Here is a 225365-nt window from a genome sequence, read left to right on the forward strand (position 1 = left end):
CACACCATTTTTTGGATGATCGGGATTCCAACGTCAAAAATGCCAAATTTGTTCGTGGACGTCCGTCAAGACGTTGTCTATGCATACGGTTGGCCATCACGGGTTTTCTGGGCCATTTGGAAGGTCAAACGAGCCCCGGAGCGAGCATACGCCTCATTTTGACGATTTTCGTGTGCTTTTGCACACCATTTTTTGGGTGATCGGGATTCCAACGTCAAAAATGCCAAATTTGTTCGTGGACGTCCGTCAAGACATTGTCTATGCATACGGTTGGCCATCACGGGTTTTCTGGGCCATTTGGAAGGTCAAAAGAGCCCCGGAGCGAGCATACGCCTCATATTGACGATTTTCGTGTGCTATTGCACACCATTTTTTGGGTGATCGGGATTCTGACGTCAAAAATGCCAAATTTGTTCGTGAACATCCGTCAAGACGTTGTCTATGCATACGGTTGGCCATCACGGGTTTTCTGGGCCATTTGGAAGGTCAAATGAGCCCCGGAGCGAGCATACGCCTCATTTTGACGATTTTCGTGTGCTATTGCACACCATTTTTTGGGTGATCGGGATTCCGATGTCAAAAATGGAAAATTTGTTCGTGGACGTCTGTCAAGACGTTGTCTATGCATACGGTTAGCCATCACGGGTTTTCTGGGCCATTTGGAAGGTCAAACGAGCCCCGGAGCGAGCATACGCCTCATTTTGACGATTTTCGTATGCTATTGCACACCATTTTTTGGGTGATCGGGATTCCGACGTCAAAAATGCCAAATTTGTTCGTGGACGTCCGTCAAGACGTTGTCTATGCATACGGTTGGCCATCACGGGTTTTCTGGGCCATTAGGAAGGTCAAACGAGCCCCGGAGCGAGCATACGCCTTATTTTGACGATTTTCGTGTGCTATTGCACACCATTTTTTGGCTGATCGGGATTCCGACGTCAAAAATGCCAAATTTGTTCGTGGACGTCCGTCAAGACGTTGTCTATGCATACAGTTGGCCATCACGGGTTTTCTGGGCCATTTGGAAGGTCAAACGAGCCCCGGAGCGAGCATACGCCTCATTTTGACGATTTTCGTGTGCTATTGCACATCATTTTTTGGGTGATCGGGATTCCGACGTCAAAAATGCCAAATTTGTTCGTGGACGTCCGTCAAGACATTGTCTATGCATACGGTTGGCCATCACGGGTTTTCTGGATCATCTGGAAGGTCAAACGAGCCCCGGAGCGAGCATACGCCTCATTTTGACGATTTTCGTGTGCTATTGCACACCATTTTTTGGGTGATCGGGATTCTGACGTCAAAAATGCCAAATTTGTTCGTGGACGTCTGTCAAGACGTTGTCTATGCATACGGTTGGCCATCACGGGTTTTCTGGGCCATTAGGAAGGTCAAACGAGCCCCGGAGCGAGCATACGCCTTATTTTGACGATTTTCGTGTGCTATTGCACACCATTTTTTGGCTGATCGGGATTCCGATGTCAAAATTGCCAAATTTGTTCGTGGACATCCGTCAAGACGTTGTCTATGCATACGGTTGGCCATCACGGGTTTTCTGGGCCATTTGGAAGGTCAAACGAGCCCCGGAGCGAGCATACGCCTCATTTTGACGATTTTCGTGTGCTATTGCACATCATTTTTTGGGTGATCGGGATTCCGACGTCAAAAATGCCAAATTTGTTCGTGGACGTCCGTCAAGACATTGTCTATGCATACGGTTGGCCATCACGGGTTTTCTTGGCCATTTGGAAGGTCAAACGAGCCCCAGAGCGAGCATACGCCTCATTTTGACGATTTTCGTGTGCTATTGCACACCATTTTTTGGGTGATCGGATTCCGACGTCAAAAATGCCAAATTTGTTTGTGGACGTCCGTCAAGACGTTGTCTATGCATACGGTTGGCCATCACGGGTTTTCTGGGCCATTTGGAAGGTCAAACGAGCCCCGGAGCGAGCATACGCCTCATTTTGACGATTTTCGTGTGCTATTGCACACCATTTTTTGGGTGATCAGGATTCCGACGTCAAAAATGCCAAATTTGTTCGTAGACGTCCGTCAAGACGTTGTCTATGCATACGGTTGGCCATCACGGGTTTTCTGGGCCATTTGGAAGGTCAAACGAGCCCCGGAGCGAGCATACGCCTCATTTTGACGATTTTCGTGTGCTATTGCACACCATTTTTTGGGTGATCGGGATTCCGACGTCAAAAATGCCAAATTTGTTCGTGGACGTCCGTCAAGACGTTGTCTATGCATACGGTTGGCCATCACGGGTTTTCTGGGCCATTTGGAAGGTCAAACGAGCCCCGGAGCGAGCATACGCCTCATTTTGACGATTTTCGTGTGCTATTGCACACCATTTTTTGGGTGATCGGGATTCCGACGTCAAAAATGCCAAATTTGTTCGTGGACGTCCGTCAAGACATTGTCTATGCATACGGTTGTCCATCACGGGTTTTCTGGGCCATTTGGAAGGTCAAACGAGCCCCGGAGCGAGCATACGCCTCATTTTGACGATTTTCGTTTGCTATTGCACACCATTTTTTGGGTGATCGGGATTCCGACGTCAAAAATGCCAAATTTGGTCGTGGACGTCCGTCAAGACGTTGTCTATGCATACCGTTGGCCATCACGGGTTTTGTGGGCCATTTGGAAGGTCAAACGAGCCCCGGAGCGAGCATACGCCTCATTTTGACGAATTTCGTGTGCTATTGCACACCATTTTTTGGGTGATCGAGATTCCGACGTCAAAAATCTCAAATTTGTTCGTGAACGTCCGTCAAGACGTTGTCTATGCATACGGTTGGCCATCACGGGTTTTCTGGGCCATTTGGAAGGTCAAACGAGCCCCGGAGCGAGCATACACCTCATTTTGACGATTTTCGTGTGCTATTGCACACCATTTTTTGGGTGATCGGGATTCCGACGTCAAAAATGCCAAATTTGTTCGTGGACGTCCGTCAAGACGTTGTCTATGCATACGGTTGTCCATCACGGGTTTTCTGGGCCATTTGGAAGGTCAAACGAGCCCCGGAGCGAGCATTCGCCTCATTTTGACGATTTTCGTGTGCTATTGCACACCATTTTTTGGGTGATCGGGATTCCGACGTCAAAAATGCAAAATTTGTTCATGGACGTCCGTCAAGACGTTGTCTATGCATACGGTTGGCCATCACGGGTTTTCTGGATCATCTGGAAGGTCAAACGAGCCCCGGAGCGAGCATACGCCTCATTTTGACGATTTTCGTGTGCTATTGCACACCATTTTTTGGGTGATCGAGATTCCGACGTCAAAAATCTCAAATTTGTTCGTGGACGTCCATCAAGACGTTGTCTATGCATACGGTTGGCCATCACGGGTTTTCTGGGCCATTTGGAAGGTCAAACGAGCCCCGGAGCGAGCATACGCCTCATTTTGACGATTTTCGTGTGCTATTGCACACCATTTTTTGGGTGATCGGGATTTCGATGTTAAAAATGTCAAATTTGTTCGTGGACGTCCGTCAAGACGTTGTCTATGCATACGTTTGGCCATCACGGGTTTTCTGGGCCATTTGGAAGGTCAAACGAGCCCCGGAGCGAGCATACGCCTCATTTTGACGATTTTCGTGTGCTATTGCACACCATTTTTTGGGTGATCGGGATTCCGACGTCAAAAATGCCAAATTTGTTCGTGGACGTCCGTCAAGACGTTGTCTATGCATACGGTTGGCCATCACGGGTTTTCTGGGCCATTTGGAAGGTCAAACGAGCCCCGGAGCGAGCATACGCCTCATTTTGACGATTTTCGTGTGCTATTGCACACCATTTTTTGGGTGATCGGGATTCCAACGTCAAAAATGCCAAATTTGTTCGTGGACAACCGTCAAGACGTTTTCTATGCATACGGTTGGCCATCACGGGTTTTCTGGGCCATTTGGAAGGTCAAACGAGCCCCGGAGCGAGCATACACCTCATTTTGACGATTTTCGTGTGCTATTGCACACCATTTTTTGGGTGATCGGGATTCCAACGTCAAAAATGCCAAATTTGTTCGTGGACGTCCGTCAAGTCGTTGTCTATGCATACGGTTGGCCATCACGGGTTTTCTGGGCCATTTGGAAGGTCAAACGAGCCCCGGAGCGAGCATACGCCTCATTTTGACGATTTTCGTGTGCTATTGCACACCATTTTTTGGGTGATCGATTCCGACGTCAAAAATGCCAAATTTGTTCGTGGACGTCCGTCAAGACGTTGTCTATGCATACGGTTGGCCATCACGGGTTTCTGGGCCATTTGGAAGGTCAAACGAGCCCCGGAGCGAGCATACGCCTCATTTTGACGATTTTCGTGTGCTATTGCACACCATTTTTTGGGTGATCGTGATTCCGACGTCAAAAATGCCAAATTTATTCGTGGACGTCCGTCAAGACGTTGTCTATGCATACGGTTGGCCATCACGGGTTTTCTGGGCGATTTGGAAGGTCAAACGAGCCCCGGAGAGAGCATATGCCTCATTTTGACGATTTTCGTGTGCTATTCCACACCATTTTTTGGGTGATCGGATTTCCGACATCAAAAATGCCAAATTTGTTCGTGGACGTCCGTCAAGACGTTGTCTATGCAAACGGTTGGCCATCACGGGTTTTCTGGGCCATTTGGAAGGTCAAACGAGCCCCGAAGCGAGCATACGCCTCATTTTGACGATTTTCGTGTGCTATTGCACACCATTTTTTGGGTGATTGGGATTCCAACGTCAAAAATGCCAAATTTGTTTGTGGACGTCTCTCAAGACGTTGTCCATGCATACGGTTGGCCATCACGGGTTTTCTGGGCCATTTGGAAGGTCAAACGAGCCCCGGAGCGAGCATACGCCTCATTTTGACGATTTTCGTGTGCTATTGCACACCATTTTTTGGGTGATTGGGATTCCGACGTCAAAAATGCCAAATTTGTTCGTGGACGTCCGTCAAGACGTTGTCTATGCATACGGTTGGCCATCACGGGTTTTCTGGGCCATTTGGAAGGTCAAACGAGCCCCGGAGCGAGCATACGCCTCATTTTGACGATTTTCGTGTGCTATTACACACCATTTTTTGGGTGATCGGGATTCCAATGTCAAAAATGCCAAATTTGTTCGTGGACGTCTGTCAAGACGTTGTCCATGCATACGGTTGGCCATCACGGGTTTTCTGGGCCATTTGGAAGGTCAAACGAGCCCCGGAGCGAGCATGCGCCTCATTTTGACGATTTTCGTGTGCTATTGCACACCATTTTTTGGGTGATCGGGATTCCGATGTCAAAAATGCAAAATTTGTTCATGGACGTCCGTCAAGACGTTGTCTATGCATACGGTTGGCCATCACGGGTTTTCTGGATCATCTGGAAGGTCAAACGAGCCCCGGAGCGAGCATACGCCTCATTTTGACGATTTTCGTGTGCTATTGCACACCATTTTTTGGGTGATCGAGATTCCGACGTCAAAAATCTCAAATTTGTTCGTGGACGTCCGTCAAGACGTTGTCTATGCATACGGTTGGCCATCACGGGTTTTCTGGGCCATTTGGAAGGTCAAACGAGCCCCGGAGCGAGCATACGCCTCATTTTGACGATTTTCGTGTGCTATTGCACACCATTTTTTGGGTGATCGGGATTTCGATGTTAAAAATGTCAAATTTGTTCGTGGACGTCCGTCAAGACGTTGTCTATGCATACGTTTGGCCATCACGGGTTTTCTGGGCCATTTGGAAGGTCAAACGAGCCCCGGAGCGAGCATACGCCTCATTTTGACGATTTTCGTGTGCTATTGCACACCATTTTTTGGGTGATCAGGATTCCGACGTCAAAAATGCCAAATTTGTTCGTAGACGTCCGTCAAGACGTTGTCTATGCCTACGGTTGGCCATCACGGGTTTTCTGGGCCATTTGGAAGGTCAAACGAGCCCCGGAGCGAGCATACGCCTCATTTTGACGATTTTCGTGTGCTATTGCACACCATTTTTTGGGTGATCGGGATTCCGACGTCAAAAATGCCAAATTTGTTCGTGGACGTCCGTCAAGACGTTGTCTATGCATACGGTTGGCCATCACGGGTTTTCTGGGCCATTTGGAAGGTCAAACGAGCCCCGGAGCGAGCATACGCCTCATTTTGACGATTTTCGTGTGCTATTGCACACCATTTTTTGGGTGATCGGGATTCCGACATCAAAAATGCCAAATTTGTTCGTGGACGTCCGTCAAGACGTTGTCTATGCATACGGTTGGCCATCACGGGTTTTCTGGGCCATTTGGAAGGTCAAACGAGCCCCGGAGCGAGCATACGCCTCATTTTGACGGTTTTCGTGTGCTATTGCACACCATTTTTTGGGTGATTGAGATTCCGACGTCAAAAATGCCAAATTTGTTCGTGGACGTCCGTCAAGTCGTTGTCTATGCATACGGTTGGCCATCACGGGTTTTCTGGGCCATTTGGAAGGTCAAACGAGCCCCGGAGCGAGCATACGCCTCATTTTGACGATTTTCGTGTGCTATTGCACACCATTTTTTGGGTGATCGATTCCGACGTCAAAAATGCCAAATTTGTTCGTGGACGTCCGTCAAGACGTTGTCTATGCATACGGTTGGCCATCACGGGTTTCTGGGCCATTTGGAAGGTCAAACGAGCCCCGGAGCGAGCATACGCCTCATTTTGACGATTTTCGTGTGCTATTGCACACCATTTTTTGGGTGATCGGGATTCCGACGTCAAAAATGCCAAATTTATTCGTGGACGTCCGTCAAGACGTTGTCTATGCATACGGTTGGCCATCACGGGTTTTCTGGGCCATTTGGAAGGTCAAACGAGCCCCGGAGAGAGCATATGCCTCATTTTGACGATTTTCGTGTGCTATTCCACACCATTTTTTGGGTGATCGGATTTCCGACATCAAAAATGCCAAATTTGTTCATGGACGTCCGTCAAGACGTTGTCTATGCAAACGGTTGGCCATCACGGGTTTTCTGGGCCATTTGGAAGGTCAAACGAGCCCCGGAGCGAGCATACGCCTCATTTTGACGATTTTCGTGTGTTATTGCACACCATTTTTTGGGTGATCGGGATTCCGACGTCAAAAATGCCAAATTTGTTCGTGGACGTCCGTCAAGACGTTGTCTATGCATACGGTTGGCCATCACGGGTTTTCAGGGCCATTAGGAAGGTCAAACGAGCCCCGGAGCGAGCATACGCCTTATTTTGACGATTTTCGTGTGCTATTGCACACCATTTTTTGGGTGATCGGGATTCTGACGTCAAAAATGCCAAATTTGTTCGTGGACGTCCGTCAAGACGTTGTCTATGCATACGGTTGGCCATCACGGGTTTTCTGGGCCATTTGGAAGGTCAAACGAGCCCCGGAGCGAGCATACGCCTCATTTTGACGATTTTCGTGTGCTATTGCACACCATTTTTTGGGTGATCGGGATTCCAACGTCAAAAATGCCAAATTTGTTCGTGGACGTCTGTCAAGACGTTGTCTATGGTTACGGTTGGCCATCACGGGTTTTCTGGGCCATTTGGAAGGTCAAACGAGCCCCGGAGCGAGCATACGCCTCATTTTGACGATTTTCGTGTGCTTTTGCACACCATTTTTTGGGTGATCGGGATTCCAACGTCAAAAATGCCAAATTTGTTCGTGGACGTCCGTCAAGACATTGTCTATGCATACGGTTGGCCATCACGGGTTTTCTGGGCCATTTGGAAGGTCAAACGAGCCCCGGAGCGAGCATACGCCTCATTTTGACGATTTTCGTGTGCTATTGCACACCATTTTTTGGGTGATCGGGATTCTGACATCAAAAATGCCAAATTTGTTCGTGGACGTCCGTCAAGACGTTGTCTATGCATACGGTTGGCCATCACGGGTTTTCTGGGCCATTTGGAAGGTCAAATGAGCCCCGGAGCGAGCATACGCCTCATTTTGACGATTTTCGTGTGCTATTGCACACCATTTTTTGGGTGATCGGGATTCCGATGTCAAAAATGCCAAATTTGTTCGTGGACGTCTTTCAAGACGTTGTCTATGCATACGGTTAGCCATCACGGGTTTTCTGGGCCATTTGGAAGGTCAAACGAGCCCCGGAGCGAGCATACGCCTCATTTTGACGATTTTCGTGTGCTATTGCACACCATTTTTTGGGTGATCGGGATTCCGACGTCAAAAATGCCAAATTTGTTCGTGGACGTCCGTCAAGACGTTGTCTATGCATACGGTTGGCCATCACGGGTTTTCAGGGCCATTAGGAAGGTCAAACGAGCCCCGGAGCGAGCATACGCCTTATTTTGACGATTTTCGTGTGCTATTGCACACCATTTTTTGGCTGATCGGGATTCCGACGTCAAAAATGCCAAATTTGTTCGTGGACGTCTGTCAAGACGTTGTCTATGCATACAGTTGGCCATCACGGGTTTTCTGGGCCATTTGGAAGGTCAAACGAGCACCAGAGCGAGCATACGCCTCATTTTGACGATTTTCGTGTGCTATTGCACACCATTTTTTGGGTGATCGGGATTCCGACGTCAAAAATGCCAAATTTGTTCGTGGACATCCATCAAGACGTTGTCTATGCATACGGTTTGCCATCACGGGTTTTCTGGGCCATTTGGAAGGTAAAACGAGTCCCGGAGCGAGCATACGCCTTATTTTGACGATTTTCGTGTGCTATTGCACACCATTTTTTGGGTGATCGGGATTCCGATGTCAAAATTGCCAAATTTGTTCGTGGACATCCGTCAAGACGTTGTCTATGCATACGGTTGGCCATCACGGGTTTTCTGGGCCATTTGGAAGGTCAAACGAGCCCCGGAGCGAGCATACGCCTCATTTTGGCGATTTTCGTGTGCTATTGCACACCATTTTTTGGGTGATTGGGATTCCGACGTCAAAAATGGTAAATTTGTTCGTGGACGTCTGTCAAGACGTTGTCTATGCATACGGTTGGCCATCACGGGTTTTCTGGGCCATTTGGAAGGTCAAACGAGCCCCGGAGCGAGCATACGCCTCATTTTGACGATTTTCGTGTGCTATTGCACACCATTTTTTAGGTGATCGGGATTCCGACGTAAAAAATGCCAAATTTGTTTGTGGACGTCCGTCAAGACGTTGTCCATGCATACGGTTGGCCATCACGGGTTTTCTGGATCATCTGGAAGGTCAAACGAGCCCCGGAGCGAGCATACGCCTCATTTTGACGATTTTCGTGTGCTATTGCACACCATTTTTTGGGTGATCGAGATTCCGACGTCAAAAATCTCAAATTTGTTCGTGGACGTCCGTCAAGACGTTGTCTATGCATACGGTTGGCCATCACGGGTTTTCTGGGCCATTTGGAAGGTCAAACGAGCCCCGGAGCGAGCATACGCCTCATTTTGACGATTTTCGTGTGCTATTGCACACCATTTTTTGGGTGATCGGGATTTCGATGTTAAAAATGTCAAATTTGTTCGTGGACGTCCGTCAAGACGTTGTCTATGCATACGTTTGGCCATCACGGGTTTTCTGGGCCATTTGGAAGGTCAAACGAGCCCCGGAGCGAGCATACGCCTCATTTTGACGATTTTCGTGTGCTATTGCACACCATTTTTTGGGTGATCAGGATTCCGACGTCAAAAATGCCAAATTTGTTCGTAGACGTCCGTCAAGACGTTGTCTATGCCTACGGTTGGCCATCACGGGTTTTCTGGGCCATTTGGAAGGTCAAACGAGCCCCGGAGCGAGCATACGCCTCATTTTGACGATTTTCGTGTGCTATTGCACACCATTTTTTGGGTGATCGGGATTCCGACGTCAAAAATGCCAAATTTGTTCGTGGACGTCCGTCAAGACGTTGTCTATGCATACGATTGGCCATCACGGGTTTTCTGGGCCATTTGGAAGGTCAAACGAGCCCCGGAGCGAGCATACGCCTCATTTTGACGATTTTCGTGTGCTATTGCACACCATTTTTTGGGTGATCAGGATTCCGACGTCAAAAATGCCAAATTTGTTCGCGGACGTCCGTCAAGACGTTGTCTATGCATACGGTTGGCCATCACGGGTTTTCTGGGCCATTTGGAAGGTCAAACGAGCCCCGGAGCGAGCATACACCTCATTTTGACGATTTTCGTGTGCTATTGCACACCATTTTTTGGGTGATCGGGATTCCGACGTCAAAAATGCCAAATTTTTCGTGGACGTCCGTCAAGATGTTGTCTATGCATACGGTTGGCCATCACGGGTTTTCTGGGCCATTTGGAAGGTCTAACGAGCCCCGGAGCGAGCATACGCCTCATTTTGGCGATTTTCGTGTGCTATTGCACACCATTTTTTGGGTGATCGGGATTCCGACGTCAAAAATGCCAAATTTGTTCGTGGACGTCCGTCAAGACGTTGTCTATGCATACGGTTGGCCATCACGGGTTTTCTGGGCCATTTGGAAGGTCAAACGAGCCCCGGAGCGAGCATACGCCTCATTTTGACGATTTTCGTGTGCTATTGCACACCATTTTTTGGGTGATCGGGATTCCAACGTCAAAAATGCCAAATTTGTTCGTGGACGTCTCTCAAGACGTTGTCCATGCATACGGTTGGCCATCACGGGTTTTCTGGGCCATTTGGAAGGTCAAACGAGCCCCGGAGCGAGCATACGCCTCATTTTGACGATTTTCGTGTGCTATTGCACACCATTTTTTGGGTGATTGGGATTCCGACGTCAAAAATGCCAAATTTGTTCGTGGACGTCCGTCAAGACATTGTCTATGCATACGGTTGGCCATCACGGGTTTTCTGGGCCATTTGGAAGGTCAAACGAGCCCCGGAGCGAGCATACGCCTCATTTTGACGATTTTCGTGTGCTATTACACACCATTTTTTGGGTGATCGGGATTCCAATGTCAAAAATGCAAAATTTGTTCGTGGACGTCTGTCAAGACGTTGTCCATGCATACGGTTGGCCATCACGGGTTTTCTGGGCCATTTGGAAGGTCAAACGAGCCCCGGAGCGAGCATACGCCTCATTTTGACGATTTTCGTGTGCTATTGAACACCATTTTTTGGGTGATCGGGATTCCGACATCAAAAATGCCAAATTTGTTCGTGGACGTCCGTCAAGACGTTGTCTATGCATACGGTTGGCCATCACGGGTTTTCTGGGCCATTTGGAAGGTCAAACGAGCCCCGGAGCGAGCATACGCCTCATTTTGACGATTTTCGTGTGCTATTGCACACCATTTTTTGGGTGATCGGGATTCCAACGTCAAAAATGCCAAATTTGTTCGTGGACGTCTCTCAAGACGTTGTCCATGCATACGGTTGGCCATCACGGGTTTTCTGGGCCATTTGGAAGGTCAAACGAGCCCCGGAGCGAGCATACGCCTCATTTTGACGATTTTCGTGTGCTATTGCACACCATTTTTTGGGTGATTGGGATTCCGACGTCAAAAATGCCAAATTTGTTCGTGGACGTCCGTCAAGACGTTGTCTATGCATACGGTTGGCCATCACGGGTTTTCTGGGCCATTTGGAAGGTCAAACGAGCCCCGGAGCGAGCATACGCCTCATTTTGACGATTTTCGTGTGCTATTACACACCATTTTTTGGGTGATCGGGATTCCAATGTCAAAAATGCCAAATTTGTTCGTGGACGTCTGTCAAGACGTTGTCCATGCATACGGTTGGCCATCACGGGTTTTCTGGGCCATTTGGAAGGTCAAACGAGCCCCGGAGCGAGCATACGCCTCATTTTGACGATTTTCGTGTGCTATTGAACACCATTTTTTGGGTGATCGGGATTCCGACGTCAAAAATGCCAAATTTGTTCGTGGACATCCATCAAGACGTTGTCTATGCATACGGTTTGCCATCACGGGTTTTCTGGGCCATTTGGAAGGTAAAACGAGTCCCGGAGCGAGCATACGCCTTATTTTGACGATTTTCGTGTGCTATTGCACACCATTTTTTGGGTGATCGGGATTCCGATGTCAAAATTGCCAAATTTGTTCGTGGACATCCGTCAAGACGTTGTCTATGCATACGGTTGGCCATCACGGGTTTTCTGGGCCATTTGGAAGGTCAAACGAGCCCCGGAGCGAGCATACGCCTCATTTTGGCGATTTTCGTGTGCTATTGCACACCATTTTTTGGGTGATTGGGATTCCGACGTCAAAAATGCTAAATTTGTTCGTGGACGTCTGTCAAGACGTTGTCTATGCATACGGTTGGCCATCACGGGTTTTCTGGGCCATTTGGAAGGTCAAACGAGCCCCGGAGCGAGCATACGCCTCATTTTGACGATTTTCGTGTGCTATTGCACACCATTTTTTAGGTGATCGGGATTCCGACATAAAAAATGCCAAATTTGTTTGTGGACGTCCGTCAAGACGTTGTCCATGCATACGGTTGGCCATCACGGGTTTTCTGGGCCATTTGGAAGGTCAAACGAGCCCCGGAGCGAGCAAACGTCATTTTTTGCGATTTTCGTGTGCTATTGCACACCATTTTTTGGGTGATCGGGATTCCGACGTCAAAAATGCCAAATTTGTTCGTGGACGTCCGTCAAGACGTTGTCTATGCATACGGTTGGCCATCACGGGTTTTCTGGGCCATTTGGAAGGTCAAACGGGCCCCGGAGCGAGCATACGCCTCATTTTGACGATTTTCGTGTGCTATTGCACACCATTTTTTGGATGATCGGGATTCCGACGTCAAAAATGCCAAATTTGTTCGTGGACGTCCGTCAAGACGTTGTCTATGCATACGGTTGGCCATCACGGGTTTTCTGGGCCATTTGGAAGGTCCCCGGAGCGAGCATACGCCTCATTTTGACGATTTTCGTGTGCTATTGCACACCATTTTTTGGGTGATCGGGATTCCGACGTCAAAAATGCAAAATTTATTCGTGGACGTTTGTCAAGATGTTGTCTATGCATACAGTTGGCCATCACGGGTTTTCTGGGCCATTAGGAAGGTCAAACGAGCCCCAGAGCGAGCATACGCTTCATTTTGACGATTTTCGTGTGCTATTGCACACCATTTTTTGGGTGATCGGGATTCCGATTAGAAATGCTAAATTTGTTCGTGGACGTCCGTCAAGACGTTGTCTATGCATACGGTTGGCCATCACGGGTTTTCTGGGCCATTTGGAAGGTCAAACGAGCCCCGGAGCGAGCATACGCCTCATTATGACGATTTTCGTGTGCTATTGCACACCATTTTTTGGGTGATCGGGATTCCGTCGTCAAAAATGCCAAATTTGTTCGTGGACGTCCGTCAAGACGTTTTCTATGCATACAGTTGGCCATCACGGGTTTTCTGGGCCATTTGGAAGGTCAAACGAGCCCCGGAGCGAGCATACGCCTCATTTTGACGATTTTCGTGTGCTATTGCACACCATTTTTTGGGTGATCGGGATTCTGACGTCAAAAATGCCAAATTTGTTCGTGGACGTCCGTCAAGACGTTGTCTATGCATACGGTTGGCCATCACGGGTTTTCTGGGCCATTTGGAAGGTCAAACGAGCCCCGGAGCTAGCATACGCCTCATTTTGACGATTTTTGTGTGCTATTGCACACCATTTTTTGGGTGATCGGTATTCCGACGTCAAAAATGCCAAATTTTTTTGTGGACGTCCGTCAAGACGTTGTCTATGCATACGGTTGGCCATCACGGGTTTCTGGGCCATTTGGAAGGTCAAACGAGCCCCGGAGCGAGCATACGCCTCATTTTGACGATTTTCGTGTGCTATTGCACACCATTTTTTGGGTGATCGGGATTCCGACGTCAAAAATGCCAAATTTGTTCGTGGACGTCCGTCAAGACGTTGTCTATGCATACGGTTGGCCATCACGGGTTTTCTGGGCCATTTGGAAGGTCAAACGAGCCCCGGAGCGAGCATACGCCTCATTTTGACGATTTTTGTGTGCTATTGCACACCATTTTTTGGGTGATCGGTATTCCGACGTCAAAAATGCCAAATTTTTTCGTGGACGTCTGTCAAGACGTTGTCTATGCATACGGTTGTCCATCACGGGTTTTCTGGGCCATTTGGAAGGTCAAACGAGCCCCGGAGCGAGCATACGCCTCATTTTGACGATTTTCGTGTGCTATTGCACACCATTTTTTGGGTGATCGGGATTCCGACGTCAGAAATGTCAAATTTGTTCGTGGACATCTGTCAAGACGTTGTCTATGCATACGGTTGGCCATCACGGGTTTTCTGGGCCATTTGGAAGGTCAAACGAGCCCCGGAGCGAGCATACGCCTCATTTTGACGATTTTCGTGTGCTATTGCACATCATTTTTTGGGTGATCGGGATTCCAACGTCAAAAATGCCAAATTTGTTCGTGGACGTCCGTCAAGACATTGTCTATGCATACGGTTGGCCATCACGGGTTTTTTGGCCATTTGGAAGGTCAAACGAGCCCCGGAGCGAGCATACGCCTCATTTTGACGATTTTCGTGTGCTATTGCACACCATTTTTTGGGTGATCGGATTCCGACGTCAAAAATGCCAAATTTGTTTGTGGACGTCCGTCAAGACGTTGTCTATGCATACGGTTGGCCATCATGGGTTTTCTGGGCCATTTGGAAGGTCAAACGAGCCCCGGAGCGAGCATACGCCTCATTTTGACGATTTTCGTGTGCTATTGCACACCATTTTTTGGGTGATCGGGATTCCGACGTCAAAAATGCCAAATTTGTTCGTGGACATCCATCAAGACGTTGTCTATGCATACGGTTTGCCATCACGGGTTTTCTGGGCCATTTGGAAGGTAAAACGAGTCCCGGAGCGAGCATACGCCTTATTTTGACGATTTTCGTGTGCTATTGCACACAATTTTTTGGGTGATCGGGATTCCGATGTCAAAATTGCCAAATTTGTTCGTGGACATCCGTCAAGACGTTGTCTATGCATACGGTTGGCCATCACGGGTTTTCTGGGCCATTTGGAAGGTCAAACGAGCCCCGGAGCGAGCATACGCCTCATTTTGGCGATTTTCGTGTGCTATTGCACACCATTTTTTGGGTGATCGGGATTCCGACGTCAAAAATGCCAAATTTGTTCGTGGACGTCCGTCAAGACGTTGTCTATGCATACGGTTGGCCATCACGGGTTTTCTGGGCCATTTGGAAGGTCAAACGAGCCCCGGAGCGAGCATACGCCTCATTTTGACGATTTTCGTGTGCTATTGCACACCATTTTTTGGGTGATCGGGATTCCAACGTCAAAAATGCCAAATTTGTTCGTGGACGTCTTTCAAGACGTTGTCCATGCATACGGTTGGCCATCACGGGTTTTCTGGGCCATTTGGAAGGTCAAACGAGCCCCGGAGCGAGCATACGCCTCATTTTGACGATTTTCGTGTGCTATTGCACACCATTTTTTGGGTGATTGGGATTCCGACGTCAAAAATGCCAAATTTGTTCGTGGACGTCCGTCAAGACGTTGTCTATGCATACGGTTGGCCATCACGGGTTTTCTGGGCCATTTGGAAGGTCAAACGAGCCCCGGAGCGAGCATACGCCTCATTTTGACGATTTTCGTGTGCTATTACACACCATTTTTTGGGTGATCGGGATTCCAATGTCAAAAATGCCAAATTTGTTCGTGGACGTCTGTCAAGACGTTGTCCATGCATACGGTTGGCCATCACGGGTTTTCTGGGCCATTTGGAAGGTCAAACGAGCCCCGGAGCGAGCATACGCCTCATTTTGACGATTTTCGTGTGCTATTTAACACCATTTTTTGGGTGATCGGGATTCCGACATCAAAAATGCCAAATTTGTTCGTGGACGTCCGTCAAGACGTTGTCTATGCATACGGTTGGCCATCACGGGTTTTCTGGGCCATTTGGAAGGTCAAACGAGCCCCGGAGCGAGCATACGCCTCATTTTGACGGTTTTCGTGTGCTATTGCACACCATTTTTTGGGTGAATTAGATTCCGACGTCAAAAATGCCAAATTTGTTCGTGGACGTCCGTCAAGTCGTTGTCTATGCATACGGTTGGCCATCACGGGTTTTCTGGGCAATTTGGAAGGTCAAACGAGCCACAGAGCGAGCATACGCCTCATTTTGACGATTTTCGTGTGCTATTGCACACCATTTTTTGGGTGATCGATTCCGACGTCAAAAATGCCAAATTTGTTCGTGGACGTCCGTCAAGACGTTGTCTATGCATACGGTTGGCCATCACGGGTTTCTGGGCCATTTGGAAGGTCAAACGAGCCCCGGAGCGAGCATACGCCTCATTTTGACGATTTTCGTGTGCTATTGCACACCATTTTTTGGGTGATCGGGATTCCGACGTCAAAAATGCCAAATTTATTCGTGGACGTCCGTCAAGACGTTGTCTATGCATACGGTTGGCCATCACGGGTTTTCTGGGCCATTTGGAAGGTCAAACGAGCCCCGGAGCGAGCATACGCCTCATTTTGACGATTTTCGTGTGCTATTGCACACCATTTTTTGGGTGATCGATTCCGACGTCAAAAATGCCAAATTTGTTCGTGGACGTCCGTCAAGACGTTGTCTATGCATACGGTTGGCCATCACGGGTTTCTGGGCCATTTGGAAGGTCAAACGAGCCCCGGAGCGAGCATACGCCTCATTTTAACGATTTTCGTGTGCTATTGCACACCATTTTTTGGGTGATCGGGATTCCGACGTCAAAAATGCCAAATTTATTCGTGGACGTCCGTCAAGACGTTGTCTATGCATACGGTTGGCCATCACGGGTTTTCTGGGCCATTTGGAAGGTCAAACGAGCCCCGGAGAGAGCATATGCCTCATTTTGACGATTTTCGTGTGCTATTCCACACCATTTTATGGGTGATCGGATTTCCGACATCAAAAATGCCAAATTTGTTCGTGGACGTCCGTCAAGACGTTGTCTATGCAAACGGTTGGCCATCACGGGTTTTCTGGGCCATTTGGAAGGTCAAACGAGCCCCGGAGCGAGCATACGCCTCATTTTGACGATTTTCGTGTGCTATTGCACACCATTTTTTGGGTGATCGGGATTCCAACGTCAAAAATGCCAAATTTGTTTGTGGACGTCTCTAAAGACGTTGTCCATGCATACGGTTGGCCATCACGGGTTTTCTGGGCCATTTGGAAGGTCAAACGAGCCCCGGAGCGAGCATACGCCTTATTTTGACGATTTTCGTGTGCTATTGCACACCATTTTTTGGGTGATTGGGATTCCGACGTCAAAAATGCCAAATTTGTTCGTGGACGTCCGTCAAGACGTTGTCTATGCATACGGTTGGCCATCACGGGTTTTCTGGGCCATTTGGAAGGTCAAACGAGCCCCGGAGCGAGCATACGCCTCATTTTGACGATTTTCGTGTGCTATTACACACCATTTTTTGGGTGATCGGGATTCCAATGTCAAAAATGCCAAATTTGTTCGTGGACGTCTGTCAAGACGTTGTCCATGCATACGGTTGGCCATCACGGGTTTTCTGGGCCATTTGGAAGGTCAAACGAGCCCCGGAGCGAGCATACGCCTCATTTTGACGATTTTCGTGTGCTATTGAACACCATTTTTTGGGTGATCGGGATTCCGACATCAAAAATGCCAAATTTGTTCGTGGACGTCCGTCAAGACGTTGTCTATGCATACGGTTGGCCATCACGGGTTTTCTGGGCCATTTGGAAGGTCAAACGAGCCCCGGAGCGAGCATACGCCTCATTTTGACGGTTTTCGTGTGCTATTGCACACCATTTTTTGGGTGATCAGGATTCCGACGTCAAAAATGCCAAATTTGTTCGTGGACGTCCGTCAAGACGTTGTCTATGCATACAGATGGCCATCACGGCTTTTCCGATCCATTTGGAAGGTCAAACGAGCCCCGAAGCGAGCACAAGCCTCATTTAAACAATTTTCGTGTGCTATTACACACCATTTTTTGGGTGATCGGGATTCCGACGTCAAAAATGCCAAATTTGTTCTTGGACGTCCGTCAAGACGTTGTCTATGCATACGGTTGGCCATCACGGCTTTTCCGACCCATTTGGAAGGTCAAACGAGCCCCGGAGCGAGCATACGCCTCATTTTGACGATTTTCGTGTGCTATTACACACCATTTTTTGGGTGATCGGGATTCCGACGTCAAAAATGCCAAATTTATTCGTGGACGTCCGTCAAGATGTTGTCTATGCATACGGTTGGCCATCACGGGTTTTCTGGGCCATTTGGAAGGTCAAACGAGCCCCGGAGAGAGCATATGCCTCATTTTGACGATTTTCGTGTGCTATTCCACACCGTTTTTTGGGTGATCGGATTTCCGACATCAAAAATGCCAAATTTGTTCGTGGACGTCCGTCAAGACGTTGTCTATGCAAACGGTTGGCCATCACGGGTTTTCTGGGCCATTTGGAAGGTCAAACGAGCCCCGGAGCGAGCATACGCCTCATTTTGACGATTTTCGTGTGCTATTGCACACCATTTTTTGGGTGATCGGGATTCCGACGTCAAAAATGCCAAATTTGTTCGTGGACGTCCGTCAAGACGTTGTCTATGCAAACGGTTGGCCATCACGGGTTTTCTGGGCCATTTGGAAGGTCAAACAAGCCCCGGAGCAAGCATACGCCTCATTTTGACGATTTTCGTATGCTATTGCACACCATTTTTTGGGTGATCGGGATTCCGACGTCAAAAATGCCAAATTTGTTCATGGACGTCCGTCAAGACGTTGTCTATGCATACGGTTGGCCATCACGGGTTTTCTGGGCCATTTGGAAGGTCAAACGAGCCCCGGAGCGAGCATACGCCTCATTTTGACGATTTTCGTGTGCTATTGCACACCATTTTTTGGGTGATCGGGATTCTGACGTCAAAAATGCCAAATTTGTTCGTGGACGTCTGTCAAGACGTTGTCTATGCATACGGTTGGCCATCACGGGTTTTCTGGGCCATTTGGAAGGTCAAACGAGCCCCGGAGCGAGCATACGCCTCATTTTGACGATTTTCGTGTGCTATTGCACACCATTTTTTGGGTGATCGGGATTCCAACGTCAAAAATGCCAAATTTGTTCGTGGACGTCCGTCAAGACGTTGTCTATGCATACGGTTGGCCATCACGGGTTTTCTGGGCCATTTGGAAGGTCAAACGAGCCCCGGAGCGAGCATACGCCTCATTTTGACGATTTTCGTGTGCTTTTGCACACCATTTTTTGGGTGATCGGGATTCCAACGTCAAAAATGCCAAATTTGTTCGTGGACGTCCGTCAAGACATTGTCTATGCATACGGTTGGCCATCACGGGTTTTCTGGGCCATTTGGAAGGTCAAACGAGCCCCGGAGCGAGCATACGCCTCATTTTGACGATTTTCGTTTGCTATTGCACACCATTTTTTGGGTGATCGGGATTCTGACGTCAAAAATGCCAAATTTGTTCGTGGACGTCCGTCAAGACATTGTCTATGCATACGGTTGGCCATCACGGGTTTTCTGGGCCATTTGGAAGGTCAAACGAGCCCCGGAGCGAGCATACGCCTCATTTTGACGATTTTCGTTTGCTATTGCACACCATTTTTTGGGTGATCGGGATTCTGACGTCAAAAATGCCAAATTTGTTCGTGGACGTCCGTCAAGACGTTGTCTATGCATACGGTTGGCCATCATGGGTTTTCTGGGCCATTTGGAAGGTCAAATGAGCCCCGGAGCGAGCATACGCCTCATTTTGACGATTTTCGTGTGCTATTGCACACCATTTTTTGGGTGATCGGGATTCCGATGTCAAAAATGCCAAATTTGTTCGTGGACGTCTGTCAAGACGTTGTCTATGCATACGGTTAGCCATCACGGGTTTTCTGGGCCATTTGGAAGGTCAAACGAGCCCCGGAGCGAGCATACGCCTCATTTTGACGATTTTCGTATGCTATTGCACACCATTTTTTGGGTGATCGGGATTCCGACGTCAAAAATGCCAAATTTGTTCGTGGACGTCCGTCAAGACATTGTCTATGCATACGGTTGGCCATCACGGGTTTTCTGGGCCATTAGGAAGGTCAAACGAGCCCCGGAGCGAGCATACGCCTTATTTTGACAATTTTCGTGTGCTATTGCACACCATTTTTTGGCTGATCGGGATTCCGACGTCAAAAATGCCAAATTTGTTCGTGGACGTCCGTCAAGACGTTGTCTATGCATACAGTTGGCCATCACGGGTTTTCTGGGCCATTTGGAAGGTCAAACGAGCCCCGGAGCGAGCATACGCCTCATTTTGACGATTTTCGTGTGCTATTGCACACCATTTTTTGGGTGATCGGGATTCCGACGTCAAAAATGCCAAATTTGTTCGTGGACATCCATCAAGACGTTGTCTATGCATACGGTTGGCCATCACGGGTTTTCTTGGCCATTTGGAAGGTAAAACGAGTCCCGGAGCGAGCATACGCCTTATTTTGACGATTTTCGTGTGCTATTGCACACCATTTTTTGGGTGATCGGGATTCCGATGTCAAAATTGCCAAATTTGTTCGTGGACATCCGTCAAGACGGTTTCTATGCATACGGTTGGCCATCACGGGTTTTCTGGGCCATTTGGAAGGTCAAACGAGCCCCGGAGCGAGCATACACCTCATTTTGACGATTTTCGTGTGCTATTGCACATCATTTTTTGGGTGATCGGGATTCCGACGTCAAAAATGCCAAATTTGTTCGTGGACGTCCGTCAAGACATTGTCTATGCATACGGTTGGCCATCACGGGTTTTCTTGGCCATTTGGAAGGTCAAACGAGCCCCGGAGCGAGCATACGCCTCATTTTGACGATTTTCGTGTGCTATTGCACACCATTTTTTGGGTGATCAGGATTCCGACGTCAAAAATGCCAAATTTGTTCGTGGACGTCCGTCAAGACGTTGTCTATGCATACGGTTGGCCATCACGGGTTTTCTGGGCCATTTGGAAGGTCAAACGAGCCCCGAAGCGAGCATACGCCTCATTTTGACGATTTTCGTGTGCTATTGCACACCATTTTTTGGGTGATCAGGATTCCAACGTCAAAAATGCCAAATTTGTTCGTGGACGTCCGTCAAGACGTTGTCTATGCATACGGTTGGCCATCACGGGTTTTCTGGGCCATTTGGAAGGTCAAACGAGCCCCGGAGCGAGCATACGCCTCATTTTGACGATTTTCGTGTGCTATTACACACCATTTTTTGGGTGATCGGGATTCCGACGTCAAAAATGCCAAATTTGGTCGTGGACGTCCGTCAAGACGTTGTCTATGCATACGGTTGGCCATCACGGATTTTCTGACCCATTTGGAAGGTCAAACGAGCCCCGAAGCGAGCATACGCCTCATTTTGATGATTTTTGTGTGCTTTGCACACCATTTTTTGGGTGATCGGGATTCCGACGTCAAAAATGCCAAATTTTTTCGTGGACGTCTGTCAAGACGTTGTCTATGCATACGGTTGGCCATCACGGCTTTTCCTACCCATTTGGAAGGTCAAACGAGCCCCGAAGCGAGCATACGCCTCATTTTGACGATTTTTGTGTGCTATTGCACACCATATTTTGGGTGATCGGGATTCCGATGTCAAAAATGCCAAATTTATTCGCGGACGTCCATCAAGACGCTGTCTATGCATACGGTTGGCAATCACGGCTTTTCCGACCCATTTGGAAGGTCAAACGAGCCCCGAAGCGAGCATACACCTCATTTTGATGATTTTCGTGTGCTTTGCACACCATTTTTTGGGTGATCGGGATTCCGACGTCAAAAATGCCAAATTTGTTGGTGGACGTCCGTCAACACGTTTTCTATGCATACGGTTGGCCATCACGGCTTTTCCGACCCATTTGGAAGGTCAAACGAGCCCCGAAGCGAGCATACGCCTCATTTAAACGATTTTCGTGTGCTATGACACACAATTTTTTGGGTGATCGGGATTCCGACGTCAAAAATGCCAAATTTGTTCGTGGACGTCTGTCAAGGCGTTGTCCATGCATACGGTTTGCCATCACGGCTTTTCCGACCCATTTGGAAGGTAAAACAAGCCCCGAAGCGAGCATACGCCTCATTTAAACAATTTTCGTGTGCTATTACACACCATTTTTTGGGTGATCGGGATTCCGACGTCAAAAATGCCAAATTTGTTCGTGGACGTCCGTCAAGACGTTGTCTATGCATACGGTTGGCCATCACGGCTTTTACGACCCATTTGGAAGGTCAAAAGAGCCCCTAAGCGAGCATACGCCTCATTTAAACGATTTTTATGTGCTATTACACACCATTTTTTAGGTGATCGGGATTCCGACGTCAAAAATGCCAAATTTGTTCGTGGACATCCGTCAAGACGTTGTCTATGCATACGGTTGGCCATCACGGATTTTCTGACCCATTTGGAAGGTCAAACGAGCCCCGAAGCGAGCATACGCCTCATTTTGATGATTTTTGTGTGCTTTGCACACCATTTTTTGGGTGATCGGGATTCCGACGTCAAAAATGCCAAATTTGTTCGTGGACGTCTGTCAAGACGTTGTCTATGCATACGGTTGGCCATCACGGCTTTTCCTACCCATTTGGAAGGTCAAACGAGCCCCGAAGCGAGCATACGCCTCATTTTGACGATTTTCGTGTGCTATTGCACACCATTTTTTGGGTGATCGGGATTCCGATGTCAAAAATGCCAAATTTATTCATGGACGTCCATCAAGACGCTGTCTATGCATACGGTTGGCCATCACGGCTTTTCCGACCCATTTGGAAGGTCAAACGAGCCCCGAAGCGAGCATACACCTCATTTAAACAATTTTCGTGTGCTTTGCACACCATTTTTTGGGTGATCGGGATTCCGACGTCAAAAATGCCAAATTTGTTCGTGGACGTCCGTCAACACGTTTTCTATGCATACGGTTGGCCATCACGGCTTTTCCGACCCAATTGGAAGGTCAAACGAGCCCCGAAGCGAGCATACGCCTCATTTAAACGATTTTCGTGTGCTATTACACACAATTTTTTGGGTGATCGGGATTCCGACGTCAAAAATGCCAAATTTGTTCGTGGACGTCTGTCAAGGCGTTGTCCATGCATACAGTTGGCCATCACGGCTTTTCCGACCCATTTGGAAGGTAAAACAAGCCCCGAAGCGAGCATACGCCTCATTTAAACAATTTTCGTGTGCTATTACACACCATTTTTTGGGTGATCGGGATTCCGACGTCAAAAATGCCAAATTTGTTCGTGGACGTCCGTCAAGACGTTGTCTATGCATACGGTTGGCCATCACGGCTTTTCCGACCCATTTGGAAGGTCAAAAGAGCCCCTAAGCGAGCATACGCCTCATTTAAACGATTTTTATGTGCTATTACACACCATTTTTTGGGTGATCGGGATTCCGACGTCAAAAATGCTAAATTTGTTCGTGGACATCCGTCAAGACGTTGTCTATGCATACGGTTGGCCATCACGGATTTTCTGACCCATTTGGAAGGTCAAACGAGCCCCGAAGCGAGCATACGCCTCATTTTGATGATTTTCGTGTGCTATTACACACAATTTTTTGGGTGATCGGGATTCCGACGTCAAAAATGCCAAATTTGTTCGTGGACGTCTGTCAAGGCGTTGTCCATGCATACGGTTGGCCATCACGGCTTTTCGACCCATTTGGAAGGTCAAACGAGCCCCGAAGCGAGCATACGCCTCCTTTTGATGATTTTCGTGTGCTATTGCCCACCATTTTTTGGGTGATCGGGATTCCGACGTCAAAAATGCCAAATTTGTTTGTGGACGTCCGTCAAGACGTTGTCTATGCATACGGTTGGCCATCACGGCTTTTCCGACCCATTTGGAAGGTCAAACGAGCCCTGAAGCGAGCATACGCCTCATTTTGACGATTTTCATGTGCTATTTCACACCATTTTTTTGGTGATCGGGATTCCGACGTCAAAAATGCCAAATTTGTTCGTGGACGTCCGTCAAGACGTTGTCTATGCATACGATTGGCCATCATGGGTTTTCCGACCCATTTGGAAGGTCAAACGAGCTCCGAAGCGAGCATACGCCTTATTTTGACGATTTTCGTGTGGTAATACACACTATTTTTAGGGTGATCGGGATTCCGATGTCAAAAATGCCAAATTTGTTTGGGGACGTCCGTCAAGACGTTGTCTATGCACACGATTGTCCATCACGGCTTTTCTGACCCATTTGGAAGGTCAAACGAGCCGCGAAGCGAGCATACGCCTCATTTAAACGATTTTGGTGTGCTATTACACCATTTTTTGAATGATCGGGATTCCGACGTCAAAAATGCCAAATTTGTTCGTGGACGTCCGTCAAGATGTTGTCTATGCATACGGTTGGCCATCACGGCTTTTCCGACCCATTTGGAAGGTCAAACGAGCCGCGAAGCGAGCATACGCCTCATTTACACGATTTTCGTGTACTATTACACACAATTTTTTTGGTGATCGGGATTCCGATGTCAAACATGCCAAATTTTTTCCTGGATGTCCGTCAAGACGTTGTCTATGCATACGGTTGGCCATCACGGCTTTTCTAACTTATTTGTAATGTCAAACGAGCTCCGAAGCGAGCATACGCCTCATTTTGACGATTTTCATGTGGTAATACACACTATTTTTAGGGTGATCGGGATTATGATGTCAAAAATGCCAAATTTGTTCGTGGACGTCCGTCAAGACGTTGTCTATGCATACGGTTGGCCATCACGGCTTTTCTGACCCATTTGGAAGGTCAAAAGAGCCCCTAAGCGAGCATACGCCTCATTTAAACGATTTTCATGTGCTATTACACACCATTTTTTGGGTGATCGGGATTCCGACGTTAAAAATGCCAAATTGTTCGTGGACATCCGTCAAGACGTTGTCTATGCATACGGTTGGCCATCACGGCTTTTCCGACCCATTTGGAAGGTCAAACGAGCCCTGAAGCGAGCAAACGCCTCATTTTGACGATTTTCGTGTGCTATTTCACACCATTTTTTGGGTGATCGGGATTCCGACGTTAAAAATTCCAAATTTGTTCATGGACGTCCGTCAAGACGTTGTCTATGCATACGGTTGGCCATCACAGCTTTTTCTATCAATTTAGAAGGTCAAACGAGCCCCGAAGCGAGCATAAGCCTCATTTTGACAATTTTCGTGTGCTATTGCACACCATTTTTTGGGTGATCGGGATTCCGACGTCAGAAATGCCAAATTTGTTTGTGGACGTCCGTCAAGACGTTGTCTATGCATACGGTTGGCTATCACGGGTTTTCTGGGCCATTTGGAAGGTCAAACGAGCCCCGAAGCGAGCATACGCCTCATTTAAACGATTTTCGTGTGCTATTATCCACCATTTTTTGGGTGATCGGGATTCCGACGTCAAAAATGCCAAATTTGTTCGTGGACGTCCGTCAAGACGTTTTCTATGCATACGGTTGGCCATCACGGCTTTTCCGACCTATTTGGAAGGTCAAACGAGCCCCGAAGCGAGCATACGCCTAATTTAAACAATTTTCGTTTGCTATTACACACCATTTTTTGGGTGATCGGGATTCTGACGTCAAAAATGCCAAATTTGTTCATGGACGTCCGTCAAGACATTGTCTATGCATACGGTTGGCTATCACGGCTTTTTCGACCCATTTGGAAGGTCAAACGAGCCCCGAAGCGAGCATACGCCTCATTTACACGATTTTCGTGTGCTATTACACACCATTTTTTGGGTGATCAGGATTCCGACGTCAAAAATGCCAAATTTGTTCGTGGACGTCCGTCAAGACGTTGTCTATGCATACAGATGGCCATCACGGCTTTTCCGATCCATTTGGAAGGTCAAACGAGCCCCGAAGCGAGCACAAGCCTCATTTAAACAATTTTCGTGTGCTATTACACACCATTTTTTGGGTGATCGGGATTCCGACGTCAAAAATGCCAAATTTGTTCTTGGACGTCCGTCAAGACGTTGTCTATGCATACGGTTGGCCATCACGGCTTTTCCGACCCATTTGGAAGGTCAAACGAGCCCCGAAGCGAGCATACGCCTCATTTACACGATTTTCGTGTGCTATTACACACCATTTTTTGGGTGATCGGGATTCCGACGTCAAAAATGCCAAATTTGTTCGTGGACGTCCGTCAAGACGTTGTCTATGCATACGGTTGGCCATCACGGCTTTTCCGATCCATTTGGAAGGTCAAACGAGCCCCGAAGCGAGCACAGGCCTCATTTAAACAATTTTCGTGTGCTATTACACACCATTTTTTGGGTGATTGGGATTCTGACGTCAAAAATGCCAAATTTGTTCGTAGACGTCCGTCAAGACGTTGTCTATGCATACGGTTGGCCATCACGGCTTTTCGACCCATTTGGAAGGTCAAACGAGCCCCGAAGCGAGCATACGCCTCCTTTTGATGATTTTCGTGTGCTATTGCCCACCATTTTTTGGGTGATCGGGATTCCGACGTCAAAAATGCCAAATTTGTTTGTGGACGTCCGTCAAGACGTTGTCTATGCATACGGTTGGCCATCACGGCTTCTCTGACCCATTTGGAAGGTCAAACGAGCCCCGAAGCGAGCATATGCCTCATTTTGACAATTTTCGTGTGCTATTGCGCACTATTTTTTGGGTGATCGGGATTCCGACGTCAAAAATGCCAAATTTGTTCGTGGACATCCGTCAAGACATTGTCTATGCATACGGTTGGCCATCACGGCTTTTCCGACCCATTTGAAAGGTCAAACGAGCTCCGAAGCGAGCATACACTTCATTTAAACAATTTTCGTGTGCTATTACACACCATTTTTTGGGTGATCGGGATTCCAACGTCAAAAATGCCAAATTTGTTCGTGGACGCCCGTCAAGACATTGTCTATGCATACGGTTGGCCATCACGGCTTCTCTGACCCATTTGGAAGGTCAAACGAGCCCCGAAGCGAGTATATGCCTCATTTTGACAATTTTCGTGTGCTATTACACACCATTTTTTGGGTGATCGGGATTCCGACGTCAAAAATGCCAAATTTGTTCGTGGACGTCCGTCAAGACGTTGTCTATGCATACGGTTGGCCATCACGGATTTTCCGATCCATTTGGAAGGTCAAACGAGCCCCGAAGCGAGCACAGGCCTCATTTAAACAATTTTCGTGTGCTATTACACACCATTTTTGGGATGATTGGGATTCTGACGTCAAAAATGCCAAATTTGTTCGTGGACGTCCGTCAAGACGTATTCTATGCATACGGTTGGCCATCACGGCTTTTCGACCCATTTGGAAGGTCAAACGAGCCCCGAAGCGAGCATACGCCTCCTTTTGATGATTTTCGTGTGCTATTGCCCACCATTTTTTGGGTGATCGGGATTCCGACGTCAAAAATGCCAAATTTGTTCGTGGACGTCCGTCAAGACGTTGTCTATGCATACGGTTGGCCATCACGGCTTCTCTGACCCATTTGGAAGGTCAAACGAGCCCCGAAGCGAGCATATGCCTCATTTTGACAATTTTCGTGTGCTATTGCGCACTATTTTTTGGGTGATCGGGATTCCGACGTCAAAAATGCCAAATTTGTTCGTGGACATCCGTCAAGACATTGTCTATGCATACGGTTGGCCATCACGGCTTTTCCGACCCATTTGAAAGGTCAAACGAGCTCCGAAGCGAGCATACACTTCATTTAAACAATTTTCGTGTGCTATTACACACCATTTTTTGGGTGATCGGGATTCCAACGTCAAAAATGCCAAATTTGTTCGTGGACGCCCGTCAAGACATTGTCTATGCATACGGTTGGCCATCACGGCTTTTCTGACCCATTTGGAAGGTCAAACGATCCCCGAAGCGAGCATATGCCTCATTTTGACGATTTTCGTGTGCTATTGCACACCATTTTTTGGGTGATCGGGATTCCGACGTCAAAAAAGCCAAATTTGTTTGTGGACGTCCGTCAACACATTGTCTATTCATACGGTTGGCCATCACGGCTTTTCCGACCCATTTGGAAGGTCAAACGAGCCCCGAAGCGAGCATACGCCTCATTTTGACGATTTTCGTGTGCTATGGCACACCTTTTTTTGGGTGATCGGGATTCCGACGTCAAAAATGCCAAATTTGTTCGTGGACATCCGTCAAGACGTTGTATATGCATACAGTTGGCCATCACGGCTTTTCCGACCCATTTGGAAGGTCAAACGAGCCCCGAAGCGAGCATACGCCTCATTTAAACGATTTTCGTGTGCTATTACACACCATTTTTTGAATGATCGGGATTCCGACGTCAAAAATGCCAAATTTGTTCGTGGACATCCGTCAAGACGTTGTCTATGCATACGGTTGGCCATCACAGCTTTTCCGACCCATTTGGAAGGTCAAAAGAGCCCCTAAGCGAGCATACACCTCATTTAAACGATTTTTATGTGCTATTACACACCATTTTTTGGGTGATCGGGATTCCGACGTCAAAAATGCCAAATTTGTTCGTGGACATCCGTCAAGACGTTGTCTATGCATACGGTTGGCCATCACGGATTTTCTGACCCATTTGGAAGGTCCAACGAGCCCCGAAGCGAGCATACGCCTCATTTTGATGACTTTTGTGTGCTTTGCACACCATTTTTTGGGTGATCGGGATTCCGACGTCAAAAATGCCAAATTTGTTCGTGGACGTCTGTCAAGACGTTGTCTATGCATACGGTTGGCCATCACGGCTTTTCCTACCCATTTGGAAGGTCAAACGAGCCACGAAGCGAGCATACACCTTATTTTGACGATTTTCGTGTGCTATTGCACACCAGTTTTTGGGTGATCGGTATTCCGACGTAAAAAATGCCAAATTTGTTCGTGGACGTCCGTCAAGACATTGTCTATGCATACGGTTGGACATCACGGCTTTTCCGACCCATTTGGAAGGTCAAACGAGCCCCGAAGCGACCATACGCCTCATTTAAACAATTTTCGTGTGCTATTACACACCATTTTTTGGGTAATCGGGATTCCGACGTCAAAAATGCCAAATTTGTATGTGGACGTCCGTCAAAACGTTTTCTATGCATACGGTTGGCCATCACGGCTTTTACGACCCATCTGGAAGGTCAAACGAGCCCCGAAGCGAGCATATGCCTCATTTTGACGATTTTCGTGTGCTATTGCACACCATTTTTTTGGGTGATCGGGATTCCAACGTCAAAAATGCCAAATTTGTTTGTGGACGTCCGTCAAGACGTTGTCTATGCATACGGTTGGCCATCACGGCTTTTCCGACCCATTTGGAAGGTCAAACAAGCTCCGAAGCGAGCATACGCCTCATTTTGACGATTTTCGTGTGCTATTGCACACCATTTTTTGGGTGATCGGGATTCCGACGTCAAAAATGCCAAATTTGTTCGTGGACGTCTGTCAATACGTTGTCTATGCATACGGTTGGCCATCACGGCTTTTCAGACCCATTTGGAAGGTCAAACGAGCCCCGAAGCGAGCATACGCCTCATTTAAACAATTTTTGTGTGCTATTACACACCATTTTTTGGGTGATAAGGATTCCGACGTCAAAAATGCCAAATTTGTTCGTGGACGTCCGTCAAGACGTTGTCTATGCATACAGTTGGCCATCACGGCTTTTCCGACCCATTTGGAAGGTCAAACGAGCCCCGAAGCGAGCATACGCCTCATTTTGACGATTTTCGTGTGCTATTGCACATCATTTTTTGGGTGATCGGGTTTCCGACGTCAAAAATGCCAAATTTGTTCGTGGACGTCCGTCAAGATGTTGTCTATGCATACGGTTGGCCATCACGGCTTTTCCGACCCATTTGGAAGGTCAAACGAGCCCCAATGTGAGCATACGCCTCATTTTGACGATTTTCGTGTGCTATTACACACCATTTTTTGGGTGATCGGGATTGCGACGTCAAAAATTCCAAATTTGTTCGTGGACGTCTGTCAAGACGTTGTCTATTCATACAGTTGGCCATCACGGCTTTTCCGACCCATTTGGAAGGTCAAACGAGCCCCGAAGCGAGCATACGCCTCATTTTGACGATTTTCGTGTGCTATTGCACATCATTTTTTGGGTGATCGGGATTCCGACGTCAAAAATGCCAAATTTGTTCGTGGACGTTCGTCAAGACGTTGTCTAGCATACGGTTGGCTATCACGGCTTTTCCGACCCATTTGGAAGGTCAAACGAGCCCCGAAGCGAGCATACGCATCATTTTGCCAATTTTCGTGTGCTATTGCACACCATTTTTTGGGTGATCGGGATTTCGACATCAAAAATGCCAAATTTGTTCGTGGACGTCCGTCAAGACGGATTCTATGCATACGGTTGGCCATAACGGCTTTTCCGACCCATTAGGAAAGTCAAACGAGCCCCGAAGCGAGCATACGCCTCATTTTGACGATTTTTGTGTGCTATTGCACACCATTTTTTGGGTGATCGGGATTCCGACGTCAAAAATGCCAAATTTGTTCGTGGACGTCCGTCAAGACGTTGTCTATGCATACGGTTGGCCATCACGGCTTTTCCGACCCATTTGGAAGGTCAAACGAGCCCCGAAGCGAGCATACGCCTCATTTAAACGATTTTCGTGTGCTATTGCACACCATTTTTTGGGTGATCGGGATTCCGACGTCAAAAATGCCAAATTTGTTCGTGGACGTTTGTCAAGACGTTGTCTATGTATACGGTTGGACATCACGGCTTTTCCGACCCATTTGGAAGGTCAAACGAGCCCCGAAGCGAGCATACGCCTCCTTTTGACGATTTTCGTGTGCTATTATACACCATTTTTTGGGTGATCGGGATTCCGACGTCAAAAATGTCAAATTTGTTTGTGGACATCTGTCAAGACGTTGTCTATGCATACGGTTGGCCATCACGGCTTTTCCGACCCATTTGGAAGGTAAAACGAGCCCAGAAGCGAGCATACGCCTCATTTTGATGATTTTTGGTGCTTTAAACACCATTTTTTGGGTGATCGGGATTCCGACGTCAAAAATGCCAAATTTTTTCGTGGACGTCTGTCAAGACGTTGTCTATGCATACGGTTGGCCATCACGGCTTTTCCGACCCATTTGGAAGGTCAAACGAGCCCCGAAGCGAGCATACGCCTCATTTTGACGATTTTCGTGTGCTATTGCACACCATTTTTTGGTTGAACGGGATTCCGACGTCAAAAATGCCAAATTTGTTCGTGGTCGTCCTTCAAGACGTTGCCTATGCATACGGTTGGCCATCAAAGCTTTTCCGACCCATTTGGAAGGTCAAACGAGCCCCGAAGCGAGCATACGCATCACTTAAACAATTTTCGTGTGCTATTACACACTATTTTTTGGGTGATCGAGATTCCGATGTCAAAAATGCCAAATTTGTTCGTGGACGTCCGTCAAGACGTTGTCTATGCATACGGTTGGCCATCACAGCTTTTCTGACCCATTTAGAAGGTCAAACGAGCCCCGAAGCGAGCATACGCCTCATTTTGACGATTTTCGTGTGCTATTGCACACCATTTTTTGGGTGATCGGGATTCCGACGTCAAAAATGCCAAATTTGCTCGTGGACGTCCGTCAAGACGTTGTCTGTGCATACGGTTGGCCATCACGGCTTTTCCGACCCATTTGGAAGGTCAAACGAGCCCCAATGTGAGCATACGCCTCATTTTGACGATTTTCGTGTGCTATTGCACACCATTTTTTGAGTGATCGGGATTCCGATGTCAAAAATGCCAAATTTGTTTGTGGACGTCCGTCAAGACGTTGTCTATGCATACGGTTGGCCATCACGGCTTTTCCGACCCATTTAGAAGGTCAAACGAGCCCCGAAGCGAGCATACGCCTCATTTAAAAAATTTTCGTGTGCTATTACACCCCATTTTTTGGGTGATCGGGATTCCGATGTCAAAAATGCCAAATTTGTCCGTGGACGTCCGTCAAGACGTTGTCTATGCATACGATTGGCCATCACGGCTTTTCCGACCCATTTGGAAGGTCAAACGAGCCCCGAAGTGAGCATACGCCTCATTTTGATGATTTTCGTGTGCTATTGCACACCATTTTTTGGGGATTGGGATTCCAACGTCAAAAATGCCAAAGTTTTTCGTGGACGTCCGTCAAGATGTTGTCTATGCATACGGTTGGCCATCACGGCTTTTCGGACCCATTTGGAAGGTCAAACGAGCCCCGAAGCGAGCATACGCCTCATTTTGACGATTTTCGTGTGCTATTGCACACCATTTTTTGGGTGATCGGGATTTCGACGTCAAAAATGCCAAAGTTTTTCGTGGACGTCCGTCAAGACGTTGTCTATGCATACGGTTGGCTATCACGGCTTTTCTGACCCATTTGGAAGGTCAAACGAGCCCCGAAACGAGCATACGCCTCATTTTGATGATTTTCGTGTGCTATTGCACACCATTTTTTGGGTGATCGGGATTTCGACATCAAAAATGCCAAATTTGTTCGTGGACGTCCAACAAGACGGATTCTATGCATACGGTTGGCCATAATGGCTTTTCCGACCCATTTGGAAAGTCAAACGAGCCCCGAAGCGAGCATACGCCTCATTTTGACGATTTTTGTGTGCTATTGCACACCATTTTTTGGGTGATCGGGATTCCGACGTCAAAAATGCCAAATTTGTTCGTGGACGTCCGTCAAGACGTTGTCTATGCATACGGTTGGCCATCACGGCTTTTCCGACCCATTTGGAAGGTCAAACGAGCCCCGAAGCGAGCATACACCTCATTTAAACGATTTTCGTGTGCTATTATCCACCATTTTTTGGGTGATCGGGATTCCGACGTCAAAAATGCCAAATTTGTTCGTGGACGTCCGTCAAGACGTTGTCTATGCATACGGTTGGCCATCACGGATTTTCCGACCTATTTGGAAGGTCAAACGAGCCCCGAAGCGAGCATACGCCTCATTTAAACGATTTTCGTGTGCTATTGCACACCATTTTTTGGGTGATCGGGATTTCGACGTCAAAAATGCCAAATTTGTTCGTGGACGTTCGTCAAGACGTTGTCTATGTATACGGTTGGACATCACGGCTTTTCCGACCCATTTGGAAGGTCAAACGAGCCCCGAAGCGAGCATACGCCTCCTTTTGACGATTTTCGTGTGCTATTATACACCATTTTTTGGGTGATCGGGATTCCGACGTCAAAAATGTCAAATTTGTTCGTGGACGTCCGTCAAGACGTTGTCTATGCATACGATTGGCCATCACGGATTTTCCGACCCATTTGGAAGGTCAAACGAGCCCCGAAGCGAGCATACGCCTCAATTTTGACGATTTTCGTGTGCTACTGCACACCATTTTTTGGGTGATCGGGATTCCGACGTCAAAAATGCAAAATTTGTTCGTGGACGTCCGTCAAGACGTTGTCTATCAATACGGTTGGCCATCACGTCTTTTCCGACTCATTTGGAAGGTCAAACGAGCCGCAAAGCGAGCATACGCCTCATTTTGACGATTTTCGTGTGCTATTGCACACCATTTTTTGAATGATCGGGATTCCGACGTCAAAAATGCCAAATTTGTTCGTGGACGTCCGTCAAGACGTTGTCTATGCATACGGTTGGCCATCACGGCTTTTCCGACCCATTTGGAAGGTCAAACGAGCCCCGAAGCGAGCATACACCTCATTTTGATGATTTTCGTGTGCTATTACCCACCATTTTTTTGGTGATCGGGATTCCGACGTCAAAAATGCCAAATTTGTTCGTGGACGTCCGTCAAGACGTTGTCTATGCATAAGGTTGGCCATCACGGCTTTTCGACCCATTTGGAAGGTCAAACGAGCCCCGAAGCGAGCATACGCCTCCTTTTGATGATTTTCGTGTGCTATTGCCCACCATTTTTTGGGTGATCGGGATTCCGACGTCAAAAATGCCAAATTTGTTCGTGGACGTCCGTCAAGACGTTGTCTATGCATACGGTTGGCCATCACGGCTTCTCTGACCCATTTGGAAGGTCAAACGAGCCCCGAAGCGAGCATATGCCTCATTTTGACGATTTTCGTGTGCTATTGCGCACTATTTTTTGGGTGATCGGGATTCCGACGTCAAAAATGCAAAATTTGTTCGTGGACATCCGTCAAGACATTGTCTATGCATACGGTTGGCCATCACGGCTTTTCCGACCCATTTGGAAGGTCAAACGAGCCCCGAAGCGAGCATACGCCTCATTTAAACGATTTTCGTGTGCTATTACACACCATTTTTTGAATGATCTGGATTCCGACTTCAAAAATGCCGAATTTATTCGTGGACGTCCGTCAAGATGTTGTCTATGCATACGGTTGGCCATCACGGCTTTTCCGACCCATTTGGAAGGTCAAACGAGCCCCGAAGCGAGCATACGCCTCATTTAAACAATTTTCGTGTGCTATTACACACCATTTTTTGGGTGATCGGGATTCCGACGTCAAAAATGCCAAATTTGTTCGTGGACGTCCGTAAAGACGTTGTCTATGCATACGGTTGCCATCACGACTTTTCCAACCCATTTGAAAGGTCAAACGAGCCCCGAAGCGAGCATAAGCCTCATTTTGACGATTTTCGTGTGCTATTGCACACCATTTTTTGGGTGATCGGGATTTCGACGTAAAAAATGCCAAATTTGTTCGTGGACATCCGTCAAGACGGTTTCTATGCATACGGTTTGCCATCACGGATTTTCCAACCCATTTGGAAGGTCAAACGAGCCCCGAAGCGAGCATAGGCCTCATTTTGACGATTTTCGTGTGCTATTGCACACCATTTTTTGGGTGATCGGGATTCCGACGTCAAAAATGCCAAATTTGTTCGTGGACATCCATCAAGACAGTGTCTATGCATACGGTTGGCCATCACGGCTTTTCGGACCCATTTGGAAGGTCAAACGAGCCCCGAAGCGAGCATACGCCTCATTTACACGATTTTCATGTGCTATTACCCACCATTTTTTGGGTGATCGGGATTCCGACGTCAAAAATGCCAAATTTGTTCGTGGACGTCCGTCAAGACGTTGTATATGCATACGGTTGGCCATCACAGATTTTCCGACCCATTTGGAAGGTCAAACGAGCCCCGAAGCGATCATACGCCTCATTTTAATGATTTTCGTGTGCTATTGAACACCATTTTTTGGGTGATCGGGATTCCGACGTCAAAAATACCAAATTTGTTCGTGGACGTCCGTCAAGACGTTGTCTATGCATACGGTTAGCCATCACGGCTTTTCCGACCCATTTTGAAGGTCAAACGAGCCCCGAAGCGATCATACGCCTCATTTTGACAATTTTCGTGTGCTATTGCACACCATTTTTTGGGTGATCGGGATTCCGACGTCAAAATGCCAAATTTTTTCGTGGACGTCTGTCAAGACGTTGTCTATGCATACGGTTGGCCATCACGGCTTTTCCGACCCATTTGGAAGGTCAAACGAGCCCCGAAGCGAGCATACGCCTCATTTTGACGATTTTCGTGTGCTATTGCACACCATTTTTTGGGTGATCGGGATTCCAACGTCAAAAATACCAAATTTGTTCGTGGACGTCCGTCAAGACGTTGTCTATACATACGGTTCGCCATCACCGCTTTTCCGACCCATTTGGAAGGTCAAACGAGCTCTGAAGCGAGTATACGCCTCATTTTGACGATTTTCGTGTGCTATTGCACACCATTTTTTTAATTGATCGGGATTCCGACGTCAAAAATGCAAAATTTGTTCGTGGACGTCCTTCAAGACGTTGTCTATGCATACGATTGTCCATCACGGCTTTTCCGACCCATTTGGAAGGTCAAACGAGCTCCGAAGCGAGTATACGCCTCATTTTGACGATTTTCGTGTGCTATTGCACACCATTTTTTTAATTGATCGGGATTCCGACGTCAAAAATGCCAAATTTGTTCGTGGACGTCCGTCAAGACGTTGTCTATGCATACGGTTGGCCATCACGGCTTTTCCGACCCATTTGGAAGGTCAAACGAGCCCCAAAGCGAGCATACGCCTCATTTAAACAATTTTCGTGTGCTATTACACACCATTTTTTGGGTGATCGGGATTCCGACGTCAAAAATGCCAAATTTGTTCGTGGACATCCGTCAAGACGTTGTCTATGCATACGGTTGGCCATCACGGCTTTTCCGACCCATTTGGAAGGTAAAACGAGCCCCGAAGCGAGCATACGCCTCATTTTGATGATTTTTGGTGCTTTAAACACCATTTTTTGGGTGATCGGGATTCCGACGTCAAAAATGCCAAATTTTTTCGTGGACGTCTGTCAAGACGTTGTCTATGCATACGGTTGGCCATCACGGCTTTTCCGACCCATTTGGAAGGTCAAACGAGCCCCGAAGCGAGCATACGCCTCGTTTTGACGATTTTCGTGTGCTATTGCACACCATTTTTTGGTTGAACGGGATTCCGACGTCAAAAATGCCAAATTTGTTCGTGGTCGTCCTTCAAGACGTTGCCTATGCATATGGTTGGCCATCAAAGCTTTTCCGACCCATTTGGAAGGTCAAACAAGCCCCGAAGCGAGCATACGCATCACTTAAACAATTTTCGTGTGCTATTACACACTATTTTTTGGGTGATCGAGATTCCGACGTCAAAAATTCCAAATTTGTTCGTGGACGTCCGTCAAGACGTTGTCTATGCATACGGTTGGCCATCACAGCTTTTCCGACCCATTTAGAAGGTCAAACGAGCCCCGAAGCGAGCATACGCCTCATTTTGACGATTTTCGTGTGCTATTGCACACCATTTTTTGGGTGATCGGGATTCCGACGTCAAAAATGCCAAATTTGCTCGTGGACGTCCGTCAAGACGTTGTTTGTGCATACGGTTGGCCATCACGGCTTTTCCGACCCATTTGGAAGGTCAAACGAGCCCCAATGTGAGCATACGCCTCATTTTGACGATTTTCGTGTGCTATTGCACACCATTTTTTGAGTGATCGGGATTCCGATGTCAAAAATGCCAAATTTGTTTGTGGACGTCCGTCAAGACGTTGTCTATGCATACGGTTGGCCATCACGGCTTTTCTGACCCATTTAGAAGGTCAAACGAGCCCCGAAGCGAGCATACGCCTCATTTAAAAAAATTTCGTGTGCTATTACACCCCATTTTTTGGGTGATCGGGATTCCGATGTCAAAAATGCCAAATTTGTCCGTGGACGTCCGTCAAGACGTTGTCTATGCATACGATTGGCCATCACGGCTTTTCCGACCCATTTGGAAGGTCAAACGAGCCCCGAAGTGAGCATACGCCTCATTTTGATGATTTTCGTGTGCTATTGCACACCATTTTTTGGGGATTGGGATTCCAACGTCAAAAATGCCAAAGTTTTTCGTGGACGTCCGTCAAGACGTTGTCTATGCATACGGTTGGCCATCACGGCTTTTCGGACCCATTTGGAAGGTCAAACGAGCCCCGAAGCGAGCATACGCCTCATTTTGACGATTTTCGTGTGCTATTGCACACCATTTTTTGGGTGATCGGGATTTCGACGTCAAAAATGTCAAAGTTTTTCGTGGACGTCCGTCAAGACGTTGTCTATGCATACGGTTGGCTATCACGGCTTTTCTGACCCATTTGGAAGGTCAAACGAGCCCCGAAGCGAGCATACGCCTCATTTTGATGATTTTCGTGTGCTATTGCACACCATTTTTTGGGTGATCGGGATTTCGACATCAAAAATGCCAAATTTGTTCGTGGACGTCCGTCAAGACGGATTCTATGCATACGGTTGGCCATAACGGCTTTTCCGACCCATTTGGAAAGTCAAACGAGCCCCGAAGCGAGCATACGCCTCATTTTGACGATTTTTGTGTGCTATTGCACACCATTTTTTGGGTGATCGGGATTCCGACGTCAAAAATGCCAAATTTGTTCGTGGACGTCCGTCAAGACGTTGTCTATGCATACGGTTGGCCATCACGGCTTTTCCGACCCATTTGGAAGGTCAAACGAGCCCCGAAGCGAGCATACGCCTCATTTAAACGATTTTCGTGTGCTATTATCCACCATTTTTTGGGTGATCGGGATTCCGACGTCAAAAATGCCAAATTTGTTCGTGGACGTCCGTCAAGACGTTGTCTATGCATACGGTTGGCCATCACGGCTTTTCCGACCCATTTGGAAGGTCAAAAGAGCCCCGAAGCGAGCATACGCCTCATTTAAACAATTTTCGTGTGCTATTACACACCATTTTTTGGGTGATCGGGATTCCGACGTCAAAAATGCCAAATTTGTTCGTGGACGTCCGTAAAGACGTTGTCTATGCATACGGTTGCCATCACGACTTTTCCAACCCATTTGAAAGGTCAAACGAGCCCCGAAGCGAGCATGAGCCTCATTTTGACGATTTTCATGTGCTATTGCACACCATTTTTTGGGTGATCGGGATTCCAACGTCAAAAATGCAAAATTTGTTCGTGGACGTCCGTCAAGACGTTGTCTATCAATACGGTTGGCCATCACGTCTTTTCCGACTCATTTGGAAGGTCAAACGAGCCCCAAAGCGAGCATACGCCTCATTTTGACGATTTTCGTGTGCTATTGCACACCATTTTTTGAATGATCGGGATTCCGACGTCAAAAATGCCAAATTTGTTCGTGGACGTCCGTCAAGACGTTGTCTATGCATACGGTTGGCCATCACGGCTTTTCCGACCCATTTGGAAGGTCAAACGAGCCCCGAAGCGAGCATACACCTCATTTTGATGATTTTCGTGTGCTATTACCCACCATTTTTTTGGTGATCGGGATTCCGACGTCAAAAATGCCAAATTTGTTCATGGACGTCCGTCAAGACGTTGTCTATGCATACGGTTGGCCATCACGGCTTTTCGACCCATTTGGAAGGTCAAACGAGCCCCGAAGCGAGCATACGCCTCCTTTTGATGATTTTCGTGTGCTATTGCCCACCATTTTTTGGGTGATCGGGATTCCGACGTCAAAAATGCCAAATTTGTTCGTGGACGTCCGTCAAGACGTTGTCTATGCATACGGTTGGCCATCACGGCTTCTCTGACCCATTTGGAAGGTCAAACGAGCCCCGAAGCGAGCATATGCCTCATTTTGACGATTTTCGTATGCTATTGCGCACTATTTTTTGGGTGATCGGGATTCCGACGTCAAAAATGCCAAATTTGTTCGTGGACATCCGTCAAGACATTGTCTATGCATACGGTTGGCCATCACGGCTTTTCCGACCCATTTGGAAGGTCAAACGAGCCCCGAAGCGAGCATACGCCTCATTTAAACGATTTTCGTGTGCTATTACACACCATTTTTTGAATGATCTGGATTCCGACGTCAAAAATGCCGAATTTATTCGTGGACGTCCGTCAAGATGTTGTCTATGCATACGGTTGGCCATCACGGCTTTTACGACCCATTTGGAAGGTCAAACGAGCCCCGAAGCGAGCATACGCCTCATTTTGACGATTTTCGTGTGCTATTGCACACCATTTTTTGAATGATCGGGATTCCGACGTCAAAAATGCCAAATTTGTTCATGGACGTCCGTCAAGACGTTGTCTATGCATACGGTTGGCCATCACGGCTTCTCTGACCCATTTGGAAGGTCAAACGAGCCCCGAAGCGAGCATATGCCTCATTTTGACGATTTTCGTGTGCTATTGCGCACTATTTTTTGGGTGATCGGGATTCCGACGTCAAAAATGCCAAATTTATTCGTGGACATCCGTCAAGACATTGTCTATGCATACGGTTGGCCATCACGGCTTTTCCGACCCATTTGGAAGGTCAAACGAGCCCCGAAGCGAGCATACGCCTCATTTAAACGATTTTCGTGTGCTATTACACACCATTTTTTGAATGATCTGGATTCCGACGTCAAAAATGCCGAATTTATTCGTGGACGTCCGTCAAGATGTTGTCTATGCATACGGTTGGCCATCACGGCTTTTCCGACCCATTTGGAAGGTCAAACGAGCCCCGAAGCGAGCATACGCCTCATTTTGACGATTTTCGTGTGCTATTGCACACCATTTTTTGAATGATCGGGATTCCGACGTCAAAAATGCTAAATTTGTTCGTGGACGTCCGTCAAGACATTGTCTATGCATACGGTTGGCAATCACTACTTTTCCGATCCATTTGGAAGGTCAAACGAGCCCCGAAGCGAGCATACGCCTCATTTTGACGATTTTCGTGTGCTATTGCACACCATTTTTTGGGTGATCGGGATTCCGACGTCAAAAATGCCAAATTTGTTCGTGGACGTCCGTCAAGACGTTGTCTATGCATACGATTGTCCATCACGGCTTTTCCGACCCATTTGAAAGGTCAAACGAGCCACGAAGCGAGCATACGCCTCATTTAAACAATTTTTGTGTGCTATTACACACCATTTTTTGGGTGATCGGGATTCCGACGTCAAAAATGCCAAATTTGTTCGTGGACGTCCGTCAAGACGTTGTCTATGCATACGGTTGTCCATCATGGCTTTTTCGACCCATTGGAAGGTCAAACGAGCCAAGAAGCGAGCATACACCTCATTTTGACGATTTTCGTGTGCTATTGCACACCATTTTTTGGGTGATCGGGATTCCGACGTCAAAAATGCAAAATTTGTTCGTGGACGTCCGTCAAGATGTTGTCTATGCTTACGGTTGGCCATCACGGCTTTTCCGACCCATTTGGAAGGTCAAACGAGCCCCGAAGCGAGCATACGCCTCATTTTAACGATTTTCATGTGCTATTACACACCATTTTTTTGGGTGATCGCGATTCCGACGTCAAAAATGCCATATTTGTTTGCGGATGTCCGTCAAGACGTTGTCTATGCATACGGTTTGCAATCACGGCTTTTCCGACCCATTTGGAAGGTCAAACGAGCCCCGAAGCGAGCATACGCCTCATTTTGACGATTTTCGTGTGCTATTGCACACCCTTTTTTGGGTGATCGGGATTCCGACGTAAAAAATGCCAAATTTGTTCGTGGACGTCCGTCAAGACGTTGTCTATGCATACGGTTGGCCATCACGGCTTTTCCGACCCATTTGGAAGGTCAAACGAGCCCCGAAGCGAGCATACACCTCATTTTTACGATTTTCGTGTGCTATTGCACACCATTTTTTGGGTGATCGGGATTCCGATGTAAAAAATGCTAAATTTGTTCGTGGACGTCTGTCAAGACCTTTTCTATGCATACGGTTGGCCATCACGGCTTGTCCGGCCCATTTGGAGGGTCAAACAAGCCCCGAAGCGAGCATACGCCTCATTTTGACGATTTTCATGTGCTATAGCACACCATTTTTGGGTGATCAAGATTTGGACGTCAAAAATGCCAAATTTGTTCGTGGACATCCGTCAAGACCTTGTATATGTATACGGTTGGCCATCACGGCTTGTCCGGCCCATTTGGAAGGTCAAACGAGCCCGAAAGCGAGCATACGCCTCATTTCGACGATTTTCGTGTGCTATAGCACACCATTTTTTGGGTGATCCAGATTCCAACGTCAAAAAATGCCAAATTTATTCGTGGACGTCCGTCAAGACCTTGTATATGCATACGGTTTTCCATCACGGCTTGTCCAGCCCATTTGGAGGGTCAAACGAGCCCCGAAGCGAGCATACGCCTCATTTCGACGATTTTCTCGTGCTATAGCACACCATTTTTTGGGTGATCCGGATTCCGACGTCAAAATTAGCAAATTTGTTAGTGGATGTCCGTCAAGACCTTGTCTATGCATACGGTTTTCCATCACGGCTTGTCCGGCCCATTTGGAGGGTCAAACGAGCCCCGAAGCGAGCATACGCCTCATTTCACCGATTTTTGTGTGCTATAGCACACCATTTTTTGGGTGATCCGGATTCCGACGTCAAAAATGCCAAATTTGTTCGTGGACGTCCGTCAAGACATTGTCTATGCATACGGTTTTCCATCAAGGCTTGTCCAGCCCATTTGGAGGGTCAAACGAGCCCCGAAGCGAGCATACGCCTCATTTCGACGATTTTCGTGTGCTATAGCACACCATTTTTTGGGTGATCCAGATTCCGACGTCAAAAATGCCAAATTTTTTTATGGACGTCCGTCAAGACCTTGTCTATGTATACGGATGGCCATCACGGCTTGTCCGGCCCATTTGGAGGGTCAAACGAGCCCCGAAGTGAGCATACGCCTCATTTCGTGTGCTATAGCACACCAATTTTTGGGTGATCCGGATTCCGACGTCAAAAATGCCAAATTTTTTCGTAGACATCCGTGAAGACCTTTTCTATGCATACAGTTTGCCATCACGGCTTGTCCGGCCCATTTGGAGGGTCAAACAAGCCCCGAAGCGAGCATACGCCTCATTTCGACGATTTTCGTGTGCTATAGCACACCAATTTTTGGGTGATCCGGATTCGGACGTCAAAAATGCCAAATTTGTTCGTGGACATCCGTCAAGACCTTGTCTATGCATACGGTTGGCCATCACGGCTTGTCCGGCCCATTTGGAGGGTCAAACGAGCCCCGAAGCGAGCATACGCCTCATTTCGACGATTTTCGTGTGCTATAGCACACTAATTTTTGGGTGATCCGAATTCGGACGTCAAAAATGCCAAATTTGTTCGTGGACATCCGTCAAGACCTTTTCTATGCATACGGTTGGCCATCACGGCTTGTCCAGCCCACTTGGAGGGTCAAACGAGCCCCGAAGCGAGCATACGCCTCATTTCGACAATTTTTGTGTGCTATAGCACACCATTTTTTGGGTGATCCGGATTCCAACGTCAAAAATGCCAAATTTGTTCGTGGACGTCCGTCAAGACCTTGTCTATGCATACGGTGTGCCATCACGGCTTGTCCGTCTCATTTGGAGGGTCAAACGAGCCCCGAAGCGAGCATACGCCTCATTTCGACGATTTTCGTGTGCTATAGCACACCATTTTTTGGGTGATCCAGATTCCGATATCAAAAATGCCAAATGTTTTCATGGACGTCCGTGAAGACCTTGTCTATGCATACGGTTGGCCATCACGGCTTGTCCGGCCCATTTGTAGGGTCAAACGAGCACCGAAGTGAGCATATGCATCATTTCGATGATTTTCGTGTGCTATAGAACACCATTTTATGGGTGATCCGGATTCCAACGTCAAAAATGCCAAATTAGTTCGTGGACGTCCGTCAAGACCTTGTCTATGCATACGGTTGGCCATCACGGCTTGTACGGCCCATTCGGAGGGTCAAATGAGCCCCGAAGCAAGCCTACGCCTCATTTCGATGATTTCGTGTGCTATAGCACACCATTTTTTGGCTGATCCAGATTCCGACGTCAAAAATGCCAAATTTTTCTGTGGACGTCTTTCAAGTCCTTGTCTATGCATACGGTTGGCCATCACGTCTTGTCCGGCCATTTGGAGGGTCAAACGAGCCCCGAAGCGAGCCTACGCCTCATTTCAACGATTTTCGTGTGCTATAGCACACCATTTTTTGGGTGATCCGAATTCCGACGTCAAAAATGCCAAATTTTTTCATGGACATCCGTCAAGACCTTGTCTATGCATATGGTTGGCCATCACGGCTTGTTTGTCCTATTTGGATGGTCAAATGAGCCCCGAAGCGAGAATACGCCTCATTTCGATGATTTTTGGTGCTATAGCACACCATTTTTTGGGTGATCCGGATTTCGACGTCAAAAATGCCAAATTTTTTCATAGACGTCCGTCAAGACCTTGTCTATGCATATGGTTTTCCATCACAGCTTGTCCGGCCCATTTGGAGGGTCAAACGAGCCGCTAAGTGAGCATACGACTCTTTTCGACGATTTTCGTGTGCTATACCACACCATTATTTGGGTGATCCGGATTTCGACGTCAAAAATGCCAAATTTGTTCGTGGACGCCCGCCAAGACCTTCTCTATGCATACGGTTGGCCATCACGGCCCTTTCATCCCATTTGGAGGGTCAAACGAGCCCCGAAGCAAGCATACGCCTCATTTCGACGATTTCGTGTGCTATAGCACACCATTTTTTGGCTGATCCGGATTCCGATGTCAAAAATGCCAAATTTTTTCGTGGACGTCCGTCAAGACCTTGTCTATGCATACGGTTGGCTATCACGGCTTGTTCGGCCCATTTGGAGGGTCAAACGAGCCCCGAAGCGAGCAAACGCCTCATTTCGACGATTTTCGTGTGCTATAGCACACCATTTTTTGGGTGATCCGGATTTCAACGTCAAAAATGTCAAATTTGTTTGTGGACGTCCATCAAGGCCTTGTCTATGCATGCGGTTTGCCATCACTACTTGTTCGGCCCATTTGGAGGGTCAAACGAGCCCCGAAGCGAGCATACGCCTCATTTCGATGATTTTTGGTGCTAAAGCACACCATTTTTTGGGTGATCCAGATTCCGATGTCAAAAATGCCAAATGTTTTCATGGACGTCCGTCAAGACCTTGCTTATGCATACGGTTGGCCATCACGGCTTGTCTGGCCCATTTGGAGGGTCAAACGAGCCCCGAAGCAAGCATACGCCTCATTTCGATGATTTCGTGTGCTATAGCACACCATTTTTTGGCTGATCCGGATTCCAATGTCAAAAATGCCAAATTTTTTCATGGACGTCCGTCAAGACCTTGTCTATGCATACGGTTGGCCATCACGGCTTGTCCGGCCCATTTGGAGGATCAAACGATCCCCGAAGCGAGCATACGCTTCATTTCGACGATTTTCGTGTGCTATAGCACACCATTTTTTGGGTGATCCAGATTCCGACGTCAAAAATGCCAAATTTGATCGTGGACGTCTGTCAAGACCTTGTCTATGCATACGGTTGGCCATCACGGCTTGTCAGGACCATTTGGAGGGTCAAACGATCCCCGAAGCGAGCGTACGCCTCATTTTAACGATTTTCGTGTGCTATAGCACACCATTTTTTGGGTGATCCGGATTCCGACGTCAAAAAATGCCAAATTTGTTCGTAGACGTCCGTCAAGACCTTGTCTATGCATACGGTTGTCCATCACGGCTTGTCCGGCCCATTTGGAGGGTCAAACGAGCCCCGAAGCGAGCATACGCCTCATTTCGACGATTTTCGTGTGCTATAGCACACCATTTTTTGGGTGATCTGGATTCCGACGTCAAAAATGCCAAATTTGTTCGTGGACGTCTGTCAAGACCTTGTCTATGCATACGGTTGGCCATCACGGCTTTTCCGGCCCATTTGGAGGATCAAACGAGCCCCGAAGCGAGCATACGCCTCATTTCAACGATTTTCATGTGCTATAGCACACCATTTTTTGGGTGATCCGGATTCCGACGTCAAAAATGCCAAATTTTTTCGTGGACGTCCGTCAAGACCTTGACTATGCATAGAGTTGGCCATCACGGCTTGTCCGGCCCATTTGGAGGTTCAAACGAGCCCCGAAGCGAGCTTACGCCTCATTTCGACGGTTTTCGTGTGCTATAGCACACCATTTTTTGGGTGATCCGGATTCCGACGTCAAAAATGCCAAATGTTTTCATTGACGTCCGTCAAGACCTTGTCTATGCATACGGTTGACAATAACGGGTTGTCCGACCCATTTGGAGGGTCAAACGAGCCCCGAAGCAAGCATACGCCTCATTTCGACGATTTCGTGTGCTATAGCACACCATTTTTTTGCTGATGCAGATTCCGACGTCAAAAATGCCAAATTTTTTTGTGGACGTCCGTCAAGACCTTTTCTATGCATACGATTGTCCATCACGGCTTGTCTGGCCCATTTGGAGGGTCAAACGAGCCCCGAACCGAGCATACGCCTCATTTCGACGATTTTCGTGTGCTATAGCACACCATTTTTTGGGTGATCCGGATTCCGACGTCAAAAATTCCAAATTTGTTCGTGGACGTCCGTCAAGACCTTTTCAATGCATACGGTTGGCTATCACTGCTTGTCAGGCCCATTTGGAGGGTCAAATGAGCCTCGAAGCGAGCATACGCCTCATTTCGACGATTTTCGTGTGCTATAGCACACCATTTTTTGGGTGATCCGGATTCCGACGTCAAAAATGCCAAATTTTTTCGTGGACGTCCGTCAAGACCTTGACTATGCATAGAGTTGGCCATCACGGCTTGTCCGGCCCATTTGGAGGTTCAAACGAGCCCCGAAGCGAGCTTACGCCTCATTTCGACGGTTTTCGTGTGCTATAGCACACCATTTTTTGGGTGATCCGGATTCCGACGTCAAAAATGCCAAATGTTTTCATTGACGTCCGTCAAGACCTTGTCTATGCATACGGTTGACAATAACGGGTTGTCCGACCCATTTGGAGGGTCAAACGAGCCCCGAAGCAAGCATACGCCTCATTTCGACGATTTCGTGTGCTATAGCACACCATTTTTTTGCTGATCCAGATTCCGACGTCAAAAATGCCAAATTTTTTTGTGGACGTCCGTCAAGACCTTTTCTATGCATACGGTTGTCCATCACGGCTTGTCCGGCCCATTTGGAGGGTCAAACGAGCCCCGAAGCGAGCATACGCCTCATTTCGACGATTTTCGTGTGCTATAGCACACCATTTTTTGGGTGATCCGGATTCCGACGTCAAAAATTCCAAATTTGTTCGTGGACGTCCGTCAAGACCTTTTCAATGCATACGGTTGGCTATCACTGCTTGTCAGGCCCATTTGGAGGGTCAAATGAGCCTCGAAGCGAGCATACGCCTCATTTCGACGATTTTCGTGTGCTATAGCACACCATTTTTTGGGTGATCCGGATTCCGACGTCAAAAATGCCAAATTTTTTCGTAGACGTCCGTCAAGACCTTGTCTATGCATACGGTTTTCCATCACAGCTTGTCCGGCCCATTTGGAGGGTTAAACGAGCCCCGAAGCGAGCATACGCCTCATTTCGATGATTTTCGTGTGCTATAGCACACCATTTTTTGGGTGATCCAGATTCCGACGTCAAAAATGCCAAATTTGATCGTGGACGTCTGTCAAGACCTTGTCTATGCATACGGTTGGCCATCACGGCTTGTCAGGACCATTTGGAGGGTCAAACGATCCCCGAAGCGAGCGTACGCCTCATTTTAACGATTTTCGTGTGCTATAGCACACCATTTTTTGGGTGATCCGGTTTCCGACGTCAAAAAATGCCAAATTTGTTCGTAGACGTCCGTCAAGACCTTGTCTATGGATACGGTTGTCCATCACGGCTTGTCCGGCCCATTTGGAGGGTCAAACGAGCCCCGAAGCGAGCATACGCCTCATTTCGACGATTTTCGTGTGCTATAGCACACCATTTTTTGGGTGATCTGGATTCCGACGTCAAAAATGCCAAATTTGTTCGTGGACGTCTGTCAAGACCTTGTCTATGCATACGGTTGGCCATCACGGCTTTTCCGGCCCATTTGGAGGATCAAACGAGCCCCGAAGCGAGCATACGCCTCATTTCAACGATTTTCATGTGCTATAGCACACCATTTTTTGGGTGATCCGGATTCCGACGTCAAAAATGCCAAATTTTTTCGTGGACGTCCGTCAAGACCTTGACTATGCATAGAGTTGGCCATCACGGCTTGTCCGGCCCATTTGGAGGTTCAAACGAGCCCCGAAGCGAGCTTACGCCTCATTTCGACGGTTTTCGTGTGCTATAGCACACCATTTTTTGGGTGATCCGGATTCCGACGTCAAAAATGCCAAATGTTTTCATTGACGTCCGTCAAGACCTTGTCTATGCATACGGTTGACAATAACGGGTTGTCCGACCCATTTGGAGAGTCAAACGAGCCCCGAAGCAAGCATACGCCTCATTTCGACGATTTCGTGTGCTATAGCACACCATTTTTTTGCTGATCCAGATTCCGACGTCAAAAATGCCAAATTTTTTTGTGGACGTCCGTCAAGACCTTTTCTATGCATACGGTTGTCCATCACGGCTTGTCCGGCCCATTTGGAGGGTCAAACGAGCCCCGAAGCGAGCATACGCCTCATTTCGACGATTTTCGTGTGCTATAGCACACCATTTTTTGGGTGATCCGGATTCCGACGTCAAAAATTCCAAATTTGTTCGTGGACGTCCGTCAAGACCTTTTCAATGCATACGGTTGGCTATCACTGCTTGTCAGGCCCATTTGGAGGGTCAAATGAGCCTCGAAGCGAGCATACGCCTCATTTCGACGATTTTCGTGTGCTATAGCACACCATTTTTTGGGTGATCCGGATTCCGACGTCAAAAATGCCAAATTTTTTCGTAGACGTCCGTCAATACCTTGTCTATGCATACGGTTTTCCATCACAGCTTGTCCGGCCCATTTGGAGGGTTAAACGAGCCCCGAAGCGAGCATACGCCTAATTTCGATGATTTTTGTGTGCTATAGCACACCATTTTTTGGGTGATCTGGATTCCGACGTCAAAAATGCCAAATTTGTTCGTAGACGTCTGTCAAGACCTCATCTATGCATACGGTTGGCCATCACGGCTTGTCCGGCCCATTTGGAGGATCAAACGAGCCCCGAAGCAAGCATACGCCTCATTTCAACGATTTTCATGTGCTATAGCACACCATTTTTTGGGTGATCCGATTTCCGACGTCAAAAATGCCAAATTTTTTTGTGGACGTCCGTCCAAAACTTGTCTATGCATACGGTTGGCCATCACGGCTTTTCCGGCCCATTTGGAAGGTCAAACAAGCCCCGAATCGAGCATACGCCTCCTTTCAACGATTTTCGTTTGCTATAGCACACCATTTTTTGGGTGATCCGGATTCCGACGTCAAAAATGCTAAATTTGTTCGTGGACGTCCGTCAAGACCTTTTCTATGCATACGGTTGGCCATCACGGCTTTTCCGGCCCATTTGGAGGGTCAAACGAGCCCCAAAGCGAGCATACGCCTCATTTCGACGATTTTCGTGTGCTATAGCACACCATTTTTTGGGTGATCTGGATTCCGACGTCAAAAATGCCAAATTTGTTCGTGGACGTCCGTCAAGACCTTGTCTATGCATACGGTTGGCCATCATGGCTTGTCCGGCCCATTTGGAGGGTCAAACGAGCCCCGAAGCGAGCATACGCCTCATTTCGACGATTTTCGTGTGCTATAGCACACCATTTTTTGGGTGATCCAGATTCCGACATCAAAAATGCCAAATTTGTTCGTGGACGTCTGTCAAGACTTTTTCTATGCATACGGTTGGCGATCACGGCTTGTCCGGCCAATTTGGAGGGTCAAACGAGCCCCGAAGCGAGCATACGCCTCATTTCGATGATTTTCGTGTGCCATAGCACACCATTTTTTGGGTGACCCAGATTCCGACGTCAAAAATGCCAAATTTATTCGTGAACGTCCGTCAAGACCTTGTCTATGAATACGGTTGGCCATCACAGCTTGTCCGGCCCATTTGGAGGGTCAAACGAGCTGCTAAGCGAGCATACGACTCTTTTCGACGATTTTCGTGTGCTATAGCACACCATTATTTGGGTGATCCGGATTTCGACGTCAAAAATGCCAAATTTGTTCGTGGACGCCCGCCAAGACCTTGTCTATGCATATGGTTGGCCATCACGGCTTGTTCGGCCCATTTGGAGGGTCAAATGAGCCCCGAAGCGAGCAAACGCCTCATTTCGACGATTTTCGTGTGCTATAGCACACCATTTTTTGGGTGATCCGGATTCCGACGTCAAAAATGCAAAATTTTTTCGTGGACGTCCGACAATACCTTGTCTATGCATACGGTTGGCCATCACGGCTTGGCCGACCCATTTGAAGGGTCAAACGAGCCCCTAAGCGAGCATACGCCTCATTTCGACGATTTTCGTGTTGTATAGCACACCATTTTTCGGGTGATCCGGATTCCGACGGCAAAAATGCAAAATTTATTCGTGGACGTCCGTCAAGACCTTGTCTATGCATACGGTTGGCCATCATGGCTTTTCCGGCCCAATTGGAGGGTTAAACGAGCCCCGAAGCGAGCAAACGCCTCATTTCGACGATTTTCGTGTGCTATAGCACACCATTTTTTGGATGATCCGGATTCTGACGTCAAAAATGCCAAATGTTTTCGTGGACGTCCGTCAAGACCTTATCTATGCATAAGGTTGGCCATCACGGCTTGTCCGGTCCATTTGGAGGGTCAAACGAGCCCCGAAGCGAGCATACGCCTCATTTCGACAATTTTTGTGTGCTATAGCACATCATTTTTTGGCTGATCCAGATTCCAACTTCAAAAATGCCAAATTTTTTTGTGGACGTCCGTCAAGACCTTGTATATGCATACGGTTGGCAATCACGGCTTGTCCGGCCCATTTGGAGGGTAAAACGAGCCCCGAAGCGAGCATAGGCCTCATTTCGACGATTTTCGTGTGCTATAGCACGCCATTTTTTGGATGATCCGGATTCCGACGTCAAAAATGCCAAATTTGTTCGTGGACGTACGTCAGACCTTGACAATGCATACGGTTGGCTATCACTGCTTGTCAAGCCCATTTGGAGGGTCAAATGAGCCTCGAAGCGAGCATACGCCTCATTTCGACGATTTTCGTGTGCTATAGCACACCATTTTTTGGGTGATCCGGATTCCAACGTCAAAAATGCCAAATTTTTTCGTAAACGTCCGTCAAGACCTTGTCTATGCATACGGTTGGCCATCACGGCTTGTCCGGCCCATTTGGAGGGTCAAACGAGCCCCGAAGCGAGCATACGCCTCATTTCGACGATTTTCGTGTTCTATAGCACACCATTTTTTGGGTGATCCGGAATCCGACGTCAAAAATGCCAAATGTTTTGGTGGACGTCCGTCAAGACCTTGTCTATGCATACAGTTGGCCATCACGGCTTTTCCGGCCCATTTGGAGGGTCAAATTAGCCCCGAAGCGAGCATACGCCTCATTTCGACGATTTTCGTGTGCTATAGCACACCATTTTTTGGGTGATCCGGATTCCAACGTCAAAAATTCCAAATTTTTTCGTGGACGTCCGTCAAGACGTTGTCTATGCATACGGGGTGCCATCACGGCTTGTCCGACCCATTTGGAGGGTCAAACGAGCCCCGAAGTGAGCATACGCCTCAATTTGACGATTTTCGTGTGCTATAGCACACCATTTTTTGGGTGATCTGGATTCCGACGTCAAAAATGCCAAATTTTCTCATGGACGTCCGTCAAGACCTTGTCTATGCATACGGTTGGCCATCACGGCTTGTCCAACCCATTTGGAGGGTCAAACGAGCCCCGAAGCGAGCATACACCTCATTTCGATAATTTTCGTGTGCTATAGCACACCATTTTTTGGGTGATCCGGATTCCGACGTCAAAAATGCCAAATGTTTTCGTGGACGTCAATCAAGACCTTGTCTATGCATAAGGTTGGCCATCATGGCTTGTCTGGCCCATTTGGAGGGTCAAACGAGCCCCGAAGCGATCATACGCCTCATTTCGACGATTATCGTGTGCTATAGCACACCATTTTTTGGGTGATCCGGACTTCGACGTCAAAAATGCCAAATTTGTTCGTGGACGTCCATCAAGACCTTTTCTATGCATACGGTTGGCCATCACGGCTTGTCCGGCCCATTTGGAGGGTCAAACGAGCCCCGAAGCGAGCATACGCCTCATTTCGACGATTTTCGTGTGCTATAGCACACCATTTTTTGGGTGATCCGGATTCCGATGTCAAAAATGCCAAATTTGTTCATGGACGTTCGTCAAGACCATGTCTATGCATACGGTTGGCCATCACGGATTGTCCGGCCCATTTGGAGGGTCAAACGAGCCTCAAAATGACCATACGCCTCATTTCGACGATTTTCGTGTGCTATAGCACACCATTTTTTGGGTGATCCGGATTCCGACGTCAAAAATGCCAAAGTTTTTCGTAAACGTCCGTCAAGACCTTGTCTATGCATACGCTTGGCCATCACGGCTTGTCCAGCCCATTTGGAGGGTCAAATGAGCCCCGAAGCGAGCATACGCCTCATTTCGACAATTTTCGTGTTCTATAGCACACCATTTTTTGGGTGATCCGGATTCCAACGTCAAAAATGCCAAATGTTTTCGTGGACGTCCGTCAAGACCTTGTCTATGCATACGGTTGGCCATCACAGCTTTTCCGGCCTATTTGGAGGGTCAAATGAGCCCCGAAGCGAGCATACGCCTCATTTCGACGATTTTCGTGTGCTATAGCACACCATTTTTTGGGTGATCCGGATTCCGACGTCAAAAATGCCAAATTTTTTCGTGGACGTCCGTCAAGACCTTGTCTATGCATACGGTTGTCCATCACGGCTTGTCCAACCCATTTGGAGGGTCAAACGAGCCCCGAAGCGAGCATACGCCTCATTTCAATGATTTTCGTGTGCTATAGCACACCATTTTTTGGGTGATCCAGATTCCGACGTCAAAAATGCCAAATTTTTTCGTGGACGTCAATCAAGACCTTTTCTATGCATAAGGTTGGCCATCACGGCTTTTCCGGCCCATTTGGAGGGTCAAACGAGCCCCGAAGCGATCATACGCCTCATTTCGATGATTTTTGTGTGCTATAGCACACCATTTTTTGGGTGATCCGGATTCCGACGTCAAAAATGCCAAATTTGTTCCTGGACGTCCGTCAAGACCATTTCTATGCATACGGTCGGCCATCACGGCTTGTCCAGCTTATTTAGAGGGTCAAACGAGCCCCGAAGCGAGCATACGCCTCATTTCGATGATTTTCGTGTTCTATAGAACACCATTTTTTGGGTGATCCGAATTCCGACATTAAAAATGCCAAATTTGTTCGTGGACGTCCGTCAAGACCTTGTCTATGCATACGGTTGGCCATCACGGCTTGTCCGGCCCATTTGGAGGGTCAAACAAGCCCCGAAGCAAGCATACGCCTAATTTCGACAATTTTCGTGTGCTATAGCACACCATTTTTTGGGTGATCCGGATTCCGACGTCAAAAATGCCAAATTTTTTCGTAGACGTCCGTCAAGACCTTGTATATGCATACGGTTGGCCATCACGGCTTTTCCGGCCCACTTGGAGGGTCAAACGAGCCTCAAAGCGAGCATACGCCTCATTTCGACGATTTTCGTGTTCTATAGCACACCATTTTTTGGGTGATCCGAATTCTTACGTCAAAAATTCCAAATTTGTTCGTGAACGTTCGTCAAGACCTTGTCTATGCATACGGTTGACCGTCACGGCTTGTCCGGCCCATTTGGAGGGTCAAACAAGCCCCGAAGCAAGCATACGCCTCATTTCGACGATTTCGTGTGCTATAGCACACCATTTTTTGGGTGATCCGGATTCCGACGTCAAAAATTCCAAATTTTTTCGTAATCGTCCGTCAAGACCTTGTCTATGCATACGGTTGGCCATCACGGCTTGTCCGGCCCATTTGGAGGGTCAAACGAGCCCCAAAGCGAGCATACGCCTCATTTCGACGATTTTCGTGTTCTATAGCACACCATTTTTTGGGTGATCCGAATTCCGACGTCAAAAATTCCAAATTTGTTCGTGGATGTCCGTCAAGACCTTGTCTATGCATACGGTTGGCCATCACGGCATGTCCGGCCCATTTGGAGGGTCAAACGAGCCCCGAAGCGAGCATACGCCTCATTTCGACGATTTTCGTGTGCTATAGCATCAAAAAGGCCAAATTTTTTAGTGGACGTCCGTAAAGACCTTGTCTATGCATACGGTTGGCCATCACGGCTTGTCCGTCCCATTTGGAGGGTCAAACGATCCCCGAAGCGAGCATACGCCTCATTTCGACGATTTTCGTGTGCTATAGCACACCATTTTTTGGGTGATCCGGATTCCGACGTCAAAAATGCCAAATTTTTTAGTGAACGTCCGTCAAGACCTTGTCTATGCATACGGTTGGCCATCACGGCTTGTCCGGCCCATTTGGAGGGTCAAACGAGCCCCGAAGCGAGCATACGCCCCATTTCGACGATTTTCGTGTGCTATAGCACACCATTTTTTGGGTGATCCGGATTCCGACGTCAAAAATGCCAAATTTTTTCGTGGACGTCCGTCAAGACCCTGTCTATGCATACGGTTTGCTATCACGGCTTGTTCGGCCCATTTGGAGGGTCAAACGAGCCCCGAAGCGAGCATACGCCTCATTTCGACGATTTTCGTGTGCTATAGCACACCATTTTTTGGGTGATCCGGATTCCGACGTCTAAAATGCCAAATTTTTTCGTGGACGTCCGTCAAGACCTTGTATATGCATACTGTTGGCCATCACGGCTTGTCCGGCCCATTTAGAGGGTCAAATGAGCCCCGAAGCGAGCATACGCCTCATTTCGACGATTTTCGTGTGCTATAGCACACCATTTTTTGCGTGATCCGAATTCCGACATCAAAAATGCCAAATTTGTTCGTGGACGTCCGTCAAGACCTTGTCTATGCATACGGTTGGCCATCACAGCTCGTCCGGCCCATTTGGAGGGTCAAACGAGCCCCGAAGCGAGCATACGCCTCATTTCGACGATTTTCGTGTGCTATAGCACACCATTTTTTGGGTGATCCGGATTCCGACGTCAGAAATTCCAAATTTGTTCCTGGACGTCCGTCAAGACCATTTCTATGCATACGGTCGGTCATCACGGCTTGTCCGGCCCATTTGGAGGGTCAAACGAGCCCCGAAGCGAGCATACGCCTCATTTCGACGAATTTCGTGTGCTATAGCACACCATTTTTTGGGTGATCCGGATTCTGACGTCAAAAATACTAAATTTTTTCGTGGACGTCCGTCAAGACCTTGTCTATGCATACGCTTGTCTATTCATATGGTTGGACCTCACGGCCCATCCGACCCGTTTTGAAGGTTAAACGAGCCTCGAAGCGAGCATACCCCTCATTTCAATGATTTTCGTGTGCTATTGCAAACCATTTTTTGGGTGATCCAGATTCTGACGTCAAAAATGCCAAATTTTTTTGTGGACGTTCGTCAAGACCTTGTCTATGCATCCGGTTGTCCCTCAAGGCCCGTCCGACCCATTTTGAAGGTCAAACGAGCCCTGAAGCGAGCATATCCCTCATTTCGATGATTTTCGTGCGCTATAGCAAATCATTTTTGTGTGATCCAGATTTCGACGTCAAAAATGCCAAATTTTTTTGTGAATGTCCGTCAAGACCTTATCTATGCATCCGGTTGGCCCTTACGGCCCGTCTGACCCATTTTGAAGGTCAAACGAGCCCCTAAGTGCGCATACCCTTCATTTCAAAAAATTTCGTGTGCAATGGCAAACCATTTTTTGGGTGATCCGGATTCCGACGTCAAAAATGCCAAATTTTTTTTAGGACGTCCGTCAAGACCTTATCTATGCATTCGGTTGGCCCTCACGGCCCGTCCGACGCATTTTGAAGGACAAAGGAGCCCCGAAGCGAGCATACCTCTCATTTCAACGATTTTCGTGTGCCATATCAAACCATTTTTTGGGTTATCCGGATTAAGACGTCCAAAATTCCAAAAATTTTTGTGGACGTCCGTCAATACCTTGGCTATGCATACACTGGGTCATCATGGCCAATCCAACTCATTTTGAAGGTCAAACGAGCCCCGAAGCGAGCATACCCCTCATTTCAACGATTTTTGTGTGCTATAGCAAACCATTTTTTGGGTTATCCGGATTAAGACGTCGGAAATTCCAAAAAAAATTGTAGACGTCCGTCAAGACCTTGGCTATGCAGACAGTTGGTCATCACGGACAATCCAACTCATTTTCAAGCTCAAACAAGCCCCGAAGCGCGCATACCCCCCATTTCGATGATTTTCGTGTGCTATAGCAAACCATCTTTTGAGTTATCCGGATTCCGACGTCAAAAATGCCAAAATTTTTTGTGGAAGTCCTTCAAGACCTTTTCTATGCAGCTGGTTGGCCCTCATTCCAGTCCGACCCATTTTGAAGGTCAAACGAGCCCCGAAGCGAGCATACCCCTCATTTCGATGATTTTCGTGTGCTATAGCAAACCATTTTTTGGGTGATCCAGATTAAGACGTCCAAAATTCACAAAATTACTGTGGATGTCCGTCAACACCTTGTCTATGCATCTGGTTAGCCCTCACGACCAGTCCGACCCATTTTGAAGGTCAAACGAGCCCCAAAGCGAGCATACCCCTCATTTCGACGATTTTCGTGTGCTATAGCAAACCATTTTTTGGGTGATCCGAATTAAGACTTCAAAAATTCCAAAAAATTTTGTGGACGTCCGTCAATACCTTGGATATGCATCTAGTTGGACATCACGGCAAATCCAACTCATTTTCAAGGTCAAACGAGCCCCGAAGCGCGCATACCCCCTATTTAGACGATTTTCATGTGCTATATCAAACCATTTTTAGGGTGATCCGGATTTCGACGTCAAAAATGCAAAAAAATTTTGTGGACATGCGTCAAGACCTTGGCTATGCATCCAGTTGGACCTCACGGCCAGTCCGACCAATTTTCAAGGTCAAACGAGCCTCGAAGCGTGCATACCCCCCATTTCGATGATTTTCGTGTGCTATAGCAAACCATTTTTTGGATGATCCGAATTAAGACGTCAAAAATTCCAAAAAATTTTATTGACGTCCGTCAATACCTTGGCTATGCATACAGTGTGCCATCACAGCCAATCCAACTCATTTTCAAGGTCAAACGAGCCTCGAAGCGCGCATACCCCCCCCCCCATTTCGACGATTTTCATGTGCTATAGCAAACAATTTTTTGGGTTATCCGGATTCCGACGTCAAAAATGCCAAATTTTTTGTGGACGTCTGTCAAGACCTTGTCTATGCAGCCGGTTGGCCCTCACGGTCATTTCGACCAATTTTTAAAGTCAAACGAGCTTTGAAGCGAGCATACCCCTCATTTCGACGATTTTCGTCTAACTATAGCAAACTATTTTTTGGGTGATCCGAATTAAGACGTCAAAAATTCCAAAAAATTTTGTGGACGTCCATCAATACCTTGGCTATGCAGCCAGTTGGCCATCACGGCCAATCCAACTCATTTTGAAGGTCAAACGAGCCCCGAAGCGAGCATACCCCTCTTTTCGACGATTTTCGTGTGCAATAGCAAATCATTTTTTGGGTGATTCGGATTAAGACGTCAAAAATTCCAAAATTTTTTGTGGACGTCCGTCAATACCTTTTTTATGCAGCCAGTTGTCCATCACGGCCAATCCAACTCATTTTCAAGGTCAAACGAGCCTCGAAGCGCGCATACCCCCCATTTCGACGATTTTTGTGTGCTATACCAAACCATTTTTTGGGTTATCCGGATTCCAACGTCAAAAATGCCAAATTTTTTTGTGGACGTCCGTCAGGACCTTGGCTATGCAGCCGGTCTGACCTCATGGACATTCCGACCCATTTTGAAGGTCAAACGAGCCCCGAAGCGAGCATACACCTAAGTTCAACGATTTTCGTGTGCTATAGCAAACCATTTTTTGGGTTATCCGGATTAAGACGTCAAAAGTTCCAAATTTTTTGTGGACGTCCGTCAATACCTTGGCTATGCATCCAGGTTGCCATCACGGCCAATCCAACTCATTTTCAAGGTCAAACGAGCCCTGAAGCGCGCATACCCCTCCCCCCTATTTCGACGATTTTCGTAAGCAATAGCATACCATTTTTTAGATGATTCGGATTTCGACGTCAAAAATGCCAAAAAAAATTTGTGGACGTCCCTTAAGACCTTGTCTATGCATCTGGTTGTCCCTCATGGCCAGTCCAACCCATTTTGAAGGTCAAATGAGCCCCGAAGCGCATACCCTCCATTTCAACGATTTTCTTGTGCTATAGCAAACCATTTTTTGGGTGATCCGGATTCCGACGTTAAAAATGCCATATTTTTTTGTGGACGTCTGTCAAGACCTTGGCTATGCATCCGATTTTCCTTCATGGACATTCCAACCCATTTTCAAGGTCAAACGAGCCCCGAAGTGCGCATCCCCCCCCCCCCATTTCGATGATTTTTGTGTGCTATAGCAAAATCATTTTCTGGGTGATCCGGATTCCGACATCAAAAATGCCAAAATATTTTGTGGACGTCCTTCAATACCTTGGCTATGCATCCGGTTGGCCCTCACGGCAATTCCGACCTATTTTCAAGTTCAAACGAGCCCCGGAACGCACATTCACATTTCGTCGATTTTCGTGTGCTATAGCAAACTATTATTTGGGTGATCCGGATTCTGACTTTACAAGGGCAAATTATTGATCATAATCTAAGAGTCCACACATTTTTTATATTATTATGCTATATTTTTAAATTGAATGATTGACATATTATTACATGTATAATTATTTACTATTTTACAAAAATATGTGTGAATACATGGTTCGAGCTAAGGTCAAATAAGGCATTGAAGAAACGAAAAATATATTAAAGAGACATAATGTTTAACATCGTTTAGACAATTGACATATATATGACAAAACTAATATAACATATAACATAAAAGTTATTGACATAATATTTTTTTTCTCTCAAACTAAAACTCTTTAGTGATTATGTTATTAATGTTTTTGGGTCTAAAAGAAAAATCTTTACTTTATAAAAGTCAAAAAAAAAAACTCCAAGAAATTGGTTACCCAAATATAAAAGATTTATATCTTTCTTTTGTGGAAAGAGTAAAAAAATAATTACGATAAGTTCTCCGTCAATTGAAATAAGATAAGAAAATCAAAACAAATTAAAATCAAACAAACATAATAGAGAATTAGAGATAATCTCAACAAGTTAGAAGGAAATTCTAATTTTATTAGTATAGTTAATTAGTTTGAAGTCGTGGCACATATTATATATAGCTAAATATATTATCTAGGGAAAAAAGAATTTAGTGAGCTGCATGGATTGGGAAAAGTCCAAGTAAAGCTTAGAACAGTTATTATTGTATGATTAGATGATATCGACTGGTTTTAAAATATTTGATATTAAGTTGAGACTTGAAAATAAATATATATTATTAGGAATAGAAAAAAGATTTGTTTCAAATTGAGCTGATTTCCTTAATTCATTCTACTGGCACATGTATTAAATAAAATATCCGTTTATGTATTTTCGAACTATCGAATGAAAATTTTTTTGTTAATACTTTCTCTATTTTAAATATTTGATATTAAATTGAGACTTGAAAATAAATATGTATTATTGGAATAGGAAAAAGATTTGTTTCAAATTGAGCTGATTTCCTTATCCCATTCTACTGGCACATGTATTAAATAAAATATTCGTACTCCGTTTACGTATTTTCGAACTATCTAATGAAAATATTTTTTGTTAATATTTTCTCTATTTCAAAATAAGTGAATTGTTAAGTATTTCAAAATAAGTAAATTGTTACGACATTTTTATAGTTCAAATTAGTTGAATTGTTCAATCTTCAAGAATAATTTTAGAGAACTCTGCATCTTTTACCCTTCATTTGAATTTGCAATATGGTGAGTTCAAAAAGGCTTTAATTGCTTGGTTAGTCATTGTAAGGAATAATTTGACAACAATTGAAAAGAGTAAAAATGGAAAGTAATGTCTTAAATATTGTTTTTTAAAAGGTCTATACTGTTCTCAACAATTCACTTATTTTGAAATGGAAAGTAATAATTTAAAATTTGATCAGAATCGTTACGCTAAAAGTTAAAAAATTGTCCCTAAAGTCTTTTTGCAAATTTTTGATTATACAAGCAAGAGTTATTCACCAACAACTATTTTATTTGATCAAAGGTAGATGACTCTTGCAATTTTACAATGACACAACACACCTCCTATGTCATAACACAGAAAAAGAAAAACAGTAAACAGGGCAATCTCAAGTTAATGAAAAACTGGCTTAAACCTTGTCGACGAAAAAGAAGAAAAAAAGGAAAGGAAGGATGGTAATGAGTGCCAATGGAGAAGAGTTAACATAAGCCAAATTAGTAGATGGTGAAGGGCCACCAGCCATGCCAGGCATATACGGCATGTCAGTAGTGCTGCCGGGATCATCACCATATTGGGCTACCACAACAACAATTAAAATTCCCAAACAGCCAACAAACATAGCAGTTAGAACCATTGTATATAATCAAACCTGTAAATTTCTTGCTTTTGCTTGAACATTATGACATCTTAGCTATGTGTATTTATATTGTATGGAGAACCTAGACGATGTTTTCTTGTCGATGTATGTTAAAAAAATTTAACTTGTGTGTTGTATACAGCTAGCTAGGAAGAAGATTAAACGGGGAATCCAATGTGAAATGTGAAAAAGAACCCTCTCATCACTAAGATTTCAAAGCCAACGATTAATCCCACCCCTAATTAAATTTTTAAAAGTTGTCAATTCCAATAACATTAATCCATTAAACAATATTAGTATAATACGCGCAATGCACCGTCTTCATAGGCATAATCCTTTAAGGTTGTTGGCATTGGCAAAAAATAGAAAAACTTCACCCTGAGAAAATACCAATCTTAGAGGCTGGCACGTTCGTCTGTACCATTGCAACATTTTTCAGCCATGGAGTCGTTTTCAAGTGCCCTTTTGTCATTTCTCTATCTCCTCCTGGATTTGACCATCTGCATTAACACATGAAGTTAGATAAAACATTGATGATGACACGAAATGAGTCTAGCCCTTCAACAAAGTTTTAAACCTCACCAGCAAGTTCAACAGCAATGTTCGCCTGAGCATCTGCATCAGAGTTTGACTCCTGCGAAAAGAGAGTTTGCAATGGGTTAAAACCTCAAAACCAGCAAAGGTAATTCCAAAAGAATAATGAGGCAGGTTTTATGTTGTTTGGGGTTTTTATTTGGCATAATACATATATTGAATCCTAAACTTAGCTTCAAATTTTAACTTTGACCTCCAACTTTCATAATGCACAAACAAGCACTTTAACTATCCAACTTTTAAATAAATAAACACATGAGTCCTACATGGTACAATACACGTAGGACAAAAAATGACATGTAGGACATGTGTGTCTATTTGTTCAACTTTATACAAGTTTAAGCGTCTACTTGTGCACACCCAAAGTTGAAGAGCATAAATGTGATTCGAAGCCAAGTTAAAGGGCATATTTATGTATTATGCCTTTTTATTTATATAGAAAGCATGTCATGTACAGATGGACAAGAATGTAAAATGAAAATTATGCATACCAAGACCAAATAATAGAGATGATTTACAGAATTACCCGAAGGACATGAATGATTCGGAAAGAAAGAAATCTGTCTTTCAGTTGTTTTGCCTGCTCATACAATGAGGAGATGTTTTGATTTTTAACCTTCCATAGGCCCTGGATCTATTTGACAAACAACACTTAACAAATTCAAATATCAAAGGGATTAATAAAAGAGAGAATGAGACTAAGAAATCATACTGCTTAGTATAAACAAGTAATTAGGACAACTAATTTGTAAAGTAATAATCATAACTGCTTTGAAGTAACTAACCATGCAAAAACAATATAGCATCAGATCAACTTTATGATGTGCAGTATGGCATATCAAGGGAAAGATGACAAGCTCATCCAACATTTCACAGGGACCATACAAAGATGAATCATGAATACATGCTCATTTATTCCCTAGCAAGAGAATTCTTCGTTATGTAAGAAACCTTTTGGCCAACTTCATCCCTATTTGCCTTCTATTTATCTTTTACCAGTCATGAGAATTTTTCCTATATGTAAGAGAACATATCGTCCACTTCTTCTGCCTTCTCTTTACCATTTTTTGTAGCAGGAGTCTCTCTCTTCTAGGTTTCTCCGACTTTTCCATGTACATCATTCTTCGATTGGCTTTGTCACTAAAAGGATGCAGTAATTAACTAAAAAATACTAGTTAAGATTTCCTCATTGCTTCAAAATGCTCTGAACAGGATTGTCCACAACTAGTTAACACACCTTTCATTAAATAGGGGGACCTGATTATCATCAATTAAGAGACTCCATCGTTTCTTTCTCCTACACTGTTATTTGTTTGATTGTAAGGTTCTAGTATTACTTATGCCAGAGGTGAGAAGTGCTCTTTCGTAGAACAAAGCGATTAAGCAGAAATGATCAGAAGGGCATAATATGTGACTACCTCAACGAGTAATGAACAAGCGATTAAGAAAATGTCAAGAGCGGCCTGTAGAAATGCTACCTGCTAGACCTTTATAATGCAACAGGGGTTCCATGCATGCTTATGAGCCCCTTCCCCCAAAAAAGGTGAATTCTATTGATTCTATTATACGATGAAAAGAGTAACTTAGCTTAAGCATAATATCATGTTAAGAGACGGAAATTTGAGGAGTTTCATAGTATGTCAAAGGACAAGACCCCGCTCAAGCACACAGAAGAAGAGATAAGACTCCAAATACATAGATCTGAAAAACTAACCTGCATACAAACAAGTTTGGAGTCCCCCTGAACCCGAATACTTGTAAACCCTTTGCTAAGTGCATAGTTCAACCCCAAAATAATGGCTCGATATTCTGCAGCATTATTTGTTGCAACTCCTAAACCTTCACGTAGCCTACAGATCTTTTATTTGGAAGGCTATAAATTATAAGTTTGATGAACAAGGGAAAAAAACAAAACAAATCTGAAAGTTCATGACTATTACAAAACTGCCATCGTCAGCCCGCAGGATAGCTCCTGCACCAGCTAGTCCAGGATTTCCTTTTGAAGCACCATCAAATTCAAGAGTACAAGACTGCTGCTGACAATAACAATGATAAGGTTCTTCGCACACGATACCATAAACCATCTAATATTTCATAAAAGCTCAGATTTCACTTTTCACAACTAATTTTGTAAATTGAGATTTTTGTATTTGTTAGCCCATCAAGTATAAATGACATCCTCCCTTGCTACTTTTTTAAAAAAATTAAGCAGTTTGCTTTTTTTAAATATTTACAAAAATGCATTTATGTTTTAGAATTATCCATCATTTAACACTCACACCAGATAGCGGAGCTTGGACACCCTTATGATCATCTAACTTGACATGCTTTGTTAGGGAATCATCATTTGAAATAACAGCTACATCCTGCAAAAGAAAGATGGCCAAAAAGAAAAAGTTTCCAGAACAATGTCAAGCCAAACACATTATGCAGGGAAGAGAATACAATGAATCATTACTGTACTACTTAAAGACAAACAAATACATGAACCACCTTTCGACAACGTGGATAGAAGTACACAGTTCACTTCGACAGGAGTTTGCAAATAAACATCAATTAACAATTGCAACTCTATGTGCTTCATATACAAAAAGATACTGCAATTCATCGGATTAAAATCCAACCAACCCCAAAATGTTTGCTTTTAACCGATGGGTGGCTTAGTTCTTGTTCAAACTTCGATGCTTAATGCAGAATTTGCAAAATACTAAGCGTTCCTTTTGATGGATGGAAAGTACATATAAATATTTTAGCTAAATCCCTGATCCTCAAATCTTTTGGCCTTTTTGTTAGTTTTGTTCGGTGCTGTATCTGTAGACTGTAGATATGACATACCATGCCTTATTTAGGGTGCTGACGAATGTAACATGTTACCGATTTCAAAAATAAAAAAAAGGCAGGGCTATTTATGAGAAAAAAAATGTCTTTTAGAATTAGTGAATATTCTTCCGTACTTCTAAACCATTACTTATGGCATCTTAAAGAGCATTTGCAAGGAAACTCCTAACATTAAGAGCATGCTTCAGTTGCATACACAATGTGTACACCGATTTTTTTAGGAGCCAAACAACTTTAGGAAAATAAAGTAATTAAACTCTAAGTGTAGAGTAAGAAGTGAAGAAATCACAGATGCAACTGCTACAAACCCGAATACATCTTACACAAATTAACCTAATATGGCCCACCATACCGCATATTCTGACCACATTACATCCTGTGACCTCTTCTTTGTCATATGTTCAGGCATTCCACCTTTTGAAGAAGAAGGTTGCTGCAAGAAATGAAATTCTAATGAATTGGTATGACCAATCAAAAAAAAAAAAAAGAGGAAAATGTGTCAATTTCTGGCAATTGCACCCTTTACGATCACAAGCAGTTTACCTGACTGACCAGCATGTGCTTATTATTCCCAAAGAGTGACAAGAGAAAAGTATACATAGAAAGAAAATAAGAGAATATTAAATAAAGGATTGGAGAAAGTTAAGGATCTTTGCTGCCAATGTTCATTGAATTACCACATGAAACAGGAATGTCACATCATACAGGAAATTAACCTGGAGAGAGTAACCTACAATTCATGCATCAAGTGCATGCAATGATGATCTCTTCATGTTGATTATATTAACATAGAAGAAAAAGAAAATAAATCTGTACACCAAACATAATGTAATGCAATGAAACTCTAAGCTTTTTTTTTCCTTTTTGGGAGTAATATTTGTTGATAAAGTGAGGTTGCTGTATAAAATTTGGAAATTTTCAGTTTAATTTGGGGATGCAGTGCTGTAATTCATCCCTGCTATAGCATATAAAGGCAAAAGTAGAGTGTTTTAGATAGCAGTATATAATCTGGAATCTATCACTTTAGTTTGAGATGTTGTCCTAGGTCATCCTTTCTATACCTTACAGGCAAATGTAGTTTCCAGTAGCTCTTCACTATTCTTATTCCTAACTCTTTGGACACAAGATACAAAATCCGCTACTCGTGTCAAGGTCCTTTTTCCAGATCTCAATTTCAATAAATACACAAGAGTTCCGAGGTTTCTTCAGCTAACTGTTTTTTCCTTTATTTGAAGTTCCAGCAGCAAAAATAGGTGAATTCCAGCATTCATTTAGGATTGTATGGGATGATCTGAATGATCAAGTGGAAAGGGAATTTCCTAGAATCAAGTAGCTCTGTCAAAGAAACTTGCAGATTAAGATCTGTTTCACATCAACCTCACAACAGAATTCATTAGTCCAAATTTAGATCAGATTGGCATTATCCCCCACCTAGGTGGAAACCTCATAAAACGAATACTTAAATCACTAAAAATAAGTAGTAGATCTCAGGAATTACACATATTGGCTTACCTGAAAAGGGCATGGTACTAGGGTCCCAAAGAGATCTTCAGTAAGATCAGCAGCCCTGATAGAGTAAAGAGCATTTTTAAGCCCACAAGAGAGAAGGTAGTCCTCTGTGTCCTTAGGCATAGCATAGCCTTTATACACACTTACAGGGGGGTCACATATCTGTCAGGAAAAGGAAGCAGCAGAAAACAACTGATTAGCTCATTGCAAGTGAACATCTTCACCGGGAGAAAAATCACACAAGCATCATGTATAGGCTGTAAAGTTCAATCAATCCATACAAAATGATCTCAAAGACGCCAGTTGACAATTATTCAGGAGAAAAATGGATGACATCTGATAACAGGCAGATCAGTATGGAAAAAAAAGCATATGTACAGAATGTGAAAAAAAAAATTGTGAACTATCCCGATGATGCAGAGAGGAAGTGAGAGACAAAGAGAAACAAAGATAGAGAGAAGGGGTTGTAGAAGTAAAAGGAGAAAGAATAACCAATAGAAGGATAAACACTCAACTCACTTAAACTATCTTTTTGTGATTCCTTTCATACTTGAAAGACATTGGTTAACAACAGTAATTGGACCAAAGAAATACGTCCTGGAGACATCTGATTAATTGACATACACTCACGATCGATTTCCTAGACTGTTATTGAAGAAGTCCAAACACACCTGGCTAAAAGTTTAGGTAAACAATATAGATTAATCATTGATAAACTAGGTTCTAACACAGAAAGAAAGAACCAGTAGCTTTACTATAGCAGTGTATTTATATGTATACTCTGCAAATTAACAATCCTCCAAGAACAATAGAAACATTCAATAAGATCAATAAATGAGAGAGATAATAGTGGTTACAGAGGATCCGACTTGAGTTTGACAATCACTCAAGTTTTTGTAGACTCCAACCAGATTTCCTTTCCTAACAACAAAGAAACCATCTCTATCTTCCTTCATTTGTGGAGTAAGATCAGACTTCTGTGAGCTAGAACTCTCCCCTCTAGACTTTTTGGATGAATAGCAGCGAACGCAAATTTGCTTAAAGAATAAGTCAGAATCAACTTTTGCGGTTGCAGTAAATCCAACACATGTCCTCCATGAAAGAGCTGAAAATACACCAATGGAACTCTTCGCAGCACGTCTGCTAGTCCTTGTAAAAGTTGCCGCAGAACATGCATTAAACAAGATGTTCATTACACAGGGAATCTCTCAGACACTACCAGTTTCTGAAAAAATAGAAAAACACAAGGAAAAAAAAAGAAAACAAAATCATTTCTGTTCATTCACCTGATACAATATGTATGCATTTAACTTCCCTAAAACTTTCATTTTCCGAGTAGAAGAATAGAGATGCATCTAACTTCCCTAGATCTTTCCTTTTCCGAGCAGAAAATAGAGGAAAGATAACATTTGATTATTCAGCCAGTTTCTTCTGTGTTCCACTTCTATAAACATGTTGCCAAGTGAGAATTCTAGTACACAGCTCACCAAGTTCAAGAATTAGGAAAATATTTACCGGCACCTGGTGTTTTACACAAAATTAGACAATTAAACTAAAAAATGTTATTCACAAATTAAGGTGAGTTAGTTTATTCATTAATTTTCTTTCTGAGGTGATGAACCATTGCTATGGTTTTTAAAGCGTTTTTTCTAATATCTTAAATTATCGTTTAGCATATTTTATGACGGATATGTAATACTACTATAGTTACATGGGTCATGGGTATAAAGTAAGTGGATATTACTCCCTACATTCCCTTACTTGTCCAGAATATTAAAACAAGATTTTACCTTTACATGTAGAAAATCGAGAGAGAATTAATTATTTTATCCAATTTTACCCCAATCACTAAGTGATTAAATCCAAAACTAATTGAAGTACAGGCAGTCAAATTTTAGATTTCTAAAGTACTATTTAAGTGGATAATTTAGTAAAACAAACACTTGATTAACTTTTTTTAAATGAAGTGCAAAATGCAAATTGGATAAGTACACGATAACGGAGGGATTAAGAAAAAATAGTTATGTCATGTGCAAAACACATTTTGTTTAACCATTATTAGATTAAAAGTTCAAGCTTAGAAATAACGAAAAAAATCCAAATATGTCATCAATGTATTCGAAATTAAGCAAATATGCCCAAATACATGCTCTTACCATTCAATATTTGGTTCAAGTATGCCTTCAATCTAACTGGAACCTCAACTAACCTAATCAGTTGATCAATAAGCAAAAAGGAGCCAAATATGTCCTTAAAGTAATGAAACTGAACAAATATGTCCTTCGTTAATAAAACACATGAAAGATGCTCTTAACACAAGCTCCACTACTTTTTGTTTTTCTCATTACATGATAGAAATTATTTTGTTCTCAATTTAGGACACAAGTGTAGTGTGGTGTAGTGTAGAGAATTCGTGAATCGACAGTAAAAAACTCATAAAATTGACGAACAAAATTATTTATAAATTACAATTTTTTATCACCGAAGATATGAACTTCCTTACATCAATACATTGTTTATATCGTCAGTAGTCAGTACGTTGAAAAAAATATTAACTTAGACATTGGTGCTTGGTTTTGGTTGTTACATAAACACTAATAGAAAAGAAATATTAAACTTGTACATATTAAAGAAATATTTAACTTGTTAACAAAGGATACATCTGCTTTTGTATATGTAAGAGCATATTTGGCCCTTTTCAGAAGAACTTTCTTTTCATTCTGCTTATATACTAATCCAGTTCTAAAGAAGTTTCTTTTTCGTTTACATAGCAGTAGCACAAGATAACTTAATGGTTTTTTAAGGAAGTGTATTAGGGCACAAAATCCAAACTTTGGGTCATTCCATCACCTAAAAGCCATTATTTATCACAATCTAATCCTCAAAACACATAGAAAAGTTCCAAAATCTCTAAATGGGTTTACTTACATTGCGAAGTGGAAAATGACAAACGAAATTAGAACCCTAATTTTTGGGGAAAATTCAAAAATCAATGAATTAAGCTAACAAATACAATCATACCGTGAATTGCAGAATGAAACTGCAGCAATCTTACGTAGCCCTTCGGGTATGAAGAAGACCCTCTTAGGGAGCTTGGAGCTTGGGGTTGGTGGTGGGGGTGGGGTGAGAGTGGGGGTGGGGTGGGGTGGGTTATGGGGTGGGTGGTACTGGGTAGTCTTTTACTTTTCAACAGTGGTTACTGCTGTTGGCGGTAACCCGGTATTGGCTCCGGTCCGGTTCAAGTTCTGTCTTTTATCTTTGTTTTTTTAAAAAAAAAAAAAGGTAACAATTATCTTTGTTTCTTTTTCTTTATAAAAATAGTTCAAAAATATACTATTCTTTTGTTCGTTATAATATCGTCTATCAAAATATATTTTGGTTATACTTTTGGTTCAAATACACTTTTTCCCATCATACTTTAGCACAAATTATTCTTAATTTGAGTTTCAAATTAAAATTAAATGACTCATTTTAATTCTAAATACTCAATTTTTTGACACCCACTTATTTAACTCGATGCATACCATCATATTTTAGCACAAATTATTCTTAATTTGAGTTTCAAATTAAAATTAAATAACTCATTTCAATTTTAAATACTCAATTTTTTTAGACACTCACTTATTTAACTCGATGCATACCTAGGGATTTCATGATGTATTAAAAGTATGACTTGCAATAAGGATTGAAGAGGTTTAGTTAATTAAATGGTTCTTGAGACAAGTAAGGATGTAGTTAACTATTAAGTAAAATATTGAGCGAGCAAGTAATTTTTTGAATGAGCTTCTATAAGTTTGTGTTCAGTTTACTTAGAATTGAAATTTACCTAGTTTATAACATGAAATATAAGTTATGATGTGGATTGATCTTTCGATATAATTGGTGTTTGCTTGTGATTGAATTGATACTGAAGATGTTTAGTTAATTAACTAATCCTTGAGACAAGTAAGGAAGTAGTTAACTTTTAAGTAAAATATTGAGTAGGTAATTTTTTGAATGAGCTTCTATGAATTTGTGTTCAGTTTATTTGAAGTTGGAATTTACCTAGTTTATAACATGGAATATAAGTTTTCATGTGGATTGGTCTTTCGATATAATTGGTGTTTGCTTGTGATTGAATTGATGTTTATTTTTACGATAAGCATGTAAATTATCGAACTGTCTATTTTATTGATGTTTTTTTTTTTGAAATCTCAGGATAATTCACAATCGCTACAAGCTTCGCTGTGGCTTTTTTGGTGAGCTGTGCTCACTAGATAAATCCTTCACTGTGTAATAGCTTGCAAATCGCATAAAAAATATAAATCGCACTAAACAAACCCTATAATTTTATTGATGTTATGAAATATATGGACCTGTGATTATTCTATACCTAATATTTGATACTGAGAGGTGTTTGGAGAAGTTAGCATATTAGATGTGGATATGGTAAGTATACACTTACTATTCTGACGATGAGTGGCTCAAGTTTGATGTGAGCTTAAGGTCGAGAGGTAATATTTGTGATTGAATTGGGTATCATGCTGGTATATTTATGAAAACTGTGGTAGATTGAGGATTCTTAATTTATGGGTGCTCACTTCTTTTAATAGAAAATTATTATATATAAGTAAGAAAAAATAAGATCAATACTATTTAAAAAAAATAAACTTTCAATTTTGAAGAAACAAAGGTTTAGTGTGAAGGTTTTCTTAACAAAATAGTAAAAGTTTCCCAAGAAAAATAAGAAAAGTAGACATGACTTCCAATTTTTTTAATAGATAATCGTATAAAATGACAAATTAATAATATTAAATAAACAAAGTAGCTAGCCTTTGATTTATTTGTGTTCCATAACAAATTATTTGTCAGTCCCTGTCTTTCTCGTATTCTCGCTCGCCACTCTCTCTCTTTCACTCGCTTCCTGTTGCTCATCTCTCTCGATTATACAATAGAATTGTATAAATTGTGTTTTTAATTGTATAAAGGAAGAGAAAATTGTATAAGCGCATGCAAATACATATATCTTTATCCTATACACTTATAATTATATAATATAAATATTTCCCTGCCCAAGTCTCTTTTGCCTTTCTCGTTTATACAAATTCAAATCGTATATAATTTCTCTCTTTCTCGTTTTATACAATTCGATTAAATTATATATTCTCTCACAAGTCTCTTTTTGCCACTCTCTTTCTCGTTTTATACAAATTCAAATTGTATATAATTTCTCTCTTTATCGTTTTATAATATTCAATTCTGCCTTTCTCGCTTTATACAATTTAAATTATATATAATTTCTCTCTTTTTCGTTTTATACGATTCGCTTCAATTGTATATGTATAGTAAATTATACATATATAAGTTTGTTATAGAGTATAATTATACAAACTTTATTATAGCATACAAATATAAATTTTCTATTTGCTATATGTGAAAATTGCCCGTTTTTTAATTTTACGAAAATTCATAAAAAGTAAAAGAAATTAAGACTAAAAGTTAAGTACACAGAGAAAATAAAAAGAGAAAGAACATGTGAGTTTATATTAGAAAAGGAAAGAGAAAAATAAAGAATAGAAAATTGTGTAAAAAGTTGTTATTAGCGAGAATTGAACCCTTTGACCTCTACTATAAACACAAGACTTTCAAATTAGCCACAAAAACAAAGCACCCATAGGAAATTTATTCATCAAAGTGTTTGAAAAGTGGGATCGTTTGGATTGTTACAACCTCTAGCAGATGGTTTGAAATTGACTATCTATTCAATTTAAAATGCTCACTTATGAAATCAAGCTAATAAGGTCGGTGAGCTTATGCCGGCCGAATCCATTGCTGACTTCACCACGATCGATTAGGTGAAACGGTTCTGCAAAGTTAGTTTGTTCATACAGGCAGCGTGGTTATAGTAGTCAGAATTGTGCCAGCCATGCAATTCGTACTGTCAAGATTAATGGATACTCAAGCATTTGAAAATACTTACATGAATTTTTTTATATTTTCTTGTGATATTTCTAAAAAGTAAAATAAATATATAATGGAGAATATAATACAAGTGTTATATTCTTGTAAAAGATGGGTTTGACCTCTTTTTTTCTATTTAGAAATTGAAAGTTTTTGCTGGTACGACAGTATACATTGTAAATATCAATTCTAGACTTACTATATAAAAAATAATCATAATTAATTGCTGCTAAATATGTATTTTTTGTGGCAATTAATATTTTTTGTACATGCTCCAAAAGCCTTTAGCGATACTGGTTTTAATGGCACATAACTAATGGCGATAAAAACTCTAGTACTCTTTATTAATGTCAATATTTAATACTGTTCAAAGTTATTTTTGTTGTAGTGACTATTTCATTTTTTTAGGAGGCACAATTTATCCCATGTCACGTAGTGCTCCCTTGAAAAAATTTAGTAAAAATCTTATATAAACATGAAATTTAGTACAATTTTTTTCAGTTGAATATCAAATGATTAAGAGATATTTTGATATATTTGATATATCTTTAATTAATTTAAAATCACAAGATAGTAAATTCTTCTGTGTCAATTTAAAATAGGATAAATTTTATGTGTAAAAATGAGGCTCACTATATATAATAATAATAATAATAATAATAATAATAAAAAGAAATTATTATACATTTGTAATTAATGCAAGGTCAATCCCAACTGAAGATCTAAAGGTTTACAACTTTGTTTAGAAGCTGAACTTGGAATATTACTTGATGGCTTCATTATAATTGCTACCTTGTTATTCTCTCTACATCTCTTTCCATGTGTGAGAGTAAATTGATCATAAGAGGTGAAGTTGATTTGGGATTCTTCATCCATTGTAAACTCATCATCAGAATAATCATAACAATAATTAGTACTAGTAATATTCATGTTGTTATTAGTTTCAAAAGCTTGAAGATAATAGAAGAGGTTTGCTTTTCTTTCTTCAAGTTGAAGTCTTTTCTTTCTCAACCTTTCTTTCTTGTGAGCATTTTGATGGCCTCCCAATGCTTGCGAATTCGAAAACTCTTTTAAACAATAATGACATTCAAACTTCTTATGATCTAATTTTTCATTAATGTTTGATGAATTTACATGACTCTCATCATGTTCTTCTTCCTTTTGTCTACAAGGGTCATGAATTAGTTCAAAACCAAATAGTTTGAGTCTTTTAGAGAAGGATTCATTTACTCCAATATTGCATGATGGAGGAAGAAAATTAGTAGAGGAAATAATATTTTTTTCCATATTTTTGATGAATAAAGAAAAAGAAAGAGAAAAGGATCACTATGTTTAAGGAGTATATTTTCTCTTGTCTCTCTTCCTTATATATAGAGAGTATAAGTACTCTCAAAAGGACATATAAATGTACCATATAGTCAATATATTTATGAAAATAATAAATAAATAAGGCAAAGAATATCGGTCAGATTAGTGAAGCTATCTATGTCTTTTTATTATATGTATACAACATTAATGAAAAAATTAAATCTTATTCATCTTAATTGATGTGGGGTATATGTGTTCATATACTTCAAAATAATTCCCGCAAAAGAGGATTAGTCTATATGATTAAACAATTACTACTTGCTCCATCTTAATTTTTGTGAATGTGTTTTAAGACTTGAGTATACACATAATTTATTTAGAAATAAAAAAAAAGACTGTTAAAATTTAAAATAAGTCAAATATTTACATGGCTAAAAATTATCTTATCAAGAATAAAATAAAATGTCTAAAGTTAATTGTTACTCCTTCGTTTCATTTTAATTATCCCTCCATATTAAAAATATTTTTTTCTTTCTTCTTTTCTATTTCAGTCAAGTAATATAGTATTATTTTCCCCTGTATATAAGTATATATTACATTACTACATAAACACTACTTTGAATAATTGAAATGGAGAAGTATTGATTTCTCAACTAATTACTATTAAAATAAACATATAAATATAGAAAAACATGCAACCACTTGATCAATCAAAAACAAATATTCCATGCTTGAGGAAAGGAGAATGTTATAATATAAATATGGAAACAACACAAGTCAAAGAAATATAAAAGGATGTAATCACCTGGAAGGACTCCTTCATAGCCTCTACCACAAATCTATGTATGTTCTTGAAATAATATTTTTTTAATCAACTTTTATTGACCAATTCAATAGTGGATTCATGTGTCATTATTATTGAGCCAAAGCATATAAAATGCAAGAGTGTAACTGAATTCATTAAAATAAATTGTGTTCATACACCAATGGTCACTTAAATGAAAGTTCTTTGCAATTATCACAATCCATGTTTCAGATTTTTGAATAAAAAAAAGAGAGGAAAGAATAAGTTTATTTTGACCATATTAGGGGGAATGCAATTAAAAGATTATATAGCAAATAAAAGTAGTTGCTACACAAAGGAATATTAACAAGTTGTTGATGAGGTAAGCATATATATATATATATGTGTGCATACATGTAGAGTCTTCTATGAGATCTTTCCATATCTTCTAGGGGAAACAAACCCTTTAATAAATACCCTAAAAGCAAGTGAGTATTGTTTAGTCATTATTAATTCATTTATTTTTTTCAAATCAATTCAGTAAAATTTTAACATTTGTGTGGGAAAGTTGTTCTCTGTGATTTTGTACCCAAAATTTTCCATCCTATTTCCGGTATCACAATAAATTCAGTGCCAAAAGTCTCATCGTATACAAAATGACTCGAACTCAAGATATCTGATTCAAAATAAAAGATCAATTATCGCTCCATCACGATCTTTGATAGTTCGAACTCAAGATATCTGATTCGAAATAAAAAATCACTTATCGCTCCATCACGATCCTGATAGTTCATGGATGTGTTACTTAGTGTGTTTCAAATGTCTTTCAGTACTATTGTTACAAAGAAAACATAAAATTAGCTATAAAATTTTTGTCCATGATTCCTAGCTATATTATTAAATTTTCACATAATTTACTAATCTAAAGGAAGAATCCAACAATAAATTTTCATTCTCATCAATCTAACTTTTTTAGTTTCCTTTTCCCCTTTCATTTACTCTAATTGCAATTACTTTGTTGCTTTAAGAGAAGAAACAATGTACTTTTTGTAGAAGAATTCCATTTTGGCATGCTATTATCAAATAATTTTTCTCTATTTATTGAGAGTTACTGGATTTTTTTTTTAATTTTCTTTTGTGGGGAGAGGGTAGGTGAGTAGTTAGGTGCTAATTTCATTGATCATTTCTTTTCATTTAATTCATCTATACTATTATATATAACAAAACTAGTTCATCATCTACGAGTGATTGTGGAATAAAGCATTATTATAATTATAGACATGCAATATATATAATCTCATTTGAATACGAGCAATAGGTTGAAATCTATCAGATTAAAATCCTAAATCTCTAACTACTGATATATTCAAAGTTGGACCATGACAAAAATACAAAAGAGGGATGAATGTTTAAATTTAAATTATTGATTAATACTCCTTCTGTTTCAAAAAGGATTGTCTAGTTTGACTTGAAACAAAGTTTAAGAAAATAAAGAAGATTTATTAATATTATGATTTTAAATTAAAGTTAATGAAATGTATCAAAATACTTTTTGATCTTGTGGTTTTAAACATGTCACGTGGAACATTAAAATTAAAGTGTTTTAAGAAAAGGTTTTTTAAACAAACTAAAAAGAAAATAGAAACATTCTTTTTAAAACGAAGGAAATATAAAAATGTGTCTTTTAAGAATGTGTATTTTTTTACTAATAAAAAAAAACATCACATAAATTCAAACCAAATAATTAATACTTAATTAATAAGTAATTAATTAAGTAGTTGTGAACAAGATCACGAGGAATTAGTACTTTCTTAACGGGTCTTTTACTTATTTTAGATTGTGTTTCCTTGGCTCCTTTTTAATTGTCAAAGTTTTCTTTAGAGAGTCAAAATATATGAATTTTGATTAATTTTTAAGTTGTATTTTTTTCATTGTAGTGATATGAATTTTATTTTTGTAATTTATAATATTTTTTGCATATACATATTTTAAATATCTAAAATTTTAAATATTAAATTGATGTAATTTAATTTTCACCTCCGCAAAATTATAGGAGTATAAAATATAAAATTTCCAAGCACCAATTTTTGTACCAAATCTTTGTTGGGAACTGAAATGGTCCTCCTTTTCATCCTACCAAGCAATAAGAATTGTTTTCCTTTATATGGGCAATCAATCACCTAGAAAGACAAGTTTATGTTGTTTACTATTTTTTAATTTTTTTTTTTGGCAAGGAATGACTGTTTTTTCTTGGGAAAATCTCCAAGTTTGCGGCTAACAGATTCTGAATAATAATCATACAAGATTTGCGGCATTTGCTGATGCATTAAGGAATCAATTGGAACTTATTAAGTGTGTTTGGTATGGCTAATGATACAACTTTATAAATGATTATCTATTTCAAATTCACATATAATTACAAAACGAATACTCAATCACATGCATGGAAGTAATATTTCAAATAAGAATGTCATAAATTTGTGACGCCCTGAACATGAATCCCTATACTCGAGAATCATTGATGGCTCCAAGAGAATTATTAATCTGATTTAACTCTTAACGGAAGACTTACTCATTGTTAGATAGAAAATATAATTACTTAGTTATGTTGGGTTATTATGTAATTACTTATAGTCTACAACTATATATATTGTACAAGACTCTAATTATTGGTTAACATCATTCATAATAATAATATTCTATCATGGTATCAGAGCAAGAGTTTATTTCTTCCAAACCCTAGCCGCCGCCGCCCCTTAGTCGTCTTCCTCTTCAACGACTATCTCACCATGGTGAAGACCACAGATCCACTAGATGATCTCCCCACGGGGTTGAAACTTTTTATAAAAAATCTCCATTCTCTTACTCCGGAAAAATTAAATGATTCAAATTTTCCATCTTGGTTCACTACCGCGTCTGCAAATCTTTCCGCTCATCGACTCATGGCGTATGTTGATGGAACCATGGATGTTCCACCCGCCACAATCACCATCACAGCCACCGCTGTCACAATCAACCCGGACCATGAAAAATGGTCCGTTATTGATGCCCAATTACGGGCGTGTCTTCTAGCAATTATCAACCCGTCGGTTTAAAATCATCTCCATGGACTCACTTCCGCCGCAGCCATTTGGAATCATCTTCAACTTCGGTATAACTCACTATCTCGCACTCATATATTTCAATTAAAGGAACAACTTCATGGTATTCAGAAAGGTAGTGACTCTATGCAAAAGTATCTTGACTCTGTTGTTACAATTGTCGCTGCTCTGAATCGTGCCAAATCTGAAATTCCAGATCAAGATGTGATCTTATGTGTTCTTCGTGGTCTGTCGTCCGATTATGCGTCTATTAAACAAAATATCAGGACGAATATTGCACATGTAACGTTTGCTGAAGTGTCATCTTGGTTACTTACCGAAGAATTGAATGTACAGATGGAACAAAAATTAAAGGTTAGGGAAGCTGGTGGACCAGCCGAACCACACACCTCCCTCTATGCTCAATCTTGGCAGTCAGCCGGCCACAGAGGCGGTCGTGGACGAGGCTTTCATCGCGGCAGAGGCGGAACTCCTGGTCGCGGCAGCTCTGCAGGTGGTCGCGGGGGGGCTGTAGACAGCTCTCAACAGCGAGGTGGCTACTCCGGCGGTCGTGGGGGGTCTGCTGGTCGCGGAAGTGGACCTCCTCGCAGCTCCATCATCTGCCAAATTTGTGGCAAATATAATCATGCTGCGTGGGACTGCTGCCATAGGTTTGATAACACTTATTCTGGACCGTCTACATCGTCACCTCAAGCGTTCTATGCTGCAAACTCTGCTGATTTAAATGGTAATTGGTTCTTAGACACAGGTGCTAATGCCCATGTAACGCCGGATCTGTCTCGTCTATACTCTTATACTCCATACTCTGGCAATGACAGTGTTACTAGTGCAGGTGGCCACCCTCTCCCTATTGCTCATGTGGGCTCAGGTAAAATACCTACCTCCTCTGGCATTTTTCACCTTGGTAACCTTCTTCATGTACCATCTCTTAAATCTCATCTTCTATCCGTTTATCGTTTCACCAAAGATAATAATTGTACCCTACTCTTTAACTCCAATGAATTTCAGATTCTGGACAACACCACCCACCGAGTGAGGTACAGGGGCCAATGTGAGCAAGGGCTTTACATGCTACCTTCCAATTATCAGGTGACTGCGTCTATCGAGTCGTCTCCAACAGCTTGCTCTGCCATTCTCACTCCTCAAGATTGGCATCGTCGCTTGGGGCATCCTTCTGTCGAAGTCAATAAACATTTACTTTCTCTTTTTGGTTTCAATAAAGTGTCCAATGTAACGTCCTGTGAGTCATGTTCTGTATCCAAGTCACACAAACTACCATTTTCTTTATCATATAATGCAGCACTATTTCCTTTTCAACTTATTCATTCTGATGTTTGGGGCCCTACGGCGGTCCCATCTTTTGGTGGTTTTCGGTATTACATTAGCTTTGTTGATGATTTTACCAAATTTTGCTGGTTATATCCCTTAAAACAAAAATCTGAGGCGTTTGGAGCTTTTAAAAGTTTTCAGTTCATGGTTCAGAATCAGTTTGGCACTACCATAAAATTGTTCCGAACTGACAATGGTCGTGAATATGTAAACAATCAGTTTGCACACTTTCTCCAGCGCCTTGGCATCCTCCACCAAAAAACGTGTCCTTATACCCCTGAACAGAACGGGGTGGCGGAGCGCAAGCATCGTCACCTCATCGAAACTGTCATTACTCTTCTCCACACAGCTCGCTTACCTGTAACTTTCTGGGTTGAGGCACTTGCCACAGCAAATTTTTTGATTAATCGTCTTCCAAAGAAATCTCTTGGTCATATCTCTCCACATGAAAAATTATACAACATTGCTCCAGATTACTCCATTCTCCGTGTTTTCGGGTGTCTTGCCTATCCCCATTTGCATCATGAGGTAAATCATAAGTTACAACCTCGATCGAAACCGTGCGCCTTTGTTGGATATGAACCCCTTACCAAAGGTTATCGATGTTTTGAACCCACCACCCAGCGTATATATGTGACCTGTCATGTTAAGTTCCATGAAACTGAGTTTCCCTACCACAAGTCTTTATCTCAGCAGTCCCCGTCTTCACCGTCCTACTTTGGAGTCCTTCCTCTTTTTCCTACACAGCCCTCTGCAGAAACAAGCCATGCTCACACGCCTCCGTCCTCACCAATGCTGCCAGCCATCACACTCGCACAACCCTCAACCCCTGCCACTTCCATTCAGTCAACAACGCCCACACCACACCCACACATTACACCAATATCGTTCCCGTCGACGCCGCCGTCGTTTACACCAACCAGCCCACAACCGGCGTCGCCAACCAGTCGTACAGCTGTACCAGAACCAGCACCCGCCCAAATCCCGGCTCCTCATCATCCCATGACTACCCGTGCCAAGAGTGGCATCTTCAAACCAAAAACTTACTCCTCTACCGTTCCATATGATACCCAGCCACTCACTGAGCCCACAACATACAAACAGGCTGCTCAAAATAAACATTGGTGCACTGCTATGGATGCTGAGTTTGAGGCGTTACAGAGACAAAATACTTGGGTGTTAGTTCCTCCTCCTTCGAACCGTTTTCCCATTGGATGTAAGTGGATTTATCGCATAAAACGCAACTCTGATGGCATTGTGGCTAGATACAAAGCTCGCCTGGTTGCAAAGGGATATGATCAAGCTTATGGGCTGGACTACTCAGAAACATTCAATCCAGTGGTTAAACAACAGACAATCCGCCTTGTACTGTCTCTAGCTATGCATCATCAGTGGCAACTCCATCAACTGGACGTTTCTAACGCCTTTTTACATGGTGAACTAGAGGAGGAAATCTACATGCAACAACCTCCTGGATATATTGATCAACGGTACCCTACTCATGTCTGTAAGTTGGTAAAATCTCTCTATGGCTTAAAACAAGCTCCACGTGCATGGTACCTACGTCTCTCATCCTTTCTTGCGGCACGGGGCTTCACTACCACTACTAATGACATAAGTCTTTTTGTCAAACATTCAGCCACAGGAATTCTCATACTACTCCTCTATGTTGATGATATTGTTGTCACTGGTTCCTCCCCTACCCTCATTCATGATTTTATAAACTGTATGCATCATGAATTTCAGATGAAGGATCTTGGCTCTCTCAAATATTTTCTTGGGTTGGAAGTTGACCGCACCAGTGATCAGCTTCTCTTACATCAGACCAAATATGCAGGGGAACTAATCCATCGAGCAGGAGTGGACTCATGCACCACCGCACATACACCAATCAGCCCCAGCCAGTCGACTAACGGTGCAGACGTGCCGTTCCACAACCCACGTTTGTTTCGCAGCTTGGTCGGCGGCCTGCAATATTTAACTGTTACCCGTCCAGATATACAGTTCGCTGTCAACTACGTGGCTCAGAAAATGCACAGTCCGACGGAACAAGACTTTCACACTCTCAAACGCATTCTTCGGTATGTCAAAGGAACAATTTCGTGTGGTATTACTTTTTTCAGAGGAGACCTTCGTCTTCGCGGCTACTCTGATTCTGACTGGGCAAATGATCCGTCGGACAGCCGCTCAACAACCGGTTATCTCATCTTCTTTGGACCAAATTTATCTCCTGGAACACAAAAAAACAGGGACGGGTATCAAAATCCTCCACGGAGGCTGAATATCGAGCTCTATCGGCTGCAGCCTCAGAAGTCATGTGGCTCACCTACCTTCTAGACGACCTTCATGTTTCAACACCGTCGCCAAGCTTGTATTGTGACAACAAATCTGCGATCTGTCTGACCAAGAATCCTGTCTTCCACAAGCGCATGAAGCACGTGGGCAAGGACTGTCATTTTGTGCGCGAACAGGTCATTGATGGAGCCATGACAACTAAGTATGTTTCCACCGAGGACCAGCTAGCGGATTTTCTCACAAAACCGTTACCATCTCAGCGTTTTCAGTATCTTCTCTCCAAGCTTCCTCTTGCTTCCGCCAAGACTCAGCTTGAGGGGGGGATGTTAGATAGAAAATATAATTACTTAGTTATGTTGGGGTTATTATGTAATTACTTATAGTCTACAACTATATATATTGTACAAGACTCTAATTATTGGTTAACATCATTCATAATAATAATATTCTATCACTCATGATAAAAATATTTTTAAAAATAAATGAAAAATCATAGATAATTTAGAATGTATTAAAGAAGTCTATGAAGCCTCTAACAATTGAGATGGACGTCGGGACAAGAACCACGACATCTCAATAGACTAAAATAATAAAGTAATAAAAAGGGGTCCTCCGAAAGCAATGAGGCTCACTAATAACTCTGAAGCTCAACTAGAATCAACGATACGTTAGATGTTGATCCTGGTTACCCGTACCTGCATCATAAAAAGATACACGTCAACTCACATTAGTACATTGAATATACAAACATGCGAGGAGAATTCTAAATCAAGACATAAGCCTGAAAGAAACTGAAAGAACATACACGGGCTCAACTCAACTCAACTTAACTCATTTCAATATAAAGCAATAATATGAATGCGATATAAAGAAAAACTATTAAAACATGGATAACAATTTCGTGTATTGTTAAATACAATAGTAACTCAGGTTGAATGCAAAGATACGATATAAAATCTTATTGTATATAAAAATACAAGATCACATAGTCTATATAAGAATAAAAAATACTATACTTATGTTGGAAGTTTCTCTAAGACAATCATCACTTAAGAGCTATATGATGATACATCATTTTGCCTCACGCTGTCAGGGTCGTCATATACCTGTCAATGATATAAAACCTAAATACTAAGTTGATCCACTAGTCTATGCTAAAAAACACTAATGAATCATCTAAAAGTATGACCCTTTTCTACCCACAACGCTACATGGTTTATGGGGTTGTGAGTTGTTTGAACTCTCCCCTATATCGGTATTCAATACTACTCCTAAAATATAATATAGCTCATATATTTAAAAACATAATTGATCAAAAACTAACCTTAAGTCTCTCTTGAAAATAAGTGTTTCTTTTCTTGCTTAATTGTGAAAGCATTTACTCTTTTCTAAAAACAAGTTCGAAGGCTCTTTTGAAAATCGATGTTTTCTTTCTTGTTTAAATATGAAAATATTTACTCTTTGGGAATACATAGTTTCCATATATTCTTTTGAAGAAATGAAGTCTTTACTCAACTCAAAATTCAAGTCTTAAAACAAGTTCAAAGCATTTGCAAGACTTTTTGAAAAGACTCTAAGAACTCTCTAGACTTGGCTCTCATTCCTTGAATTTGAATTTATGATTGAAGGTTTTGATTCATGTTTCTGAAGGATTTCTAGATGTTTAGAAGTCATTTAGAGTAGTTATAATGGATAGAAAATATTAGTACACTTTAAAAGGACTTAAACGAGCTAAACGACGAAAAATGGGGGGGGGGGGAGCGCGGATGACCCGGACGCACTGTTGGCACGCTTCTCGAGCCTCCATGGCGCATCAGGGGCGCGCCGCACCAACTTCTTTGCGGGCAAACCCGATGAACTTTTCTCCTCTTGAGTTCTTTCTTTCTAAAATTCTAGCATAATTTTGAGTGCATAAACAGAACCAATTCGTTCTAACTCTAACTCTCTCAAATAGCAGAGTGTTACATATATTTTTTTTTAAAAAAACTCATAACGAAAAGCGAAAATATGTATATTGAATCAAAGACCTTCTCCTACATGGTATTGTTGGTCTGAACACCATCTAAAGTTTTAGCTTGGAAGGTAACTCCCTCTATTCCATGAAAACTTTCACTTAATATGGAAGGAAGAGAGTAGTGTTCAGTCGGGTGCATTCATCACTAGTGCATTAACTGCCACCTCTATTTTCTCACTATCCACCTCTACATTTTTTTGGACAGCTTTATGCCCTAATACTATGCCCTCCCATCTCTACATCTTTAATTTGTTAGACACCTTTATGCCCTAATACTAAGAAATTGATCAGATGGTAATCGCCCTATTTTTTAAAATTATGAGTTTGAGTCACATTAATGTGTCCAAGGCTAAATTTTCTAAGCAACAAAACTAAATTTGAATTCAAAATCTCTACCATCGCTTTGCATAAATAGAAAGAAAAGATATTAAGAAAGGTAGGTTTGTACTCCAAAATTATTTCAAATCAACATTACTTTCTTTAACTCTTAGCAATTTTCAAGATCTCTTAACACTAATTTAAAGCAACTTGTACTAGTCATGTCTTCTTATTGCTCCAAAATCAAGTATCATTCCAGCCACATTTTGATAATAATAAAAAATAATTATTATCTTTTTAATTTGGTCAAAAGTTTCTCACATAATCCTTTATAAGGTGAAGACATGCATAATTATATGTCATATGTATAAGCGATTGCAACGTGATTCAAATTAGCACTCCCCTGATGAAATCAAAGAATAAGCACATATAGTAGATCAATGTTAGAATACATGAGCTTTAAAAGCTATTTTATCTTAAAAACACTTAAAATTATAAATCAATTCAAAGAGACTCTTTAAGTCACATCTTATTTATAAATTTGTCACGTTGCACGCCATCTTCATTTAACTTTAACACCATGTGAAGTCATGAAGTTTGACCATTGTCACGAGAGTTGTAATGGAGTAATAAGTACTTCTAATCATTGGTCTCATGTTTGAGTTCCCTTAAGAAGCTTTTTACCCCAACGGTATTTCCCGGCGCGAAATCAAAAAATAAAATTGTCAAGTTATACTGTTAAATTAGGTTTTTGATCTAACTCACACCCTAAAAGCTAGCTCAAAGAAGGAGGATTGTCCGAGTCTAATAAGAAGTCCACACATCTCCTTAACCACCAATGTGAGACTTTTGTCCTTCTTTAACACCCCACCTCATGCGCAGTGCTTAGCATGTGGTGTGTGAACAATTTTTATTTTTCAGCGGCGGTGAGATTAATTGAATTAGGCCCAAGTGTCATCTCTTTACATGTATCAAAGTCAGAACCATCTCAAGTTGTTGTTCACCGATATTGGACCCCCATTTAGAAGTGTTCACGCTCTTGAGGTTTGGGTGTGCGGCGGAGTGTTAAAAAGTTTCACACCGATAAATGAATGAAAAATTGATCTCCTTATATGAATTTAGACAAATCTCGCCTCATAAGCTAACTTTTGAGATTGAGTTTGGCCCAAATGCCATATCTTCGCCCATACAAACTACATACAACTTGAACAATATTGTTGAGCTATCAGTTTCTAATAAAAAAATAAAATTACTCAAGGGAAGTATTGATGACAAATGTGGAGTATATTTAACATACTTATATATCTAATTGACATATATTTCTTGGAGTGTGCTAAATCTGCAAGTCGTCAGCTATATTCAGTATTATTATATTCTTTTATACCAATTAAATATAATTAGATTATCTATTTAAGGGCACCTGTCCAATGAGTTTTATGCTTTCTGGTAATTTTTCTCTACTAATATGTGTAATATACCTTAGGTCAAAGTTTATTGACGTATTTTTGCTCTCAAAATAATAAATAGTACGTATTTTTAAGATTAGCTATATCATCAAGAATGTTTAGTTTATCCTAATAGCGACAGAGAGATAAATGGTGCATTTTTTTCACTAACTTATATTTTACGTGGTGATTTGTCATTGATTGAAAATATTTTATTATGCTAGCAAGGTAGGTAACCTATAATATTAGTAATACAATATATTTTTAAGAGTGTCCTATAATTGACTTGCTATAAGAAATCATCTTTTATTGTTTGTCAACTTAACATTATGGTATAAAAATGTTTTTTTTAATGAGCAATCCTTGGAGAAATTAGAGATCTTCAATTCGTTTTTTGTTTTTTTATCTATCACTTCAATTTTTCTCTAATTTTATGGCCTTTTTTTTTTATTACGAGAGATCTTGATTTTTTTATATATAAGATATTTGAAAATATCATTTTCTTCAGTTTAAATTGTAAGAATGGAAAAGGTCTCAATAGTTCTTTGGTATTCTTTTATAAGATTATCGGCTATTAGATAATCAAACCATAAATATATTATTTAATTATAATAAATGATACAAATTATTTAAATATGATATTTACAAAATATTATGAAATGAACCTCTTGACCACCTGCAAATAGAAAATAAGAAAATGATATCAGATATTTGATGTTGTTTTCAGAAATTGGAATTGCAACTTTAAGCCTAACTCCTAAACCACTAGTAATTAATTAAGCATGACTTTAATCATGATTCCAAGTTTTAATGTAATGTTAACAAGTGTAATGTAGTATCTATAGTTTTTATTTGAATCACTTGAAGCCAAGAGGAAACGGACGATGGGGAAACTCCTTCTTTAGTATGGTGTTCTTTTTTTTTTTCCAAATGAATCTCAAATAGTTAATTGTTGCATCTTGGTTTGGGCACGAATCTGATTAAGTTGTGCTTAATCCAATTTTTTTGTTTATATTGAGCCCAAGAAAATTGAGTCGTCTTTTTTATATTTAGTATGGTGTAGTCCCACATTATTAGAAATTTAAATTCATGATAAATTAATTTGAAAAATATAAACCTTACTAGTTTAAACTGATACTTGAATTCAACTTGATGTATATACAATATTATGTATAAATTATAACTCAATTCAAATGACTTTAACTTAATATTGAAAACAGCACAAAACTTTTACCAACCAGGATTGTGGAGGGTATTTTTTCATCTTTAATTAGAAGTCTCAAGTTTAAATCTCCTGGATACGAAGTTACCTTCTTTAGTGAGCACATTAATCCCAATGTGGGACTTCCTTGAATACGAAATCATCTTTGTTAGAGAGTTGTTTACCTCGACTGTGGGATGACTTTGGACTTCCAAAAACGAAGTAAACAATATCTTGTGAATCTCCCTAGGTAGAGGAAATATCTCTGTCATTTAGCCATGGTGGGACTTTCTAACTAAAAAGAGAGACAGAAAATTAAGTGAGAATAGTCCTCTTTTTATATTTACAATATGTTCCTATTAGTACATATGAAAGAGATGAATCCTAGCTAGAGGTAATTAGGAACCCAAAGTTTCCAAACCTTAACATCACAATCCAAGCTACCACTATAAATGATGTAAGAATTTCCAGAACAAGAATCATTATCATCATACTTTTGAGTATCTAAAGTTGCATTCAAACACTTAACTGGACCTCTATGTCCTTCAAACACAGCCAAACATGAATAACAAAATTTTCCTAATCCTCTTTTCCATATTCTCACTGTTTTATCAGCTGATCCACTACATAACAAATCATTTGACACCACAGCCAAACACAAAATTGATTTTTTATGTCCTCTTATTGCCCCTAACACTTGCAATTTCTCCCACACAATTATAGACCTATCACAAGCACCAGAGTATAAAACACAACCATCTCTACTAAGAGCCAAAGCATTCACTGCTGATTTATGCTTCTCTAGTGCAGTCATAAGAGTGTGTTTATTAGAACCCCCTTCTTGTTGTTTAGTCCATATTTTGATCTTCTTGTCTGCTGAACCAGTGTAAACATCTCCATTATTCGATACAACTATTGAGTTGATCGCGTCGTCATGTGCATTCCATACTGATTCTAGGCATTTGAAATCTGAACTTCTCCAAATCTTAAATGTTCTGTCCCATGAAGCAGAGTAAAGCAGAGAGCCATCTTTCGATAAGGCTAATGCTGACACCGTGTCTACGTGATGTACCTGTTCAGACATAATATAATTAAAACATGATATGATTAAAGATTTTAAATACAAAATTCAATAGTATATACCCACCCATGTGCATTTCTTGTGTCTTCGAACTTGTACGTAGTTCCTTGTCCAAAATAGCTTCACGCAACGATCGTTGATCGTTGGTAAGGTGGCAATGCTCTTGTAATTTCTATTAGGTGTCTCATTGTCAATTTTCCATACTCGGATTTTATGATCTTGGTGGGAACTGAAGAGCTTATCTCCCATCATGACAATAGATTTGATTGCACTTCCACTTTGGCATACTGTCTTTTCTTTTAAACAATTGTCCTGTTTTGAAGAGTTTATGTCACATACAAGGATTTCTCCATTGGAAGAGCCATAATAGAGGTGTTTTTCCGCGATGGATAGGCAAAATATGTAGGAAGAATGGCCTGTTAGTGTGGCTAAGCAGTGGTGGAAGGTGTTTGAGAGATGTTCAACTTGAGAGGATGATATAGAAAGAGAAGGAATTGATGGTAAACTTGGCTGTGAAGAAAATGACCTAGATGATAATGATAATGATCTCGAGGATAATGATATTAATGATGATGAAGAATTTGAGGAAAGATGTCTAGACTCAGTTTGATCACAAGAATCTAATGGTTTTTTCTTTGCTTGACAAAGCAAAGAACATGGAAGAAATCCCATTTTTTTTTCCTTTGTAAGGAAGAGGAAGAAGTTTTAAAACAGCTCAAATAAAGGATGAAATGAATGAATCTGTCTCACTTTGCTATTCCTCCTTGATTATAAATAATAAAGTTGGGAAAGGGTATTTTACCTAAATGGTACTCATCCTAATATAATGAGAGAAGTGGAAAAGTTTTTTTTTTTCATCGGGTGTTTTTATTGAAGGAAAAATAATTTAAATACACAACTATAAGTTTTATATTCTCTAATTTTCCTCTTTTTTTTTAAATATTACATAATTCTTTTTTTTTTAATTTTAGTAGAAGCCTCGACTTATCCATACCACAGAGCCCATTTTGGAGTCGCTTTTCAAATAGAATTTTTTTCTATATATCCATTGAATAGAACTCGAAACTTCTAATTAAGGATAGGACAATCTACTACGACAACACAATCCATGTTGGCAAAAAGTGGAAAATTTAACAAATGAGAGTGACAAAAGGGGTACATATGGGACCAACAAGGGACTATTGAACATGAAAGGTGGAGTCAGGCTAGGAATGGGTGGAATCATCCAAAACCATTGTACTGTGAATGAATCTTGAACCACTTTTTAGGGTCTATGAGGATAATTTTGTTTATTACTTAAGATAAACGTAGATGCTTCTTTAAGGTTTGCCAATTAGTCCCTACATTTTGCACTATTGAATTGTAATAGTCATTGGACATCTGCACCTCTTGAAGTAAATGATGCACCAAAACTACTACCATAAACAAAACAACCACAATTGTCTTTTTCTCTGTACAGACAGATTCTGTAACTTTATTGCATACAGCTCTTGATTTGTTTTTTACTAAAACACTTTTCTATGGTAGAGGTTCAAAATTTGCAAAGATCCAACATGTCAGCGGCACTGAGGTCAAGTCGTCCAAATTTTGATGATCGTCAAGATGACAGATAAACTCAATGCACACTCATACTCCGACAAACTTAGTTAAGGCGGAGGTATCAAGAGCAGTGAACTCTTTCACAGCATTAAGCACATCATGAGCAAGTTTTACAGCATCCTCCTTGCTTGGTGCCTAAAATGATCATATAGTCTAGTATCAGATTATTGTAGTTGCAGAAAATTGTAAGAGCTTAAAAAGAATAGTTACAACCTCAATATTAAGGGGTAGAACAGGGTCATGTAGTGAGAGTCTTAGAAGGAACCACCCGCCAAATCCAGAAACTCTAACCTGTCATCAGACAAAATTGATCTTTAGACTAATACTCCAAATATAAATGTGTGCAGATGTCTAAATATTAGTAAATGAAAGTAAAAGGTCCGACCAATAGCAGGATACGTATAATGATTCAACACATGTAATGACTATGACTAAACAAACAAAATATAACGTCCATAAACAGTTGCCGCTCGCTATGCATTTGAAGGAACTATGATAAGAACTCAGTGATATCAAGAAGAATAACCTCATCTACTTCTGCTTGGACAAAAATCGTTAAAAGCTTACCCCTTCATAGTTAACAGGTGCTTTCAGAAGCTTCGCATCCAACTCAACTGTATTCTCAAGTTGCTTTAACACTGCTTCACCATAATCACGGAAGGATCTGGAGACACAAGCGTGTTCCTCAATTTACAAAAAATTCAATAACCTCAGCCAAATTAAATTGTGAGGGACATTGTAGCATACCCTCCTTGAAGATCTGGGTGATTCTGATCAATCTTTAGTCTAAGTTCAACAGCAACAGCTGGTTCTTCAAGACCCTCCACCATGTCAGTTAAGACTTTGCTTCCTCCGCCTAGTCCTGATGTTCTAGCTGATGCAAGCTTATTCAGTAACTTCACCTGCAAGTGACGAAAACCAACAAATGAGTTTTAGGACTTGTACTGAAGACAAATCATAGAACCCACAGATTAGTATTGGCAGACATGTACCATAAGGTATGCACCATCATCAAGCCAATGATTCTCCTTGAGAGCTCCATGTCCACTAGTTTCAATAGCCAGATGTGCTTCTTCACCAACAGAGTTCTGTCAATATGCTACTATTAAGTACAATCTGTCTCAGAGAAACTTAAAGCTTGGCAACAAAGATTTGAAGCAATACTAGAAAAGCAAAGAAATTGGAAATCGCCAGATTCAGACGCCATCTTTTAAGCCATACTAGTTTTTCAGAGTTGTGGAGCTTGAGGCAATAGTTTCTTCAAGCAGATAAGTTCAGCAAGTTTGAATGTACTATACTAGGCTAAGCTCATGGAGAAAAAGATGAATAGATAGCAGAGGATTCCAGTTCGTCTCAATGCTCAATCCTGAAAGTTTGTGATTATATTGAAGAGTGCGCTCAATTTTAGAAAAAATCCCACAAATTTGGGTTGCTGCTTCTCCCCTGGATCAATAATTTTCAGATTCCTTGATCACCCCTGGTGAGCGAAGTTAAAATAATTCCAATAGAAGAGAAAGTTCAGATGAAAGCATTTCTCTAATAAAACTAGTCACGTGTTTGTGTGGTTAAAGAATTAATTAAAACACTTGGCACAACGCATCCAATTCTTGGTGGAAACTAGTAAATCCATGAATTATAAACAGAACGTTAAAGTTTGAGATAAGTTGTCAAATGCCGAATGGAGGTCAGGGATCAGAGATCACCTTTTTCTTTACTAAAAAGCAAAAGAGTTTGCAAAGAAACAAGTGCTCTCATACAACTTTCTTGAGCAATAAAGTGTTCAGAATATTAGGTAGGATGTTAAGTTACCTTTTCAAGAAAGAGAGTTCTTTTTCCTTTTGGGGGATTGGTGGAGATTATTCAACATAATCCGAAATGTGAAGGACATCAGATATGGATTAAGCTAAAATATACCTATAACTACTATATTTTGGAGAGATGGATTTTCTTTCACCGGAGAAAGGTGAACAAAAGAAAGCTATAACATGATGACCACAAGCACATGAAAAGAATCGAACCATTTTATTTAAGACATCATGTTGTTATCTGAGACTGGGCAATTGGAGGCAACCCAAAAAGACAAAGATAAGATCCATCTTATGATGGATGTGCTAATATGCTTATAAAGACAAAAGGACCATTGAAATGCTACCATCAGAACCATGCATCAAATAGCCAAATCATACCAGACGAATAGCCTCATCAATAACATTCTTGTATCCTCTTTTGAACCTATGATGCTTCCCTCCTGCAATAATATTGTTAAAATTAGCATCCATTCTCATAACAAGGGTATCACAGGTGACTTTGACTCCTCATCTGACCTAGTTTCTTTTCAATAAATGTTGTCAGCCCATCTGATGTTACACTGTCTGTGACAATAGTGGTCCCAGGATGCTGGTCAAACATTAACAGAAGTAGTAAAAGGTTAAGATGCTTGTTAGAGAAGAGTTCTAGAGACACTTGTCAAAAAGAGATACTCACTTCCTCCAAAACAATTGCGGACATTAAAGCAATCAAACGATTTCTGTTAAATTCACGACCACTCGAATCCACAGCCGCAGACCTGACCAGAACATATATCAGAAAAGGGAACCAACAAATGACTACGTCCATTAAAAGAAAAGACTTGTATACTACATCACCTGTCAACATCTGTATCAAAGATGATTCCCAAATCAGCCCTGTTATCAAGTACTGCCTTGGTAATAGCTTTCATGGCTGTCTTATCCTCTGGGTTAGGTATATGATTGGGAAACAAACCTAGCATGAGAATCAAATAATTAGTAAGAGTCACAGAAAAATCTGTATGTGAAAATTGCAGGTTATATCTTACCATCTGGCTCCAAGAACTGACTGCCAGAAGTAATAGCACCCAGAGGCTCAAGCACCTTCCCCTGAAAATCCAGTAAAATAAGAATATGACCAAAGCATCTAAAAAGAACAACAAAGGGAAAAAAGGTAAAAGTGATATACCCTGAGAAAATTTTAAGTTACAAATTAAGCTGATAAACAGATTTCAATATGTCTTAAAGACCTTTTAGATGGTCCTTGAGTTTCGTTTCCCCTAGAACAACTTCAATTGATAACAACTATTGATGCATTTTAGTCCCTTACACATCGACTAGAATTGAAAGACAATGTATCAAATAAAAACATATCCTTTCTTGTGTAACCATCTTAGTTTGACTTAACAGGCTAGTACGGATCTCAAGAGCTAACTTATAATGTATTTCAAAGAAAGTGGACCTAATGGAAGACATAAAGCTGATAATTTGATAAATTTTGGAGTATGATATGCAGTTTGCATTTAAGTTTTGCAGGTATTAAAAAAAGTATATAGAGTAAGGAAAGATTTATAGTTCAGGAAAGTGGGATCACGTTGGCATGACAGCAAAAGAGAGAATATCAATTTCTTTTGGCAATTCAAAGTATTTAAAAAATTTCAATCATGTATTACTAGCTTTTCTCTACTCCTTGTTTTTTTCTGTTCATTCCCCAGTACCCCCAACTGTAATTCCTCATCTTTCATAACTCCTAGAAGCTCCTAAAATCTACATATCTGAATGCAGAGACAGACAATGGTAACTGCATCAAAAGATAATTCCTAAAATATCTTTTCTTAATATTGTAGACCAAGATGAATATGACTGTACTAAGTTATTTAGTTACAACTGTGTACTAGACATCTCAAAAGTCTAATCATCCATCTATACAACATGGAATTTCTTTGTCACATTACAAATACAAGTACAACAGATACCATCTTTTACTCTTAATTGAATTATTCACTCCTTCAAAAGGTCCTACTGTTTCTTTCCCTTGATAGTAACAGAGGATACACAATGGAGTTCATATATTTTTTTAATCTTGGGGTCCAGTTTACACATCATCCAACCGCTCCTTCCCTTCGCAACTTTGGTAGGATGAGACATTGTTGTATGATTAACTAATCAAAAGGAGGTTGTCAGATCACTAAGTTGCTCTATATTCCTAAAGATATCAAAACCATTGAATCTGACAACGATAATGGTGAAAGACCTGACCGGTGATGTGAGATTGGACTATGGAGGTGGGTGGAGACCAATATATCCTGGTAAGGCTGTCGTGGAAATTGATAAAATAAAAAGGTGTTGATAAGTATGTTAGGTTATGGAAATAGACCCAGCCCTATTAATAGCACACACACATCTTTTTCTTCTTGGTTTTTCTTTTAAGCTATAGTTAAGTGTTTTTCTTGGTTCAGAAGGTTTTCATGCAATGTATGGAAGGTGAAAACTGTCAAAGCGCGCAACAAGGCTAAAAACTTACCACAAAGAATCCGCCTGCTCCATTCCCTGCATCAACAATGATATGGAATCCTTCCAGTGGCTTTTCTGAGAATTGAACCACAAAAAAAGGAAAGAGAAAAAAAAAGTGAATGAGCACTAACAAGAGGCTGAACAACACTGGGTCAGAGAAACAATTAAGGTGAATTCTCTGAAAACGGTTGGGATATTTCATTAGATTGGAAGTATACGAAACTCTTTAAACAGGGAGATTCTTAATCGCAGGTCAATACCACCCTGGAAGTTCCCAGTATGATTGGCGTGCCATCACAAATTAATTTTATGATTTGCATCCATTTCCTCGAAACAATGATTATTTTCATTAATACAGAAACATGGTAAAAGTACCTATACTTCCTGCAGCTTTGCGGACTGCTGCTACAAGATTAGATGCATAAACAGACATGTAATCCACTCTTTTCACATCGAGAGAAGCAGCTGTTTCTGCTCCCTTAGAATTTTCATTTGCAATATTTTTGTATATATCAGCAGCTCGCTCCAAGATATCTTTGATGTCAGGCTTCCCAAGTCCACCTGCACTTGTAAAGAACTTGAACCCATTCCTGTTGTAGGGAAGATGGCTTGCTGTTGGCAAACAAAATTATCATACAAAAGAATCATCCAACCAGCACTAAGCCAATTCTATTAATATCAAACTGTATTAACTCCAACCATGAACCAAGCTGCCATACAAGAGAAGCAGCAGGCCATCCCCCACTTGCAAATAATAGATGCTTTAAAAAATTCACACGTCCAAAGATAGAATTATTATTGAATTTACATCCCAATTCATACTAGATAACAAATTCATGCACTCACCTGTTATCATTATGGAACCATCCACTGGACAGGAAAATTCTTCATTTTCGGTAAGAGTGCTATTGAACATGGCTGGAGTGGATGCCAATCTACCATGGGGGATAAGAGGAAGAGGAGGGGGGGGGGGGGGGGGACAGAGAAAGGCTCATTAGGCATGTCATCACTTGAATGACATAGAATAAACAATTTAAACCAAAGAAAGATGATATGCACATATCTCTCTTCAATTTTGTAGATATTAGGAAAGAAAATAAAGCTTCCTTGCATTGCAATGTCTTTACATTCCATAAGAACTTATACAATGAATCCTACAACTAATTAAGAAAATACAGTCAACAACAATAAAAAGAAAATATTATATTCCTATAATTAGGCTAGGCTCTACCCTTACCAGACCCAACTTTGTTGGACTATACTGGGTATGTTGTTGTATAATTACACTAGGAAAAAAGATTTTTCCTAAAATCATGCTAATTTAATTAACACAATCAACACCACCATCCACCCTCAAGTTGGAGCAAGGATGTCCCACATGCCCAACTTACAAAAAGTATGGAAAGCTCTTTTTCTGCCTCTTAAAGCACATCAACTAGTTGTTTTTTCTGACATTACATAAAGCAAACTCAAGATACCACTAGTAGCTTTCTCTTTGATTAAGTGCCGATAAATTTCAATGTTTTGTTCAGTCAAGTTGAACAGAATTCTGAGCTATACTAGTCATCACAAAAAAAAATAAAAAAAAGTACCGAGCTATACTAATTCCAGCTTTGTTGCTGCAGTACTAGGAAAGTCTCCCTTTTTTTAAAAAAAAATAAAGTATGAAATTCTCCCTTTTTCAGACAATCTCAGTTCTTCCAGTAACTTTTGTAGCCAAAGAAGCTTACAAACACCCTGCCCATAGCTGTATATTTTGCTTCCACACTAGATCTGGCAATTATATGTTGTTTCTTGCTTCTCCAAATAATTTAGATTCCCTCCTACAAGTGTACAGTAATCAGACATACATCTTTTGTCAGCTATGCCCAATCTGTGTATGTAAAAGCTTCAATCGTGAGGTGACCATGTTTAGAGAAAAGCAAACTTTTCCCTGGTGTAGACTTTAGATACCGAAAAATGTGAAAGATAGCTAGCTAGCAGCTAGCACCATAAGGATCTTGGGGATCATGCATGAATTGACTCATCAAGCTGATTGAATAGGCTGTGTCTAATCTAGTGAGAGAGAGAAATGAATCCTCCAACCAATATCTCTTCTTATCAACTGACTCTTTAACTTTATCTCTGGTTAGTTACTTGTGATTGCTTTTCAATAGCTGATTCTACTGGCTAGCAACCTGTCATACAGTTTCTTTCAAGAGATCTGGAAGTAAGCGTAGAAGAAAACTCAACCTCTTTTTGAGAAAACTCAACCTCATTTTGAGAAAAAGGAACCCTAGTGCCACAAGGCAGAAAAACCTCACCTCAAAAGGAAGAAATGGCTTTGATAACATATAGATCTGGAGAAAGAAGAGAAAGTTTCTTTGTATTGAGTATATCCTAAGATCTCCTGCGAAGGGGCATTTATACCATGAAACCTATAACTAATTACGGAAACACAATCAATTGAAATATAAAAGAAAATATATTCCTATCATTATGCTAAGGAAAAAGAATGTCTCCTAAAATCGTGCTAATTAATTTACAAAAACAAATCTTACAACAACATTTTCTAGACATCTTAATCGGAAGTGCAAACAAAAATTTTCGTATTCCGAATCCTATGAGAAATGGTGGGGTGGGAACGAAGCAAGTTGTCGTTGTACAGATTTAAATCAAGCTATGTCTTTGATGGCATTATTCAGCATTGTGTTGTATATTAAGGACCAAATATCTGGTTACAGTTGTATCAACCCAAGATATTTCAACCAATCATATCCATAAGACTCCTTTAGAGAACTATAATCAACTTTAGAAATGATTAGCTAGTATTCACTACTCATGCAGAAATTCCTAACCAACAACAGATTGATTGAAACCATTTGTCAAATCTCCAAATTGTTGCGTAAATCTCTAGTGAATGGTCATTGGTGCTGACATATATGAAGTTTCTTATTTGATAAGGGCAGATATGAAGATTCATAATGAATTAATGATTTATCTTTGGGTGGGGGAGGGGGAGAATGTTCAGACTTCTTAGATCTCTTTGAAATAATAATTTGCTTTTCAGTCTTCATATTAAAAAGGTCTATACAGTAGGCCTTACAGCAACCAGCAGAACATAGAACCATATATCACCTTAAAATGATTAAATTCCATTCTTTATAGGTTATGGGTTAGATGAGCGAAGAATCTGTAGTCGGAGTCTGCACATATTAGTTACAAATAGGACCTAAGAAAAGCATCACCAACCCATATTGGATGACTTCAACTCCAGCTCTAGCAAGTCCTCGAGAAACTGCATCCTGACAGATAGCAATCCAGGGTTAATCAACTAGACAGCAATGTACCTCGTGAATGAAAGAATAAAGCACAGAAGTACAAGAGAGAGGATGATGAACTAAGAAGTCCTTAACGGCTACAACACTCTAGAACAGGAAATATTTTCATTTTGATTTTTTTTCATTATCTCTGGGTAAATTCTTCTGTTTTGACTTAACATACAGTGGTAAGCCTATGTTGGTTGGTATGTACAGCCCAACTACAAACTGTGTGTAGTACTAATAAAATCTATCATGCTGTCCACACCATTAGCATTAACTCTAGTCATGTTAACCAGAAAAGAAGCAAACAAAGACATTTCTGCTTAAGGCTGAAATTGCTGATTAAGAAAGTGTACACAGCTTAACTTTCTTATATAGGGTTAGTACCTGTAACTTCTGTGCAGAAATTCGTGAGTCATGACCGACGGAGACTCTTAAACATTTAGAAGAAACATTTTTCTTTTTTGCCAGCAACCAACCAGAAAAACCTGCTGCTATTGCTTCTGTAACTGTCTCTGTGAGAGTAAGAGGTTCCCCCTCAACTCCATCAATAGCTACTCCACGTATATCACTGGGTTAATACAGAGGAATAAATCAGATTGGAACTTATGAATAACTGTTTGTTAGCTACATGCCTACGTCATATATGGATGGGTATCATGGTCTTGCATAGAAGGTTATCTTAGATGGATTCTATATTAAAGATGTCTCTTGAAAATCATATTAAAGATGATATTTGATGAACGTGTCTTTTAAGTTCTCAAAAAACTGTGTCATGTTAAGTTTCTGGTACAATTATCAAATGGAAAATATAGTAGAACATCGTATAGCAAGCAAACCTTAAAGATTTACAGTCAAATGATAAAAACAAAGAAAAGGTAGATATTTATAGAAAAGCTAATGTTAAGAGTCAACCACAGGGAGCTAAAGATCAACAGGAATTCACATTTATCTTAAATACATGTTTAGACCACCATTCTTTCAAGGTTACGGCAAAAAAGTTTTAAATGAAGAAACTTCAGTTAGCAAAAACTTTACCTGCATCGAGAATATGTAAATGATTAGCTAAGCATGATCTGATTCTCTACTAACCATAACAGATGTATCAACACTGACAACACCAGGCTATTAAACATTAAACCAAAAAAAGGAATATCAGCTGGGTTTTTTTATTTTCCTCTTTTTTTCTTCTACACTCACCAATTCACTTACTTTTTTAGAATAAGAGATTCACTGCTTCCATATCATGTAGTACCTTTTTCGCTAATCAAGTTTCAAGCTATGGAGAAGCAAAAAAATAAAAGAGAAAAACAATCGCTATTGTTGCATCATCCTCTCTTTTTCTACCATACTTGCCCATTCAATTGCTGTACAGAATGAAAACTCATCCATTTATCTTTTTCACCAATCTATCGCAAAACAATTGAATATTACTATCCATAAAATTAACCAATTTTGAAACTTATCAAAGGAAGCCAGAAGCATGATAAACTATCCACCTTAAAAAGATGGCAAGTTGAATTAGCAAGAAACAAGTACCTTCCATTCTGAAGCTTAAGAAAGTTGCTTTTCTCAACAGACGGGATTGCAGTGGACGACGAGGCAGCTGCACAAAGATCCATGTTTTTAGCATTATTCAGGATATACAACATGGTTAGTTATGATGCAATCAGAGAGATTACTCATGGTTATGACTCAAAAAATTAGTTAATGATAACTAGAGAAAGGTACACTTGTTGTGGATAAATCAAAAGATTACCAATTTAAGAAAAAAAATAAGCACTGAAAGGAGTGTCACTGAACAATTAGGTATGCTAAACATTTTTGAAAGTTATGGTTTAATCTGAGATCAACCTGAACAGTAAGATTCTAGAACAGACCATTGCAATAAACATTTCCTCGCTTAGATTTTGATAAGGCATCCAGTTGCATGGTGGAGTTGCCATTCCATGCCAACTTCCCTCCTACAGGGGGGAGCAAGTTGCGCCTACTAAGGGTACAATAGTACAATCGGTATTTTGTGCTCAATTCCCTATCCTGCTGGCAGCACTTTGCTACCAGGTTATGTTGGACAACCTTCCCTGATATTGCTGCATGATTAAAGATTTCAAGCATTATTGAAGTAGAGATTGATAAGGTCTCAATTAATAGATCACAGCATCTCAAAAAAATAAAAATCTTGTTACATTTGCTGTGCATGGTCTATAAAATCTTGAGTCAACTTCATTCTGAAGCCATCATGTTTTGATACCTCTTCGTCTTACTCTAACTGCCCAAATATTTCAGACCTATTCCATTTTTACCTAGCGATGCTCATATCTATATACCTATTGCTATAACCTAGTTAATCCAATAAAAATAGCAACGAAAATGAGTTACCCAAGAAATTTCTACCTGGGAATACTATTTAGTCAGTCAAGCAGCAAGTACACAATAGTTCACCAGCCAAAAGCAAAAGTAGGAGGTGGAAATGAAGGAAAAACTAAATACTTTCAAAAAGCAGTTAGCTGGAGAAATATATATTAAGATGGTTCGTACATTTGAAGAGGAGATATGCAGATATCCCGGTGAGAAGGCACAAGAGGTTGATTATGGTCGGTACGAGGAGAGGTAGAGGTAGATCAAAAATGTATTGAGGAGAGGTGATTAGATAAGACATGGCGTGACTTCAGATTACCGAGGACATGACCTTAGATAGGAGGGTGCCGTGGATGTATACTAGGGTAGAAGATTAGTAGGTAGGGGAATGTTGTCTTGCTTTTCGAAGGATTTAGACTTGTTGGTGTTTGTCATTGTACTAGCCGGATTATTGTAGTTTTTTCTTTTGATATTGATCATCGTCTGTTGATTAGTGTATTTCGATTATATCACTATTTTGTTGTTCTTGTTCCTTTCTTATAGGCTTTGCACTGATTTCCTTGTTAGTTGCTATGTTTTCTACATTGTTTTCTTTCTTTTTTTTACTTGGATTTGCTTCACTCGAGCTTAGGGTCTTTCAAAAATAGCCTATCTACCCCCACGAGATAGTGGTAAGATCTACGTACACTCTACCTTACCTGGACTCCACTTGTGGGATTTCACTGGATATGTTGTTGTTGTAATAATATCCTATGTTGCTCGGACTCTTCAAAATCGTCAATAGATGCATGTTGAATTCTCCAAAAGTAGTGCATCTTGGAAGAATCCAAAACGGGTGCGGCATCGAAATTGAAGAGTTCGCGCAACTTAAATAATATCCTAAAGACGATATCAGACATGCAGAACATAGGAAGCCTTACACAGATCGCCTAGGTTGCCCCCAATATGATTTCTACCGTGGTGATGCCCGTTCCACCCTATTATGCCAGATTATCATCAAGTACTGTATTGTGTTTTCCCTTACATGCGTTCCTATATCATTTGAAGGAAAAAAGTAAATTTCCATTTAAAATGATAAATATTGGTTGACGTCCACTATTATGTATGAACATAAGGAATAAAGAATACTAAAAGACCCTTAATATTGTAAAATTTAATTGTCCTCTACCTCCCAGCCAGATTGTCATCTCTATCCCTGGCCCTAACAACTTCGTACCTTCTCCAATTTTTATGTAGGAACTAGGATGTGTTTGGTATGAAGGAAAATATTTTCAACCGAAAATGATTTCCTAGAAAAAGATTTCTTAGAAAACAAGTGGGTTTCTTATTTATTTTCTAGTGTTTGGTAAGTAAACAAGAAAAATTAGTATCCCAAAAACATTTATATGTTATTTAGCAAACTACAACACCCCAAGAATTCTAAGATAAGATACGAACCAGTATTTGTATATGTATAGGGTCAGAACCCTATGATATATAATTGTACATAGGTGTTAATATCAATTCCTAAGTGTGGTAAGTATATTTGATGTGAATCAAGGTCACAAGAAATCTCTAGCACTAAATTGAGTTCAAAGTTCCCCAACCGATTAAGTTTTTGCATAAGATCATCCAATGATCAACTTCAAGCAAGCATACAACTTATCATTATGTGTCTCAATATTCACCAAATTAAAGATATTTAAGTCTTTTTTCCAACTCTACCAAGTGTTCGTGTTCGTGAATTTGAGTCCATAGTAAAAAGTTATGATTTTTTTACAGCAGGCTAAAATTTTCAGTAATATGACTTGAGTTATCATACAACTCTTACTTTGATAGTACCACCCGAACTTTGACCCGTGGAGAAGTTGAGAGAGCCCGAAATCATCCCACTTATACTGAAACTACACCTTTACTGACTAAACTAGACTAATTCTGTGTGCGCTATTCATCATAATCGACAAAATTCAAGGCGACAGAAAACAATTGATCAACTACAATCAAAAGGTCATCTTCAATAGAAAACAATCAGCAATTAGAAGAATGAGCGGCGTAGTTAAATATTACCTGCCATTTTGGGGACACGCAGATGCAGGATCTCGATTACGATATTGAGGGATAGAAGGAGAGTGAGGATGATGGGCGGAGAACGAGAAGTATATCTAAAGTACTATCAAGGAATAAACAAATGAGGCACCGAGTTGGTGGCGTCCACGACAAACTGTTACACCAGAAAAATCAAGAATATATCATTTTTTAATTATTTTGTCATTAAAATAGTCCGTTTTAACCTATCAAGAAAATATAATTCTTTTAATTATTTTGTCATTAATATTAAATACTTATATACAAAATTATTTTTCTAATTAGTATGTCAAGTCAATATGAACTGAAGTTGAGATGAACCTTGCTATTAAGGTCGTCAGTTCGAGCCCCAGCAGGGCCGCTGGAGGCATTATAAATCGATCGCGTCCCGTGAAATTAATCGTGGTGCACCCACCTTGAAATAGCGGGATTCGATGAATACAGCTAATTGGGTTCACAAAATGATACCCGAAAACTACGGCAAAAAAAAAGAATAAATAAATAATTCCTCGGTCTATCTTTTATCATTTTTATTTCATGCAAAAAAGGTTATGTTACATAAATTTTTTTACTCTTTGATGAAATAATACAGAACAACACAAATATTCAGAAATTGTCCTAATTTACAAATTTTATAACTTTTTTTGTTTTTTCTTTCACATCGTATCAAGTCAAATGATACCTTTATATTATATAAAACGAAAAAAGAATACTATATACCAAAAACTAATGTAACAAATATAAATCTTAATTCTTTTAAAGATATTAATAATAACATTATGTTGAGAAGTGCAGGGATACCAATATTGGAAAACATAAGCCATCCATTTCTCCATACATTTTAGTTGACTATATATTGTAAGGCAAACCTAAACAAAAGCTTGTCCATTCCTCATAAAAACAATACAAAAAAGGAACTTTTTTTCTCTTCTGGTGATTGTTGATTTGTGAAAAAAACAATAATTATTCACAAATTAAATATGAGTAATCCATGGGGTAGCATCGAGAATTCAAAGACGCTGGGCGATCAGCCGAAGCTATCGAAAAGAGTGAGTGATAAATTTGAAAGAGGAATGGAGAAAACAAAGGTGGCTGCCTCCGCAGGAATGAAGAAGGTTAAGGAAGGAACCACCGTAAGTGTCAATTGGATGAAAGTCAAGTATAACAAGCACAAACTCACCAACGCAAAAAAATAACCATGCACAAATTAAACTTGCTTAAATATTATATATTGTAATAACCAAAACATAATGAGAAATGTACGTCTTTCTTGTTTATGGTTATTATATGTTCTACACATGAAAATAACTCAAATGATAATCATACTCTTGCTTGGATTATATTCCTTTAATCTTCTCTCTGCGTGTGTTTCTAACATATTTGTTATATTCATGTTTTTTCACTCCTTCCTTTTATTTTATTTCCTACATTACAAGGAGTAGATAAAGTTATAATCTCTTATGAGAATTTGATTATTTACGTAATTATTTTTAACAAGAAATTGTTGCTATTATTTGATGTCCTTCAATAATATTGGAGTTTGTCATATAATCACATTTTAGCACACAGAAATACAGAAACATTCAAAAGATAGTACAAATACTATCTATCCTTCATTAAAAATAATTGAATCAAGATGAGGGAATCAAAGTATTGAAAAATACTATGTGTACACCCTGCTGCGAATTTTGATCAAACTGAACCATTATCTAAAGCAATTTATCAAAATAATATATTTTTCTAAAATTTTACAAAACTAGTATAAACGTATTTCACAGTAACGTTTTAGGGTATACTTTGTTTTTAAAAACTAACAGCGTTAGGTTGATATACATTACTGTAAGTAACGTTTTACTCCTAAAACGTTATTTTGAGTAACGTTTTACTCCTAAAACGTTTCTGTGAGTAACAATTTAGGAGTAAAACGTTACTTTGAGTAACGTATATCAATCTAACGCCCCCAACTTTTAAAAAATAAAATATACCCTAAAACATTACTGTGAAATACGTTTATACTAGTTTTGTAAAATTTTAGAAAAATATATTATTTTGATGAATTGCTTTAGATAATGGTTTAATCAAAACCTCCTGTGCTGCTCCACCACATGCCTGGCAACTTCTTATGTGATAGTTCTTTGTCATTTCGTCTTCACCTAAACAACAAATTAACCCACTACTCAACACGTTTATTACACATATAAAATAATTATGTTTTAATTTTTTTTTAAAAAAACAACATAATATAATAGATTAGGCTATTCTTTCTTTTAATTATGAATTTAATATAACAATGCACATTTTCGCCAACAGTCAAATCAAGTCCACTTGAAATACTTTATAGTTTGTCTAGGTTACTGCTCAACACGTTTATTTGTCATTTTCGTTGACCAAAATTATGAGTGTAATGATGTAAAAATTTACAGCAAATTATGTTAAAATTAGCTGAAGGGCCTATAAATCTCAAATACCATCTAATAACAAAAACAAAAAGAAACTTTGGAATGAGGAGGATTCATCTATACATCGCCATTGCTTATGTTGTAATATTTCAAACTAGTTGTTCAGCTCATTTCTTTCCAAATATTTCATCAATCCCTTCTTCATTACTCAAACCTAATGCCACTGCTTGGACTTCTTTTCAAAAGTTGTTAGGATGTCAACCTGGTCAGAAAGTCGATGGCATTGCTAAAATCAAAAAATATTTTCAACATTTTGGTTACATTAATAATTTGACTAGTTTTAATTTCACTGATGAATTTGATGATACTCTTGAATCTGCTCTCAAGACGTATCAGAGAAATTTCAACCTCAAAGCCACCGGTGTGCTCGATGCGCCCACCATTCAGCATCTCATAAAACCCAGATGTGGAAATGCCGATCTAGTTAACGGTACTAGTACTATGAACGCTGGAAAGCCGCACACGGTGGCTCACTACTCCTTCTTTCCTGGAAGACCAAAGTGGCCCGAGGGTAAGACTGATTTGACTTATGCCTTTCTACCGGCAAACAATTTGACGGATGATATTAAGAGTGTCTTCTCACGTGCGTTTGATCGGTGGTCGGAGGTAACCCCGTTGAGCTTCACGGAAATACCGTCATTTCAATCGGCTGATATCAAGATCGGATTTTTAACCGGAGATCACAATGATGGAGAGCCGTTTGATGGTCCGATGGGGACATTAGCGCACGCGTTTTCACCGCCGGCGGGGCATTTTCACTTGGACGGCGAGGAAAATTGGGTCGTCGACGGTGTGCCGGTAAATGAAGGGAACTTTTTTTCTATATTGTCGGCTGTGGATCTCGAATCGGTTGCGGTTCATGAAATCGGGCATTTATTGGGTTTGGGTCATTCATCGGTAGAAGATTCGATTATGTATCCGAGTTTAGAATCGGGTATTCGAAGAGTGGAGCTGGTGGAGGATGATATTAAGGGGGTTCAGGAATTATACGGGTCAAACCCGAATTATACTGGGACCAATACAACATTGACTCCGAGCGGCCTGGATAATGATACGAATGGAGCCCCGATTCGTAGCTCAGTATGGATTCATGGGTTTTTATTGGTGGTTGGATTTTTCATTTATTCAATTTAATAAATAACAGCTGTACTTTTTGTTCCCTTTATATGAGATTGTATGGTATCATTGTGGGTATGGATAGATATTTATTTCGGGATCAAGATAGACTGTGTCACCAACTGTCTAACAACCCGGAGATCCATAAACCAGAACAATTCAATTATTCATCCCTTTTGACTAGATAGAAACGATAATGTGTTTAACAAAAATAAATCCATGTAAAAACAAGTTGAAGTCATTGCAAGTGCCACTGAGTACTATTTCATGATCTGAAAAAAGAAGCAAGTATCCAAATCAAATGGAAACCTTCAACTCAACATAGATCACTCAGGATTGGGAGAGTCGCGCCCGTTTTAAGTTAAAATAACTTTTAAACAAATCTTCAAGTGTTTGGGTAAAATTTGAAAATAACAAAGATCAATCAAAAATCATATGTCAAAAGTTAATCCAATCAGGCTTTAATGAATCGACTAGCTTCACAGAAAAAAAAAAACCGGTCCAACTGAGGCAGAACTAACTCGATGGTCAAGCAACTCAACACAGATGAAGAATCAGCTGGCGTTCACGTCGGGTATATGGAAGGTTGAGAGAGTCGTACAGAAATCTGGCAGCCAAAGTAGTTGAACCTCCACATTTGACTTTTCTTCTTCTTCTTTTTTTTTTTCCCTCAACCAGTCCCCACATTTGACAACATGAGCAATTTTTTAGCCTTTTTTTCTTCTATTTTAGGTTAAGGACGCAATTGACTATTATGTCAATCCTACAAAGTGCTCAGAGGTCGTTTGTTACAATTATACATTAGTTACCAGAGAATATATATATTATTTTATGTAAAGATTATTTTAATATTAGTTATGCTATGTTAAACTGCAAATTTTAAATAGTGAATTGGTTTATGCATACCAAAAGAATGCAGCCAAATAAGATATATTACTTATAAATAATTTAATATATAAATAACTTAGCTTCTAAAGGCTACAAACTACGCCATATGTGCATTCAATGCTAGTGAAGGAGAACAAAATGGTCTTGGAACTCATCGACGGACCATAAGTATGAAAACTCGACTGGACTAAAACCGTCTATGGCATCATCAAACACCATTTTTGAATGTCTATAAATATTTCTTAGGTTCTAGGTCAATATAACATAGAATTGTCACATGAAACATAAAATTAAATAATATATCATAACATTTCATTTTGATTTCCCCCAATTAACTTCAAATAGTATTCCAACATGTTATCCAATAAGGACAAAGCTTAAACCCCCATACCTGTGTAGCAGCCAATAGCCATCAAAGAAGTATTCCAATTACTTTTGAAAAACTTCCAAGAAACCACGACGTGTTGACGATTGATTTTTTGTAGTCAAATATATTACGCACAACTTTTCTTCTATTCGAATCGTTCAAACACACACATATATATATAATAAAGAGCAGAGAGAAGTTGCAAGTAAGCAAATTAGAACAATTTAGCAAGCAAGTTTCTGATGAGGATTCCTTTATTCATCGCCATACTTTTTGTTCTTAGTGTTCCATTTCCATCTTCAGCTCATTTCTTCCCAAATATTTCTTCAATTCCTCCTAATTTATTGAAACCAAATGCCACTGCCTGGGATGCTTTTAACAAGTTATTAGGATGCCATTCCGGTCAGACGGTCGACGGCTTAGCGAAAATCAAAAAATATTTTCACTACTTTGGATACATTAATAATTCTTCCACTAACTTCACTGATGATTTTGATGATACTCTTGAATCTGCTCTCAAGACCTACCAGCTTAACTTCAACCTCAACACCACCGGTGTGCTCGACGCGAACACCATTCAGCATCTCATAAAACCCAGATGTGGAAACGCTGATGTAGTTAACGGTACTAGTACTATGAACTCCGGTAAGCCACCGGCAGGTTCTCCGACGATGCACACCGTAGCTCACTACTCCTTCTTTCCGGGAAGTCCACGGTGGCCGGCGAACAAGAGAGATCTGACATATGCTTTTGCACCGCAGAATGGACTGACGGATGATATTAAGATTGTGTTCACACGAGCGTTTGATAGGTGGTCGGAGGTGACTCCATTGACGTTTACTGAAATAGCATCGTACCAATCGGCTGATATTAAGATCGGGTTTTTCAGCGGAGATCACAACGATGGAGAGCCGTTTGATGGTCCTATGGGGACATTAGCACACGCGTTTTCCCCACCGGCGGGGCATTTTCACTTGGACGGCGAGGAGAACTGGGTGATCGACGGTGCGCCGATAGTTGATGGGAATTTCTTTTCTATATTGTCGGCGGTGGACCTTGAATCGGTTGCGGTTCATGAAATCGGGCATTTATTGGGTTTGGGTCATTCATCCGTAGAAGATGCTATTATGTACCCGACTTTAGGAGCGGGTACCCGAAGAGTCGAGCTTAGAAATGATGATATATTGGGAGTCCAGGAGTTATACGGGTCTAACCCGAATTATACTGGGCCAAACCCAAATTTGACTCCGAGCCAAGAGAGTGACACAAATGGAGCCCCGATATTTGAGTTATCATGGTTTCATGGGTTTCTTGGTTTATTCTTTGCTTTGTTCATTCAACTGTAGTTGATGGCATGATGTGATTATTTTTTAATACTATATACTTGATTCATCTTTTTCATTTTAGATGGTTTAATTTGATTATGGTTGTAATTTGTAAACTTTTATTTTCTTTGTATAGATGTTTATATTATTGTCTTATCGAATTGTTCAACTAGTTTTAAAAATTCAAAAATATTATTAAGAAAAATGAGTTTTTTCAAATGGAACTTAAAAGAAAAACAAGTTTCACCATGAAATTTCCTCCATAACACATGTTGTGATATTACCTTGACCCTTTCCAAAATGAAAACTATGGAATTTGTCCACTTAGCTAAGGGGTCTAGGGCCATTGCTTCAATATTATTTCTAAACAATCAATAAATTTCTAAATAAATTACTTCTAGATTAGATGCGCTTGAATCCTCTTAGGTACGGAGTAATCTTTGTTAGAGAGTGTTTTAACCTCCTAATTTGGGACTTCCCGTCGCGAATCTAGATTTTAATCGGGTTCCAATGAGGATATTGGATACTATGTGAGAAATCAAAAAATAAATTACTTCTGGACTAGATGCACTCGAATCGAGTCACCTTTGTTAGGGAGTGCTTTAATGTAGGACTTTCCTGCGCGAATGTAGATTTAGTCGGACTCCAATGTGGATATCGAGGGAAATCAATCAAACAAAGTACTTCTACACCAGATGCACTTGAATCCCCTTAGGTATGAAGTCACCTTTTTCAGGGAGCGATTTACCCCCCCCCCCCCCCCCATAATGTGAGACTTTCTAGCACAAATTTAGATTCAGTGAGACTCCAATATGGATATCGGACATCGACTGGGAAACAAAAAAAAAATTAAAAATTCTATACTAGATGCACTTGAATCCCTTTGGATACAAAAGTCACCTTTGTCAGAGAACGATTTACTCCCCTAATGATGTGGGACTTTCCAACACGAATTCAAATTTAATCGGACTTTAATATGAATATTAGACGCCGAGTGTGATACCAAAAATAAATATTTCTACACTAGATGCATGAAGCTACTTTGGTAGGTCAAAAAATATTAAACGCTAGAAGGAGGGCTTGAACCTCCGACCTTGTGGTTAACAGCCACACGCTCTAACCAACTGAGCTATTCCAGCTTATTGGTATATAAATGTCTTGTTCTATTATATAAATGCTTTAAGTGAAGCACACATTGTTTTCTTAGTGCATACACTTAAATTGTTTCATAGTTTTTTTTAATCACTTCTAATTGTATCTTAAATATTCAAATTCTTTCTTTCCTCTTTAATTTGTGTTGTAAGTTTTCTCTTAATTTTTCTCCATTGTACATCAAATTTATTTGCATAACATAGATGTTCTACATTGAGGTGTCAAGATAAGAGTGTAGGTCATTACATTTTTATATTACACAACAACTTGGAGTCTAGTTATTATTTTTTGCACAAAACTACATATTCCAAATAGATTGTACAATTAGGAGATAAATTTTGCTGTACGGATATCATGAATGTATCTTTTTGGATGATATTTAATACGAAGACTCGAATTCGAGAAATCTGATTAAGGGATGAATAGATCCACTTCACCATTTCATTTCTGTTTTACGTTTGAAGATTTTATTATATCATATCATATATATTATTATAAGTGGAAAGCTCCTAACATTAAAGTTAGATTACCATTTTGCACTTAAAATAAAATACAATTTAATTAAATATCTAATTACTACTTAAATAGTATATAGTTATCACTGATTTAAAAACTTTTTTCATTAAAAGATTACATCAATTCTTTACATGATCAATTAATTATGTCCAGAATTGAGAGAAGATAGGAAGTTGGAAAAAATAATTTCATATAGACCGAATTCATTGAATTGTATAAATTAAATAATAATAGTTCTTTGGCAATTAAAACGTTACCAAGATTTACTGAATAAATGTTTGCATTTTGAATAGGCACTACCATATAGAATAAAAATTGAATATGAAGGGTCAGTTCCCACTACTACACAGGATCAGTTTCGAAATTAAAGTTGAATTTTAAAGGTCATTATCTAATACTATTTAAGACCAACTTATTAAGATGGATGGTAATCACATGAGATTGAATGGAGGAAATCTCGTAATTCAACATGGAGAAGAAAAAAGAGTTGAAAGCTGCAAATGAGGGAAACAAAAAAATGTTGGAAGCTGCTAATCAAGAGAAGAAACAGAAGTAGCGGAAAAAAAAAGAAAAGTAAATTAAATACAGTCTTTACGTTAATATGTTTGACGCCAAGAATAAGAAAGTTACTATTTGTCATTTATTCATCAGAATGTGAAAACTTGCTTTGCAATATATATCCTCTAACTCATCAAACTTGCTTTCTTTTCTCCATTTTCATCAACTCGATATAACTGTAGACTTTAAATTTAATTACGTCGTGAGCCTTTGGGATAGTAAATATCAATTCAAATTTGTCATTCTTCTTCTTTCTTCTGCTTGTGTATTTTAATAATTTTGAACTTCCTTTTAAGTGATTTTTTAAAAATTCTTTTCGGATTTTAATTGCCCTTAAATTGCAGAAGATTTGTTTAGAAGATACAAATGTGACTGGAAATTTTTGTCAGCACAATATTTTGATGAATTGAGTAATAATATTCTCTTTTCTTCTTTTTGAGTAAAGAATGATAATATTCATCTTAATAGGAAAATTCACCAATTGTTATAATAAGTTTAATTAAAATAGTAATGATTTTTGAATTTTCTTAGATTAATTTCTATTATTATTATTATTATTATTATCATCATTATTATTATTATTATTATTATTAATAATAATAATAATAATAATAAAAGTGAAAAGCTTTTTACTTTACAATTGGATTATCATTTTACCCCTACTATAAATTAAAATATTATAAAATATTTAATTAGTCAAATATTAGAATTCTCAATAAGTTTTCTCTAATATATATTTGTATTCATAACTGAATTTTTATGCAACCTATAATTACAATATTAATATGTATTAACCTCTCACAATTGAATTATTATTATTATTAAAATATTATTTTGCACACCTTAAGTATAAGTTAAATAAAATTCATTTAATTAATTTTTCAATTACATAAATTGAACGGGATTTGGAAGTGGAAAAATGATTCTTTAATGCCCAGAGTCATACATGATAATTGCTTTAATTAACACATCATGTATTACTTTACCAAACTCTTACATTTCCTATAATTTATCTTCTCATTTTCTTAACTTGACTTATCAAATTCTAACACTTTTAAATTAGTAATCAATCTTTGTTAATATAACATCAGTAGTTCATTAACTATTTAAGTGTAGGTTAATTAGTATTATGTCAAAAGAAATTTCAAAGAACATAAAAAGCACTGTATAAAGGTAACAAATGATTTCCATTTCCTTCAAGTTTTGTTTCTTTAGTTAAGCATCTGACCTTCCTTCTAAGTTTCTTTCTTTTTCCTTAAATTTTTCCTTTTGCATGAACTTGAAAATGGAAAATGGAGAAACATGCATAGTTGATACATGTTGGAATTGAATAATTGTCATATCAATTTACATGCAACATTCAAAATAATTTTAATTGCTTTTTTTTTGCTACTTTTATTTTCAAAACTAAATATACATGTAATTTTTAAAATAGTATTAATGAAAACACGCGCAACGCGCGTGCACAGAAACTAGTATTATTATAAGCATGAAGCTCAAAACTTAAAAGTTGAATTACTATTTTGCCCCTCTAATAAATTAAAGTTTTTATAATTTTCATATATATATAATCTTCTTATTCTCATTCCATAATTTTGACCTTTCAAATTTCTAACACAAATGTAAATAAAAAGTAGATTCATGTATCTTTAAAATTAAATTTCATCTCTATCTTTTTTATATTTTTTTAACAATAATTCATGTGACTTTTCATGTTTCCATAATTTTATTCTATAAATTTAACTTTTTTAAGAAAAACTTTTATTTACCACTCCTACAATTCTTGTGTGTAGGAACTCTAAACATGTTAAACAATGTCACAATTTGAGGTGAAAGTTGTGAGATTCCCTTCAGCAGTCACGAGAATAGACAAGAATTCAATTACTGAAGCATCGGAGCTTGATGTGTTAGTTCTATACTTATTTATAGTAAGAATTATAACAAGACTTTTTGTCTCTCTTCATATAGTTGAATTCTTGTTTTAGTAGCAAGTTGCTCTAAATTCATATTTGTATTTTGTATGCTCAAATGTTCAGTTTCATTATAGAGACAAAAATAAAATGAAATGCCTAATCATCTTGCTCATCTGTACCTTTTTTTTTTGCTTCGTACTTATAATTATATATATATATATATATATTAATTTTCATCTTTAAGATTGAGTGTGACAAAATAGGATGTTAACTCTTTTCTTTTCTTTTTATGAAAAAAAAAAGGGTGAAACATATAATATTAGATTAATGGTGGATAAGTTATGTATGAAGAGAAAATTAAATTTTATATAAAAATAGTAGTTATTTATAAATATTCTGATATTCAAAATATAAATAATAAGACTTTTTACATCATAGTTTTAAATATTTACAGTTAACTAATTAGTTTAAAGTGTTTGTGGATAAAAATTTGAGGGATAATGCACAAGTACCCCCTCAACCTATGCCCGAAATTTCAGAGACACACTTATACTATACTAAGGTCCTATTACCCCCCTGAACTTAATTCATAAGTAATTTTCTACCCCTTTTTAGCCTACGTGGCACTGGTTTGGAAAAAAAGTCAACCATCGTTGGGCCCACAAGATAGTGTCACATAGGCCGAAAAGGGGTAAAAAATTATTAATAAAATAAGTTCAGGGGGGTAATAGGACCTTAGTATAGTATAAGTGTGTCTCTGAGATTTCGAGCATAGGTTAAGGGGGTACTTGGGCATTATCCCAAAATTTGATACAATATTTTAAACACATTCATTATAATTATCAAGAGATTCAAAAGGCAAGGTAAAAAAGTTGAAAGGTTTTGTTTTCCTTTCACTCAAAGTTAATCTTACACTATTTCTTCTAACATTATTCTATCAATAAAATGAAACTATCGAGAAATTTAATTTAGATAGTTGTTATTTTTCATTTTTGCTTTGCAAACTTTTTTTTGAATTATAAACAAAGTTTATTTTATTAATTTCTCATATTATTATCTCGATACATTCACTAGGAGGTCAGAAAATTAGAGTGTCACAATTAGTAGTAAAATAAAGTAAGAAATCTCAATTAGACATATTTTATTATTTAATAATATTATCTTTTAAGAAATAATACACTCATGGGTTACACGCGCAAAGCGCGTGCTCGGAAACTAATATGGTAATAATAAGAACAAAATAGTTATATAGAGTTTAAAATTCTCTAATATATTTATCGTTTTGAATTAATAATGTAGATTAGCTTATAGCCTTATATCAGCCAAATAAAGAATGTGGTATTATTTTTTGGGTGATCAATATTTAATAATGGGATCTTATTTCCATGCAAAGTAGAGTCTCTACAAAAAAAATACCCCAAATTATTTCGAATATGTTATAAAATGAGAGCAAACAAGTAGTAGTTGTGGGTAAATAAATGGTTTGCCTTTCAAAAGTACTTGTTTTTTTCTTTTTATGGAGGACATGAAAGAAAAGTAGCATATGATAGAAAATGTCTTAACTATCTCAATATGAAGAGATTGCATTATACAACAAGTTTTAAGTCATCTACATTCCCAAAACTCAATACTGTACTTCTCACACACACTTCTTTTGTACTTTAAACTATGATCTAAATTCTAATGCTATACCTTATTCAATGTAAGAACAAGACATCCGATTCAGGAGTCCAGCAGAGTGCAAACTACACCAGAAATACGAAAACATGATTCGTCTTGCTCTTGCCTAAGCACACAGTAAATTCTTCAGATGTTTCTTCTTCTACATGCAAGTTTAACTCAACATTTTATCTACCAAGGTATCCTGCTAATGTTTTAACTTCACCTATTTGATCCAGCACGGTGAATCTTACCTTTGATGATATCCTGCAAAGTTAAAATGATACATTGAACTTAACAAATAGAGAACGAAAAGGACTCTCCCAGAAGCTTAGGCATAACGGATGATATAAAGGCCTCAGGCGTGGCCTATACAGATAAGTATATGTCTGTAAGAGAAGTATTCTTGCATATTATGTTAAAAATTTGGAACAGAGGGAAAATGTAAAATGAGACTGACTGGAACAGAAACTATGTGAACTAACTAGAAGCAAGAAAAAGAAGGATGCAAAACAAAGTTTGGATTTCATTAATACCTCCTTCAATTTATCAATTGATCTATCGATACTCATGCCAGCAGGTCTGACAGTATTCACCTTTTTCCTCTCTATAACAGCATCTTTAGGTGCCCTACTTCAAAGTCCAAACCAACCATATTAAAAGTTTACTTCTCAAAAAATGCGAATATCTCAGAGTATAGTGGGATTTGACAAGAATGAAGCTGGCGATAACTAGGCGAAAACATGTATCCATTATTTCTACAAATAGGCAGAAATGAATAGAGTGCACTATTCAGAAAAGAGTATCAGAGATCTTACCGTGATGACAGAGAGTTTGATCTAGTCCCTGATTGGCATTTTTGAGTGATAACCGCATCTGATGTCTTCCTTAATCTATCATTGAATCAAAAATATTACTTGCATGTTTGAGAGAAAACACAAATCAGAACGCGGAAGAAGACTATATCAAATCAAACCATGCTTATCATCTGTATGCACTGACAAATGAAAAAGGAAATCAAGATTTCTGTGGCAGATACAGTTCATCATATAGTGCCAAATCAAATAACTGTCCACAGTCAAACATAAAACTAATCAAAACAGCCTCAGTATTGCATTATCAAGAGGCTGGTCTCTTTGACAATTAGGTGACAAGACAGCCTTTCCACATGGCAATCTCAATGAAGACAAAGCTTTGTATGACCTTAAACGGACTCTACGGGCTGAACACCTAAGTACTGCCTTTATGGAGCTTGGTTTCAGTGCATCCAACTCAGATTCCTCCCTGTTTGTAAATAAGTATGGTGCCCATGTTATCTTTGCGCTGGTATATCTAGACGATACAGGAAACTGTCACAAATTCATTCACGATCTGGTCGCACATTAATCTACAGATTTTGTGCTTATAGACCTTGGCAGTCTTCACTATTTCCTGGTATATTTGTGATCTACTTCTTCAAGAAATCATAGAAGGTACCAAGCCTATTGCCACTCCTATTATTGCTGGACAGCCAGCTCTCTCAACATGGGAGCACCATTTCTCGGTCATAACTTAGTTTCCCCGAGGTCCAATAAGCAGAAAATTGTCGCTCTAGCTGCTTTAACTGCCGAAATTTCATGGCGACAACCCTATTTCAGGAGATTGGTTTTGTCTTACCTCAAGCTCCCAGACTTTGGTGTGACAACAAAAAGCAAACTATCACACAGCTAACAGGTGTTCAATGCCACGACAGAACACATTGAGTTGGACTTCCATTTTGTTCTAGAAAAGGCTGTGGACAAGGATCTCTAAGTTCACTATATTAGCTCGCTGGATCAAGTCGCCGATACGATCAGGAAGAGCCTCTCTGGAAGATGATTTTCTTACCTTTGAGACAAGTACATCATCTGTATAAGAGAGGCATTGGCCTACTCAATTGTACTGTGAGATTTCCTTCTAAATATACAGAACTTTCAAAACCAAACGTAGTAACAAATCCTCGGGCAACTTTTACGAACTGCACGACTAATGCTCAGTTTTTATGATCCATTTATAGAATTTTAATGCATAAGATACCAAAACCTTATAGGTAAGAAGTCATAGAAACTAATGTGTTGCATACATTTGGAGTTGAAAGAAGGCAATTGATATTACCTTTCAACCTCCTTTTTAGGAGTCGGAGAAGCTGAAATCTTTTTCTCTGATCCTTTTGGCAATACCTGACCGAACATGGACCACAGGCCACACAATTAGTGATGGGATATATCCACTACAAAGCCAATAAAATGGAGATAGATATGCATAGACAAGAGAATTTTTTCAGAGTTAATCTATACGAACCAACCTTCTTTGATCCACTATATCTTGTATCTACTTCGGGTTTTCCTTGGTTGAAACTGCTTTGGAATGCCTTAAACGCTCGCTTGACAATGTCCTTGTCCCCCATTCTATCCATGATCAAAGATTTTCTCATTGTATTTGTAGAAGCTGTAGAATTTGGTGGACCTAGACTGAGAGACATGTGCAATGATGTGGGAGCTATCCTCTTGTTCTCTAGTGTGGAAGAATTTTTGCTCCTTTGCAATGTTGAACTGTTCAACTTTTTTATCGAGGATTGAGATGGTGAAATGAGTGATCTAGAAAGTAATTTATTGCTTTGTGCAACAGGAGAATTGCTGCTTCTTTGATACGACACCCCATTCACCTTCTTCACTGATGTTTGAGATGAAGAAATGACCTTGGAAGCTGGTGTTGGTTTTGACGTTGGAGTGGAAATTCTTGAAGATTTTGTCACAGGTGATGCAAGCTTCTTCTTTGTTCCAGCTGATATTCTGTCCTCTGTTGTTGGATGTACCTGAACATGAACAACAAACAATTGATAACAGGAAAGCCAACCTGAACAGAGAGAATACCAAATAAGATGAATAAAAGGAGCTCAACCGAAGCACCGAGAAAATAACAGTAATGACAACAAAATAATGGGATAACCGAAGCACAAAAGACACAGGTGATAATTGGAATAGATGAACAAGAAACTACAAGAATAGTTCTAATACCACTAGTAAGAAAGAAGGTCCAAGTACTACCACCAATTCTATCCTGCAGGAAAGCAAGAGAACTAACTCTCTACCCTAATTCACAACCTCCAAACCCTCGTATCTAAGGTCATTTCCTCGATGACAAATAATTTTTAACACCAATAGACAGAAAAGCATAAAAATTTCACCTTTCGAGCTGTATTCTTCAGATTTGATTTAGGGGTTTTACTTTTCTTTGCGGAGGAGATTTTTGCTTCATTATCTACTTGTGATATCTCTTTATGATCATCTTGAGATCCTATTTCACAACTCTCGTGTTTTTCGAGATTGGAAACTTCTCCATTGTCACCTGTTTCCAAGATTTCCCCTTCCTTATCTATAAGAACCAACAAGCTATTCACCTTCATATCACTATTATTCACATCAGCTCTTGTCGTTTCCTCTACACCATGTGTATCGAAAACTTGTGTGCTTTCATTACGATCTTGTATATGGGGTTCGTCTAAAGATTCAACTTGCTCCATTTTCTGAGCAGCAATCTTCTTGTAGTGTGCTTCAAAATAGGCCTTCTTCTGAGCTACTGATCCAGATGTTTTACACTTGTCAACTTCTTCAAGATACTTGTTTGGTGAAAAAGATGACCATTTTTCCCAAGAAAGTGCATCATTCTCATACTTTCCAAATGAAACTGATACTTCTAATGTAGGACCTGACCCATCCATCTGTTCATTCATCATAACATAACAAAAAAATCAAAATGACAACTCACTATGATTCACAATGATTAAGGACAAACAGAACAATCTTGTTACAACTACTATATCCGAATCTCAAGCAAGTTAGGGTCGATTATATGAATCAGAAATAAACATTTACAAGTAATAAAAGAAGATAAATGTCATACCTTGTTCAATTTTAAACAACTGAAGTTTCAACTGAACAATATTGGTGTGAGACAAGCATGTGAAGTTGAGTTCATAAAGTCATAAATAAGATTAGGACAATGGCAAGCAGTCAATGCATGCCCATGTGCTGTGTTTTTTACTGCTAAAAATAATGTATCAGTTTCTGAGTCTTCTGCAAACTGCTAAAAAATCACATTTTGAAGCTTGAATTCCATTTTTTCAATTTTCTTTTGAGATTTGATATTGAAAATACATAGATATATCCTTTTAACTACACCTCATTTCATAATTCAAACTTCTACAAAATTGAATAAATAGACAATGTGTATCTTACATATATTATGTCACATAGGATGCATGTGTTATGTATTACTCTGACCCTTTTTACTTGTCCAATTTTGAGAAATCAAAAAATAACAATATTTTTATTACCTATTATACTCTTAATTTGTTTAGAGAGTAGATTTTTAAAAAAAGGCATAATCTTTATAATAAGTAAATTGATTTTCAAATTTTACTAATTAATGAGGATGTATTGATATGTCAATTATTTTTTTTTAATAGACGTGTAAAAATAATAGAGAGGGAGTATGTCAATTTGAAATGAGAACTTTGAAATTGAGATCTCAAATTCTATAACCAACGTGTGCTAAAGTTGGATTGGTTAAAATTCTTATACAAGTACAAGAGTTGTACCATCTTTTTCTTACTTCAAGTCCTCTTTTTTAATGGCAAAATTATTTAATTTTTCCTCCATTCCTTCAAAGCAGATAAAGTTGAAAAGTTGCAACAAAATGAATGCAACATTTAACCTACTATTTAATGTGTCATAAAGGGGCTTAACAGGGGCGCAGCTACCCTATAGCGAGGGTTTCGTCAAAAAACAATACCATATATATAAGGAAAATGATACATGAAATGATTAAATAACATATTGTGGACACTGTTAAATGCCTTGAAAGAGCCCCCAAGTGTTCATGTGTTCAAAATCTCACTAGAAGCAACAATTTTTTTCTCCTTTTTTTTTGTACACCCTTTGTGAAAGTTTGGATCCTTAATGACAAAGCAAACAATAATATCAAGAAAGTGAAATGTTTTTACCAACACTTTATAGTTCAAAGAATAGAAAGAGACAGGTGAACCAAGATATATACAGCACGTGTCGCAAGAAGATATTAGAGATGGTAAAATAAAGACCATACACTGAAAAATACAAGTACTGAACAATGGAAAGTAACAGATGAGGAATAATGGGAGGCAACATAGGGTCCACCCAAATTGATTTTTTGAACTAATTCATAAGGTAACCATTAAAATAAGCAAAATATTAAAGGTTAAGTAGCTATTACATGAGGAATACTAGTGTTTTCAAGATTTACTACATTATTACAACTTACAATGAAACACCATGTAAAAGGCTACACTCACTCTTCTGCCTCATGATATAAGCTGCTCCTACCATCATGATGATGCTCAGTAAACCGATAAATGGCCATAAAATAGAGCAAGTTAATGAAACTTAAGAAAGTAAGTAGCCAATAGAAGTAATCTAGGTGACCTCTATTTATGTTGCTCGCGAGCCAGCTTGTGTTGCCTCCAGATGAGGTAACCTTATCCACCATGCTCACCAAGAAACTGCTAATTAAGCTGGCAATAGCAAGGCCAAATGTGTACATAGCTGATGCAAAGCTGGACATACTTTTCGGAAATAAACTGTATATGAACTCAATCTGTCCAACTACATTAAAAGCCTCAGCCACCCCATATAAGGCAAACTGTGGCACGAGCCACATCCAGGACATGTTTAATACAGCATTGGGGTCATCCTCAAACCCTGCATTGATTGCCTTATTGCGTCGTATGGTTTCTGTTATTGCTTGAAGTGCAGTAGCCATGCAACCTAGAATTAAGCTAATCCCCATTCTAGAAACTGGACTTAGTCCGGTGGGATGTCCAGTATACCTCGACAGCAAAGGCACCAAAGCACGATCATAAAGAGCAACCCAAAGTGTCCAAGCAATAAGGCTAATTATGCCAAATGATCCTGCTGGGATTTCAAACAGAGAGAATATGTGTCTATCCATGGTCATCATTTGAAATATCGAAAATGTCTGACCTACCGCCACAAGAAGGATCAGACAGGTGGACCACATGGGAAGAACTCTAAGAAAACACTTCATTAATTCCACTTGTTCCACACAACAGAGATTCCATGGATCTGAAACTTCTCCATCAGGTTTCAATTCCATGCGAGGATCTTCAATTATGCAAGCTCTATTCAAACACCTATAATATACAATGAGTATATGCCCATTACTAGCAGTACGATACTGAAAACACATTTTTAGCTAAAGTAATTGACAGATAATTAACAATTCGAGTGCGTTAGGTGTGAAGGGAAATGTTTTCACATTAAAAATATTTGTAAATAATCTAGATAAACACTGTGGGGTGCGGTATGGGTGTGGAAGAGTGGGAGGAGACAATCAAAGAGGAATGTCACTAAGGAACTTGTTTTTGCTACTTCCACTAGGAAAGTCACTTTCCTTATTTTTAAGGAACTTAATTTTTTAGGAAAAAAATGTTTTCTAAATTTCGACCAACCAAACATGGAAAAATTGTACCAAACACACCCAAATCAAGTAGCTATTTTCACAAACTCTTCATTTCCTTTAATATACGTCAAACAAGTATGAGATGGGTAAATGAAAACCCTTCAACACACTAATGATTTACTTAATTAACTAAACGCATCACACGAGTTCATCATGTAATACAGTATAACAAATTAGTATTGCAAGATACTAAGTGCATGAATGGATGTTGAAGATGTCTATACCATTGAAGAAAAGATGGAGGCACCTATACCTGAAGTCGGCAGATGGTTCGAGCAGGTTCGATTCAGGTTCTTTATAGTAGCAGTCAGCAATATAATTTGACTCAACATTGATATGTCTTTTTCTGAAGGCTGCCACTGCTACTTGAAACAATCCAGTGAACAAACTCCCTCTAGCTTTTGCTTTGATATAAAGAGGAGATCCGATCAAGAAAATGGAAACAGATATAAGCATGAGCAAAGCAGGGACACCAAACCCAATTTGCCAACCAAAATGGTCTTGGATATAAACAATTACAGTAACTGCAAGAACAAGTGAAACTCCTACACTGGCATAATACCAGTTGAAATAGCTATCTATAAGCCTCTCGTTATCTGGATTTTCTTTGTTCTCCAATTGGTCAGCACCAAATGCTATGGAACAAGGTCTGTTAAAACCAGTACCAATGGACATAAGCCCCAAAGAACACAAAAGTATAGCAAGTTGGGCTGCTGTTGTTCCATCACAAACATGTTGATGCTGACCGCAAGGTAAAGGCCGGAGTTGTGGCATTATTGTGGTGAGCCAAAGAATACACGTTCCCTGTTGAGATAAAAAGGAATAAGCCTCTACAACTAAACAAGTTCTAAAGATGAAAAACATGAATAAGCCGTATAATCTTGAATTCCTCACTGATGAGTAAGTGAGCAAGTATAAGAACTTGTGATAAAAGTGTCAGTTGTGCTTATTTCATTTCTCATTTCCTAACGGATAATGTACCCAGGCCTGTGGGCTATCAGCAACATATAACAGAAGAGAGATTGAAGTATACAGTCTACAGTTCTGAGCTTAACAATATCCATAGCGGGAACAAGTAATTCACAAAGCAACTATAGCCATCCCAAAACAAAACTTGGTAGGCAAATGGTGCTGCACAGTGAAGCAAATGAGTTGGTAAGCAAAGATAAGTTAACTATTACGGGACAAACTACTAACTGTTGTCTCATCTATGTCATTTCCATTTGAGAAAACGCTCATCCATGCCATTATTTGTTAACGTTATTTGTAACTTTTCCCCTTTTAATAATGTAGGAAATTTTGTGCTTACTGGTAAGCTAAACAGAACAAATTGAAATCAAGAAATAAAAATTAGGTGAACTTAAACTTACAATTAGACTGGAGATGGTTCCAATAGCAACAGCCCTAAACCTTCCCAAGTAAGAATCAGAAAGAAAGGCCCCAAAAAGACCTAAGCCATTTGAAAGTGCTGTCCATAATGCAATCAAGACTGAAGCAGAAGCAGCTTCCATATGATAAAATGTTGTTAAGTAGATTATCATGTTTGGGAGCAATCCATAACTTGCCAATTTCTCACATGATTCATTCACTACAACAAAACAAAAACAAGTTCAAACAACAAAAGTAAACAAGATACAAAAAAAAAAAAAAAAAAAAAAAGAGTGAGAATTAGAAAGACATACACACCTATGATGAAAGGCATAGTTATTAGACCACCCTTTCTTGAATTTTTTGAGTGGTTCAGTAACAACTCTTCTTGTTCTTGTTTGTTTCCCATTTTCTTTCTTCTTCAAATTCTTCCTTACTCCAAGCTGCAAAATGAAATAAAGAGAGCAGAAATGCCTCTTAATTTTTATGTCTGAGTGTCTCGAGACAGCTTACATATTGGAAGTATTAACACTTCGTTTGGATGGCTGTTATTTGCAGTTTGATTATATATTGTATTGTGTTATATTATATCGTACTGTATTGTTTTAACGAATTGTATTTGAAACAATTGTATCGTTCGTCATCGTTAGATAATATCACACAACTATAACTTAAATGATAAATCTACAAAATAAAAAACAAGGTATATATAGAACTACTATTAAAAGATAGAATAAAAATGAATATATAATTATTAAATAATAAATAAAGACAAAATAAGAAAAAATATTAAGATAAAAGTCATTGTTACATAAAATGCATTTTTTTTTGCTGTTGACTAATGATGAATTTAAAAGATATAATATAATTTAATCAACAATCAAAACAAATATCATATTCCCTCCGTTCAGAATTGTTTGTCATATTGCGCTTATCGAAAGTCAATTTGATTAATTTTTAAAGGTAAATTAGATCACATTAGTTCGATATTTTAACCAAAAAAATAAATATTCTAAAACTATATGAAAAGTATTATAATTTACAATTTTTTTTTGCATATTAATATAATGAAAAAATACATCTTAAAATGTTAGTCTAAGTTTTTATAATTTGACTTTAAAAATAAAAATTATAACAAACAATATTATACAAGGAAAATATTAATTAAACCAATAATATAATACAACGCACAAGTATCAGCCATCCAAACAAGGTTTAGTGTCCACTTAATGGATGGCTAGTTACAGATTAATTTTCTTTTGAAGATCATATAATATGCATCAGCTGGGGTGCGTAGTATTTAAATTATTTGGAAACGTTTCAAATGTTGAAATAGACTGATGTATATCATGGCCCACTTAAATTATTACAAACTTACCTCTTTTACGGTGAATTTTTTTTATTTATTTTAATTTAATGAGTTAATTTGATTTAAAGTTAAATTATTACGAAATATAAAAATATGTTATTCTTTTAATTCTCATTAAAAAGTAGAAAAATAAATTATACAAATTAAAATGCAGAAAATAATTTGTTGGTTTCATATTTTTTTAGTAATACTCTAAGTCGATAATGATAATTCGTTATTATAGCTTTGACTTTTTAATGAACACCCCAATTATATAATATTAACTCCTTACAAATGTAGAAATATTCAAAAGAAATTGCAAGTAATTCACTTGGTTAATTAATTACTCGCAAAGACTTTTTAATTGAGATATAATAGTCAAAGTTTTAACGTTTACATAATTAGTTTTATGCTAGTACCAATTTGCATATATATATATATATATATATATGTATGTATGTATATCAAAAAATTAAAATACTATATTAACAAACTAACAAAATCGCTTAATTCCTGTTGAGTGACCCCTAAAGCTAAATTTTAAAAAAAATGGTGTGAATCATGATGAAGTTGTACATATTTTCCCCATGTCATTATGATGGATTCAGTAAAGATTTTGAAAAAAAAAAAGACCAACTACCAAAACATTCATTGACTCACACACGATAAAACTGAAAAAAAATCGTCTAATTATTATAGAGTGATCCCTGAATGCTAAACAAATGACATGAATTATGGTGAAACTATACAAATAGTTTCTCAGGCATTATAGAGGATCCTATAAGGATTTTTGGAGAAAAAAAACATGTCCAATGACAATATCATCATTGATTAACACAAATGAAAAATCTAGTAAATCTCCTTATTCGTGTTGTGTGACCCCTTAATGCCTAAAATGATGTGGATCATGATAAGGCTATAGATATTGTTCTCCTAGGTAATTAAAGAGGGTTTTGTAAAAGTTTTAAAAAAAAATGGAGATGAGGAATGGTTGCCCTGAAGCCAATGCATTGTAAAAACTGTTGAGAATATCTTAAACAATGCATGGAAGGTACCACTAAAATAACAAAACCTGCAAAGAGTAATCCTTGGCTTAGAAAACAATTTTGGAAAGCATTTATAGCAGAAACTTAACATGACTAACGTAGATTAGCTAACTTTTCTTCCCTCAAATATCAACTCTTTCGACAAATTTATAGACTCACCATGAGATAAAACTGAGGTAATAATGTTAAAAGTACCAAAACAGCTCAAGCTGGAAATGCTCAACTTTATTACTATATGAAACTGCAATCGTGTAAAAATAACGCAGGTCAAGATCAGCAGCAAGAGCCAAAACAAAACATTAAGAAAGATACATTTCCTAAAATAAAGATGGACCATTTCAATATTATAAGCAATCAGAAGAAGCTCAAGCTTTTGTCATCAGAACTATTGTTGCCTGCAGTTATCTCTTTCCCTCTCTCCAAGCATCCAAAAAAACATAATCAAAATTGCAATTTTATTTTTTGTCTTATGGAAGTGTGGCTCTGAGTTCTTTCCTATCTGCTCCAAAGACCTGAAAAGATACCCGCCTATCAATCCGTGACAGTTAAACATTCAGAAACTAGTGATTTACTCACAACATAATCGTCCTCAAAAAGACCATCTTTCATAGAACTATCTTTATTTGCTATCAGCCATATCTGTGTAATCATAATCTACAACTCCTTTTAACATAGCAAATCACTTTTCTACTGTACAACGTCACTTCTCCGAGCCTAAAGTAATAATAAAATGAACAGATTCTACCTACTATAGCCATCATTACTAGACTTCTGAAACACAGAAAAATCATCTGATGGCTTCTGGAAAACCACAAAGCCACCATCATTTATAATGCTCCAAAACATTTACAAACTTTTGGATACCTTTTTATGTCCAATGTGGAATACCTATATAACTCAACACTCTCTCGCATCTCTAATTCAATTTTTGAGAATTAATCACATGTGGCTTTATATCAGACCCATGATTGTGAGAATAGACTCGTCAAAGGTTATCTATAATTCCAGTTTACACTTAAACTGAATACTTCTTTTACTTTTTGTGTGCTTTACTTTTGCAGATATTCTTTTTGTATTCGTCTTTGAAGATCAAGGTAGCTCAAAATGCTGGATAGCAGACATCATATAATTATTTATTTTTATTTCAGCTGTAAGCTCTCTAGCATTCTTGAAGTATTTTATTTCCATTTCAATAATTAAATGGCTTGAACGAGTAATTGAGGTATCTTTTATTAGTGTAGTATAACAAAGAGGTAAAATGCTGGATGAAAACAACTGCGCACCTCAACTCCAAACCCTTTCACATATACATTAGTAAACAGATCAGAAGGATCAGGCATGGGGCTCTCCTGAAAATAAATATGAGCAATCAGTAACCAGCCATTATGCTTTAAAACAATTGCCTACTATTCTTTAATCATGACGAATTAAAGAAAACTGGCATCATTCTTCTCACCTTTGCTTTAGCAATGGCTTCATCAACCACTTTCCTCTTTCCTTTCTCGATATCCTGGGCAGGAGAATAGATAGTTAAAAGATAGTTTAGCAGCATTTTATAGGTCAAGAGCAACATAATCAATCTATTGTTGCATATATGGTTTTCCAGGTTTCAATCTTCATTATGACATGAAAACTTACCTTCAACTCCTGCTCAGTGGCTATATTATGGTCTAAGATGAGATTCCTGATTCTTTCAACAGGATCACGTTCCTGTAAAGTTGAAAGATAACTATATCAGGATACTTAAGTTATCAATCAGATAGGTCAGGGAGTCTTAAAAAATATATTTACCCCTCGAACACCACTAATCTCGTCACGCGTACGGTAGGTGCTTCCAGGATCAGACATTGAGTGACCATGGTACCTGTAGGTGTCCATTTCAAGAATCTGAACCACACAAAAAGGGAAAACATCAAATTAACATGATATGGAAAGAATAAAATCAATAAATTGGAAAAACAAATTGAATTTACAACAACTTCAACAAACAATGACACAAGTAAAAATAAAATAAAATTTTGGGAAAATACACAGAGAGCCCTTAATGTTACACCAACTGCCAGTTAGACACCTTAACTATCCTGGTGGTCATGTAGATACCTCTTATTGGCATAAGTGTGTCATGTGAGCACCAGAATACAGCAGACCTCCCGCATGAAGTACAATCACTTTCTGACGGGTTATGGAATAAAATTTTGGTAAGAGACGGATAGCTCTTAATATTACCACCAATTGCCAATTAGACACCTTAACTATCCTGGTGACCATGTAGATACTCTTATTGGCCTAAATGTGTCTCATGAACACCAGAATCCAGCAAACCTCGCACATACAATTCAATCACTTCCTAAAGTGTTAAATGAACAACTGAAAATTTGACATGTATCACGGTAAAATTAATAACACAATAAAATAATACAACCAAAAAAACAGGGAGGTCCTAACCCCTAGTCTTCTTCATCCTATACCATCTACAAACAAAAATAACAAATTAAACCCCATCATAGTAGCAGCAAAGAAGGTTAAAACAGGAATAGTCGGAAATCACAAAACTTCAAAAAACCTCTAATGAAACCTTCCACCATAACCCACCCACCAGCTGAGATACTCTATGACGAGATAAAACCGATGATCCAAATAGTAAAAATTGGATTAACCCGGGAGATGATAATACCAGAAGATATAGGACAACAACCGGAGATATCAAAAGTTGAGATACCCAGTTTTTATGCGAACAAAAGAATAATTGGGTTATCGACTATTATACAAGAGTTAGCCAACAATTATTTACAAGGAAATACTATATGGAGCTATTATTCTAGAGATCATTTGATGATATATGCCAATTCACGGGAGATAAGACAAGCAGATATGGAGGAAGTCCAAAAATGGATTTTATCCTTATTAAAACCCGAAGCCACTCCAACAACTAGAGCAATAAAGAAAGGATTTATCTCTGAAAAATTATTGACAAGATACTGCAAGTTAATTGGACATAAATATCCAGATCATATATGTTCAAAGTGTAATGAAGGTGATGATATAATCCCTGAAGTACAATTAGAATAAAGTCAGATTAAAAAAAAAAGGTCATTATATAAAGTGTATGTAAAGTAGTAATAGTATTGTCGGCCATTATATAAAGTACTCGGCCATTATATAAAGTGTTTTATTTTTTAGCATCGGTCAGATAAAGTAAAGGCCATTATATGTAAAGTATTTTGTTTGTTAGTGTCGGCCAAAGAAAATTAGGCCATGTGTAAAACTTTATTAAAGTAATGTCGGCCACTTATATTGGCCAAGCATGTAAGTTTGATTGTATAAATAGAGGATTTTTCCCTCAAAATAAAGGCAGGCTACTTCCAATTAACTCTCTTCTTCACTCTCTCTTCTGAAATCCGCTTTTATTAGGAGGTATTAATATCTGTTCAAAGTAGTACAATAGACCACTCCATAGTTAAAGCTCATCAAGGCAAAATCAGCCTACTCTGGGGAACATCTCATGTATTGTCTCAACCATAAAACACAGAATAGCATCATGTCAAGACACTAGATGTTTTATGGAAATGAATAAAATATAATGACTGTTAAACCATCTGATTTGAAACGTCTAGCATCTCATTCATATCTTCCAGCTATGTTCCTCCCTTCAATATTGAAAGAACTGCTAGCATTAATATAGTGATACACATTTTTTCAGAAACTTCTCTTAAAGAAGAAAGGAGAGCAGAGAGAAGAATTATCTCTGTCAAGCCGATGGACTTGCTTGTGCTCCTAAAGAAGGGCTCTATGAACATGAAAGACCAAATAAAGAATCAGAAAATACAGAATAGTATCATGTCAAGAAACTAGATTTATGTAAAAGAATACTATATCGCAACTGTTAAGCCATGTGATTTGAAATGTCTAGCATCTCATGTACATTCTTCTCATGCGGTCACGGTAGCCAATTATCTCATATTACTTGTCTCAACCTAGCTCATCAGTTAACTTTGTGGAAATATCTATGAAGCCCCAAGAGTATCTAATATCTAGTATTTAAAACATCTTTCCATGTCATAAATACACATCACACTATTATCACTAAAGAACGTGTGAAATGCAACTGCATATCAATACTAGAATTTAGACATGGTATGTACTTACAATTGGTCCTTTCTTGAGGACATGATCCTTGGCAAATTTGCATGCTTGTTTTACAGCAAGAGCATCCATACCGTCCACCTATTTTGAAGCATACAATGAAGAGCACTGTTAGCATACTCTTACATTCTCTTCTCAACTTTTGTATCGATTCTCACTTAGAATGATCTAATTGGGTCTTTATATTTGCAGTAGGAGAAAGCTTTTTCATATTTTTTTTAGTTTCTTCCTTCTATGTTGAAGATGTGGGTGGCAAAAAGACCAATGTTTATGATGCAAACAAGAGATAAGCAATATTGCAGTATAAAAACTAGAGTAAATACTCTCTTGCTTGTCCACTAAATAGCGAAATGCAACTCCACTTTGACCCCAATGGGATGTAAGCCTTGCGAAACATCCGCAAACCCAATAAATACAGAAAAGAATATAGCTTTTAGTTGAAGTTTTAAAGATCATTTCTTCTTAGACAAAACATGCAAATATATTATGACACTTATCCATGGAAATGTAACAACTGAAAAACTGCATAAGAATTATAGTGTTAAAGTTGTCATTCATGGGTTTTGACATAAATGTTAAATGAATTTCACAATTTAAGAACCCAAGGGTGTGGATTAACCGTCAGAAGTTGAATGGGCAATGAGAGAGCAAGGTTCAAATCTCAACAGAGGAACGAAAACGCTAAATGACGTCTTTCTATCTATCTAAGATGGGTGAACAATGCGACCAAGTACTTGTGCAGGTAGGAGGTAATAACAAGTACCAAGTAGATTAGTTGAGGTGTAAGAAGACTACAAACTTTTTGCTCTAGAGTTCTAAAGCATTTTGCTGAAACTGATAACCTAAAAGGATATATAAATGTAATTTTTAAACGGTTATACATGCATTAGTATGAATATATACACAATAAAACAACTACAGAGTTTAAGAAATTCCATTGTGACGATTCAACTAGCGGAGACTCTTGGAACAGCTGGAGTTAGAAATCCCCAAATAAGATTTTAAACTAATGGTAACAACAAATAACAATACTATTTCTATGCTATTTTATATTTAAGATATGATTAAAAAAATTACAGTTGCAAACACAACATTTTAACTCTCATCTAACAGCATATATTCCAGCCATTTCCAGGCTTCAAATTGAAGAGAAGTTGCCCAATCTAGATATCTGATGTAAAATGTGAGTCTCCAATACTTGGTTAGCACATAAAGTAAAAATTGGGAACATCTAAATTATGTCTACAAATCATAACAATGTATTTACAAGATGTGACTGAGTATCACCTTTAAACCAGGAACATAATCCCCTCTTTTGTAATAGGCTGGACTCTTCGCAGCCCTCCATTCTGCTGTCCCCATTCCATCTGCATCAACAAAAGCAATCACGCATAATCCTAGGCGCTTATCCACAATTTATTTGCATGAACCAATAAAATTTTTCTTTTCATGAACACATCAATGCTATTGTAGTACTAAACTTGCACCACATAATGTCAACAAATACATTAGAATATAAAGCATACATACATTAATAGTATATACTACTTACAAAATCAGGAAAAATAGTAGTATGGTTCTTACAGTGATTATTCTCGCAGACTAGAATAGCAGGCAAATCCCATAAAGCAGCCATATTCAAAGCCTCAAACAACTGTCCTTGATTAGCAGCACCATCACCATACATAGCAAAAGTAACATGGTCTTCTTTGTTATATTTCTGCGCAAAAGAAATTCCAATTCCTAGAGGAACTTGAGCACCTACGATTCCATGACCTCCATAAAATCCACTATCCTTCTTGTAGAAATGCATCGAGCCTCCTTTCCCTTTGGAACAACCATCTTTCCTCCCCATTAGCTCGGCAAACGACTCAACTAATCCTCCACCACGTGCAAGGAATATACAGTGATCTCTATAAGCCGTAATGATACAATCCTTTTTTGTAATAGCAGCTTCCATGCCTATAGCAACCGCTTCTTGTCCGTCATAGAGATGACAGAATCCGCGGATTAGTTTGGCTTTGTAGAGCGAATCTGCAGCGATCTCCATACGCCGCATCTCCACCATGTCTGCGAAGAAAGTCATGAGTTCATTAGGTGTGGTTTCGACGATTGATGAGGGAGGATCAATGTTGTGAGCGGTGTACGGTTTGCTGATTTCCACACTGATGGTGGCGTTGGAGTCCGACGATAGGCGACGGGTGGCTGAGATGGCGGCGGTGAAAGGCTTAAGAAGATGATTAACCGTCCGAATAGTTGATAAAGCCATCTTGATCGTTGAATGTCGTGACTGCAATTTGTAGCTGAAGAGGTGGAGAAACGGCACTGCCGCACTGGTGAGGTAACCGGAAACAGTGAAGGCAGCAGCTTACTGAATCCCGAAAGAATCGGAGTCAATTTAAAAAACTTTTTTTTTTATTTCTTTCCATTAATTATTAACTGAGAAAGAAAAACTATTGAAAACACGAGTTCATACCAATTATTAGTTTCGCCATTAACTATTAATAGCTTTAAAAATATTCTTTTATTTGATTAATTGTATTTTAATTTTACATAGAAATATATATTTACTTGATTAGTTATACTTACTTCAATCAAATACATTTCAAAATTCTATTGTAAAAACATAAATTTATTAAGAAAAATATTTAAAACAATCTTTTAATTAATCAAATAAAAAGATTACCGAGAACAAAATCAATAAAGTTAAATTTCCCACATGATTTTAAGTACTTCTCCCTTTAATTAATTATTCTTTGGAATCACAAGTGAACAACATACACGTTAGACATTAAACAAATCCAACTGCATGTTTAGTAGGGTATAAAAATAATGTACAAGTGATGGTCATTGGTATAACTTTTTTAAAAAATAATTATTTACAAAAATATATTTCATAAATACAGCGAAAACGAGCAACAGTGTCATTAACTATGCTAATATATGCATTAAAACTTGATAATGTTAATGTCATGATATAAATAAAACGAAAAAATATTGCAGGCAAAGCTAATGCATTATATTACTTATACCTGCATACTAAGTAAATATTCTCTACAACTTAGAAACTACAGAAAGAGTTCAGATACAGATGAGACATACTCTTCTGATTTGGGACTTGCTAATACCAGCACCTTGAGGGTGTATTACTTTCCACACTACTGAACATTTTATGTACAAATAACTCTGAATTTTCAGGTCATCAAAAAAAAAAGAATGATATCACTGACTCACTGTTGGTACTCGAAACAAAATCTGCACCGAAGCAAGGGTAGAGTGAGTACGGAAAACATGTGTACTCAGCAGTATCATTGACTGACCCTTAACTGAAGTGGCTGCAGGGTTGGTCTTATTACTGCTTACTTCAAGACTCACTGTATATCAGTTTCAATAAGAGCATACAAATAAGTCTGACAGATTAAAGATAGAATGAAAAATCAACAACGAACAAATGGTCACAAACCATCCTAGAATCCAGTAATAAACTCAACAACTTCAGTAAGTCGGAAATAATGGAGATGATGTGATCTAATGTAATGACCAAATATAACTGGTATACACTCACTCAATCTGTCAGATAGCATAACCTATAGGGGACACGCGAGGTTCATATATCCACCACAAACGATATCCAACCAGATTACAATGAATAACCAACCATTCAAGGTTGAAAGAACATCACTTTGCCCAGAGCCAGATCCAACTAGATCACATCTGACTGCTTACCTTTCAAACCTGAAATAACATTACTCCGTCTAAACCATATCTAATCAAAATCACAACGAACAAAATCAAATGAGCCATCAAGTATAATATGCATGATATATCGCATTAAAACATGAAGTCTATACACACAAGGCATATAAGGAATTACTCAATGCATTACAACAATTTACCATTTAGATCAAGGACGATTTGTTGTCTCTGGGATAACTATTAACTATGCCTTTGGAGATGGAAGGTCCAGGAATGAAATTGCCATATTGGTTTTCTCTGGATATTATCTTCCTCATTTTCTCACAAGAAAGATGAAAATGTTACCTCCTACAGTATCTCAGCCACTCACCAATCAACATGACAGCAGAGCTAAAGCTCGCAGGGAAATCATTTCAAAGCAAACAATCATGGAAAGAAATTACCACTCTTTGTGCCTACATAAGTGATGAAATGAACCAATAAATGATATATTTCACAATAGCCAAAGGTTGCCTCTAAAAGATGTAGGGAACACCTGTGTACGTCAGTAGAAAATAAAAACAAGCTGAAACTGCAAGTCCTCCTTTTGGAGAGGGAGTCCAAATATAAGAGTCAAGAGATGATACATATTTATTGTCTAGAATGCATGGCCATCTGTGCAACATAAACTAAAGGAAGGAAAATCACTTTGAATTTAGACATGATTATAGCAAACACTTGAACTTATGATACTGCTGTTAGAATATCTTAAAACATCCATTTTGCACTGCCACTATGAATGTCAAATAACTTTTGTCAGTGTAGCATCTAACTTCTCTCCGATCAATGTGATCCATGCCTGTCAAATAAAGGAGAAAAACATGAGGCAAAGGTGTGTTTGAAAGATGGAAAACGGGGATACTAATATAAAGGGTGAACTTCATAGATATTTGAACAAGTAGTTAGATAACAAATAGAGCTCATACACAGTATAATGACAGCCACGGTAAATAGAGCTCACACACAGTATAATGAAAACCACGGTAAATAGAGCTCACACTCAGTATAAATACAACCATGGAAGTGTTATGTACTTCATGTCACCAAAGTGTAGATAGTATGATCACATAGGCCTCAAACCAAAGGTAGGGGAATATCAGTAACTATATAAGCGCAACATGAATGGTGATCCATACCTGGTCAGAAGATGTAAATCCTCTAATTGTATCACCACCAATTATGGCAATTCCTTTGTCTCCTAAAGGTTGCAAGATTACTGCCTAGTAAAGAAATATGGTTATTAATAACCTTTCGGTAAAGTTTCAACCTATAAACATGACAATATGAAGAATCCATGATAGAAGAGATCCTATAGATGTATATTGGGCAGACACCTTGAATGATAAAACATATTTTGGTGAGAGAAATGCTCATTTTGCGTTTATAGAGGTATATCTTTTAGCACAACTGATATTGTAAACTTGGGTGAAACAAGCCAGAGTGTTGAGCCACTGGGAAAAGGGGGGAGAAAGCAGGAATTAGTACTACCTGTGTATTTGAAGGAAGAAATGGTAGCTCCGACTTCCCAGGATAAAGAGATAAGTTGGCCAAGTAGCTCTCTGAAATACCAACAATCAAGCATGTGTAATTTAAACTTGGGGTCTGAAGATAAATTTAAATGGTGTCTTCATCTTTCAAAACATGCTCTCAGGGCTCATAATCTCATTTGTCCACTTGCCTAATGGAAAACACAGATATAACTATATCTTAAAAGCTAGCACAAAAGAAAAGTTAGTGATATCACTTACGTGATGCAGATTTTAGAACTCCTTGGTAAAGTGATCCTTCTATAAATTTATTACTGTCCACAGCTACTGCATCACTTCCATTAGATAAAGATGCAGCAGCAAACCCAGTTTGAAGGATACATTTTCCATCATAAACAACGACCAGAGACCTGCAGCATGTGACATCTGATAGAGAATTCCATGCCCTGAGGATAGACAAAAGAGCAAGGCAGACATGTTAAATCATCAAGAAGTCACATTCATGATGGCCAAGCTACAAAGGTTTCTCATCTAAAAGTGTCAGGAAATGTATAAAACAGTGCTTTCTTGGTTAGATATCATTTGCATACTGGAACAGTTGCTAGTGGAAGGTTCAGACCAATTGCACTTCAGCACCATCTTGCCCCGCTTTCAATTGATGACTGGTTATTATATAAGTGTGGACCTAAGCCCCTGCGCGTAGAAGTATGTTGAAGGATTTATTTAACACATTCTTTTTCGGGATGAGTTGTCTAATATATCAGTGCTGTAAAGTACACAAGCTGCAATTGTGTTAATGAACGGAAAGTTCACACACCATTCACTATTTAGAAATGATGCCACCTTTTCATTTATACAACCAACTATATTTCAAAGCATCAAATGATGCTCTTTCCCACTATCATTACCAAAAACACACACATTTTTTATATGGAAAATCCAGCCCCCGAGAACGCCTTCTCCTCAGAGGCCAGTGGCTTTTCCCACTTTCTCACCCATTGGTAACTCAAATCCCCAGATTCGTAGTTAGGTGAAGGGTCCCTTCTAAATCAACATAAGCCTATCATGTCAACAAAAAACTTCTCTAAGTACCTCAAAAGACGTAAACATTGAATACTTATAATCTCAACGACTAATTAATAAAGTTTCGTTTTTTGTGCAATAAGCCTCTCTGTCAAAGACTAGTGATCAATTTAAATCAATAAGCATTTGATTCTAGAACCTAGCTCTCTTCCCTATGACTTTGCAAGGAGTATCACGGGGCGAAACTTTCACATATAGGTGACCTTCAATCTGAATTTTTCTTCGCTAAGATAAAGATGATCAGTGTCGTTCCTTGAGTACAATGCATATTCATTACATAAATTATGTAATATGTACATATAGCATAAACATATCAAATAAATATTATAAGTGATATTAAAGTATAAAAATGAGCAAGTTATAAAGACCTATTTCAAAAAATGTTCCAGCTTAAAGATACAATACCATAGCAGCTCAGAAATAACAAAATCTGGTAGGTGAGAAGCTATTCTTTGGCACTCCACACCCTTAGGATTTACCTGAAAACAAAAGGCTTAAACATATCAGTTAATCATATGGTGTATCTACAGGAGGAGAAATAAACAAGGAGCTGAGGAGAAAGAGTTGGATACAAAGAAAGCAAGTGTGTATACAGCCCTCACCACAGATATGGATTTTGGTCGGATTGAAAGCCAAACAAGACCATTTAAGATGTTGGTAACTGCCAACCCAAGTGTCAATAAATCTGCTCTGGATTGAGAACTGTGTAATTTGGAAGCAAACAGTTAATAATGTGGCCCGTGAACATACAGAAAATTAAACCAAATGGAAGATAGAAAGCTTAAAACTGTTTCCAATGTGATTTGCATAAAAAGAAACTGCTGCTCCTAAAAGAAACATACTTGTTTCAGTTACATATGATTGTCGAAGAACTTATGCATTCAACTCAAAATCTATGGGTAATAGGTGGAGTAATTCAAAATCGGTATTAACTGATTTGGAAATAATTGTTTAACCAACATGGGACTTTTCTCATACTACATTTTTAACACCGTCTCTCGTCTCAATAAGCTTACTAAAGTTGGTATGATACCACATGAAAGAACAAAAACAACTAATTTAAAACCTAAGGTGAACAACCAAGATCTTTACAAACTAATCGGGAAAACCATATTTAACCAATGTGGGACTTATGTCTTTAACAATGACTACTGAACAAGCTTTGAGGTTCTCCCGGCATAATATCATAGGTTTTATTGGTAATTGGAGTTATTGGAGGAGTTCAGCATTCTCTTTCAATTATCAGCAACTATATACCCCCTTGGGACTTGGGTTGATCAATACCAAAAGAGCTACTATGATCATTTCAAGAAGTATTGATTGGGCTATTACGAAACTTCTCTAACTATTTCCAAAAGGCCAAGACCTTTTCTTTGTTTCTAAAACAAAAAGAAAGCATTCACCTATTAAAACATGTCTCTGATGTATTTGTCCAAAATCTCATTTTGTTAGAGAAAATCATTAAATAGGTGTAACCTTATAAAACAAAACTTGCATCAATTCATCTACATTAAGTCATATGTAAATCACTTTTCATACTTTAGTAGCAGTGTGTATGTGCATTTTTCTCTTCTTTTTCCCCTTTTAAACCAAACTTTAGCTAAAACACTTCATATTAGCAAAGCTTTTTAACTTGTAAAAACAGATATATTCCTTCTTTCTTAAATTACTATAGTGGGTATTTTTAAGTAGCCTTATAGTGTAAGCATATGAAAATTAAAGTCTTACGGTTCATTTGGTTGGAAACAAATTATCTCACCCTCACCTATGGAATAAAAAATAACACTACAATCTCAAAATAACTCATCCTGCGATTTTATCCTAACCAAACATGTAATAAACACATCCTAAAATTAATCCCATAAGTTATCCTTATCCCTTGTACCAAAGGAGCCCTTAGTATTATCAGCCCTCTTGAATTACTTGACAAAAATTAAAACTACTCCTTGTTTACAACAACATACCCACGTTTGGAGATGGCAGAGTACCCAAACCTTACTGCTACCTCGGGAGACCCGCAGTTCAAGTTCACCAAACTCAAGTAAAAGACGAAAAATTAATGGTTGTTTGAAGACGTAGAACAGCAAATGCAGCGTAAAATAAAGTAGCTAACCTGCTAGCATCAGCGACTGGAGCAATACCAGATAGAGTACGATTGAATAGAACAGCCAATAAAGACAATCCACCCACATAAATTGGCATACTCCGAACCAAATCATCATTATTAGATACCCAATCAGCTATCCATTCCCTCCGTGGCTTCATCCCTCTATACCCAATTTCTCCCTGAAACCTACAAATTTAAACACATTCATAGAAGATGGAATAAATTATTAATGTGGAATTGATAGAGTACCTTCACATTAAGAGTAAGAGTTCGACTGTGAGAGAAACGACGAGAATGGACATGTCGTTGTGGCGGTTGGTTTAACCGAAGCAGATTTCCCGCTTCCATTTTTCCGATGGTTCATAAAATGGATAATACCTTAGCTTGTTTCCTATATTTCTTCCTTTTTTTTATTCCACCTAAATCATTTCTGAGCGGCCAAATCATCAAAATTCTAAATTTATTAATTTGATTTAGCGGTTATCAATACGTAGATACGTTATATCGTACAAGATAGTATCAATAATTTATTGGTACATAGAAATGTTAATAATCTCTCGCTTGTAAAACACATTATACTGTCAATAAAAGAAAAGTTAATTATAGGTCTACTCAAATTTAAAACAAGAAACAAGTAAATTAAATAGCAAATAAATCAAACTCTAACACATAGACAATTCACGCTCTAACAAATATAATCACCACAAGAGTAACATATCACCAACATATTATCCAGTCATTTATTACTTATACAACATGAACTTACGTAACCGTAAATAAAGTGTTTATACATGATAAGGGACTACTTTATGTCAATAGCCATGACTTGTAAGGGACTAGCTCTTTTCATATACCATACCAATGTGATATTCAATCCATATATGTATATGTATCAATGTGGTATATGATTCAATATAAATTATATGTATATATGTGTCAATGTGATACCCAATTCACAATAAAATAATATGTGTATATATAGTATATGTACCAACATGGTACTCTAGCACATTAAAATAATATATACACCAATCTTGCATTTCAAGCATATAATTCATATCATCTAGTTTAGACAGATTTGAAGACTAATCAATAAGCAATTAACTCAACACAGAGTCTAAATCAAATCGAACCCCAATTAATCATAATTTTGAAGAGCTCAAATACAAGTTATTTTGTTAGAGCCTTGTCCTTTCTCAAAATTTTATGCGTTCACAATCTAACACATAAATATCATATATTCAATTAATTATTTAATAATCTAACACATATAAATATCACATATTCAATCAATTATTTAATAATTCTAAGCCTAAGGGACTAAACCTCTTTGATGTTACCTTGGTCATAGCCTAAATCGATTAGGAAAAATCAAGTTGAAGGAAAGCAATTGTGGACCTTTAGCAATTGATGGTTTGAGCATATTAGATTTAACAATAGTGCGTTAAATTAAACTAGAGGATATTTTAATTTAATTTGTCTCCAATCAAATACAAATTAGATGTAAAAAAAAAATCGATTTTAATGAGGTATTGTTCAATTTTTTATACTGTGATATTTATTCCTTTCTTTTCCAGCTAAGAATCACATATACTACTATGACCTATTTTATTTTTTAATTAATTATGTGAAATAGTGGTGGTTTTCTTTTGTATTTATTTTTTTATATTACATATTGGAAGAATTGAAAAAGGAGAAAGAGGCAAGAAAAATTAAACGCACACCTAACCATTATATGTATTGGCTTTTTATGTTTTTAATTTAAATATCGATTGATTTATTATTTCGTGCAAGGGAAAATTTTTATATTTTATAAAATTCTTATATTATCATCATCTCGTAAATCAATCTATTACAATACTTTAGAGGTTGTCTGATTAAATTCTTATGTTATCATTTCGTAATTCAATTTATTACAATATTTAGGGGTCGTTTGATAGTTAATTTAGATGTAAATTATGCTTATATAAAATTCTGCATAAATTATATTATATTTGATAGTTGATTAAGAAATAAGTCATTTATGTATAAAATTAATATGATATTTGATTTGTAATTTAAAAATCTATATAACTAATATAATAATCTATATATTATACTATGCCTTGTAAAATATGAAATAACTACTACATTAATAAATAATCTCTCTCTATATAAATTCGTTCATATATTATTAATATATGTACAACTCTAATTAGTTATACAAAAGGAACCCCTTTTTTAATGGTTAGAACATACCAAGATCAAGATGGATCGATCTTGTAATCAACCCAAAGGTGCTTGCACTTTGGATCACATAAAAGTAAAGGGGGAAAGACAAAGAAAAAAGTAACTAAAAGGATATCCACTAGAACCACACAATTAAGAAAAGAGTAGATGAGTGGGGTCTTAATGACTTTTCTCATCCTCACAAATGAACCTCTACATCTTTCTTTCTTTTTGTTTGGTTTTTTTAGCGTTTGAAGCATCTATTAAATGTTTAATTAAATTTAAATTGTCAATTGCAGAGTTAATTTGGAAATATTGCTTTTAACATGATTTTTGTCATATTTAAAATTTAGATTTAAAATATTTCATTAAAAATGAAACAATCTCATTAATATACCACTGACGTCATATCGATACAAATGAACCCCTACCATCAAATGTGTATGTAATATACTTTATTAACAAATAGAGACAACCAAATCTTTCCAAAAGGATTGGAGAATATACCATTTTGATGGTGGAGAGTCACTATGCTCTTTCCACCATCCTTTATTTTAAAATTTTTATCTTTCTTTAGCCACGTGACTATTTTAGATGTCATTTTATTATATAAATAATTGGTATTTTTATTATCTTTATCGTCCCACTATGAACCAAAGCATTTCAAGCCAAAAACACAACGTCTTACATCAATATTAGAGATCATCTAATCCTTTGGACAACATTAATGTTTTAAAAGTACTATAATAAAACATCATTCCTTCCTAAATAATTTTTTTACTTTCAAATAGTAAAATACAATAACTTTTAAGACATTATAAAAATATGAAGATTAATAATATATCAGTAAAGATGTAACATTTTAGCTATATTTTTTAAAAAGAAGTGTTAATTGATATACATCATTATCGTGTTCTTAAAGAGTAGATATGAAATGCTATAACTTATTGTTTGAGTTATAATTAAGTATTATTCATTTAATAATTTACGTAGATTTATCTAAATTTAGTTAATTGAATGTAAAAATATTTTTAGACTATCAATAATTTAAAAATAAAATTAATCGAGTATTTTCTATACTTTTTTAGAAAATAAAAATAAAAATTAGATAGAAGTTGCTTCCTCGAAGCATCACCGGACCAGATACAACCTTTTATTAAATTGACTATACTTTTAGTATATAGTCAATAATTGACTAAACATAACCATTCCTTTATTGTTCTTTTTCTTTTCCCCCTAATTTCCTTCCTTTTACCATATGGTTTACGCCAACAAATAAATCATTTCATTTTTTTTCCTCACAAAATTAAAATTGCCTAGCACCATGTCTAATAACGAATTCTTCATTCAAAGCGGAAACAAAGAGCATGAACCCCAGACATACGTAAAAGGGTTCATGCTCTTTGGTGTTAGAATGATGGAAGGTGCTGCTGCTACTGGTGGTTCATTTAGAAAAAGTGCTAGCATGAATAATCTTGCTTTGTTGGACATGGAGCAGCAGCACCAAGATCATTCTAACACCGGCTATGCTTCTGATGACGTTGTTCATCCTTCCGCTAGGAGTCGTGAACGTAAACGAGGTATAATATATCTATACATTACTCATTTTACATGTATTGTTTTTCTTTTTTCTTTTCATAATTCTAATTTTTGTTGTTCGTTAGGTGTACCGTGGACAGAAGAAGAGCACAAACTATTCTTGTTAGGATTACAGAAAGTAGGAAAAGGTGATTGGAGAGGAATTTCTAGAAACTTCGTTAAAACAAGAACTCCAACACAAGTAGCCAGTCATGCTCAAAAGTACTTCCTCCGGCGTAACAACAATAATCGTAGACGCCGGAGGTCTAGTCTATTCGACATCACCACTGATACTGTAAGCCTTTTTAACATTTTAATTTTCGTTATACGAACTAATCGAATCAAAAAAAAAGTAATAGGTTCCGTTGAATCAATAGTTTCGTGCCTCTAATTTTGATTTTTCCAATGTTTTAGGTTCAGGGTGCTGCTAAATTGGAAGATAATAAGCAAATGAATGATTGTCGGATGTCAGTTTTCCGGCTAGAGTCGCCGGTGAAGTTACCGGTCACCGGAGAAAGTTCGTCGGAGATAGGAATGAACAAATCCATGAAGCCTATTAGGCCAATACCAGCTCTTCCTGTTCCTCCTTCATCAAAAATGGCAGATCTCAATTTAAACCTGTCCACGTCAGCGTTGGTGACGGTGGCGGGTAACGAGAACTCGCCGTCGCCACCGAGGCATTCGACGGCTTTCCAGCCGGCAATGTCTGGTGGGTTCAATGGTAGTACTAGTGGGGATAGTATAATTAGTGTGGCTTGAAGAATAATGATTGTTATTATTAGTTTAATTTTAAGATACATGTGATGTAATTAAGTGGGGTTTAATTATTAGTTAGATAAGATTAGATATTAATTAGTGGGATTAGATTATGGAGAAAATTTTAATTAGGTGATTGATGATGGTGATTGCTTTTGTTTTGTTGTATACATATGGTGTTGTTTTCATTAGTTGTGATGATTTTGTTGTTTAGTTAATTATGTGTTGTTTATTTTTGTGGTCTTTAGTGATTATATATAGCACCTCAAGTTGATACTATCCTTGTCAAATGCCACTCATGATGTTATTATTAATAATGTAATTGAAATGGACTAGTTTATTTTTTAGGAAATTGAAATTCAATTGTTGTTTTTATCTTATTTTTTGTCATATTGGTAGGTGAAATACAAGAGAGAGGGGCTAATTAAATTTTATTCGAAAATTAATTGAATTATCAATTGACTTATTTGTTTTAAGTTAAAAATTATCGTAGATTAGATGATTACCTATTTACTGTTTATATGATACTTAGAAGTATAATAAATATTCACATAAATGGCCTACATTTTTTTAAAAAAAGATCAAAATAGTCTTTAATATAAAGAGTTGTTTTATTTTAAACCTTAATATCTCTATCTATAGATATGGTTCTTTTTTTTAAAAAAAATGATTTTTTTTACGCATTATTCAATCAAATATGAGTAAATCAATAATAAGAAATTGAGGATGATCAGCAACTTGATTCATTGATTTTTCTGTAACGCCATGATAAAGAGAATAAATGTTACTTTTTAATAAGAATTTTACAATTAAAAACTAATAAATCAAAATAAGAGTCATCATTACATTTAATTGTATCAAGCGAAGGCAATTTCTTTTTAATAATCATCTTATTTGCAACTACAACAAACATCTCGGCTCCCAAATTGACACTCCTCCATCCCTCCAACTCCTTCACACGGTACAAATTAATAAGTGTCAACAAATTGACTTTATTTATTATTCCGTTATAAATTGTTTAAGGCTTCCCAAAAATCACGACTGCTTCCTCCATTTTTATTTTCATGTTGCCCTTTCTTTGCTCTTCAAACCACACCACAAAATCTCCTAATACATCATGTCAACCACAATTTAATTAAACTCAACATTGTTTTGCAATGGACATAGTTATTAATTTATGGTAAAAAATATCATATTTAATCTTTATTTATAAAAAAAAAAGTTAAGTTTAAGTGTTTAACTCTGCAGGATACATATCATTCACGCGTAAATAATGTATTGATAAAATATTTTTACAAATTAAAACTTGAACTATCCCCTTAATATATAGGGTCGGATTTTATTTATGTAACAAGATAATGACATTATTTACTTTATCATGTCTCACTTGATTTGCATGTCAATTACCAAAAGTAAGCAACACGAAATTCTCCAAATCTTATTATAAGATATGATTTTTCGGAATTATGATACGTCCAAAGTAATTATTACACTGCAATCGCTAACGGGGTTATTTTTTTTTATAAAAAAATCTTATTATTATATATACATAATGTGAAATAAACTTTCTACTTTGGTTAAAGAATATTTTACAAATTAATAAACGACTTAAACAAATTATATATTCTTTCTTCAAAGAAGAAGATATTCAATCTTACCTTACACCCATTATATAATGTCCTCACCATCGTTGACATGTCAAAATGCATAATATAAATAGAGCAACATTTACAATTTAATTAGTAGTCAAAACATTCAAGTTAAGTAAAAATTAAATACTAAAGATGGAGATTAACAATATGAATGTTCCTAAATCAGCTCGTCGATATGTAGATTATCATCAAGTGTTTGGAGTGACTATTTCCTTGCATATGATTCTTCAATTACGGTAATTAATTAACTATCTATCGCTAATTATTTTTTATATATACATAGAATATGGTAATATTTATTATTTTTTTTGACTTTTTTAATATTTTGAATATTCTTAAATGAAAATTCTGATTCTGTCACTGTACGTATAATTGTTATTATTGAAGGATATTGATCATGAAGAAGAAGAAGGAGTTGCACAACTTAGAGATGAAGTGAAGAAGATGTTAATAGAAGCTCATCATGCTACATCAACAAGAAAATTATTAGAGATTATTGACAATACCCAAAGATTTGGAGTATCATATCATTTTGAAAAGGAAATTGAGGAATCACTTAAACACACATCTACAACAACATGAGTTGTGTTGAATTTGCACGTCTAGACTTCAACATGTTGCAAAAGTTGCATCAAAAAGAGCTAAGTGGCCTTACAAGGTACATATGTTTAATTAGATATTTTGAGGGAGGGGGGGGGGGGGAATTATTAATATATACCACCAAATGAGTTTTCGATTTTTTATCGTAATAAATTCAGGTGGTGAAAAGGTTTGGATGTTGAAAGAAACTTTTTATTTGCACGAGATTGTTTGGTAGAAGCCTATTTTTGGATAATAGGAGTGTACTTTGAGCCACAAATATTGTAGGGCGCGAAGATTTTCAACTCAAATAATCTCTCTTGCGTCCATATTAGACGATTTGTATGATGTTTATGGAACACATGATGAACTTGAAATGTTCACGGATGCCATTCAAAGGTGAAATAATTTCAACATATATAGTATATTTTAACATATATGAGTAAAATATTGACTTGGTTCGAATTTAATTTGTTACTACACAGATGGGACATAAATGCATCACAACAACTACCCCCATATACCTAAAGCTCCTATACCAATATATTTTTGATACTTATGATGAAATGGAAGAGTTGTTGGCAAAGGAAAACGTATCCTATCGAGTTCACTATGCAAAAAATGAGGTAATAATAATATAGAAAGTTACCAATTTATATGTGTGTATTTTCGAATAAAATGTGCAATAATGTTTTCATTATGTATTTATGTATGAATGTGACGTTTCAGTTTGTATTTCTATGAAATAAATAGGAAAGTTTTAAATTAATTACTCTTTTTATCATGAAATTTATCTCCTAGGGATGAATATGACACTTATTTTATAAATGAGATTACTCTTATAATGCACAACAAGAAGTAGCACAAAATTATCTAGCTTCTATGTCTCTTGGTTATCAACATGATGATAATCATCTCTTCACTCTAGGTATTTTGGTGAATTCATGTCCATTTAATTAACGGGATTGATAGCCAAATAAATGAACATTTTTAAGACGGTTAATATTATGAGGATGAAATTAATAATAAATTTAATTTAAGACCAAGTAATAATTTCATCTTTTAAAACACTTTTTAATTTCATCTCTGTTTCGAAACTATTTGCTATGTCATACTATATACGTATAAGTAAAGTTAATGAGAGTATATATGACGAAACTAATATTCAAACGTTGTATCAAATTTTAAAGGGACGACGAATCAATCTTATCAGAAATTGAATGGCGGGAGCTGCCGTACTGCGATTATCATCACTATCTTCCTTGAGATTATACTCAATAACTTCATCTTCTCCAATTTCTCACTTGTTAGCTCTCCCTTTACGAAAACCCAGATTCACAATTTGCCATGCCAAGGTCGATCTCATTTTGCTTTAGTTGGACCTATTTAATTTTGTTGATTTAATCTCTTGCTTGTGTTTTAGTTTGATGGATCGATTGGAGAAGCAGCTGAAAGGATGTACCGAATGAATTTTGAAGATGATGAATTATTGGAGGAGGATGAAGAGAACGATGAGGAAGAGGAGACGGAGAGCAGTATTGACTTACTAGTTAGATTTGTGCAGAGTATGTTCACAAAGGTTTCTAAGCGTGCTAGGAAAGCTACTCGCTCTATACTGCCGGACGTCATTTCTCCACAGCTTGTAAATCTTCAAACTCACTCTTTTAATAATTTGTTCAGCATATAAATTGATCCAATAGGTTTCAACTTTGTGTGAATTCTAAGTGACTTTGTTCATGAAATCAGTGTCCTTTCCCAGGCACAACCATAATGTTATAGGCTATACTGCAGCTTATTCTACCCGAATTAGAAACTCCTATCAATTCCCAGGGGAGACAAAAAGCACACTAGGTGATTCTAGCCTTGGTGGACAGAGTTACTTGGTACTTGTTGCTGGTGCATCCTGTGGAATTAGTCAAGTTGTGTGAAAGCTGGCTCGGACACCACAGTACTCAAAAAGAAGAACTATATTTCTTGGACTGGGAGGTGACTAAGAAATTGACTGTATTAGGATGCTGAAAAAATAGCATTCTTCTGGTACTTCTGTAGATGTATGGTGGCCATTGGTTCGGATTGAATGATAAGCTTTCTTTTATTTATGTGTCGAGGGAGGCAAGGGCCTTTCTTCACCTTTTACATAAATGTTATTAGGGATCAACTCTCCTACAGAGAGAGCGGCCTTGAACGCTTTTGGTCACGTTAAACTACTACCCAGTTTACTCTCATCTCAAGCCTTCATACACAATCTGGTGCCATGGTCGTGGGATCAAAGTAAATTAGCAGAATACTCTCATGCTTCCTAGTGCCTTAAGCATCGGCTCGGTGAAAATCTCATCGTGGTAGAGCTTGTATTCACTGGGGTTTTTGAATCACATCAGGCCACTCATTTCGTGCTTGAAGCTTTGACTCTAACTAGTTAGAATACTCATGGCAAGGAACTCTTAAATTGTGTATGTGCATCTGTAAATGGCTAAGGCTATTGGTTGCCTCTTACTTGATACTGAGCATTGCTCGAGTAAGGACATATTCAGTTCTTAAGTTTGTGCACTTGGCTTGTGGTTGTGTCAACACAACCAACTTATGCATCACCATAAGAGGGTAATTCTTAAGTCCTTGACTTGCTTTCTAGTGCATTTGTCAATAATCCCCACTCTTAGCATGTGGGGTTACAGAACATTTCCCAGGCCTGATGTATTTCACACGATATAATGTTGCTCCTCAACTACAGTTCTAAGCCAATTGATCCTCCTCCCATGATTGAACCCTAGCCAAGCTCAAAAATTAACACATGAGATTTAAAATAGTGGTGCCTCGAGTGTTTAAAAGCATGGAGGTGATTTTAACTCTCAAAATTTAGCCTGCAAAACATAGCCATCACATGATGTCACATCCAACTACTAACACCCAATTTTAGTACTGAGATTGTGTCGTCCATATCCAACGTGAATATGTCTAGTTCCCAACTAGGATGGGTGCATTCTTTAGCCACCCGTTTAAAAGGGAAAATAATGTTTAACTTTAACCAAATTGCAATGACTTGTCAGATAGCATGGTAGTAATTGTCACATCTACAAATGTGTAAGAATTATGCTTCTTAGTTTTCAGAGTTAAGTTGATTTGTGTTTTCATGTCAACATAAGTCCATCCACCTTCATAAACTTTTAATCAGTTCACACCATCTATAATACAATGTTTCTTCTTTTACTAACATATTTGGGCTACTAGCGTTTTTGGTGTTTTGTTTTGTTTTGATCTTCTAGTTGAATTATATAAATAAATTATGCTCAAAATCCTCTCTTCCATCCGTTCTCATTGTTGGAGGAATGCAGGTAACTTTTGCAGTTGATGGCGTTCTAATTTTGGCTTTACTCTCCATCTTGAAGGCATTTCTTGAGGTATTCCTTTGCCATGTCATTTTTTGAATGTTTTACCTGATTAAGCACCCCCAAACACACACACTCTGTAATACTTGTTGCTTGTTTTACGAATTTACTCATTGACCAAATCTGGCTTTCTGCTGCTTTTGTGGATGCAAGCTGCCTTTAACCCACTAATTAAAGTAAACGGATATGCAATTCTAAGAATGCAATATAAAAGAGATATTATAATTTATCAAACATAAGACTTGCAAAATCAAAATCTTCAGCCACTTAAGAAGATCACAGTATTACACATCACAATTTCTGAAAGTTTTTGTACAAAACAATTTTATGTCTTCTATTCTGATTTAGAGCATGGTTAGGGTAAATAGAGCAACTTCTCCTCTTGGGTGGGTGAAATATTGATCTTCAATTGAACTCTGCTAGTGATGGTTCTGTCCTTCTAGGTGGTCTGCTCACTTGGTGGTGCCGTCTTTGTAGCAATTCTGTTATTACGTGTGCTCTGGTCGGCTGTTTCCTACTTTCAGTCTAACGGTTCAGATTTCAACAGTGCTGGAAGTTCATATGGCAGAACACGACCCGCTGCATGATTGAGCCTAGTCACATACCTTTCATCTGGTGAATCATTAATTCCTTAAAAAACAAAAGATGTTATTAGAACTAGAATGTTCTGTAAGTAATAGTGACTTAATTTGGCAATGTGAATTTTACATGTTTGAAGATCTCAGCAGATCTTATAGGGAGTAGAGTGTGTTTATAAGGTTTCTTTTTGACTTCATTAGCCTTCTTCCCGTGCTTGGGAATCTTCTATAATGAATAGTTAAGAGTCTTAACTCTTAACACACCACTTATAATTTGAGCTATATATAATACTCATGTTGTCGCAGCACACTAACAACTGTTTAATGCCCAAGGCTCATATTTTCTAATTGTGATAGTTTTGGCAGAGCAAAGCAGCACATATGAATGCTTAAATACGCATTCTCACCCGTGTACTATTCATTTAGCATTTTTGTTTCAGTTGATTTGAAAGAAATGTGCTGTTAAATTAAAGGAGGAAAGGAGATGATGATTTGGTTCGCGGTGTCCTAAAGACATACATGATACAAAAAATCTGTTCCTGATCAGTTATCTACCTATAAATCAAGGAACTGTTATATATTTTGGCAGTTCCTGGAGGAAGCATTAGCCTCCTAAGAATTTATTAGCCTTTGATGCCTCCAATTATTTACTTTATGTCGTTCTTTCAAATCCACCACCTATCTGCATGTGCAACCAGTCTGGTGATGTCCCCCCAGCATATTCCCTTGTACCTTGTGAACCAAATGCCATAGCGTTTGTCTCGAATGTTTGCTGCCCAAACTGGAAAACCAAAGCACTTCGTTATGAATTCATCTGAGAATGAAACTTGAAGAAAACTCTCCCCAAGTACTAATCTAGTGCTATCTTACATTGTGAAATCAATCAATGAATGTATTTTCCTCTTTTTCGGATCTTAGAATGTATTCTTATTGTCTCTTTACAGTTTCTGCTTTAATTGTTTACTCCTCACTTAGTTTTACAAGGAGCTAAATTTCAATGTGCTGCAAAATCATATCGTGGGTTCCTGTTATACACACTCACTGCAAGCTTGCTCATTTTCAAACTTAAGGTATAGCTTGTAAAACGAGATGCTTGAATATCCATAGCATTCAAATCATTCATTATTCAATATAGTTTCAGCCAAGTCTCAGAAATGTGGGGTACTATTATTTAATCACTAATTACACATTCAATGAGCTAGTACCAAGCCAGACTCAGAAGTCAGAGGCCATGCCCAAACATATTCCAACTTCAATGTTAGTCATGTACTATATTCAAGGTTGACAGAGAGTTATGGCATGAAAAGGATAGATGAGGTTCTAGTGGAGTTAACAGTGCTTGACAAACAAGATTATACATGCTATAACAAAGAAATGAATTCAACTACTAAAAAGATTTTCTCATACAACACTTACGTCTTTAGTAGGAATTCCTTCGATGGTTGGGGTTACTCTTGTATTAACTGCTTCAAGCTTCATTGATAGGAACTGAGGAATCAAGAGAAAATGTTACTCCTAGTATAGAAGTCTCAACTAGACAAGATAGGTGGAGAGCATACCTCAACCTGACGTTGTAATGATTGGACATAATTGATTATCTCATCAAGGACAAGAGCTTTTCCAATAACCTGTAACCAAACAATGTTAAACTGACTTTTCCCACTGCATTCAGAAGTAAAAGATACATGTAATTGAATTGAATTCACATTTTGATGTTAATTTATGTGAAGAGAATAAGGGTTTAAATCTCTACCATCCTAGCACCAGCGATGGGGCTAGAATGCACGTAACTTTAGAGACATCAGTTCATTCCGCTATATGTTCCTGAAGAAATTAGATGTTAAAATCAGAACCAATGATGTAGGCTGAAATGCAGGTAATTAGAGACATTAGGTTCATTACACTTTATGTTCCTGACAATTGGATGCATGTAGAGTTAGAGGGTTCTCTTAACACCAACAAATGAAAGACAGCATTTCTTCTAACAATAAGGCTGATACAGTTCTGGGGTCAAGTAAAAGACTTTTGACATGGAACAATAGGATGAAGCCTACATGATGTTGCTTAAACAAGTGGTTCAAACAGATCATAGCTCTTTGTATCCACTTAACTGAATTTTCAACAAATTAAAGAGTTGATCATAAAGACAAGCTCAAAGGCTTCGCTTGCATGGTATGTCTTTATGAAATTTGCCAACTATTGCTCCTTTTGTTCTAATTTAATTGACACCTTTCGTATTTCGAGAGCTTAATTTTTAGGTTTTGTGAAATAACATTTATATGTTTGGAAACTACGTAAAGAGGTCAGTACTATAAGTCACAAATAATTAACAATTGAAGAAAAATGTGATCAAAGAAAAACTCATTTGAATCTCGAAATACCAAGAATGTCAGATAAATTAGAAGAGATGAAGTATTTTATATACTGAAGTTGATATCATTGAGAGGAGTACAACATTGACTCAGTTTGATAAGGAGGACTACGAGAGCAGGCTTTGCCAGTGAAACTTAATCTTTCATCTCAAAGAAAGATAGAGACAACTCTGTAGTACAGTCCAAAACCACAAAAAAATGTATACCAATCGTTCAGGTATTGAAATCATTGATTTGTCTTATTAGTATATATTTCAGATTCATCTAACAACTAATAAAAGAACAAATGGAGAAGCAGTTGATCATCACAATGAGGTAATTGCTTTAGATTATTCGACACAGTAGAAAGAAAAGGAAACATATACCTTGTTACAACCAGGGACCAAGTCTTGTAGGATTTTCATCCTGTCACTAATCTTTTCTCTTCTGGCCTGCAAACCAAATGTATCAACAAGTTCCATTATCGATTACAAATAACCATCATTTGATATCAAACATTCAACAACTTATTCGAGTTAAGAAAAAGTTATGGATATAATTACTCTTTCTGCTAGGCTATGACTATCGGTAGCTTGACCTCTCCTCGCTCGCACATGGATGTAGTCCTTAGGTGGTTCAGCTGGTGGCTTTGCAGGTTGGTCTGAAGATTTTCCTGAATTCCCTCCTGAATATTCCCCATTCTCGTTTGATCTTGTGGCCTTCAGCCGCTTACTATCAGATTCAGTCTGCTTTAATCACCAGAAAATACTAACAGATATAAGAACAATAAAGACCACAAGATTTTGATACCAACATATATATATATCAACTAGAAACAAGCTAAGGTCCACTTATACAAAGCTGAACATTGCACCAAGAAACAGGAAATTAAGATCAATAACAAATGTAGTACTACCCTATTCAGTCTTCACCAGCTTTTTGCAATTAGCAGATCAATCTGCTAGATAAAATAACAGAAACTCTCTTAGACTGCGTAGCCAATTGAATATTTCTCTTTCCGTTTCAATTTATTTTTAGTTTGTTTTGAGAAGACCGAGCCTTTCCTCTTATTTATTTCAACTTTTCAGCTTGCATGTTTAGAACCAAAAGCTTAAAGGACATTTTGTTACCTACAATATATGAATATATCCTCAAATTTATACTTTAAGATTCAAAAATGTTATTAATTTTCTTTAACTTAGATACTGTACCATACCAGAACTATCAATGATTCAGCCAAACACTTGATTCCAATCTATAATGCAATTTACTCTCTCCTTCCTATTTATGTGTCACATTTCTGATTTAGAGTCCCGTGACTTTTTCATTGTATATTCAAATGTAATTTTCTCATGAAATCCAAACTATGCCTCACAAAATTGAGATTGACAATCAAATTAAGTAGTGAAGCAAGTGACTAGTTAGGAGAGATATATATACCAAGGCATTTCCACTAGTTGAAACTGCAATAGCAGATTCATCATCGTCGCGTCGCTTTGTGGCGGCGTGATTAGTAGTGTGGTCGAGAAGATGGTGATAGGGCCAGATCTCCGCCAAATTAGTCGCAGTTTGAAACGCACTCATTATAGTAGAATGAGGATCCATTACAGAAAAAATAATGCATATATAATTAGCATAGTAATGGTGAACAAAAGATGAAAGCAGTGTGAGAGATGAGATCTGTTTGGAGAGTGACAGAGCCTCGGGAGTTGAAAAGAAGTCACTTCTAAGGAGAGTGGTTTCCACATCACCTCACTTATGCACCCCCACCCAACCAATACTTTTTTTTAATTAATTTTGAGTGTAAACATCGAATTGATTTTATCAAGATATATAAATTTTATCATAACAAATAACCAGAAAATTTGAATTAAATCTAATAACAACAAAATAATAATTTGATAATCAGAGCTTATAAAGGTACCGCAACAAATACTAACAAGTCTAACTATTCTTTATTTTCTAGGCATATCTTGTTATATAGGCTTTCTATTTATTTTAAATTAAATATTTCTTGTTTTATTTTTAGAGTAGGAAGGACCATCCCTTTCTAAATATTCTTTATTTTTTGGAATTTTGTTTCCACGTAATTATGTTTAAAATAAAGAAAAGATTTAATATACAGGTAAGATTTAAAATTATTCAATTTGTAACTCCATAATTATTTGAAGTATCCTATGTATAACAGTTATCCATATACTATCAATTAATATAAATATAATGATAAAATATTTACATTAATTATTAATTGAAACTTTTAATTAACTGGAGGATAACTAGTAGAAACTTAATTATGGCAAATGGCCAAACTGAGTTTTATGGTAATGACTTGTGCCAAATAAGTCTTGTAAAAAAATGTTGAGTTGATAGCTGCTTTAAACCATTTTCATGCCTAACAAATTGTCCTTTTCATAATCATTTAATTTTTCAGTTTAAGACATTAATCGTTTATCAACTAATACCGAATTCAGAATAATCGAACTTCAATTCCAATTTGTCATTTATGTTTGTTCTTCCCAAAACAGATACTATTCTACTACTCTGATGACTTTATCCTTTACTTTTTAACTTGTTAAGGAAACTTCATTTTCCTCACGAGTCTTTTATGCCAACTGGTCATTTGCTGGTTTAATACGATTTCTGCTTTGAAGAATTAGAATATTCTTGTATAGTGTAAATTAGGTGTAACAGATATACAAGCTAAATTTATCATTATAACATTCAGATGGCTCTGTTACAAGCTTTATATAGTTGAAGGTGTCACTCAGAGTCTACATCCTGAGCGTGAACTAACTGCTAATCTTATTCACTGACTAAAACTCCAAAACATCTGGTGAAGAACATATTTTTATTAAATGAACCCCACAAGTCTACAAAAATCTTCTAATTCATCCCCTTCTTTAACAAAACGAAACTCATCGATCAGAAAGCATCACATTCTGCCTTCTTAGCCTCAACATCACAGATCAGTTTGATCTATGAGCAGTATTTTATCCCGATTGAAGGGTACAACGCTATGAAAAAATGTAAGCTGTGTAGGAGAAAAAGAAAAATCCTACAGTAAATATTAGGATGAAGAATCAGTTACGGCGTTGGAGGCTCTTAAACAAGAGAATTCCCAGGCCACCAACTGCTAATGTTACAATGAGAGGCTTTCTGATGGTTTTGATTGTATCACTTTTCTTATTCACTCTTGCTTGTCGAGACTGTTCTCCTAATCCCTCGCGAAGAACATTGCTAACGTTGTCCAGCTGATGCATAAGTTGACGCTGTCCACGTGCAATATTGGATATCTGTATCCGAAAGGGATTTATAAGACAACAACCAAAGAGGTTAAGATGCTTTAGGCAACAAATTCAATGTACAAGAACAAGGAAATATACATCTGATAATAAATTAGTTATCTTCTGCAACAGTAAGTTAAAAAAATCATACATTCCCTTCCTAATCACATATATGCATATATATTATTTAATAGAAAAAATATTACAAACTTTGTGTAGTATACTGTCAAAATGATAGCCGGGATCTTTTTTTCAAAGAAAAACTATCTATGGCTTACCATATCGAAGCAAATGTAGCAGATTCAATTCCTAAAACCCATAATATCTTCAAACACAAGTGCAGAATGCTGCACTAGTAGCTTCATATAAAAAAATGCAAAGAATCTTCATTTTGCACAGGCAATTTGAACCCAAAAATGAATTACGTGCAACAGCCAGAGAAAATTCCTAGGTTTCATTTTTTCATGCTCGGACCTACTTAGCAATCTTGCTGCTGCTATTTCTGGCATACAGCTGTGGTGTGCCAATGCCACTTCAGACATGAACATCCCCTCTGGCTCAGACGCAGTCATGCACAATATTTACTTTTATGTTTATTTTTTGTGCATTTACGCTGGTAGGTTGGTATTGATGTGCTTTCACCTCATTGTAATTTTTATAAGGATAAGGTACAAGTACCCCCTAAACTATGACCGAAATCCCAAAGACACACCTTAACTAAACAAAGGTCCTATTACCCCCGAACCCATTTTTTTTGTAATTTTGTACATGTTTTTAGCTTACGTGGCATCAAAATATCTCCCACGCGCCTAACTGTGTGGAGTCGGAGTGTGCCACATAAGCCAAAGGCGTACATAATTACAAAAAAAATGAGTTCAAGGGTAATAGGACTTTAGTTTAGTTAAGGTGTGTCTCTGGGATTACGGTCATAGTCTAAAGGGGTAATAGTGTCTTATCCCAATTTTGATAATTTGTAATGAATTAATGTTTTTATGACTACATGATCACACAATGAAATTTTCATTCAGATCATTTATTGGAAATTTGGTATTTGTTTGTCTGTATACAACTACGTGATCTTTTAGGTTTGATTACATGCTTGTGTAAAATAGTTATGTGTTTATTAATTACATAAGGAAAAGGGAGGAAGACTAAAAGAGGATATATAATTGAAATTGTCTAAATGTAAATTGGCCTATATATTTGTGTCAAGACTGTACGCATATTTAACTAATTAGCATTTTAATTTTCAACTCATTCAAAATTTTAAGCCCAAGAAAAAAAACTTACCTCTTCCATCAAGGCAGACTCCTTTCCAATAGTGGAAGTAAAAGATGAGGAATTAGGCATGATGGACCCAGTCAATGAACCGTTCTCCAAACCAGATATGAAATAGTTAGTAGGAGCAGATCCAACGCATGCTTCAGAATCTAACGTCAGATTTTGTATGCATGGTGAAGCTTGTTTGTTTCTCGGAGAAGCTATTCTGCTGCACAACTTAGAATTAAGTTCTTCCATTATAGACGTGAAGTTGTCCATCCGGTCATTCAACGTAGAAATTTGCTCCAATAGACGTGTGATCGCTCCCTTAGGGAATAAACAAGAAAAATACTCAAAAAATGTCATGTAAAGAATGATTAATGCCTAAAAAAGAGAAAGTTAAAAAATAAATAAATGTGAATCATCGCACCTGGTTTGCTAATCTTGTCCCTGATTCCTCAATCCTGTCATTTCTCTGATAATCAAAACTAACATTGAGATTTTTGTCCCTGTTAGTTGAATATGAATGTGACAATCCGCTGCACAAAGCACGTCAATTACAAATCAATTTGACATCAAAATGTTTCCCAGGTCCAGAGAAAAAGGAAGAATCATATCCACTTCTGTTGTTCCCACCTACCTGGCTATCCCCTACCCCAACTGGTTTCTTTGTAGATAAGGTACATCTATACGTATTTCTTCATTTTATATAGCTCTGTTCTATTGAGCATGGAGTTTAAGAAAGAAAGGAACACTTTTTGAACTTGTGGCATTATACATATCATGACCTTTCAGTGGTGGTAAAATCATGCCATTAAGAGTAAAATTGGAAGAAGTTTAAAGTTGTAGTTGTTCCAAATATAGGAAGGTGTCATTTTTAAGTCTTGAACCTTCGCCCTGACCGTTCGCTTTTGGGACAGAGTAAAAAGGCTGAAGTTCAAAAAATTTAAAACAGAGGAAGTACTAGTCATCCTGAGGTACTGGCAGGAGACGTGAGTAACACGATAACGTAAATGTAGATCAGTAAACAAAAGGAATAGTGACTACTGTGGTACATCTACAGTAGAATTGAAAATTGCAGCTAGCTAACAACCCAATGCATCCCTCAATTTGTCTATTAAAAGACAGTTTTCTTGTCAGACACCCTAGCAGGTGCAGAGAGAGTCTATGCATATCAAATGAAAGAATGACTTGCTCATGTACAAGAGCAAAAATCTAATTAAATCAGTACTTTCATAAGGTATGATTGATTTAATAATTTGAATATGATATTCTCTGAACACAAATTGTAATATTTCATAAGGTGCATATACATATAAATCTCCCATCATCCTATCAGACGGAAAATTATATGTGCTTTCTTTTATCCTTTGTATCAATACTCATGAGATTCCGCACTTGTTTCATTAGACTCTAGTGCAGCAACTCCTGCAAGTCACGTTTATGTTGACATCATGCAGAAGCGAGAAGACTGGTCAAGTGCACATGTGAGATCAGAAGAATCCTCCTGGTCCCCTGCCTCTACTCTCTCTCTCTCTCTCTCTCTCTCTCTCTCTCTGTCCCACCAAACCTCACATTGCTCCACCCCCTACTTTCTTAGTTTCCTATTTTTGAGGCAATATCATATATGTGTGCTTTCTTTGATGGAAGTTGCCCAAAAAAAAACAAACTGAAGTTATCAAATGTTTAACTAACAGATAATTCTTTAATCAATTATTGGCCACATACAAGACATTACTCAGTTTATTGATGAAAGATAAACATGGAATAAACAAGTAGAAGGTAACGAAAATATGGATCAAGTGCTGCACCTTCTGATATTCTTATTTCTCCACGCCCTCTGTGCCGAGGCTTGAGAGAGAGCTTCTTTAGGACTTGAGACAATATCTTCATCTAGGCTAAGCTTTGTTTTCAAGTCATCTGGTAGTGCCTGAAATGTGTTATCTTCTTAGGGATAAGAAGCAGGGACAGTGAATCACAAATGCTACAGAAGGTATCATACCATAACCTCATTCACAAGCTTCTCTAGCTGTATTTGTTCAATATATGTACGAGGAGTGTATGAACCTTCCAAACCCAGCTGCTCAGCAATACCTTTTACAACAACACGATCTCTTCCTTGGACCTAGGCAAAGTTAATAGAATTTAGCATATTTGAAATTTAATAGCATCTTCACTTATGACTCCATAAAAACAAACAATCTATCATAGTTTGTCAACTACGGGCAAAGAGAAACTTCCCCAACAATATACTCAACCTACAAAGAGTTTGTTCCTTTGCCAGAAAAATTCTCTGTAATTGATACTCTATGCGAAGTTTGATAGATTGAATATTCTTGTCCGAGAAGAGAAGAAAATATTAGACTTGTTAGTCTTTTATTTTTTACGATTATTTGAATTCTGAACAATTAGTTTGATCTAAACAGCTTTTGACATGGTTATGAGGACAACACAAGAAATATTAGAAAAAGATTCCCCGCAGACTCAATGTATTTATCAATAGTTGACAAACAAACACATTTTGTGGTCAGGCAACTATTGCTCAGGTATAACTGAATGACTGTATCCACACAATGAAAATCAAACATGAAGGGACATTCACGCATTTGAAATAATACAACTACTCGCTCGATTGTATTCAAGCATCAAAAGAAACCCCCTCGACAAGACCAAAAGTTTTGGGATATAATCATTGCGAGATGGACAAAGTGAATAAATTATATATTACCTGAACATAGTGGCGCTTTAGTTGCTCAAGCCAATCAATTTTCACACAAACCCTTTCATCAGAAAATACATGGCTGCTTCTTTTGAGGATGGCTGCCATTGTGTATCCCAAAGCCATCAATCCACCAAGAAGACGCACGCTAACTTCAAAACTGATTCTTGGTGATATGACAAATGGAGAATCAGTGACCCATTCCTACAATTCAAATCATGTTGAGCCAGACAATGTGAAGCAAGCAATATGCAGTTGGCGAAAATCAGAAGATGTGTGTGTGTGTGTGAGGCGGGGGTTAAGCAGATTTAAGCAATCTTGTTTTCTTAGAAGTTAAAACTCTAACATGTTTCAACTGCTTCAGGAAAAAACAGACTAATTTCAATACATGCATGAATTTGAGAATTCATGTAAGAAAATAACAGTTTGTCATGAGCAGCGGACTTAAGATTAGCCAAGAAGGCCTAGCAGAGGAACTTCTTCGAAAACATCGTCTGTTATTCTTCCAAGAGTAAAAATCATTATATAAAAGGAGCATACCTCAAACATGAGATTGTATTTCCCATCTTTATTCCGCATCCTCAGATATGATTGGCATGTCTCTGGATCTTCACCAGGTGGCAGAAGGTATATGTCATAGATCAGTTCCGTACTTTCAGTGTGGTCTTCAGACAAGACAGACTTGATTTGTTCTACCTTCAGATTCCTTGACGACTAAAAGTGAGAAAAAATAGATCAGTCGTTTCTCAACGAATTTCTTTATAGAGTTTGGAAGCTATTATATTCTAAGACCGGATATAGGAGGTCTGAATTGCTCTTACCTTTAGAATGTACGTAGGACTCTGAAATCCAGAAAAAGGATTAAATTTGTTGATAATTTTTATGTGTGCAGTTTTGAGATCAGGCTCAATGTAAGCCTTGTACATTGGATAAACCTGCATAAGACATTACAGCTGGGAGTGTTAGAAGACAATCTAGTCAAACTTATCTGTATTATAAATTGGAGAAACAGACCGTTTCAGATACTTGATGGATTATTTCTGATGGTTCCTGCCCTGCACGTTGTATGTCGCGCAAAACTCTTTTAACAAGGTCAAAGTGAACTCCACCATTTACGGATATGCGAAGATCAAGGAAAGGCCGCAACTTTTCATTCAGAGCATAGATGCCCTCAATAACCACAATGCGGGAGCTAGGGACTTCGACAGTCCTACAGAACACCAAATTGTGTAAGTTTGGTTCATACTTATATGCTACATATAGATAATGAATACAAGCAACATCAAAGAACTTTCAGATAAAATAGCTGGGCCAAAAAAAATGTGAGCAAGGACAATGGATTAAACATGAATCCAGAGCAAGAGAAGAGTAATGCTTGACCTCAGCATAAAAAAGATAAGAAGAGACGACTATACGACCATTGAACACTCAATGCACGTTAATAAAGAATATTTCATCATGGCCTCATTTTAGAGTTAATGAACAGAAGCACCTTATTTATAGAGCACTTGAAAAAGAATAAAGCAATATTTAACTAGTTGACAGGATTCACGAAGTGCCAAGCAGAAGCAACGATCCACTTTACAAGAAAAACAGTCATGGCACTTCACAACTATTTACAGAAACCCAAACATGAGTATTTGCATGAGCATTTTATCAACATTGGTATGCAGAATTTAAAGTCGGTTTATAGTTTGAAGAAGCATACAAGTACCTAACATATCAGGGAAAATAAGGTGTCCATGTAATAAAGTTGTAAGTTATAATTTTTCTGTACAACATAAAGATATAATTTACTGATTTGCAAAAACAAATTGAAGTTTCCTGGATGTGTTTCCCAGATAAGTTATCAAGTTATCGAATAACAAACACTTAATATAGTCCACAGTCTAACAACAGGTTTACTAACTTGTTTTGGTTTCTGTGCAGTGCCTTGTACACAAAGTCATAAAAGACGTAGATGCAGATAAGAAAGTACACTTTTACATTTAGAAGTAAGGAGCTGGACCTGTATCCTATTCGGGAACTAGATTTGAAATCATATATCGGAATCTCTGCTGCTTTCCCAGTCTTGAGATCATTGATATTTTTCAGCAGCGTATCATAGTCTGTAAGGCGTGGATCTGTTTCAAAAACATGATAAGACCTGGTAAACATATCACAAATCTACAGAACCCACAAATCACAAGAAAGGGCTAATTCTACAGCACCCACAAATCACAGTACAGCACAATCACTTAGTTGACTAAATTCATGAGCAAAAAGAAGACAGCTGTGCATTCATACCAAAAAAAAGGGCAGGGTCAATGAAATGTAAATAATCATTGGTTTCCCAAGGAAAAAAAGATTTCCAAGGGGATTTTTTAGGATGTGAACCTCCTTTACCAAGATTTATAGGGTAGATTTCCTCAAAGATCCAATCATTTGGATCTTCAATTACACTTACCAATTTTTGATGTAATCCTGAAATGTCTAAAGAAAATGATGAAATTCAAATGATGTTTCCCTCTTTTCAATCAGCTTTCCCTACACTCTCAATCACCAAATTTTCACCTAGACAGAAACATCTCGAAGCACTATCGGGGAAAAATAGGTAATGCATTCTTACCATCAAAATTGCCATCAACAATTCGACTAGCATCATTATAGTTATCCATTGATATAACTGCAATGCTTGGCATGAAGTTCATTATTTTATCCGTAAATACAGTCTTTCCAGCACCCGAGGGACCAGCGACTCCTATCATTATCAGTCCTTCATTATTCTGAACCAACACTTGGCATGCACGGATTACAATGAAGAATCCTTTCTCAAATGACAAATTATCTGGTATTGAGGCAATCTCGTATCTATCACAATCCTTTCTCTTAATTAGTCGAACCTGATCCTTTAAGAGACCAGCTTTCTGATTAATGGATTCAGCATTAGCAGTATCTATATCCATTGAAAGGGAAAGTTATGCCAGATTTCCCCTGCAAAATACCCAAAAAAAAAAAAGGGGGGGGGGGGGGGGGGGGGACAAGTAAGAATGAGAATTCAAAGATAAAGTGAAACAGTAAATTGTAAGTTAGACGATCTGCAAGCATAGATTATCAAACATGATTACGTGAAAAAAGCCAAGGAAATTGGATGGCTTAGAGAATTATGATGTATCATAATAGCAGCTTCCCCTCTAAACATTTCAGAAGAATGAAGTTCTCCTTTATTTTCAATTCTTGAAACATGGTTGACACAAAATGAAACAAGCATAGTTTTCTCACTAATTACACACTAAAATCACAAATTAGTCAACGAATAAATTAGGAAAACACCACTCCATGTCCATATTGGTAATTGGATGCACACACACACCATTGTTGGATAAGACTGTTGAGAATACAATTAGATAAGCTTAAGCTTTTAAATGAGATAGTCACGCACTTCATCAAAAACCCGTAGTTAAATCCATGAAATAGGTGATAAATCGTGCGAGATAGCTCAATATTCTTGAAATGTTTTGCTTAGTTGCTCCACTGAGAAAGTACACTCAAATCCATGTTCTATGTGGTAAAAAGCAGATGGCAATGCAGTCTAACTAAGCACTGGAGCATTAAGCCGTCACTCAACTATACATTAATTCCAAATTCGCAAGAGTATGTTATATGAATCTTTCGGTATCCATTCGGCTCTATATTTAGCGACTAGAAAAAACTAATGTCCAAATATGCAAGAAAAGTAGACTCATTCATAATTTTGTAGATTTTGCATCAACCGTTCACTTATGTTCTAAGTTCCCAACAAAAGTTTTGAAATCATTTGTTGTTTTATAGTTTGTAATGCATCAGCCTTCTACACAAACATAAAGATAAGAACTTTCCCTCTACTTGTCAAATATCCTGAAACTAGTTACAAACTATCTTTTAGTAGCTCTTTTCACTATTCTTCTTTATTCTCTTCCACCCATACTTTTACATAGTTCAACAATCAACTAAAATTTTGTATACTTTACCACGGCGGGGCTAGGTAGGGCCGATAGGTCATCCAAACCACCTTATACGAAAAATTATATTGTTTCAATTTATTTTTATGCATATATATATATATTGCACCCCTTTTTCGACCCATTAGTGAAAATTCTGACTCCACCGCTATATCTTATCCATGTTAGTATAGTAGATTAAATTCATGAGAGGCGGTATCTTTAAGCAGATCATGATTAACAGACACTTCCAATTCAGAGAGAAATTATGCAAAATTACATGGTTCCGCAATCAAAGAAAAAGAATGCCATTAAACTGAATAACAAAGGAACATGATCAGCAGTTGAACAAGACCAATAAACAAAGAATACCCAGATGAGAAAAAGCGAAAATTCCACCCAAAAAAGCACAAATTTGGATTCAAAACTACCAACTTTAACAGTTGAGCAACAAGCATTACATGAACAAAAACGAAATTTTGAAAAATACCCAGAAAATTAAATGCAGCAAAATATGCAAAAACGAACAAGATTTTTGGATCAGAATACAAAATAGGGACTGACCTATATGCATAAATTGGGATTCTGCAACAAAAATTATAGGAGAAGCTTTTGGTCCAGTTTCCTATGGTTGCCGGGATTGGATTTATATACGTTTTGTCTATTTTTACTATTTTTTATTTGATGAAATCTTTTTTTTAAAAAAGTGAAATAATAATATTAAGCAGTACTAATAAAATAGTGGAAACTATGGATACATCTAAAATATATGTATTTTTTATATTAGATTCATTAAAATATCGAGAAAGGCAAGCAAGATAGTCTATGAAATCATAGCTAGATATATGTATTTGAGACATGAAGAGAGATGAGCGAAAGAGTTTGATACATGCGAATTCATTTAAATACAATATATTTAGAACAAAGTACACATAATATTAATTTCATGTATATGTGATACATGTATCTAAAGTCTAAATTCTAAGAAGTTTCGTAATAATAAATAGGAAAGGAAAGGAAAGTGAAGTAATTAGATATTAAAATAGTGAAATTTATGTAAATTATAATAAAATTGGTACACTTTTTTTTCTCTGTGCGGTGATTTTGATGTTAGAAAGTTATATGTAGTGATGATTGAAAGATGTTTTGTAGTGTAAATGTATATAATCAATGTGTGTATGTACATATATATATATATATACAATGTAGATATATTATTTAAACTTTATATGTGTGTTATGTAGTAGGATTCTTTATGAGGTGTATAATAACAATGTAAAATTATGTATAAGCACCTCTTATACACTATCATATATTTGTATACAAGTTTATTCATTATGTACAGTACATGTATAATATTGTATTTAAGTACTATTGCGGGAAAAAAAAAAGATATAGTGGTGTAATGCGAAAATTTAGGCTATATACATGAAATTATTTTTATTAAATTGTATATTATTATTCAAAGTTAATGAAAAAATAACAAAAAAGAAAAGAGAGATGTCAAAAAGAGACAAGGCCTGTAATATATTATTTTAGGATAATATAGTCCAAAGTTAGGAAAAAAATAATTAACGTTTAAATTTAACGGGATATCTGTCACCTCCATCTAACAACGAATAACAGGTAATTCTATATATCAAAACTAGAATAGATAGAAAGAAATCGTGATTAAAAATTCACTCTATTAACTACTTGACCACATTTTTGGACACACATCATTTCTTAGTAAAATCAACTTTTAATGTTCAATAAATTATAGAATAAAAAACATTAGACTTCTTTTCCTTAAAGATCATACTGGATACATGTTAAATCTCCAAAAAGTAAAAGAACTAATTCTTTCAATATTATTATGTGCTTACTAAGCGCCATCCTTTTTTGAAGCTTAGTAATTGCTTTTTAGTCGATATAATTTGACATATTAGGCATCAAAACTCTAGGAAACTAGAAGTCAAGTTAGAATTATTTACGTATAATTTATTATCTATAATTAAAGATCTATCATTACCATAAAATATTGTATTCTAAAGAGAAAATAGTATTAAGAAAAGGTATATAAATGATGTATAATATCTCGTTTTGGTCAATTACTTAAGAAATTTATACAACGTCAAGTCTTTTTATTACTTTATCAAGAATATATTTCGAATATTTTTCAATCTTTTTTATTTCGGTACAATTTGACTAAATTTTATAATTTATTTTTGACATGCCACGTGATCATATTGTTATTATAATAGAAATTAAGAACGATCTTATTTCTTATCAACAATAGTCCAATATACTAAATTTTTGTGATGTGTGGAGTTTGAGCCTCTCACCTTTTATCAAGTCACCTTTTATCAAAGACGATTTCTGAAAAAGATCAATATTTAATATCAAAATCATAGAATAAAATAATTTGACTTTTTTTACTTCAAAGACCATATTGGATACATGTTCTATCTCCAAAAGTAAAGAACTCATTCTTGTTCAAATATTCTTTTATTGTTTATGTGCCTATTATGCACCACCCTTTTTTATGCATAGGAATTGCTTAATTTGTCAACACAAATTGACATATTAGGCATCAAACTCTAGAGATTAGAAGTCAAGTTGACAAAGGAAGAATAAAAAGTTTCTCCTATTTTCAGTTATTTTTTTTCTTTTTAGTTTGTTGAACATCATGAATTTTGGTGATTACCAATACTTTTAAAAAAAAAAAAAAACAAACGATGCGTTTTTTGAAATATATATTAAACAAATATAAATTATTTAGAGAAACCATGTGAATTTTGGTTGAGTTTTGATCAATGATGATATCAAATATCGATTTATTGCATGTGTCAATCTTATTAATATAAGGTTGAGATTCAGTCATATATTACCTATCAAAAATCTGAATATTATAAAATATCATTGAATAAATCATGATAAATTTTAGTCAAATGACTTTTGTGGGATAAAAAGTAATACTTATGTGATCATATGTAAAATTTAACATGTACTAACCCTACGATTGTCTCATATAAAAAGCTAATCATGCTAAGATATGTTTGATAAAATTTGGTATTTTATCTAGTAAATTAATGTTGATTCCTTATTTATTGGTCAATATATATGATAAAAATAACGAGTGAAAACTGGAAAATTGTTAATTGAAACAAATTCAAATATAAAGTTTTAATTATTTACATTTTCATTTGTTACTATTCTATATAAAGAAGATTGTTGTGTTGTTATGGATTAAGTCTTACTTCTCCGCAGAAGAAGTAAGAGTAAGGGGAAGAAGAAACATAAGGTGATTTCATCTCATTTTTAAAATTTTTGTTAGATAATATTGTCAAATATTTATGTTGATAAAAGATAATAGATATCTGATAAAATAATTGAGGTGCACACAAATAATTCAAATAGCATCAAACAAAAAGAAAAATCATAATTGGTTCGTCTGTTGAGAAAGCAATAGGGTTTCTCTAGTGTTTGGATCTGTTATTTTCTCAATTCTATTTGTTTATTTATTTGTTTTTTTTATCCTAACTACAAGTCAATTATTTATTTTATTACTTATTATAATTACTTATAAGTGAAAATTTTGCTTCATAACCTTTGGGCCCATATTTCTCAAGACAAGACAAACTAAATATTTGAGTGATTATGGACTATGGTCTATGTACATTATAAGACGTCTACAATATTTTGCTATTCCATTTTAAGCAAAGTTAAGAAATTAAACATGCTAAAGATAATAGAGTAATTTTTACCTACACCAAAATATAAAAATCACATTTGTATGTTATAGTTATAGTTTGCATAATTGTATTTTATAGCAAACATAAATATGCATATTTCGATATACATATACAAAGAAAGCAGTTGTATAATTCACTATGCATATACAAAAGAAAGGAGTTGTATAATCTGTTTCGATATACATATACAAAAGATCAATTGTATAATTTGTGTTTGTATAAAACAAAAAGAGAGAAAAACAAAAGAAAACTGGACAGAGGAAGATCGTATTTGTATAATCAGAAGTGTATTGGACGAATATATATGTGTTTGTATTTGTGTATACAATTTTTCTCTCGCTTTTTACAAACACAAACGCAATGTATACATTTGTGTTTGTATAAACTGAGAGAGGCGATTGAGAGTGGCGAGTGAGATCCGAGAGAGGGGAGAGAGACGAACGAAAATATATGTATATATACAATTTTCTCTCGCTTTATACAAACAAAAACACGCTTTATTAATATGTATTTGTATAAAAACGAGAGAGGCGAGCGAGACTACCACCAAAACGAGAGTGACGAGTGAGATTCCACCGATTATCTATAAATATGTATCTTGGGGTAACTTGATAGTATATTAATTCTTTTGCATCGTGGGCATATTAGAGTACTTAGATATGGTCATAAAATAATGTTATAGGCTTCACCCTGTTGCACCACTATTGATTCCTCATGAGTCTATTGAAGATTGCACAATTGATGTTTTTGATATACCTAAAGGTTCAAAACTTTAAGTTAATACTTGGGCAATTGGAAGAGACCCAAAATTTTGGTCAGAACCCATGAAATTTATGTCAGAAAGATTTGTTGATAGTAATATTGATTTTCGTGGACATAATTTTTAATTTTTACCGTTTGGATCATGAGGAAGAAGTTGTCTTGGATTACAATTAGGGCTCACAACTACTTGTCTGGTGCTAGCACAATTGGTTCATTGTTTTGATTGGAAGTCACCAAATGACATGATGCCAAATGATTTGGACATGGCTGAGAAATTTAGTTTAGTTATGTCTAGAGCTCAACATCTAGTAGTTATTCCTACTTATCATCTCAATGTATATGTATAAATAAATATTAAGAATGTCAAATGGAAAACTTAATAAAACTCAACATTGATTTCTTTTTATTTGTCCTAGAGAAGTGGTGTCAAATAACAAAAGAAAATGAGAAATGCACATGGAAATATACATTCTCTGTTTTAATTAATATGATTGTATGTAACTCAAAGGAGAACACAAATAGGATGAACAACAACATAGGTAAAGTTTCAAACATTGACAAGGTGATACTAACCTCCTAGATTCAATGAAAACAACAACTTTATTCAATCAGGTGTCAAAATAAAAGGAAAACATCAGAAGAACAAACTCAGTTCTTCGACTGTTTGGCAATCTTGAACCACTCGGTATGGAAAGCCCCTGGGACATCAATCCTCTCGTAAGTATGAGCACCAAAGTAATCCCTTTGAGCTTGAACCAAATTGGCAGGCAGACTTTCCCTTCTGTATGAGTCAAAGTAGGCAAGACTTGAAGACATACCCGGTGTGCTAATGCCTGAGTTTATGGCTAGGCAGACTACTCTACGCCAAGCAGACTGACGTTCAACCATCTCTTTTGCAAACTCTTCATCCACCAGTAGGTTAGCAAGATCAGGGTTTCTGTCATAAGCCCCCTTGATCCGGTCTAAAAATATAGCCCGGATAATACAACCACCCTTCCAAATCCTAGCAAGCTCCCCTAGTTTCAAGTCCCATCCTTTTTCAACACTCTTTGCCCTTATCAAATTCATGCCTTGAGCATAGCTACATATTTTGGATGCATAAAGTGCCTTTCTCACATCGTCAATCAATTGATTCTTGTCCACGGACTGCTCAACAAAGATATCACTAACCCCGCTAGATTCAAATACTTTGGCTGCTTCAACTCTTTCATCTTTTAACCCACTAAGGAATCTTGAATCCAATGATGCAGCTATTGTGGGTGCAGCAACTGACAATTCAGCGGCTTGCTGAACAGTCCATTTACCAGTACCTTTCATCCCAGTTTTATCCAAAACTTTGTCCACCAAATATCCGTCTGCTTTATCATCCTTGACTCCAAATATATCAGCTGTGATTTCAATCAAGAAACTCAAAAGCTCTCCTTTGTTCCACTCTGAGAAGACTTGATGTAATTCATCGTTAGAGAGCTTGCCCACCGATCTTAGTACATCATAAGCCTCTGCAATTAACTGCATGTCACCATACTCAATTCCATTATGAACCATCTTAACAAAATTTCCAGAACCTCCTTCACCAATATATGTAACACAAGGGCCACTGTCAGGAACTTGAGCTGCAACCTTCAGTAAGATGTCCTCGATGTATTTGTAGGCTTCAAAAGAACCTCCAGGCATCATTGAGGGTCCATTGCGAGCACCCTCTTCACCACCTGATACTCCCATTCCGAGATAAAGAAGACCAAGCTCAGCCATTTCCTTTTCTCTCCTCTCAGTGTTTTCATACCATTCATTGCCACCATCAATGATACAGTCTCCTTTCTCCATGAAAGCTGAAAGAGTTTTGATGGTCTGATCAACTGGTAAACCAGCCTTGACAAGAATGATTATGACACGGGGCTTTTGGATAGAGAGTACAAAGGACTCTGGATCATGAAAGCCATAAAGAGGAAGATTGCCTTCCTTCTTAGCTCGTTCAACAGTCTCGTCAACTTTTGAAGTGGATCTGTTGTAAACAGATATAGGAAATCCTTTCTCAGCAATATTGAGAGCAAGATTTTGTCCCATAACAGCAAGCCCAGCAAGACCAATTCTTGTCGGTGTAGCCATGTTGGTTGTCTGTTATAACAAGATGCAAGAATGTCATTTTCCCTTACAATGAAATGAAAACAGAAATGGTTCAAAGAGCAACAGAATTGAAATAAAGAGAACAAATCTCAGCAATTTTTAAAGCAGATTCTGCAAGAACATCCTGCCATTCTTCCATTTGTACTGGATTTATCAAACAAAATGTATATTTTCATCAATCAAAAACACCAAGAATGGTTTAATATTGATTTGCTAAAGTGCTGAAGATGTGATCCAAAAACAAAATTCAAGGAAATGACAATTCGAACTCCTTAAATATGACTTTAAAAGACAGGTTTGCAGATGACAAGAACGATACCGAAGAGAATGAGCAAATAAAGACACAAGTAATTTATAGATAACTCTCCTACTGTCCATCTCAAATTCACATATCCTGTTTACCTTCAATGCTATTGAACTCAAGTTTAGACAATTGCTTAAATTACAAAACTCAACTATTGAGCTTAGTGACAAAACTTATTAACCAACACAATTTATGAACTCAGGAAGACAGCATTTGAGCCACAACTTTTGAAAACTGAATGAACACATTATTAACAAGAACGGGGAAGCTAAAATATAAACGAAATTGAATCCAAATGTATTTACCAAACAAATCACAAATAAAGATGAAACCTTTAACAGATTAAACTGACCTCAAAACTTAAAACAATCACATATAAAGATCAAACCTTTAACAGATTAAAATAACCTCAAAACTTAAAACAATCGCATATAAAGATGAAACCTTTAACAGATTAAACTGACCTCAAAACTTAAAACAATCACATATAAAGATCAAACCTTTAACAGATTAAAATAACATCAAAACTTAAAACAATCGCATATAAAGATCAAACCTTTAACAGATTAAAATGACTCAAAAACTATACAATCACAAATAAAGATAATACCTTTGACAGATTTAAGCTGATTGAACAAAACCTACTACTACCTCAACCAAGTACCAAGATTCACCATATAATTCAGATGACAAAATCTACTTCAAGTAAATGAAACAACAATAAAAAATTATGAAATGGGTAATCAAGATCAAACCTTTAACAGATTAAACTGATTCAACAATCTCTTTAACCTCAATCAAAAACCAAGATTTGCTTAAACCAATAAAGTATGAGTTTTAATTCAAATAATTGTAATGGGGTTATTGAACTTGATAGAAAATTGAGTATAAATAAAGATATAATTCAATGGTGTGGACTCGCGTTCAACTCAAACGCGTTGGTTTTTTTTTTCCCTTTCTATCAAACCATGGCGGCTGTTTATAGTATTCTCATGAATCTCCAATAATACGGTCCTTTTTGAACTCATGATATTTTGTCAACATTGCGACATGATACACGTAGAATATTACGATATATATTTTTCATATAGGTAGCCATGTAGAAAAAATGAATTTAATGTTTAATTTTATACAAGTTTAAATCTCTACTTGTCCAAGTCCAAAGTTGAAGGTCTTCAAGTTAATGATCATGTTTACATATTATGTCTTAGTTAATTGTATTTTCAACATGCTTTCTCACCTACAAGCCTCGACTAATTCCACAGACTGTCATTTTTCACCACTGGTGTCTAATTTTCATATTGGAGTCTTGACTAAATTTGAATTTGCATCGAAAAAAACTCATATTAGTGCTAAAGTATCCATAATTAAGGCAACTCCGTACTCAAGGAAACTCGAAGTCGAGACTTCTACTATTTACAATCATTTACTATAACAAGAACACTTTTCAACAGCAATAAATATGCAAATTAACAAAGAGTATTAGAATTTTCACATTAGTTAATTGTCATTAAATATAACTTATAAATTTTAACAACATTTATAAAGAGTGCTACTAAAAATATAAATTCAACAACAATTAAATTAATACCGCTTATTAATTAACATTAAAATTTATTCTAGTGTAGTAATTAAATATTATATTATTAATATAAAGAGACATGATGTGAAAAAAAATGGGTGGGGTGGGTTGGTAGGTGAAGGAGACGGTCAACTATGACCTCTAAATGTTAGGTGAGGCTATTATTTAATTAATTCTTCAACCAAATATTAAGTCATGCTGACATTTCTTTGTTAATTCATTTTTTAAGAATCTTCTGTTAACTATTATTGTAAAATGACAAATATCAACCACTTGTTAAATTGTTGACAAGAATTTTCAAAAATCTATGACCCAAAAACAACGTTTTGCACTTTTACACCTGCATAATCAACAAATTTTTATACAACAATGTTCATATACTTTTTATGTATTAGTATTATATATAGTATAGTAATTATACACCAATATAAATAATATATTATTCATTGTATAAAAATACATTTATCTTATATAAAAATATATATTACTTCGCTTGTCGCGACAAATTTTTTTGTGATTTTCAATTGAAATTTTGTTGAAAAACAATTTAAATTTATACAAGATAACTTCAAATTTTATAGACACTTTAAACAACTCAACATCCACTCAAAATTTCTTATAAAAGTCGTATTTAAAATTCCAACTTGTTCAATAATAGCGTGTTATCTTTTTAATATGATTTTCATCACTCAAATCTTATAAAATGGATACTTTAGCCCATGTTTTGGAGATTCATAAACAATAACAAATCGAGTTTTTGTCAACTACTCACTCCGACCACTTCTATAAATTACTCACTCAATAATTAACATTCTATTAGTTTTTTTGGTTTTTCACCAGATTTTTAATGCCCGTATTAGGGCCCGATGAAATCCGAATTCACACCAAAAAGTCATTCAGACTCGAACTTGAGATCTCTTGTAACAAGAATGAAAGACAGTAAAGCTAGAATTGTAAAAAATTCCTTCTTATTTTCTAAAACATCAAACTATTTATGCATCAGAAGGGGAAATAGCTGGCCGTCTCAAAACTGCATATTAATTTCTCTATTGCAAAACAAATGCCTTTTTTCTAAGGGCGCATACTTTTCTCTACCTATTACAAACAACAAAACAGTTGAAATGGGCTCTACTTATCAGCTCAGTTCATCTCTCCATGCAGTTCCTGGCTTACAAGCAGCAAGAGTGCCAGATAGTGGAAGGACACATTTTATTTCTTATGTTTTTACTATCCTGCATAAATGAAAACGATAATCAGTTAATTTATGACCGTAAAAGTACCGATAACTACAGAAGGAACGAATAACATTAGCAAAACTTCTTGAATTCAAATGCAAACAACAGTGTAATCATACAAGTAGGTCAGGAGAGGGTACGATGTACGCAGACCTTACCCTTACCTTTGTCGGGGTAGAGAAATTGTCTCCAATAACCCCTCGCCTCAATGCAAGCACATCCTTTGAATGCATATGAATAATTAACAATAGTTGCCCCATGAAATTATATTATGGTCCGCAGGGAAATGGTTTATTCAGGAAGGCAGGGCTAGAATACAACTCCAAGCTGAGGTCTTTTTTTCCTTTCTAATATGACAGGGAAAAGAACAAAGGTTTATCGACACCAATTATCCTATAAAAACACAATACAGAAAAGTATGTCTAAAAAGGAAGTACCAGAACTTGCCTGCTCTTGCTTTCTTGAAGCCAGAGGCAATTCTAAGAAGATGTTACTGACTAATTTCACAGACTGACTCTGTCCTTTGAAGAATTTTTGTTCTTTTCTTGGAGTGGGTGAGGATGGGGGAGGGATGATCCCTTTGGGAAGTTCGATTTACAGTTAACTGAAACTATCAACCACGAACTCCTATAGGAAAATATCTTGCATTAGACATATAAGCCCAAACTGATTGTCCTTCCATACCTTTGGTTCATTAAATACTGCTCACTCTGGAAAGAAAGGTTCCTCATTCTAAATAATACTTTCCAATCACATAAGATGATAAATGTACTAGACAAACCACTTCTATATAGTTCCAAGTTAAATTTATCAAATCATAACTTCATGCATATTTATCGATCACTCAATATAGACAACTGTGTACAATTCTATCTCAGTTTCATGCCTAGTGAAGTTATAAAATCTCTGTGGAGTTTATCTACCTGATGCAAAAGCTCATATGGTCATTGTTTATGTCATTAACATCTACAGGATATGTCACAGTTCATAATGAAGACAGAGAATGCACAACCAACATGTGCTAAGACTGACCAAAGACACATGCCTTCTTAGTTTAATACTCTAGTTTGTTTCGAGTATTACATCATATAGAAGGCTGCTTAGCTAACGACAGTGGGAATGTCAGGGATTTTAGGTGACAGATATAAGATATCCTTCCATAAACCTCGTATTAGACTGTAGACTACAAAACAAGGAGGAGCACCGTGCTTCCAAAGCGGATTCTAGCATCTTATATAGAAAGCTTATGTCGAGAATACAATCATTTAACATTTGCCTATCCAAAACCTCAATCAGTTGACAGAAGAATCTTGACGTCTCCACAGAGAGGTCAAAAGTAAAATCCATCCAGAGTATCTGAACAAGCTTGTAAAGAAATTGTATGGTTCAAAGATGCAGCCAAGGTGTATATAACAATACCAGCGTTCTCTTCTCGATTTACTACTAAACAATCTTCAGTCATTTTGTTAAAACAAGACAAGTTCCCTATCGATGTCACATACTTAATTATCTCTCCCTACATACTAGCAATCACATAGGGGCAACCTATAACCAAATAAATAACGGGTAAAAAGGCAGCACAAGTTTAACTCCAAGATGAATATGGCCAAAATGCAAAGAAGAAAACTTGTAGAATTTCACATTCTTCATTTACAACAAATGAATAACTCAACACCTTAAAGGGTACTTTGCATCACCCTGATCCAAATTTCGGGCCACAGGCAATATACATGAGGCTTATCCATCAATTAAAAAAAAATAGGATTCTAGATCAAATTTACCTCCGTTTTATAATCTATCAAATAATTTAGATTACACAACGAATATCCCCTAGCATTAATTCATTAGTTTATAAAATAAGCCACCAAAATTAGAGTATGATAGAATCGTGAAATAAAGGCCCTTCGTATATCTTCAAACAAAGTGTTGCTTCATAATGGGAAAAGTATAATTGTACAAACAACAACAATAAAAACATGTCAAACCAAAACTATTTGGAGTAAGCCACTCCTCATTAAAGTCTAAATCCTAAATAATTCACAATAATCATTCATATAAATAATCCCACAAAAACACTGGTGATTCTTCCCGTCTATCCTAGCTTTGATGGACAGAGTTTCGCGCGAAAGCTAGCTTGAACACTAGGATACTAAATCCCACAAATTAATAGAAACCTATACTGATGATTCTGAATTAGACTAAATTCTGAAGCTAAATTGAAGTAAAGGAAAGAACCTTTTGGAAGAAAAATTGACAAATCTTCATACCTAAATCCCAAGGGGTTTCAAGAAAGTTGCTTTGCATTCTGATAGAAAGCAGCAGAGCATAAAATTGAAGCAATCAAAGCGAAAATCCCCAACCCAATCATTAGGGAAAATCCAGCTACCACCAAGTCCATCAAACATTGCAAGCTTATTCCCATCACCAACATCTTCTTTTTTTCTCTCAAAATATCCTCAGCAAAACAATGGGAAATTCCTTTTGCTATTTATAGATGGATAAGAATGGGTCTTTTGGCATCCCGAGGCAGACCGCTTCTAGCTCAAACAAAGCATGTGACGCATAATTGCAGAAAACGCATCGGAAAGGTTGACAAAGGATTAGCAATTTACCATTCTCATCTTCGCTATTAATTTACGTGACATTTTTTTATTGAAATAAATATAAAATTATAAAGGAAAATACCAATTCACTGAAAAGAAGTCCTCAAATCCTAAGTACACTAAGTGGGATAATTTTACTCAAATAATGTAATAAGTGTAACACGAAACAAAAGAAAAGAGGATATGAAATAGTTTTAAAAGTTTATAATGTGTCGTAATATTTATGTCTTTCAATTTTAGGTGTGCACAAGTAGGCATGCACGTTATACATATCGTTTTAAGTGGCAATTCACATCTTATATGGTGTTTTATGTGTTCTGTGTCACATAAGATGTGTGTGTTTATTTATTATACAAGTTTTAATATTTATTTATGTAAATTCAAAGTTAGAAGTATAAATGTGAGCTCATGTAAAGTTAAAAAGGCTTATTTATGTATTATGTCGATTATAAAAGTATAATTACTTAATTTATTGGGTATAATACATGAATATACCTTTTAATTTAGTCTTATTTTATATTTAAGTTTTTTCAACTTTTGGTGTGCATAAGTAGACATTTAAATTTACATAAAGTTGAACTACACTAGGACACAAATTGTAGTGTAGGATGTTATGTATGACGTGTGTGTCTATTTATTTAATTTTGTACAAGTTAAATCTCTACTTTTACACTCCTAAAATTAAAGGACATAAATATGGGTTGAGTCCAAATTAAATGACACATTTATTTATCATGTCTACTTTATATTGCAAAAATATAATGCAAAACTTAGAACAAATTTTTAGCCTAAAAAACGCAAATTAGTACACAAAAATATGAAAAAAAATTATTTGTTTTATCTTTAAAAAATATTTCAAAACACGATATACAATATTATACACCATACATACAAGATTATACAAAGTTAATATACTCATATATAATAATATAAAATCTCATAATAAATCAAGATTTAGTCAAATTTCACCAACCAATTTCTCTTATCGGGCAAAATGAAATCTTTCGAAAATTTATAAAGAGGTAGAACTAACAAAAAATTCCTATTGCGAACGTTCATGAGATAGTTGCATGTGGGTCGCAAAATTCATCGTATCTTTGGCTTCATCTTTATTTGGGACATGTTTCTTTGCATTTTATTAATAATTTGAGTCACTTTTTACTGTTTTAAACCGAAATCAATCAAATCTTATTTTTTTTCATTACAATAATTATATATAAAATACATGGATATTCATAAGTCTATACTCAAAATTTAGCTAAAATTATGAATAGTATTAAAATCGGTCGATTTCAGCTGATGGACACTACGTTATATTCTTTATAGAGTCGGTGAATTCAAAGTTTTTTATTATGAAATTTAATTATCAAGAATATCATAAATATGTGTCAAACACAAAATTTATTAACTAACTATCATCTCAAACATTAGGTAAACATGATAAAAAGTGAGAAAATGGGCATCCTTAAATTATTCATTTGTCATCAATAAAAATCCACACAAATTATGTCTTATTTTATACCAAAGTTTATTTGAAGTTGTATACATATATACTTGGGAAAAGATCACCATAGACAGAGTATAGACTTGCCGGTAACACAACCATATATCATAGCACACAATTTAAACCATTGTGTTCTATGTTTTGAGATATAAAAACATCAGGGGTGATGAGGAATTGATTGAGTAAACAATGGCTTGACAATAATAGGGCAACAATCGATGTTATTTCCATTGCAACAAGGAATGAAGATATTTGCAACTTGTCTAACTCCATGGGTTGATATCACAAAAAGTAACAAAACAAAAATGGCTAGGTTCATTTTTTTATCCATATTGGAACCAAAAGTATATGGTATGTTTTTTTTTTGTTTGTTTCTTAATTAGAAAAACGGAAGGTGGTTGTGGGAGTACTTATATAGGTGATTTTCGATGAGACATATGTCCTAGTATTCAACAAAAATATAATATTAGCAATAATTAGTGGTGGAGTCAGAAATTTCACAAAGGGTGTTCAAATGTTAAGATTTGAACACGTAAAAATACTTTAAGTTTGTCTGTCTTTACACTTTCAAGACGCCTGAAATCACTAAGCTATCTCATATTGTTATATCAACGGTGTCCATACGATTTAATTATCCGAAGCACCCTGACATAAGGGTGGCTACGCCACTGGCCGACAATAATTAAGCTAATATTATTACATCACGAATTGTTAAAACCGTTAGAGATAATTTATATAATATGTTAGGTTATAAATATCTATGAAGTATTATAACTGCTAAATACAATATAGGGGTAATAATACTATATACTGACGATGAATACGAGATGAAATAGTATACAAACTGTCATATTTAAATATTGAATTTGCATAGTTCATCTTGTAATCATCGAACAATTGCAGTTGTGATAGAAATCTCTCTTGGAATCATTAATGCAACCAGGTTGAACAAAACTCTATGTTGTACACTATCAAAATAATCTATATTATGTATTTCTTTATTTGATTTATGTGACATTATTTAACTTGAGGAAACATTGCTCTTTTATCCGATACATAGCAAATGATACATAAGTTATGTATAAGATATATAATTATAAATCAAATTCACATTAATTTAGATTTGAAATAATTGAGGTTATGTATCAACAATAACATGTGTAATTTTCCCTAACATTTATAAGCATCTTAAGCTTTATAGAGTAAGGGCTATTGGCTCCAAAACAGTGAATTTACAAAGGATGTGATTCCACAATCAATGGCTTTTGTTTTGTCATACTGACCACTGCTACACTAGCCCTGTTCATCTGGACAAATAAATTGATTTTATATCTAAATCATCATCAATTATTTATCAAAGCATACACGTCGATTAAAATTTGAGGTAAGTGGTGTACGTACACTTTCTTTTCTTGTTTAAACATGATGTCAAATAGCACTCCACGCAGATAATTAACGAAATACTATCTACATTTTCTATCTGAACTATACATCACCAACAATTCATCAAAACACGTTTGGTTATCTCTTTGCATTATGACCTATTGTTTGTTCTCATGAACAGTGTTTTCATAATGTCAAAGGGTCTTGTCAACTCAGTGTCTTGATAATAGTAACAGATAGAAGATATGTGATTATGCTAAATCAAGAGGAGAAGAAAAAAGTAACCAATAACATCTGAAAAATGGTTTCTTGTTGTATAGTCCACAAACCACACATTTAATTTCTTGAATGATTTGATGTCCTTTGTCCTCGCAAAAAGTTAAAAATAGGATCATAGTGCACTGCCTTTTCAAGTGTTTTGCTTATTATAGTAGTCACTTGAATTATGAGCCACCCTCACTAGCAACTCCACCTACATTTGTCTTGTTGCTTGTGCTATTTTTGTGTGCAAAACAGGACCCTACCCTTAATATATTGGCTGACTTCTTTATTTGGTTTCCCACTCACATAATTGGAGCTCTGATCGCACATTGTAGGGCTCATTCAAAGGTGAGTACTCCCAACAGGATTTTCTCCACGACTGAAACCTCAGTCCTACCGCACCACTAAATCATCCTTAACCTTGTTTGTGTTCTTCTACTTATTTGTTACAATTTTGAACAACTTAGATATTCCTTTTCTTGCCACATTCATGTGGTAATTAAGTGACTGAATTTTCCATTGAGAACTGTTCTGTGGCTATTTTTACTTTTTTTTTATTGAATCAGTGTAAAAAGAAAAAAATTGTTAATGTTTCATATGGTAAAATTAGAAAGTTATTCACTAGTTAATTGATAATTTGTTTTCCATCATGCGTTTTTCCACTGAGTTGGTCGGTGTATGGAAAACGAGGGATAAAATCCATGTTTTACATAACAAATTTCCCACGTATTTGTGGTTGGAAAAGCCTTTGTTTATATTAATGTCTATTCGTTTTTACTTGTCCAGTATTGACTTCGCGAAGACAAGTAGTAATACTAACCATGGAGAGTACTACTAGTGTTTATGCATGCAAACTTTAGTCATGGCTTATTTGCAAACTGAGAGCATATAGTCTAACATGATGCTTCACATATATATTCAACTAAAAATTAAACTCATTGGCATTGAGGTAAAAAGAGAACAACATGATGAAGGAACAACATTGAAAATATGTCCAGCTCACTCTAATTTTCTCTCTGTGGTGGATTGGTTTGATGATTCAGTCTTTAGACTAGATGGAACGTTATCGTCTATGTTGCTGAAACCATTGAAAGGAGTAGCAACTTGAATGTCTACAAGCAATCGACGAAGATCATAAGCCTCATCCTTGAGCTGCATATTCTCTTGAACTACTTTTTCATGAGATTCTGAGACTTGGTTTAACTTATTTATAAGATTATTATTTTCTGTTCTAAGACGAACTACTTGTGACCATAACTCATCAAGGTGCCTTTGTTTCCTCATCCTTGATCTTCTAGCTGATTCTCTGTTTGATATCATTCTTCTCTGCTTTCGTTCATCGATGATTCTATGTTGTTGTTCCTCCGATTCATCCGAGGTTGAGTTACTACTGATGCATGATGCAGGTTGTGTACTTATCAAGTCTTGAATAGGAAAAGTGAACGACTGATAGTTGTTGGTTAGGAATGTGTTGTTGAATTGGAAGTTTTTGTGCGTGAAGGTGTAATCAATAGGAAGTGATGAGGGATTTTCTTGAGCTAAGTAGTGGATTGTTGCAGCCTCTGATGAAATCATGATTGATTGTATTTGGATGAAGCTAAGGTTTAGTTATCAAATAAAAGTTGTAATGGTCAGGTTTTTATAGGAGCACAAGGCTTGACAAGCGGAGATATATAGAAGTATACATAATTCTCATTTAACTTGGCTTCATCTGATATTATATATCCTCCAACTTTGAGTACACACACGTTCTACTTAACATCTGACATAGCGTTCTAGGTATATTATGTCATATATGTCCATTTATTCAATTTTATATATGTTTAAATGTCAACTTATGTACATGATCCAAAATCAAATAACGTCAAATTAAAGAGTATATTTATAAATTAGTGGTTTCAAGTCTAGACAAAGGGGTGAGTTGTGGTAATATATATTATTAAACTATTAAAACAATTCTTATAGCCTACTAGTGCATGGTTTATGCATATTTTAATGTAGAAAGAAAAGGCATCATGTATGGCCTTTTTAATACATTCATATCATAATTAGATTTTAATGAAGGTTGAGTTTTTTTTAATAATTGTTGATTATTTTAAATTCACGTCGCATATGATTTCTATTTTCTATTAAGAATTTTTTCGTATATTTCAAAATTTAAATTCACAATATCTAATTAAGAAAAGAGTAAGATCATCTGTTATACGGAGATGTAAAAAGAAAAAAACAGTTTAAAAGTCAATTTTAGAAGAAGCTATATGCAAATTGAAAATCATATATATTAAAGTCTCACAGCCAATAGAAATTGTGAATTGATGACGAAATCTAGGTCGATTGATGAAAAGTTATAAACTATTTAAAGCATGAAAATTTGATCATTACTTTAACAAATGATGAGTCGAAAGGCACTTGAGATTGAGATAGAAGGGACCCAAAATAAATTTAATAATCTATATTAGACTGTACTATTTAATAGTATCACACTATTCTTAATATATTAATTCCAAGCTTTTAATAAAAATAACTTCTCTAAAATGTTTAGGAAAATCTATAACCAAAACACAAGCTTACGATATATATATAAAAATTAATTATTGGCCTCTGGTGGAGGGTACTTGTTTTCATCTTTTTTAATTAATTTCATTGTGGCTCTAAATTGTAATTGTTCAAATAAATCCTTTCAAGAACTGAAGAGCCTTAATTGATTGACTCTAATCATCTTAGTATTTCTGATGTTGTAGGTGTATATTTCCCCTAATCAATTTCTTTATAATTCCCTTTTAATATTATGTTATCGTCTCAATTTATGTGACACTATTACTCAATTAAAAAAAGAATTTAATTTCATATTTAGTACAAATAATTTAACTATAATTTTATGACTTATTTCGAACCACAATTATCAAACATATTTATTTTCTATACAATCAAAATGTTTAGTAAAAAACATAGATAACACTCGATATTTAATATCAGAGTTCGATTTCAAAATTATGTAACTAGATATTAATTCGAGGAGATGACTAAAAACACGATTAAACATTCTTTTAAGTCGTAAATTTTTGCGTTTGATAATATTTCACATTTAATTACTTAAAAAGTGTCTTAGTACTGCAGTGTCCGTACAGGGTTAATATAGTCATTTTGATAGCTTCTAGTTTGATTATACATCACCATGTTAGCCTGGTAAGAATAATGTATGCACTTGCAAAGGCCACTAATTGAGTAATGATTGTAGCATTTTCATCAAGACCCTACTACCCATATATATATATTATGTCGGGTTAATGTTTACTATCAAAAAATGTGGTGTAGTGAATGAATTTATTTTTATTTTCCTTATTCTTTAATCAGATCAGGTTTCAGTTTCGAATTATAAATAAATGGTTTTCCTCAAATAATACCTTATTATCCGAATTTTAAATAATCACACTTTATTACGCATATTGAATAGCAAACGATAAATTTAGAAGAAAAAAACCTTGGGCATAATAATAAAGCCTTCCCCTCACTCACCCACCACCACAACAACCTCACATTATAATAAGAAATAAAACATTTTGTGGCGACTAAAATCATTGTAAAAATTGTAACGAAAAATTATTCATCACAACTCAAAAAGGACATTAATTAAATAACTAGCTAGTTTAATGAAATATTATTGGACTATAGTTCCAAAAAAAAAAAAACAAGGTTATATTAATTATCATCAAAGATAAACAAGTTTTATGAAAATTAGGATCACTTATAAGAATCCCTTAATTTTGAAAAGTGAAAGTATTTATCATAAGATTCTGTAAAAAGGGAACAATTCTGATTTATTTGTACCAAATGAAAAGAAACTAAATTAAACAAAAAGAAATTAGACACATATATATAGGTTAGTTAGATTAGATATTAGATATAATAAGATTGGATACAAACTTAAAGAACATACGTGCATATATTTTTATCCACATACATAATATAATATATAGTATGAGTGAGTGGGTGGGGTTCATAAGCAACTATAATTTCATGTATTTCAATCAAAAAGACAATTTGGATTTTGGAATGCACATATATTTGTTGTTAAATCTGTGTTCAAAATATTTAATCAGAAAATCAAAGTAAACTGAAAAAAAAAAATCTTTAATACGAAAAGAAAATATTTACACCGTAAACTAAAAAAATAATTTTCTTTCGAAATAAGATAGATATACTATTTATTGAAATAACAATATTTTACATTTTAATAACATCAACAAATTTAAAAGTCAGCAATAGTACGTTAGAGGATTATTTCTATTTGAAAATACAAAAAAACTTCTGGAAATAAATTTTATTTTTCCTTCTTTTAACATGTGTTTTACTTTATTAAATCACATAATAAGGGAAATTGTATTGTTTGATGTAAACACCAAGTGCGGATAATTTTTCTTTCAACAATATTTAATTTAAAACTTTATAAAAGGATGATCTACTTGTCTTATTAAGGTTATGTTTTATTTTTTATTTTGAAAAATCTTTTTAATTTAATCATTTGTTATTAATTTATCTGTTCTTAGTGGACACTACCTTTTGATTAAAAAAACCTTTTTTTATCTTTTAGTAATTTCAAATAGACAACATTATATATTAATTTTTTTTTTTAAAAAAAAAATCTTGTCAAATCTCAAAGGTGGCAACTTGCAACCGCAAAATGCATTTTCTTCAATTATTTTTAGCACTAAATTATTTTGTGTTGATTTCCCCCACTATACAACTCCATAGATTATTGGATAAGAACTAATCAGATAAACAAATAAATTAATCAAAAAAAAAATTAAAGATATTAACATTATCATATAACTCAACATAATTATATAGACATACTTGCAACATATTAGATTCAAATGATTTCATTAAATAATAACTCAGGCAGTCTTAGCATCACAAGCAAAATTAGTTCTCTAAGTAGTCAAATATAATTAAAATTAAGGTCATCCCAAATCTTTATTATATATAGAAAAAATAAAACAAACAATAATTATAGTGTGTGACATAACTTAGGAAATAAAAGGAAGACAAAATTTAATTGAAAGGACACAGAAAATGACCTTTCATGGTACATTTCTTCCTTGTTAGTAATGATGAATTTTTCCACTATATTTAGGTAAATGTGGTTCCCAAAAAATGGTCTGACTAGTAAACAGGAAAAAATATATATATAATGGAGTTGTTACGTACGTAAGGGGACTCGATTTAATATTTTCGCTATTAAATTGACGATTTTCATCATTAGTGACGAAAAAAGAATAGTAGTACTAAACTAGATAGCATCACCTCTTTGTTTATACTAATACTTTTGTCTGATTATATTAGTGGTGGTTTGTGCATTTAAAAAAAAAAAATATATTATATTTTAATTCAAACGTATGTTATCCGTTGCTAATCTATCGTCTCTAATTAAGGCCTAAATCCACTTCAATGTGGATAATTAATTTATTAATTGTGTTAAGACTTTTAGGGTTAAATTCACAGTGTCTCCAAATTACTGACCAAAGGGATTAAGCATAAAGATTATTAGAAATTTATAATGCTATTATCACCACTAATTGAGGTTTATGTGTCAGTGGTTTGGACCACATCTTTAGTGATTAGAGAAATGGTATATTGCCAAATCGAAAATGACAAGCATGTTGATAATTAAGTACCTATATATATGAATAAAATAAGATTTCTTATAAGAAATTAGGTTGAAAATAATATTGAGAATTCATTTTAATTAATTAATGGCACATCAAGGTTAGATATATCATTAGATACATATATGAAATATCATTAATTTAATTGGACCATGAAAGAACTTTTTGTAGCTAACAATTTCAATTACGTTAGTGTAGACTTCAAAACATATTAGAGCCACGGGTTTTCTCCATATCGAATATATTTTATTATATTTTTTTTGTCGTAATCCAAAAATTCAAGATTATGAAGTCACTTAATTTAATTCATCAATACTTTATACCTACTTATAATTATCATGTACTTACTATTTTAATTTCTAATATCAAAATGCAATATACACCCATTACAAGAGCATCTATAAGTATACAAATGTTTAACAATACATATTTGCTTGTTTAACGGTTGATGTTTGAAATACTACACCAACGCAAGTGTATATCTTAGTTTTACTCATATAACCTATTTTTTTTTTCTGTAACATTATTATAGATAATGTATTTATATTGTATAAAAAAATTGTATAATAGATGTGTATACTAAAAAATAAATTTAATCTCAATGAACTTCAACTAATAAACTCCATCCGAAATGATCTTCAAACAAATAACATAGAATTTTAATCACATAAGACACAACTTCAATATATCATTCTTGATAAATTTCAATCATAATTTTAACGGTCACAAAATTTATTTATGAGTATTCAAGCTTAAAAATTCTCAAGAATCTCCTTATCAAAAGCGATTTCATTCTTAGGCGAATTCAAACTCGAGATCACACAGATTATAAATAACAACGAATTATAAATAACAAAAAAATACTAACCATTCAATCATAACCCTTGTTGTTAATTGTTTCTGATTTACAAGCAAACTCAAAATAATACTAACATATTTACCCTTTTTTTATTAAAAAATTATTTTTGAGAGTTCATCTTTCTAAAAGAATTAATCAATCAAACATAAAAATAATTAGAGAAAAAAAAATAATTTCTTACGCATCCACACTAATTTCCTTAAAAAGTCTATCGAAAATGCCCCTTATTAGTCTTTTTTTTTTTTAAAAAAATCGGACACCTTATCCTCTCAACTTCCTTTAACCGTCTTCCTCCGTCTTCTGCCAGAAAATTTTCGCCGGCGGTAATGAATTCTCACAGCTTAACCGGAACTTACTCATTCCCTTTTTATCCATCTCTCCCAATTCGCCGTACAATCATCAATGTCATCGACTACAACCATTTTCCCCTACTTACTTCCCGGCGCTTCACACTGCATCGTCTCTGCAAAAAAACAAACTTTCAGGTCTCTCAATTGTCTTAAAATAACTTTTTTCTTAATGGGTTTCTCTTTGTTTTTTAAAAGAATAATTAATTCTGGCGTTTTCTAAATGTGTACGTAGGTAGTTCGCTGTTCACGTCAAGAAAACAGAGTATTGGAACCAGAGGATGCAGCATTGTTGATTTCTACGTGTATTACTCGCAATTTGTCTCCGGCTTTAACTTTAGAACAAGGATTGGAAAAGATTAAGGAGGCCGTGGAGGAGCTCAAGGCCAAGCCTCCTTGTTCTTCTAATGGGATGTTCAGATTCCAGGTACATTTTCCTTGTAGGAAACCTTTATTAGGTGAATGATAGCTGTGGTGCTCTTAGGACGATTTTATTGTGTAATTAGTCTTAGATAAGCAGTAATTGTACAACTTTACTCATTAAGCTGTCCTTTTGGGGGCATCCAATTAAATAAGAGATATAGAGATGGTTAACAACATAGCATAGCCGTCGCGTCGCTCAAGGATGCTGCATAAAAATCTAGAAGTGACCCAAAAAGAAAATAGAGAAGTTATCAAATTTCTGATTTATGTTGTCATCTGAATTCATTCAAACTAATAATGTCTATGGGTGCAGTATATGCATGCTTGCTTGGTTAAGTTTTAGTGTCTAGTTGATGATATGTTGTTAGGGATATATACTTCCATGAGTTTACATAGGATTAGAATTTATTCTAAACATAGACAATCAGAGTGGGTCTTCTTTCTAGATCAGTGAGATGATGATTGTTTATATGTAGGTTGCTGTTCCTCCCAGTTCAAAATCTTTGAATTGGTTTTGCTGTCAACCGGAGTCATCAGGAGTATTCCCACAGTTTTTCCTTTCCAAGGAGAAGCAAAATCCATCATATAAATCAGTTGAAATGGGTCATACACGTGGGATCTTTGGAATTGGGGCAGCAATCAACTTGAAGGGATTTTCTGCCACTAAAGAATCTGGGGAATTTGGAAGGTAATTTCAGACCTTCATCACTGTTTCAACTTCAGCGCTTACATAACTGATTATTTTTACGCTCCCTTTTGAACTTTTGAACATTTATGTTTTCACATTCCTGCCGATCATTTTATATGAATCCAGCTTGATTAATGTAAGTGTAATTAGAATCAATTATTGGTGGAAATGGAAGCAACCCGAGGTTCCATCTTATTATGTTTTTCCTCAAAGAGTTGGTGATATTATAAAATTAATTATGAAGAAGCAATGGATGCAGACAAGTAAACTCTTCTAGTGGGATTAGACTTAGTGAAGGTTTAATTGAGGAAAGTCTTATTTCTTCTCTGTTTGAGGAACTTGTATGACAGTGGATGTAAGAAGGAGAATGAGTGTTCCTATAGACAATTGAGGGGAAATGCTAGTGCTTGAAAAAAATTCAAATTTCCTTGCTTATAATGTGAAAAGGTGGTACAGATGTGAAAGTATGTTGGTCAGAGCTCAAGAATGTTCTTGCATAAGCATTGAAGACAGTGATCCATTTCAGGAAACTTGTATTATGTTTTTTGTAAAAAATGATTTGGACCCAGACTAGTCCAAATATTGGTGATAGCATCATGACTGGACTTTGTATAATCCACTAGAGTGAGTTACTCCATGACCTCTACATGAACAAAAAGCTCATCTTTCCTATAGAACAGAGTATCAATAGGATCCTCTGTACTTGTTCTTTGTATTAAAAAACTGTCTTTTTGGATGAAATTCCATAAGAGATGGAGATACTGAAAGAGCGGTGGGTGGGTGGGAGAGCAACTCTTGGAAGTTTTCTGTGATATTGAATCCAAATAGGTTATAAAATGGCCTCTCTTCACGTCTGGTGGTTATCACATTCTAATGGCTAAAACTGTGATTATGTCCTTGTAGTTTCAGAAACATGAAAATTCTGATTCAGCATTTGTGTGTTGTTAGTAATCATGTCGAATATCGATTATAAGGGGTTAATTCTTGACTTGTACCTCAATGAAGTGAGCCAGTTGCTGTTTGACCCCTCTTTCTGTCATTCAGAAGAAAATCACATGTGATTCTGATATCTCTTAAGAAAGAGGATGAGTTACAAATATCATGATTCCACACTTCACAATCACATGAAGAAAAGATGTGATTTTTCTGTCGTCTTTAGTAGACATCAATAGGTTAATATTACACTAGTGCTGCTGCAGATGTTGTGCTGTTGAATCAACACCCGTGGTGGCTTATGGCTTTTTGGACCTAAGTTTTGATACAATATCTTCTTTCATGAAGCAAGAAGCTGGGTTATTCTACTTCTTTGTTCCCCAGGTAAGTGAGATCTTCTTGCATGGCCATGGTTTACGCTTGAATAATTCCTCCATTCTATCCAATGTTCATTGTTATTTATGTGTTGAACGAATATCACCTTAGATTGAACTAGTGGAGTTTGAAGGTGCTTCTATCTTATCTGCAATGGTGGCATGGAATGACACTTGTATGTGTACCTTTGAGGAGGCTCTTCAAACATATGAGTCATCACTTTTGCAGGTAATATTCTATTTCCATATATTGTCTGTGACTATTAGATTTAGACCTGAAGTTTTTCTTAAGTTCAACTGTAGCATGAGAGTTTCTTTTTCCTGGGATGTCATGGTCATCTCTTTGCTACTCAAGTATCCTTCTTCTTGAAGTGTATCAGCCACATTGAACCGGTTCAAAGAAAAGGGAGCAATTGTGAAATGCTAATGTGCATGAATATTATATGTAGAGGCCTTGCTTGAAGTGATTTCTCAGTGCTTACACTAACTAGTGTAGAGTTAGGGAAGCAAATGTGGCTATTTATGCTACTTACAACAAGTTGTCTTTGGTCAACTTTCCCATTTAAGAAACCTGCTCTTTCAATGTGGCCTAACCTTGTGTATTTTGCGTCATTACGAGTAGTCTTGTTTTGTTCTACTACTGCTCAGAAGTTTGTTCTAGTAACAAATCATTTCTTCCATTTTCTCTCTGAGAAGCCAGATAATCTGAAACCGATGGCTCTCTTAACATCCAGATTAAAAACTGTACTTTTGGTTTGATGTAAGGAATAACATATCAAAAAGTATAAGAAAATAACAAGGTGAAAAAGGAAATTAACTTTTCCATTCCTCATCTTATTATCTTATGCTTTGTGTATATTTAGTTCAACAACCATAATGGTAAAAGTTTAAAGAGATGTCTGATTTCACCTATGTTATTTGTTAAAATCTTAAACCATGTTTTTCCTAACTCTATAAATGACAACTTTCACTCATATATCAGAACAGAGTCACCTCAAGATGAGGGGACCTCCTGCATTACGTTACGGGTATCAATCAATAACTATTACTCAATCCTAAACTAGTTGGATTCAGACATCTGAATCCTTTATATCCACTCCACTTTAGTCCAGCCAATTTTAGTCCTATGCTGGTAAATAATTCATTTTAAAGTGGTTTAAGGATGCTCGAAACCTAAAAGTTCTCTAAATCTCACACTTATTTCTACTTCATATGACTTAGGTGTCACAACAATTAAGCCTTAAAACCTACTAGGTATCGCCTATATGGATCATTTGCTACTCTTGTGCTGGTCTTACTTAAATCTACAAGTCTTTTGAGGTAACTACCGTACATGTGATTTTAATCCACCTTGTCCCCCTTTAGCACTTAAGCCATCATAGTGTTGCATCAATGAGGTGGTGAATTTGGAGGTCTATGTGGACGATACACATTCTTTTACTTTATCATCTTTGTGTGTGACCTGCACCGTCTATCTAAGGTGATCAATTCTAATCTTACCCTGTTTTGTGTGGCTTTAATGTATCTTAAAATATGTTGGGCCTCTAGTGTCCTACATTCATTCTCATATTGGTGGAATCACAACCCTAGGATTTTCCCTGAATTAGGTATCATACTAGGGATATATTCCCGAAAACAAATCTATGTGACTAAATTTGACTCCTGTTGCTCTTGTTATCAGGAGTCGTTAACAATACACATAATACTGGAAGTGTCTGCTTTTTCAAAAGCCCAATAGTATCTTGAGTATTGTTATTTTATATGTCATCATGCTATGTGCAACTGACTCAGCCTTTTCTCAATTCAGGCTGAACGTAACTTCAGTTTTGAAGAAGATGGACGCTGCAGCAATCACATTGGTGCGACTGATAGAAAAGTCCATGCACAGGAGGGACAAGTCCAAATGGTAATACTAAGTTTCAAGATTGCACTATGACAAAGGGGTATTCCCTAGGAAAGGAGGAAGTGGAAATGATGGAGGAACCAACACTTTGCCTTGACCTCCTTTAAGAAAATGCAATAATTTCGTTTTGGTCCTTTCCTTCGTAAGGGTTGAAAAGGGAATACATTTCTGGATTTCACAAAGATTTCAAAAATTAGGGAATGCCTGAGCCTACATAACTTCCTTTAACTAATACCCTCCAACTTCTCTTGTGCCAAACAATGTGAACTCTTTCCTTCCATTTGCTTTCCCTTCGCTGCTCCCCTTTCTTCCTATTTCCAGCCGAAGCACACCATAAGGTTCATGCTCAAAACTCTTTCTTGTTTCTCCAGCCTTACAAATTCTTGTCTACTCTTCCTTGATAAAGGACAATCATATACACTGTATTACGACTTTCCAGATGTACTTTGTAACAGTTATTGTTGCTAGAGTGCTTTTCTGCACTGGCAATTTCTTAATTTGGTAACAAGAGACTCTACAGATTGATGTTGACTCCATTACATGACTGTTTATCATGAATATCAACACTTGCACTCATGTTTTTGCTTTCGAAGATCACTGATTAATTCCTTTTATAGGTATACTCGAATCTTCAGAAACTGTTCGAAAAATATGTTGGGCCTGGTGCTGTGAAACTGGTATCCCCTTTATCCTGGTAATTATCCTTCCTCAGATACTTCTCATGTCTCGTGTTTGAGATGCAACAAGTAATGATCTGTCTTCCGCCAGTAGATAATGAAAGATCACATTCTTATCACTCATGAACGTGCTTTGTTTATTTACTAATTTATTTTCTCTAATTGTATTTTCTTCACGCAGAAAGATGCCTCATGCTATTCCAGCCAGTTTGTTGTGAGACTATCACCTGCTCTTGCGGTTTCGAATAACATGGTATGCTAATTTATGAATATGAAATGGCACGTGCTCCCTTTCTTTTATATTATCTTCTTCTTTGTGCTACATATGATGCTGAATGAGTTGCAGATCATGTTCATAGATTTGTTGTAACTTGGGAATGATTTGGAATGATGAATATCTTTACATGAACGTGCTTATAGCCAAAATTCTAGCAGAGATTATGTTTAGAGAAATGAGAATACAAATTTCTTTTACTCTCTGGTTAGTTAAGTAATGTTTATTTATATTATGCTAAATATGTCTTAGTACTATAAAACCGGGTGGTGATGGTGGTGGTTTTCGGTAAAGATGGCTACTTAATATTCAAGCATGAAGATTCTGGAAGATATATATCCAGAAAATATGATGCCGGTAATGTTGCATTTGCTCGTCAGCTAATTTGGTGATTTAACACCGATGTGTTTCCATACCAGTATCCTCAGATAGGGTAACCTCATGTTTACAATAAAAGTACCCAAAAAAAGCTAGGTTTGAGTTGACAAGAAAATTACCATTATGTTCTAACTTGGGGGAAAAATAGCTTTTTCTTTATAATGTAAAAAAAAACGAAGTTAGCTATTGTTCTCCTCTTAGTTAACATATATTAGCATCTAAATGCCCTATTACCACATTTGAGGAAGTAGGTTATATTTTTCCCATGTTCTCTTTAGATGTCCTTAGTTTTGAGGTTAATGAGAAAAAGCTCAGCAGTAGAATCTAATGCTGGGTATTATTCTTTTGACTTTAACTAATCCTGCATTGACCAGATGAATATTAGTTTGCAAAATATTTATACCAAAGAGAAAGTGGCCTATCCTCATTTTGGTGAAACATCTTTGTATCATGTGCAAGAATATTTTTATCCTAAATTCAATTGCATTAGCAACCAAACAATTGCCTCTTTGAAATTCGCTGTTTCAAAATCCTTTCTCAATCTTGTAGTGAACCAAATAATTTTTCATATAGAAAAAGATTAGTGAGTATCCTACTGAGTGTAATAATATAGAGACACAATTCACTAATATTTTTCTTCTATATTTCTCACATGGTCATTACTGTTTTCAGCCTCGGCAGAATGATCACACTCAATTCAGTTGCCGCTTGAAAGATTGCGCAAACATCAATATCTTGTGGGCATCACTTATAATTGAGGAATGCACTCGACTTGGTCTGACGGTAAGAATATCTGTAACTTCATAAATTTTATTTAATTGGACTACATGTATCTGATTCTTTCATATCTAGTATTTTTGTATAGCTCCAGGATCACGGTCATCTCCTCTTGCTATTGCTGCTTCTACTCATCCTACTACAAGTTGTATTGCATGCATCGATGAACGCTCACTTGCATATCATGCCGCTGGTTTTGCCAGAAGTTCTCACAAACCCGCTGTAATCATCACGTCATCAGGCACAGCAGTTTCAAATCTTCATCCTGCTGTGAGTACTAAGATTAAATATTCATATTCACTTCAGCAGTAGCTTATATAAAGCAGCCAGCTTGATTGACATGACAATATTTGCAATTGTTTACTAGAATGCTACTTCTTTAGGAGATATATATCTGCGGCTGCATGAACATGCTTGTATCAGTTTAAATGTATCTTATATTGCAATGGGGTAAGATGCTATATTATCCTGAGAAAGTTATGTGTCCTAGTTATGCTTCATTTTACAACAGTTACCTTTTTTCAAAAATAAAAAAAGTTATGCATCATTTTACATTTCTCTTTACAGCATCCACTTATACTTGCAGAAAATTTTTAATTTTCTTTAGAGATTCCCCTTCTTCTTGAAGGTAGGATTCTATTTAGTTGCAATGTTGTATCAAGTCATTTTTAGAACTGTTCTATGGAAATGCACAGGTCGTGGAAGCCAGTCAAGAATTTGTTCCCCTGCTGTTACTTACAGCAGATCGACCTCCAGAGCTGCAAGATGTTGGAGCAAACCAAGCCATCAATCAGGTCAATCATTTCGGTCCATTTGTGAGGCACTTCCTTAGTCTTCCTGTGCCCAGTGATGATATTTCTGCAAGAATGGTGCTTACCTCCATTGACTCTGCTGTTAATATTGCAACTTCTTCACCAAGTGGTCCAGTTCATATCAACTGTCCTTTTCGAGAACCACTGGAAAATAGTCCAAGAACATGGAACCCTATTTGTTTAAGAGGGTTAGACTCTTGGATGTCTACCAGTGTACCTTTTACCAGCTATATCCGAGTTCAACATTCTTATAGATGCAATTACAATACCTTCATGGATGAAGCTCTGGAAGTGATAAATAAGGCAAGTAGAGGCTTTCTGTTGCTTGGCGCTATACACCGGGAGGATGATATATGGGCTGCTCTTCTCCTTGCTAAACACCTTTCATGGCCCGTTGTAGTTGACATTCTGTCAGGTCTCCGACTGAGAAAATATTTTGTTCCATTTCCTGAATTTGAAGATAGAATTCTTTTCATCGATCATCTAGATCATATGCTACTTTCAGACTCCATCAAGGATTGGATGAAGGTGGATGTGATAATCCAGGTATGTGCTTGAGTAGCTACTCTCTGATCTAGCTGCATGTACTGTGTTTGGGATGAACCTGTTTCCGTCATTGGTTCTTGACTCCTTAGGAGAAGATGTCATTGGTTCACTTTCTCCATTTCATGCCTGTATCTAACAAAATAAAAATATAGCTAGTAGGATGGGAATAATACTTCTGGTTCTATCCTTCAAAATTGGGGCAAGTTGGAGCAACGTATATTGTGATTGAAATAGGAATTACTCATAAGAGAATTAGTTACCTGGGTCTTTCATTATTGCTGATTATTGACCTTTCCGCAGTGTCTGTTTTGTTTAATGATGGATGGCTTGTCTTAATTTCTCTTGTTGTTCTGAAAATGATATGGAACCTTCTGGTTGTATATGGCTAGCTAAACAGTCCAATATCATAATCAAATGAGCGGAGAAAGATTACTTTGGTTTCGATATATAAGGTAAGACTACTCTGATTTCAATATATATGGAAAGACTACTTTGATTTCGATATATAAGGACAAAGGATATATATAAAGTTGTACAATTATTGTGACATTACACTAATGAGTTATGTTAAAGAAATGGATCTTGGACCTAATTCAATCCAAAAAGTTAGCTTAAGAGGTGACGATTGCTCAAGTCATATAAAGAGATCTCCCAAGTCAATCTATAGTTTGAATTATGGAGAAATACCTGATAAACTTAGGTCTTAGGATATGTAGAAGTGTAAATATATGCCTGCAAATTCCCCCAAGGCCTAGCGCGAGTGGCAAAATTTGTGGCTTAGGCTGTAGATTCTAGCCACATGCCAAACGAGCCCGGTATTTAGATGGAGAAGGGTAGAGGGCTGGGCCCATTATCCACCGAGTTTAGAAGGCCGTGATTGGTCCAAAGGGCGGGTCACAAACAGATTTCTTGGTTGTCAAATTAGCATTCATAAGAAGAATGAAGATGAAATAAGATTAAACAAGATTGCACCGTCAGAACGCAAACAATTAAGATAGATGGAGTATTGTCTAGAAAGATGCTTCATCTAGAATAGAAATAGGTTAAGTAATAGATGAGTGTCCAGAAAGTAGAATACATATAAAATAGTAACCTTGCCTTTCTCTGATTCAATCCAAGGGCTATAACAATTATCTCTCTGGTCCCCATCTTGGCATTTGTTACTTTGCTTTTACTAAAGCAATAGACATACAATTATGATAGGTAAAATTAAAACTTTTATTATATTAAAAATTAAACGGTTGTCTATTTGACACATAATAGAAATGTTTCTTTTTGATCCAGTCTTGGAAATTGAGTGTGAGCATTTATAACGCCAGCTCCTCTTAAATTTGGCAACATATCTATATGTAGCTACTGAATAATCTTTCCTTAAGACACTGTAATTTTCCCCTTTTCTGTTAATAATGATCCTTATTTCTTTAAGACATTATATACTAACATAGAGCAGAATGTATATAAGTTTTTATAACATGATCGCTAACTTTTGTGGGCTTAGGCCTGTTTCTCCAAAACCCACCACCTGACCTGCCCCAATGAAATTTTTACCAAAATAAATTTTGCCCTTCTCTGCCCCATTTATGTCCTCCCCTGGTTGCCCTGCCTGGCCCCTCTCTACCCTATTGCCATCCCTAAGCAATTAGACATACAATACTAAAACATTTGACCTCTTATACTGACATTCACAATTTGCTGGGTGTAGTTGATTTGCAGATAACTTTGAGTGATTCTGTTTTCTTGTAGGAAACTTTATATTCTTTGAATCATGTCCAGGAGACGAAATTAGTATTTCCTAAGTTGGATTTCAACGAGCAGGCACAATATATTCTGTTTATTTGCAGATAACTTTGAGTGATTCTGTTTTCTTGTAGGAAACTTTATATTCTTTGAATCATGTCCAGGAGACGAAATTAGTATTTCTTAAGTTGGATTTCAACGAGCAGGCACAATATATTCTGTTAAATTCTATGTATATGAAATTATGCTTCATGGTACATGCATTTAATTAATTGTGGCCAAATAAGGAAATTCATTCAGTTGGTCCATATAACAGATTGGAAGTCGGATAACAAGCAAGCGTGTGGCTCAACTGCTAGAGAGCTGTTTTCCATGTTCATATATATTGGTTGACAATCATCCAAGTCGTCATGATCCTTCACATATTGTAACACATAGAATCCAGTGTGCAATTCCTCAGTTTGCAGATTATTTGATCACAGCTTGTACACCACATACTAGGAGAAAATGGGAATGTCTTTTACAAGCATTGAATAGTGTGGTATGTAATTTAATTGACTTCGTATCGTTTTCCATACTGCAAATTATGAATCTGCGTATAATGTCTATATTTCCTGTATGTGACATATTTCCTTGAACTTCCACTCTGTCCCTTCCTCCAGATATAAGTAAAAGATTGAAAAGGATAACTCTGACATCATCAACTCTTAATTGCAGCTCTATCATTATACTGTACTAGATATTATAGAGCTAGTCTTAAAGTACTATGAGATGTGTAGATCGAAGCTGAACTTTTAATATTTTCCAAGAATTTCTCTCCCTCCCTCCCTCTCTCTCTCTCTCTCTGTCTCTCTCTGTCTCTCTCCCTCCCTCCCTCCCTAACTCCCCCTCTCTCTCTCTGTCTATCAATCTAACTGTCTGCTTTGTCTGCAAGCGCATGTGATATCAAATATGCATATATTCTGTAGACATGTATCTCTAAATCTATTGCCAGTGTTAGTTATGCATCTGACTTTTCAGATTCCACATTTCCAGATAATGCCTGCATGGCATTGCAAAACTTCGGACAAAGCTATGATCAACTAAATTAAGACTTAGGAGTCCTATTAAGTGCCTGCCTGCAAGTTTATTAGAATACACTAATATGATGCTACATAAAATCCTTAGTTCTAATGCACCCAAGGGTATGGGCTACTGGCACTCAAGGGTGTAATCTAGTGGTCAATGACGTGGGAAGAGATCAATGAGGTCTTAGGTTCAAATCCCAGCGGAGAAAAAAAATACAGGTGATTTTTCTCATGTGTCTAATTCTTGATGGACAGAGTACCCGTTACCTATTGCTGGTGGGAGGTAGCAGGTCTCCTGTGGAATTGGTCGAGGTGCGCGCATGTTGGCCCGAACACCACAGTTATAAAAAAAGGTATGGTCTAGCGGTCAATAAAGTAAAAGAGAACCATGAGGTCTCAAGTTGAAATCCCACCAGAGGCAAAATCCACTAGGTGATTTTTTTCCCAGTTGCCTAAACCTTGGGTGACACAGTACGCGGTACTTATTGTTGGTGGCATGTAGCAGGTATATCGTGGAATTCGTCGAGGTGCCCGCAAGTTGGCCCAGACACTGTAGTTATAAAAACAGATATGGTCTAGTGGTCAATAAAGTAGAAGAGAACCATGAGGTCTCAGGCATAATCCACTAGGTGATTTTTTCCCCATTTTCCTAAGCCTTCGCCCTTCGGTGACAGCGTTACTTGGTGCCAGTGTTGGTGAGGGTAGAAGGTCCTGGTGTAATAATCAAGGTGAGTGTGAGCTGGCCCAAACACCACTGTCATAAAAAGAAATCCTCAATTATGATGTGATTATTTTTGAAAGCTTCTCGAGGGAGAGAAAATGCATGTTTATTTCTTGTTAAGTCAGGTAGTAATTGTTTGAGCTACTGGTTCCTCTTATAGTATGACTATATCTTGTGTTTATTATTCATCCTATTCTCATAACTATTCCTTGCCACAATCTTAGTTATTTTATTGACATCCATTCCTGTTATCTAGGCTGCATGGGATATCTCATTTCTAATCAATTCTGAGTACTCCTTGACTGAGCCTTGCGTTGCACAAATGACTCTGGAAGCTATTCACTGCGAGTCTGCTGTATTTTTGGGTAACAGCATGCCAATACGTGATGCAGACATGTATGCGTGTAACTTTAACTGGAAAGAACGTACCCAGGATGAAGTCATATTCAGCTCAGAGTTAACTTGCCACTTTATTCAGGTCACTGCTAACAGAGGAGCTAGTGGTATTGATGGTCTGCTTAGCACAGCTGTTGGTTTCGCAGTTGGATGCAACAAAAGAGTGAGTGGATTAAACTTTGATCCAAATAAGAATATTTGGTTATTAATCATTCATTGGAATCTAATTAAGAATCATGTTGCTCTTACCAAAAATATAGTGTAATAAGAACTCCCATTATGTTGGACTTTTCTTTTTTTAATTGTATGTGGTCACTGAAGTTTGATTACTTTTGTTTACTTCTTGTAATTGCTTCTCACTACAATTCTTATGGTGATTTATTTTATAGCTTTTTGTGTCAAGAATAATCTTGTAGCAAATATTTTCGCTCACTGGCTGAGGTGTGATGTAAGATATAGAATCGGTTGGGACCAATGAAAAGTAGTATAAAATATGAATATCACACTTCACTATGGCTGGCAAAGACACCTCATATATTTTTTAAGACTGCTCAAAGCCCATTTAGTTTCTGAAACTAATACAATTCTTAGCAATTAGATTATCACACAGTTCAATTTGCTCTAGCTTCCTGTCCCTGTTCAATGTTCAACCTTCAAAATCATTAGCTTGAAGTGATATCATTTTCCTTTTTCTGTGGTTCACCTTTGTTCTGGAGATTTTTCTTCTGTTATTTTATGCTTTATTCACAGATGATGGTGGAATTTAACATTGTGCTTCTTTTTAGGTACTTTGTGTAGTTGGAGATGTTTCTTTTCTGCATGATACAAATGGGCTGTCCCTTTTGAGAAAGCAGTGAGTAGTGTTATTTTTCTTCTCTTTCTTTTCAGTTTAACATCCTTTAATGCTGCTTTGTTAGAGCTGATTCAAGTGACATGCATTATTATAGAAAAATGAAGCTATGATGTGAAATTACCATTTTAGTTTTCTTTTTCATTATCCTTATTTGCCTTTTGGTTTTAGATAGAACATGTCATAAAGCAACCCCCACTGTTGCTACTTCTCTAATTTGCTCTTTTTTTAGTATTTATTGATGCTGCAGAACTTCCTTTTTCATGTTTATTGGTTTTTTGCTTCTCTGCCTAGTACTTGTGTTACTACCATCAAAGTGCAATTCAAACTGATTGGTTTCTTCAATAGCTTAACTGGACTTCTTGTTTTCATAGAAGGGAGGTCTTTTTTCTCAAGTTCCATTGCTTATGCATGCTCCTTTAATACTGTATTCCTTCTTATCCATTGCTTGTTATGATAGGTAGCTGATTGTTTTGGTTCCTTGGACAGATCATATGAATCATGCTTGAATTTTTCATGTGGTGAACTGATGGGCTATGTTTGATTTTGACTTCTAACATAACATATGATTTAGATGATATATTATTATGTTAAACATCTTTCTGCTTCATGTATGGAAAATTACATGAAAAGTTATACTCACCAAATGATACATATTTCTTTTATATTTGAAGGATGCTGCGGAAGCCCATGACTATAGTTGTTATTAACAACCGTGGTGGCGCCATATTCAGTCTCCTTCCTCTTGCGAATATGACTGCCAGAAGCATTTTAGACCAGTATTTCTACACATCTCATAATGTTTCAATTCACAACCTATGCATGGCACATGGGTAAGAAATGTTTGTTGCCACTTCCATTAAACATCAATTTATTTTATTGTTTGTGTTACATATATATTGCTGTTAATATATGATTTTAATTTTGTATTAATGTTACAATTTCACTTCCAGTTTTCCGCTCTAAAGTTACATCTTGATTTTCTGCTGCTTCTGCCAATTTTGACCTTCTTATCTTCTTATTCCTGATAAGATTATTCCTATGAGGTAACTGATAAAAAAAATGGACCTTACGCCTAACTCAAGTCCAAAAGTTAGCTCATGTAGTGAGGATCACCCAAGACCATATAAAGAGACTAAATTACCCCTCCTAAACTGGTGTATGATTCGACATCCTTCCCTCCCATGCTCAGGACTGGACATCTAGAGCATGAAAAATATAATATGAGTGTCCAACATTGGGTGAAGTACATGGGATTAACTTTGATACAACAACAAAAAAATGGGCCTTGGACCTGACTCCTCCAAATAAGCTTTGAGGATTGCCCAAGAACATATAAAGAGACTAAATTACACCTCCTACTCGGATGTGGGACTCAACAATATCAAACTAGGTGCCAGAGTATTGTGAACAACTTGTACAAATATCCTTAAGATGTCTCCCTGTACAACAATCTATTCTCCTCATTGACTTCTTTGATTGCTACTCTTTCACAGTGTATGTTATCCCATCTTGGACTTTGCCTTCCAATGCTTCGTTCTTGAGCACGGTATGTGCATGACTCAATTTTCCTGAAGAACACACATTTCTATGATTCACCCAAACTGCTCGCCTTATCTCCTACTTGGATTCTGGGACCTTTAATTTTTAACTGATAGAGAGCCAATTTATCTGTAGCATCTCTGTTTCTATCAGTTGCTCCATTAGATCTCTTCTTCTTTTCTTCTTTCCTGTATAGTCAGTTGCTCCATTAGATCTCTTCTTCTTTTCCTCTTTCCTGTATAGTCAGTTCAGTTGCTCATGAAACATCTATTACAGGTCCTACTCAAGTATGACGAGGAACCTGTTTCTCCCCTTCGAATTGATTTCCCTGAACAATACGTGTCTTAGGGTGTAAGGGAGCTTTATTCAAGCAAGCAGGTTCACAGCTTCTTAGCATTGGAATCAGTGTCGCATCAGGATATTTCCCCCTTTTATGATATTTAGTGCTTTATCTACTTATAAAGTATTTGGACTCAAGATGTATATAGGAATATCTCTTCATAAAGATTATAGGACTTCCTACTCTAGCAGCAACCTTATTATGAAGTTCACATTTTTATTGCAGTGGTGGACACTTTAGATGGGGAACTTCTTTCCTTATAGATTACTAGTAGTTTCATTTTTAATTTCCCTCCATCATCATGCTGTCTAAAGTTTAGCCATGAAGGGCAAGCATTTTGTAGTGAAATTAATATGCGTATTTATCTTGTTTTGTTATAATGTCAATACAATATGTATACTACCCCTTAAAAGATGGACGCATGAATCTTCTGGTTTTGACCCAAGTATATTACATCTTTAGAGATGATATAAATTACGTCTTGTTTCAGAGTTCATAATCTTTAAAGATGATTCATTACGTCTTCTTACTTTTAACATTACAAGACTATCACAGCATTCTGACATGCCTTCTGAATCTTGAGGTGCCAAAACCGACTTAGATTTGCTTATTTTGAAAAATATAAATTAGGTAGATGATGGAAAGGTTGTTTGAAAAACTTACGGGAAAAGTTTGTTAAATATTGATGAAAAAGTTATAGTGGCAGGCTTTCTGAGGAAAAACTGGCTTCATGAGAATGGCTAGGAAGAGGTATGGTACTACCAATATGGTCACAGGTAAAAAGGCAATGTGCTGCCAGATAAAAGGTGTTATGCCTATAGAATGGCCATTGAGAAGAGATGCCTAGCCAATAGCCATTAGAGCAATCATAGAAAAGAGGTTTTTGCCAAAATGATTACCGGAAAGAAACGCGGTGCAGCTAGAAGAGTCATATAAAAAGGGTTTGATGTGGCCAGAATGTTCAGTTGAAATACAACTTGTACTGCCATAATGGTTGCCGAAAATAGAAAAGAGTAGTTAATCGAGGGTAAGTTAGACTGTTAGGGTGCCATTTATATTATCCCATACTGTATTATGGCTTGTTTCTCACACCATAATTATGTGTCTTATATCACAAAGTTATCATTGCATTCTTCTAGAACTTATTTCTTTGGTAAGAAATTCGTTTTAATGAACTGAGACAAGTTTCTTCTAATAGTTTGATACAAATATTGGTATAAAGTTGATATTGCCTTTTTACAGCCCATATTAATCAAAGTTGGTTCCTTGAATTTGTTAACTTTGTTTGCAGTGTGAAGCATTTGAAAGTACAGAGCAAAATGGAACTACAAGATGCTCTATTAGCATCTCAAATAGACAAGGAAGATTTTGTTATAGAGGTTGATAGCACCATTGATGCCAATGCTGCCTTTCATAGGTAGTTAGTTATGTTAAAAGTCCAACGTCTTATTAATTTTAACTAGTGAGAACATTCTCAACTAAGACATTTTCTTCTTTCAGTATGCTGAGAAAAGTTTCACAGCAAGGAGTGGATCATGCTTTCAACAGCCTTTCGAAACTAACTGTTTTGAATTCGATGAATGATGGGTTCATACCCAGCAAAGTTGGTAAAATGCAGTACTCAAGCTATAGGTTAGCATTTATATACTGCACAGACATTTTCTGTCTGGGGTCCTGAAAAGTTGACACAACTTCTCAATACTGTTTTATGGTAGAATTCAGCTGTCGTCTCCTCCTACTTCATCTTCTGAAAGTCACAGATCCACCTACCACCGAGAAGGCTTCATTATAAGTTTGTGTCTTGAAGATGGTAATACTGGATACGGAGAGGTAATTCACAACCATTTTTTGACTTTCACCCTCCTTGGGGAGGTTCTCTTGATTTGTAGATAGTCCGGTAACTAAAAAGCTATTTGATGCCTGCATTCTAGCATTTTTTCTTGAAATTTTTGTAGGTAGTATTTAGCTATGTTACATGGATCCTTTTTTGCTTTTACATATCAATATTGAGTGGTTATGAAATAGGTATAAGTACTTTCTACGATCCTCCAAAATGTACTAATATTGACCAAATAAAATAAGATAAATGAATTAAAAGCTTGTAACTGTACTGCACCCTTATCAGAAACATAACATTAGCTGTATTCATGCGATTGTGATTGTCCTGACGGAAGGTAGGATAATGAGGACGGGTCAAAAGGAAAGAAAGGCTAGCTTTTTGGAGAAGGGGCACATAAGATGGATCACAAGTTCATGCATTACTTGTGCTTTTGGGCTTGTTGACCGCATAGCTCATGGGACAAATCTATATGATGTCTGTTGGGCCACAGTGGACAGTATATGTGGATTATGACAAATTAAGTTCACGGATTACTCGTGATTTTGGGCTTTATGACCGCATAGCTCATGGGAAACATGATACCTTAGGCAATGAAAGGAAAGAAAGGCAAAGTGCTACATAAGATGGATCACAAGTAACATATTACTCGTGCTTTTGGGCTTGATGACCGCATAGCTCATGGGACAAGTCCGTGATGTCTGTTGGACCACGGTGGACAATACATGTGGATTATGACATTAAGTATCAGAGTCAGATACCCATAGTATGATGGTGGCTCAAAGTTCAGTGGGAAAACTTAATTCCTAAAAGGGGGTGTATCTGACGCCTTTGACAGAGGGAGGACTGATGAGAGCATTTTAGGAAGAAGGGGTAGACATCTAGTATGACAAGCTTATGAAGTGGAGTTACACATGACACCTTAGGCAAATCCACATCTGAAAGAGAGAGAGAAAATGCTATATAAGATAGAGCACAAGTTCACATGGTACCCACGCTTTTGGACTCGATGATGACAGAGCCCAAGGGACAAATTTATGAGGTCTGTTGGGCCAAGGCAAACAATAAGTGCCATGGACTTGGGCTGTGACAGTGACATACCTACTTAGAGTGCACAGTTACAGCTAAATTTAAAACATCATGATATGTATAGTATATAACATTGAGGTTGAAACCATGAAGTGTTGTTGGTGATTATGAAGTCCATATTCTCATCCAACTCCCCTCGTTATTTGTGAATGCTTTCCAGTCCTGGGATTGCTAAATCATGTTACTCTTTCTTGATGTATGAATTTCTCTTGCATACGGATGATTGACAGTCAATGTAATGAACTGGTCAGTGGTTATGGAAAAAGGTTGACCTTAAATATTAAGTTCTCATCATGGGCTTTTCACAAGTCACAACAGATGTTGGATGGCATGGTAATTCTCACATTTGGCCTTGCCTCTAAGCATCATTGGTCTTATTATCTAATAATCCCATTATATCATACATGCAAATTAATTATGAAATAAGAGAAGTTTTTAGCGTAGAGAAGGGTTACATGTAATCCAATGTCAATAACAATGTATTGTGCATCTTTCTCAAAAAACAATGTGTTGTGCATGTTATAAATTAGCTACTCTAAAACTGTGGTAGCTGGGAGCTTGCAACAGGAAATGATGAAGTGAGATACGCTTAGCTAAAAGTCACTGCTAATATACTTGCTTTTAGGCTTTGAAGATAGGTTTTCTTTTTCATACTATGATATATCAGTTAGACACAGATGGTGCAGCTGTGCAGTAGTTGAAGGCTCAGTTGAACATTCCTTTTTGTACATAGATATAAATAATACATGATATTGTCAGAACAGCCAGATATTGTCGGAACAACCATGCTTGTTTATGAAGTTGAATCAGAACAGGCATAATTCATGAGTCATTAAAAGGAAATCTCGTCTGCCTAATAAGTAGGGTCAGGAGGAAGTGTGAAATATTGTAAACCTAACAGTATCATATATAGTAAATTGATGAGCTTTTCCATGTGTTGCTTCAGAAACATTAATTGAAAATACTATTTGAAGTAGGCAACTTAGTCTCTATTTAACTTAGTAAAGCATGTCTTCTTGCTGTTTCTACTTTTTCACTTGAGAGAAAAGAAGAGCATATAAGATATTCAACTTGTAAACTAGATTTTCTGGATAAACCTAGTTTTCAAGAATAAGCTTTAAATTTATTGACAATGTATTGCTTTATTCCTCCATCTCCCTCTCTTGGTCCCCGTGCCTTCTTCTCCAATTTCTAGACAGAACTCTGGAAAGCTGAAATATTCTGGGTTGTCATCTATTAATATAACAGGTTGCACCACTTGAGATCCACCAGGAGAACCTACTTGATGTGGAAGAGCAGCTTCAATTCCTTATTCATGTTGTGGAAGGAGCTACTATTGACCACTCTCTTCCTTTGCTGAAGGGTTCATTTTCTCGTTGGCTGTGGCAAAGATTAGGTATCCAGGTATGTTGATGCATCTTCTTTTTGATGGATAGTAATAGGAACATCTAGAGATGCTGCAATTGCAGGGAACCTTGGTGTAACTATAAAGTTGCTGCTATGTGACTAGGAGGTCACAGATTCAAGCTGTAGAAACAGCCTCTTGCAGAAACGCAAGGCAAGGCAAGGCTGGGTACAATAGACCCTTGTGGTCCGACCCTTCCATGGACCCGCGCATAGCAGGAGCTTAGTCCACCAGGCTGCCCCTTATTTCTCTCCAAATTTACTTCTGAATTATGTTCACTTCATTTCTAGCCCAATTCAATCTTCCCTAGTGTGAGATTTGGTCTAGAGATGGCTGTCCTCAATGCTATTGCAGCTAGAGAAGGTTCAAGCCTGTTGAATGTACTCCGCGTACAAACAGAAGAATCAACTGATAGTTCTTTAGATGTCAAAGTTTGTGCACTGCTTGAGTCTAATGGTGGTCCCAGTGAAATGGCTCTTGTTGCAACAACACTTGTCAGAGAAGGATTTACTGCTATAAAGCTAAAGGTGGGAGTATCATTTTCAAAATGTGAAACTTGGTAGTAATTTTGTAACTTTCAGCTCTTATGATTCCAATTTGTAAAAAAGTTTAATTACTTCTTTTTTTTTCCACACAGGTAGCACGTCAAGCAGATCCCACTGTGGACATTGCAATTATAAAGGAGGTAAGAAAGAAAATTGGTTGGGAGATTGAGCTGCGTGCTGATGCAAATCGAAGTTGGAACTATGATGAAGCTGTTAAATTTGGCCTTTCTGTAAAAGATAGTGGCCTGCAGTATATTGAGGTAATGCACCAAAACACTTGTTAGATGTTTGTAAGGTAGTCATAATTTCAAGCAGTTAGGGAACAAAATGCCTTTTTATGGCCAGAACCACTGAGAACACTTTCAAGATGGAGGGGGTGAGATTTTGTAGAATTTGAGTGAAAAGAGAGGCTTCTTTGTATTTCAGTATATCCTTGCATCTCATGAGTGAGTTCTACAACTATTCTGGGAAAGAAAATAATTAGAGAGAATATTTAGTTACAGCTAATTGGGACACAAAGTTCCTACAATCGATCTAGTAATTAGACTAAGATGCATCTCTTACAATTAAGCTTGTCAACAGATTTAAATGCATCTTGTCATCTATTTCTTCAGAAGCCATTGATCTTTCCTCTTTTCCCTCTTTCCTTCCTTTGATGTTGTAGACTCAAAACAATATTTGTGCTGCAGCTCAACATATCTTCGTCTTTACATCAAAATATGCAGCATTACTGGCATATTAGAATACTTATATTACTGAAGAGGTACAAAAGAGATATTAGTCTTGAATAAAATAAAAGTAAGATAGTTGCAAAAGGCAATAATAAGACGTGACTTGTGAAGAAATCCATTAAAGAAATAACATCCCAAGGCATTAAACTACCGTAACTAAGAGGCAGCATTATGATCTTTAAGTTGTATAAGTTCAATCTACTGGATACCTAATTTCAGGGATTGGTAATTTAGAAAATGGTCAATTGCTTGTGTCCTGTCCCTCGACCATTGGTTTAATGCTCAGACGATTCAACATCGTAGTTTGCATAAATGTTAAGCATTCGTTTCTCAGTCATTATTTCTCAGTTCCTATGATATTAGATACTTGAATTTTTTTTTGGTTATTTCAGGAGCCTGTTAATAATGAAGATGACATAATCAAGTTCTGCGAGGAGACTGGCTTACCAGTAGCTCTTGATGAAACTATCAACAGTATAAGGAAAAATCACCTTAACGTGCTTGTAAAGTACAATCACCCAATGATAGTTGCTTTTGTAAGTCTACAGGGTATTATGGTCTATCATTACTTAGAATGTGGCATGTTTTTAATTGTTGTACATAGGTATTATATTTGGAAATTATCCCTTTTAGATACTTAATTTTTTAAAAAAGGAATTCTTCCCTATTATATTTGTATCTGTATGAGTCAATCTTGTAATGATCTGCATAAAAAATTCAATCTTATTGTTCCGAAGTAATTAATGAAATGGATCATCCGGTCTTTTGAAACCCATTTATTTGCACAGGACAGAGAGCAGGGTCACATCATCCTCTCCATCTTGAAAAAAAATAATAATGACTACAGCCGCAGTCATTAGATTCTTCATATGAAGTGAATCTTCTACTTTGTCTTGTGTACCTATTATTGTATGCTATGTTCGAAAGGATATCAACGTATGAAAACTGAAAATAACAAACTGAACTTCATGATTGCTGCATCTACTGTAGTTTCAAAGGCAAAGTCCAGTTATTATCAAAATTGGGATCTCGATCAAAGTAGGCTTACAGTTACAGTAGCTAGGTAACTGGATCTGACTTTGTTACTACAAATAAAAGCAGTTTCCAAATCATGTCAGGTTATCAAACCAAGCGTCGTTGGCGGTTTTGAAAATGCAGCATTGCTTGCGCGATGGGCTCACCAGCACGGAAAGATGGCTGTTATCAGTGCCACATTTGAAAGTTCCTTGGGTTTATCAGCTCTAATTCAGTTCTCACGGTATGTTGACCTGATGAAGTTAGATACAGGAAGAATGCTTAACAAGGAAGAGAACTCTTGCGTAGCCCACGGTCTTGGAACTTATCAATGGCTTAGGGAAGATGTTAGCAGAAGGCCTTTAATGATTGGCTATAATCCTTGCAACGGTGTTGTGGAGGCATCTGTTACTGACGCTGCTCAAATCCTGCAGCATTTTCAGTTCAACCAAGATGCAGTTGTTCCTGATTGTACTTCCAGAGAACTTCATGCATATGAATTTGTGGCAGATCTTGAAGGTGCCTCCATCTGTCTTAACGTGCAAGAAATTGGAAAAAAGGATGATGTAAGTAGTCAAATTATGTTTTCTGGTAATGCTTAATAGCTAGTTGAAGAAGTTTACTGCAATCTAATTATGCTGAATCTGGCTGGACAAAAAATAGGGAAAAACGATTGACAATGGGTACCAGATGTCATCTTATTTTTCCTTCTTGATTGCTTTCATTTTAAGTCCAGTTCTATCAATTATGGTTGTAAAGTATTGTTATTTAGCAGCACCCAAGGGTGTGACCTATTGGTCAAAGAAGTTAGTTGAGAGCCACGAGGTCTCTTGTTCAAATTCCAGCAGCGGCAAAAATACTAGGTGATTTCTTCTCATGTTTCCTAACCTTGGTGGACAGAGTTACCTAGTACCTGTTGCTTGTGGGAGGTGGCAGGTATCTTGTGGAACTAGTTGAGGTGTGCGTCAGCTAGCTCAAACACCATGGTTATAAAAAAAGAAATATTGTTATTTAACATGGTGACAATTTTTCTGTTTCTCATTAACCTTGAAGTACCCAATGATATACTTTTATGCACAATCTGAGCTATGCAGAGTAGTGTAGTAGTATTTCTTCATGGCTTCCTTGGAACTGGAGGAGATTGGATCTCTGTTATGAAGTCTATATCAGGCTCAGCTAGATGCATTGCAGTGGACCTACCTGGACATGGAAGATCAAAGTTGCTCGGCCAGGATTTTGATTTGGAGGAACCAGGGTTGTCAATTATGGCCTTTGCAAAAATATTGCAGCAGTTGTTTGACAGTTTACAGTGTCAAAAAGTTGTTCTTGTTGGATATTCTATGGGAGCAAGGATTTCTCTCTACATGGCTCTAAGATGCAATTACAAGGTATACTGTATAAATATTTTCCACGGTATGTTGCAAAACATTTCCCAGTTTATATGATTGTTCAATATTCTTGACGGAAGGTTGCTGGAGCTGTTATAATATCTGGAAGTCCAGGATTGATAGATGAAGAGGCAAGAAAAGTACGTAGAGCCAAGGATGATTTTTTCGCCTGCTCTTTTGCTGCTTCTGGCTTAGAGCCATTTTTAGATGCTTGGTATTCTGGAGATCTCTGGAATAGGTAGGTATTGATGAGATTCTCTCTATAGGAGTTTATATCTACTCTTGTTTTGTGCTATATGATTTGTGCCATAGCAATTGCTAACATGTTAAATATGTTTGCATCCTGCAGTTTAAGAGCTCATCCACATTTCAATGAAATACTTGCTAGCCGATTGCAGCATTGTGATCTGAAAAATCTTGGGAGAGTATTAGCAGATCTGAGTGTTGGGAGACAGCCGTAAGTTGATGAGAAATCTTTTGCCGTTTTTAATTTGTGGTGTGAATTCTCTTATTTGCCTTTCGATTTTTCAGGAAAGAGTCTAAAAGGAAAAGAGAAAGTTCTAGAAGGAAAAACTATTAAACTAAATAAATGACAATTCTTTTAGGAAGAAATTTCATTCACAAGAGTCTTTCTTGCCTCTAGTGTCTATGTGGGTCAGTTCCAGTTTTCAGCCATGACTGTCACTTCACAATTCTCATATATGGTTTCAGAAGAGCTAAGGGGAAGAATTGCTGAACATTAGTACAAGTAGAAACCAGAAATAGCATGCTTATATGTTCATGGACAAAAGCTTCTCCAGTAAAGAAAAGGGAAAAGTTTGCACTTTGAGAGAAAATAATTCCCGACTGAGAAGTGATTAATTTCTGCTAGAATTTGTCATAAGGATTAGTAATTGCATAGAATCTATTGATACGGCAGGCCCTTTAAATTGTTTTTTTCTTCATGTAATTTCTAATCAATTTGATTGAAATGTTCATATTTCTCTGAGAAACCTTAAGAGTCATGCTTCTCATCTGGATGTTGAATTTCCATGGCATTCTGATCTTTTGCTATCCTAAGTAGATCTCTAGTTAGACGGCATGTTATGGTGTGAAGTCAATATGTTTATCTCAGTAACTTGAGTATATCTTCAACTGATATCCTCATATTCCAGAACATGTTAATGCATCTTCTGTTTTTTCCCTTTACCAAGCCCCCACGTTCTAATTATCCTTGTCATGTATAACAGGCCATTATGGGAGGATCTGAAGAGCTGCAGAGTACCGCTTCAGCTCATTGTTGGAGAGAAAGATGTTAAATTTAAGAACATTGCTCAACAGATGTGTGACACAATGTGCCAGAGCACAGAGACTACAAACATTCCAGAAATAGTTGAAATTCCATATTCTGGTCACGCTGCACATATAGAGAATCCTCTCACCGTTATCAGTGCAATAAGTCAGTTTATCAGAGAAGTTGAGTTCAATTCATAATAAAGTTACATTTTCAACATTTATCAGTCACTTGAAAGAACAAACAGCATTAGATATCTGGAAGATACATTTTCTTCAGTTGGAGCTTGGTTCCTTCTGCTGTCATATTGTCTACTACTAGCATTGTTTTTCCCTTAGAGCTTGATGCCAAAATATAAAATCCGCTTCCTGGAAGACAGAACTGGAGACTACTGCGGTATCGAAGGAGAATCATGGCTGTTGAATATTTACATCATAGAAGCTACCCATTGACTACTACATGATTAGAATAGTCATATCCCTCGCGAGGGAAACTGAATGATTAAATCTCCTTTTTGTAAATCAAATTCAAAATACAAGTTCCTTAAACTTTGTTAGGTTTAATAAACTCTATTACATTCCAATGTGCTATGCAAATTTGTGTTTTTTAAGTTATGTGTCTTTGTTGTCTTCCTGCAGCAGGGTACTTCAAGACATTTGCATGAGTTATATGGACAAACTCCAGTGCCAGCGCATAGAAGAAAATATTATTTCGAAATGACAAAGGAATTCATCGGTAAAATGAGGTATACCTACTTCGGGGCTTGTTTGACCTTGAAAATCGATCATTTTGTCCCTCATGGACAACTATCTCCATATCTAAAATCTTAACGTACATCCTCAAATATTTGGGCAAAAAATCCATCGGAATCATGGATCACTAAGATCTATAGACTATAGCACACAAAAAATTAGTAAAACAAGGGGTTTACCTGCTTCGGAGCTCGTTTGACCTTCAAATTTTGTCGTTTTGGGTGTCAAGGCAAACAAGCACCATATCTAACATCTTAACGGACTTCCACAGAAATTTTTTGCAAGAAAAAATATCGGAATTTGGATCACCAAAAAAATCATGGACTATTAGCACATGAAAATCGGTAGAATGAGGAGATTGCCTTCTTCGGGGCTCGTTTGACCTTCAAAATTATCCGTTTTGTCCGTCATGACCAACTGGCCCAATAGATTACGTCTTAAAAGACTCCCATGAAAAATTTTGGCAAAAAAAATATCGGATTTCTGGATCACCAAAAATTCATGAATATATTTGCTTCAGAGATCGTTTGGCCTTGAAAATGGGCTATTTCTGACATCAGGGCCAACTAGATCAATATCTAACGTTATAGGAGATGTCCACTAAAAAATTGGGCATAAAAGATACCAAATTTCCAGATCACCAAAAATCTATTGATTATAGCACATGAAAATTGGCAAAAATGGTGTTTACCTGCTTCGGGGTTCATTTGACCTTCAAATTGGGTTGTTTTGGCTCTCACGGTCAAATGTCTCCATACCTAACATCTTAACGGACTTCCAAAAAAAATTAAACAAAAAATATGTCTTTGCTTTTGATCACCAAAAAAGATTGTGAACTATAGGACACAAAAATTTACAAAATAAGGGGTTTACCTTGTTCGGAGCTCGTTTGACCTTCAAAATGTTCTACTTTGGTCAGGGCTAACTGTATCCATAGATAACGTCTTAGAGGATGTCCATGAAAAATTTGGGCAAAAAAGACATCGAAATTTCGGATCATCAAAAATACATGGACTATAGCACATGAAAATCGGCAAAATGGGGTATACCTACTTCGGGGCTCGTTTGACCTTGAAAATGGGTCATTTTGTCCATCATGACCAACTAGATCAATATCTAAACTCTTAACGTACATCCTCAAAATATTTGGGCAAAAAAGCCATGGGAATTATGTATCACTAAAATCTATAGACTATAGCACACGAAAAATTGGTAAAACAAGGGGTTTACCTGGTTCGGGACTCGTTTGACCTTCAAATTTGGTCGTTTTGGGTGTCAAGGAAAACCAGCACCATATCTAAGATCTTAACAGACATCTACAGAAATTTTTTAGCAAGAAAAAATATCGGAATTTGGATCACCAAAAAAATCGTGGACTATAGCACATGAAAATCGATAGAATGAGGAGGTTACCTTCTCCGGGGCTCGTTTGACCTTCAAAATTGTCCGTTTTGGCCGTCATGGCCAATTGACCCAATAGATAACGTCTTAAAAGACGCCCATGAAAATTTTTGGCAAAAAAACATCGGAATTCTAGATCACCAAAAATTCATGGACTACATGAAAATCGTCAAAATGGGGGTATGCACGCTTCAGGGCTCGTTTGACCTTCAAAATGGGTCAGACTGGCCGTGAGGGCCAACTGGCTGCATAACCAAGGTCTTGACGGACGTCCACAATTTTTTTTGGCATTTTTGACGTTGAAATCCGAATCACCCAAAAAATAGTTTGCTATAGCACACGAAAATTGTCTAAATGGGGGGATGGGGGGGTATGCGCGCTTCGGGGTTCGTTTGACCTTGAAAATGGGTTGGACTGGCCATGAGGTCCAACCGGATGCATATACAAGGTCTTGACGGACGTCCACAAAGATTTTTGGCATTTTTGACGTCAGAATGCGGATCACCCAAAAAATGGTTTGCTATTACACACAAAAATCGTCGAAATTGGGGGTATACGCTTCGGGGCTTGTTTGACCTTTAAAATGGGTTGGAATGTCCGTGAGGGACTACTGGATGCATAGTAAAGGTCTTGACCAACGTCAAGAAAAAAGTTTGACATTTTTGATGTTGGAATCCGGATAACCCAAAAATGGTTTGCTATAGCACATGAAAATCGTCGAGATAGGGGTATGCGTGCTTCAGGACTTGTTTGACCTTGAAAATGGGTCGGACTGGTCGTGAAGGCCAACCGGATGCATAGCCAAGGTCTTGATGGACGTCCACAAAAAATTTTGGTATTTTTGACATCAGATTTCGGATAACCCAAAAAATAGTTTGCTGTAGCACATAAAAATCATCGAAATGGGGGGTATGCACGCTTCGAGGCTCGTTTGACCTTGAAAATTGGTCGGACTGGCCGTGAGAGCCAACTGGATGCATAGCCAAGGTCTTGATGCACGTCCATAAAAAAGTTTGGCATTTTTGACATCGGAATCCGGATCACCCAAATAAAAGTATGCTATAGGACACGAAAATCGTCGAAATGAGGGGGATGCGCGCTTCGGGGCTCTTTTGACCTTCAAAATGGGTCCGACTGTCCGTGAGGGACAACCGGATGCATAGACAAGGTCTTGACGGACGTCCACAAAAAAATTTGGCATTTTTACGTCGGAATTCGGATAACCTAAAAAATGGTTTGCTATAGCACACGAAAATTGTCGAAATGGGGTGTATGCGCTTCGAGGATCATTTGACCTTGAAAATTGGTCGGACTGGCCGTTAGGGCCAACTAGATGCGTAGCCAAGGTATTGAAGCACGTCCACAAAAAAGTTTGGCATTTTTGATGTCGAAATTCGGATCACCCTAAAAATGGTTTGCTATAGCACACGAAAATCGTCTAAATAGGGGGGTATGCGCGCTTCGGGGCTCTTTTGACCTTGAAAATGAGTCGGACTCGCCGTGGTGGCCAATTGGATGCATAGCCAAGGTCTTGATGGACGTCCACAAAATTTTTTGGAATTTTTGATTTCTTAATTCGGATCACTCAAAAAAAGGTTTTCTATAGTACACGAAAATCGTCGAAATGAGGGGTATGCGCGCTTCGGGGCTCGTTTGACCTTCAAAATGGGTCAGACTGGCCGTGAGGGACAACCGGATGCATAGACAAGGTCTTGACGGACGTTCACAAAAAAATTGGCATTTTTGACGTCGGAATCCGGATAACCCAAAAAATGATTTGCTGTAGCACACGAAAATCGTTGAAATGGGGTGTATGCGCTTCGAGGCTCATTTGATCTTGAAAATTGGTCGGACTGGCCGTGAGGGCCAATTAGACGCATAGCCAAGGTCTTGGTGCACGTCCACAAAAAGGTTTGGCATTTTTGACGTCGGAATCCGGATCACCCTAAAAATGGTTTGCTATAGCACATGAAAAATCATCTAAATAGGGGGGTATGCGCGCTTCGGGGCTCGTTCACCTTGAAAATGAGTCGTACTGGCCGTGATGGTTAACTGGCTGCATAGACAAGGTTTTGACGGACTTCCACAAACAATTTTGGCTTTTTGACATCGAAATCCGGATAACCTAAAAAATGGTTTGTTATTGCTTACGAAAATCATCAAATTTGGGGTATGCTCGCTTCGAGGCTCGTTTGACCTTGAAAATGAGTTGGATTGGCTGTGATGTCCAACTGGCTGTATAGCCAAGGTATTGACGGACGTCCACAAAATTTTTTGGAATTTTTGACGTCTAAATCCGGATCACCCAAAAAATGGTTTGCTATAGCACAGGAAAATCGTCGAAATGAGGGGTACGCTCGTTTCAGGGCTCGTTTGACCTTCAAAATGAGTTGGATTGGCCATGATGGCCAACTGGATGCATTGCCAAGGTCTTGACGTACGTCTATAAAATTTTTTGGCATTTTTGACGTCGGAATCCGGATCACCCAAAAAATGATTTGCTATATAGCACACGAAAATCGTCAAAATGAGGGGTATGCTCTCTTCAGGGCTCGTTTGACCATCAAAATAGGCCGGACTGGCCGTGAGAGACAACCGGCTGCATAGACAAGGTCTTGACAGACGTCCACAAAAAAATTTGGCATTTTTGACGTCGGAATCCGGATCACCTAAAAAATGGTTGCTATTGCTTACGAAAATCGTCGAAATCGGGGTATGCTTTCTTCGGGGCTCGTTTGACCTTGAAAATGAGTTGGATTGGCTGTGATATCCAACTGACTGCATAGCCAAGGTATTGATGGACGTCCACAAAAAAATTTGGTATTTTTGATGTCAGAATCTGGATCACCTAAAAAATGGTTTTCTATTGCTTACGAAAATCTTCGAAATTGGGGTATGCTTGCTTCGGGGCTCGTTTGACCTTGAAAATGAGTTGGATTGACCGAGATGACCAACTGGCTGCATAGACAAGGTCTTGACGGACGTCCACAAAAAATTTTGGCATTTTTTACGTCGGAATCCGGATCACACTAAAACTAGTTTGCTATAGCGCACGAAAATCGTCTAAATAGGGGGTATGCGCGCTTCGTGGCTCGTTTGACCTTGAAAATGGGTCGTACTGGCCGTGATGGACAACTGTCTGCATAGACAAGGTCTTGACGGACGTCCACAAATAAAATTTGCATTGTTGACGTCGGAATCCGGATCACCCTAAAAATGGTTTGCTATAGCACACAAAAATCATCGAAATGGGGGGTATGCGCGCTTCGAGGCTCGTTTGACCTTGAAAATGAGTTGGATTGGCCGTGATGGCCAACTGGCTGCATAGCCATGGTATTTAAGGACGTCCACAAAAAAATTTGGTATTTTTAACGTCGGAATCCGGATCACCTAAAAAATGGTTTGCTCGAAAATCGACGAAATTGGGGTATGCTTGCTTCGGGGCTCGTTTGACCTTGAAAATGAGTTGGATTGGCCGTGATGGTCAACTGGATGCATATCCAAGGTCTTGACGGACGTCCACAAAAAAATTTGGCATTTTTGACGTGGTTATCGAGATAACCCAAAAAATGATTTGCTATAGCACACGAAAATCGTCGAAATGGGGGGTATGCGCGCTTTGAGGCTCGTTTGACCTTGAAAATTGGTCAGACTGGCCGTAAGGGACAACTGGATGCATAGCCAAGGTCTTGACGCACGTCCACAAAAAAGTTTGGCATTTTTTACGTCGGATTCTGGATCACCCTAAAAATGGTTTGCTATATATAGCACACGAAAATCGTCAAAATGGGGAGGTATGCGCTTCGAGGCTCGTTTGACCTTGAAAATGAGTTGGATTGGCCGTGATGGAGAACTGGATAAATAGTCAAGGTATTGACAGACGTCCACAAAAAATTTTGGAATTTTTGACGTCTTAATCGTGATCATCCGAAAAAAGGTTTGCTATAGTACACGAAAATCATCGAAATGAGGGGTATGCACGCTTCGGGACTCGTTTGACCTTCAAAATGGGTCGGACTGGCAGTGAGGGCCAACCGGCTTCATGGACAAGGTCTTGACGGATGTCCACAAAATTGTTTTGCATTTTTGACGTCGGAATCCGGATAACCCAAAAAATGGTTTGCTATAGAACACAAAAATCATCGAAATGGGGGATATGCGCGCTTCGAGGCTCGTTTGACCTTGAAAATGAGTTTGATTGGCCGTTATGGACAACTGGCTGCATAGCCATGGTATTGAGGGACATCCACCAAAAAAAATAGAATTTTTGACGTCTTAATCTTGATCACCCAAAAAATGGTTTGCTATAGCACATGAAAATCGTCGAAATGGGGGGTATGCTCGCTTCGGGGCTCGTTTGACCTTTAAAATGGGTCGGACTGGCCGTGAGGGACAACCGGCTGCATAGACAAGGTCTTGACGGATGTCCACAAATAAATTTGGCATTTTTGACGTCGCAATGTAGATAACCAAAAAAATGGTTTGCTATAGCACACGAAAATCGTCGAAATGGGGGGGGGGGGGTTATGCTAACTTCGAGGCTCATTTGACCTTGAAAATTGGTCGGACTGGCCATGAGGGCCAACTGGATGCATATCCAAGGTCTTGACGCACGTCCATAAAAAAGATTGGCATTTTTTATGTCGGAATCCGAATCACCCTAAAAAAGGTTTGCTATAGCACACGAAAATCGTCTAAATAGGGGGATATGTGCGCTTCGAGGCTCGTTTGACCTTCAAAATGGGTCGGACTGGCCGTGATGGCCAACTGGATGCATATCCAAGGTATTGACGGACTTCCACAAAAAATTTTGGCATTTTTGACGTTGGAATCCGGATAACCTAAAAAATGGTTTGCTATTGCTTCCGAAAATCGTCGAAATTGGGGTATCCTTGCTTTGGGGCTTGTTTGACCTTGAAAATTAGTTGGATTGGTCGTGATGGACAACTGGCTGCAATTTGACCTTCCAAATGGGTCGGACAAGCCGTGATGGCCAACCATATGCATAGACAAGGCCTTGACGGACGTCCACGAAATATTTTGGCAGACGTCGGAATCTGGATCACCCAAAAATCGTGTGCTATAGCACACGAAAATCGTCGAAATGAGGGGTATGCTCGCTTCGGGGTATGTCCGACCCATTTGGAAGGTCAAATGAGCCCCGAAGCGAGCATACCCCTCATTTTGACGATTTAGCACACGATTTTTTGGGTGATCCGGATTCCGACGTCAAAAATGCCAAATTTGTTCGTGGACGTCCGTCAAGACCTTTTCTATGCATACGGTTGGCCATCACGGCTTTTCCGGCCCATTTGGAGGGTCAAACAAGCCACGAAGCGAGCATACTCCTCATTTCGACAATTTTCGTGTGCTATAGCACACCATTTTTGGGTGATCCGGATTCCGACGTCAAAAGTGCCAAATTTTTTTGTGGACGTCCGTCAAGACCTTGTCTATGCATACGGTTGGCCATCACGGCTTTTCCGGCCCATTTGGAGGGTCAAACAAGCCACGAAGCGAGCATACTCCTCATTTCGACGATTTTCGTGTGCTATAGCACACGATTTTTTGAGTGATCCGGATTCCGACATCAAAAATGCCAAATTTTTTTGTGGACGTCCGTCAAGACCTTGTCTATGCATACGGTTGGCCATCACGGCTTTTCCGGCCCATTTGGAGGGTCAAACAAGCCACGAAGCGAGCATACTCCTCATTTCGACGATTTTCGTGTGCTATAGCACACCATTTTTGGGTGATCCGGATTCCGACGTCAAAAGTGCCAAATTTGTTCGTGGACGTCCGTCAAGACCTTGTCTATGCATACGGTTGGCCATCACAGCTTGTCCAGCCCATTTGGAGGGTCAAACGATCCACGAAGCGAGCATACGCCGCATTTTGACGATTTTCGTGTGCTATAGCACACCATTTTTTGGGTGATCCGGATTCCGACATCAAAAATGTCAAATTTTTTCGTGGACATCCGTCAAGACCTTGTCTATGCATACGGTTGGCCATCACGGCTTTTACGGCCCATTTAGAGGGTCAAACGAGCCCCGAAGTGAGCATACGCCTCATTTCGATGATTTTCGTGTGCTATAGCACACCATTTTTTGGGTGATCCGGATTCCGACGTCAAAAATGCCAAATTTGTTCGTGGACGTCCGTCAAGACCTTGTCTATGCATACGGTTGGACATCAAGGCTTGTCCGGCCCATTTGGAGGGTCAAACGAGCGCTGAAGCGAGCATACGCCTCATTTCGACGATTTTCGTGTGCGCACAACATTTTTTGGATGATCCGGATTCCGACGTCAAAAATGCCAAATTTTTTTGTGGACGTCTGTCAAGACCTTGTCTATGCATACGGCTGGCCATCACGGCTTTTCCGGCCCATTTAGAGGGTCAAACGAGCCACGAAGCGAGCATATTCCTCATTTCGACGATTTTCGTGTGCTATAGCACACCATTTTTTGGGTTCCGGATTCCGACGTCAAAAGTGCCAAATTTGTTCGTGGACGTCCGTCAAGACCTTGTCTATGCATATGGTTTGCCATCACGGCTTGTCAAGCCCATTTAGAGGGTCAAACGAGCCCCGAAGCGAGCATACGCCGCATTTCGACGATTTTCGTGTGCTATAGCACACCATTTTTTGGGTGATCCGGATTCCGACGTTAAAAATGCCAAATTTGTTCATGGACGTCCGTCAAGACCTTGTCTATGCATACGGTTGGCCATCACGGCTTGTACGACCCATTTGGATGGTCAAACGAGCGCTGAAGCGAGCATAACGCTCTTGCACACGATTTTTTGGGTGATTCGGATTCCGACGTCAAAAATGCCAAATTTGTTCGTGGACGTCTGTCAAGACCTTGTCTATGCATACGGTTGGCCATCAAGGCTTGTCCAGGCCATTTGGAGGGTCAAACGAGCGCTGAAGCGAGCATACGCCTCATTTCGATGATTTTCGTGTGCTATAGCACACCATTTTTTGGATGATCCGGATTCTGACGTCAAAAATGCAAAATTTTTTTGTGACGTCCGTCAAGACCTTATCTATGCATACGGTTGGCCATCACGGCTTTTCCGGCCCATTTGGAGGGTCAAACGAGCCACGAAGCGAGCATACGCCTAATTTCGACGATTTTCGTGTGCTATAGCACACCATTTTTTGGGTGATCCGGATTCCAACGTCAAAAGTGCCAAATTTGTTCGTGGACGTCCGTCAAGACCTTGTCTATGCATACGGTTGGCCATCAAGTCTTGTCCAGCCCATTTGGAGGGTCAAACGAGCGTTGAAGCGAGCATACGCCTCATTTCGACGATTTTCGTGTGCTATAGCACACCATTTTTTGGATGATCCGGATTCCGACGTCAAAAATGCCTAATTTTTTTGTGACGTCTGTCAAGACCTTGTCTCTGCATACGGTTGGCCATCACGGCTTTTCCGGCCCATTTGGAGGGTCAAACGAGCCACGAAGCGAGCATACGCCTCATTTCGACGATTTTCGTGTGCTATAGCACACCATTTTTTGGGTGATCCGGATTCCGACGTCAAAAGTGCCAAATTTGTTCGTGGACGTCCGTCAAGACCTTGTCAATGCATACGGTTGGCCATCACAGTTTGTCCGGCCCATTTTGAGGGTCAAACGAGCCCCGAAGCGAGCATACGCCTCATTTCGACGATTTTCATGTGCTATAGCACACCAGTTTTTGGATGATCCAGATTTCGACGTGAAAAATGTCAAATTTTTTCGTGGACATCCGTCAAGACCTTGTCTATGCATACGGTTGGCCATCACGGCTTGTCCGGCCTATTTGGAGGGTCAAAGAAGCCCTGAAGCGAGCATATGCCTAACTTCGAGGATTTTCGTGTGCTATAGCACACCATTTTTTGGGTGATCCGGATTCCGACGTCAAAAGTTCCAAATTTGTTCGTGGACGTCCGTCAAGACCTTGTCTTTGCATACGGTTGGCCATCACGGCTTTTCCAGCCCATTTGGAGGGTCAAACGAGCCCCGAAGCGAGCATACGCCGCATTTCGACGATTTTCGTGTGTTATAGCACACCATTTTTTGGGTGATTCGGATTCCGATGTCAAAAATGCCAAATTTGTTCATGGACGTTCGTCAAGACCTTGTCTATGCATACGGTTGGCCATCACGGCTTGTACGACCCATTTGGATGGTCAAACGAGCCCCGAAGCGAGCATAACGCTCATTTCGACGATAGCACACGATTTTTTGGGTGATTCAGATTCCGACGTCAAAATTGCCAAATTTATTCATGGACGTCCTTCAAGACCTTGTGTATGCATACGGTTGGCCATCACGGCTTGTCCGACCCATTTGGATCGTCAAACGAGCCCCGAAGCGAGAATAACGCTCATTTCGATAATTTTCGTGTGCTATAACACACGATTTTTTGGGTGATCCGGATTCCGACGTCAAAAATGCCAAATTTTTTCGTGGACGTCCGTCAAGACCTTGTCTATGCATACGGTTGGCCATCAATGCTTGTCCAGCCCATTTGGAGGGTCAAACGATCCCCGAAGCAAGCATACGCCGCATTTCGACGATTTTCGTGTGCTATAGCACACCATTTTTTGGGTGATCCGGATTCCGACGTCAAAAATGTCAAATTTTTTCGTGGACGTCCGTCAAGACCTTCTCTATGCATACGGTTGGCCATCACGGCTTCTACGGCCCATTTAGAGGGTCAAACGAGCCCCGAAGCGAGCATACGCCTCATTTCAACGATTTTCGTGTGCTATAGCACACCATTTTTTTGGTGATCCGGATTCCGACGTCAAAAATGCCTAATTTGTTCGTGGACGTCCGTCAAGACTTTGTCGATGCATACGGTTGGCCATCACGGCTTGTACGACCCATTTTGAGGGTCAAACAAGCCCCGAAGAGAGCATACGCCTCATTTCGACGATTTTCATGTGCTATAGCACACCAGTTTTTGGGTGATCCAGATTCCGACGTCAAAAATGCCAAATTTTTTCGTGGACGTCCGTCAAGACCTTGTCTATGCATACGGTTGGACATCACGGCTTGTCCGGCCCATTTGTAGGCTCAATTGAACTTCGAAGCGAGCATACGCCTCATTGAGATAATTTTCGTGTGCTATAGCACACCATTTTTTAAGTGATCCGGATTCCGATGTCAAAAATGCCAAATTTTATCGTGGACGTCCGTGAAGACCTTGTCTATGCATACGGTTGGCCATCACGGCTTGTCTTGCCCATTCGGAGGGTCAAACGAGCCCCGAATCTAGCATACGCCTTATTTCGACGATTTTCGTGTGCTATAGCACACCATTTTTTGGGTGATCCGGATTCCAACATCAAAAATGCCAAATTTGTTTGTGGACGTCCTTCAAGACCTTGTCTATGCATACGGTTGGCCATCACAGCTTGTCCGGCCCATTTGGAGGGTCAAATGAGCCCCGAAGCGAGCATACGCCTCATTTCGACGATTTTCGTGTGCTATAGCACACCATTTTTTGGGTGATCCAGATTCCGACGTCAAAAATGCCAAATTTTTTCGTGGACGTCCGTCAAGACCTTGTCTATGCATACGGTTGGACATCACGGCTTGTCCGGCCCATTTGTAGGGTCAATTGAGCCCCGAAGCGAGCATACGCCTCATTTCGATGATTTTCGTGTGCTATAGCACACCATTTTTTGGGTGATCCGGATTCCGACATCAAAAATGCCAAATTTTGTCGTGGACGTCCGTGAAGACCTTGTCTATGCATACGGTTGGGCATCACGGCTTATACGGCCAAATTGGAGGGTCAAACGAGCCCGAAGCGAGCATACGCCTAATTTTAACGATTTTCGTGTGCTATAGCGCACCATTTTTTGGGTGATCCGTATTCCGACGTCAAAAATGCCAAATTTTTTCGTAGACGTCCCTCAAGACCTTGTCTATGCATACGATTGGACATCAAGGCTTGTACATCCCATTTGGAGGGTCAAACGAGCTCCGAAGCGAGCATACGCCTCATTTCGACGATTTTTGTGTGCTATAGCACATCATTTTTTGGGTGATCCGGATTCCGACGTCAAAAATGCCAAATTTGTTCGTGGACGTCCGTGAAGACCTTGTCTATGCATACGGTTGGACATCACGGCTTGTCTTGCCCATTCGGAGGGTCAAACGAGCCCCGAATCTAGCATACGCCTTATTTCGACGTTTTTCGTGTGCTATAGCACACCATTTTTTGGGTGATCCGGATTCCAACATCAAAAATGCCAAATTTGTTCGTGGACGTCCTTCAAGACCTTGTCTATGCATACGGTTGGCCATCACGGCTTGTCCGGCCCATTTTGAGGGTCAAACGAGCCCCGAAGCGAGCATACGCCTCATTTCGACGATTTTCGTGTGCTATAGCACACCATTTTTTGGGTGATCCAGATTCTAACGTCAAAAATGCCAAATTTTTTTGTGGACGTTCGTCAAGACCTTGTTTATGCATACGGTTGGCCATCACGGCTTGTCCGGCCCATTTGGAGGGTCAATTGAGCCCCGAAGCGAGCATACGCCTCATTTCGACGATTTTTGTGTGCTATAGCACACCATTTTTTGGGTGATCCGGATTCCGACGTCAAAATTGCCTAATTTATTCGTGGACGTCCATCAAGACCTTGTCGATGCATACGATTGGCCATCACGGCTTGTCCGGCCATTTTGAGGGTCAAACGAGCCCCAAAGAGAGCATACGCCTCATTTCGACGATTTTCATGTGCTACAGCACACCAGTTTTTGGGTGATCCAGATTCCGACGTCAAAAATGCCAAATTTTTTCGTGGACGTCTGTCAAGACCTTGTCTATGCATACGGTTGGACATCACGGCTTTTCCTGCCCATTTGTAGGGTCAATTGAGCCCCGTAGCGAGCATACGCCTCATTTCGATGATTTTCGTGTGCTATAGCACACCATTTTTTGGTGATTCGGATTCCGACGTGAAAAATGCCAAATTTTGTCGTGGACATCCGTGAAGACCTTGTCTATGCATACGGTTGGCCATCACGGCTTGTCCGGCCCATTTGGAGGGTCAAACGAGCTTTGAAGCGAGAATACGCCTCATTTCGACGATTTTCGTGTGCTATAGCACACCATTTTTTGGGTGATCCGGATTCCGACGTCAAAAATGCAAAATTTGTTCGTGGACGTCCGTCAAGACCTTGTCTATGCATACGGTTGGCCATCATGGCTTGTCCAGCCCATTTGGAGGGTCAAACGAGCCCCGAAGCGAGCAGACGCCTCATTTCGACGATTTTCGTGTGCTATAGCACACCATTTTTAGGGTGATCCGGATTCCGACGTCAAAAATGCCAAATTTGTTCATGGACGTCCGTCAAGACCCTGTCTATGCATATGGTTGGACATCACGGCTTGTCCGGCCCATTTGGAGGGTCAAACGAGCCCCAAAGCGAGCATACGCCTCATTTCGATGATTTTCGTGTGCTATAGCACACCATTTTTTGGGTGATCCGGATTCCGTCGTCAAAAATGCCAAATTTGTTCGTGGACGTTTGTCAAGACCTTGTCTATGCATACGGTTAGTCATCACGGCTTGTCCGGCCCATTTGGAGGGTCAAACGAGCCCCGAAGCGAGCATACGCCTCATTTCGACGATTTTCGTGTGCAATAGAACACCATTTTTTGGGTGATCCGGATTCCGACGTCAAAAGTGCAAAACTTTTTCGTGGACGTCCGTCAAGACTTTGTCTATGCATACGGTTGTCCATGAAAGCTTGTACGTCCCATTTGGAGGGTCAAACGAGCCCCGAAGCGAGCATACGCCTCATTTCGACAATTTTCGTATGCTATAGCACACCATTTTTTAGGTGATCCGGATTCCGACGTCAAAAATGCCAAATTTGTTCGTGGACGTCCGTCAAGACCTTGTCTATGCATACGGTTGGGCATCACGGCTTGTACGGCCCATTTGGAGGGTCAAACGAGCCCGAAGCGAGCATACGCCTCATTTTAACGATTTTCGTGTGCTATAGCACACCATTTTTTGGGTGATCCGGATTCCGACGTCAAAAATGCCAAATTTTTTTGTGGGCATCCGTCAAGACCTTGTCTATGCATACGGTTGTCCATGAAAGATTGTACTTCTCATTTGGAGGGTCAAACGAGCCCCGAAGCGAGCATACGCCTCATATCGACGATTTTCGTGTGCTATAGCACACCATTTTTTAGGTGATCCGGATTACGACGTCAAAAATGCCAAATTTTTTCATAGACGTCCGTCAAGACCTTGTCTATGCATACGGTTGGCCATCACAGCTTGTCCGGCCCATTTGGAGGTTCAAACGAGCCCCGAAGCGAGCATACGCCTCATTTTGATGATTTTCGTATGCTATAGCACACCATTTTTGGGTGATCCGGATTCCGACGTCAAAAATGCCAAATTTGTTCGTGGACGTCCGTCAAGACCTTGTCTATGCATACGGTTGGCCATCACAGCTTGTCCGGCCCATTTGGAGGGTCAAACGAGCTCCGAAGCGAGCATACACCTCATTCGATGATTTTCGTGTGCTATAGAACACCATTTTTTGGGTGATTCGGATTCCGACGTCAAAAATGCCAAATTTTTTCATGGACGTCCGTCAAGACCTTGTATATGCATACGGTTGGACATCACGGCTTGTCCGACCCATTTGGAGGGTAAGACGAGTCCCGAAGCGAGCATACGCCTCATTTCGACGATTTTCGTGTGCTATAGCACACCATTTTTTGGGTGATCCAAATTCCGATGTCAAAAATGCCAAATTTGTTCGTGGAAGTCCGTCAAGACCTTGTCTATGCATACGGTTAGCCATCACGGCTTGTCCGGCCCATTTGGAGGGTCAAATGAGCCTCGAAGCGAGCATACGCTTCATTTCGACGATTTTCGTGTGCTATAGCACACCATTTTTGGGTGATCCGGATTCAGACGTCAAAAATGCCAAATTTGTTCGTGGACGTCCGTCAAGACCTTGTCTATGCATACGGTTTTATATCACGGCTTGTCCGGCCCATTTGGAAGGTCAAACGAGCCCCGAAGAGAGCATACTCCTCATTTCGACGATTTTCGTGTGCTATAGCACACCATTTTTGGGTGATCCGGATTCCGACGTCAAAAGTGCCAAATTTGTTTGTAGACATCCGTCAAGACCTTGTCTATGCATACGGTTGGTCATCACGGCTTGTCCGGCCCATTTGGAGGGTCAAACGATCCCTGAAGCGAGTCTACGCCTCATTTCGACGATTTTCGTGTTCTATAGCACACCATTTTTTGGGTGATCCGGATTTCGACGTCAAAAATGCCAAATTTGTTCATGGACATCTGTCAAGACCTTGTCTATGTATACGGTTGGATATCACGGCTTGTCCGGCCTATTTGCAGGGTCAAACGAGCCCCGAAGCGAGCATACGCCTCATTTCGACGATTTTCGTGTGCTATAGCACACCATTTTTTGGGTGATCTGGATTCCGACGTCAAAAATGCCAAATTTTTTCGTGGACGTCCGTCAAGACCTTGTATATGCATACGGTTGGATATCACGGCTTGTTCGGCCTATTTAGAGGGTCAAACGAGCCCCGAAGCGAGCATATGCCTCATTTCGACGATTTTCGTGTGCTATAGCGCACCATTTTTTGGGTGATCCAGATTCCGACGTCAAAAGTGCCAAATATTTTCGTGGATGTCCGCCAAAACCTTGTCTATGCATACGGTTGTCCATGAAAGCTTGTACGTCCCATTTGGAGGGTCAAACGAGCCCCGAAGCGAGCATACGCCTCATATCGACGATTTTCGTGTGCTATAGCACACCATTTTTGGGGTGATCCAGATTCCGATGTCAAAAATGCCAAATTTTTTCGTAGACGTCCTTCAAGACCTCGTCTATGCATACTGTTGGCCATCACGGCTTGTCCGGCACATTTAGAGGGTCAAACGAGCCTCGAAGCGAGCATACGCCTCATTTCGACAATTTTCGTGTGCTATAGCACACCATTTTTGGGTGATCCGGATTCCGACGTCAAAAATTCCAAATTTTTTTGTGGACGTCTGTCAAGACCTTTTCTATGCATACGGTTGGCCATCACGGCTGGTCCGGCCCATTTGGAGGGTCAAACGAGCCCCGAAGAGAGCATACGCCTCATTTCGACGATTTTCATGTGATATAGCACACCATTTTTTGGGTGATCCAGATTCCGACGTAAAAAATGCCAAATTTGTTCGTGGACGTCCATCAAGACCTTGTCTATGCATACGGTTGGCCTTCACAGCTTGTCCAGCCCATTTGGAGGGTCAAACGAGCCCCGAAGCGAGCATACGCCACATTTCGACGATTTTCGTGTGCAATAGCACATTATTTTTTGGGTGATCCGGATTCCGACGTCAAAAATGCCAAATTTGTTCGTGGACGTCCGTTAAGGCCTTGTCTATGCATACGGTTTGCCATCACGGCTTGTCCGGCCCATTTGGAGGGTCAAACGAGCCCCGAAGCGAGCATACGCGTCATTTCGACAATTTTTGTGTGCTATAGCACACCATTTTTTGGGTGATCCGAATTCCGACGTCAAAAATGCCAAATTTGTTCGTGGACGTCCGTCAAGACCTTGTCTATGCATACGGTTAGACATCACGGCTTGTACGACCCATTTGGAGGGTCAAACGAGCCCCGACGCGAGCATACGCCTCATTTCGATGATTTTCGTGTGCTATAGCACACCATTTTTTGGGTGATCCGTATTCCGACGTCAAAAATGCCAAATTTTTTCGTGGACGTCCGTCAAGACCTTGTCTATGAATACGGTTATCCATCACGGCTTGTCCATCCCATTTGGAGGGTCAAACGAGCCCCGAATCGAGCATACGCCTCATTTCGATGATTTTCGTGTGCTATAGCACACCTTTTTTTGGGTGATCCGGATTCCGACGTCAAATATGCCAAATTATTTCGTTGACGTCCGTTAAGACCTTGTCTATGCATACTGTTGGCCATCACGGCTGGTCCGGCCCATTTGGAGGGCCAAACGAGCCCCAAAGCGAGCATACGCCTCATTTCGACGATTTTCATGTGCTATAGCACACCATTTTTTGGGTGATCCGGATTCCGACGTCAAAAATGCAAAATTTGTTCGTGAACGTCCGTCAAGACCTTGTCTATGCATATGGTTGGCCATCACGGCTTGTCAAGCCCATTTGGAGGGTCAAACAAGCTCCGAAGCGAGCATACGCCTCATTTCGACGATTTTCGTGTGCTATTGGACATTATTTTTTGGGTGATCCGGATTCCGACGTCAAAAATGCCAAATATTTTCGTGGACGTCCTTCAAGACCTTGTCTATGCATACAAATGGCCATCACGGCTTGTCCAACCCATTTGGAGGGTCAAACGAGCCCCGAAGCGAGCATACGCCTCATTTTGACGATTTTCGTATGCTATAGCACACCATTTTTTTGGGTGATCCGGATTCCGATGTCAAAAATGCCAAATTTTTTCGTGGACGTCCGTCAAGACCTTGTCTATGCATACGGTTGGCCATCACAGCTTGTCCGGTCCATTTGGAGGGTCAAACGAGCCGCGAAGCGAGCATACGCCTCATTTTGACGATTTTCGTGTGCTATAGCACACCATTTTTTAGGTGATCCCGATTCCAACGTCAAAAATGCCAAATTTGTTCGTGGACGGCCGTCAAGACCTTGTCTATGCATACAGTTGTCCATCACGGCTTGTCCGGCCCATTTGGAGGGTCAAACGAGCCCCGAAGCGAGCATACGCCTCATTTCGATGATTTTCGTGTGCTATAGCACACCATTTTTTTGGTGATCCGGATTCCGACGTCAAAAATGCCAAATTTTTTTGTGGACGTCCTTCAAGACCTTGTGTATGCATACAGTTGGCCATCAAGGCTTGTTCGGCCCATTTGGAGGGTCAAACTAGCCACGAAGCGAGCATACGCCTCATTTCGATGATTTTCGTGTGCTATAGCACACCATTTTTTGGGTTATCCGGATTCTAACGTCAAAAATGCCAAATTTGTTCGTGGACGTCCGTCAAGACCTTGTCTATGCATACGGTTGGCCATCACGGCTTGTCCGTCCCATTTGGAGGGTCAAACGAGCCCGTAGCAAGCATACGCCTCATTTCGATGATTTTTTGGGTTATCCGGATTCCGACGTTAAAAATGTAAAATTTGTTCGTGGACGTCTTTTAAGACCTTGTCTATGCATACGGTTGGCCATCACGGCTTGTCCGGCCCATTTGGAGGGTCAAACGAGCCTTGAAGCGAGCATACGCCTTATTTCGACGATTTTCGTGTGCTATAGCACACCATTTTTTGGGTGATCCGGATTCCGACGTCAAAAATGCCAATTTTTTTGTGGACGTCCGTCAAGACCTTGTCTCTGCATACGGTTGCCCATCACGGCTTTTTCGGCCCATTTGGAGGGCCAAACGAGCCCCAAAGCGAGCATATGCTTCATTTCGACAATTTTCGTGTGTTATAGCACACCATTTTTTGGGTGATCCGGATTCCGATGTCAAAAATGCCAAATTTGTTCGTGGACGTCCATCAAGACCTTGTCTATGCATACAGTTGGCCATCACGGCTTGTCTGTCCCATTTGGAGTGTCAAACGAGCCCGTAGCGAGCATACGCCTCATTTCGATGATTTTCGTGTGCTATAGCACACCATTTTTTGCGTGATCCGTAATCTGAAGTCAAAAATGCCAAATTTTTTTGTGGACGTCTGTCAAGACCCTGTTTATGTATACGGTTGGCCATCACGGCTTGTCCAGCCCATTTGGAGGGTCATACGAGCCCCGAAGCGAGCATACGCCTCATTTCGACGATTTTTGTGTGCTATAGCACACCATTTTTTGGGTGATCCGGATTCCAATGTCAAAAATGCCAAATTTTTTCGTGGACGTCCCTCAAGACCTTGTCTATTCATACGGTTTGCCATCACGACTTGTCCGGGCCATTTGGAGGGTCAAACGAGCCCCGAAGCGAGCATACACCTCATTTCGATGATTTTTTTGGTTATCCAGATTCCAACGTCAAAAATGCCAAATTTGTTCATGGACGTCTGTCAACACCTTGTCTATGCATACGGTTGGCAATAACGGCTTGTCCGGCCCATTTGGAGGCTCGAACGAGCCCCGAAGCGAGCATACGCCTTATTTCGACAATTTTTGTGTGCTATAGCACACCATATTTTGGGTGATCCGGATTCCGACGTCAAAAATTCCAAATTTGTTCGTGGACGTCCGTCAAGACCTTGCCTATACATACGGTTGGCCATCACGGATTGTCCGGCCCATTTGGAGGGTCAAACGAGCCCCGAAGCGAGCATACGCCTCATTTCGACGATTTTCATGTGCTATAGCACACCATTTTTTGGGTGATACGGATTCCGACGTCAAAAATGTCAAATTTGATCATGGACGTCCGTCAAGACCTTGTCTATGCATACGGTTGGCCATCACGGCTTGTCCGGCCCATTTGGAGGGTCCAATGAGCCCCAAAGTGAGCGTACGCCTCATTTCAATGATTTTCGTGTGCTATAGCGCACCATTTTTTGGGTGATACGGATTCCGATGTCAAAAATGCCAAATTTGTTTGTGGACGTCCGTCAAGACCTGTTCTATGCATACGGTTGGACATCACGGCTTGTCCGGCCCATTTGGAAGGTCAAACGAGCCCCGAAGTGAGCATACACCTCATTTTGACGATTTTCGTGTGCTGCACACAATTTTTTGGGTGATCCAGATTCCGACGTCAAAAATGCCAAATTTTTTCGAGGACGTCCGTCAAGACCTTGTCTATGCTTACAGTTGGCCATCACGGCTTGTCCGGCCCATTTGGAGGGTCAAACGAGCCCCGAAGCGAGCATACGCCTCATTTCGACGATTTTCGTGTGCTATAGCACACCATTTTTTGGGTGATCCGAATTTCGACGTCAAAAATGCCAAATTTGTTCGTGGACGTCTGTCAAGACCTTTTCTATGCCTAAGGTTGGACATCACGGCTTGTCCGGCCCATTTGGAGGGTCAAACGAGCCCCGAAGCGAGCATACGCCTCATTTCGACGATTTTCGTGTGCTATAGCACACCATTTTTTGGGTGATCCGGATTCCGACGTCAAAAATGCCAAATTTGTTCGTGGACGTCTATTAAGACCTTGTTTATGCATACGGTTGGCCATCACGGCTTGTCTGTCCCATTTGGAGGGTCAAACGAGCCCGTAGCGAGCATACGCCTCATTTCGATGATTTTCGTTGGGTGATCCGGAATCTGACGTCAAAAATGCCAAATTTTTTTGTGGACGTCCGTCAAGACCTTGTTTATGCATACGGTTGGCCATCACGGCTTGTCAAGCCCATTTGGAGGGTCATACGAGCCCCGAAGCGAGCATACACCTCATTTCGATGATTTTCGTGTGCTATAGCACACTATTTTTTGGGTGATCCGGTTTCCAACGTCAAAAATGCCAAATTTTTTCGTGGACATCTGTCAAGACCTTGTTTATGCATACGGTTTGCCATCACGACTTGTCCGGGCCATTTGTAGTGTCAAACGAGTCCCGAAGCGAGCATACACCTCATTTCGACGATTTTTTGGGTTATCTGGATTCCGACGTCAAAAATGCCAAATTTGTTCATGGACGTCCGTCAAGACCTTGTCTATGCATACGGTTTG

The 225365-nt window shown here is 38.4% G+C and overlaps 16 protein-coding genes, 1 long non-coding RNA gene and 1 other non-coding gene across 46 annotated transcripts; 6 read left to right on the forward strand and 12 right to left on the reverse strand.

Annotated features, from left to right (window-relative positions):
- Positions 1-60097: 60097 nt before the first annotated feature.
- LOC101260715 (uncharacterized) lies at positions 60098-68086 on the reverse strand. 8 transcript variants are annotated; one of them, XM_010321201.4, is made up of 11 exons: positions 67883-68012; positions 66148-66382; positions 65719-66001; positions 64865-65023; positions 63705-63785; positions 62794-62880; positions 62455-62547; positions 62229-62372; positions 61041-61148; positions 60503-60554; positions 60098-60420 (listed from the first exon to the last, which is right to left on the reverse strand). In XM_010321201.4, the coding sequence occupies exons 2-11, from the start codon at positions 66165-66167 to the stop codon at positions 60389-60391; spliced, it is 1059 nt and encodes a 352-aa protein (XP_010319503.1). In that variant the 5' UTR covers positions 66168-66382; positions 67883-68012; the 3' UTR covers positions 60098-60388. The 8 variants fall into 8 exon arrangements, 7 of the variants coding, with proteins under 7 accessions (XP_010319503.1, XP_010319500.1, XP_010319504.1 ...); XR_740966.4 differs by lacking the exon at positions 66148-66382 and having other exon boundaries at positions 61041-61165; positions 65719-66086; positions 67883-68079; XM_010321198.4 differs by lacking the exon at positions 66148-66382 and having other exon boundaries at positions 65719-66086; positions 67883-68086.
- A 16825-nt stretch (positions 68087-84911) lies between these two features.
- Positions 84912-86457, reverse strand: LOC101260421 (protein JINGUBANG). The gene is made up of 2 exons (XM_004237035.5): positions 85744-86457; positions 84912-85668 (listed from the first exon to the last, which is right to left on the reverse strand). The coding sequence occupies exons 1-2, from the start codon at positions 86347-86349 to the stop codon at positions 84985-84987; spliced, it is 1290 nt and encodes a 429-aa protein (XP_004237083.1). The 5' UTR covers positions 86350-86457; the 3' UTR covers positions 84912-84984.
- A 609-nt stretch (positions 86458-87066) lies between these two features.
- Positions 87067-99478, reverse strand: LOC101259144 (uncharacterized). Of its 7 annotated transcripts, none has more exons than XM_069296876.1 (19): positions 99284-99434; positions 98158-98269; positions 96760-96969; positions 96419-96485; positions 95267-95450; positions 94809-94861; positions 92424-92512; positions 91953-92138; positions 91588-91652; positions 90113-90173; positions 89922-90039; positions 89761-89842; positions 89601-89673; positions 89463-89524; positions 88269-88364; positions 88024-88178; positions 87844-87940; positions 87490-87567; positions 87067-87411 (listed from the first exon to the last, which is right to left on the reverse strand). In XM_069296876.1, exons 3-19 carry the CDS (start codon positions 96809-96811, stop codon positions 87304-87306), a joined length of 1626 nt encoding a protein of 541 aa, XP_069152977.1. In that variant the 5' UTR covers positions 96812-96969; positions 98158-98269; positions 99284-99434; the 3' UTR covers positions 87067-87303. The 7 variants fall into 7 exon arrangements, with proteins under 7 accessions (XP_069152977.1, XP_010319499.1, XP_069152976.1 ...); XM_010321197.3 differs by having other exon boundaries at positions 91953-92189; XM_069296875.1 differs by having other exon boundaries at positions 91953-92189; positions 97936-98269.
- Positions 99479-101786: 2308 nt separating this feature from the next.
- Positions 101787-102980, forward strand: MMP2 (matrix metalloproteinase 2). Its single transcript, NM_001320857.1, has one exon. The coding sequence runs from the start codon at positions 101803-101805 to the stop codon at positions 102892-102894; it is 1092 nt and encodes a 363-aa protein (NP_001307786.1). The 5' UTR covers positions 101787-101802; the 3' UTR covers positions 102895-102980.
- A 1354-nt stretch (positions 102981-104334) lies between these two features.
- MMP1 (matrix metalloproteinases protein 3) lies at positions 104335-105572 on the forward strand. Its single transcript, NM_001279274.2, has one exon. The coding sequence runs from the start codon at positions 104374-104376 to the stop codon at positions 105475-105477; it is 1104 nt and encodes a 367-aa protein (NP_001266203.1). The 5' UTR covers positions 104335-104373; the 3' UTR covers positions 105478-105572.
- A 949-nt stretch (positions 105573-106521) lies between these two features.
- Positions 106522-106595, reverse strand: TRNAN-GUU (transfer RNA asparagine (anticodon GUU)). The gene has a single exon. It is a non-coding gene; the product is annotated as a tRNA-Asn (tRNA).
- Positions 106596-111139: 4544 nt separating this feature from the next.
- On the reverse strand, positions 111140-115669 carry LOC101245640 (protein WVD2-like 7). 6 transcript variants are annotated; one of them, XM_069296878.1, is made up of 7 exons: positions 115176-115669; positions 114460-114993; positions 113578-114087; positions 113388-113452; positions 112073-112147; positions 111791-111884; positions 111140-111521 (listed from the first exon to the last, which is right to left on the reverse strand). In XM_069296878.1, the coding sequence occupies exons 2-7, from the start codon at positions 114991-114993 to the stop codon at positions 111477-111479; spliced, it is 1323 nt and encodes a 440-aa protein (XP_069152979.1). In that variant the 5' UTR covers positions 115176-115669; the 3' UTR covers positions 111140-111476. The 6 variants fall into 6 exon arrangements, with proteins under 6 accessions (XP_069152979.1, XP_010319496.1, XP_069152980.1 ...); XM_010321194.4 differs by having other exon boundaries at positions 111791-111887; positions 115176-115382; XM_069296879.1 differs by lacking the exon at positions 111791-111884 and having other exon boundaries at positions 115176-115348.
- Positions 115670-116351: 682 nt separating this feature from the next.
- On the reverse strand, positions 116352-119839 carry LOC101258850 (protein NRT1/ PTR FAMILY 1.2). Its single transcript, XM_004237029.5, has 4 exons — positions 119478-119839; positions 119162-119379; positions 118045-118595; positions 116352-117462 (listed from the first exon to the last, which is right to left on the reverse strand). Exons 1-4 carry the CDS (start codon positions 119566-119568, stop codon positions 116601-116603), a joined length of 1722 nt encoding a protein of 573 aa, XP_004237077.1. The 5' UTR covers positions 119569-119839; the 3' UTR covers positions 116352-116600.
- A 1918-nt stretch (positions 119840-121757) lies between these two features.
- LOC101258551 (pyruvate dehydrogenase E1 component subunit alpha, mitochondrial) lies at positions 121758-128369 on the reverse strand. The gene is made up of 8 exons (XM_004237028.5): positions 127281-128369; positions 126984-127063; positions 125700-125777; positions 123345-123440; positions 123192-123263; positions 123010-123063; positions 122837-122902; positions 121758-122065 (listed from the first exon to the last, which is right to left on the reverse strand). The coding sequence occupies exons 1-8, from the start codon at positions 127963-127965 to the stop codon at positions 122021-122023; spliced, it is 1176 nt and encodes a 391-aa protein (XP_004237076.1). The 5' UTR covers positions 127966-128369; the 3' UTR covers positions 121758-122020.
- A 1589-nt stretch (positions 128370-129958) lies between these two features.
- Positions 129959-134551, reverse strand: LOC101258059 (protein COFACTOR ASSEMBLY OF COMPLEX C SUBUNIT B CCB4, chloroplastic). Of its 3 annotated transcripts, none has more exons than XR_003246386.2 (8): positions 134358-134540; positions 134115-134287; positions 132604-132703; positions 132407-132480; positions 131180-131364; positions 130920-130990; positions 130568-130647; positions 129959-130230 (listed from the first exon to the last, which is right to left on the reverse strand). XR_003246386.2 is itself a non-coding variant. In XM_004237026.5 (8 exons), exons 1-8 carry the CDS (start codon positions 134454-134456, stop codon positions 130174-130176), a joined length of 843 nt encoding a protein of 280 aa, XP_004237074.1. In that variant the 5' UTR covers positions 134457-134551; the 3' UTR covers positions 129959-130173. The 3 variants fall into 3 exon arrangements, 2 of the variants coding, with proteins under 2 accessions (XP_004237074.1, XP_010319492.1); XM_004237026.5 differs by having other exon boundaries at positions 130568-130651; positions 134358-134551; XM_010321190.4 differs by having other exon boundaries at positions 130568-130651; positions 134115-134294.
- A 2940-nt stretch (positions 134552-137491) lies between these two features.
- Positions 137492-138868, forward strand: LOC101257759 (transcription factor MYB1R1). The gene is made up of 3 exons (XM_004237025.5): positions 137492-137896; positions 137981-138189; positions 138309-138868. Exons 1-3 carry the CDS (start codon positions 137641-137643, stop codon positions 138651-138653), a joined length of 810 nt encoding a protein of 269 aa, XP_004237073.1. The 5' UTR covers positions 137492-137640; the 3' UTR covers positions 138654-138868.
- A 1526-nt stretch (positions 138869-140394) lies between these two features.
- On the forward strand, positions 140395-141507 carry LOC112941251 (uncharacterized). The gene is made up of 4 exons (XR_003246345.2): positions 140395-140538; positions 140690-140960; positions 141061-141280; positions 141367-141507. It is a non-coding gene; the product is annotated as an uncharacterized lncRNA (long non-coding RNA).
- Positions 141508-142031: 524 nt separating this feature from the next.
- Positions 142032-145150, forward strand: LOC101257460 (protein SHORT HYPOCOTYL IN WHITE LIGHT 1). The gene is made up of 4 exons (XM_004237024.5): positions 142032-142236; positions 142305-142523; positions 144211-144276; positions 144708-145150. The coding sequence occupies exons 1-4, from the start codon at positions 142102-142104 to the stop codon at positions 144849-144851; spliced, it is 564 nt and encodes a 187-aa protein (XP_004237072.1). The 5' UTR covers positions 142032-142101; the 3' UTR covers positions 144852-145150.
- On the reverse strand, positions 144490-149145 carry LOC101257162 (transcription factor BHLH089-like). Of its 3 annotated transcripts, XR_011220501.1 has the most exons (7): positions 148634-148943; positions 147757-147942; positions 147580-147645; positions 146402-146470; positions 146259-146330; positions 145398-145623; positions 144490-144894 (listed from the first exon to the last, which is right to left on the reverse strand). XR_011220501.1 is itself a non-coding variant. In XM_004237023.5 (6 exons), the coding sequence occupies exons 1-6, from the start codon at positions 148796-148798 to the stop codon at positions 145495-145497; spliced, it is 684 nt and encodes a 227-aa protein (XP_004237071.1). In that variant the 5' UTR covers positions 148799-149145; the 3' UTR covers positions 145223-145494. The 3 variants fall into 3 exon arrangements, 2 of the variants coding, with proteins under 2 accessions (XP_004237071.1, XP_010319491.1); XM_004237023.5 differs by lacking the exon at positions 144490-144894 and having other exon boundaries at positions 145223-145623; positions 147757-147939; positions 148634-149145; XM_010321189.4 differs by lacking the exon at positions 144490-144894 and having other exon boundaries at positions 145223-145623; positions 148634-148945.
- A 740-nt stretch (positions 149146-149885) lies between these two features.
- Positions 149886-159117, reverse strand: LOC101256866 (inorganic pyrophosphatase TTM2-like). Its single transcript, XM_004237022.4, has 12 exons — positions 158980-159117; positions 157065-157429; positions 156465-156579; positions 155471-155666; positions 155278-155391; positions 154997-155170; positions 154466-154660; positions 153740-153862; positions 153549-153667; positions 152168-152276; positions 151768-152064; positions 149886-150486 (listed from the first exon to the last, which is right to left on the reverse strand). The coding sequence occupies exons 2-12, from the start codon at positions 157399-157401 to the stop codon at positions 150274-150276; spliced, it is 1992 nt and encodes a 663-aa protein (XP_004237070.1). The 5' UTR covers positions 157402-157429; positions 158980-159117; the 3' UTR covers positions 149886-150273.
- Positions 159118-163337: 4220 nt separating this feature from the next.
- On the reverse strand, positions 163338-166440 carry LOC101256373 (6-phosphogluconate dehydrogenase, decarboxylating 2). Of its 2 annotated transcripts, none has more exons than XM_004237020.5 (2): positions 166095-166440; positions 163338-165026 (listed from the first exon to the last, which is right to left on the reverse strand). In XM_004237020.5, the coding sequence occupies exon 2, from the start codon at positions 165015-165017 to the stop codon at positions 163560-163562; it is 1458 nt and encodes a 485-aa protein (XP_004237068.1). In that variant the 5' UTR covers positions 165018-165026; positions 166095-166440; the 3' UTR covers positions 163338-163559. The 2 variants fall into 2 exon arrangements, with proteins under 2 accessions (XP_004237068.1, XP_010319490.1); XM_010321188.4 differs by lacking the exon at positions 166095-166440 and adding an exon at positions 165672-165686.
- A 1432-nt stretch (positions 166441-167872) lies between these two features.
- On the reverse strand, positions 167873-170916 carry LOC104646751 (uncharacterized). Its single transcript, XM_019213222.3, has 2 exons — positions 170424-170916; positions 167873-168153 (listed from the first exon to the last, which is right to left on the reverse strand). The coding sequence occupies exon 1, from the start codon at positions 170585-170587 to the stop codon at positions 170441-170443; it is 147 nt and encodes a 48-aa protein (XP_019068767.1). The 5' UTR covers positions 170588-170916; the 3' UTR covers positions 167873-168153; positions 170424-170440.
- A 9447-nt stretch (positions 170917-180363) lies between these two features.
- LOC101245351 (protein PHYLLO, chloroplastic) lies at positions 180364-205109 on the forward strand. Of its 6 annotated transcripts, none has more exons than XM_004237181.5 (27): positions 180364-180917; positions 181015-181206; positions 181679-181890; positions 183090-183207; positions 183310-183426; positions 185005-185103; positions 185718-185777; positions 185959-186030; positions 187102-187212; positions 187282-187476; positions 187902-188564; positions 190618-190842; positions 192346-192648; positions 193271-193338; positions 194010-194168; positions 196509-196634; positions 196718-196849; positions 196933-197047; positions 199392-199547; positions 199839-200075; positions 200186-200353; positions 201217-201360; positions 201943-202404; positions 202933-203226; positions 203307-203464; positions 203576-203683; positions 204456-205109. In XM_004237181.5, exons 1-27 carry the CDS (start codon positions 180759-180761, stop codon positions 204697-204699), a joined length of 5097 nt encoding a protein of 1698 aa, XP_004237229.1. In that variant the 5' UTR covers positions 180364-180758; the 3' UTR covers positions 204700-205109. The 6 variants fall into 6 exon arrangements, with proteins under 6 accessions (XP_004237229.1, XP_010319489.1, XP_069152982.1 ...); XM_019213223.3 differs by having other exon boundaries at positions 180662-180917; positions 185718-185794; XM_069296882.1 differs by having other exon boundaries at positions 180688-180917; positions 183332-183426; positions 185718-185794.
- Positions 205110-225365: the final 20256 nt, after the last annotated feature.

Source organism: Solanum lycopersicum, chromosome 4 (assembly GCF_036512215.1).
Source record: "Solanum lycopersicum chromosome 4, SLM_r2.1".
NCBI lineage: Eukaryota > Viridiplantae > Streptophyta > Magnoliopsida > Solanales > Solanaceae > Solanum > Solanum lycopersicum.

Coding starts and splice junctions, on each gene's coding strand:
- LOC101258850 (XM_004237029.5), bottom strand. CDS start 119,568: ATGGGAAACAAACAAGAACAAGAAGAGTTGTTACTGAACCACTCAAAA. Junction 119,380..119,477: donor AACTATGCCTTTCATCATAG/GTGTGTATGTCT, acceptor GTTTTGTTGTAG/TGAATGAATCATGTGAGAAA. Junction 117,463..118,044: donor GAACCATCTGCCGACTTCAG/GTATAGGTGCCT, acceptor TGTATATTATAG/GTGTTTGAATAGAGCTTGCA.
- MMP2 (NM_001320857.1), top strand. CDS start 101,803: ATGAGGAGGATTCATCTATACATCGCCATTGCTTATGTTGTAATATTT.
- LOC101256373 (XM_004237020.5), bottom strand. CDS start 165,017: ATGGCTACACCGACAAGAATTGGTCTTGCTGGGCTTGCTGTTATGGGA.
- LOC101260421 (XM_004237035.5), bottom strand. CDS start 86,349: ATGGGATTTCTTCCATGTTCTTTGCTTTGTCAAGCAAAGAAAAAACCA. Junction 85,669..85,743: donor GACACAAGAAATGCACATGG/GTGGGTATATAC, acceptor ATGTCTGAACAG/GTACATCACGTAGACACGGT.
- LOC101257759 (XM_004237025.5), top strand. CDS start 137,641: ATGTCTAATAACGAATTCTTCATTCAAAGCGGAAACAAAGAGCATGAA. Junction 137,897..137,980: donor GAGTCGTGAACGTAAACGAG/GTATAATATATC, acceptor GTTGTTCGTTAG/GTGTACCGTGGACAGAAGAA. Junction 138,190..138,308: donor TCGACATCACCACTGATACT/GTAAGCCTTTTT, acceptor CCAATGTTTTAG/GTTCAGGGTGCTGCTAAATT.
- LOC104646751 (XM_019213222.3), bottom strand. CDS start 170,587: ATGTTGGTGATGGGAATAAGCTTGCAATGTTTGATGGACTTGGTGGTA.
- LOC101259144 (XM_004237030.5), bottom strand. Junction 89,843..89,921: donor TTTGATACAGATGTTGACAG/GTGATGTAGTAT, acceptor TGTTCTGGTCAG/GTCTGCGGCTGTGGATTCGA. Junction 87,941..88,023: donor CACCCAGATCTTCAAGGAGG/GTATGCTACAAT, acceptor TTGTGTCTCCAG/ATCCTTCCGTGATTATGGTG.
- LOC101258059 (XM_004237026.5), bottom strand. CDS start 134,456: ATGGAAGCGGGAAATCTGCTTCGGTTAAACCAACCGCCACAACGACAT. Junction 132,481..132,603: donor GACCAAAATCCATATCTGTG/GTGAGGGCTGTA, acceptor TTTTGTTTTCAG/GTAAATCCTAAGGGTGTGGA. Junction 130,991..131,179: donor AGTTCTAAAATCTGCATCAC/GTAAGTGATATC, acceptor TTGGTATTTCAG/AGAGCTACTTGGCCAACTTA.
- LOC101257162 (XM_010321189.4), bottom strand. CDS start 148,798: ATGGATCCTCATTCTACTATAATGAGTGCGTTTCAAACTGCGACTAAT. Junction 147,646..147,756: donor GTCATAGCCTAGCAGAAAGA/GTAATTATATCC, acceptor TTTGGTTTGCAG/GCCAGAAGAGAAAAGATTAG. Junction 146,331..146,401: donor CATTACAACGTCAGGTTGAG/GTATGCTCTCCA, acceptor TTGATTCCTCAG/TTCCTATCAATGAAGCTTGA.
- LOC101245640 (XM_010321192.4), bottom strand. CDS start 115,008: ATGATGAATGAACAGATGGATGGGTCAGGTCCTACATTAGAAGTATCA. Junction 112,148..113,387: donor CCTAAAAAGGAGGTTGAAAG/GTAATATCAATT, acceptor ATTCAATGATAG/ATTAAGGAAGACATCAGATG. Junction 111,522..111,790: donor CAATTGATAAATTGAAGGAG/GTATTAATGAAA, acceptor TTAACTTTGCAG/GATATCATCAAAGGTAAGAT.
- LOC101256866 (XM_004237022.4), bottom strand. CDS start 157,401: ATGGATATAGATACTGCTAATGCTGAATCCATTAATCAGAAAGCTGGT. Junction 155,171..155,277: donor GTCCTACGTACATTCTAAAG/GTAAGAGCAATT, acceptor TCTCACTTTTAG/TCGTCAAGGAATCTGAAGGT. Junction 150,487..151,767: donor AGTCTGCCTTGATGGAAGAG/GTAAGTTTTTTT, acceptor TTTCGGATACAG/ATATCCAATATTGCACGTGG.
- LOC101258551 (XM_004237028.5), bottom strand. CDS start 127,965: ATGGCTTTATCAACTATTCGGACGGTTAATCATCTTCTTAAGCCTTTC. Junction 125,778..126,983: donor ATTATGTTCCTGGTTTAAAG/GTGATACTCAGT, acceptor GCTTCAAAATAG/GTGGACGGTATGGATGCTCT. Junction 123,264..123,344: donor AGATTAGTGGTGTTCGAGGG/GTAAATATATTT, acceptor TCAACTTTACAG/GAACGTGATCCTGTTGAAAG.
- LOC101260715 (XM_010321198.4), bottom strand. CDS start 66,054: ATGAACATCTTGTTTAATGCATGTTCTGCGGCAACTTTTACAAGGACT. Junction 62,881..63,704: donor TAATGTGGTCAGAATATGCG/GTATGGTGGGCC, acceptor TTTCTTTTGCAG/GATGTAGCTGTTATTTCAAA. Junction 62,548..62,793: donor TCCAAGCTCCGCTATCTGGT/GTGAGTGTTAAA, acceptor TATTGTCAGCAG/CAGTCTTGTACTCTTGAATT.
- LOC101245351 (XM_004237181.5), top strand. CDS start 180,759: ATGAATTCTCACAGCTTAACCGGAACTTACTCATTCCCTTTTTATCCA. Junction 203,465..203,575: donor TCTGGAGATCTCTGGAATAG/GTAGGTATTGAT, acceptor TGCATCCTGCAG/TTTAAGAGCTCATCCACATT. Junction 203,684..204,455: donor CTGAGTGTTGGGAGACAGCC/GTAAGTTGATGA, acceptor CATGTATAACAG/GCCATTATGGGAGGATCTGA.
- MMP1 (NM_001279274.2), top strand. CDS start 104,374: ATGAGGATTCCTTTATTCATCGCCATACTTTTTGTTCTTAGTGTTCCA.
- LOC101257460 (XM_004237024.5), top strand. CDS start 142,102: ATGGCGGGAGCTGCCGTACTGCGATTATCATCACTATCTTCCTTGAGA. Junction 142,237..142,304: donor TCACAATTTGCCATGCCAAG/GTCGATCTCATT, acceptor CTTGTGTTTTAG/TTTGATGGATCGATTGGAGA. Junction 144,277..144,707: donor TCTTGAAGGCATTTCTTGAG/GTATTCCTTTGC, acceptor CTGTCCTTCTAG/GTGGTCTGCTCACTTGGTGG.